Here is a 278,899-nt window from a genome sequence, read left to right on the forward strand (position 1 = left end):
ACATACAGTTGTCAAAGAGTCTCTCCCACTCCACTGACTCCAACCCTTTTGATGTACAGAACCTTTTAATTTTTGTGATCCATCTGCGAATTATTTGTCTTTCTTTCCCTAGCTATGGGAGTCTTGATCAGAAAGGCCTTTCCTGTTCCTCTTTAGACACCTCAGCATTTCAGTTTCACATTGGAATCTTTGATCTGGCTGGAGGTGATTTCTGTGCTCCAGTTCCAGTCTCCTACATGTCAGCCTCCTACATGTCAGCCTCCTATATGTCAGCCTCCTATATGTCAGCCTCCTACATGTGGACATCCAGATTTCCAGGCACCATTTGTGGAGGCTGCTGTCATTTCTTCCATCAGTTTGTATTTTTGGCATCTTGTCACAGATCAGCTGTCTATAATTATGCACACTTATGTTTGGGACTTCTATTTTGTTCCATTGACTTACATGTCTACTTTTCTGTGAGTACCCTGATATTTTAATTTTCATTATTAATTTATTATTTTACTTATTGTTATAGCTCTGCAATATAATGTTAAATCTGGTGCTTTTCTTTCCATCGTTGCTCACTTATTTATTTATTTATTTGTTTGTTTATTTATTTATTTTTGGATTTTTTTTTTTTTTGAGACGGGGTTTCTCTGTGTAGCCCAGGCTGTCCTGGAACTCACTCTGTAGACCAGGCTGGCCTCGAACTCAGAAATCCGCCTGCCTCTGCCTCCCAGAGTGCTGGGATTACAGGCGTGCGCCACCACCGCCCGGCCCATCATTGCTTTTTGTTCATGATCTTGCTGATTCTTTGGTGTAGTTTGTGATTCTACAGGAATCATTGGATTTTTTTTTCCTATTTTCGTGAATAACTAAGTGGAATTACATTAACTCTGCAAAATGATTTTGATAGCAAGGTCATTGTTACAATATTAATTCTATCAATGAATGAAGATGGGAGATCTTTTTATCTTCCAAGTGACTTCCTCGGATTCCTTCAGAGATTAAAATTTTTCATTTCATTTTTTTCGTCTCTGCTTTGTTTTTCTCATTGATATATTTGAGGCTATTTTGAATAATTCTTAGCATTTCTGTTATTGGTATAAAATAGGCCATTGACCTTTGTAAGGTGATTTTGTATCCTGTTACTTTGCTAAAAGTGTTGAATATTTCTAGTATCATATAATTTGCAAATAATGATGACTTCTCCTCTTTGTGTCCCTTAATTTTCTGCTCTTATGTTATTGTTGTTCCTAGGTCTTCAGACACTACAGAAAGGGGTGGGTATGGTGGGTGGCCATGTCTTATTTCTGATTTTAGTGTGGCTGTCTCTGTCAGCTGTGGGTTTCTCATATGTAGCCTGGGTTGAGGTGTGTTCCCTCTAGTCCTTCTCACTTCTAGTCCTTCTCACCTTCCTCATGAAGCATGCTGGATTTTCCCAAGGCTCCTTTTTCGTATTTGCTGATTTTTGCTTTTAAGTCCATTTTATTTATTATTAAATTGATTAATTTTGTGTGATGAGCCATCCTTGTATCCCTGGGATAAAGCTAACTTGATCATGTTGAAGAATCATTAGAGTCATTCTGTCTTTGTAGGAGTTTGGAAGACTTCGTTCTATTTCTTTTTCTCTTTTATTTTGATAATTTCAAAAGTACTGATTATAGTTCTTTTGGAGTCTAGTAGAACTCTGCTGCACATCCATCAGTGCCTGGGCTTTCTGTAGTTGGAAGGTTTTTTATTACTGCTTCAATCTCATCGTTTGCTATGGGTCTGTTTGAGTTGTATATTTTCTCTTGGATTAACCTTGGTGATTCAGATGAACCTAGAAATGGACCCATTTTTCTTGGGTGTTCTAACTCAACTGAGTATAGTTTTTGTTTGTTTGTTTTAGAATTCCCCTATAATGACGTGAATTTCTTCGGTGTCTGTTGTAGTTTTTGTCTCTGATCTATTGATTTGAGTTAATCTTGTTTATCTTCTCAAGGAACCAGTTCTTAGAGCTATAAATTCTTCTTGTTTTATTTGTTTCTATTTCATATGTTTCTTCTCTAAATTTATTTTATTTTGTCAACATAATACTTTTTATTTATTATTTGGGAATTTCACACAATGCATCCCAGTCACACTCACCTCTCATTCTTCCCAGGTCGACCCTTCCACCCTTTTGCCATTCCCACACAGAAAAAATGTACACCACATCCAATTTGTGTTGTTTATATATTAATTGGAGCATGGCCAAACTCCCAGAGGCCAACCCCTAAAGATAATTGAATTTCCCCCTCTACTCCTCCACAGAAGCCATAAACTATGGAGAGCCACACTCCAACATTTCTATCACAATTTTAAAGTGCTTTCTTTAATGGCTTCCTGTCTAGACTGGTTTTTTTTTGGGGGGGCAGTGTCACAGAATCCTTCAGTGTCCCTTATTCTCAGTTATAAGTCTGTGGTTATTGATGCTATTGTAAAAGAAGCTTCCTTGCCCATAATAGCGAGCAGCAGTGTGGATCATGGCCATTTCCCGTGGTAGTTTGGATCATGGACATACACAGGGCCTCAGTTGGCATCATCGAACATGTGAATGAACATAGGCTCCAGTGGCAGTATGGGGCATGGACGTCCTGCTGTGGCTCAGAGCCAGGGTTGTCATTAGTGCAGCTGTGCTTTCAGGGTAAGATCCTGCTCGAGCTCCAGGCTGCAGCACATCACCCTGCAGGCCTGATCCAGCAATAATGGACTTCCCCACCCACCACAGTCTTGTTCCTCTTTCTGTTGCCTCCACTGCATCTCTAGCTCAGCCTCTCTGTTCATCTGTTCCACCTCCCCATCACACATTTATTCATTAAAGTGGTATTGCAAATGGCAGTGTGCCACAGAGTGAGTATATATATATTTGCCCAAAGAGCTTTACATGCAAATACTTATTGCAATAAGTCATTGATCTCTTTCAAGGTTTCTGTTTTCTCAAGCACCATAAATAAGGGACTTTCAATCATTGAGACCCTTTTGGATATCCTGCTGTTGCTTAGAGTCAGGGTGTTCTTGCAGATGTACCTTGGTGCTGTCTGCCTCTCAGCTCCTCAGGCATGACCATTTTACTTGCAACCCATGGGCAGTGAGTGCTGCAGCCTGTGCTCTCTGCCCAGTAGCAGGGCAAGCAGCATGGGCTGAATCAGGCTCCTTGGCTGGCCACTGGCCCTTGCCTCCCAGAGGGCCCAGGACTGGCTCTGCTCAGTAAGGCCATGTTCCTTTGTCTGCTGTGTCTGGGCTCCATTGCATGCACAGCCATGCTCCACCACTGTTCCTTCTAATTTCATGAGACCACTTTCAAAAATACCAACTTTTTGTTGATTCTTTGTGAATTTTACATTTAGCATCTCAGTCCCAATCCTACTCATCTCCCTGTCCCTCTGTATCAGCTCTCCACCTTTGCAACCTCCCTCACAAAAGAAAACCAACCAACCGACCAACCAACCAACCAACCAACCAACCAACCAACCAACCAACCAAATAAACAAACAAAAATCTTGTTGTGGAAGCTGCAGTGTGTCACTGTATAGCCTTTTGCCCAAATAGCTTTTCTTGCAAAATGTTCATTGTAATGAGTCATTGGTCTGATTTCAATAATGAATCTTCCTTCAGATACTTTGTTGCCCTGTGTCATAAAGATCCTGCAACTCTGGATCTGCAGGACTGACCCCTTCCCACGATTCAGCCAGCCACAGATGGGAAGATATTGTGGTGGGCCAACTCAAAGCCCTATATCTGGGCATGAGAGGTACATGAGTTGGTCAGCCTGCTAATTTTCTTGCTCCTGGGCCACCTGGGTGAGCTACTTAGCACTGCCCTGTTAGCTTACCTAATGCTACAGTTGGCAAAGAGCAGGGTCAGCTCCCCTGTCATGTCCTTGGGGCTGGCCCACCCATACCTTTGTCACTAGGGCCAGATCTACTGTACTGTCCAGGCAAGGTACAATGCCTACTCTCTCAAGTGTTACAGGTGGTGAGGGGCTGGGACAGCTTTCCTACACTCATGCCCTCTGGGCCTGCTCCCCAGCCATCCAGGTCAGCTCTACTGTGCTGCCCAGGTGAGGGGCGGGGCTGGCTCAGCACAGTGCCTCAGTCCAGACCAGGGACATCCACGCAGCCTTTGATGGTAACATGGCGCTGGGGCAACAACACAACTGCCATAGGACTATGGACTCAGACATGGCCCCTGGCAGCAGCATGGACCAGGATGTCCCCAGGGCTTCAGGTAGCAGTGCAGGCCACTCAAATCAGCATGTCCCCACCACCTGGCCCCATGGCAGCATGGTCCTCAGATATCTACATGGTCTTTGGTGGTAGCTCATACCATGGGCATCTGCTTAGCCTTTGCTGATGACTCTGGCCAAAGACATTGGCACAGATTCTAGATGCAGCAGTACCAGAGACCCAGACATGGCCATTAACAGTAGCCCAGGACAAGACCTCACCATGGCTTCTTCATATATGTCTATTCCTCACTACCATTGAGTCTCCGGTTCCTCCTTTCTCTACAGTGTACAAACTCCTTGGCTTCACGTTATTTTCCATCTCTCCACTGTGTACCCCATCTTTCCCATCTCTCCATCAGATGTTGATTCATTGTAGTGGCATCTGAGGCAGGTGCTTGGGTGTCTTTCTTCTGGCTGCAACTTGTAGGCTGGCTGAGACCATTAAGTAAAGTTATTATTGAAAAGTTTGTGTTGATTGCTGTCTTATACTTATTTTCTGTTTTTGTTGTTATCCCCATTTTGTGTTTCAGTAATTATAACTGCTTTTGCTTTATTTCTGTGAACTCATGCCTCTGATTATAACTCTCTACAGTCTGGAGTATTGCTTCTAGTATTCTCTGTTGGGCTGGTTTGGTAGATAATACTTTTAGCCTGTTTAAATCATGGTTTTTTTCTCCTTCAACAATGGTTGATAGTTTTTATGGGTAAAACAGTTGACTTGTCATCTATAACTTTTTAGAGCTTGGAGTACATTGCTCGAAGCTCCTCTGACTTAAATTTCTATTCATATATCAACTATTAGTCTGATAGGTTTTGCTTTATAAGTAACTTGTGTTTTTTTCTTGCAGCTTTCAATACCCTCTCTTTATTCTGTATATTTAGAGTATTAATGATAACATAATGTGGGGAGTTTCTATTCTCATTCTGTTTGGTGTTCTGTGTGCATTTTTTATTTGTATGGTTATATCTTTCCTTAATCTGAAAATGTTTCCTTTTATGGTTCTATTCTATGAATATTTGGTCTATACCACCAGCTTGATAACTTTTCCCAATATAAGGCAGACATAGATTAAAGCTTTCCTAGTGTCCCAAACTTTCTGCATATCACTTTCATGAGTTTTAAAATGAATTCATACCCTTTGCTTGAGCAGTCAAATTCCTCTACTTTAAGTCCAGATATTCTATTTCAATGTAATCTATTCTATTGGCAAGCCTGAGCTTTCCAATTGGATTATTGAGATTTTCAATAATATTGAAATTATTGAGGTTTCCATCTGATCTTCATCTTCTGCTTTCTTCAGTGTTTCTATCTCATTACTTAATTCAGTTTTCCAATTCAAATTTTCTTTGTGCTCCCATTTGTTTGTAACTCATGTCTTCTGAGACCTCATTCTTATCCTCTTTAAGTTCACTGAGGTGTTTGTTCTTTAAACTCTAAATTCTTTAATCATGTTTTTGATTGCTAGTTTAAATTCTGCATTCTAGAATTCAACCAATGTACTTCTCATTGGAGACATTTCTATAAGACTAGGGGGTTTCATATGGGACACACTTTCTTGGCTTTTCATATTATTTATGTTTGCGGGATGTAACCTGTGCACGTGCACTTTTTTTTTTGCTTATTGTCATGATGTGATATTGCAGCCTGATTATGCTGAGGGGAAGTTTGATTCTGCTTTGTAATTGCCCAAGATTGTTTTTTTTTAGGATCACCTATGAAGAAGCAGTAGATCAGCACTCAGTGTTAATTTTGAATTGAGAGTATTTGAGGAAGTGTGCAAGTGTGACTTCTGGCTACGCTGGCTGGTTTCATGAGCAAGTTATTCTAATTGGCTAGGCTTCTAGGAATACAGGCTCATCTCAGAGTTGGAGGTCCAGGGCACTCACTAGGATGGGCTGATAAATAGGATGTCCAACCCAGGGGGATCTGGGAGTGTAGGATTGCATGGGAGGTTGGGGTGCTGAAGGACTCATCAGGATGGGCAGATGCACTGGCTACTCACCCTGAGCCAGGTCCAAGGCTGAGGGGTCAGCATGTACAAGCAAAGAACTATAAGCATTTTAATTTTGAGAAGACATCTTCAGATCCCCATTTTTGGCAGTGAAAAACTAGGGCCTTCCATGCTTTTGAAAACTGTATGGCCCTTTGGATATTAGCAGCTGTATTCAGGCAAGCAAATGAGTGGGAATGCAGCAGACCCAGCGAAAGAGTCCAGGTTTTCACATGGATATTAGAAGACACTCTGACCTTTCTTTGGAAGGGTTTTAATGCCTGTGGTCATTTTGTCTTTATTTGTTTCCATTTTAGCTGTGTTTTCAAGTAGGACCAAATGTTCCATTGCTTGTGTACCCATCCCTATCACACTCTCTCAACTCTGACCAGTTTATGACAGACTGTTTATAATTTCCACAAGTAGTTTATGCTAGTGCTTTGTACTGAAGCAACTGTAAAATTAAGTATGTTTGCTTTTGCATGTTTTGAGACATTTATGTATTATAATAATCTTGTTTCTGAGTTATAGGTGCATCAATACATATAAGTTTATATAATTCATTGCTTTGTGTTTCTTCATTCAGTGGCTGTTTTATCATGTGGATGTGCAGTGAACATTTAGATTGTTGCTTCTTGTTTTCCTCCATAAAGCATCAACAAGGTGTTCAGGCCCAAGGATTCTTGGAGCAGGGATTTGTCTAAACTTTGAACCTGGGATTGTGACTGCTGAACACGGTACATAGTCTGTCAAACAGCCAGATTCTTTCCCAAAGCACAGCTAGCAGCCTGCCCTGCCTTAGCTTCCTGTGTCATCATCTGTGGCTCCACATTCCTGACAGCATTAGGTTTTGCCCATTTGGTGGGTGAGAAATGAGATTTCATTACATTGGTAATTAGAATTTTTTTGTGATTCTTAGAGCTTTCATGTTCTTTTGCCATTCATATTTCTTGTTATGTGAATTTTCTTCCTGGTATAAATTTCAAATTATTTTATTTTTTTTAAGAAAGATAAATTGCAGAGGACTTAACTATATTGATTGGTTTTCCTTACATTTATGTTTCTATACGTGTATGTGTCCTGGGTATCTGGCTCAACAGCAAGCCCCTTTCCTCGCTGAGCCATCTTTTTACCCACTTGGCCTGAGAATTAAGCTATTAGGTAAGCATCCAAAGTAGTGATTTCCTTATACATATGCGCTGCTGTGCTTGGGTCCCAGAGGGACTCCTGGGAGAGGTTCTGTTGTCCTCTCCCATGCTCTCTATTCTCTCACTGGTTCCCTTCCATCATCCATGCCACACCCTCTCCTGCTTCTCATCACATTCTCCACAGGAAGCACTCTCTGTCCAGCAAAGGAAACCAGAATGAAGGGACAGCACGCAGAAGAGGAACATCTTCGCTCACTTAAACATATCTTTGATTTTTATGTATGGCAAATATATTTTCCCCATCTATGAATTAATTGCAGTAGTTTTAAATATTAAACTTTTTGTGGTCTCATGATAAAGACTTTTCTATCATCATTTTCATAGGACATATACCCATTCACAGGATGTACGCATGTAACAATTTTTGTGCACATGAACATATACTTCTGCACATATGAAGAGTGGTACTGTTGTTCCAGGTCAGAATATGCTCTTTTATTTGCTTCTAATTGAAAATATTTTTATTTATTATTATTTATTATTATTGTCATTGTATGATTTTGGAGTATCAGTGTATCATGACACTGACATAGCGATTAGAATAACTTTGACAAGACTGTTTTCCCCTTTCAGATAACTGAGGAGGGTTTTCTCCTATGTTTCTTGCCTTCCTATATGCTCTAGATCAGCTAGCCAGTGAGTGTCTCAGCAGTTCCATCTCTATTTCCTTCCCATCATGCCATGGGAGTGCAGGATTACATGTGTGCTACCACGTCCAGGTTCTTGTGGGCTTCATGGGCTGCCCTCACGGCCCCAGTGTGGGGTGGCAAATGTTTCTGCCCACTGAGCCATCTTGCCAGTCCCTTACGAACTTTCACAATGGAACACTTTGGTCCTAGGCAGAGTTCCTCTCAAAACAATGCTGAGGCTGAGCAGGTTAACAGATTTGGGTGGGATGGAAATAGCAGATTCATTGTTCAGAGTTGTGGCTGAGCAAGACGAAGGAGGGTGCAATTCATAGATGGCGTTGCCATCTCTGCAGCTCATCACTGTCAGCAGCTGGCACAGGCAGGTGTCTGTCAACGAGCACTATTGGCTGACACTGACCTTGTCATTGCAACCTCTGCTTTCTTGATGTCTGCTGGTTTGACACGTGCCAGACTCCGTATAGGCGGTAAGTTGGACTGTGAGTTCCTTGATATAGGTGCAATTCCTTTAAACTGTCAGTCAGTGATAGTTGTGTATTTTTGTGTCTTGTTGCATGTCATGTCAGTTATATTTTAGGTAATACTTGCTGTTTATAATGAACGGCAGCAGAGAACAGATGCTAGAGTCACTGTGGACCAGCATGCCTTCATTGGGGAATTGTTCCCCTTTAGTGTAACTTAATATATCTATATCTAATGAGAAATGGAAAAGAATTTGTGTAAGTTGTGGATAGAAATGAGCATAAAGAATTAGAAAAGTTATTTTGCATTAAGCTGTAATGTTTTTCTAGATTTCAAACTTGTATTATGTTATATTTATATAATTTTGCAACTTCAAAGACTTAGAAAGATAAGATTAAATTAAAAGTTATACATCTAAATTTTTTTTCCTTTTTTATGTTTTAAGAAGGAGTAGCTTGGGTCTTTATATGTAGCATGATTTTAATCAAAAGGTCTTAAAATAGGTCTTAAAATGTAAACCTAACTTCTTATTGTAGTCTTAGTTGTGAATTTAGATTATAAAATAGAGGTGAGAGTTTCTGCTTTTCTCCTCTTTGTCCTTCCTTAAGCTAAGTTCTCTCCCTCCCTCCATTCCTCCTCTTCCTTCTCCTTTCCTGTCTTGGTAGCAGGTACCTGGTATTCAAATATTCTTCTATTTTTTTTAGGCAAAGCTTAGGATATGACTTGTGAAATTTCATCATCTCTTCTGCTCTTGCTGCTTCCCTTTAAGACGAGGAATTCTGCATAGTGCTGAGAAGAGCGTCCACTATGTTGATTGTGGGACAGTGCAGCATTGGCTGTTGGAATAATAAATGGTACTGAATGTTCCTGCAGCTTTTATGGGAGGCATTGCTCTGCCATCAGGGTCATATTACCTAGCTGGAAGCAAAATGAGATGGGCAGAGGAGGATTTATCTAATCCCCTGTGAAGGCATCCCAGAGTGATTTGATTGTTCCCAGTGTCTTTGAGCAGGGTGGGCGGGTGGGGCATGGGCATGTTTGAATAGCTGGCAATCTCTTTATATTTGTGTAAATAAGGAGAGAAAAGTATTTTGGCTTTGCAAATTTAGACCTCTTTTCCTCCTTGAGTTCTTCAGAGAATAAGAGAGATCAGTATATTTTTAGAGATTCTTAGCTTGTTCCCCAAGCGCGGCTGCTTTAACTGTATGCAGTGTAACCTGCTTATTGTAAAAGCTGTTTTAATCTCAGCATCAAGGGGACATTTGAATAGGGACCAAAAGCTCCAAACATTCAACCTCTGCGAATTTCTGTAAATTTTCCTATACCTCATTTATTTTCTGTTTAAGAGTTATGTATGTCAGGACTTGAAGTCTCCTTGAGAGGAATCTTCAAAGACTCCTTTTGAACGACTTCACATTTGTCACAAATACATGCTTCTTAAAAGGCCCAATAACTTAGATGTGATTTCAAATGCACTATCTGGGCTTCAGACAGCTTCTCATTAGAAACTAGACTCAGGGCACATTGTTTGCCTCCAGTGAATCATGGCTCCAAATGAGGGCCCCTTAAACAGCTGAGGCTCAGAGTCAGATGAGTGACACTCATATCTCAGCCTTCCTCATGACAGCAGCACAGTGTCACCCGTGAGAGGAGTATTCCTGAGAAACACTGCACTGTAGTGGTTAATATCACAGAGATACGAAGTCCAAAAGACCTGGACTGTGCCCAACCTATAATTTGCCTAGTGTACAACCTTGGTGAAGGTGAATTTATTATTATCCAGCACTAGAATTCTCCCCTTTAAAATATGGATAATGCTAGTGTTTAGTTTATGGTTTCTATAAAGACAGAATGAGAAGGGACTTGGAAACGTTTTGCATACAGTAAGCAGTGGGTGTGCATTAGCTTGAATTTCACGTTCATTATTTTACTGTGATCATTATTGCTATTTCTGGTGAAATCAGAATTCGGTGGGGGATATTTTGAAATGACAGGTTTCTCATTTATAGCTAGGATACAGGTAAACAAAAGCAATCCATGAGATTAAGCAAGGAAGCCAGCAGGGCGAGTCTGAACACTTTCGAAAGCACAGCTGCAGTATTCTGTGAGAAGCCTTCAACTTGCCAAGTGTTGATCCTTTTCCTTTGAAAAGGTCATTGTGTAAGGAACTGCCTACCAGCACTTACCCCCACATAAGCATCTATTCATGTCCATTTTCATATTCATGCTTCCAGTGTTCTAACTCCTGCTCAAAGCCTTCGGTGCCCCCCCTTCCCCCTCCCCGCCTTCCAAGGGGCACTGTATAAGTGAATCAAGCTTTACCTTGCCTTATGTAGATGTCTGGAAGTCCGTGCTCTGGAATTCTAAAGAAGATATTTTTAGGCTATATTCCAGGTCCTGTGTTCTCTCCGAGAAGCAGCCTGAGGTTCCAGAGCTCGGCTTCCCATCCTGTATCCCACAAGTTGAGTTACTGACGGGGGTGGAGGCATGGGGGTATGGGGGTGTGGGGGTGTGGGGATGTGGGGGTGTGTGGGGGTGTTGTGTTCCTGGAGACACTGTGGTTTTCAGCCTTTGTTATCCCATGTGATTGTTTTCTAACTGCTTTCTTTTCCTAAGTACTTTTATTACTTGGTTATACAATATAACTTAATCTCAAGGCTATAAACTCTCCTTGTGTCTTGTTCACACTATTTATATCTCCACACCTTGTATTTGAATACCAGACTTAGGTTAAACTCCTTATTCAGCCCTTTCTCTTGGATATATGAAAGGTCTCTCTAGCCCAACACATCCAACATTGAATTCTAATACATTCTTCCCTTAATTCACTTACTATGAGTGTGTGCCAAAAATTTTAGTTCACTTTTGTCTTAGTAACTTTTTGTATTGGTGGGACACAATGTTTGATCAAAGAACTTACAGAAGGTAGGCTTTCTTTTAGCTCATTGTGTGAGGCTATAGTCCATCATGGCGGGGAAGGCGTGGCAGCAGGAGCTTGAGGTTGGTGATCCCACCACATCTGCGGTCAGGAAGCAGGGAGAGATGAGGATGCTTAGCTCCCCTTTCATTTTTATTCAGTCCATGACCCCAGGTTGGTGGCCCTGCCCACATTTTGGGTCTCTCATTCCATATCAATTCATTTCATATAGAAACTCCCCATTACTGTTTCCCAAGATGTAGCACCATATCTGTAATTGGGCTAATGCTAAGTCAATATTTAACAAACTGCAAGCAATGAATGCAGCTGAGGAGGAGAGGAATGGTTTCCAGAAGGTCCTTACTAACATACCCAACCTCCAAATAGCCTTGTACTTTATTGCTTCTGACTCTATGAGGGAAACGCATGAAGGGAAGTTAAAGAATTACCCCAAGTGTTCAAACTGCAGAGGAGGTAAAAGTTTTGAATTTATTGCAGCTAGATTTGGGTTTAGAATATCTATTGATGAGTTCATTCTGATGACTCAGAGACTCAGAGGAGGTGGGTGCTTTTGTAGAAGGAAGATGTTCAACAATAGAAATGCCATTTGATAAAAATGGAAAGTGTGAGGAAAAGATGAAGCAAAGAGGGAAAATAATTTATCCAGATCACTGATAACCACTTTTAAAAGCGGTTGAGATCTTCTGATTCTTTACTGGGGGGTGGGGGGCAGCTGTTTATGAAGGCAGAGAGGGGGGAAAGAATCCAAGTTCAGGGTCCTCATGCTTATATCTGTTGTGGGGATACTGAAACTACTTAGTCTAAGTGAAAATATATTGAATCTCAACATGCTTTCAATTAGTAGTCCAATTAAGAGAAAAATTTATAAGAAAAGATACTTTCAGATGATTTTTAGAAAGTACGTTTTCATTCATTAATTTATTTTTTAAATTCCTCTATGGTATAGGACCCCGGCCCTGTGTCTGAAAACCTGTTCCCAGTGGGATGTCACCTTTTGTATGTTCTGAAGTCTGCTTGGGGGATGTGTGCAAAGTAGAGCACCTAGATAGGCTGAGCTTGTTGATCCATCCGCAGGAGATGCATTGGTTCTCCAGCAAAGGCCACACCCTCATGTTTACTTTGCTTTAGTTTCAAGAGAAAATGCAACATTTTTAGGGATAATGTATTTTCTGCACTTTACATATTTAGTTTAAGCAAGATGGTTTGAGAATTTAGGTGCAATGATTTGTTTCCTCTGAAGAAAATACAAGGGAAGGAAAGGTGTGTGTGTGTGTGTGTGTGTGTGTGTGTGTGTGTGTGTATGTGTGTATGTGTGTGTGTGTGTACATGTGTGTATATTTTCTCTAGATGCTATGATTTGAATGTTGACCACAATGACCCACAACGACAACTGAAATTTAGTTGATTTCTTTTTTTTTACACACACATTTTTTTAATATTTTTTATTCAATATAATTTATTTACATTTCAAATGATTTCCCCTTTTCTAGCCCCCCCACTCCCCAAAAGTCCCGTAAGCCCCCTTCTCTTCCCCTGTCCTCCCACCCACCCCTTCCCACTTCCCCATTCTGGTTTTGCCGAATACTGCTTCACTGAGTCTTTCCAGAACCAGGGGCCACTCTTCCTTTCTTCTTGTACCTCATTTGATGTGTGGATTATGTTTTGGGTATTTCAGTTTTCTAGGTTAATATCCACTTATTAGTGAGTGTATACCATGATTCACCTTTTGAGTCTGGGTTACCTCACTTAGTATGATGTTCTCTAGCTCCATCCATTTGCCTAAGAATTTCATGAATTCATTGTTTCTAATAGAATCTTTAGGAGGTTGGGTTGTAAAGACTGTACCATCTACTTCCCCTTAGTGGAAGTGGGACTGGATAGGCTTGGCCTGCAAGCCTTTCTTGTTGGCTCATGTCCCCTTCTTCCTCCTCCTCCTCCTTGTTCTCACTGTCCTTCTCATTCTTGCTTCTGCTGCTTCTGCTGCTCCTGCGGTTTCTGCTGTTTCTGCTGCTCCTGCTGCTTCTGCTGTTCCTGCTGCTCCTGCTGCTCCTGCTGCTCCTGCTGCTCCTGCTGCTTCTGTTGCTTCTGGTGTGTTATGGTGCTGTAAGAAGGCCCTTGCCAGATTTGGTCCTTTCAGTCTTGGACTTTCCAGCCTTTCAATCTGAGTCAGATAAGCATTTATTGTTTATAACTTACCCATGTCTGGGGTATTCTGTTATACTAGCAGGAAACAGACTAAGACATCAAGATTCTGTCGCCGATGAAACAGTCTTGCTGCCTCAGTGAACAGAGATCAGGATGTGATGGACCTTGAAAATAGATGTTATTCATTGCCTCTCTTCTAGCTCCTTGTATTAGTTATGGGAGCATCAGAGATCAAGTCTCCCAAAGTGTACCTGCTCCCAGGTGTTGGGACAGGTTGGCTCTCAGCTTTAGTGGGCATTGCTTTCCAGTTTCTATTAACTCCAAAACATTTATGTCGGAAAAATCAGCTACCACTCTACGACTCCTGACTAGATTAAGTTATGGACTGTAGTGTTCGCATAACCTGTAAGTACACCCACACTTTTAGTCTCTCCTTGGAATTTTTCACTTATATACACATTTTACATGATACATTCATAAAGATGTATGTGTATGCATATTTAAGTAAAACATTCATACAGTGGGAGAAAGATCATATCTTTTATTGCTGTGTACATAGAGCTGGGAGATGATTCTCTGTTTGGCATTGAACACATTGATCGAAAACTGAGTGTCCTCTGTGTTCAAACTCAGGCAGAAACTCACCTTTCAGTGTTTAGTCATTGTTCAGGTTCTTTCTAAGTCCTCAGCATGGCAGAGGACACTAATCCACCACAAGGGATTCGCTTCATCTTTCTAAATAAGCACACTCATTCTTAGAGAGTATAACTTAGTAATTTGATGTATTCTTTTGCTATTAAGAGCTATATGACAAAAATTGAACTACATGGGAGGCAACCTACCAATACAGGAAATTAAAAGTTTTTAGAGTTATTTTTTTTTCCTTTCTTTTTTTTTAATTAGATTTTTTTTTTTTTTTGGTTTTTTTGGAGACAGGGTTTTTCTGTATAGCCCTGGCTGTCCTGGAACTCACTCTGTAGACCAGGCTGGCCTCGAACTCAGAAATCTGCCTGCCTCTGCCTCCCAGAGTGCTGGGATTACAGGCGTGTGCCACCACCGCACGGCTAGATATTTTCTTTATTTATATTTCATATGTTATTCCCTTTCCTGATTTCCTCTCTGAAAACGCCCTATCCCATTCCCCCTCCTGTGCTCATCAACCTGCCCACTCCCACTTCCCTGTCCTGGCATTCCCCTACACTGGGGCATGGAGCCTTCTCAGGACCAAGAGCCTCTCCTTCCTTTGATGTCTAACAAGGCCATCCTCTACTACATATGCAGCTGGAGCCATGGGTCCCTCTATGTGTACTCTTAGGTTGGTAGTTTAGTCTCTGGGAACTCTGGGGGTACTGGTTGGCTCATATTGTTGTTCCTCCTATGGGGCTGCAAGTTCCTTCAGCTCCTTGAGTCCTTTCTCTAGATCTTTCATTGGGGACCTTGTGCTCAGTCCAGTGGTTGGCTGAGAGCTCCCACCTCTGTATCTGTCTGATATTGTCAGAGCCCCTCAGGAGACAGCTACATCAGGCTCCTGTCAGCAAGCACTTGTTGGCATCCACATTAGTGTCTGGGTTTGGTGACTGTATATGGGATGGATCCCCAGGTGGGACTAAATTATTATGGTTATTTTTAAAGAAGTAAATTGTGTTGCTATAGCAAAAGTATAACACCAACATCTTTATTTTCAGAGAAGCCATCTTCATTTCCTATGGGGCATTGAATGAATAGAGGAACAAGCAATTAAAAGATGTATATAGAGATTTTTCCATATAGATGTATGCTGAATCATGCAACTTAACTTTTAAAAGCTAAAAGGTCCCTTGAGCATAGAAACAGGTCAGCAGGGCTGAAATACCTGTGTTCAGGACATGAGGACCCTTAGGACTTGTATTGAATGAGCTCGAATTTTTGAATTACCTGTTATTGTCTTTTATCTTGTTGATGGTGTGCTCCAAGACCACAGGATTTTTTTTTTTGTAAGATTCAAGTTCATGCTTTTTCTTTTTCAAGTGCAGATGTGTTAGCACATATTTGTTTGATCAATGGCAGGAGAGTAGAATGGCCTGGGTTTTAGGACTGGCCTGTTCCCATGGATGGCTCGTATGGCATAGCTCTGAGGCAGAGATAGCTCTTCCTACAAAATGCTTTATTTATTTTTTGTGTGTCTCTCAGGAATAATGAGAGACTCTCAAATTACATGCCCCAAATAAACTGTAATTTCCCATACTATTAAATATACTTGAAGGATTTGATGAAGATTGAATTGAGCCCAATATCGAGTTTATATTTTTTAAACAAAAATTGCTACTGAGCATACTTCATTGTATTCTTAAACTATCTTATATGAACTGCCATGAAACCTAAATATTTTCCAAATTATGATGCTGCAACAAAACTAAGCTGTCAATATAGTCTCTGGAAGGAGCTAGGCTTAATCCAGTACCTTTTCTTCAGTCTTGAAATGAACCTTCTCACAGCAATAAAATCCCCCAGTGCCCATGTGCACCACCGCAGACAATTTTTCTAGGTATCTGTGCTAATAATACCTTCGTTCTTTCAGACAACCCTACTCCTATCTTGGAAGCATTATTCTTAGAGAAGGAAAGCCAAGCAGAACGACCCATCAGTTTTAATTTATTTTCTTCTTCACGGGTGTTTGCATTTGTAAAAGCACAATAAACAAGTGTTCCCAAAGTTCATCGATCATCAGAGGAAATCTGAGTCAGGGTTTGCTTCACCTATTACACTGATGATAAACTTCCTTAGCCCTTACAGCAGAAAATGCTTGTGACAGCACTGTAAAGTACATCTGCATCTCATGACGATGTAGCAGATGTATGTGCTGTGTTCTACACAACAGCTCTATTATAGATACAGACTCTTAGAATCTGCAAGATATAAGAATGACTCACAAGAGGGCATCTCACACCTCTTCCCAGCCTCCAGCTCCTACATTCTTTCTGTCTCAATTTTGATATTCCCTGAACCTTGGCAGGATGTGGGGGGCAAAGGGAAAGGGTGTATGGGGGTAGAGGGTAGGGCAATAAGGGACTAAGGAGGGGTTCAAAGATTGCTTTATAAGAAAACGAAAAGCTATGAGGTTGCCAGGAGACATGCTAGGGGGTTTGGGGAAAGTTGGGGTGGGGGATGGGGAAGGTGGATAGGTCATATTTCATTGTATGCTTGCATGAAATTCTCAAAACTAAAGAAAAATTGTGTGCACTCATGCACATAGACATATACAACCTGCTTCCAATTTTATAATAAAAGAAAACTAAAAACAAAACAAAACCCCAAAACAAAATACTTAGTTCTATTGTCTCCACAACAGGGTGATTGTTTGATTTTATGTTTAAAATATTTTACTTTTATTTGAGTCTTAATGACTTCCTTAGTCCATTAAAATAATGTAGTTTAGATCTGGAGTGCCTTCTATAGGTTCAGTGCATGTTTTGAATTTGGTCCCTTCCTGGTGGCACTATATTGGAGATGGTAGGCAGGGCTCAGCATTTAAAGGTTCCATTTGCTCCTGGTTCAAGGCTTCTATCCTGATACCATGAGACAAAAATCAACATGCCCTCTCTTCTGTTGCTTGTCAGGCATTTTGTCACGGCAATGCAAAAGGAGCTTGTTACAGACATCAGTCTTTTCAACATCAATCCACTCTTCTACTTGCAGCTGCTCCACAGTGCTGGAGATTGAACCCCAGGCTTTGAAGCTGCTAGAAAGGCACTCCACCACAGAACTACATCCTCATCCCAAGACAGTCAGCATGACTCTGACACCACAACTACAGGTGTATGGGAAACAGTTGTCATGAAGTAATTGGCACCAGTTGTGTGCAGGGTTTTCTATGTGTGTGTGTTTACATGTGTTTGAAGCAGAGAGACATTCCCAACACATACTCCCACACAGCTGATGCAAGGGCTTCTGGCACGCATGACTATGACATTCATAAGCAGTCCTCAAATTCCAAGTGAGGTGCTCAAGGAATGATGTATAATTCTGCTCAGCATAAATTTGAATTTCACATATTTGTACAAATCAAATTTCAGCATTGTTCCAATTTTTGTGTTTCTTTCCCCCACCCCAGAAATAGTATTTTTGCTGTTTTAAAATCACAGTACTATTGAGATTTTAGGTTAGTGATATATAATTTGTTTTGGGGGGTTATTTTGTGTGTCATTGGATGTCTCAACCTATCATTATTTTCTACCATTAGATGTCAGGTACATAACTCTCCCTGGTGACATATCAAAATGTCTCTGGACATTGCTAAATGTACTATAGTGGATGAAATCTCTCATGATTAGAAGACTTTTGGGTGGAAAGTTGAGCCGTCATAATCCATACCTATATTTTCTATAGCTATTCTGTTATACTCTGTGACTTATTCCATTCACAGCATTACAAAATTTATTTATATTATTTATTTTTTTTAAAAAGTACTTATTGACACAGAAAATGAAGTATTAATTATCAATTGCTTTTAAGGAAAAAAATATCTTACAGGTAAGTCCTCTTCAACCTTTCTGATGGTCATTGAACTGAATACTACCAATCTTTTCTGTTGAATATAAATGTACTTGCTTGATGCAAGCATTCTTTATCACCAGAAATGACTAAGCATTTAGATGTGTGATGACATGGTGAGTGGGAGCAGATGTTTTGGGAAATATGGACAGAAGACTGTTAAGATTAATCTTGCTTATAAGACAGGAGGAAAGATATGTTTTCAAGAAGTCATAGAAAAAAAGTCATTGAGTTCCATACAAATGGCCACACTCAATTCAGTAAAATACAACCATCCCCATATATATATTATGTATATATTGATCAATATATATATTGAAGTATTATGGCTCTCTAAAGGAACAGAACTAATAAAGTTTATATATATATAAAGTTTCAGCACTCCCTAATATGCTGTTTGGATCCAGAAGGATTCCTAGAGAGCTGTTGGTCCTCAGTCAACATTGGAATCCTTCAGATATAGGTTCTAGTACCAGTGAAGGAATGCCCCAACAACAGGATAGATGAACTTGCCAGCAAGAGTAAGGACAAGCATCAAAAAGCAAACGATTCCTTCTTCCATTTCCATTTATGTGGGCTGCCACCAGGATGTGCTGCCCAGATTTAGACTATGTCTTCCCACTTCAAATAATCCAATCAGGAAACTCCTTCACAAGTATGCCCTGCTTCTTGGGTTTTAGTTGATTATTGATGTGGTAAGATGACAACCAATGATTGACATTGAATCATTTAAAAATAATACAATATTCAATGTAATAAACACCTTATTTAATCTAACTGTTTTATTAGTAGTTAAGAAAGTAATACCACAAAAGTCAGGTGTGGTTTTGTAGAACTTATTTTTTTGTTGTATTTTTCAAATCCAAATATATTTAAATATATACACATGGAATTACATACATTTGCAATGGAGCAAAAGTAGTGTTGTAACAGTACAGTAACAGTAATACAAACACTATTGTGATAGACTGTGATACAATGGTGGATCTGGTTTTCCAGCAACTGCTGCACAGGGTCCTGTGGAGGAGCTTTGCAGTCAGTGTAGTTTCTTTGACATCTGTCTTGTCAGTGTGTGGACTGAGTGATTTCATCACAGTGAGGGGGCGCTATATAGTTACCGAATCTCAAAACTTCACAGAATTCTTAGATCATCTACTCTAGCAGTTTTCAAACTTAAGAACCAGAGCAAAGAGAGTGTGTTTTAACAGAACACTGGAATAGTCTCCAAAAGAGAACTTATTCAAATATCGCTACTGGATTTGGTTCTATTCTATATTCTGCTTAATTTTTTAAATGTTGAGCAGGGATCACTGTCAGACATAGATTCCCAGCTGGAAAGCACTCTTTTGGGCCGGCAGCTGTTTCACTGATGGAGAACCTGGGACCTGGCAATGCGAAGTCACTTATTGAAGGACAATTGGTTCAAAGTAGTAGTCTTTTGAAAATACATGTGGGATTTCAAATTCAGGCTTTTTAGTATTTGGAGATTACAAGATGACTTCCTGTCACTCCAATGGCCCTGGAAGAAGTGAGTATATGGGCCTGCCACATGATGGCCATGCCTGCTCAGTGACACATGTGTTTGCTCTGTCATTGGCCTGTGAACAGACACACAGTTACATTAAAACACAGGCTAGTCAGTTTGCTGGAATATTTTCTATGGCTGTGTTTTCTTTACAATGAGATGGGTCACTGCGAGAGAGATAGTATGGTTCATAGAATGTTCACTATTTGACCCTTCACGCAAACATTTGCTGAATCCTGATGCTCATTTAATGAGGTATACAAGTCCTAGCACATAGAAACATAAAAAGAAAAGCTGTTATTACACAGGATCATTAGTGACTTAGCTGACAAGATAATAATGGTGATATTGGTTATGATACTAACATTAATGATTAATAATAATAGTGTTGACAATAATATCAAAAATATAAATAAAGGTAATGTATTTCTTGAACTATAAACTTTGGATTATTTTATCTTCTTGTAGAAGCAACTTCTTATATTGCTTAGATAATACACACTTAATATGTTTCCTCTGGCTTGTTATCAAAATTCATCCCTAGAAATTGAAACCTGCTGTTAGATAGAAACATGAAGCTCTAGATGCGAATGTTCCAGTCACTGAGTGTTTGTGACTACTTTGGAGGACACTCTGGCCTACTCTTGTGGACATCTGCATAATAAAGTCTGATCTTACCACCTCTATATGTTTCGTGGAGGGCGGGTCCCCTGAGAGCACCTGTGGATCATTTGCACTTCTGCTGTTCCTTCATATCCCACCAGCACCGTTTGTCCATCGGAGCCTTTCCCAGTGTGCATCTTGGTGGTGAGCTCCGGTCATTTTCTTACAACCCTAACAGTCTTCCAGGAAATATATTTGCCTTGTATTTGGAATCTAAATAAAGACATTTCCAAAGGCAAAACAAAGGAAGAATGACACCAATAAGAGTCTTTATTAACAGAAAATTTTTGTTATGCCTATGACCTGAAAAATGTATCCCTCATTTCTGCCACCCATGGACCTCGAATGTGTCTTCAAGTAACCTGGCTTGACCGGGATACTTAGCATCCATTTCTTCTCTCAGTTATAAATTCAGGAATAGATCTGTCTCTCCCTTTAAAGCGGTTTCCCTGGCAACCAAACCACCCTGGCATGATCAGAGCAGTTTGTCATTTTTGAAGTTTGACTTTCTGACAAAGCCGCCTGACTCAGGAGGATGAAGAAAACATCTAAACACAAACATTTCCAAAACATGCCGGTGGTGGATCATGGATGGAAAGCACACTGAGGTGACTCCTCTGCAGACTCCATGTCACCCCATCAGCACCACCCTCCTCCACCAACTGGCAAAGGGAAACATCTCTTGAAGTAGCTATCTTTGTAGCAGGGAACAGATGGGAGTGATTCTTAAAGTGGATCTATTACCATAAAGATATATTCTGGGCAGCAGTGGGTAGACAGAGATAGGGGAGACAGCAGAAGGCTCATGAAGTGAACTCACCTTGTGATTGCTCAGCCTTGCTTATCTCCAGGCTAAAATAAACACACGGGCCACCTCAGACAAATCATGGGAATACAGACACATGTCCCACTCACAGTCAGACAGGGCCAGATGAGAACAATGTGGGTCTTATTGAGTCTCCAGGCTGCCTTGTCATTTGTTTTACTATCTTTCCTGCAAACCTATTCCAGCTCTTGTACCTAGAATACAATGGAGGGAATAGAGCTAGAGAGGACGGTATGAAAAGAAGGGCATGTGAATCTGTCTGCTTTTTAATATAATTTTCTTCTACCCTTTGAAAAAGTGAGAGAGATTTACAAAACATAGAAAACTTTGAGATCTATAGTAACCCCCAAACGGGCATAAAGTCAAAGAAGTCAGAAAAGCAGAGGAGATGCCACAAATGGGAACCCAGTCAGAGGTCTCTCCTAGTGAGTTTGCAGTATTGGTATAAGATGAACAACAGGCAAATAGGCCATGTGGTCCTGCTTGCTGGCCTTCAGATGGAGGGTGTCTGGAGACCCTAGCATCATCTAACATGGTAGTACGCATCATATAGGCTTACTTGACAAAAACACAACAAAACGTGCAGGGGCCTTAACTCTTATGCTCTGAGTGTCCACTGCTGAGAGGAGAAAAAAAGTATTTGTCAGAGGTGTCTTTTTTTTTCTTATGAAGGAACTTTTGAACACCTTTGTTGGGGTGCTAGGGGATTAATTTCCTGAACTTGATAAAGATCATGTTTCTTAGGTCAGTCATAGAAGAAACTACAATGAAGGGTTCTGTAGATATTTAGCAAGAATAGATTATATGTATTTTTTAATATTAAAATTGGTATTTTGGAATGTGAGTGTAGATGCTATGGTGATCACAAAGATAGGGAACACAGCTCCTTTTTGAGAAAGACTTGTTGAGCAAATGCAACACAGGATATAGTTAGAAGTTTTTACCTGGTGCCTCCTTTCAGGATACCTCAGCTGCAGAATACTTTACACTGTTGCCAGCATGCCTGTGCAACCCATACCAGGCAAAGCATTAACTATTTTGGCTGGGTATTATATGCTTCTATTTGGCAATGCTTCAAACAAGCACATATTAAGAGAAATATCCATTAGGGAAATCCCTCTCAGCTAGCCCAGGCTTTTCTGGATTTATATTCCAATGTTTTCCTTTCTCCTACTTTGTTTCTTTGATGGTTAATCTTAGCTATCTACTTGGTTGGATTGAGGGCCCCTTAGAGATTAGTAAAGTGGGCCTTCGTAAGTCTATGAAGGAATTCAAAGAGAGGATTAGATCACAAGGGCTCTTGCCTAATGAATAGATTCATCTATTGATGGGTTCTTAATATGATGACATTACTGGAGGTGGTGAAAAGTAGGGAGTCTCCAAGGACTAGACCTTGCCCACGTTCATTTTGTGTTTCTTGTTTCCCATAAATTGGACAGCTCTCTGCCATAAACTTCTATCATCATGGGCATTGTCTTACATCAAGAGCATAGCAAACATGTTGGGGGTTGTTTTTTGCATCTCCTGTTAAGTCATCAAGAGATGAGGCAATCCTCTGTGGATTACTGGTGAGGCTGGGTAGAATATAGATGCTACAGTGTATTCACATGAGAGGAAGATGTTGAATCAGTTTAAAAATCTGAGCGACCTCACATATATATGAATATTTCTTTTGGTAGACTAAGATAGGAAAGTGTTAGAAGTGACAAGACGATGAAGCCGACTGAGCATAAAGAGAAAGAACACAGTGAAGCTATGAGAAGATGATCCTGGCTGGACCCAAGGCTGCGAGGAAGGCAGGAGTTAGAGGTCAAATGATTGTTAGCTATGGCTGGAGACAAGAGAGAAAATAACAGGAAATGATTGAATTCTTCATGTGATTACCATTAAGGCATGGTCAGTTCTGCGATTCTTTGTGGTTTCTTCCTTTCTACCTTTTCATCGCCAGCCTGTGATCTTTAGAACGAAGCCCTGTCCTTGGGCTCTACAAAGGCTGTTGGAGTCTAGCTTTCTCAACCAAGTTTCAGATGCTAGGATGCATGGTGAGATAAAGATGTGCACGAGGTGCCATTTTAAAGAAGCTTGCCTCTATTATGGCTTTAGTGGTTATAATTTAACTATGGGGCTCTACCGACTCATCAGGCTGGCTGCAGGATATAATCTTTAAATGAGGCAGTGACACTCACATCCTTTAAAAAGTGTTTTAAAATTGCACCTGAAATGCAATCTATTGTTTTATATGATGAAAACATAAAAGTTAAAATCTGGTATCTTAGGCCAGAAGGTGGCAAGAACATCTTCCTGGAAACTACAGAGAAATGTCAAAATGTGTCTCTAATAACTCTCATGGGAGATCGTTACTAATCATCTAGCATGGGTGACATGTTTGCCATGTACCAGGCACTCTGCCGTTCTCTCTGCCATTGTATTTGGCAGAGCCTCTGAGGTCATTTTAATGAGTGACCTATTATAGCAGATAAAGAAACGGAGGTTTTGGAAAGTGAAGAAAATTGTTCAGGGTCACAAGTCTCATGCTTTTCTGGAACACTCATGCCCTTCTGACTTCTCCTGCTACTGTGGTCTCCATAGGAAGATCCACGGCTGAAATATCACAGAGGAGAAGCTAGAGCTCAGGCCAGGGTAGATATGGAAGCCAGGGTGAACTGTGAGACCAGCCAGCTCTTTTGAGTCTTGGAACCACAGGAGAAGAACATACAAAGTCAAGGGGGAAAGACCTTCAAAGCTGGTAGCAGGTAGGTGGCACATCAGTGCTGTCTCTAGGAGGAAGGTACCCAGAAGGGTCACGGGAAGAAAACCAAGGAGAAAATGTCCTGGAGAATGCTTCAACCCAGCAGAAGCAGGTTGAAATATCCACAGCACAGAATTTTGCAAAAGCACAAAATGCCAATGGTCTGAGTAGCAGGAGGGTCTATACTGATTACCTTTGGGGTGTAGACAGTGGGTCAGATGGTCCATTGAAACGTGTATGGTAACTATGATGCTAATAGCACCTGACAGAAGGGAGAATAAGAAGTGAACGCTGTGGCCCAGTGATGCCCCATGAGCTTGGTTGCATCTGTACACAATCCTGGGGCATCATGGCTTTGACTATCTTTGTATAACCTGTCCAAGGTCATACTGCTCTTCAGTGACAGAGCTGGCTTCTGAGTTCTTGCTTATGATTCTATAAAAATTAATACATTAATTTGTTTCTTGTAGCTGCCAGCAGCTACTGTGAACTGGGTCCCTGGAAGAGAAGCTGGAGATGGATGGGGGTGGGGGGCGGCTAAAAGAACAGAGGTCAGGACAACCCAACTGCTGATCGGGGCCCCAAGTTTAATGGAGGTCTGACAATTTAAGAGTTTGGGCGAGACCCTCCCCCCAGACTACGGGGTGAGTTCCAGGGCAGTGGTCTGGCTGTTCCTCAGGTGTTGGCCCCCTCTCTGGCAGCTGGGCAAGTCACCTGCTTAATTCAGGAATTCTTAGAACTGGAGGAATAATGAACTTCCCCTTCACTCTGAGCTTCTCCACCCTAGGTGGAGCAGGATCTGACTAGCACAGGAATCCCTGCTCAACAAAGGCTGGGAGAGGAAGTTCACCTTATCAATGTTGAATTCCTACCATGTGGCATGACACCCCGTTATGGCTCTGTACAGTTTCTCTTCTTGCCTTTGCTTATTTGGTGTAGCTTGTGGATCTCAGTGTCTAAGGGGGCACATAGACTCCCAACGATCTGGGTGCCAACTAAAGGTCTTATTCTTTCGTAAGAGAATGGAAAAAGCCCAGGGATTCCCCCAACGGTAATTTGGATGCATTTTTCACAGGAAATACTAAATGCATTTAGTGATAACTTATTCTTTCCTTAAATAAAATGTTTTATAGGAGAAATGAATTTTGATCTATTTTTTCCTGCATTATCTTTTAAGACTATACATAACCATTATTTTAAAAATAATTTAAAAACTTTGAAAAATCATTTGGAAAATATAATTTTACAAGTAAGTTCATTAAGACAACTCAAATGGTGCATTCTGGATCACAGTAAATGTCTCTGGAAATAAAGAAGGCATTTTATCTTTAGAACAAGACATTTTACCAACCCTGCACTCCAACAGTGCTCCTTTGTGTTTTGAATTCCTTTATGCCTACAGACTGGTCAATTGAATGCCATTCAGACCTCTAGAACTTATTTTCGCATATTTGAAAGCTCACCCGTCTCCTACGCAGTCATGCTGATAAGAGAAAGCCGCCATGTGTATATATCTGGGCCTGATACAGCAAGGGCAGCTATTGGAATCTGAGGCTTACAGATTGCTCCTCTGTGTCCCTAGGCCTTCTTAGACAAGAGTAACACCACAATACACTTTCAAAACACTGGTAAGAGACTTTTAAAATATTTATATTGTGAACTTTGCGGATGTTTTTCAATAAAATAATATGATTGAATTTTAAAAAAGCCCAAAAAGTTCATTTTTTTTCAACACTGTGTGTTTAGAATTTGGTAGTAATTAAAATCAGAAGACTGGAAGACAATTCATTTGCCTTGTTGCCATACCAATTAATGGAAATGTAAGTGGGAATAAAGTCTGTTTATACATAGACCTATAAAGGCAAAGATACTAAGCAAGAAAAATAAATAGAGCTTGATTGGGAAATAAAGAGAAATCAAAATAGTGATTTGTAAAGAAAAGTTATTTGGAATATATTTGATACCGGTGTTTTGATTATGTTATATAGATATATATATCAGCTTTTATTGGGCTTGCAACATTAAAATGCTAGTTGATTGGGAAACTGTATTTCACCATATAGCAACAGCAACAGGTGATATCCATAACCGAGTGCTTACCGGATGATGCTCATGTTGGAAATACCCTATGCTGATTTTTATTTAATTACTATAGAAGCCCTAAGAGTCAGATAACTTGGTGCATTATTGCTTCATTATATACCTTGAAAAAACAAGAAGAACATTTTCTCATGTTTTCTTCTGTTTTCTGTCTTGCTATCTCACCTTTGAAATGCGATCTGTTTATGATTACACTTAGGAAACTTTCTATGACTTAGCATGGCTTGGTGAGAGGGACAAGAGGGACAGAGGAAGAAGGTTCAGTGAGATGAGACGCAGCACCTGATTTTCTTACTTTTTTGGGGGGTAAATACACATGATGTATTCATCCAGCAGCAAACAACACCTACTAAGCACAGGCAACAACAGCAGCAAAGTAACAAAGAGTCAGCAATAACTGTCTCTATGGAAGACAGCCAGACTTTTGTTTCCAGAATGCTTCTCAGGCTGTGAGAACATACAGGTTAACATGGCTATAAGATTCACAGAAACTGCTTTTTAGTAAAACCAAAAGCAAAGAGCATCCTAGTGTGACTTGATTCACTTGCTAGTTCTCACCATCCTACCGAATTGTTATCAATGCACATATCTGCATGCAAAACAAGACTTCAGGGTAAATGCTGATCCTTGGAATTTGGAATTTGCCTTAGAATGTGCTTTTCTAGTCCAGAATAAAAACATTAAGGGCAGAAAAAGGGAAATGATATAAATTATAAGCATATTATAAACTGTATATATTAATTGTGGGTTTCTTTTTGTTTTGTTTTGTTTTTTTATTTTCTAAGCCTTGTGTGTTTATTCTATGCCCCAAAGAAAGAGAAAAATAGTATTGATTGGGTGATTGGCTTTTTACTATGTGTAAAATATCTACTAGGGGCTTAAATGTCATTTCAATTAAACTCTAGGAAGATATTAATTAATAATAGATTGATTTAGAATGTAGGTCTCATTCTGAACATCATTATTTCCAATAGCACAGATAATAATAAATCAGTGAAATCAAACATAGAGGTCATATATTACCTTAGACTTATTTTTATTTTATGTGCATTGGTGTTTGCCCATATGTATTCTTGTGATCATAAAAAGAGAAAGAGGTTTTAGAGAATATGGTATAAGGTGGTGCAGGGGAAGGGGGTGCCCCAGCGGGCTCATGCCGAGGCATCCCTTCCCCCAAGGGACCAGACACACACTGGCATAGTATAGAATAGAGTTTATTCAGGGCCTGGCATGGGAGTTAAGGAGGGGTAGTGGAGGCAGAGAAAGGCAGAGAGAGGGAGAGAGCAGAGAAGCAGAGGCCGGCCATGACCACATCAAGAGAGGGGGAGGGGAGGAGAGCCCAAGAGGGGCAAGAGAGAAGCTGAGAGTGAGAGAGGTGAGAGAGAGATAAGAAGAGAGAGAGGAGGGGCTGAGCATCCCCTTTTATAGTAGGCCAGGCCTACCTGGCTATTGCCAGGTAACGGTGGGGAGGGGGCATACCTGGCTGTTGCCAGGTAATTGTGGGGTGAAGCTTAGACAGAATCCTAACATGTATGTCTATGTAGCATGTGCATGTACGGTGCCTCCTGACTCTAGAAAAGGGTGTCACAGTCATTGGAACTCATGTTACAGGTGGTTGTGAGCCATCATATGGGTGCTGGGAATCGAGCCTGGGCCCTCTGGAAGATCAGTCAGTGCCTCTAACTTCTGAGCTATCTCTCCGGCTCTATATTAGACATATTTTAAGATAAATATTATTTGCTAAGCACTTGGGTCACTGTGCAATTTGCATTTCCTATATAGATGGCTGTATATAATAGTTTTGGAACTCTTATCAAAGTCCATGAAGTTTTACTCTTGGGTGACCTCATCTCTACTTTAGAGCTGTGCTTCAGATCAGCATGAGTTTCTTTCATAGCTAGGATTAAACACACAAATACTAAGGGTCACATCTATGAATAGCTGTATAGTCATATAGCAGATAGACTTTGACTACCAGGGCTTAAGAAAAATACTCACTTGTGTTCAATTCTCCTGGGTAGGAACTATGTTCAAAACAAAATCCTCACAGGCTACAGTGCTGTAATTTATCATGTTCTGCCACCTTCCTTATCACTGTATGGTAAATGGGCTTGTCTAAGATAAACTTTAGAAATGGGGAACGAAAGAAAGGCAGCCTGACCCCAGCTCCTGGCAGGCAGGTGCACATGCAGATCCTCACACTGGGTGCTGGCTGGTGAGGCCTTTAATCTTCCCGAGGCTCATTTTTCTTTCTTGTCTCATGAACATAATTCTCTTGATTCTTTATGAGAATCACAACAGATGAAACACTGAATACCAGGAGCAGCTTCATAAAGCTCACTAAGTGGCGGGTCTATGTTTTTTCTGTAGAGTGAATGGTAGTCTCTGGGCGAGTGTTTGAGTTGGCCCACATGTCAAAGCAAAGCTGCCAACCAGGTCGTCTGATTCTGAGCAGGGGAGATTTCTGTGTCTCTCTCCACGCCTCCCGCCTCGCACACACATCACTTTCACGCCGATTTCTCTCCTGTGTTTGCACAGCTTATTTTCTGTGTTGGATCTTCAATGTGAAGGGAAAAAAAAGAATACAGTGGTTAACTCTTGTTACTCTGCAGACACTGAGATTGGTGAGGCAGAAACCTACACCATCACTCCTTTATTTAATAAACATGTGCTGACCTTTGGGAGTGACATACACTGTTGTAGGTGCTAGATGTATTCATGGAACAATAGTGAGAAACTCCCATTGTCTCTGTGTTGTTGTCCCAACTTGGGAGCCAGATGCTAAAGAATTTGCTGTCTGCTATAAATGCTGGGCAGCAAGTGCTACATAGAAATCCAAGGTAAGAAGGGAGAATAGGCACAGCAGGAGGCTCTTCGAGACCTGTGCTGTCAGAGAAGCCAGAAGGTACTATGTTTATGAAGAGCGACCTCTGTCAGAAACTGTTACTCTCACGACGTAACTTAACATATCTGCCTCACAATCTGAGCTGCGGAAAACTAAGCAGAGAGAGAATTTCAAGCAGACAGTGTGGTTTCTTAAGCATCCACCCTACTTCATATAAAAATCTCTCCTTCTCTTCCTTTCTTGCTCACTTCAGGTGTGTGCGTGTGTGTGTGTGTGTGTGTGTGTGTGTGTGTGTATGAGTGTATACACACACACACACACACACACACACACACTGTGGTACATGGTATATGTGTAGAGATCAGAAGACAATCTTGACTGTCAGAAAAATCTGATAAATGATTTAGCATATATATATATATATATATATATATATATATATATATATATATATATATATATTGCACCTAGGGAAAAAAAAGACCCGGCAATCCTCTACTGTATATGTGTTAGGGGCCTCTTATCAGCTGGTATATGGTATATGCTGCCTGGTTGGTGACTTAGTGGCTGAGCAATCTCAGAGGTCCAGGCTAGTCTACTGGTCTTCCATCTAAGGAATTTCATCTAAGGTCCTTCCCTTTGTGTTCCGACAGTCTTTCACCTCCCAGATCTCTGGTACCTTCTAGAGGATCCCCTTCTCCCCAATGCTGCTTGTTTCCATTCATTTTGCTGGCCCTCAGGGCTTCCCTCATATCCCCCCAGTACCTGATCATGTCCCCACTTTTTCTTTGTACCCTCTCTCCCACCCAGGTCCCTCCCTCCCTCTGCCTCCCATGATTGCTTTCTTTTCCCTCCCAGGTGGAATTGAAGCATCTTCACTTGGGTCCTACAGCTTGTTAACCTTGAGTTCTGTGGATTGTATCCTAGGTATTCCATACATTTTTGGGCTAATATCCACTTATTAGTAGTACATACCATGCATGTCCTTTTGGGTCTGAGTTATCTCACTTAGGATGATATTTTCTAGTTCCATCCATTTGCCTGCAAAACTTATGATGTCCTTGTTCTTAAGAGCTGAATAGTATTCTATTGAGTTAAACAGAGAATTCACTACAGAGGAATCTAGAATGGCCAAGAAGCACTTAAAGAAAATTTCAAAGTCCTAAGTGATCAGGGAAATGCAAATCAAAATGACCCCGGGATTCCACCTTACACCAATCAGAATGACTAAGATTAAAAACTCAGGTGACAGCACATGTTGGCAAGGATGTGGAGAAAGAACACTCCTCCATTGCTGGTGGGATTGCAAACTGTTACAACCACTCTGGAAATCAATTTGGAGGTTCCTTAGAAAATTGGAAATAGATCTACAGGAAGACCTAGCCATTCCACTCTTGGGAATACACCCAAAAGATGTACCAGCATACCACAGGGGCATGTGTTCCACTGTGTTCATATTGGCCTAATCTGTGATAACCAGAAGCTGGAAACAATCCAAATGTACCACAATGGAAGAATAGATACAGAATTTGTTTTAAATCAGGGACCATTATCATTTGCTGGCTAAGTGAGAATGGCTTCTTTAGAAATTATTCTACACTCATGTACTCTCTGGAGCTATAAGTGTAACTGACCAGATGGTTGGCAAACATTGCCACAATGCATACATAGCTTTTAAGTTTTTATTTTAAGTAAAAATTATGACTTCTTTTACTGCAATAGTTGTAACAGCAATGATTATTTTTAATGAAACAATAAATGAAAATTATGAGAGGAAAAATCGCTAAAAGTTAGACAAAATTTGCAAGTCGACAGGTTAACTGTTCTAATTACAAAGTGCTTCAAGGAAAGCTTTAGATGCAGCTAAAGACAGGGGCTAAAATGTTTCATTTTCCCAATTTGTGCTTAATTGCCCTCCTTGCTTTATGTTTGGGGAAGAGAATGAGCACAAGTCCAGATCCTGTGGAGGTGGGGAAGCAGAGTGACACACAAGACAAGAGCACTGGAGCTGTCAAGTTCTTTTAGAATAAATGAAGCCATTGACAAAATTCTATACATCACTGGCCCAGGACCCATAGACTTCAGACTTCAGAGCTGGGTGTGTCTGAGATTTGATGGCAGGCACTCTTTGAGATTTTGTTCATTACATAGAAGTACACATATTCATCTCTGAATCCTTATTGAATGCTGCATAAAGTTAAAGTACCTTAATTCAAAGTCTTTGATGATGACCTCTCTGACCTACTTTTAATCTTATGAGTCTTTATTCTCTCTTGTGTTAGTTATAAGGTTTAAAACCCATAGCACCATGAGAAGTGACATACAAGGGACAGTGTCTGGCACATAGGCATGGGCTGCCCAAGCTGAATCTAACTGTAAGACCCCACGGAGCAATGCTTTACTTATTCACATTCACAGGGTAGCCATTCAGAACAGCTCAGAGGTCCTCCAGCCGATCTTCTGACTTGTGCCCCACACTTCCTGTCTATTCCTGCCAATCACTTCTCTTATTGCTCTAACCAGGGCTCCCCTAAATCTTCTCCGACTGCCAGATAAGTTCTTCTAGATCCAACAGGACACCATTTCCCCATCCCTAGTGTAGCCAAATTCTTGCAATTAATTCACAGCAAGTGTCTGTGTTCTTGTGGCTTCATGAATGGTTAGGAGAATACCACTGCACATATACATACGTCAACTTGACACAAACTAGAATTGCCAGGGAAGAAACACATTTCAATTGGAGAAATGTTTCCTTTATATTGTCCTGTAGATAGGTCTTTACAGCACTATTTTTGATTGTGTATTGATGAGAGTGCCCAGCCAACTGTGAGGGGTGCCACCATGGGGGCAGGTCCTGGGAGGTATAGAATGTTAGTTAGATGCGAGCCTGGAAGCAAGTCAGTCAGCAGCAGCGTTGTTCCTCCTCCATGGTGCCTGTGCTGAGTTCCCTCGGTGGTGGACTGGGATTGGGCTGTGTAAGCCAAGTAACCTTTTTCATCTTCAAGTTGCTTTTGGTTATGATGCTTATCAGAGCAACAGAGAAGTGAAACAGGGGAGCAACACACCAGCAACAGGATACAACTAGAAGCTCGTTGAAAATGCAGGTGTGGAGAATCCACTGCTGGACCTCTCAAGCAGAAACCACAGTTCTAAAGGTGCTAAAGGCTAAGGCACAGTTCTAAAGGCCTCTGGAGGAGCGTGCCGTGACATTCAAGAACTATAGGATGGGCATTCTTTTTAGAACTCTCTTCTCTTTGTATCCTGTTATTTATATGGCAGATTTATATATATTCTCAGTAAGAATGAAAAGCTTTTGGCATCAGATACACATATCTGCTAAGTATAGATGTCAGAAGATATGTGTTTTCGTAATGTAACAGTGCATACATTTAGAAATTTGACCTTTTTCTAGGTTAAGATGTACTAGTGTTATTTGCAATAGTTCCCCTGCTTCTTAATAGAATCATTTTGAGTCATTATTGCTCTCATGATTGTCCTAAGTTCAGGCCTTTGACAATGTTGAAAATATTAAATGCTGTAACTGTACATGAAATAAAAATCTTCATTTTTGCATAACATTCAGTATATAGCCAGCCTCCTCCACATTACATCTTGGGCACATATATGGATGATATAGGTTTGTAGAAAAAAAAAATCAGTGCTTAGAGAATAGAAATACTGAAAGCTAATGACTACAATCAATCTCGTGAGAAATATTTGTGACTTATTAATAGGAAGGCAGGACAGTCACTATGGTCCAGAAACAGTGGAAGGGAATTTTGTTTTGACAGCTATTTGGTAACAAGCTCCCTTTTGGAGCTCCTTTTGTTTAACAGCAGAACTTGAGTCATTTGGATGCTCCTATATCATCGACTGCCATTCACATGCCAAGGACTTGTCATTGAAATGATTGGTTTTTCCAAAATGATCACTGTGTTTCCCAGTTCTTTATTTAGACACTGTGTTTGCATGTGTTTGTGCCTCTGAATGTTCTCTGTGAGCGTGGTCAACTAATCACTGAAACTGGCAGATGCCAGGGCCCTTCCATCAGCTTCTCATTGCTGTCCAATCTGGCTTCTCCATTTCTTTCACAGAGTACATAATTGGACTGCAAGCTTGAAAGGAAAAGAGGGCAAACACATAGAGGTAGCAATTTTTCACTTCCACTGATCCCGTTTTAGCAGGCAGTGTGACCTCTCGTGAAGTTCCAAAAGTAAAAATTGTCAAAACAAATCCTTTGGAGCTGAAAAATATTCAACTCGGAGAAGCATCTGCTCTGTCTTCTTTTAGATTGCTCCTCCCCGAAACTCCGTGTGTGTGTGTGTGTGTGTGTGTGTGTGTGTGTGTGTGTGTGTGTGTGTATGCATATGCATGTGGGTGCATGCATGTGTGCGTGTGCATATGTGAGTGTGTGTGTGTGTGTGTGTAGGCGCTTGCGTGCATGTGCCTGTGTTGTTTTAGTAACAGGCTCTCTTCCTACCTCAGTCACTGGTTTGCTTTCAGTACAGGGGCTTCTGAGTGACTGCAGGAACAATTACTTCCAAATGACCTCCTGCATCTTAGCGGGGAGCATTGAGACCACACCCAAGGTAAAAAAAGAAGTCTTTGCTTAATGCTTGCAGTAACTTTTAAAGGCACCATGTTCTGGTATATGCTGGAGAGTGTGAGGGGAGCTACCCGGGTGCTGATAAATTTGTCTGTGTTGTTGAAATGAGATGTTATCTATAGTTAGAGAAATGGGTAACCGGTAAAGACAAAACTGCTTGTTGGGCAAAGAAAATGCCAAGGATTGTGCTTGGCATAGAGTTAATGTTAGAATGCTTGTGTTGCTTTTTCTTAGTAAGAGGCTGGTGGTCTTCTTGCTGCGGGTGTCAACATGGTGGTGTGTGGGGAGCACGTTTAAGTAAATAGAAGAAACAAAAGCTCACAGCCTGAAACTGAGCGAAGGAGTGTGCAGCCTGTAAGGCACTGGTGAAAACACCTCACACCATAGCCCGTGCGGCGAGAAGGGGTCAGTCTTACAAATTTGGGGTATCTCAAGCCAAATTTAGGATGCCGTTTTAACGCATTTAGTTCTTATTTCTGTTATTAAAACATTTTCCCGGAGATCAGATGTTTAAATGGCGTTGGCAGCTGAAAGTGTTAATTGCCAATTAAGAAGCAAATGCCATTAACTTGCACCCGCTTCTGCTTTGTTGGAAAATTATTTTTTTTTTTGTCACCATAGTGATTCATTTTGGGGCTCCATTAGATCTGCCACACAGTGTGAAGTAAATGGTAAAAGAAAAATGGCCTTTTCCTTCTTCTTCTTTTTTTTTTTTTTTCTGAACAAGGCATTCATCAGTCTACTGGCTAACATAGTTCTTCAGAATATTTCATAGTGTGGCTAGTGTGGCTTCAAATCCCATTCCATCAAAAGGTCCTTTCAACTGAGCCTTAGATTTCTGTTAAGACACAATACAGGTGCTAGATAAATACGGCAAAAGAGCTCGGTGCCAATTTTGTAGTACTTTTTTGAAAGTTAATATCAAAGGGTTGCCCTTTTCCTGATGTTCTGGCAATGTGCTTATATGGACAGGAATTAATCCATGAATTTATTTCTACTAAGTAGTAACTCAGTGAGGCAAGTCTTTAATCTTTGTAGATTACATAAATATATATGTTATCGCCCATATATAATAAGTAAATCTATCTATCTATCTATCTATCTATCTATCTATCAATCTATCAACCATGTATTTGTTCAACTAAAATAAGGAAATAGAATTGCTTTCCTACATAGATGAAGATATTTTACTTAGGGAGGGCATTGAGGGTCCTGTGGGGGGAGTGTAACCATATAATTGAAGGCAAGCATCTTGCTTCTGTTCAGTGGCCTTCTTTCTCATCATGGTTCACGTTTAGAAATCTCTCTGTTACACTGTGAGAAAAGCACATCTTGTTCATCTATCTACTGGCTTCTTTTTGTGCTTTGTTCTTGCTTTGTGCACTAAAATTTCAGCTACCAACTTTTAAAAGACTATAGGTGTAATGTATCCCTTGTAGAACTTTGTCCTTTAGAGATTTACGACAAGTTAAACTGGAAAATTGTGCAAGGCATTTGGGGAAGTACATTTTGATCACTGTATATCCTTTAGAAGATATGGCTACTTGAGGTTTATTAAGTTTTGGGTTTTGTACCTGTGGCCTGTACTGAAGTCTTTCATATAAGTCTATTTAATTTCCTTTGGCTAGACTTCAGGGAGACCAAGTCATTTCATGGGAAAATGAGGGCATGAGTAAGCATCTGAAAGTGAGGTCAACATATCATCCCTTCTTTCTTGATAACTATCAAATGACGATTTTGTGCAAAGGAGAAGATAGGATAAATATGTTGATTACTATAGATGCTTATTTATTGTTGTAGCCAAATACCTGTCAAGGGCAATTTAAGAGAGGAAGGGTTTATTCTGGCTTGTGGTTTGAGTGTGTAGTTGAACTTGTGCAAGGAGGCAAGGCAGCTGGAGTGTGAGGCAGCCTGCTAAACTGTACTGTCCTCAGGAAGCAGAAAGAAGGTGGATGCTGCCACCAATGTGGCTTGTCTTATCTTGTGTTTTGCTTGGATCCACTGGATGCTGCTGCCCACATTTAGGTGGGTCCTCCTCCAGCATCAGTGCCTTTCTGGGAGGCACTCCCATAGTCACAGCAGCAGTGCAGCTCCTAAGAGATTTCAAAATTCGGTCAAACTGACAATAAATCTTAACTACTGAGTACTCAAGTGGTACCCTTCTCCACACCACTCTCCATCCCAGCCGAGCACTGACAGGATTAACTATGTAAGCAAACATCCCTAGGGAAACCTAGGAAGTCAGTAGCATTATGTGTTGTTGATCAGCCTTAATGGACTTTCCTAGCCTTGTAAGGGGTCTAACCTTTCTTCCCACTAAGGAAAAAATGTGAGTACTGCTCTCAGATAATGAGCTACTGAGCATGAACTCTGACACAGCTATTGAAAAGAGATAATGACTAATAATTTTTAATTTTAATTTTATATTTTGTTCATATTATTTCCCTTCCACAACTCTTTCAAGATATTTCCCATTCCCATAACACACAACTTCATAAACTTTCTCTCAAAAAAAAAGGACAGAAAAGAAAAGAAGGAAAAGTGAAGACAGAAAGAAAGAAATAAGAAAAACCTATTTACTATTTAAGAAAACATCCCTAGGAAAACCTAGGAAGTCAGTAGCATGATGAGAATCAGGTATAGAAGCTATCTTCCCTCATTGTGTTAGGATCAATGTGATTTTAGCTGTAGTAGTGTTTCTCTTATGAAACTGGGTGGCCTTGCATTTGGCACATAATTGTTTGCAATTATCCTGATCTCTTGATTGATTTTTTCCTTTAATGTGTATGCATTGTCCTTTATTATCTCTTCTGATTAGTTTTATTTGATGTCTGTTTTGTCAGATATGAAAATAACTACATCTGATTTCTTCTTGGACCCACCTGCTTTGAATAACTTTTCCTATCCTTTTATCCAAGGTGATGTCTATCCTTAATGGTGAAATGTGATCCTTGGAGAAGTAAAAAGATGGATTTTGCTTCCTAATATAATCTGATATTTTGTGCTCTTTTATGGAGGAGTTGAGATTGTTGATACTGATAGTTATTTCTGAGCAGCGTTTATTGACTCCTGTTATTTTGTTGTGGATTTTTTGTTTTGTTTTTTTAACTAATTTGGTTATCTGTTCTGGGACTGTTTACTCCTTGAGTCATTAACATTCTCTTCAGACTGACGTTTCCTTCTAGTGTCTTTTGTAGAGCTAAATTGCCAAAAAGAAATTTTTTAACTTTATTTTTACCATGAAATATTTCTCTCTCTCCTTTGATTGCAACCAGTAGTTTTCCTGGATATAGCAGTCTGGCTGGCATCTGTGGTTTCTAAGAGCTTTTAGAACATCTTCCAGGTCATCATGGCTTTTGAAGTCTGCATTGATATGTCAACTGTTATCCTAACAGGTCTGCCTTTATATATGACTTGGTATTTTTCCTTAATATTCTTTTTTGTTCTTTATGATTAATATTTTGATTATTATGTATCACAGGGATTTTCTTTTCTGGTCGTGTCTATTTGATGTTTTGTATAACCCTTGCTCCTTGATAGACATCTGTTTAGATTTGGGAGTTTTTCTTCTATGATATTTAAAAAATATTTTCTGTACCTTTGACCTTAGTTTCTTCTTTATCCCAATTGTTTGTAGGTTTGATATTTCCATAAAGAAATTTTTTTACCTGAAATTCTCTCTTATATTTCACCAAATTTGTCAATAAGACTTTTCTCTGAATTTACTACTTTGATTTCTTGAGTTTTCCCTTTCAAGTTTTATTTCAGTTTTGCTTTTCTTTGGTGATCCTATTTCTTTGTTAAATTCTATTTTTATATCTTAATTGCTTTTATTATTTCATTCAACTGTTTGTTTATATTTCCAAGCTTTTATATCATCTTTAAAGTCCATTAACATATTCACAATTGCTATTTTGAAGTTCTTGTTTTATCCTTCAGTTAAATTCTCCTTTTCAGGGTATATTAAAATAGGGATGTGAGATTCTGGAAGAGGTATATGTCTTAGTTGTTTATATATGTTTTTGCAGAGAGTTAAAAATGCTATGGTATTTCTTGGTGTTGATATCTGGTTACATCTTTGTTTGTGAGTATTTGAATCATTGTTTGCTGGTTCCCTAATCTTCTTGTGGATCAGTTGAGAGATCCTTCATTTTCATTTTGAAGCTCCTCTGAGTGTCAGGGTCTGAGGACACCATGGTGGTCAGGTTGGCTGAAAGCAGAGAGTGTAGGGTGGGGAAAATGACTCTTAGGAATCTCTACCTGAAGTTCTGTCTGGAACTCTGGGTTCTGACTCCAATTAGTCCCAGATTGGTGCAGTAAGAGTCATGGAGAAACAAAGGGCTAATGACAAAGAACAGCCTATTAGAAACTGAAAGCTGAATCAGAAAGGCGTGTCCATATACTTTACACGCCCCAAAGAATAAACACTGTATTCACAAGGGTGCATCAGTTACCAGAACATTATATCCCATGATAAACAGTAGTGAGTAGTTTAGATCTTTCAAGAACATGGTTGAAGTCTAACACAAGGATAGCCAGTTTTCTTCATTTGATTCATGTTCACAAAGAACATCTTTAATCAGTAAGCTAGTGTCCATGTTGCTAGTTCCAGACACTCTCTGAACCTCATTTTCTGACTTTTTCATGTTTGTGCTACTGTGCTGTGTCTTGGTCCTGCCATCTTTGATGTCGCTCCGCACTTCATGGCTTTCCTTTGTACAGAGCTGGCCTCGTCCTCCTTCACCACATATTTACTTGCCCTTCACCTGTTTAGTAACTTCCTCTTAGATCATCTTCTCAAAGTCAAAGCCCAGACTCCATAGTCATTCAGAACTTCTATACTACTATTTTTGTGGGAACACTTCTTGCTTTTCTAGAGCAAAATATGGTGTTTTGATGATCAAAATAGAGCACATGCTGTTACTATGGAAGATTCAGATGCTTAGGTAGTTTTCTTTTTAAATCCTATGTACTTAAAAAGAAGTGTCACAATTGATGCATGGCATGGATTCAGATGGAACTTTGTTGTCTACTGAAAACGACATCCATGTCACCCAATAGTCTCACAGAAGGCAAAGTAGGCCTCCTGGAATGGCTAGATTGCTAGTCTCTCCAATTTACAATTGACTTGCGCTTTATAGGTGTTCTCGAACATTTTTCAATTTTCCGAACTACTCCTGAATTTTTTTAAAATTAAATTATGTGTATATGTCTATGTGCCTGTTATGTGTGAGTCTAGCTGAGGGTGTTGGTTCTCCTGGAGTTCCAGGCAGTTGTGAGCTGCGACCCTCACTCAGATCTCTGCAAGACAGTATGTTCTTAGACACTGGGACAACTCTCATCCCCTCTGGCTTTGAACTCTATCCTCAAACCAGTTTAAAATATTGGGCTTCTTATTTCAGTGAATGAACTTTCATTTCCTATAGTTATTTAGTTAAAAGGTTTTATGTTTAGTTAAAAGGTTTATACTTTTCTTGTCCATGATCTTCTTTCTACAAAGCCTGATAGAAACTCTTCAGGGCACTTATGGAAGTACTATATATTTTACATATTTATTTATTACTATCTCTCTCCCTCCACTGGCTAGCATATTCATGACAGCAGAAACTTTTTTCCATTGTTAAACTGCCAGTCCCTGAAGTTGATTAGACTTTGTTGAATAAGCAAAGGATACGGCTGTGTGCCCAAGTTAGTGCCAGTTGTAGCAGAGGCATCCAAGCAGGGCTGCTGAGCATGGAGGAGGACAGATGTGCGGGGTGAGGGGAGGGGAAAGCTATGGGACCCAGGGCTCTGGAAACACAGGTACTTTAGCTCAATATATATATACACATTTCTTTTTCTGTTCGTGAGTAGTGTGAGGACTCTTTCCTCTTCACTATTCTAGCATTCCTCCTGGGGCCACAAGAGCAAGAACTTAATGAAACTACTAAATGAATTAAGTATAAACCAATGGGAAGGCACCTCTGTAGACATAAATACATTATAACCTACTTTTAATAAGGGTTCAACCTCTCCTCTATCCAACTACCCAGGATAGTGGAGGAGAAGAGTTATTAGGATATGGGGGAACTGGACCAAGTTCAGCAATAGTTCTTTGGGGGTGAGCTCCATCTTCTTTGGCAGCAGTTCAGTCTTGTAGCAAACCCCAAATATGACTCGGTATCTGCAGACCAGTCCACTAGACAGGCAGACATGAGGCACAAACACCAAACAGGTCTGAGGTGAGACGGCAGAAGCAGCAAGCTACCACAGGAAACTCACAAGCAGTTCTTGGGCAAGTTTCTCCCACTGTCGGAGTTATCCCAAGTTGAGCTCAGTAAAGGTGAACCAATACATGAATGTTGTAAGAGAATATCGAGGCAGAGCAAATCAAACCATGCTCAGTGCTCGTCTCTCACTGTCTGTGGGATCATATTTATACCCCTTCATCAAGCATCCTTTCACATGTTTGCTATATCAAAACATCCTCTCACCCGTGTCTGCTTCAGGAAACTTTCTTTCCTGACTCTGCTCCGGCAAAACATCCTTTCACTTGTGTCTGCTTCAGGAAAACATTATTTCATATGTTTGCTTTAGCAAGACATCCTTTTTACCTGTGTGCCCCAGCAAAACATCATTTGACATAACCGACTTTCCAAAGATCCTGGAAGTTTCTGCTTCACACATCCTTTAGAGCAGATGCTGCTATTCTGACAGGCATCTTTCACTTTCAGATCTATACCTGAACATGAATATGATGCAATGATGCACATTGGAATTTTCTTGCACAGCTGTTGTTCCTAAGTCACTATTCTGAGCCTGTTACCTTAGGGTTAAATGGATAGATGCCACATTTGAAGCAAACCAAGTTCTGTGGTTAGAATGTTCTCTCTTCACATAGTAGGTCTAGGACAGACTACTTTCCTTGCTATGGTCATTTTGTTTGTTGGTTGGTTGGCTGGTTCTCTTGAGACAGGGTTTCTCTGTGTAGCCTTGGCTAAACTGGAACTTGCTCTGTAGACCAGGCTGACCTTGAACTCACAGTAATCTGCCAGTCTTTGCCTCTGAGTGCTGGGACTGAAGGTGCGTGCCACCACTGCCTAACTGGCTATCGTAGTTTTAAAGGGGGTTCTAATGTGCTATGGGTATTTTTTTTATCTGAATTTTATTTGCATCAGTACAGGTCTTCACATGGCAGCAGGCAATTTATCAAAGTGAAGGAGATAAATACGGAACATGGAGGATAAATTCAAGATAAACCTTTGACAAGGCTGACAGTCTACTTTATTACATATCTCATAGGTCTCTCCTGGAGATTCTGAAGCCAAACCTCTGATCTTCACATTTGTCCCCACTCTCAGAAGACTACCAACCCACATTCAGTTGGCTGACACTTCTAAATTCCTTGTTAAAATTCCCGAGGAACCAACTGATAAGAGTCCAGAAACTGTAAATAGGGTAGGATTATTTCTTTTCTTTTAAAATTTCAAATGACATTCTAAAATTATCCATAAATAATGAATTGGAAATTTATATCAATGTGTATTTTTTCTGTGTAAAATAAGATGATTGTGAAATCTAAGAATGGTTCAAAATATGATTTTGAGGGCTGAGGAGAGCGAGCTTAGTCTGAGCTCCATGGGCTCCATCTCCAGGGTTGCCATTGTATGCATCTGTATGTATAATATATATAAAGTTAGCTTCAATGACATCAGTTTCTCAAAGTACATCTCATCATTCTCAACTCTTCTGAGATGCTGTTTTATTATCTACTATCAACAGGATAAATTTTGTCTCCAGGGACCTTCTCCCAAAGCATCTGAAAACAAAACAAAACAAAACCCCCAAAATGTTAAATACTTCAATTCATCCTGAAAGGAAATCTAAGAGAAACCAACAGGATGTGATGATGCTTTTATATGTGGTGAATAAATAATGCATATTGAGACAGTTCTGGGAACATTGGTATGCTGTATTTTGCTGCTAGGACTTTTATTTCTTTGTACGTTTGGTGGAAAACCCTATCTACACTCATGTAACAATTCCAATGTATTTTAAAGTATTAAAAAGAAAAATGTTACACAGCAAAATGATTGGGGGGAATAAAAAAAGTGTGGTACTTGACAAAGGAAAAGATAATGCTATTCCTAGCATATTTCCTTGCCAATATTATAATTATATTAAGTATATTATTCAATGAAATCTTACTCTTTGAATATTAGGTAATAATGTACACTATAAAAGCTGTGTATCTACCTGTGTATGGAATAGGACAGTAGTAGAAATGAAAGGGAATGAAGTAAAGGGTCTTGGAAAAGGGGAAGAAAGCGAAAGGGGAGCATCAGGGGAGTGAGGGGGTATGAAAGCAGGGAGGGTGTAAAACATGGCTGCAGTGTGGAGAATACTGTCAAAATCAAAATGTGCATGTATGAAAATGTCATAGTACACATTGCTTTGCATGATTAATATGCATTAATCAATATTGAAAAAAGTCAATTTTGGAGCAAAAGTTGTCTGTTTAAAATGTATTCTAATATTGTTTTATTTATTTTTATAAAGAGTACAAGATAGAAAACTTAGTGTTTTGTTATTCAGTTAAGTGGAGGGGTTGGGCTTATACAGTTTAACTTGTGTATATGGAAAATTCTTATCTAAAATGTGGCAGGATTTTCATCATGCTAGAATTGCCATGTGTTTCAAAGACTAAGGGAGTCAAGTCATTTCAGGGCAGTCTTGAATATATAAAGTTCTTCTGGGAAGTTTCTTTTTTAATAGAATCCCATTCCATGCAATGAAGTAAAAGGTTCTTTTTCATTAGTCTTATGAACAGAGTGAAACACTATAGCTATATGATTCAGTCTTGGTTGCAGACTCTTAAAGATTCCCAGATTGATAATATTCATCTGTGGATTGCATATATATCATATACCCAATATTCAAAAATTTAGATTTTTTGAATCATGTACTTATTATAATTGTAACTTGGCTAACCACACATATATAGATAGATATAGAGATAGAGATAGAGATAGAGATAGAGATAGAGATAGAGATAGAGATATATATCACCAGGTATCTAAAAGCCTAAGATTTTTCTTTCTAGTTTTTAAACAATTTGGTATTAAAAGAGGTCATTTTCCATTTATATATTCAACAATTTCATGACATATATTCCAAGTGAATAATAACAGCTCACAGGACTTACTAATTATTGAGAAGACCTGAAAGCAAAGACAGAAAGAGTGTGTGGTGAAACCTGAAGTAGGGGTAAATGCTGTGAAATACGTCAGAGAAAAATACTGAAAGCCATGACAGACCATGACAGTGGTTGACTGGTTGCTTAGCAAACCCCTGGGCTAAACATAAAATATTCAAGAAGAAGCATTTAATGTATCTGAGAGTAAACTCTGTACTTTGTTGGGGTTTTAGACATGTGTAAGCCGTTTGGCTCTTTCTTTTCTGGGTGCTAGGGATCTGAGATCAAGTCTTTGTGCTCCTAAAGCAACTGTTTTATCCACTCATATACCTCTCCAGCCTGTGTATCTTAAGAAAACAAACAAACAAAACAGGTCCAATTCATGAGCTCCTTCCAATAAGCTTAGATCCTTTATTCTGATAATTGATCACTTTTTGCCAATGTTACCTTTCCTTTCAAAAGTTTAGAAATTTAGTTTATTTTTGTATCTTTCAGTAGGATTTCCTCCCCTCAACACCATTTGCAAAGGATATACTGGTTGTTTGACAATTAAGTAAAGCCTTTCCAATCCTCATGGCTGTTGTTTTGTAAATATCTTCACTGCCCTGTCCCAGTTCCATTCCTCACTCTCTTCCTCATGATTTACTGGGGAGGATGTGAAGTCTGAACTCTAAGGCTTGTGTACTTAGGGCAATACAAACAGGTGAGCCAGGAAAAGGAACAATATGTATCAGTCTATTTCTCTCAGGTAAGCCTGGTGTTTAATGTATTAAAAATCTTCCAATGAGTAGATTAACCTCTTTAGCATATTTAAACAAAAAGATGCATTTGTCACCCCTGTGTCAACAGTTTTTATCTTTTTCCATCTGTTGCAGTTTGAGTACAGTGATCATATGACCTTCAGCTGTGAGAGCAAACAGGAGAGGGACCAGAGGATACTGGATTATCCCTCAGAGGTCAGTGGGAGGAATACACAACGAAAGGAAATCAATACAAAGGAACCTCAAGGAATGCAGAAAGGTGATCTCTTCAAAGCAGAGTATGTTTTTATTGTGGATTCTGATGGGGAAGATGAAGCTACATGCAGGCAAGGTGAACAAGGCCCCTCAGGGGGAACAGGCAACGTAGCTACTCGGCCCAAGTCTCTGGCTATTTCTTCTAGTCTGGCTTCTGATGTGGTGCGTCCCAAAGTACGAGGGGCTGATCTCAAGACCTCATCACATCCTGAAATTCCTCATGGGATAGCCCCTCAGCAAAAGCACGGGCAGGTAAGCTTCATCTGAGTGTTGTTTGTATTATCTTTTGTTCTGGGTGTCAGCAAACATCTTCCTTTTGAAAGGATACGTGACTCTCAAAGAAAACTATTAAAACTCCCAAGTCTCAAGATCATGACTAATCACAGTGTAAATAAGCATCAGGAAGTTGATGAGACCAAAACTTATGTGGTGAATCAACTGGACAGAAAATGTAACACAATTAGCTGGAGTAGATTTGGGGAAAGATTGTCCTTTCCCTGTGAGTGATTCTTGGAGAAGGTTGACATTATAGAAGGTGTGTGGAGAGATGGGTCCTCCAAGAATCATACTTCAAACATAAAATATTCAAGAAGAAGCATTTAATGTATCTGAGAGTAAACTCTGTACTTTTAAACAAATAAAGTCCAGGAAATAAGAGCATGTAAGGAATTTAATTTTCCTACATGAGTCTTAGAGAACCCATCTATCTATTGTGTTTTTCTAATACTGTCAGTTGAAGAACTGACTTCAGTGAGGTGGGGAAGGATATCCCGCTCTGAAATTTATCAGTGAGGTAGAAACTTCCTCTAAGGTGGGGAGCCAGTAGTGTGTAGGTGAAGCCCACTCTGTGATGGCAAGAGAGCTAGGGAGACAGCTTGAGGGAAATCATGGAAAAATGCTGATGTTGACTGGCCATGAGTATAACTAAGATGCCAGGGGCCTCTGCGATGCAAAGTGTGCTTAGAAGGCCAGGGGCACAGAGGCGACTGGCTTTGAAGGTGGTACCAGAAGAGGCCTCACTGCTTATCAGTAGAGAGTGAGTGGGATCTGGGTCAATCTGTTTAGGCCCTCTCTAGCCAAGCTCCTATACATTATAAAGTAGCTTGAAGGACATTTTCGCTGATGAATTGGTCTTTTTAAGATATTAGGATTTAGCAAGATGGTAGCGTAGGTCTTTCACATTCGTTGTCATTCATGTCTGTTCTCACAGATTTCCCTGATTCTTCATGCACTAATTTTCATTATTTTCAAGCATCTAGTATACTCCACTGCCTTTGAGTAATGGCGGGCATTCACTGGGGCATGATTATTGTGGACCTAATTCAAAGACATTTCTTTCTTCTCTCTCTCTTTCATTCTTTAAAAACATTGTGGCTACGGGTGTTTGTCTGAATGCATGTCTGTGTACTATGCCAGTTGCCCATGGAAGCTGGAGAGGCCTTCTGATTCTCTGCACCAGGAGTTATAGATGCTTGTGAGCTGCAATGTGGATTGCATTGTGAGTTGCACTCAGGTCTTCTTCAGGAATATCCTGTGTTATTAACCACAGAGTCATCTCTCCAGTCCCTAAAATATTTATTTTTTGAAATATAGTCTTCACTAGGTAGGTACTGGAACAAAGTGCTATAGTAACATAACTCGGGGTGTTCTCAAAAGGCTATATCACCTCAGACATTGCTTTCTTGCCTCAAGAAAAAAATGATAGACAAGAAAAATTTGAGGCACATAATTCTTGAGTCTGAGAGGACTGTTGTCCATACTACATGTAGCATGCTAACAATAATGGCTAATGGAAATATTCTTATGAAGAAATTTGGAGATTTTAGTTCTTCCTTTTCTGTTAATAGATTTATTTCCTTGAACTACCTGTTTATTTTGCTTTGGTGTGATGAAATACAGAGGTGTCAAAGTGTAAAATGTGTTCATTCTTTGGAATTTGTTTTTCCTAGAAAATAGATGACGTTGTTACCTAAGCTCCAAACTAAAACGTCAGACACTGACCCAGTTCACCAGCAGGTAAAGATTACGGGTAAATGCTCTAGAGAGCTTCTGGATCCGGAAATGTCACGGATAAATGCTCTAGAGAGCTGCTGGATCCGGAAATGTCAGGAAACTGACATTTGGTTTTCTGTTTCATTTCCTGTGATGACATAGATCATGACAAGATAAAGTGGGGTAGCTGTTACTCACAAGTGCAAACTAATGAGAAATGACCAGAGCAGTTAGTAGTGGGAGTTTGTAAAAATTTGACAACACATCCTAAGCCTGTGTTGCTAGATACTAAATCAATTCATTTTTAGAAATGAAGTGAATTTCTGGTCTTTCTTATAAGGAAAATTGAATCCATAATGTGGAACTACCTGTAAGTTAACATTACTGGCTAGTCAGAAAAATCTGCATTCTTAAAGAATGACTTCAATTCTTCATCTGGCCTTTGCCCTTCCCACAGTAGACTCTTTGTCTAGCCGCTTCTTGCACTGATTTCCTTTAGCTCCTGTGAACAATCACTCAGTACAAACAGCCCACCCATCTATTACTGATCTCTTGATTTCTGTCTTGAATTTTGTCTTCCCAGAATGTGTCCACTTTTTAGCTGCACCACTTCCCGGTGCTCCTCTGTTTTTGTGACTTTGATGGCAGAGTTAAGAAAGATCACTACTATAGGTCCTTTCCACCTGAAATAACTGAGTTTTTTCTTTATTAGTTGAAAATAATTGAAATAAAGGCCTATTTCTTGTTAATTTCCTTAGTACAGTAATTAACAAGACTACTGTAATTAACAAGATTATTAAGTAGTTTTTTCTTTTTGGTTTGTATATAGGTGGGCTTCACTAAGGTATAGGATAAATCCAAATATCATTAAGTTCACATTCTGTTTATCTCTGAAGTTTTTGGTCAGGTACTAATGCCCTGAAATTTGTTTGAGTTCCTTCAGTGATACCAACTCTCCCTCTATAAAATTCTGATATTTCATACAATCGTGTAATGACCACAGTCCACATCCATTGTTACTGTTTGGTACATTTCTTATCTCCCTTAACAGTTTGTAAAATTCTTAAATATTCATGTTGGTCTCATTTTTATTAAAAATTTTGTTACTTATTGACTTAGTTTATAGTGAAAATATTAATATAAATTTTGTGGGTTTATATATTCCAAGTACATTCTTGGAAGTGGAATGTTTAAGTGAAAGCACTTTATAAAAAAAACCTTGTAAATAAAAAATAAAGATGCTATTGAAAATAAAATAAATAATTGAGTGAAAAGTCTTCTTAAATAAAATTTAGGAAAAGATACTTAAGCATTCATGGAAAAGTCTAAAAATTGTTTCTTGTCTATTGATAAGAGACTTTCAAATAAGAAAGTTTGTAATTAAAATACAAAACAAGATCAATAAAGTGGCCACTTCAAGCCCATTATGCTGAAAACTCGGAGATTATTTGATGACCTTAGTGGGAAGAGTAGGAGTAGGGTGAGAAGGACTGAAAGATTGCGGAACATGGATGGGAAGCAAGGGCAGGAAAGTCTGCTGTAGGAGGCACAGAGACAGGAAGGCAGACACGAGGCAGGAATCCTACTTTCTGATCCTCTGAGAAGCCACTTGAAGTCACGATTCTTTTCTTCATTTATGAAATGAAGTGAGAATATCAAGTTTTGATCTGGAAGGAATGTTCAGGTGTTAAAGGTCAGGCTCATGATCAAACATCGAGAGAGTATCAACTTTCCTTAGGATGGTTAAACGAGATATGAGAGAGAGAGAGAGAGAGAGAGAGAGAGAGAGAGAGAGAGAGAGAGAGAGAGAGAGAGAGAAAAACTTGGAACGATGAAACTTTCTTTGCTATGATAAGCTCTTGATACATGACTTTCTCTAAGAGGCACAAAGAACAAGAGGCGTTATACATTTGCTCAGTTACAGCTTGTATATGAGAGCTGGAGGGGTGATGTAGACAATGAGATCAAAAGAACGGACTGAAATAAACACACAAGGTTATTCTATAAAATGCTAGTCAGTTTAGACATTGCTGCATGGATTTATTAGAACCAGTAATGTGCTATATAGCAGTACTTTGGTCAATGATAGAAGCACATGCGGTTGTGATCCTAATCAAATTTATAATGCTGCTGTGGAGGTCTTGGTTCTATCTGTGCTGTCTGTGTTTGCACAATGATGAAAACAGGTAATGGGGCATTTCTTAGAATGTGTCCCAATCAAAAGTGCCAGTAAGCACTTGCATTTCATAAATCTTAATATTCCCCAGCTTCAGTTTTTATAAAGGAACACCGTAGTCATACCAGCACATTGTGTCCCAGTAGCTTCTGTATGTCTGATCCCATTAGAATAGTTTGTTGATAAAGTTTTTCCTTCCTTCTGGTCCCTACCAACTAACACAATACCTGGACTAGTGAGAGTGCTTAGAAAATATTGCATGAATGATTAAACAAATGGTCCTGGGAAATATCTACAGAAAAGACATCATCATACTAAAACTCTTGGTGAATAGTCACAGCTGAATGGGAACTATAATAGCGCATAGAAAATAGCCCTGGACCAGTGTGTCATAATTAGTGATGTGACTGATATTTTGCTTCCTAAAATAAATCATCCTCAGCTTACAACCAGAGGATTTACATGTTAAAAATTTTGAAATAAGTTGGAGTATGTAACTTATGGTTGGATTCTGCTAATGTCTGGAAGGACCATCTTGGGGCCCATCAATTAGCTTTTGCAATATGGCATGGTTCTATCAAAAAGCAGGAAGCAATATGGAATAAGCAATAAGGAATATGTGCATGACTCCACCTGGAAGACTTCAACTGCAGGCAAAACATGAAACCACAAAAGTGGTCTGACCTTGCACGGTAGGCTCTCATGGTGGACAATAAACATTTAAACTAGTTTGCCTTATAGAAAAAAAGTACAGTTTTATTCATTTAAACCATTTTTCTCAAGTGATTGCTCTTTCCTCTCTATCACCTTGCTGTTCTGCTCGTGTTTACTCCTTAGCATTCTCTCTCTCTCTCTCTCTCTCTCTCTCTCTCTCTCTTTCTCCCTCCCTCCTACTATGGCAAGTAAGAGTAGCTACAATGTAGGAGACCTTTTCTGAGTTAGTGGGAGGCCACAGGCTCTGTCAAATGCTGGCAAAATTATTCACGAGTAGTGGTTATTTCCTCTCTGCAGCTCAGTCTGTATTAGTGGTTACATTCAATGGGATTCCTTACAGGCAACTCAGTTTGAATTGGAAATTCCAGCAGGAAATGCTATAGGCTTTTTAGAAGATGGTCTCCTGACTTGCTGGTGTCAGACAGGATTTCATCTGTGTCTGGGGAGGCAAAGACTACGACAGACAGGTCCAGAGCCTATAGCAGAGTAAGCAGAAAAATCACAGTGTGGTATGAGCTAGACCCCACATAGGAACACAAGCAAGTCCTAGCACTAACTCTCCATGTGATTGCTGCTGTAGAACAGAGGTTCTCAACTTGCAGGTTAGAACCCCTCTGGCAAACCTTTATCTCCCAAAATATTTACATTGCAATCCCTAACAGTAGCAAAATTACAGTTATGAAGTGTACAGAGCCATATTGGGGCAGTCTTGCACTTGGTCAGAGTTTGACTTTGGTCAAGGTTAACTTCTCCCAGTTAGCCAGGATTCTGCTCCACCTAGGGTGGAGCGCACGTAGTAAAGGTTAAGTTCATTGTTCTTCCTGGTATAGGGATTCCTGAATTAAACAGGTGACCCACCCAGCTGCCGGAGCAGTCAAGACGAAGACCTCCAAGAGAAGCTAGACAACTTCCACCGGAACTCAGCCTGGAGTCTGGGGGGAAGGGTTTGCCCAAACTGTTAAAAGGTCCGGCGCCATTAAAGTTTACGGCTTCGATCAGTGAACATTGACTTAGCCGTACTTTCTTTTCGTCGCTCTTCCCTATGACCCCAAAATTCTCTCAACAGGTAACCCAGTTTACATGTAGCTGCTGGCGGCTACATAGTGGCGCCTGAACGTGGGAAGACCTGGCACGAGAGAATTTCTTGAGGTAGCCCTATCCAGCGAAGCTTCGTGGAAAAGGTGAAAATTAATGGTGTCCGCACGGTAAGCAACATAGAGGGCAAAACTAGCGCTAGTGAATTCGTGTCTATGGTTGTGAGTGCAGGAATGGATACAGTTTTTCAAGCATACTGCGTGGACCCAGCGCAGAGACTGCTTGGGTTGATAAGATAGGGAAATATGGGGAAGGAATTTGGTAGGCATTTGCCCAAAGCTCGTAAGAGCTGATTTCGGCGAATAGAAAGGGGTTTTTAAAAATAGGCATATGTCCATAGCTTCTAAGAGCTGTTTAAAGAGGAAAATGGATGCAATTGCTTAACAAGCATGCTTAACTTTCTGTGTATCTTTCCGTGTTTGTCCCGGTGCACCGACTGTCTATGTGTATGTTTATGTCCTCTCTGTGTCTTTGTGTGAATGACTGTTTCATGTTAAAAAGAAAAAATTGGTAAAGATTACATCTGCTGGTAACCTCTTGAGCTAGCCACAGTTTGTGTGGGGATTGATTCAAAGCCACGCCGCGACAGCGCAGCTCACTCAAGAGGCAAGCGTGGCTGGGGAAAAAGCCGCTCTTAAAGCCCAGAAACCTCGAGATTTGGGAAGACTTTGGTTTGGCTTGTGAAATTCATGTAGTCGCTTTATACTTGTTTCTAATTGGTTTTAATGATATAAGGCTTTACATTTCTTGACTAAAGAGTTATAAATTAATTGGTTATTATGTAAAAGGTATAGTGTTATTAAGAAAAGGTTAGTTTAAAACTGGTAATTCAGTGTTAGAGCCATCTTAACTAACTACACGTGGCCTAACGCCACTCATGCCTTGTTCTTGTTTATAATTGGATTTAAAGGTATATTTTGCATGTCTTGACTATAGAGTATTGGCTTAAGTCACTGCACATGATTTAAAAGGTATAATGTTATTAACAAAAGTCAGGTTAAGGCTGGTAGTTTAGGGTAGTCGCCATTTTGAACACGTGGCATGATGGTTAAGGCTGGTAGTTTAGGGTAGTCGCCATTTTGAACACCACATGGCATGACGCAATCCAGGAAATACAGGCCTTTGGGACGCTCCTAAATTGGCATGGTGTTTTGTGTGAATCTTGGCCTGGAGATTGGATTTTAAGATTTAAAATAATGTCTCTTTAATAAGTTACACTGGCAGACAAACCTTGTGTTGTAAATATGTGTTTGCCATTGATTTTAAAGAAAATAGATTGTTTAAAATTGGGATTTGCTTCCAAAATTACAATTGTGCTCTAATATTGCAAGAAAACATTGAGTTACAATAAAAATCAGTGTGTCATTGGCTACAGTTTTCAGTTTGCAGGCTCGTAATTGTTAACATTTTGTAATTAAGATAATTTTGAGAGTGATACAGCTATGGGTTTTAGGGGCCCATTGCCACTTTTCCACAAGTTTATAGGCTACAATGGTAGGAGCAAAATTTAACCCCCCAAGATTAAAAAGGAGATCTCAGTGGAAATGTATTTGATATCAAGTAGGTTCCTTTGACCATGAAATTACAGGTTTCTTTTGTTTAATCCTTAAATTGTCCTTGTAGGTTTGGTTCTGGTCTTAGATAAAAGGCTCAGATTAGAAGATAATTACATTTGAGGAATCTCATACAATGTCCTTGCCAAGGACTCAGGGTGGATCCTAGGGCAGAATTTTTACATTTGAGTTAATGCAAAGCTTAGAACTGCCTCAGGGGAAGCTAGTGAGGAAGTTTTGAGAAATTGTTTCTGCCTTACAGGCCCCACCTAGGGAGTGTTTGGGTTAAAAAAAAAAAAAAAAAAAAAAAAAAAAGTTTTTGACTTATCCAGGTGTGGGTTAAAATGCAGTTCAAATCTATGAAAGGTCAAGGAGGCTATAAAAGCATTAACATTTGGCCTGTCTACTCCCTATAAAATTATTGTAAATTTAAAGGGTTGGTTTTTTGCTTTACATTCTGATAATTATAAAAGCATTTGCTTCTAATTTTAAAGAGACAACAAAACAATTTCATTAGAAAGTTTTGCCTCAAGGAATGGCTAACAGCCTTATGTCTTGTGAGAAAAAGTGTTTTGTCTCTGTTTCAATACTAGAAGTTAAGATCTTAAAATTTTCAGTGTATAATGTTCATAGAATGTTTGTTACAGGCCCTTGCTCCTATAGACTTTTAGAATTTTTAGGTAAATGGCTTTCAAAAGTTGTTAGGATATATTAATTGGCTTTATCTTATTTACCTCATTTTAAGCTTGCCACAGAAGGTCTTAAACCTCTGTTTTCAAGGTAGGAAACGTTTGTTCCTTGCTTCAAGCAACAATCAAATTTATTATTAATGGTTGGTCTATTACATGGTAAGCATTTTTAGGCAAAATTAATAATTGTTATCCAAAAGATAATTTGTACTATCAGATCACATGTTTATTCCTTTAAGTTTCTCCCTGCTTCAACACAGATACCTGAATTGGGTGCTATAGCAGCTATTTTTAAGATGTTAAAGGTCAAGCTTTTAATAATAGTAGATATACATAGCTCATGGTCTATAATTGCTTAAAATTGGTCCATTTTTAATACTGCTAATTCTTAATTTCTACAGTTTATACAAATGTGATTCAAATTTCTAAGAACAAAGGATATGTTCTCTAAATGACTGTCCTTTAGGTATTTGAAATAATTTTATATTTTGTGCACATCAAATTATAAAGATTTGTTCTTGATGTCCTCAATTTCTACCTCTACCACGTAATGGTGTTAATCCTAGAGGACTTAGTTATTACAGATAAATGATATTCATATTTCTAATTTAAAAGATAAAAAAAAATATGTACATGTGACTAATGATTCATTTTTAGGCTGTCTAGTTGCAACTGCTCTAACAGAAAAAGCAACTATATTTTATATAATTACATAGTTATTGCCTATGTTATGGGTTATACTTTGTGTTCCAACTTAAATTAATAAAACAATATCTTCTTGGAAGAAAGAAGAGAGGGGAAATTGTGTCCCTGTGCATATAATTTAAATTATGCTTACATGTTTTTAAGAAAATTTTAAAATTTTAAAATTGGATGCCAAGAAACTCCTTGCTAAATGTATATGACATCTTGTAATTAGACATATTGATGTCTAGGTGAAATGAAGGAATTCACTTATTAACATATGCCATGATCCTGATTTAATATTGGGGGAGAAGGCATGTCCTCTGTTTTTTCCACAGAATGCTGCAGAAGATATGCTGACTGTGCTTGCTGAATGCCCAGACCATGGTAACATAAGAGCTATATTAGATATATGTTCTTGACTTACCTCAATTGTTAAATGTCCCAGGTTAGATAAATTGCCTAGCTTCAAGCTTTTAGACTTTGTGGGACAGAAAATAGAGACTGTTAAGCTAGCTTAGGAAAAATTAATCTAAAGAAGAGTTAAAATGACTCTTCTCCTTATTGTGCTCAGCTGACTCAACCATAGACTGGTCTAGAAATAATTCCAATATTGAAGATTCCAATTTTGAAGATGGCTAACAATCTTCAGCCAGCTGTGTTAATTTAACATATAGTCTCCACTTTTCCTGAGAAGTAACAGCTTAATTCTTGATTCACAAGGCTACCTCTCCCACCTCAGAGGCCAAGCCTTGGGTCCTTAAAGTTGTTGATTTACAACTGAATTGGATACTTCTGGGACAAGTTAATCCTATTCCACCTTTAACTCTTGACCTTGTCTGTTAAGCAGACTGGCTGTCTCCACCCAGGCTCACCTGGATGGAGAGATTACATGTCTGTTAAAGACACTTGCAGACCCCCCTGGCTTCAAAACTTACACAAGTGGATCTCCAAAGAGGGAGCCACATAGAACTCAGATCTATGTGTGTTTGTTTTTGAACAAACATGGGTACCAGCGAGACGTGCGAGGCAAAGCACTGCATGGGGAGGTGAATTTCTGCTTCTGAGTCCCCAGGAAGTACACCTAATTGCATAGGGGTTAACGTCGAGAGGCTGTCCTTAAAATAATAAGGGAGCCTATTACCCCTCCTCTGAAAAAGACGTTATACAATATTTAAGAGGAATTACGGTCAATGCTTCCCCTCCTGGTTAAGGCCCGCCTTCTTATGAAGGATATTTATCCACTTGTTTTCTACCTCCTCGTGTTCAAATTAATAAAAAAAGGGAGGACATGTACAGAGCCATATTGGGGCAGTCTTGCACTTGGTCAGAGTTTGACTTTGGTCAAGGTTAACTTCTCCCAGTTAGCCAGGATTCTGCTCCACCTAGGGTGGAGCGCACGTAGTAAAGGTTAAGTTCATTGTTCTTCCTGGTATAGGGATTCCTGAATTAAACAGGTGACCCACCCAGCTGCCGGAGCAGTCAAGACGAAGACCTCCAAGAGAAGCTAGACAACTTCCACCGGAACTCAGCCTGGAGTCTGGGGGGAAGGGTTTGCCCAAACTGTTAAAAGGTCCGGCGCCATTAAAGTTTACGGCTTCGATCAGTGAACATTGACTTAGCCGTACTTTCTTTTCGTCGCTCTTCCCTATGACCCCAAAATTCTCTCAACAGGTAACCCAGTTTACATGTAGCTGCTGGCGGCTACAATGAAGTAGCAATGAAAATAATTTTATGGTTGGGGCTCACCACAACCTGAGGTATATTAAAGGGTCGCAGCATTAGGAAGGTTGAGAACTACTGCAGAACATTTGCTATTTTTACCACTGGCCCAGATTAGGTTTGAGACAAGGGACTTTGTAAAAAACAAAATATTGTTGGCATTTCTTACCACCCACCACAATGATACTTGCTAAACTCTGTTAAAATTTAAAGAGATAATCTCTCTTTATATTTCTGTTAGGATGGGAGAGTTAGTTAACCTATAAAAAGGATCAATACATAAAACACGGGGTACAGCTGACGAAGTAAAATACTTATGGAGAAGGCCAGTGCTCCTCTGACTTAGAGTATGCATGGAGAATTCAGCTTTTAAAAAGTGGTGGGTTAAGTATTGGAGGAGAATATTAACATTAGAACACTTACATGGAGGGAAGTCACGTTCTTTTTTTTTTAATTTTTTTAATATTTATTTTCTATATTCTTTGTTTACATTCTAGAAGCCTTCCCCTTTCCCAGTCCCCACCCCCATATGTCCCATAAGTCCTCTTCTCTCCATCCATTCTCCTCTTTCCCCCTCCCTTTTCTTTGTCCTGGTACTTCCCTACAATGCTGGATCAAGCCTTTCCAGGATTAGGGCCCTCTTCTTCCTTCTTCATGGGAATCATTTGATATGCTAATTGTATCTTCAGTATTCAGAGCTTCAGGGCTAATTAATATCCACTTATAAATAATTACATTCCATGTGTATTCTTTTGTGATTGCCTTACCTCGCTTAGGATGATATTTTCCAGTTCCATCCATTTGCCTAAAAAATTCATGAATTCATTGTTTTTAATTGCTGAATAGTACTCCGTTGTGTATATATACCACATTTTCTGTATCCATTCCTCCATTGAGGGATATCTGGGTTCTAAATAAGGCTGTTATGAACATAGTGGAGCATGTGTCCTTATTGCATGCTGGGGAATCCTCTGGGTATATGCCCAGGAGAGGTATAGCAGGGTCCTCCGGAAGTGCCATGCCCAGTTGTCTTAGGAAGCGCCAGACTGATTTCCATAGTGGTTGTACCATCTTACAATCCCACCAGCAGTGAAGGAGTATTCCTCTTTCTCCACATCCTCACCAACACCTGCTGACTCCTGAGTTTTTAACCTTAGCCATTCTGACTGGTGTGAGTTGAAATCTCAGGGTTGTTTTGATCTGCATTTCCCTAATGACTAATGATGTTGAGCATTTCTTAAGGTGCTTCTTGGCCATCTGAATTTCTTCAGGCAAAAATTCTTTGTTTAGGTCTGTACCCCATTTTTTAATAGGGTTATTTGTTCCCTGGGGTCTAACTTCTTGAGTTCTTTGTATATATTGGATATTAGCCCTCTATCGGATGTAGGGTTGGTGAAGATCTTTTCCCAATTTGTTGGTTGCCGATTTGTCCTTTTGACGGTGTCCTTTGCCTTACAGAAACTTTGTAATTTTATGAGATCCCATTTGTCAATTCTTGATCTTAGAGTATAAGCTATTGGTGTTCTGTTCAGGAACTTTTCCCCTGTGCCTATGTCCTCAAGGGTTCTCCCCAGTTTCTTTTCTATTAGTTTCAGTGTGTCTGGTTTTATGTGGAGGTCCTTGATACATTTGGAGTTGAGCTTAGTACAAAGAGATAAGAATGGATCAATTCGCATTCTCTTGCATGCTGACCTCCAGTTGAGCCAGCACCATTTGTTGAAAAGTCTATCTTTTTTCCACTAGATGTTTTCAGCTCCTTTGTCGAAGATCAAGTGACCATAGGTGTGTGGATTCATTTCTGGGTCTTCAATTCTATTCCATTGGTCTACTTGCCTGTCCTGTGCCAATCTAAACCAAACATATAAGCAAACACAGCCAAAGCATATAAAGTCCAGCTGAGATAAAAGCAACCCATAGTGCCCTGTTGTCGTCAAGTGGGAGAAAGGGACCCACTCTGCACTGGGGCACACCCTTTGCATTTCCATCTGGAGCTGTTGTTCGGGGAGTGGGGAGGGCATGGTTGTAAATCAAATGTAGTGCTATCATCTGACGGGTGTGACAGTTTTTTTTTTTTCTTTCAGAGCAGTTTTGGGTAGATAATGGCCAGGAATGAAATGCCAGTTAGTGGGATTAAGAATTAAGATTTTTCCAGAGCATTGATTAGAGACCCAGCTTGCTAGAATGTTAAAAAAAAAAATCACAAAAATGCTAAGAATGAGGAAAGTATTGTCAAAACCTAAAATGGAAAACAAGAAAGGGGACAAGACTGAATAGAAAGGGAAGGGCTATGTCACGAGGGGAAGGCTGTTGGTTCACAGTAGCATGGATGAGGTCTTGAGAAAAGATTGATTGCATTATAAAAGTTCAATTTAGTGTTGAGTTATATGAATTAAGCTAGAATTAAGTATACTGGAGAATATTAATTCATTGATTCAGATAAGAAAGGCTGAGAATCATCTGGACAGCATTATGTTTAGAAAGAAGAGGACCAACCAGTAGGTAGAAGACCCCCTTTCTATGACAAAATTAGTGTGTTGGGAAAATGGGGCGTTGGGGGAGGGTGTATCTGTAGAGGGCAGCATCTGGCAATGCCTGTATCTCAGAAAACAGAGTCATCAGTCACTTCAGCGTTGACTTAGATACTCTCAGATCTCTCTAACACATTAGAAAACGTGAATGTGTAAAGCCACAGCTAACTTTAAATTTACTAAAATGACTTGCAAGGCAGCTCTCTAATAGCATGGCTGTTTAAAAAACTTAGGGCCTCAATGATAAAGGACACAGTTCATCTACCTTATGAGACAGCACACTGCAAATATTTCCTCTGTGGCACTGCAGCCCAGCACTTCGGATCATCTTTTGAGAAGAGTTTGGTCAAGGGCTCAAGGAAAGGAGTTCGCTGGAGATAATCCCAGTCACTGCTACAAAAATGTTCAAACAATGTGGGCGAAAGAAGGAAATGGTTGAGAACACAGAGCAGTTATTAATGGGGAAAGATGAGAGGGAATACTTGTATATTTCAATTAGGAAGTTTTCCATTAGCCAGGTGGTGGTGGCGCACGCCTGTAATCCCAGCACTCTGGGAGTTAGAGGCAGGCGGATTTCTGAGTTCGAGGCCAGCCTGGTCTACAGAGTGAGTTCCAGGACAGCCAGGGCTATACAGAGAAACCCTGTCTCAAAAAAACCAAGTCCAAAAAGCCAAAAAAAAAAAGAAGAAGAAAAAGAAGAAGAAGAAGAAGAAGAAGAAGAAGAAGAAGAAGAAGAAGAAGAAGAAGAAGAAGAAGAAGAAGAAAAGAAGAAGAAGAAGAAAAGAAGAAGAAGAAAAGAAGAAGAAGAAGAAGAAGAAGAAGAAGAAGAAGAAGAAGAAGAAGAAGAAGAAGAAGAAGAAGAAGAAGAAGAAGAAGAAGAAGAAGTTGTTTTCCATTGGTGGTGCAGGCAGACGGAGGTAAAAGGAAGGGCTCATTCCAGGTTACTGACTGAGCATTTAATGACTATCCCTCCTTTTGTCATGAAATTATTAATTCATGTCTTTGTTTTTTAAAGAAAAAAATAAAAATAATATGAAGTCAGGAATGTGTATTTTTTTAAAAAAATTAAAGATGAATCTCTTTTATATGGAAAGTCTGTAAATTATGGTGCTACACTTAATTAGTGTTGTGTAAATTAGATAGTATTAGTGTAAATTAGAATAACATTATGGTACATTTAGAAATTACTAATGAATTCATTCTAAATAATAATACGCCAACTGGAAAATATAAGTTATATACAGATCAACATAAACTAGTACATATTATTAGAGACTAGTTTTAAAAGTTTCTGAATAAATATCTCTTAAAATGTGTGACAAAATTCTGAATTATTATTAGAAAAAAATATCATGTAGTGGAATAGGAACTAGGGAAATACAAACCCTCACTTTGAGGGAGTTCAGGAAGGTTTTTTGCTTTTATTAACACCCAAAAATTATGAAACTATGTTCTTAACACTCTGGTAACTTGGCAAATAATCAAGATAAATTGATAGTTCATTGCAGCTCTTAAAAAACAGCATTACTAGAAAGATAGTTGGACTCTGGTAGCAGTCAATATTAATTTACAAAATATCTCTCTCTAGCAAATTCTAACAGGTTTTCTAAACAGGGTAGAGTTTGCTGGAATATTCTGGACTCTTGAAAAGTTCTCATTCTTCTTGTGAGGAGGTATCAGTCATGAGGAAGAGTATAGAAAATATTTCATGGTTAAAATACACACACATGTACGCTAGCATGCAGTGTGTGCATACACACACAGAGACACACATACACTCATTTGAAAACTAAGAACTCTGAAAGATGCTTTTTTTTAACATTAAATGTGACTTCAACTACAAATTATTGCAGAACTCCAAATAAAACGTTGTCATCTTTTATAACAGGAGCCCGTGTTGCCCAGTCTGTGATGTTTGCATGTAAACATTCTCCTAGCCATGGGAATCAGGTCCATAAACACCAGCTCAGCAGCTCTGCTTCTAAGATAAACTGTATGGGATGATGGGCTTTCTCAGGCTGATTGAATCAGTTCTGCTTCCTTTTCCATGTTCACTGAAGTTTTGGACTCTTTCAATAATTTCAAATATCATTTATGTGGCAAGCTTCCTTGTTGATCTTCATACTTATAAAAGAAATATCTGGGACCTGTGTTCACAGAGGCTAGGAAGCTCAGGATGGAAAGTTTGAATTTGTTAGATTTAAGTGTTTTTAGGGCTCAAGACTACATGTCGTGATGGGCATCACAGTGGGTCTCTTAGAAATTTAATCTACATGGATCTGAAACAAAATTCTAAAATATATTTCTATCTAATGATAAACATTTACTAATTTCACTTTATAGACATTTTCTGGATATTTGCTTCATATATACATACATACATACATACTTATGTTTTCATTAATATTTTGGGTGACTCATATTTCTTAAATTCACTAGTCATGCATATTTTTGTTTTATAGTCTGGTAAAATGAAACTAATAATTTTAAAGTCTCTGTTTAAAAACTTTGGCATGACATCAGCCTTACCTTAAATTCTGGACTACTTAAGTGGTACAAGAATACATATACAAGCTATCTCTACCTTAGGCAGGCAATGCCAAGTATTCTTAATTAAAATTATATTTTAAAAAATTCCTCCTTTTTTGAAGTGGGATTGGCAGTTGCCTAGTTCCAAATAGATTATAAAGTGTTCTGGGTCCTCTGTACTTTTCCTAGGAAAGGGAGGCCATTGATTACAGAAGAACCCACCTACATCATTGGCAAAGTGTTCGTTAAGCTATTGTTATGTGTTCATTCTGGCAAATACTTGGGGAAAATAAGCTAAAGTGCCACTTCTATTTTGGATTTTGTGTTCACTCTCTCAATTAATGCGACATTTTAAGCCTCCATTATTTAAAAAAAATGTCTTTTTTTGTGTTGGTGTCTTTGAACTCTGGGCACCTTTTCAGGTTCACAATATGTGTGAATACATATTCCAAGTTCTTAGAATTTTAAGCAACTGAAATATATAATCTTTTAGGATTCTAATAATTATCAAGCTGTGGTTTAATTTTTTTCGATGGTAGACAACCTATTTCATTTTCCAAAATAATAACAACCTCAATCTTTTTAGATTACACAGTTCCAAATTAGGACAACTATTTTAAATATTGTGAATGAATTAATGTTTTTGCAATAGGATTATGAAGACAACTTTTAAATTGATTTTTGTTTCGGGGAATATATAGAATGTAATGCTTAACAGTTTAGGTCTTATTAAAATTCAAAGCCATGTCTCATTAGAAAGCATAAACTCCTTCATTATTAATGGAGCCCTAAAATGTCGCATTTCATATAAAACTGTAGAAGGACTGCTTGCCTAAGCACACTGAAAAGACCCCCTTGATAATTTCATAAGTAATGTCCTATTGAAATCTTTCTCTCCTCTAGCTAACTTCTCTCACTGCCTCTGAGCAGCTTGCTCATAATCACCTCCTGCTTTCTCCTTTGTTTCTCCAACTAATCAGAAAACGCCACCTGTCCCAGCTAACGTCAGCGGAGCCACTGTGCTAGAGGAGTTTCACACTTGCAGGCTGCGCAGGCTGGATGCCACCGGGGCCTCTGAAGAAGAAACAGCTACGTATTTTCACACTACTGCTCACGATTCCCCCCTTTCTGCATGGAAGGGCGCTTCGACATTAGTATTTTCTCCTTCCGCTCAACTGCCAGGTTCTAGTGTCTGTGGCTCAAATGTCGCTGATCACACACGTGGGCTGGTGCCGGAAGCACAGAAGAAAATGTCGACTTCGAGTGCCCTTAATCCCAGGGAAGATGTGAGAACCTCTCCTTCACCTGCCTCTGGTGCTTCTCTGATGTCACCCTCAGCTTCCTACATACCAGTCCGCATTGTCATGCACTCGCTGTCCCCAAGTCCCAAACCACTTACCCCCTCTTCCCATGGCTCTTTGTCCACTGTCTGTAGCCAAATGTCATCCAGTGGAAATCTTTCAAAGTCAGGGCTGAAGTCCCCAGTACCCTCTCGGCTTTCTCTCCTCACTGCTATCCTCAAGTCAAACCCTTCTCACCAAAGGCCTTTATCTCCTGCATCCTGCCCCACCTTCTCCCTCAATTCCCTGGCTTCTTCCACTCTTACACTTGATCAAAAAGCAAAGCAAACTCCACCCACACCTAAGAAATCTCTCTCAAGTTGCTCCTTGGCAGCTGGATCGACAGAGCAAGAACCCCAGGCTTCTGCAGAGAGCCATCAACCCCGCCACCTCCCTTTCTTTTCCAAGACTACCCCACTTTCTCAGGCACACCCGCTCTCTCCCCCAGCACTGGCGAGTAGCAGTTATGCATCTATGGATGTAGAGAAGATAACAGGAAGCCCTCTGAGGAGCAATGCAACTCCACCCCAATTGCAGACTGATACATTCAGTCTTGCTGATGTTCCTTCTGTCACACCAGGCTTGTCCCCTCTTTCTTCTTCCAAGGGCAGAAAGGATGGTGACCTCAGGGCTCCAGAAAAGAACAGGAATATTTGTATACACCCTTCTACCTTATCTTCCACACCACTTGATGAGAGCTCGGCCCTTTCCTCTTCAGGGAAATGTTTTCACCCTTCCCCGGCCCTCTCAGACCTGATAGACAGATCCAGAAGATCTTGCTCCCAACACCAACCAGGCCAGCAGCCAAGCCCTTCAGCTTTTCCTACTCCTCCAGTCTCCAGGGCTTCCTCTGTTTCTCATCCCCATTTGGGGTGCTCCATAATCCCTTCGGAGAGTTCACTCACCCAGGCTCTTCAACCTAGTCCTTCAGCACTGCGCCCGAGTTGTAGGAGTGCTACATGTCCTTCAAGAACTGGGCTGCCTGAAAATACAGCATCCAACCACAGCTCACGTGTTTTAACTCCATCACTTCCTGTCTCTCTAATGAGAACCAAGGAGCTGCTCTCACCTTGTGCCCTGTCCATGTCAACAGGCCCTGAAAACAAGAAGCCCAAGGTATTTTTTTTTTTTTTGCTTGTTGCATGCTCATTTTGAAATATAGGGGAAAAGTCAATAATTATTATATTCATTCTATGACTATGACTTTAGGGGGACATAGATAGACAGACAGACAGATGCACAAACATACATACACACACACACACACACATACACACACACACACATGTACACACTCATTTAATTTTTTTCTGGGCATGGGTTTCAACTTTGGTCCCAATTAAAAACACATAGCATTTTACAGTGTGCTATGTTTCTAATAACTTAATGAGAAGGGTCTCATTATCCTTAAGAATATGTTGTACTGACAGGATTAGTTAGTAGACAGAATTAGTATTATGAATATAGCATAGGTTTCGATCATGATATCCCTAACACCAATTTGAAGATTTTTCTATTTCCTTTGTCTTTGTAATTTATAATGACCACCTTTCTTTCCCTCCCATAAAGCTGATTTTTTCATTGCTCCCCTGCTGCAAGCTATATCAAATTGGATTTTACTCTATACACAAGGCAAAATGGAATAGAATTTTTCTTTATGTGTAAAAATATTTAATTTACGACGAGCACTAAATACTTAACATTGTTCAACACAGAGAGAATGAACAAAAAGCATAAAGAAACAGAAGTAAGAAAATGAAATGCTGGCTTTCAAATGCTCTGTTGAGCAAGAGTCTGAAACAGCATCTATTTAATACAAGAGCAGAAACATTTGAAGAGAGATTCCATAATTCAGTCCTGCTGGAGCAGACAGCTCTACTCCAGGGCACGGTAGCTTTCCCTGTATTCTCAAAGGACTCAGGAATGGATCCTATTGCCTTCAAAATTTGATAGTTGTTAAGTGAGCGATATAAAACTGTGGAAGTGCTAGTGTTAGCAGTCCATGGGACTTTCAATTCAATATATCTAAACAATACAGTTTCTAGGCTTTGCAGTATCACACAGAGTGAGCTGGGTTCCATTGTTACCAGATGATAAACGTAAGGTTGGAAAGCAGAGGAGCTCACATGATGCTATTGACATTGCAACACCTTTCTACTGAAAAACTAGCCATTAGACACAGCATGCCTGCCATGGTACTCGCTTTTGTTAGGAGTTGATGTGACTGTTTTAAAAAGAACTAAGTAGTAATTATTTATCTTGAAAAGAAAAACTTGTTAACATTTGAATATAGATGCATGATTGTGAAATTGGTGTGTCATGTACTAAAAATTGTCAATCACATAATTTTCTGAATTTGTTGACTTAAATTTTTTTTTTTAATTTAAGATATATTTTCCCCATGTAGACCAGGGTGGCCTTGAACTGGAAATCCCTGCTTCAGCTTCCCCAGGGCAGACATGCACTCTCATGCTCTGCTATGGAGAATCATTCTTTAATGCTTTCTTGGTGTTCTGGCTTGGTGTTTAACTACTATGATAAAACGCCATGACCCAAAGGAATGTGGAGTGGGTAGGATTATTTCACCTCAAAAACTATGGTCCATCGTGAAGGGGAATTGGGACAGGAAGTTGGGTAGGCACTAGGGCAGAGACCAAGGAGGAGTGCTACTTATTGGCTTGTTCCCCTTGATTGCTCAGCTTGAGTTTTATACATTCTAAGATCCCCGCCCGCCCTTTCCAGAGATGGTGGATGTTCAGAGTGGATGAGCCCTCCCACATCAATCACTAATCAAATAAATGCCCCACAGAGTTGTCCACTGGCCACTGTGATGGAGGCATGGTCTCAGTCGAGGTGTCCCCTTTCCAGATGGCCTGAGCTTGTGTTGAGTTGACAAAAACTAGCCAGCCCTCTTGCCATCCGCTTGAGTTGCTCGTTACCCTTTGTGGAAAGTTATTTCACCAGAGAAGCTTGTTCAAAGGGGTTCTATTTGTGCTCCAGTGGGCTCCGTTCTCATTGTATCCTATCATGGATATAGTCAGTGTTTGATGAGGAGGAGCCTGAAAAAGCTTTTGATAAATTAAAGGCCTGTATGTCAAAGTCCCACTTTCCCTTGGCTTTCATCATGCTCTCGGGTTTGAAGAATTTTCAGCACGAGTTTTCTTTGCTTAATTTTCCTGATTTCTAGTTAAAGAAATTGTAGCTTATAGATGTGTTTGTTGAAATTGGTGACCATGAAAATAAAAAGAACTACTTGCCTATCAGCCAAAATAGTACCTGATTCCTTCTTTTATGCAATGTTTTAACACACAAACTCAACATTTCCACCAAGAAGAGGTTTCTGAGACATCATCTTCTCATCTTTAGTTTTTATTTCCTTTTTATTATTGCATTTCTATAGTTTAAAATTAGAAAAAACAACTCACATTTTATTACAAACTCCGCTTCTTGGGAGTTATGTCTTGAGTATAGAAATTCCTTCAAATTGACACAATCAGAGATGAACTGCATTCCAATTTTGTTTTTGCATCTGACTGTTTTGTTTAAATTGGTGCAATTATTTCACAGAAGGCAAAGATGAAATAGACAAAAGCTCTGTTATATCAAAGAATTTATTTGCTTTCATGAGTTCTTTCTTGCCTCAGTCCTTCTAGGGTGGTGCAAAATGATCAAAGTAATCCAAACAAAGTGCTCTTTTGAACTAAAAATAAGTAAATAAATAAATAAATAAGCAAATAATTAAATAAGCAAATAAATAAATGTTCAAATTTATTTAATCTTTATGCACCAAATAGATAGGGGGTCCTTAAACACAGGCACTCAACAAACTGAAACAGTAATGCCTAAAAGAAATCAGTTCAAAAAAATCTGGGTTCTACCTACTAATCTTTGATATTAAAATAAATTGTAATGTCTAAAGTATGCTGAGCTAACTTCAGATAAAAAACACACACACACACATGGTTGAAGCTCCTCTGTCAGTGTTCAACTTGTATTGCATTAATATGGTGTAACTGGCATGCTAATTTTAGGTGTTGCTTTAAAATATTCTGGTTTGTGGTCTTAGACCTGGATAGGATGGACATTTCCCTGAGTATTTTCTGGCCAGCTTCTGTATTGTTTGAGACACCTTTCCCCTTAGGGAAATGGGGATACAACATTCATTCGAGGTTGTGTTTGGGTTCCAAATGTAATTGATTATCATTTTTTAAAAGTGTTTGATTTTTCCCCCTGCCTAGTGTGCTGCCATGGTATTCCACATAGAATTGGAGAGTCTCTTATATCAACATCTCATGTCATCTAGTACTCACTGAAAATGGTTTCAGAGTTCTTCCCAATGAGTGCTTCCAGTGGTCTGGCTTGAAGCTATCTGGACTCAGCTTGTTTACAGGATCAGTTGGAGCTTTTACAGCCTCATGAGGCTTTATCACCAGAGTCCTATTTATTCAATTCTCATTCCTTTAAGGCATGAAAATATTTCCAATTTTGTTATACTGGAGACTTGGTGCAGCCGGCAGGATGTGACTTTCCCCATTTTGTAGAGCCAAGTGTGACTTTAGAAAGGAGTGATAAGAAATATGAACTAAAAAAAAAATTAATCTGGGTCACTCATTCAATAAGCACGTACTGCCGTTCTATATACACGTTGCTAAGAAAAGTAAAAAAAAAAAAAAAAAAAAAGAAGAAGAAGAAGAAGCTAAGAAAGCTTACATTCTGTGGTGGAAGAGAATTCATTTCCCACATTTAATGACGATTAGCTTCTTAGAGGGTAGAGAGCAGTATGGAGAAGAATATAGTGCAATGAAGTCACTACAGAAAGGGGCCGTGTCTCAGAGCTGTGTCAGATTGCTGGAATAGGTTTCTTTGAGAAGTTATCATGCAAAGAGGTGTGTGATGAAGAAAATCCTCGAGGCTAAAGAGTTCTTGATTGACAGGTAGAGGGAACAGTCTGGGAGCAGGTGCTGAGGCATGCAGTGAGTAAGAGGCTGCTGAAGGTGTCAGAGGAAGAGGGGCTGGATGGCGCATTCTACTCTGAGGGTCCTGAGTTTCTTTGAGGAAGATAGGAAGATCATGTTTTGTTTTGTTTTAATTGAAGTTTAAAATTCTGTTTTTGAAAAATTGCATACAAATATATTTACATTGTTTTTCCATTTGTCTTCCCTACTATGACTCTTCTTATGTTCCTCCAGTCCCTCTTAAATTAATAATATCATATATATATATATATATATATATATATATATATATATATATATATATATATATATATATTTGAGGCTATATATATATGGCTGACTGCTTGGGTTAAATACATACCAGAGGATATATTCCTAAAGAAAACTGATTGTCCCTCTCTCAGTAACCAGTAACCACTGATTGGCTGTAATTCTTCATCTAGAGGTGTAATCTTCTGATAATTTTGCCAATCCATGTTGTCATGCTGACTAGTATTTAGGCAACCATATTGATGATATTTCATGGGAATGACTTCCCTGTCAGGTCAAGAAGATAGAGTTTACCAGCAGGCTTCCTCATCCTCTGGCTCTTACAATCTCTCACCTCTTCTTCTGCAGTGTTCTTTGAGCATTAAGATATAGGGGTTGCATTGTAGGCATAGCAGTTGGGGTCAAGTCCCCCATGGGTACTTACAGTCTGCATTTTGACTAGTTGTAGATCTCTAATAGCTTCCATCTGCATCACAAAGAATTTCTTTGATGAGGGGTGAGAGCTATACTTCCCTGTATGTCTAATAATACATAGTTGGAATATATGTAGAAATTATATTTGTTTAACGAAATAGCAGTTGGCTCTCCTCTAGGGTCTATGACCCTAGGATAGTTGGCTAGGTTTACAGTACCAGGCATGGATACTATCTCTTGAATGAAAGCCTGTGTCTACTTAGACAGCTGCTGGTTACCTCCTGGATAAAAGTGCCATTATTGTGTCATTGGGAATCTCTCACTTGGCTGGTCATTAATGAGATTTGAAGTCTACAAGGCTGGGTAGGACTATTGGTTGCTTTCCTCCATTGGCAGCTTCCATAACACCTTTGGATATTATGAGAGTCGGTTCTTCAAGATGATGCTTCCAGTTCCAGATCTATTTTTTTTAAGTACTGTGTCTGAAGTGTGTATGATCCTCCACAACAGAGTTTTATTTTTAGGTCCTTGAAGGCTCTTGACTAGCTAGGTGACACACCACTGATTGGTGTATAAAGAATGGAATACACAAGGATAGGCAAGGAAGAGTCTTTGGAAGGTGATTATAGCTTTCTAGCTAAGTCACGGTCAAGCATAGAAGTGGAAGCGAAGGTGGTTGTCTAGAGTTTATAAGTTGTTTGACTTTTAGCAATCGTCAGAACCAATGTATGGAATGTTAAGCTGCTATGTTTTATGACTTCTTGTTTTTTTCTCCTTTTCTGTCACTATCTTCATTTTTTTGCACCCTTAATAAGTTTTTCAGGGACTAATGACTCCCCATAATTCTCTTATCCTTATTTCCTGTCTCTCCCAACTCAATACTGAGTATTTTTGTGTCCTAATTCTTTGATTTTTCTCCAGATGAACCCTGAACTGTTCTTAGTGATACATCACATCCATGTGTCAGTAGTTGACAAAGCTTTTTTTTTTTTATCCTAGGGGAGTGCTTGGTTTTTAATCGTGGAGTTATTCAGTTTAATTCAAGAAGTTTATATTTCTTTCTGATTTTGTATATGTGTGTGTGTGTTTTAGGTAATCTTGAGTGTATGTGTGTGATATAATTTCTATGTATGCATGTATATATGTATATCCATGCATGATATAATCATGTGTGTATGAGGGTGCTCATCTGTTACATACATCTGTAGGTCAACAGATGATAAGCTTTTATTTTTTTCAATTGCCTCTGTACCATGTGTTTTGTGACAGGGTTTCTCGTTGAACTTGAAGCTCACCATTTTGTTTTGTTTTTTAAATTTTTTTATTTTTATTTTTTATTAGGTATATTCTTTATTTACATTTCAAATCTTGTCCCCTTTCCTGGTTCCCCTCTCCCCAATAAGCCATCTCCCCTTCCCCAATCAACCTACCCTGCCTTCCTGTCCTGGTATTCCTCTACACTACAGCATCAAGTCTTTCCAGGACCAAGGGTCTCGCCTCCCTTTGGTGTCTAACAAGACCATGCTGAAAGAAAGAAAAGACAGAAGACTGGTGTCAGCCAGAAGGATAAATTATCTCTGGGAAAAATTTCACACAGTTCTGACCACTTGTCAGAAAAACTTGCAGGAGAGACTAGAGCTCAACTATGATGGGTAGGCCCATCTGGACCAGGACTTCTTAGCTCTGTATATGTTGCTTGTTATTTGCTTAGGTCTGAGCTTCATGTCAAGGCGTCACAGATGGAGTTGGGTACCACTGGGCATCTTGTTTCACTTCTAGAACAATCACATTAAATCGATCTTTTTCTTTGCTTTTCACCATTTCTTGTTTGTTTAATTGACTTTTGAGGAGGTCAGGAACAAAGCCTACCTTGCCAGGTCTGCCATGGTGCAGGGTCTGTGCCCAGCACCTGCTGTCACACCAATTCTGACTATTCAGTTATCAGGATCATTATAGGTTGTGTTGCCCAGCATTCCAGAAATAATATGGAGGGTGTGGCTCTGAGATGAAGCTGATTTTTCATCTCAGATCTTACATTACCAAGATAATGCCTGTAGCAATTTGGGTGTGGTCCTGGAAAACCAAGAAGTGAAAGTTTGGTTTAGACTCTATTCAAACTCATAGATCTAAAGAGGCTGATCATTGTTGTAATGACAATTTACACCAAGGGCCCCATGTTGTTGCTAATCAGAGGTTCTGCTTCTGAAAATATAGCTATAAATCCAGTTCTTAAGACATATAACCTGGTTTATCTTAATGTGTTGTTCCTTTTATGACTAGATTCTGTGAAGGAACTGCAGGATCCATCTCTCTGGTTCTACTAATGGTGATTTTTGTAACACCACAAGCTATAATTCAAGTTATCTGCTATTATCTTCTCTAGAAATATTTAGAATTATACCAAAGATTTGCATATTATGTAGCAGCCTTGGATTGCTGGAAAGAAATAAGTTCCCCATTAGAACAAAGAACCCCCTCCTTGTTAAAAACCTAACAATATCAAGGGAACTCAGATGAAAGATACTGAATCTGATAAGCATCTTTTATGCCAATAAGCATGGTTTTTCAGATTGAAAATTTGGGAAAAGCACTTGTCTTAGAGAAGTACTGTATGTCACAGAGTAGCTATTCAAGAGGTAATTATTGAATGAATCCATTAGTTGAATTAGTTGAATTCTACATCCTGTAAGGTTGACAGGATGTTTTAGTGTCAATCACACTGAGAGAACCCAGGAGTAAGAGCTTTCCGTTTTTGATGTCTGCCTTGAACAATGATAAAGATACCATATCTAAAAAAAAAAAAAGGCTCATGAAATAATATAAAAATTCTTATCTATGCAGTTTAAAACACGAAAACAATTCTCTAATATGAAACTAGACAAAAATAACATTCAAAGTCTAGGACATATCATTTGACCTCAGATTTTCCTGATGAGTCTTTAGCTTCAGGATTCTGTAAATGTATGCCATTTTTCCCTGTTGTTCATAAAGAAATTGCATTTCATTCTAAATCCTTACCCAGATACATTGTTTTCTAGAGGTTGCAGCGTTGCAGGATGAATGTATATACTAGGGCTGGAAGGGACCACAGGTCCAGGATTGTTCCTCATGGAGGAGATGGGAGTACAGGACCCAGGAGGGTTGGAGGCTTACAAAAGATCACAAAGCTGCTGCTTCTTAGAGAAAAGAAGCATTTGGAGAAAAGAAAGTAGCAGATAAAGTAGCAGAGCCTATTCCCCAATGAGAGGACTACTCATATTCAGACGTCTTTGTGTGTGTTTTGTTGAATATGTTTTTATGTTTATATGAAAGTATGGATGTATGACAGGTAAATAGAAATGAACGTGTGTGTGCGTTTAAATAGGTGCATTTATTTGCATGAGTATGTATATTTACTTGCATATGAGTGTGTGTAAGTGAGGGTTGTGAGCGATAGGCTACAGTGACTTCCTGACATCCTGGCCTTGGGTTGCTAATTCCACTCCAGCTAATGTAACAAACAGAAAGAGAAGGAAGAAAACAGCCAGAAGAGAGAATGATTTTGGCTTTCAGCTGTTCACTGCTGTTCTTCCTCAAGGTCTGTTACTAAAGCCCTCATTCTCCTCAGCTCCTTCTTACAAAAATGAATGTGCCAGACTCACCATCATCATATAAGTTTAACCAAGTTGATTGTAATTATATCCATAAAATGTAAGGATTTTTTAATTAAAAAATCCCCACAATATATTCTGATCATACTTTTCCCACCTTGCAACTCCTCCCAGATCTCCCCACCTCCCTACCCGTCTAACTCTACACCCTATCTCTTTCTCTCTCTAAAAACCAAACAGGCAAACAGACAACCAACCAACCAACCAACCAACCAACAAACAAATAAACACCAAAGAAACAAGCTCCATGAAACACCACAGTTGGAAACCACAATATATAAAGAAAAGACTAATAAGACAAAAAGAAAAAAAAAGCCAACTTTTGTATGTTCAAGGAGATATGTAGGTGCTGTTATCAGCAATAGGATGGCATCAACTGAGGAGAGAAACCAATATCCCTGGCGTTTCCCATTGGTTCAACTTTGTTCAATGATTCATCTACATTGAACTCATTCGTGTCATAAGAGGCTTTATTCGGTGGTGAACAATGTTCAGTTGAGGCATTGTCTTTCCCGTTATTTGCTTCCTTCGCTTAGATTTTTCTCATATATATGCGTACGTGTGTGTATCACACACACACACACACACACACACACACACACACACTCACTCACAGTTATGTATGAGAAAGCTTCTCCAATACTAGGTTTACATATGGCCCCCAAATGGCCCTTAGTAGTTAATTTTCCATCCCATAGTCCCTCCCTTCCCCCTTTCTTCCATCCCCTTCTCATTTAATTCACTCATCCCAGCCTTCCACCTCTGTGTAACTATATATTCTATTTCCCCTTGGGCTTCATGTTTTGACAACCCCAGCTTTAATTTGTTAAATCTTTGGTTTTCTTTGCAAGGAATTGAGGCAGCTTGGAGCACTGTGCCATGGCCCTGCTGGCTATGAGCCTCTGGGTAAGCTGCCCCAGGTAGGGAATTTGGTATCACAGGAGTCTTGAATTTAAGCAATCAACTCAAGGCCAGAATAAGACCAAATCAGGGCTTCTAAGATTGGATTTTATCTTATTCCAGCTTCTACAGCTTTATTAATCTCCAGCTTTTCCAAACAATTCACATAGCTCTGTTTGACTTAGAACACAGAATTGTTAAATTTCCTTTGTTAATATCACTGATAAGAAAGCAGAAATATTTGTAGTATTAAATATAAAATTAGGACCAAGAGATTGGGCTCCATTTCCACTATGATATTAAATTTCTGACATTACTTAGTTATTGGATAAATGTCAGCATTAAAACTGCTGTTAGCTAGGCATAGAGGTCATCCAGCGATTCTACTACTTAGGAAGGGGAGGCAGGAAAGCAGGGATTTCAGGCCAGCTTTAGCTACATATGGAGGTCAGTCCTATCTGAGGCTTTATAAAGAAACCTTGCCTAAAATTTCAACTTAAACCAACCTGTAACTGCTGCCAAATTTTGTGTATTATGACCTTTGTTTTTTGTGAATGATGCAAACATGTATCAAGAGCTCAATTAAATGATTGGCATATTGACTACTAATGGCTATGTAAAAAGATAAAACTTTTTCTGAGAATCCAACAGAACTCTTAATGCATTTATAGAATTTTACATCTCTGAAAATATATAGCTAGTAAGATATTTATATATAATGCTGTGGAAATGTTGTTTAGAATTTGTAGACTAACATATTGTGGTGTTTAGTGACCTATCAATCTAATAAAAGATTAACATGATGGACTAATTTTTTCTTTTGCTGAATTATGCTGTGGAAAATAACCTGTTTCTTCATCTGATAATGTGTCATCTAACTTGATAGATCTGCCTACAGATATGTCTTATTCGGCTCCCTTTTCATCTTCATTCTTACTTTCTGGTTATTCATTCTAGCAATACAAGACCATGCCAAGCTACAAGGCTTTTGCAGCAATCCCCACAAACACATTACTCTTGGAACAGAAGGTCAGTGTTGTTTTCAAAGCAGAGTTTATTTTTCTGGTATTTGGTTTTGTTATGTGCATATATTTTCTCCTGAGAAAAGTATGCTTTCTAGTTCTTTTGCTTAAATAAAAACTGCTCCTAATTTAGAATCATGTGATGAAATCACCTTGGTTAGCATGATGGCTGACATCCTTGTCATCACTGGGGTTCAACTATGATCTCTAAGATGTATTATGTACTGTCAAGCAGACTTGGAGGTTTGAATCACACTTCAATACATCTTTCTTCTTTGGAAATTTAAAATCTATTAAGTTTAAGAGTTTCTACCTCTGTTTGCATAAACCAAAGTTAATGGAATGTAATGGGATTATATGTACAGCTTCTACCTGCTCATTGATTGATCACAATTTGATTACTATCAGCTTCCATTACCATGTTATGTGCATACCCAGCTATAATACCTGAATATCTGCGTAGCAATGCAGACTCTACCACCACAGAAATCTCTTAATCTATGCCAACGTCAACCATTGGTCCTACCCTTCTCCCTTCTGATTAGCAGGAAGATTGGTGATAACTCCTAATAGCCTTTATACAGATCTATGTAGTTTTGCTTTGCTTTTAAACATCATCAATTATAAAATTATAGGATGATACATTTTAATAAGTTAATTACATATGTGCAAGTGAAATCACATGAAGGATTTACATCAGAATGAAAGTGAAATTGTTCACCAAGTATGGAAAATTGTAGACTTCATACATTATTAATGGTGATTTATTTAGTATATTTAGCAGACTATAAGCTATTTTTTAACATGCCTAGAAATAGAGCTTCAAATATTGTTGCAATCATTTGTCAAATGTTAACTGTTAGCCTGGTGGAATTTTGATAACAGATTTAAGAATCTTTATTCTTGTTCTCTTAGACTGATGTAGAAATTGAAGCCTCTGTATGATAGCTAAAAAGTAGGAATTATATGAAAAATGTTTAGTAGCATAAGGTCAATATGAAATAGGTAATATTTTTGTAGCTTGTTTTTATGGAAATAATTCCAGATTATCCACATGTGGTCTAAAGTCTGTGTTCTGTATGTCAGAATGCATTGATTTGCATGGCTGTCTGCTGGAAAAACATCTGAGAATTGGTCTCTAGGTCCTTTCTTGATTTTTGACCTTTCATACCTTGATAAAAGTTAAGACAGGATTAAAGTATTGGAGAGCATGGAGAGCAACGCTTCCTTGGTTATCCATTTTCTCCCCATCTAGGGCTATCATGGCAGTGTTAAGCAACACAGACCATCTGCCAGTTTCAGACGGCCACTTATGAAATCTGATCACAGGCAACTACCTTCAGAGATGTGGGAGATGTTTCTCCTGGCAGTGAGGCAAAGCAAATACACAACCTACTGTCTCCTTTGGTACATAGTCCCCTGGAGTATAAGGTGCTTCATGCTGCTATCTGGAAGTCTTTGAGATAGGGCTTCAAGTGATGTTTATTTTAGAACTTCTGAATTTCTAACTTCCTTTTCTACTAATGAACAATTTTAGAGGAGTGATAATCTGTTAGGCATTAAAGATGAAAATTAATTAATCTAACTTCTAGTTTTATCACAAACTATTTCACAAAAGTATATGAGGGATATTAATGCAAGTTGTGTAGTTAATATGAGACAGATTTGTGTTGTTTATTTTAAATATAATATATAAGAAAATTAATATCTTATTTTGGTATGATGGTCTATAAATACCATGATTCATGATTTAAAATAATGTTTCTCTATTTAAGAGCAGATTAATTACTGGAGACTGGACTCAGAGCCTCATGCATGCTAGACAAGTATCTATCATTAAGCTATATCCTCAGGACAACAAACTTTTTTATGTAAAGTCATGCTCATTTCTGATAACCTTTTAAAATGACACTGTATTGCTTTTTTCAGTGTTGTAGTTTTGCAGAAGTAAATCTGATAGCTTAGTCCTTTGAACCCAACTGATTCTACAGCATAATTCATCATGTCATTGAAGTCAAAGGGATTTACTTCTGAATTGAGTGAGAAAATTAAGAACTTGACATTTAGAAACTCATCTATTTTGGAAAGAATCAGTAATTTAGAATTAAAAAGAAAGTTTGTGTGCTTCATTTGCATATATATTTGTGCATTACATGCGTGTTTAATGCCAGGAGAAGGTGTTAGACCCATGAAAAGTGGAGTTGCAGACAGCTGTAAGCCACGTGGTTTCAGGGAATCGAATCCCCTTGTTCTGTGGAAGAACAGTCAGTGCTGTTAACCACTGAGCCAGCGTTCTAGTTCAGTGTTTCTCAACCAGTGGCCATGACCCCTTTGATAGTTGCATATTGGATATCTTTCATATCAGATATTTACATTACAAATTATATCAGTAACAAAATTACAGTTATAAAGTTGCAATGAGATAATTTTATGGTTACCACAACTTGAGGAAACATATTAAAGGGTTGCAGCATTAGGAAGGTGGAGAACCTCTGCTCTAACTCCTAGAATAAATTTAATATAATATTTTTAAAATTTAAATACAAAATATTTTGGCCCATATTCATCTCTGCTACTTCCCTTAAGTCAATGGTTCTCAAGGCATGTGTCACAACCCCATTGGAAAACCTCTATCTCCAAAAATATTTACATTATGATTCCTAACAGTAGCATAATTAGTTATGGAGTAGTAAAGAAAATAATTTTATCTTGGGGATCACCACAACATGGGGAACTATATTAAAGGGTCACAGCATTAGGAAGGTGGAGAAACACTACTTTAATTCCTTCTAGACCCACTTCCCACCTCCCTCTGAACGTTGTTGTTCATGTGCTCATGGTGTAGTCTTATGGTCTTTTGCATCCAGTGGAGCAAGGCTAACCTACCAGGATCTTAATCCTTAAAGAAAACAGACACTCACTCCCAAAGCAGCAATCAACTGTCAACCACCCCAGGTTACAGTGGAGTTCATAGACTGCTTTTCTCACTCTGTGCTAAAATACTAGCTACCTTGACCTTGTGGAGGTCCTGTGCATGATTCCACAAATGCAGTGGGTTCAGGAATACAACAGCTCTTTATGTCCAAAAGACACTGTTGTGGTCCTTCCTGACCCCTGGCTCTTACAGTATTTCTACTCCCTTCTCTGCTTTGATCCTTGATCCTCAGAGAGAGAATGATATTATTGCTTTCCCATTTTGGTGGAGTATCCTGCAGACATTTATTCTCTTTGACCAGCAATAAGTTTCTGTGTAAACCTCTATTCACTGCACAATTCCCTAATTAAGTTCTGAGAGCAACACTAATCTATAACTATAGACATGCACATTTAGAGAGCATTTTGGCACTATGTATATTTAGTAGACCAATAGTAGCAGGTTTTCCCAAAGAACTATCATCTCCCAAACCATGAGTTCTTGGCTAAGTTTTACAATATCAAGTATCTGTTTCCTCCCATGTAATTGGTCTCAAATCCAATCAGAAGGTGATTGGACACCCCAATAATAGTCATGTTACTATTATTCCTTGCCATTATCTTGCCATGCCATTAGGTATTAGTTATTACAGCTCATACACTTGAGAGCTGAGAAAGACTGTTGATAATCTGCCTCTCTAGCAGCCTAAACAGTACATTCTGGTACTTTTAAAGTTACATAGCTTCCATTTTCAGTATCTACTTGATTTCTTTATGTCCTGTGACTAAAGTGGATAGTATTTTCAACAATAGGATCTCACCTTCAAGTTCTGGAGGGTGACTGTCTTTATTAGAGTTTCTATTGCTGTGAAGAGACACCATGACCACAACAACTCTCACAAAAGAAAACATTTAATTGCATCTGGCTTACAGTTTTAGAGATTTAGTTCATTATCATCATGGTGGGAAGTATGGCAGCATACCAGCAGGCATGGTTCTGGAGAAGGAGGTGAGAGTTCTACATCTTCATCTGCAGATAGCAGAAGAAGACTGTGTGCTATACTAGGTATAGAGCATAGGAGTACTCAAAGCCCGCCGCCCACCCCCCCACAGTGACTCACTTCCTTAAGCAAGACCACACCTATTCCAGTAGTTCCATTCCTTATGGACCAGGCATTGAAACATGAGTCTATGGGACCATTCGTATTCAAACCATCACAGTGATCAAGAGCTATAAAATGGCTTGCATTGTTTGGTGGTCTTTAGCACTATTCTGACTAACAACTTAATGGAAGGTATTCCACAGCTGCATGGTTTTATTGGACAACCTATAACTTCTGTGATGAAAATTGCCTCCTACATAGGATAATTTCAATTAAATTATTTTGTTTTTCAATTAAAGTATTTTATATTTGTATATATGTATTATTTACAGATGGAATGTTCTTAATCATGGAAGCTTGTCTCAATTCCTTCCTATCACATAGAACACAACCAGAAGGCTGATCCAAGAGCATCCTGACAGTACTATTTTAGGATCCATGATGAGGGTTGCTTTGAAAACAGAAGTCATCTTACATGGTTCAGCAATTAACCCTCTCTCAAGACACATTATATGCACAGTATATTTTTATGCCTGGACCATTGTATAAGTGGCAAATAGAATTATTTCTGGAAAACAAAGCTCCTTTTTAAAACAAGATTTTCAGTAAGTTAGAAGAACTCAGCCATCCTTTGTAATGAGATGTTAAGCTATCAGTAAATTATGGGATTGGCTTCAGCTCTATTACCTCTGGACAAAACCCATCATTTTCAAGAGAACACATTTTGTTGGGAGGCAACACAAGGTTTCTTAACTTGTCTATATTAGTTGGTCTTCATGCGGGTCCCCTAACAATCATAAACATAAACCCAAGGCAGGCTTTATGAAGGAAACAGTTTTGCCTAAAGTTTTTTTTTTTTTTTTTACCATGTTCTAATACGAAAAGATAAATATAAGGCATGTTTTAATGAGTTAACTTCAGCATCTTTCGTTTGGGTTCACATCAGTTATCATTTCTCTCATTTCATATGTGAGCATGGTACACCAATATAAAGGCCACCTGCTAGAAACTTGGTTAAGATAAATGACTTTGTTATATACATTAACTTTAGTCACAATGTATACTGTTGTCTAGTACAGAAAGTCTTTCTAATTTTTATGATCATTCATGTCTGACTGCAATAAAGAAAACTTTAAAGCTAAATTGTGAGAATATATTAATATTCCAAGTAAATAAATCCTTATTTTTATTACAAAATTCTTTTAGGGTATGAAAAAGGAAGGAATATCTATATGGAAAAATTATATTTATGTTATTGTGTTATAAAAGAATAATATTTTTCTATGGAGAGATACTTTTTATTTGGAAGAAAGTTCATATTTTTGATTCCTGACCTTCCAAGCATCTGTAAGGATAACATCTTTATCTAGTTTTAGATACAATTTTCCCAATAAATATCATTACGGCCTGACATTTTAATGATACATTTAATTTATAAATAATTGTGTCTTTGCTAGATTCCAGAGGTTTTCAATATTAAAAATATAAAGTAAGAGTATGAAAATAGTTGTTCAAATACAAAGTTAAAAAGTTTATTTTCCCATAGCAGAAGGATACAAAATAGTTATTTTGAAGATCACATGAAAACTGTCATATAAAAATAGTAAGGTAAGAAAAGAAAAATAGTAAGGTACAGACTTGGTTTATCTTCTTGTCAGATCAATTTATCTTATGTTTTCTGTTTAATATTTTAAACCATACGTTGCTAACAGCAATCTGATTAAATGTGAGTCTTTAGTGAATGTTTTTAAAATTTATATGGTTAAAAAGTAATCTAGTTGTTAATTTAGAACATGACCCACACTACAGAGACATCAGCTAATATTATTTTTTTTAAATTAATGAAAAGATTTCAGGACTCAAATCTATACTAACTGGTTATATTCAAGTGCTGTCAGGCATGCATTTCTTTTTTTTGTTCTTTTTTTTTTTTTTTCTTTTAAACTTAGAAAAACTTTATTAATGCTGTGAGAGTCTTTTTTTTTAATTTTTTTTATTCGATATAATTTATTTACATTTCAAATGATTTCCCCTTTTCTAGCCCCCCCCACTCCCCAAAAGTCCTGTAAGCCCCCTTCTCTTCCCCTGTCCTCCCTCCCACCCCTTCCCAGTTCCCCGTTCTGGTTTTGCCGAATACTGTTTCACTGAGTCTTTCCAGAACCAGGGACCACTCCTCCTTTCTTCTTGTATCTCATTTGATGTGTGGATTATGTTTTGGGTATTCCAGTTTTCTAGGTTAATAACCACTTATTAGTGAGTGCATACCATGATTCACCTTTTGAGTCTGGGTTACCTCACTTAGTATGATGTTCTCTAGCTCCATCCATTTGCCTAAGAATTTCATGAATTCATTGTTTCTAATGGCTGAATAGTACTCCATTGTGTAGATATACCACATTTTTTGCATCCACTCTTCTGTTGAGGGATACCTGGGTTCTTTCCAGCATCTGGCAATTATAAATAGGGCTGCTATGAACATAGTAGAGCATGTATCCTTATTACATGGTGGGGAATCCTCTGGGTATATGCCCAGGAGTGGTATAGCAGGATCTTCTGGAAGTGAGGTGCCCAGTTTTCGGAGGAACTGCCAGACTGATTTCCAGAGTGGTTGTACCAATTTGCAACCCCACCAGCAGTGGAGGAGTGTTCCTCTTTCTCCACACCCTCTCCAACACCTGCTGTCTCCTGAATTTTTAATCTTAGCCATTCTGACTGGTGTAAGATGAAATCTCAGGGTTGTTTTGATTTGCATTTCCCTAATGACTAATGAAGTTGAGCATTTTTAAAGATGCTTCTCCGCCATCCAAAGTTCTTCAGGTGAGAATTCTTTGTTTAACTCTGTATCCCATTTTTAATAGGGTTGTTCGGTTTTCTGGAGTCTAACTTCTTGAGTTCTTTATATATATTGGATATTAGCCCTCTATCTGATGTAGGATTGGTGAAGATCTTTTCCCAATTTGTTGGTTGCCGATCTGTCCTCTTGATGGTGTCCTTTGCCTTACAGAAACTCTGTAACCTTATGAGGTCCCATTTGTCAATTCTTGCTCTTAGAGCATACGCTATTGGTGTTCTGTTCATAAACTTTCTCCCTGTACCGATGTCCTCAAGGGTCTTCCCCAGTTTCTTTTCTATTAGCTTCAGAATGTCTGGCTTTATGTGGAGGTCCTTGATCCATTTGGATTTGAGCTTAGTACAAGGAGATAAGGATGAATCAATTCGCATTCTTCCAGGCATGCATTTCTTTAGAGATCCTGTGACTACCACTTATGTGCCTGTTGGTTTCAGACTTTAAATCTCTCTCTCTCTCTCTCTCTCTCTCTCTCTCTCTCTCTCTCTCTCTGTCTATCTATGTATCTAATAATTACCTCATGTCCCATCTTCTCTTTCCTCCCTCCAATCTCTATTATGTAACCTTCTTCTCTCATTTAAACTCATGGTCTCATTTTAAAAAAATTCACACACACAAACACACCACCACCACCACCACCACCACCACCATCACCACCACCCTGCTCAGTTCATGGTATATGTTGTCAAGAATAAACATTTGGTATTGTTTGTAGTCCTTTGTCTAAGGTTAAGCCTCAGGAGCTCTTCTGTTTTCTATGTTAGCATGCCTACTGGTATTGTCCTTGTTCAGATCTCGATTACGTAGCCATTTGGTGAAATGGTACCGGTGTTCCCCACTGCCCCATCACACTGCCCCACTGTCCATCACACTGTTCCACTCCTCTGATATTTCTAGCAAACAGTCCCACAGAAAACCCTGGCTCTTATGATCCTTCTAGCCCTCTCTTCTGCAAATATCCCTGAGCCCTAGGTGTAGGAGTTGTGTTACAGATGTGTCAATTGGGGCTGGGATCCACAACTCCAGTTTCTGAAAAGCTGTGGTTTTCTGTAATGCTGTGTCTGTTGCAAAGACAGTTTTCCTGGGTTAGAGGTGAGATGTGAGAGGTGAGAGGTGAGAGGTGAGAGATGAGAGATGAGAGGTGAGAGATGAGAGGTGAGAGGTGAGAGGTGAAAACTACACTTATCTTTGGTATAAGGTTAGATATGTGTAATACAGCTAGGGGTTAGGCCAGTTCAGTAAAATGATAGTCATAGGCTTTCTTTTGAGGTCTATAACTTTACTATCCATGTGGAGTTGGCTAAATTTTGGTACCAGGGATGATTTACTTTTTATTGTATTGGCCTTTAATTAAATGAGAGAGCTGTTTGTTTACCAAGTTATACATGCTACTACTACTATACCCTTAAAGTTATTGTGCCCTATTGGTCATTGTTGTGGTCCATAGGGTGCACAGCTGGGTAGAACTGTTAACTGCCTCTCTTCATTGGAAGCTTTCCTGGAGCCTTGTGGTATAATGAAAGCTAGTCCTCAGGAAGGAGGCTTCTAGGTTATATCCAGCTTAGGTTTCTGATCCCTGTGTCCAAAAGTATGCTAGGCATAGAGACTTTCCTTTCATCTGTGGGAGACAAAGGCAGTACCAATGGCCTATAATGCTTTGGGAGTCTCTTAGACAACCCTGACCAACAACTCAAAAGAGGGATTCTCATGACTGGTATTTGGATATTTATTAGTCTATGGCCCTTGGCAGAGGCATTGTCAGCCCAGATGGCAAAATTTAATTTAAATGATATGTATATGTATACACCAGCTTTTGTGTGTTATCAGTATTGGTATATAGATGGTTAATGGTGTGATTCCTTGTCTGTTTCCAGATGTCCTTACTGCCATCTTACTCCCTCTTTTCTTCTTTATCTCTCCCCTATTATTAATTACAGCCACCCTGTTTTTCACATTTCCCCCTTTAGATCACTTATATCTTGCTAGTCCCCTCTTAGTTGCTGTTTTACTTTCATGCCCATGAAAGAGTCTCTGGTCACTTTCTGAGTTACTGCAGATTATACACTCACATCTGAAGATGTGGAGCTAGGCCCCTCAGATGACAGAGAATGAGTGTCCCTTGTCCTTCTGGGTTTATGTTATCTCACTCTCTGTGATCTTTGTTTTTAGTTTGTTCATTTACCTGAAAATGTCACAATTTTGTTTTTCTTTATAGCTTAATAGAATTCCATTGTGTAAATGTACCATGTTTTCATTGTCTGTTCATCCCTTGGAAGACACTAAGGTTATTTCCATTTCTTAGCTACTGTGAATAAAGCAGCAATGACCATGGATGACCAATTATCTGTGGATGTTGAACCCTTTGGACATATGGCAAGGAGTGTAACAGTTTGGTAATATGGTAAACTGAATTTTAACTTTTTAAGAATTCCTTACATTGGTTTCCAGAGTGGCTGGACCAGCTGGCCTTCTTCCCAGCAGGCAGCAGTGATACCCTCTTTCCTGTACACCAGCTTCAGCAGCTGACACTGGTTGTTCTGTTTGTCTTCACAACAGAGTAAGACAAAATCTCAAAGCTGTTTTGATGTGAATTCCCTAATTGCTAGCGATGATGAACATATTTTGAGATAATTTATTTTTTAGCCATTTTTGTTTTTTCTTTGTTTTCTTGAGTTCCTTTTGTATTCTGTTTATCAATCATCTGTCAGATGTAAAACTGGCAAAGTTTCTCTCGCATTTTATGGACTTCCTTGTAACTTGATAGATTGTTTCTTTAGCTCTTCAGAGTCTTTCTGTTTTATGAAGTTCCATTTCCCATTTGTTAGCCTTAATACTTGGACGAATGGGGACCTATTAAGAAAGCCCTTCTGTACAACTATATCAGGCATGCTACATACTGTTTTCACCTATATGTTTCAGAGTTTTAGGTTTAACATTGAAGTCTGTGATCCATTTGGAGTTGGTTTTTGGCAAGGTGATAGATAAGGGTCTAGTCCCATTTTTTCTACATGTAGGCATTCAATTTTCTCTCCATTATTTGTTGAAGATAGTTTTATCTCTCCAGTGTATATTTTTGGCATGTTTGTTAAATGTGAAATGGCTGAAGCTATGTGTATTCATGTTTGACTTTCTGATTTTGTTCCATGTGTCTACATTTATTATTGTGCAGTACCATTGATTTTTATTACCATGTATTTCTAATATATCGTAAATGGAGCAATCCCTCTAGCATTGTTCTTTTTGCTCAGGATTGTTTTGAATATCTGAGGTCTTTTGTGGGTTCCATATAAGTTTTAGAGTAGTTTTATTTCTGTGGAGAATGAATTGGGGATTTTGATTGGGCTTTCACTGGCCTTTGGTAGAATGGTCATTTTCACAAAACAAATTCTGCCAACCCATGAATTTGGGATGTCTTTCCATTTTCTAGTGTTTTTCCTGGTCTGTATCTTCAGAGGTATCAAGTTTCATTGTAGTTGTCTTTGTCTCCTTGGGTAGGTTCATTCCTAGGTGTCTTACTGTCTTTGGAGCTACTGAAATGGTGTTAAACATGCTCCTTCTTTGTGATTTTGTTGGCAGTGGATATAAAAGCTTTTGATTTGTGCAAGTTGACTCTGTATTCTCCTACATTGCTGAATTTGTTTATAATTTCTAGAAGTTTTTTGGTAGAAGCTTTAGTATCTTTTAAGTACAATAATGCATTATCTACAAATGTTTGATTTCTTCTTTCCTATTCAGATCCCTCTAATGTTCTTCCTTTGCCTTATTATTCCAGCTAGGGATTTGAGAACAATAATGGAAAGAAGTGGGGTTAGTGAACACCCCTGTCTCCTTTCTAATTCCAGTAAAATTGCTTCAAAATTTTCTCCACTTTGGATGTCAATGGCTGTGTGTTTCTTGCATACAGCTTTCATTATATTGAGGTATGTTCCCGCTAGTCCCACTCTCCAGGAAGTTTGTTATAAAAACATACTGGATTTTGTCAAAAGCTTTTTTTCTGCACCTATTGACAGGATCATGTGATGATTTTGGTCTTTAAGTCTGTATATTAAATAGTTTATTATATTTATTGATTTGCATATGTTAAACCGTCTATGCATCTCAGGTCTAAAGACAACTTGGTCATAGTGGATAAATTTTTGATATTTGAGTTTTAAATGTTTTTAATGAGTATTTTTAAACCTATGTTCATTATATATATTGGCCTGTGTGTGTGTGTGTGTTAGCGTATGTGTGTGTGTTAGTGTGTGTGTTCGTGTGTGTGTGTTAGTGTGTGTGTGTGTGTGTGTTTATATCTTTTTCTGTTTTTGGCATTAGAGTAATACTGGCTTCATACGATTTGAGAGCATTTTTTTTGGTCTTGATTTTTTTTTTTATTCGATATAATTTATTTACATTTCAAATGATTTCCCCTTTTCTAGCCCCCCCCACTCCCCGAAAGTCCCGCAAACCCCCTTCTCTTCCCCTGTCCTCCCACCCACCCCTTCCCATTTCCCCGTTCTGGTTTTGCTGAATACTGTTTCACTGAGTCTTTCCAGAACCAGGGGCCACTCCTCCTTTCTTCTTGTACCTCATTTGATGTGTGGATTATGTTTTGGGTATTCCAGTTTTCTAGGTTAATATCCACTTATTAGTGAGTGCATACCATGATTCACCTTTTGAGTCTGGGTTACCTCACTTAGTATGATATTCTCTAGCTCCATCCATTTGCCTAAGAATTTCATAAATTCATTGTTTCTAATGGCTGAATAGTACTCCATTGTGTAGATATACCACATTTTTTGCATCCACTCTTCTGTTGAGGGATACCTGGGTTCTTTCCAGCATCTGGCAATTACAAATAGGGCTGCTATGAACATAGTAGAACATGTATCCTTATTACATGGTGGGGAGTCTTCTGGGTATATGCCCAGGAGTGGTATAGCAGGATCTTCTGGAAGTAAGGTACCCAGTTTTCGGAGGAACCGCCAGACTGATTTCCAGAGTGGTTGTACCAATTTGCAACCCCACCAGCAGTGGAGGAGTGTTCCTCTTTCTCCACACCCTCTCCAACACCTGCTGTCTCCTGAATTTTTAATCTTAGCCATTCTGACTGGTGTAAGATGAAATCTTAGGGTTGTTTTGATTTGCATTTCCCTAATGACTAATGAAGTTGAGCATTTTTTAAGATGTTTCTCCGCCATCTGAAGTTCTTCAGGTGAGAATTCTTTGTTTAACTCTGTACCCCATTTTTTAATAGGGTTGTTTGGTTTTCTGGAGTCTAACTTCTTGAGTTCTTTATATATATTGGATATTAGCCCTCTATCTGATGTAGGATTGGTGAAGATCTTTTCCCAATTTGTTGGTTGCTGATTTGTCCTCTTGATGGTGTCCTTTGCCTTACAGAAACTTTGTAATTTTATGAGGTCCCATTTGTCAATTCTTGCTCTTAGAGCATACGCTATTGGTGTTCTGTTCAGAAACTTTCTCCCTGTACCGATGTCCTCAAGGGTCTTCCCCAATTTCTTTTCTATTAGCTTCAGAGTGTCTGGCTTTATGTGGAGGTCCTTGATCCATTTGGATTTGAGCTTAGTACAAGGAGACAAGGATGGATCAATTCGCATTCTTCTGCATGCTGCCCTCCAGTTGAACCAGCACCATTTGTTGAAAAGGCTATCTTTTTTCCATTGGATGTTTTCAGCCTCTTTGTCGAGGATCAAGTGGCCATAGGTGAGTGGGTTCATTTCTGGATCTTCAATCCTGTTCCATTGATCCTCCTGCCTGTCACTGTACCAATACCATGCAGTTTTTAACACTATTGCTCTGTAGTATTGCTTGAGGTCAGGGATACTGAATCCCCCAGATTTTCTTTTGTTGCTGAGAATAGTTTTAGCTATCCTGGGTTTTTTGTTGTTCCAGATGAATTTGATAATTGCTCTTTCTAACTCTGTGAAGAATTGAGTTGGGATTTTGATGGGTATTGCATTGAATCTGTATAGTGCTTTAGGCAAAATGGCCATTTTAACTATATTGATTCTACCGATCCAGGAGCATGGGAGGTTTTCCCATTTTTTGAGGTCTTCTTCCATTTCCTTCTTCAGAGTCTTGAAGTTCTTGTCATACAGATCTTTCACATGTTTGGTAAGAGTCACCCCAAGATACTTTATACTGTTTGTGGCTATTGTGAAGGGGGTCATTTCCCTAATTTCTTTCTCAGCCTGCTTATCCTTTGAGTATAGGAAAGCCACTGATTTGCTTGAGTTGATTTTATAACCTGCCACTTTGCTGAAGTTGTTTATCAGCTGTAGGAGCTCTCTAGTGGAGTTTTTTGGGTCACTTAGGTAGACGATCATGTCGTCTGCAAATAATGATAGTTTGACTTCTTCCTTTCCAATTTGTATCCCTTTGATCTCCTTATGTTGTCGAATTGCCCGAGCTAGTACCTCAAGTACAATATTGAAAAGATAAGGAGAAAGGGGGCAGCCTTGTCTGGTCCCTGATTTCAGTGGGATTGCTTCAAGTTTCTCTCCATTTAGTTTGATGCTGCTACCGGTTTGCAGTATATTGCTTTTACTATGTTTAGGTATGGGCCTTGAATTCCTGTTCTCTCCAAGACTTTAAGCATGAAGGGATGCTGAATTTTGTCAAATGCTTTTTCAGCATCCAATGAAATGACCATGTGGTTTTGTTCTTTGAGTTTGTTTATGTAGTGGATTGTATTGATGGATTTCCGTATATTGAACCAACCCTGCATTCCCGGGATAAAGCCTACTTGATCATGGTGGATGATCGTTTTGATGTGTTCTTGGATTCGGTTGGCAAGAATTTTATTGAGTATTTTTGCATCGATGTTCATAAGGGAAATTGGTCTGAAGTTCTCTTTCTTTGTTGGATCTTTGTGTGGCTTTGGTATCAGCGTAATTGTGGCTTCGTAGAAGGAATTGGGTAGTGTTCCTTCTGTTTCTATTTTGTGGAATAGTTTGAAGAGTATTGGTGTTAACTCTTCTTTGAAGGTCTGGTAGAATTCTGCACTGAAGCCATCTGGTCCTGTGCTTTTTTTGGTTGGAAGACTTTCTATGACTCCTTCTATTTCTTTAGGCATTATGGGACTGTTTAGATGGTCTAGTTGGTCCTGATTTAATTTTGGTATTTGGTATCTGTCAAGGAAATTGTCCATTTCCTCCGGATTCTCCAGTTGTGTTGAGTATAGGCTCTTGTAGTAGGATCTGATGATTTTTTGGATTTCCTCAGTTTCCGTTGTTATATCTCCCTTTTCATTTCTAAGTTTGTTAATTTGGATACTTTCTCTGTGCCCTTTGGTCATTCTGGCTAAGGGTTTATCTATCTTGTTGATTTTCTCAAAGAACCAGCTCCTGGTATTGTTGATTTTTTGTATGGTTCTCTTTGTTTCTACTTGATTGATTTCGGCCCTGAGTTTGATGATTTCCTGCCTTCTACTCCTCCTGGGCGAAATAGCTTCTTTTTGTTCTAAGGCTTTCAGGTGTGTCATTAAGCTGGTAATGTATGCTCTCTCCATTTTCTTTTTGGAGGCACTCAGCGCTATGAGTTTTCCTCTTAGCACTGCTTTCATTGTGTCCCATAGGTTTGGGTATGTTGTGTTTTCATTTTCATTGTGTTCTATAAAGTCTTTAATTTCTTTCTTTATTTCTTCCTTGACCAAGGTATCATTGAGTAGAGTATTGTTCAGTTTCCACGTGTATGTGGGCTTTCTGTTGTTTCTGTTGCTATTGAAGACCACTTTTACTCCATAGTGATCAGATAGGAGGCATGGGATTAGTTCGATCTTCTTATATTTGTTGAGGTCTGTCTTGTGACCAATTATATGGTCGATTTTGGAGAAGGTACCATGAGGTGCTGAGAAAAAGGTATATTCTTTTGTTTTAGGATAGAATGTTCTATATATATCTGTTAAATCTAATTGGTCCAAAGCTTCAATTAGTTTCATTGTGTCCCTGTTTAGTTTCTGTTTTCTTGATTGAGGAAAGTGCAGTGTTGAAGTCACCCACAATTATTGTGTTAGGTGCAATGTGTGCTTTTAGTTTTAATAAAGTTTCTTTCACGAAAGAGGGTGCCCTTGCATTTGGGGCTTAGATGTTCAGGATTGACAGTTCTTCTTTTTGTATTTTTCCTTTGACCAGCAAGAAGTGTCCCTCAGGGTCTCTTTTGATGACTTTGGGTTGAAAGTCAATTTTATCTGATATTAAAATGGCTACTCCAGCTTGTTTCCTGAGACCATTTGCTTGTAAAATTGTCTTCCAGCCTTTTACTCTAAGGTAGTGTTTGTCTTTGACCCTGAGGTGTGTTTCCTGTAAGCAGCAAAATGTAGGGTCCTGTTTACGTATCCATTCAGTTAGTCTGTGTCTTTTTATTGGGGCATTAAGTCCATTGATGTTAAGAGATATTAAGGAATAGTGATTGTTACTTCCTATCATTTTTGACGTTATTTTTTAAATTTTAATGCTTAACTTCTTTTGGGTTTGATGAAAGGTTACTATCTTGCTTTTTCCAGGGTGAAGTTTCCCTCCTTGTATTGGTGTTGTCCTCCTATTATCCTTTTTAGCGCCGGGTTTGTGGATAGATATTGGGTAAACTTGGTTTTGTCATGAAATATCTTAGTTTCTCCATCTATGGTGATTGAGAGTTTTGCTGGATATAGTAGTTTTGGTTGGCATTTGTGTTCTCTTAGAGTCTGCATGAGATCTGCCCAGGACCTTCTAGCCTTCATAGTCTCAGGTGAAAAGTCTGCTGTGATTCTGATAGGTCTTCCTTTATATGTTACTTGGCCTTTTTCCCTTACTGCCTTTAGTATTCTTTCTTTGTTTAGAACATTTGGTGTTTTGATTATTATGTGACGGGAAGTATTTCTGCTCTGGTCCAGTCTGTTTGGAGTTCTGTAGGCTTCTTGTATATTCATGGGCATCTCTCTCTTTAGGTTAGGGAAGTTTTCTTCCATAATTTTATTGAAGATGTTTGCTGGCCCTTTAAGTTGTAAATCTTCACTCTCATCTATGCCTATAATCCTTAGGTTTGGTCTTCTCATTGTGTCCTGGATTTCCTGGATATTTTGGGTTACAAGCTTTTTGCATTTTGCATTTTCTTTAACTGTTGAGTCCATGGTTTCTATGGAATCTTCAGCATCTGAGATTCTTTCTTCTATCTCTTGTATTCTGTTGTTGATATTTGCATCTCTGTCCCCTGATTTCTTCCCAAGGCTTTCTATCTCCAAAGTTGTCTCCCTTTGAGTTTTCTTAGTTGTTTCTACTTCTGATTTTAGATCCTGGATGGTTTTGCTTAGCTCCTTCACTTGCATGTTTGTGTTTTCCTGTAATTCTTTAAGAGATTTTTGTGTTTCCTCTTTCATGAGCTCAGCCTGTTGACCAAAGTTCTCCTGTATTTCTTTAAGAGATTTTTGTGTTTCGTCTTTCATGACCTCAGCCTGTTGAGCAAAGTTCTCCTGTATTTCTTTAAGTGTTTTTTGCATTTCCTCCTTGTTGGCTTTTGTATTCTCCTGGATTTCTTTCAATGATTTTTGTGTTTCCCTTGCAAAGGCTTCTAACTTTTGATCCATTTTCTCCTGAATTTCTTTATGTATGACCTTCATGTGTTCCTGTGCCAGCATCATGACCAGTGATTTTAAATCCAAATCTTGTTTTACTGGTGTGATGGGGTATCCAGGACATGTTGGTAGAGGAGAATTGGGTTCAGATGTTGCCATATTGCCTTGATTTCTGTTAGTGACGTTCCTGCGTTTGCCTTTTGCCATCGAGTTCTCACTGGTGTTAGTTTATCTTCTCAGTGCTGGACTCACCAGTGCAAGCTGCCTCTTCCCAGTTGGCCTCTGGTGCACAGTTTACCTCCTGCACTGCTTGTAGACAGTGTGCTGCTGCCCAGGCTGTTCAGATCCCAAAGCAGGCACCCGAAGGCTCCCGCTGGGGCCTGCTGGATTCACTGGAGCACACTGACTTCTCCCAGCTGGCCGCCCGGAAGCCCAGGTAGCCACTTGCAGGATTTGGAGATGTAATGCTGCCGCCCAGACTGATCTGGATCCAGAAGCGGAGAGAGTAGAGCTAAGGGCTTCTGCCTGAGGCCTTGCCCCAGATTGTGTCTGTGGAGCAGATGGAGCCCGTGTGCACTCCCAGGGAGTGCAGACGGTGTATGCTACTGTGACCTCCCCTGTGTTCCGCTCACTCCGCTGGGCAGCCGATCCGCCAACCGGGCTGTCGCACACAAGGTTAGCCTGGCCGCCCAGTCCCTGAGTCCAGGCAAAAGCCTGGGAGGCCAAGGTCCGAGCAAAGTTCCCCTAGGGCTATGACTGTTAATTGGGTCTGCCAGGTGACTAGGATGGCGGGCGTGCGCGCCTGTGCTCCCTGAAAGTGCCGGGAGAGTCTGCTTTGCTAACAATCACCTGGGCGGGTTGACTCACAGATGGCCCACCAAGCCGCCCAGTTCTTGGGGTCAGTCCTGTGCCTTTTGGGGCCTGGCCCCCCGCTTTGTTAGCCTTAGGCTATGCCTGTTACAGGTCTGCCCGCCTGAGCTCTCTGTCGTCCTGCAGGCAAAATGGCGGCGGCGCGCTCGCAGGCCTGTGCAAAAAACCTCCTGCCTGGGTTGGCACCCCGATGGCCCCCCGACCCGCCCAGGGCCTGGGTGCAGGCCAACGCCCGTCGAGCTCAGACCACAGCGGTGTTGGCCTCGGATTATGTTTGTGTACCTCAGTCCGATCCGTGGAGTACGGAACCAAGATGGATGCGCCTCTCCTGACTGGTGGGAGGCTGAGTTCTGAAGTGGCCTCCTTGCAGGAAAGGCACCGCACAACTGCAGCTGCTTGCTGCCCGGCTGGTCAGCGAAGGTCAGTGGTCGTGGGCGCAGGGCCTAACTGGTCCCTGTGACGCCTTGGTTCCACTGCTGATGGCCCTTCAGCTGGAGCAGCCACTGCTGCCGCTGCCGCTGCCGCTGCTGCCGCCCCCGTCTCTCGATTTTTTGTTTTTAAAAATTGTTTTGAAAGATTTGACTATAGATTTTTGAAAAGTCTAGGAGACTTGTGCTGTGAATCCATTGTTTTAGTTGGAAGGCCTTTTATAACATTTTAATTTTCTGTTTTGTTATGGGTATGTTTAGATTATTGACTTCTTGGTTTAATATTGGTAGTTTGGCTGAGGCTATTATTTGTTTCTTTTATTTTAGGTTTTTGATCTTAATGAAATACAAACTTTTAATACCCCTGATGATATTTTTCCTGTATTCCAGGGAAACCTTTTATTTTAGGTTTTTGATCTTAATGGATTACAAACTTTTAATACCCCTGATGATACCACTGATGATAATATTTTCCTATGCATTTCTGATTCTGATTAATTTGGTTTCTTTATTTTGGTTATTTGTGCCAAGGGTGAGTTAATCTTACCTTCTCAAAGAATCAGCTTACTTGTTAATTCTCTGCATTGTTTTCTTTGTCTTTATTTTATTGGTATCTACTCTGATTTTTATTATTTATTTCTGTCAATGGAGTTTGAATTTGGTTTGTTCCTGCTTTTCCAAAATTTTGAGTGGTATCATTAAGCTATTTATCTTCTGATTTTTAAATGTGGGTATTTGGAGCTATGAATTCTCCTTATAGGACTGCTTTCAACGTGCTCCAGAGGGCTTCTTTGTTCTATTTTCATTTTCATTTAGCTTCAGGAAAGTTTTTTTTTATTTCTTTCTTGAATTTTTCTTTGACACATTCATCATTCAGCATTGAGTTGTTTGATCTCCATGAGTTTGTATATTTACTCAAGATTTGTTTGCTGTTAATCTTTAGTTTTATTGAATTACAATCAGATCAGACATACTTGGTAATTTCCGTATTTCTGAATTTGTTTATGACTTGTTTTTTGTCCCTCTATATGGTCTGTTTTAGAGAACTTCCATGTGTTGCTGAGTAGAAAGTATACTCTTTGATATTTATGTAGTCTTAGTCAATGGGTTGGATTCTGCCCAAGCAATCACTAATTAAGAAAATGCCCACAGGCTTACCCGCTGCATGATTTATGGAGGAATTTTCTCAATTGAGGCTCCCTCATTGCAGATGACTTTATCTTGGGATGGATTGACATAAAACTAGCCAGAACAAAACTAGAACGGGGAAGTGGGAAGGGGTGGGTGGGAGGACAGGGGAAGAGAAGGGGGCTTACGGGACTTTCGGGGAGTGGGGGGCTAGAAAAGGGGAAATCATTTGAAATGTAAATAAATTATATCGAATAAAAAAAAAAAAAAAACTAGCCAGAAGTATTCTGTAGGTACCTGGTATGTCCAGTTGATGTCTAATGATGCCTCTCTTTTATTTTTTTTTTGTCCAGATGACCTGTTTATTGTATAAAATTGAAGTACTGAAATCATCCACTACTAATGGATTGATCTTAATTTGTGCTTTAAATCCCGTAATAATCCAGTAATACTTTTTTTTTTAACAAAAGAGTTTATACTCAACAAAGTTTGAAAATATGGATGGACAACTTTCTAGATACATACCAGGTACCAATGTTAAAACAGGATCAGATAAACCATCTGAATAGTCCCAAAAGTCCTGAGGAAATAGAAGCAGTGATTAATAGTCTCCCATCAAAAAAAAAAATAGCCCAGTACCAGATGGATTTAGCAGGGAATTCTATCATTTCTTTAAAGAAGAGCTAATACCGATACTCTTCAAACTATTCCATGAAATAGAAACTCAAGGAGCACTACCCAATTCATTCTATGAAGCAACAATAACGCTTATATCTAAACCAAAGACCAAACAAGGAGGGAGAACCTCAGACCAATCTCCCTCATGAACATCAATGCAAAAATACAGAACAAAATTCCAGCCAACCAAATCCAAGAATGCATCAAAACTATAATTCACCATGATCCGGTAGGCTTCATCCCAGGGATATAGGGATGGTTCAATATATGGAAATTGATCAATGTAATCCACTACATAAACAAACTAAAGGAAGAAAACCCCATGGTCATTTCATTAGACGCTGAAAAGAAAGATGAAATTGGTTGTACTTGAGTTTGGTGCACTTAATGTTTAGTTTAAGATAGTATGTCTTCTTTGTTGAGTGTTCCCTTGATTACAATGAAGTATTATTTATCTCTTTCGAGGTAGTTTTAGTTTGAATTGAGTCTTTTAAGATATTAGGATAGTAGTGATTGCTTGCTTCCTGGCCCCATTTGATTAGAAGGCAGAAAACTTTAACTCTCTTTACTCTATTGCATTGCCTATTTTTAGAGTTAAGATGTGCTTCTTGCAGAAAGCAGTCATATGGTTTTTGTTTCTTAATACATTTTCCAAGCCAATGTCTTGTGATTGGAGAATTGAGGTCAATGATATTTAAGCTTATTGATAGTGTGTGTTGATTGCAGTCATACATTGTTGATTTTTGTTGTCAATGGTCCTTTGGTTTTTAGTAATTTTGGCTTTATACTCTTTTCTATAGTTTCTTGACCATGCTTATTCCTCTCTTGAGTCCAAAATTTTGCTTCCTATATTTCTTTAATGTTAATTTGTTGCATGTAATTGTTTTAGGCAGATAGTTTTGCTGAGTGTTTTAGTCTAGGTTGGCTGTCATGGTATTTGGGGACTTGGAGTTCATTGCTATAGGTTCTATTGGCTTTCAAAAGTATCACTGAGGAACTGGCTGTTATTCCAATGGATTTTCTTTATCTATGATTTGTGTTTTTCCTCCTGAAGTTTTCAATAGATTTTTGGGACGGGGTGGGTAGGGAAAGGGCTCCATATACTTAGCGTTTTAGCTATAGTATGCTGTGGGGATTTTCTTTTCTGGTCTTGTCTATTTGATATTCTGTGTACATTCTGAATCTGTATTCTTTCTTCTGTGATCTTGCTGAAAATGTGGGATATGCTAATTACCTGGAATCTGTCTCCCTCATTTATTCTTATAATTAAAGTATGGTTTTGTCAGGGTGCCCCACATTTTCTGTATGCTACTTTTATTATTTTTAATCTTATTCTTTGCTAATTTCATCTAAGCCCTCTATTTTTTTTCAAGTCCTATTTTCTGTTTGATTAATCCTTCTTGTAAAGAATTACTTTTGTTTTCTAGGTAGGTTTTTGAATTTTTCGATTGCATCTTAAATTTAGCTTTAGTACTCTTCAGGGTTTCTATCTATCTATTGAATTCTGTTTTCACTCAATAAATTTTCTTCATTTTCATCATTTCCTTTAGCCTCACATTTGTATTTCACTGTGCTTATTTCAGATTTTTTCTCTTTATATTCATTGAACCAATTGTGTCTTTCATTTCTTTGAGTTCTTTGATAAAATTATGGTTGTTGTTTTAAACTCTGTGTCCTGGAGGTTTATCCTGGTCATTTCCCCTGGTACAAGGTAGGGTTGGAGGGAAGATACTGTCTTGATCTTCCAAATTGCTTTTATTTTCGTGATGAGATTTGGGCATGTGAACTTCTTTTGTTAGTCCTGTGTCTGATATGGGTAGAGCAGTTTGGGGGCAAAGAGAGCTTGTGCAGATTATCTTGGGCCCATGATTTGGGTGTGGCTTAGGTGGAATGAAGTCAAGTGGATCCAAAAGCCTGGGTGCAGGGTCTGCAGCTGGGTCCAAAACTGGAGTCTGAGAGCAGAGCTGGGATTATTCAGGATGTCTGGACAGGCAGATTCACCTGGCTAAACCCTAGAGAGGAATGTCAGGATCTGGCTGAATGAAGAATGGGTTTAGTGTGGGAAGGCCTTACAGGTAGGAGGCAGGCATATAAGTCATGAGAGAAGCTTAGAGATTGGTTATTGTATAGGCAGTGTTGATCAAACTAGGCTAGGGCACTTGGTGTAGCATAACGGCTGGATCTGGGGGTAGAGAAAAATGCATGGATAGAAAGATGATCAGGATTCACCTAGCTAGACCCTGGAGAAGGATCTGTAGAATCTGTCCCACTGAGTAGCAGTAACAAAACAATGCTACTTAAATCAATCCCTTCGGTGGCACGCATTCCTTGCTATCTGCCCCATTGTTCCGGGTTCATGGAGGAAACACATACGCATAGCCTTTATACTTTCATACGTTTCAAACAGCTCAATGGCTGGGCCACTTCCTTACTTCCACATGGCTGCCCCACCCCTCTCCCATATTCCTGAGTTGGTTACTTACTAATTTTAGATTCCATCTTTGCTGTCCTAGACCTAAGCATGCAGTCCTTTTGGGTCATAATCCCTGACACCTACATGACAGCTATGCTCTCTGTCTTCTACACCTCTCAGGGCTGGTGTCTCTCTTCTTTCCCCAGCCTGGGAGCTTTCTCCCTTCCTGCTCCTTCCACCATCTCTTACCCAGGAAATCTAAAAGTCCCTCCTCTGTCTAACTGTCCAGCCATTTGCCACCAGCAACTTTATTTACCAGTCAAAACCAACTGGGGCAAGGTCCCTCAGTGTCTTACTTGGACACTGCAAACTTGTTTTTGGGAAACATAATTAGCATGAGAATACGAGTAGCTACACATTGATTGTACTTTTATTGAATATTACAGAAGGCCTTCTGCTAATAAGGAAGTTATTTTAGACTTGGTGACATTTAGCAATGGGACAATGCCGTTGTGAGAGCTTCTGTCTTGAGAAATAAAGGATGCGATACATATTTTATCATCTTCACAACTCAGTAAAGAATTTGGTGTTCAGAGAAGCCTCATTAACTCTCCCAGAGTGGTACAACTAGGATGCTTGATTAAACTGGAGCTCACACTTGATCCAATCTCTCCCAGACTTGTTCTGATTACTTCCCAGGAATAAGATCAGACATATTCATTGAAATACTGAGCAAAAGGTAATGAGTTTGGATTCTTATTTACAAAACTTTTATCATTAGTTGCTAAAATGTATTTATAGTTTCATAAAATGTGAATGACATAATATTTTCCCTTTATGAGAAAATATTTGAGGGAATTGGAAACAATTTAATTTTGAGGACAACTGATTAAGCCAGGGTTCACAAACATCCTGATTCCTTGTGATGCTAAGAGAGGCAAGGTGCATTCTGAGCACAGGCTCACTGGCTGGAGGCAGATCCAAACTACAGATGCCCTTCCTGAAAGGAAAGTCACACATGAATCCTCCTGCCAGGAAGGCTTGATGGGAGGAATTTGAAACTAGTAGCAGGTTTATAAAAACTAAAAAAAACCAAACACAACAGCAGCTAAAAATAGCCCAATGGCTTTCTGTGTGGCAGGAGTAGGCCTCAAATCCTCAGAATTAAAAACATCAAGTAAGACAGAGCTTCTCAGATTTTGAAGTTCATAGACCTGCCAAGTGAGAGGAATATACTTTAAATAGCTGAAGATCTTTAAAGAAATTGCATTTGTATATTTCTACATGCTTTTTTGTGGTTTTTTAAAGTGGAGGCTTAAATATTTTTAAGTGAAAAATGTATCACAGGATAAAAACTATATTCTGTGGCCATTAGGAGTGAGTCAAGATGATGTATCTGATAAATTACTCATCATAGTCAATTAAAAAATAAATTTTAGTAAAATTCAAGGACATTTTGCCCTAATACCCTTCTATTTAACATAGTGCGGGCAATTAGACTATCCCAAAATTATAGCATTACTTCCCAAACTTCATCATCTTTTATAGCATGAGGAGAGCATTTTGACATTCATTGGCTATATTTCAATATTTCAAGTAGCATAAAAATTATGTTTGCCTGTGGTAATTTTCCACAGACTAAAGCATTGACTTCATTTGGTTTGGGCTGAAAATTTTTCATGAATATTGATCACATGCTAAGGCTTTTGGTGGCAAAGAGTTGAATGGTAATATGTAATATTCTTATTTGTTTGTTAAAACATTCAGTTTACGAATGAGAGCACAAGCAGAGTCCTACAGCCAAATATTAGGCAGAGCCTAAGGAGTCTAGTGGAGCAGGGGGAGGATGGAGAAGCCAATGACATCAAGGACACAAGAACATGGCCTACAGAATTGCATAACAAACTCAAGTGGGCTCGCAGAGATCAGGGAGCCTGTATCATCTGACCTAGGTTCTCTGCATATATGTTATGGTTGGATACATTCTCGTGAGACTCCGAACAGTGGGAGCAGGGTCTGTCTCTGACTCTTTTGCCTGCCTTTAGGACCCCCTTTTCTTCTACTGGATTACGTTGTCCAGCTTGATGTGGGAGTATGTGCCTAGTCTTATTGTAACTTGTTATGCCATAGTTAGTTGATTTACTGGAAGTCCCTTTTTTTTCTGAGGTGAGTGACATGAGAGGGGAATGGATCTAGAGAAAAAAGGAGCAGTGAGGAGGAGAGACTGTGGAAAGGGGAAGGAGGGGAAGCTGAAGTCAGGATATAATATATGAGAGAAGAATAAATGAAAATAAAAAACACTCAGTTTAAGTCACATATCTATTGTATTTTACTGAGAACTACAATAATTTTACTTATGTCATTGTCACTGCCTCCTTTTCATTTTACCCTTCAATCTATTCTAAATACTTTTCTTTGATCCATTGATCATAAGGGAACAAAGACCCAGTAGACTAGAGATACAATTGAAGAAACATTTATCCAGAATAGGGAAGCAGAGTGGGCAGGTTGATGAGCGGGGGGGGGGGGGGGGGGGGGATGGGATTGAGGGTTTTCAGAGGGGAAACTAAAAAAGGGGATAACATTTGAAATGTAAATAAAGAAAATATTTGGGCGGCGGCGGCAGCAGTGCAGCAGTGGCTGGTCCGGCTGAAGGGCCATCAGCAATGGAACCAAGGCGACACAGGGTCCAGTTAGGCCCTGCGCCCACGACCACTGACCTTCGCTGACCAGCCGGGCCGCAAGCAGCTGCAGTTGTGCAGCGCCTTTCCTGCACGGAAACCACTTCAGAACTCGGCCTCCCACCAGTCAGGAGAGGTGCATCCATCTTGGCTTCGGACTCCAGGGATCGGACAGACTGAGGTACACAAACATAATCCGAGGCCAACACCGTGGTGGTCTGAGCCCGACGGGCGTTGGCCTGCACCCAGGCCCTGGGCTGGTCGGGGGGCCATCGGGGTGCCAACCCAGCCAGGAGGTTTTTCGCCCGGGCCTGCGCACGCGCCACCATTTTGCCTGCAGGACGACAGAGAGCTCTGGCGGGCAGAGCCGTAACGGGCATAGCCTGAGGCTAACAAAGCAGGGGTCTAGGTCCCAAAAGGCACAGGACTGACCACGAGAACTGGGCGGCTTGGTGGGCCATCTGTGAGTCAACCCGCCCAGGTGATTGTTAGCACAGCAGACTCTCCCAGCGCTTTTAGGGAGCGCGGGCACGCATGCCCACCATCCGGATCACCTGGCAGACCCAATGAACAGTCATAGCCCTAGGGGAACTTTGCTCGGACCTTGGCCTCCCAGGCTTTTGCCTGGACTCAGGGACTGGGCGGCCAGGCTAACCTTGTGTGCGCCAGGCCAGTTGGAGGATCGGCTGCCCAGCGGAGTGAGCGGAACACAGGGGAGGTCACAGCAGCATACACCATCGGCACTCCCTGGGGGTGCACACGGGCTCCATCTGGTCCACAGACACAATCTGGGGCAAGGCCTCAGGCGGAAGCCCTCAGCTCAACTCTCTCCACTTCCGGATCCAGATCAGCCTGGGCAGCTGCACCACATCTCCAAGTCCTGCAAGAGGCTAGCTGGGCTTCCGGGCAGCCAGCTGGGAGAAGTCAGTGTGCTCCAGTGAATCCAGCAGGCCCCAGCGGGAGCCTTCGGGTGCCTGCTTTGGGATCTGAACAGCCTGGGCAGCAGCACCCTGTCTACAAGCAGTGCAGGAGATAAGCTGTGCACCAGAGGCCAACTGGGAAGGGGCAGCTTGCACTGGTGAGTCCAGCACTGACAAGACAAACTAACACCAATGAGAACTAGATGGCAAAAGGCAAACGCAGGAACGTCACTAACAGAAATCAAGGCAATATGGCAACATCTGAAACCAAGTCTCCTCTACCAACATGTCCTGGATACCCCATCACACCAGTAAAACAAGATTTAGATTTAAAATCACTGGTCATGATGCTGGTACAGGAACACATGAAGGACATACTTAAAGAAATTCAGGAGAAAATGGGTCAAAAGTTAGAAGCCCTTGCAAGGGAAACACAAAAATCATTGAAAGAAATCCAGGAGAATACAAAAGCCAACAAGGAGGAAATGCAAAAAACACTTAAAGAAATACAGGAGAACTTTGGTCAACAGACTGAGATCATGAAAGAGGAAACACAAAAATCTCTTAAAGAAATACAGGAGAACTTTGGTCAACAGGCTGAGGTCATGAAAGAGGAAACACAAAAATCTCTTGAAGAATTACAGGAAAGCACAAACAAGCAAGTGAAGGAGCTAAGCAAAACCATCCAGGATCTAAAATCAGAAGTAGAAACAACTAAGAAAACTCAAAGGGAGACAACTTTGGAGATAGAAAGCCTTGGGAAGAAATCAGGGGACATAGATGCAAATATCAACAACAGAATACAAGAGATAGAAGAAAGAATCTCAGATGCTGAAGATTCCATAGAAACCATGGACTCAACAGTTAAACAAAATGCAAAAAGCAAAACGCTTGTAACCCAAAATATCCAGGAAATCCAGGACACAATGAGAAGACCAAACCTAAGGATTATAGGCATAGATGAGAGTGAAGATTTACAACTTAAAGGGCCAGCAAATATCTTCAATAAAATTATGGAAGAAAACTTCCCTAACCTAAAGAGAGAGATGCCCATGAATATACAAGAAGCCTACAGAACTCCAAACAGACTGGACCAGAAAAGAAATACTTCCCGTCACATAATAATCAAAACACCAAATGTTCTAAACAAAGAAAGAATACTAAAGGCAGTAAGAGAAAAAGGCCAAGTAACATATAAAGGAAGACCTATCAGAATCACAGCAGACTTTTCACCTGAGACTATGAAGGCTAGAAGGTCCTGGGCAGATCTCATGCAGACTCTAAGAGAACACAAATGCCAACCAAAACTACTATATCCAGCAAAACTTTCAATCACCATAGATGGAGAAACTAAGATATTTCATGACAAAACCAAGTTTACCTAATATCTATCCACAAACCCAGCCCTAAAAAGGATAATAGGAGGACAACACCAATACAAGGAGGGAAATCTCACCCTGGAAAAAGCAAGATGGTAACCTTTCATCAAACCCAAAAGAAGTTAAGCATTCAAATTTAAAAAATAACGTCAAAAATGATAGGAAATAACAATCAGTATTCCTTAATATCTCTTAACATCAATGGACTTAATGCCCCAATAAAAAGACACAGACTAACTGAATGGATACGTAAACAGGACCCTACCTTTTGCTGCTTACAGGAAACACACCTCAGGGTCAAAGACAAACACTACCTTAGAGTAAAAGGCTGGAAGACAATTTTACAAGCAAATGGTCTCAGGAAACAAGCTGGAGTAGCCATTTTAATATCAGATAAAATTGACTTTCAACCCAAAGTCATCAAAAGAGACCCTGAGGGACACTTCTTGCTGGTCAAAGGAAAAATACAAAAAGAAGAACTGTCAATCCTGAACATCTATGCCCCAAATGCAAGGGCACCCTCTTTCGTAAAAGAAACTTTATTAAAACTAAAAGCACACATTGCACCTAACACAATAATTGTGGGTGACTTCAACACTGCACTTTCCTCAATGGACCGATCAGGAAAACAGAAACTAAACAGGGACACAATGAAACTAATTGAAGCTTTGGACCAATTAGATTTAACAGATATATATAGAACATTCTATCCTAAAGTAAAAGAATATACCTTTTTCTCAGCACCTCATGGTACCTTCTCCAAAATCGACCATATAATTGGTCACAAGACAGACCTCAACAAATATAAGAAGATAGAACTAATCCCATGCCTCCTATCTGATCACTTTGGAGTAAAAGTGGTCTTCAATAGCAACAGAAACAACAGAAAACCCACATACACGTGAAAACTGAACAATACTCTACTCAATGATACCTTGGTCAAGGAAGAAATAAAGAAAGAAATTAAAGACTTTTTAGAACACAATGAAAATGAAAACACAACATACCCAAATCTATGGGACACAATGAAAGCAGTGCTAAGAGGAAAACTCATAGCCCTGAGTGCCTCCAAAAAGAAAATGGAGAGAGCATACATTACCAGCTTAATGACACACCTGAAAGCCCTAGAACAAAAAGAAGCTATTTCGCCCAGGAGGAGTAGAAGGCAGGAAATCATCAAACTCAGGGCCGAAATCAATCAAGTAGAAACAAAGAGAACCATACAAAAAATCAACAAAACCAGGAGCTGGTTCTTTGAGAAAATCAACAAGATAGATAAACCCTTAGCCAGACTGACCAAAGGGCACAGAGAAAGTATCCAAATTAACAAACTTAGAAATGAAAAGGGAGATATAACAACGGAAACGGAGGAAATCCAAAAAATCATCAGATCCTACTACAAGAGCCTGTACTCAACACAACTGGAGAATCTGGAGGAAATGAACAATTTCCTTGACAGATACCAAATACCAAAATTAAATCAGGACCAACTAGACCATCTAAACAGTCCCATAATGCCTAAAGAAATAGAAGGAGTCATAGAAAGTCTTCCAACCAAAAAAAAAGCACAGGACCAGATGGCTTCAGTGCAGAATTCTACCAGACCTTCAAAGAAGAGTTAACACCAATACTCTTCAAACTATTCCACAAAATAGAAACAGAAGGAACACTACCCAATTCCTTCTACGAAGCCACAATTACGCTGATACCAAAGCCACACAAAGATCCAACAAAGAAAGAGAACTTCAGACCAATTTCCCTTATGAACATCGATGCAAAAATACTCAGTAAAATTCTTGCCAACCGAATCCAAGAACACATCAAAACGATCATCCACCATGATCAAGTAGGCTTTATCCCGGGAATGCAGGGTTGGTTCAATATACGGAAATCCATCAATACAATCCACTACATAAACAAACTCAAAGAACAAAACCACATGGTCATTTCATTGGATGCTGAAAAAGCATTTGACAAAATTCAGCATCCTTTCATGCTTACAGTCTTGGAGAGAACAGGAATTCAAGGCACATACCTAAACATAGTAAAAGCAATATACAGCAAACCGGTAGCCAGCATCAAACTAAATGGAGAGAAACTTGAAGCAATCCCACTGAAATCAGGGACCAGACAAGGCTGCCCCCTTTCTCCTTATCTTTTCAATATTGTACTTGAGGTACTAGCTTGGGCAATTCGACAACATAAGGAGGTCAAAGGGATACAAATTGGAAAGGAAGAAGTCAAACTATCATTATTTGCAGACGACATGATAGTCTACCTAAGTGACCCAAAAAATTCCACTAGAGAGCTCCTACAGCTGATAAACAACTTCAGCAAAGTGGCAGGTTATAAAATCAACTCAAGCAAATCAGTGGCCTTCCTATACTCAAAGGATAAGCAGGCTGAGGAAGAAATTAGGGAAATGACCCCCTTCACAATAGCCACAAACAGTATAAAGTATCTTGGGGTGACTCTTACCAAACATGTGAAAGATCTGTATGACAAGAACTTCAAGACTCTGAAGAAGGAAATGGAAGAAGACCTCAAAAAATGGGAAAACCTCCCATGCTCATGGATCGGTAGAATCAATATAGTTAAAATGGCCATTTTGCCAAAAGCAATATACAGATTCAATGCAATACCCATCAAAATCCCAACTCAATTCTTCACAGAGTTAGAAAGAGCAATTATCAAATTCATCTGGAACAACAAAAAACCCAGGATAGCTAAAACTATTCTCAGCAACAAAAGAAAATCTGGGGGAATCTGTATCCCTGACCTCAAGCAATACTACAGAGCAATAGTGTTAAAAACTGCATGGTATTGGTACAGTGACAGGCAGGAGGATCAATGGAACAGGATTGAAGATCCAGAAATGAACCTATACACCTATGGCCACTTGATCCTCGACAAAGAGGCTGAAAACATCCAATGGAAAAAAGATAGCCTTTTCAACAAATGGTGCTGGTTCAACTGGAGGTCAGCATGCAGAAGAATGGGAATTGATCCATCCTTGTCTCCTTGTACTAAGCTCAACTCCAAATGGATCAAGGACCTCCACATAAAGCCAGACACTCTGAAGCTAATAGAAAAGAAACTGGGGAAGACCCTTGAGGACATCGGTACAGGGAGAAAGTTTCTGAACAGAACACCAATAGCGTATGCTCTAAGAGCAAGAATTGACAAATGGGACCTCATAAGGTTACAGAGTTTCTGTAAAGCAAAGGACACCATCAAGAGGACAGATCGGCAACCAACAAATTGGGAAAAGATCTTCACCAATCCTACATCAGATAGAGGCCTAATATCCAATATATATAAAGAACTCAAGAAGTTAGACTCCAGAAAACCAAACAACCCTATTAAAAAATGGGGTACAGAGTTAAACAAAGAATTCTCACCTGAAGAACTTCGGATGGCAGAGAAGCATCTTAAAAAATGCTCAACTTCATTAGTCATTAGGGAAATGCAAATCAAAACAACCCTAAGATTTCATCTTACACCAGTCAGAATGGCTAAGATTAAAAATTCAGGAGACAGCAGGTGTTGGAGAGGGTGTGGAGAAAGAGGAACACTCCTCCACTGCTGGTGGGGTTGCAAATTGGTACAACCACTCTGGAAATCAGTCTGGCGGTTCCTCTGAAAACTGGGCACCTCACTTCCAGAAGATCCTGCTATACCACTCCTGGGCATATATCCAGAGGATTCCCCACCATGTAATAAGGATACATGCTCTACTATGTTCATAGCAGCCCTATTTATAATTGCCAGATGCTGGAAAGAACCCAGGTATCCCTCAACAAAAGAGTGGATGCAAAAAATGTGGTATATCTACACAATGGAGTACTATTCAGCCATTCGAAACAATGAATTCATGAAATTCTTAGGCAAATGGATGGAGCTAGAGAACATCATACTAAGTGAGGTAACCCAGGCTCAAAAGGTGAATCATGGTATGCACTCACTAATAAGTGGTTATTAACCTAGAAAACTGGAATACTCAAAACATAATCCACACATCAAATGAGATACAAGAAGAAAGGAGGAGTGGCCCCTGGTTCTGGAAAGACTCAGTGAAACAGTATTCGGCAAAACCAGAACGGGGAAGTGGGAAGGGGTGGGCGGGGGGACAGGGGAAGAGAAGTGGGCTTACGGGACTTTCGGGGAGTGGGGGGGCTAGAAAAGGGGAAATCATTTGAAATGTAAATAAATTATATCGAATAAAAAAAATTAAAAAAAAACGAAAAAGAAAATATCTAATGAAATAAGCACTCATGATGCAATAGTGTTTTTTGAACTGTGTGTGTGTGTGTGTGTGTGTATGGGGAGGCCCAAAGTTGATTTTTTGGAATTGTCTGCTAATGTCTTTCTACCTTTATTCCTTGAGACAAAGTTTCTCAATCAAAATTCGGAGCTCTCCTGTATGTCTAGCCTTGCCATCAAGTTCGATTTGTGAGTTCCCTGTTTCCATCCTCCTAAGATGGAAATGCAGAAGGACCACTACACTCACTCAGAATTTATATGGGTTCCTGTGGATCTGAATATGATTCTCAAGTTTGAGTGGCAAGTACTTAACTACTGAACCATTGTTTCTTGGTACGATAATCTTTAAGATTTCCAAAATGTATTCCTAACCAGGGAATGGCTAAATTTTGGACTGGAGTGAGGTTATCAGAAGACATTTGGATCTTCACAGTGAAGAGGAATTCCATATGTTAACTGAAAATTAAAGCAAGTTAATTCCACAAAATATAGAAGATACACAATTCAAGGAACACTAGGAGGCCTTTGTGGGAAAAACTTAGCAGTAAGAAGTACATGGGCAAATGTTGCTGGGGAGTCAAGGGATGCCATTCTCTTTGCTCTGAAGCAGGGCACCATATGCTTTTCTGTGAAGTTGAAGGATGCTATCACCTTCTCTGCCATGTTAAGCTCCTATACAAAATTTGAATTTAATTTCTTGAAGCTCTCTTCCCCACAACTAATACTACAGTGAAGACATGTGTAGTCTAATACCCAATATATATTTAATATTATACATGGCTCAACATCTGGTAAATTGGGAGATCCTCCAGTATCTAAGTATGATTTGCCTCTTCTATATATTTGTGTAAATGTGGCTCACTAGCCAGACAACCCTTCTCAAAAGACCAGGTGATGCTCCTGCTTATGCCCCAGAAGCAGGCTTTAGTTTCAGAGGAACTAGAATAATTGAATCACATGTCACTGTGAAATAAGGTAACACTTCATCTTCTTGACACTGCAAAAGCTCCTTTTACAGTCCTTCATTGTTCTTTAGAATAAATCTTCATTTTGTTTTATGGCTTCATCCCCTGAACTATGGTTGCCTGTGATCGTGCACATTATATGTAAAGCACTGTAGTTGTATCTTAAAGTGTACTGTTTGTGTACTTTCCCTTGCTTATAGGGTAAATAGCAAAGGAAAAACACTGTATTGGGGAAAATTAAGCTTTCTGAGATAGCTTTTATGAAATTTTATTTTCTTCCTCTATTCCTCATGATTAATCATAGTTTAGAACATAAAGGAAAAAAAATAAGAATAATTACTATAGCCGGGTGTTGGTGGCACATGCTTTTAATCCCAGCACTTGGGAGGCAGAAGCAGGCAGATTTCTGAGCTGGAGGACAGCCTCATCTACAAAGTGAGTTCCAGGACAGCCAAGTCTCAAAAAAAAAAAAAAAAAAACCCAAAACCAAAAAATAAAACAACAACAACAAAAAAGAATAATTACTATAAGGTTCTCTATTGTTATATCCCAAATTTTGTTTTCTAACACAGAGAAGCAAAATTTGAAAACAAAAGTCTTCAGACAATATTTTCCTAAGCAAGGAATGTTGAGATGGAAGAAATGGTTTTCCCTAGGGAAGAACATAGCAATTGCATGTCCAGTGCTAAATGGTCATTCCTGAAAACACAGACAAGTAACATAGGACTGAACAGGCAATATTTCAGAGTATATATATTTATAGATACATGCATATAATACCAATTAATGAAAAAAGAGGCCATGGATTTGAAAGAAAACAATAACGGGCATTGGAAGGGTTCAGAGGGAGGAAATGGAAGGAGGAGATGGTATAGTTAGTTATATTAGGATTTTAAAAATTAAAAATACTATTGAATGATGAAATTTATCTTTCATGTTCCTTTGTCTGAACTCTTTGGAATATATCCCATGTTAATATCCTATATCTTCTAGGCACAGTACCTGCTAGTGAAGGCTAGTAGTTTTAAATCTGTGCCATTTCTTGCTCTGTTAAAATAGAGAAAACCAGATTCTGATGAGCAATGAGTTCTGTAGTTTCATGACTGATGAGACACTTTGTAATCAGGGTGTGATATCATCAGAATAATGGTGAAGGTATAAGAACTAGGATGTGAATGCAGATGAGAAGGCAGGGTGACTTGTTATGCTAAACACTGTATAATCCATTCCACTTGAGAACTTCCTTATTTGTTTGCGTATAAGCATGCCAGGACACATACATACAAGTGATCATTTTTTCTGTTGAAAGTTATTGCCTTAAGGGATCGGACATTTGTTCTAATTACTTTGCTAATCATATTTTATAACCTTTATAATTGCCTTCAAACACATTCCACATATTTTTGAATGACTTTAATGATGATAAATTGTCAAACTTTGAAAGTGAATTAGTACTAGGTATCTTAGAAAATTTCCTGTAGCAAAAATCTTAGAGTCAGTGATCAAAAATTTAAGAGATTGATGGGAATAAAGGGTTAAAAGTGATTCTGCACTAGGAAAGGTTAAAGAAGAGTCAAGGGCAGAGTAGAGGATAGAATATTGGGAGACAGAAATAACACTAAAGGCTTTTGAAAAGGTCATATAGAAACCCACTACTGTAGAAGCTTTTGTATGCATATTCTAAAAGGCTTAAAATGAGGTCTCCCTTTAGGCAGGATACCACAGACTAACACAAAAAAGCCAGTAAGTTCTTGGTTAGTGAGGTTTCAAAGACCCCGAAATATTTTTTGGTGACTCTCTAAAACTTGAAGATATAATCCTGTTGCTGAAGATATCATACAACTAAATCCTAGGACATAAAACAATTGATCTGTTATTAGCCTAGAAGCTTCATTCCTATTGGATGGTTTTCATAGTGCATAAGTCATCAGTCTTAATGCAGCTGTGGACCTTGTGATATTCAATAATGACTATGCTAGATAAGACACGCCCAGTCGGGCGGTAGTGGCACACACCTGTAATCCCAGCACTCTGGGAGGCAGAGGCAGGCAGATTTCTAAGTTCGAGGCCAGCCTGGTCTACAGAGTAAGTTCCAGGACAGCCAGGGATATACAGAGAAACCCTGTCTCGAAAACACCAAATCTAAACAAACAAACAAACAAACAAAACAAAACAAAACAAAAAAGACACGCCCACTGGTACAATAGTAGCACGAATGTCATAGGAGTAACCAACCACTTTCCATTAGATTTAAGACCTGCTCCATAAAATGACAATCATACCTGACATTATTATTGGGACAAGAACTTTAGGTTAGACAAGTCATAGGCCATAGAATATAACTCATTATTATTATTATGCTGAATGGACACAGTATTAAATCAACTCCTAGTGACTTGTTAGTATACCCATAAATTAATGCATCTCTTCCTTTTGCAATAGAAGTCCAAGGTGTAGGGAATAAGAGAATTCAGCATGCCAGCCTAAAATGGGATACATATCCCCTTTTCTTCCTCCCTCCCTTTCTTCCTCTCTCCCTCCCTCCCCCCATTCTTCCTTCCTTCCTTCCTTCTTTCCTTCCTTCCTTCCTTCCTTCCTTCCTTCCTTCCTTCCTTCCTTCCTTCCTTCCTTCCTTATTTTCTTTCTTCTTCCTTTCCTTGTTTCAAGACTCAGACATCACTGGGGAGAGAGGGTATGTAAGAGCCAAAGGTGGTAGATGAGCAGAAGGAAGCATATCCTTCAGGAGACAGAAGGGTAGCTGTTCATATCAACAGCAGTGGTAACACCATGCACAGAACCTTCAGAAGCTCAAGCAGACAAAATGCTAGCATAGAAAGGGAAGTGCCCTACTGTTAGGTGATGAGCTATTGGTAATTTCAATTGTGGGAGAAAGAAGGCCAATTTTATCTAACACTATAACCCCTAATAAGTTGACCATGCTCATGCCTTAGTGGAAGGCCACATGTCCAAGTATATTTGGGCAGCATAAATTGCCTTTGATAAGAGAAAAAAACATGATACAGCGGCGGCTGAGTAGTGAAGGAGTATATCTGGAATAGGGTTGGGGGGGTGAACATGATTAAAAAAATCGTTGCATGAAATCCTCAATGTAGCAATAAAATATTAGAAATAGGTAGAACTTTATGAATTAGTCATTTCCTTAGGTCATTTTAAATTAAACACTGACAATTCCATATGCTTCAACCTAAGAAAAAGTTTAACAACAAAAGTGTGTGGAAGAGGAATCTCCAAGTTGTCAAATACTGTTTATTTTGATTCTGATGCTATTCTGAAGGCATTGAACTCACTTACCAAAAAAATTGTCAATCAGGCAAAGTAAAAAAAGCAGAAAAGCAAAAAACCAAATATACAAAAAAACTGGGCTGAGAAATCCAGAAACAGAATTTGCACTACTGTTACAGAACCAAGAATTTTTTAATCATTGAATTCTCTAGGACAAGATGGATGAGTAAGAATATTTGCAAAGGTAAATGACAATGATATTTGCTTAGGGTAGGCAAAAAGTAACCTTTAGCTAGAATCCTATTTTTAAGTGGCTTTGAAATTTGAATTCACAAAATCTTAGTGTTAAAAAATTTGTGAGTTTAAAATATTAAATTAGTTTGTTTCACTTTGCTTCTGAAAATGGAGGTACAGTCTACATTGGGGTAGTTGTTTTGCAGATCACAAATAAATTCAGGAAGATGCTTCTTGTTGTAGATATCACTCAGCTGATACAAGGCCAGACTGGCTACACAAAGCCCTGGATTTAATCTCTAGCAGCAGATAAACTAGACATCATGGAGCCCCATGTCCAGAATTTTAACACTTGGGAGATAGAAGCAGGAAGAGCAGGAGTTCAAAGTCATCTTTTGTTACACAGAAGTTGGAAGTCAGTCTAAAATACATGAGACTCCTCCATTACAAAAACAAAGAGGGTGGTTTGAATTTACTAGACTAGATAGGAAGAGATTACAAGGAAGCAATACTGAGAAGAAGAAAATTATACTTAGTTTGCTTGTTGGTTTTATTTATTTTCTTTCAAGGTAGAATCGCTAAAACTTAGCAAAAATCTAAAATCTTTTTGATTTTTAGAAAAAAATATGTGAGTCACATAGAAACGGGAATTCAAGGGATGGGAGAATTCTGGCTGTCTCCACAAAGGAGAACCCCAAGTGCTTCATAAACTCTGGGCACCACTTATGACAAGCAGAGTGTAGAATAGATGAGTAGAGACTTTGACTGCTATTCAGTATCAGGGAGTCAGAGTGTAAAGCCAAAGACTAAAGGGAGGGCTGATGAGATGTCCTGGAAAGCAGAAGTGCCTTCTGTAAAGACCATAAACCTGAGTGAAAGCCAACTCTTACTGGAACACGCATGGTAGGAGAGAATTAATACTCTGACCTCCAAACATGCATTAATCATGGCATGCATTAAATAAAGAAATACATTGGTAAAATGTTTAAACTAAATGAAAATACTATTTATGGGATTATAACAAAATCATGAGTTTTTGCCTTTACTTCACAATTTCTAGTCATTCAAAGAAACAGAATGCCACTCATATTCAAAGGAAAATGTAAATTCATAGCTAAAACGCCAAAGTTTTGCAGATGTTATCCTTAACTAGCATGGACTTAAGCTTTAGCTGTTTTCAAAGATGCAAAAGAACCTGGTCATAATTAATGAGTTAAAATAAAAAAAGGAATAAAAACAAAAATAGAAAATGCAGAGTAGTGGTAAAAAATTAAAAATAGTCTTCTGCCCTTACCATTACTACTTTATACATTAGAGACACCAATTTCAGAGGAGAAAGTGGGCAGATGTGAAATGTGTCTTCATGTCTGAGAATATCTTACTAAATGATTTTGTTACTTTTTCCTTAGAAATACTGAGATTTATTTCCAGGGCTTCTTTTTAAGGCTATCACTACAACATTGTAATCAACAAGAAACCTCATTTGGGAACTCTTTCATTTATCACTAGGCACTAGATGAACCAGCCAGGACTGAAAGCAACTCCAAGGCCAGCGTGTTAGACCTACCAGTAGAGGTAATGACTTCAGCTTACCCTGCTTTGGTTTGCAATCCCCAAATCCATTGCTAACCCCGCTCCTGGTTTCGATTCTTCCAGTTGTGTTTTCCTGCACAGCTCAGGCAGCAAACTGAAGAGCTCTGTGCTACCATTGATAAGGTCTTGCAGGACTCCTTGTCTATGGTAATGCTGTAGAGTAGAATGTGCTATTCAAACCTTTGCTTTGCTTTTCTTTTCTTCATTTCCTTCTGTCTTGCCACGGTGCCTCATAGGCTTGTTCTTCCCTTTCCCTGTGTTCTTTTCTTTTCCAGCATTCTTCCGATTCTCCTTCACGGCCCTCACAGACAATGTTGGGTTCTGAAACAATCAAAGTATGTATATAATTATTACAGTTTACTGTACTGTTCAATTTTTGCATAGATAATTTCAAACTGTCATTCAAGGCTCAGCAGTACACTAAGAAACCAACTCAGTTGCTAGCAATCAGGGTATACACAGCAAAGTACAGTGTTCACTCTTGCTTCTGTTTACGTGGATACACATAGGTCAGTCTTCACAGAACTGTAATGTAAAATTACTTTTTAGCTGTGAATCCATTTCAAACAGTTTGAAACCAATATTCCAGGGTTTTAATATTAAATGTTGGCATTTTGTGGATTCATATGCCAAATTTCTACCTTATATTAGTTTTGTACTATAGCTTCAGTATTAATGTAATTTACATATACTTAGAAGTGTAGATATGTAGCAGTATAGGGCAATACCAGAGCAGGGAGGTGGGAAGGGGTGGATGGGGGACAGGAAGAGGACTTATGGGACTTTCGGGGAGTGGGAAGCCAGAAAAGGGGAAATCATTTGAAATGTAAATAAAAATATATCGAATAAAAAAAAAGAAGTGTATATATGAAGCTGACTAAAGTAACACTCTGGCCGCTCTTATGTAAGTGTTAATTCAACAGTTCTTTGCTTCTTACCAGTTGAATTGATTTCACTGTTCTGTGACTTAAACAAGCAGAACTTTGGAGACATTAGACTGTCAGAGGAGTTATTCTGTATATTTGGGTTTTTTCCCCTCATAATGTAGCTGTTTTCATTTGTTAGGACAAAGGATACAGATCTCTAATTTTATGTCTTCCAATGCTTAATGTAGCTCTATTCATCTCAATTTCAAAATATACTTTGTTTTTCTTTCATGGATAACAATATTCCTCTTTATCATTTACAGATATACTTTTCTCTTTGACTGAATACAAATACTTTCAACATAAATTGTTTACAATGGGATATTATATATCTGAAAAATACTTTTAATATACAGATGTTCATGGCTTAAAGAGTCCTCATTTTCAGTTGTGAAATTACAGATAAATATCATGAATTTTTTTTTTTTGTGGTGTTGGCAGTTTTCTTTGCTTCAAGTATCGATTATGTTCATACTATGGGCTTGGGCTTTGAGGGACAAGAAAGATAAAGACAAACCAGATGAAAATTCTAGGGAGTTTATTACAATTGTAGAAGAAGAAGAGAGAATTTACTCTGGAGATCCACATGCAGAATGGAGTCAGAAAGACCAGTGATAATATCTTTAGGCCAAGGCATAGTAATATATGAATTTCCTGAGGTTGCATGACTTATTTATGTAAGGATGTTGAAAAAGTCAGTGTATTTGAAATTTCACAAGCCAGGGACAAACAGCATAAAACTAGTTTGAGAATCTCTTTGTTATGGTATAAAATTTGGAATTGATGAACAATATAAGAATATAAAAATGATCATGCTGGTTGCTGGGAAGAGGCTACTAAGGAAGCCAGGAGTACAGTGACTGATGGTGAACAGGAAAGGTAGATTCAAAGGAGAAATGGAGAAATACATGTGTTTGGGGCTTGATAATAATTCACATATGAGCAATAAAGGAGAGAAGGCATGAATGAGTCCAACATCTCTGCTCAGGGCATAGTGAAATAGGTGCAGAAAAATGGAAGACACACGGTGTGGCAATTTAAGTAATGTTTGTACGAGAATTGTATGAAAGGAGTCATTCAGTTTGCAGCTAGTAGGAAAGATGTGGGTATCACATATTTTGAGTCTGTACAGAGTGCCAAGGAGCAAAACATCAGAGGTAGATAGAGGTTGATCCATTCAAACATAGTCTAAAGGTTATGTTAAGAGGATAATCGGAGCAGAATACTATCATGAAAGCTGTGAGAGTGTTTAAGAGAATGGAACTGTTTATTGCTACAAATAGGGAGGAAAAAAGTATACAACAGACATTATCAAATTTGACTTGTGTATTTTGAAACTATATTATTGATGCTTATAGGAAGATCATGCTCAAATCTAAAATTTTACAAATTTTCTAGAATATAATCTTTTTTGAACATAGAGATTTTCTTGTGTGATAAAGTAAACTTATATTTATAATTTTTAAAACATGTTTTCTGCATGTCTCATTCTATACTTTTATCTTTTGTCTTTTTGTATCCCTTTGCCCAGTTTTCTTTCAAGTCAGATATTTTTATATATTTGTTTCTATTCAATGTAAGACTGTGTATTTGTATGTAAGACAGTCTTATATCTTATCCAATTTAATATTTGGAAATTTAAGCCAGTTACATTTACTATAATATTTATCATATCATAATGACTTCTGTTACTTTTAATATTTTCAGCTTAAATCTTTTGGGTTTTTTTGATATTTTGATTAATTTTTACTTTCCTTTAGGTAATTGACTTTTACTAATTTAAAACTGAAAAAAAATTAGAAAATTTTATAATATATGTTGTTATTTTTGTGGTTGCACACACATTTTGGAGAGTGATTTCTGGGTGTTGGCAAACCAATTCATTCTTGATGATGAAAGAAAGAGAGACACTTGAGGGTGAAACAGCCTCAGAAGACTGAACCCTGAGCAGCTTTGCAGAAGCGTGTTTGTTGATTCTTATACAAAAGCTAATTTTACAGTAAGGCATTTCTCATACTAGTCTCTGATCTGATATATGTGCTGACTGAAGGTACATATGATTCACATGCTTCTCGGCCTTTCATGTGTACTACTTGCAGTGCTCAGTAATACAAGAATTTCAAGTTTGCCAGGACGTCTTGTGACTGAGGTCATGCAAAAGCCCTAAAGCTCCTTCAGAAACATAGTGCTATGAATCTTAGAAAGCAATCACTGATCAGATACAAAAGATTTCCTTAGGGCTTAGGTGTACCTGAAAACAATCCCAGCACGCTGTGTTCATGCCAGATACAAGGTTTTACTAATTTTCCCACTACACATTCCCCTTTTGTTTAAGCTATGTTTATTTATGTTGAGCATTATATTTGTGCTGAAGGCTATATATCCTTAAAGTAAATACAGCCTTTTCTCTAGCGTGCTGTTGCACAGTTTTATATAAATAAGCCAGGATACATTTCAAAGCTAGTAAAGTTATTACAGCAAAAACAAGTACAACAATTGCTAGAATAAGAAATCTGTAAAAATGATGCATAAGATGGAGTGAAGCTCAGGTATCTGCAAGGCTTTTCACAGCATCCATTTCAGTCATATTAGACAATCTGTTTGAGAAAGTATCCTTAATTTCTTGATGTAAATTGTGAATCATTTGGGAAGAATTAAACTGATTCATCAAATGCATTTTTACTTTTTCCTGATCATACTTGCTTCCATTAAACTTTAAAGGTTTAATACAATAAGAAGAAACATGCCAACCACATCTAAATCTCCTTTGTTTTTTCTAATAAATCTAACTGATTTCTAATTAGCATTACAGCTCATCTCAGATCAGCTATTTTGTTAACTTTCCCATCTATTTTATTCTGTTGAGCCCAAAGTTCTACAGAATGCTTATGGCAGGTTTTAATAAAATCAGCAGTTTGAATTTCTTTATGATGCATCAGTCCAGCTGTAACAGCAGTAAGTAGTTACTGCAATAACTCCCATTAAAACGGCATTACAAAGTCCAGTCATTTGGCAAGTTCTTGATACTCTTTCAGCAAGCATCTGCACTAATGTCATCACTGTGAGTCTAGTGTCACGTACTCATGGTCTTGACCATTTCACCAGCATCTATAATGCTGATCTCACACTGCAAACTCAACAGTGAGGACTGAAAAGCATATAGGTAACATGATACCTCAAGCAGCTTATACATTGTATCAGATGCTCTGGAAGAGGAATGACTTACTCTAAAATTAACTTTAGTGTAGCGGTCAATAACTTCTGCAAAGCTGCCCAGATAGCTCAGCGTGTAGAGCATGAACCTCCTAATCACAGGGTTGTGGGTTTGAACCCCACATTAAGCACCAAATATTGATCAACTGCTTCACTCTGGAGTACCTATGAGAGACACTTAAAGATGTAATAAGGCTTCTCAGCAGCAGGACAGAAGAGCCTAAGAGGACTGAACCCCAAGCAGCTTTACAGAAATGTATTTATTGATTAATATGCAAAAACTAATTTTAGAGTAAGTTGTTCCTCATACTAGAGCCTCTGATCTGATCTATGTGCTGCCTGAAGGAACACCTTCACAATTCCCAGTCCTTATTGTGCACCATTTGCAGTGTGCAATAATACAAGAATCCTAGGTTTACCAGTAGTATCTTGTAACTGAACTCATGCAAAGCCATAAATCTCCTTCAGAAACACAGCTCTATAAATCTTAGAAAACAATCCTATACAAAAGATTTCCTCAGAGCTTAGGTGCATCTAAAAATAATCTCAATATTCTGATGTTCATGCCAGATACAATGGTTTTATTAAATCCCCCCTACAGTTGGGTTTATGTAAAACTCATGTCTTTTCCCGTATTATCTGAGACACTACTTTTCACTTTATACTTGTTTTTTAATCAAGCCAAACATATAGACACATATTATTTGTTATTATATTTTGGAGCTGTGCCTGAATCTTTATATGTCTTTTAATTTTATCTTTATTTAGATCTTTCAGTACCTATTTTTATTGTTTTTTATAATTGTGCTGATAATTGTTTCAACCTAATTTATTTGTGTGTATTTTGTGAACTTCATCTATGAATAAAATCTTCAATTCGATCTTTCAATTAATCATAGTTTCTGGGCTGATAATATGGTTTAGTAAGTTATGATACTGTCTCCTAAGTGTAATGGCCTGAGTTCTACCTGCAGGAAATATATAGTAGGAGGAGAGAACGGCCTCCTGCTAGTTGTCCTTTGATATTTGTGTGCATGCTATGAACACACACATACACACACACACATGCACACACACACACACATACACACACACTCAATAATGTAATTAAAATTATAATTTCGCTCAAATAGGATGATAGGTCTTCTTTTTCACCTCTGTCTATATTCTCTTTCTCATACTTATAAAATATTTCTCTTCATAATATTTGTAACTGCTAGAGGGTGACCATTTTTAGTTTGGCTCTGTAAATGCTTTGGATATTACCTCTGACTATGATGTTACTAAGTTTCCTATAGGTATCTAGGAGTGCATTTTCATATTGTGTATCTCTGATGTTATTGTTTATGGCCTTTCATCTAGTGTCTTCGTACTTCTTCCAACATTTTCTAAGTTCTACAGGTAATTTGGCTGTATGTGTATCTAGGATAGCTATAATGAATGACAGCACTAGAATTTACCTATGTTGTCAAGTTTATCCCATTATTTTCAGAGTAAGAGGAAAGTCTACCTCAGAGTGCAGATGTTCTCTGGTACCATCTTCCCCGATGCAAATGTTTCCATTTAGTAGCTTCTGTGCTACTAAACAATCATTATATTTTGCTGACCAGTAAGTAGCATCATTGTTACGTGGATACATCACTCTGCTCTGTTGTCAATATACCACACAGAGATCCTGTTAAATTATGCCTTTATGACTTTTGCCGAAAGCTGATGTATTTTCCCTGGAATATAAGTCAAAGTCCATGTAAGATGCCGAGCTGCATCCTGTTCCTCTGACCCTCGCTTAAGGCTCTCTTCTAGCTATTGTCTGGGGTGTCATCACTAAGGAATTTAGCTGAGAACTAGCAGAAGCTACCAGGCCATGAAACTATGCAATAAGCTGCTTCCTTTTCTGCAGCCAGCTCAAAGGAGTGCGGTTTACTCCTTTATGACACAGTTTACTCCCACAGTATGCTTATTCCTACTTGCCTTATCTCTAATGTTGCAAAATATTGTCAGAAAGTAGAAACAAAATATCTAAATGCAAACAGCCAAAAGCTATAGATAAAATAACACCTGAAATTAATTTGAAAAAGTTAAATGAACTGATTAGTAATGGGATCAAGGAAGCCATTTTTGTTTGATTTTGAGCCTTTGAATGATTAGATCATGTTGTTGTGCTGGTGTGTGGGTTTCATGTTGGATGACTGTGAAGTACTGGTCATACAAAAGAGTAGAGATGCTACAGAAAAATACCATCTAGAATCAGACCTTGATTCAAAAAGGAATGTGTCATGCTCTGACTCCTTCCTCCAGGAATTAGTAAGTGATCAATCATTGATGTGATAGTTTTAAAATGGAGGCCTTTTAAAGTGTGACTATGTTATGGAAATAGGCTCTTTATTAATGGGATTACAAAAAAAAAACTGGAGGGAAACTTCCTATTTTTTCTACTGTGTGATTAAACAAGAAATTTCCAACTGTGATGAAAAAACAGGACCTTACCACACAATGCACTTGTCTAATTAGGCCTGTCCACCCTTTAGAACTGAATTACATACCTGCAGTTTAGAAGCTACCCAGTCCATTGCATTTTGTCTAAGCCAGCCTGAGACATTATTCTTTGATAAAAAAGAGAATGGCTTCTACTATAGTAGGACAAATAATAGAAGACCCATGTCCAGATGTAAGGATAGTTATAAATTGAGTCTGATAAAATAAAACAATTCTTGAATGGCATTCTTTTTAAAAAATTTTTATTAAACTAATAAAATTTATTTTAAAATATACAACTCAGTATTAACATTTCTAAGTCATCAAAATAATATATAATAGTTAAATGCCTCTTAAATATATACAATACATGATATCTTCTGAAGCTAAAAGTAATATGTACTCAACCAGTTTTTAAAATCTATTTGGAACATTAACCATGATAGAAGTAGAAAAAATCCCTTACAAAGTCCTTTATGAAAAAGGAAATTGTAAAACGTTTCTGATTAGACAGAAACCATTCCATCTCCAAGGGAGAATACTCAATGTAACTGTGGCTTCTTAGGATGAATTGGGTAGTGTTTCTTCTATTTCTATTTTGTCGAATAGTTTGAAGAGTATTGGTGCTAGGTCTTCTTTGAAGGTCTGGTAGAACTCTGCACAATGAATCTGGTCCTGGGCTTTTTTTGGTTGGGAGGCTTTTAATGACTGCTTCTATTTGAATAGCATTCTTATTTCAGGACAAATTCCTTTTGTAAGATTATAACTGAGCACTGCGTTCTTCCAATTTCCTCTCTGCATTATTATTTCTTGCTCCCCTATGTTTGCTCTGCCTTTTCCCAATGACCGATGTGGGGGTGTTTAGCAGTCAGTCCCTAGATTTCTCATTCCTTTAGTATGGCTATCCAGCCTTGTGAAAATCATACACATGCAGACAGCTTCATATGTATGTCTCTGCTCCAGTACTCTTTTGAGTTTTAGATTCCTAACCATTTAGTCTTCGTTCCATTCAGAGGTACAAAAATGCTTTCAAGCTCAGCACTGATGAAGATGCAGTTGAGACATTTTTCTCTCTAATGATCACACTAACTACTTTTTTTAAACATTTGTTTTTTAGTATTCTTTCATTTGCTTAAGTCCATAAACTTTGCATTATTTTCTTTTCTCTTTTTGTCACATTCCACACCTCCTCTTTTTTCACTATGGTTTTAAAATGTCTGTAGACTGTGATTATTACCTAGCTTCTGTGCTTCTAAACAGTTGACATAGTTTTACTGACCAGCACAGAAGCATCACTGTCATGTGGGTGCCCCACGCTGTTCTGTTCTTAATGTACCAGGCAGAGATTCTTTTCAAGTGTTCCTCTATAACTTGTGTCTAAAACCTATATATTTTCTCTTAGAGTGAAAGACCTTCTAAGGTGCTTTATCTTTAGATCTTTAACACTGTCATGATTGTCCTTCTCTGACACTCTCTCTACTCTGCTTTGAGCCTGGTAACCTCATTATTATGACTTGAATGTCTGAAACATGCCACTACTTAGCATAGTTATCTGATTCTAGAATCTGACACGTTAACGATGAAGACTAACCACCATGAAGAACAATTGTAGTCTTGAGGCTCAAATCTTTATCTGTAACCTCAGAAAGTAGACCTAAGAAAAAAATATTAGGGGATTATCAAGCTATGTGGATTGCACACAGGTGAAGTTGATGAGCATTTATTTAACATGAAATCAAGTTATGGTTGAGAGTTCCGCAAAAACAGTTCACCTCTCAGATGTAAGAATAGAGATAAATGGATCAGAAAGCACATGTAGAATTTCTGTTTTTGTTTTACAAGCAGATGTGTCACATAAAGAGAGGGAAACTGGATAAATGAAATATTAAACATGAGACTTGATATTTATTATAAGTTGAACATTAATTAATATTTTGTTAGTAGTAAACTAAGAGGTAATAGGACCAGAATACAGTTAGTGAGGGAAAATAATTTAGAAATTTCACTGTAATATAGCTGATAGTAGAAGTATTAGAGGCATGAAGGTATGGGTAAAGAAAGAGTTTTGAAGGAGGGACATTTAAAGTTGATATTTCAGAGAGTTTCCATGTTATTTCTGGAGGTAAAGTTGAGTTTGGTCTTCAAAGTAAATGACTGAGATGGGATGAATGTATTTGGACATAAGAGCTTAAAGAGCCGATAGAACAGAAATTTCTAGTGAATTTTGAGTCAGCCAAAAATGATAGATGAACTGTGATTAGATACTGTGGGACTCATGGGTAACATTATCAATAGATAAGAGAAAATGACCAGAGTATGAACAAATAACAGCTGTGAAAAGACTAATAAACGGGGACACTTTAATAAAGCAAATTTTAAGATAAATGGAATTTTGTCTTTATCAGTGGGATTCATAGTTGGAAAGCCTCAACAGAGAAAAAGATGCATTCCTGCCTTAAAATCTGGACCTTAATTATTCACTAATCATTGAGATGTATAATTATTGTTGTTTTCATGCAGACTCCTACAACTCATCCAAGAGCAGCTGGCCGAGAAACCAAATATGTAAGTATCTTTCTAACTGTGCCTGCTACTTTTTTCAGTGGAGGCATGCACACATTTTAATTGGAACTCAGCTTTACATCAATTACAATGTATAATTATAATTCACTCTTTCATAAGTGGAAAGGGGTAAGGTGCTATGATTGGCCCAGACATACAAAATCAGATATATCAGGTGTGCAGCATCAAGCAACAATATCGACTGAGTTCTTTCTTAAATGAAAGATTGTCTAATTCACTTAGCTAAACAAAACAGAATGGTATCACCTGTAGTGAGCCATATTGGGGTGCTATGCCACCTGGCTCTATTTAGCATTGATCTTGGTGAAATTCCTCTGCCAGCCTTTGAGCAGGAATTCCTGTGTTAGCCATAATCCCCTCCACCTAGCATGGAGCGCTCAGACCAAGGTGAAGCCTATTGTTCTCCAAGGATAGCCACTTCCTTAGAGACACTAGCCTGTCAGCTAATACCACCCTCCTGTGGAGCAAGCAGAACCAGTTTCCAGCTTTTGGGGGAGGGGGGTCTTGCCCCGCCTATATATTTTTGGAAACCTTCACTAAACTTTGAGACTTGAGCAGGAAATCTTGTCTTGGTTCCTTGTTTCCCCCTCACCCTGTTCCCTAGCCCCAGTTTTCCTTCCAGGGAACCCAGTAAACTGTTCGAATGTAGCCGTGGGCAGCTACAATCACCCACCTTTTGTACCTATAATTATCAGAGCTTAGATGACGTTTGTTTTTATAAGCACTGCTTCTGTGTTTAAGAAATAGTCAACTCCTAGGTGTGACACATTGAGGTTATTCCTAAGGAATTACTAGTTTAACTGAGTGATCAGTTTGTTGTTTTCCTGTGCTTAAATTAGCAAGCAATTCAGTGTCTGTTTACGAAAAAACAACAACAACAACAACAAACCAGGAATCTGGAGTGATGGCTTAGGGGATGAGGTCATTGTCATTGAGGTCCTTGGAGAATACTTAGATTTGGTTTCCAGCACCCACGTGGTTGTAACTCCAAGGGGATATGATACTTTTTTTTTTTTTTTGCCTCTGAAAGGCAACAAGCACTCCTGTGGCATGCACACATATACTCAGATATACACATATGAATGAGTAAATCGTAAAAAAGAGAATACTTACACCAATAGATATGTAGATATGAACTGACATGCTTAATTTGAATGACACTGGGGTGGCTTAGTACACTATGCACGTAGACCATTACACATTCTTGTCACCCATGTCCTGATCATGGTACTCATCTTCTTCCTCACAAACACATTCTGCTACAAATGAGACAGTTTCCTAGCAAGTGCTGAGCATCTAATCTAAAATAGACCACTAAACCACTCCTTTTACAGCGCACGCGGTTTCCTCTAACCTGTAGTTTTCATCATTATCAAGGGTAAATAGTTATTAAACGTGGATTGTGTGCCACACCGTCAGTGCACTTCACACCCTTCTGCCTTCATTTGCTCTCCCTGAGGCACACAATAAGCTCAGTGAAATTATTAAATTTTATCACATTCGGGAAATGATGTTTACAGGATGTGGCAGGAACATGGTTCAGAGCATTTTCTGGAAGCATTTGCTGTCAGTTTCCATTATTATTGGAAGCCCTTTGGAGGAATGCTCTCAAAGACTAGAGAGGTCGGTAGGCTAGACCCTGATGGAAACTGTTGCTTCTGGGGAAGGTCACTTACTTTATCTTACTGTGCCTTCATTTTCATCCACAAGATAGGGAATGCTGATCGTGTTCTCCTTTGATTAATTTAAGGTTTATAATAGTCCTTATTTGAACACCTCTTAGAGCATTCGTCAGTAACATAATGGAGTTATTCATAAATTATAGTGCCTTACTTCCTTTCCCCTTCATTTTTGCCTTTATCCATCCCTTTTATTATGGGATGGATTTTATTAAGGGATTATCCTCCATTTTATTATGCCTACCTATTGATAGAGGACTTAGAAGCCTCATAGTTTGGGTTCTTGATTTTTTTTTTTAGTGGTCACAAGGGAAAAAAAACATTATTTAAAAATATATGGTGGATTTTCCCTTATGTGTGTGTGAGACTTATAGATTCTGTGGTCATAAGGACTGGTCCCAAGAAAAAGTGCCTAAAATATTTTTCTCACTAAACTTTCTCATCAATTTCTTCAGTTTCATAAAGAGTAGACTACCTTTCATGTTTAGCAGCTGCTAGCTTCTAGCTAACCACACCCCGGGGAGGTATCTTAATGTAATAGCAGCTGGAATATTTCTGGAAGGGATGTTTCAATCTCCACAGTTATTTAAATTATTATCTTAAATTTTGTATTTATTTTTTGCATGTGGACTTGTCTGTAATGACTATTCATGTGTGGGTGTGGAGACCAGAGGTTGATATCAGGAGTTTCTGCAACCGCTTTCCATTTTGTTTACCGGAGCAGGGACTCCCAATTGAACCGGGTGTTTGACACTTTAGCCCGTCTAGCTAGTTAGCTGGATCCAGGCTCACTGTCTCCTGAGTGCTGATCTTATTGGTAGCTTGCCATGCCTGGTGACAGTACAGGTAAGGCCTGGGGTCCTCTGGCTTTCTCAGTGATCATCTAACTCACTAAGTCATCTACTAGGGACTTAAAAGATTCTTCATCTTTACACCTAGTTAAAGATGATTTTCCATCTCCATAGCCTGTGAGAGCAGTTGAGTCATTTTAAGTTAACTGTGAATCACTAAACAAATTCAGGATTAGATTAGAACAAATATAATTTTAATTCTACTAAGATTCTTGACCTTCAAATTTGTTTCCTGAGAAAGAAGCATTGAATTTTTTTTTAACTTTCTCTTACAACAGCATAACATTTAAGCGTGTGTGTGTGTGTGTGTGTGTGTGTGTGTGTGTGATCTTAAATATGTCCACATCTTTGGAAGATAAGTCTTTTGGTAGAGTACCTTTTATAATGGTAGATAAAACCATTTGTGTGTGTGTGTGTGTGTGTGTGTGTGTGTGTGTGTGTATGTGTGTGTGTGTGTGTGTGTTTGTGTGTGTGAACTTATAGACAACTCATACTTACCAATACACAACTGTTGTTACAGTAATTACTAAGTGACAGCTGATGCATTTACTCTAAGAAAAAATAATATGACAAATTTTAGGGCAAGAAGTTCAGTTTAGCTTTAGACTGTCCTCTTATATCAACTATCTGTCTTAAATGCAATATATTCTGACTTTTAAAAAATGAACAGAGCAATAGTTCATTTTTGAAATTTTAATATAATGGATAAAACACATGACGTTTCATCAAAGTACAAATTGAATAGTTTTTTACTTCATTAATTTCTCATTTCAGTTTTCTCCCATGTCCTGTCCGGACCACTTTGAGAAGTCTGCTGACTAAAATTTTAGTATTTCTCTCTCTTGGAGTCATTAGGCATGTTCACAGTAATATACATAGTGTGACTCTGTGTTTCATTAAATTTGAAGAGAGTTCTAGATTCCATTCAAAAGCAGGGGCCATGCAGTTTACCAGCCGGTGTACCACAGAGAGGACAGAGAAAGCACAGGATGAAAGTCACAAAGAGAACTCTGCTACACTTGAGGCTGTCTGGAGCAAGCTTCAAACACATGAAATCCCCAGTCTCAAACATAATCCAGGAATCATTAGTAGTGGGAAAACTGGCTTGAATTTCCCAACTCTGGTGTCCAGTTCCCCACTTTGTTTATAGATTGGCAAATATTTGTTGCACAAGTCATTGAAGCATCACGGGCTCGAGGGAGGTGAATGCCCTGAGGCTACGAGCAACTAACAGAACAAATGAGATGTTCACTTTCTTGTAGAAATAGGGGGAACAGGCCAGAGAATTGATGTTAATAAAAGAGACAGACAGGATGGGTACCTTCTGGAATATAAGCATGTCAGGATGCTCATAGGATTTGCAACTTTCCTGGGATTATTGCAACAACTTTATTAAATAAAAAGGGCTTTATGAATATTTATTTTGTGTGAGTCTTGGGCAGAAGACTCAGGAAGAGAGAAAGAAAAATGGAGGAGAACAAGAGGAAAAGAGAGGAAAGGGACGAAGAAAGGCAGGGAATACGTAAAGGGACTAAAGGGAGGGAAGGAGTGAAATCAGTGGACAGTGTTTCTTTACAAATTGTCTTACTCTTTTACAGTGTTTTAGGATGAGTCTGGATCAATGGCACCCTCATTTGTTTAGGTTAATTAAAGCTTTCTTATTGCTTCTCCCAAGGTATGCTTGAAGCAAAGACTATTTTTAAGTCATTTATTTGAGATATTTTTAAGTGTAATAGAAACACAAAAGGGTAGGGCTAACAACATATTGAACATGTAGTGTTAGGCCTTTTGTAGGACTGAATAAATCAGTTATCAATAGTATTTTATTTGACTATTAAACAGATGCTAAATCCATTAACAGCCAGTGGGAGATAAACTTCAACTAGTTCATTTAAACCACCAGTGAGTCCTATGTAACCAGTTTCCCTATTACAAAATATCCAGCATTCTCTCCTGTCTTCTTCTGTTGCTGGGAATCAAACCTAGGTACTTGTATAGGGTAGGCCACTGTTCTACCACTGAGATGTATCCCATCCATTTATTCTGAAGCAGTTTCTGTTCTCTATGTGAAATAATAAATTTTTTATTAAACACTACTTCAGCTTTCATTCAGTATTTTGTCTTTGGAAGAAAATTTTTCTCTGCTTTGCATTTGCCTTTATTATATTTTATGAAGTATCACCTGTATAAATCTATTTCATTCATGTAATTTAAAAATCACAGTATGCACTCTTAATAAAAGTCAATCGTAGAAAATAGAATATTTGTGCTTCTAATGAATTTATCAAAAAGAAAAAAAAAACCCTTGGTTTTGGAGTAACATTCTATTTGATAATAACTTATTTCATGAATTTTTTACATTTCATGAATTACTTTTAAGTTCCATAAAAATAAATGGTACAACCTTATTAAATATATGATAGTTTATAGGTAAAAATCTCATTTTAATGAGCGCAGGGGACAGAAAATGTCATTACAGTGGAAGAATATTGATTCCTAAATATCACAATATATTGAAAAATGTGTCAAACCTTATTAAGAATATTTCCCACTCTATACACAGATATTCAAATAAAGGTCACATTCTCTCATTTACGCAGCTCACACATTCTTCTTGTTGCTAGGCTCGCAGCCGTTGCTATGCTGCAATGACTCAGGTGCTACTCAGGGAAGACATAGGTCTTAGGGAAAAGGGTAGCTTAAATCCCATGTGAGGTCCAGATCTGCTTCCAGAGGATGAGGCCAGAGAATGACAAGTTATCGGAAGAGCTGTAAACAACAGAGGCAAGAAAAGCCACCACCAATTATCTTCCTGTATTCATTTTCCTGTTCATATGTGCTGCTGCAGTGCACATGTGTGTGTGAAAGGGGCTGAGGGAGGAGTGGAGGTTACCATTGGGCTTTGTCCCACTAGCATGAAGAGGACAGAATCAGTTCTATGTCTTACATTCACAGGAGGATATAATCTTATGCAATTTTAGAGTTTCTCCAATATGGCTTCCAGGAAATAGAGCTCCCAACAGTGACTTAGGGGCCTGGTGGCACTTTTTAACTTTGGTATTATGTTTTTGGGAAGCAAAATTAGTTTCTCCAAGGCTGGCTAGCATAGATGAACCTTACGTAGTCATTTCTCTTTTAGAAATAGTCACATCCTCACTTTGCAGTCTTCACTCTTGGTTCCTATGTAACCTAATTGTCAGTAGGACATGGTTGCACATTACTCTGTTGTCAGCACTGTTGTCAGGCTGAGCAGGAAGGTTGTGAGGTTGAGGTTACCTTAGACTGCAAGGAGATCGTAGAAAACAAGCAACACGCACCAAACCCAAACTAACCAACCAGAACATAAAGCTAACAAAATTTCTTTGTTGTTAAAAATGTAACCTTACTGAAAATCTGCTATACTGTTTTATGAAAATTTACACTGATTTTCAATTGACAAATAATTTTATATCCATGGAATACAGTGTGATGTCCAATTTGTGTATATATTATACAAATTTTGATCAAAGTAATCAACAATTATATCTCCCTACCAAATTGTATGTTTCATATGTGGCAAGAAGTTTTAAAATAGAGTTTAGTAATTGTGAAGAACATGGTATTTGTAGCTACAGCCCTAGACAGTATAGCTGATGACTTACACACAGCACGAATGAAGCTTCATAGAGCCTTTCTTCAACATCATCTCTTACCTTTTCTCTGCTCAGCCCAACCCTACCATGCCTAGCCTCCAGGAAGATCACACTGAAGCACACAATGTTATTAAGAAAAGCATACAATACTAACTAGTTGTAATGATCTGATCACCAAGTTATGGCTTACCCGAAGAGCAACAACAGAAGCTAGTGTGAACAGGATAGGGAAAAATGCTATTACTTTGGAATTCTGAAGCCACTTCAAGTATGCAAGTAAGCACAAGATAAAAAAAAATTGTAGGGAAAAAATCATGGGAGTAGAATCTGAAAAGAAAGTATTTACTTCAGTAAGAAGGAAATTGGCATTTGTAGGGGTGCTGTGGAGGGGAGACATCATCATGGGCACTAGGTTTCAGCTGAGCAGGTGGAAAGGCTCAATGGTGTGTGGAGTATGTTCTATCAGCAGCATTGTAAGGCATGTAAGGCATGTAAGGCTCACGCAGAGGGCAGATCTTATGATAGTACTCTTACCCAAATACAATTTAATCAAAAGAAGGAAATTAAATTTAGCTGAAAGGACTGAAATATAGGTACCAGTGACAAAGAGATAATATTTTTTTTATTCTTTTTTTTTATTCGATATAATTTATTTACATTTCAAATGATTTCCCCTTTTCTAGCCCCCCCCCCCACTCCCCGAAAGTCCCGTAAGCCTCCTTCTCTTCCCCTGTCCTCCCATCCACCCCTTCCCACTTCCCCGTTCTGGTTTTGCTGAATACTGTTTCACTGAGTCTTTCCAGAACCAGGGGCCACTCCTCCTTTCTTCTTGTACCTCATTTGATGTGTGGATTATGTTTTGGGTATTCCAGTTTTCTAGGTTAATATCCACTTATTAGTGAGTGCATACCATGATTCACCTTTTGAGTCTGGGTTACCTCACTGAGTATGATATTCTCTAGCTCCATCCATTTGCCTAAGAATTTCATGAATTCATTGTTTCTAATGGCTGAATAGTACTCCATTGTGTAGATATGCCACATTTTTTGCATCCACTCTTCTGTTGAGGGATACCTGGGTTCTTTCCAGCATCTGGCAATTATAAATAGGGCTGCTATGAACATAGTAGAACATGTATCCTTATTACATGGTGGGGAGTCTTCTGGGTATATGCCCAAGAGTGGTATAGCAGGATCTTCTGGAAGTGAGGTGCCCAGTTTTCAGAGGAACCGCCAGACTGATTTCCAGAGTGGTTGTACCAATTTGCAACCCCACCAGCAGTGGAGGAGTGTTCCTGACAAAGAGATAATATTAACAAGATCTGTAAAGAAATTTGAAAGGAAATTCTATTTTTAACACCAGGGAGTCTTGTCATGCTTTTCTCTTAATGTAAATATGTTTTGAGAAAAAAAATCTGCCTTGTTTCTTATTTTCATGTAAGTAGACATGATTATCCATAATAGTGTTATGCTTAAATAAAATATGGACTGAACAAACAGAAGATACTATCTAACATTGAGGAATCATTGACATCATATGGTGACACTTACATTATTAAGACAAGAAGAAAACAGCATATACTCTGCTTTGTGAGCTAAAGAGCCAAGGACACGAGACGCTCTGCTCAAAAGGACTATTTCTTGATATAATGCATTGCCATTTCCTTTCTTTCAATATCCTTCAATGAACATGTATTGTTCTAATAAAATACAATACTTAGATACTTAAATTCAAGTTCTTTTACTAAATAATTTCACTAATATCCATCATGTTTATTATTTTAGGCAAATCTTTCATCACCATCTTCCACAGCATCTGAGAGTCAACTGGTAAGTACCTGCTTTAAACCTTCTAATTTCTCAAGAAATCTCCACTGAATGAGAATGAAGAGAGAATAAGTTTGCTCACTTGTTTATTAAAATTTATTGTGATTTTAGTAATGCCACATGATGGCTGAATTCTAGGTGGCTAACACATAAGATAATTTATCGGCTGTAATTATCATAAACTCTGAACAATAGTGTTACAAGAGATCAAATTGAGTCAGAAAAAAATGTGATTTGAATTTTGAGAGATCATGTCTTGATGAGAAGAACCCAAACCATTCAAGGAGATCAAAAAAGATAATATGGGGTAGCTTCTAGATATGTGTGGATTATTAAGATGGTTAAACAGAAGATTAGCATGTAAGTGGTCTAAATCTATGCTAACCAATTGAAATATATTCTGAATGACAAATGTAATCCACACATAAAATTCTAAAAATTATTACTTAAATTATTTTGAGATTATAACATACATAATTTTCCCTCCTGCGTTCTCTCCTTTCAAGTCTTCCCATGTACCATCCCCCCAGCTCTTTCAAATTCATGAGATTTAATTGTTATTATATACATATTTAAAATGTTGTAGTTACGCTATTAAGAAGTAAATGAAACAAATGGACTAATTTCAATAATTGGATGTAAATGCTGGATAAACATTGTTTCAGTAGGTTGTTGATACATTTGTACATTCTTTAGGAAGCAAAGTGTTTGAAAGCTAATACACACACACACACACACACACACACACACACACACACACATCACCTCTCAAATCAACTATTTAACCATAGTATATGATTGAAATGGCTGGTGGTTTGAGCTCTTGAAGGACTCAGAAATGCTAGAATAGAACTGGGAATTACAGATCTAACTTCTAGAAAATGTCATTTTAACCCATGCCAGGCAAATCACAATCCCAGCAGAGGCAAAAGGATGCCTACAGAAGTTGATACTAGTTTGGGCTACATTTCACAGCTATCAGGCTCACCTAGGAGCACAACTTGGACACTCACAGCCTCTTTCCAACCACTCCCATGAGACCCTGGCTTAAAGAACAGATACAATCATCAAAGCTGTCGAGTGGTATAGTAAATTCAGGCTTTGAAAACCTGACCTATTTACTTACTTGTCATTACAAGCATGCAGCTCCAAAGAATCCTGACTTCAGCTCTTAAAACACTTGCATTCTTGATTCGGGGTACAGCTGAGTGGTGAAGTACTTGTTTAGCATCAATAAGACGCGGGTTCAATCCCCAACACTTTAAAATGTAAGCAGAGTGTCTGTGTGTGGATGGTGTCTGTGTCTGTGTGTGTGTGTGTGTGTGTATGCTACTTTCCATTGTTTATTCTAGCAGCCAAATGTTATAATATTGAGCTTGAGAGACTATTTTGGAGTCTCTTAGGAGTCTCACCAACAAAATCAACTTTCTCTCTATTGACCATCAACACAGTAGATAATAACTAGAAAGAAATCTCCTATCTCTAAGTGGCATAAATGTAGTAAGTGCTGTGCCAGCCTGAAGGGGTTTTTATGAAGCTCATGCAGCTCCATAGACTATTTTCAATATGGTCCTGTTGGAAATTATGATATTATTGCACTCCAAAGCTTTAGATTGTTAAAAGATATGAGAAGCTGTTTTTATAGGCAGTGAAGTAGAGGGTGCTAGAGTTTAAATACATTATCTCAGATCATAGCATTAGCGTTCAACTTCATAGAATTAGTGTTCAGTCTTCTGTGTGGCTTTCAAAAGGAATCATTATTGTTGATTTTTAAATAGTTTGAGGGACTTAAGAAACATCTGTTGAGTAGCGTACGTTGGGAAATGGGCTGCTGGAGAAGTTATCTTCATTGACCACCTCCAGGGTCTGGCTCATCCCCAAACTTCCCATTGTCTGGTAAATGTGATGCTTTTATGAAGAGGTGCAGAGGATGAGGGCAGTGGATCCAGCTTAATAGCGCTTCCTGTGGCGTATAAAACAAGAGCAAGAGGGAATGGAAAATATAGGCTTTCAGTTTGAAGCTCTGACGAAGCTTTCCTAATTCTGGAACTGGACCATCTCAATATTAACGAAGATGAGTGTGTCCTCTTTTCTCTGCTTGGGAAACAGTTTAGTTTGAATGAGATGGGTAAGATCTATTTATTTGTTCATTTACTTTTATGAAGGGAGCCTGGGCTAGGTGGCAGCTGGCTCTTTTGGATTGGAATTCCACGCCATTGCAAATCATTCAGCATCGTTCAGGATGGGCTGCAAAATCTGCAGAGCAGACCATAAGAGGTTTAGAAAATAAACCCCATGACCGCAAAGAAGTAAGAGCAAATGCAACTTACTGGAATAGAATAAAGAAGAGACGTAAGCGGGCAGTCATGTTGTCTCTGGTTCCGAGTGCCAGCTGCTGCACCCTACTCTCCAGGGATGACTCAGCTTCCTGAGGGCACTCATGTCTTTGTTGTTTAGAAGGGCCTTTGTGTAGAATTGATGTCTTCTTTCAGCTCAAAGGCAGTTTCTCCTTGACCAGTTTTCCTTGACACAGCATACTTAGGAACTGTAGCCTTCATCGTGTCTGCCTCCCTAGCTCTGACTCACGCTATTGTCTTTTGTCTATCAAAATAGTCCAGCCTGGTCAGTCTGCACTGTTTATATCCCACCGAACACTTCTTGAGCTATGGGATGTACTTTATAATTATTGACTACTGATTAGTTTTATAGAACTGTTATGGTAGTTATAAAACTTTAAAAAATAAAATAAAATAGACGTTTCCATGAGTTGTCTGGGGTACTTACTTACAGTTGACATTCTATATACATTATTTATTTATAAGTATGTATTTTACCTCTCATTTTTTAATTTTTTTCCTTACAAAGTTCTGGCATGCATCTTATCTCATTGGTCCCTCATAATCACGGAGACTATCTCAGTAGTCTCACAGAATATAAATGAATTTCTTTTATTCTTGGGAGTTTAGCATATACTAGAAGATTCTGAGAGCTGAGATATTTATTTGAAGGTAAAATAATTGTAAATATTTGATTCAAGTACTTTCTAATGAATTAGACCCAGTTACCATTCACTGATTGAGTGAATTGTTAAATAAATAAATTAGATATTGCTTCTTTTGTCTACAGTGTAAAATTCTAGATTTTGGACTCCAACAAGCTTCTTTTGCTACAAAGTTTCTAAGGAAAAACTCAACTACCCAATGGTGAGAAGATAGAGGCAAACAGAAACAAGTAACAATTACCTACTTTAAACATGTTTTGATCCATCAAATCAGTTGAGCGTCTAGCAGGTTCAGTGTTTGCAATGCAATACTCTATTGCTGGTTACTGTTGTATGACTATCTTATGATTCAAAACCAACCAACAAAATAAAACAAAACTGATGAGATAACAGGCTTGAAAACTCAGATGCAGTTCTCCAGGATGCCATCCACTTCTTTTGAGACAAGGTTTCTTACTGGCCAGGATCCTTGTATCCATATCTTTTGACATGGATTACAAGTGTATGCAACTGGGATGGCAATTTAATGTGGGATCTGGGGAATCAAACTCAGGTCTTCAGAGATCTCTGGCCTCATGGAGCTTGTAGACAGAGCAAGACAGAAAAAACATATACAGATGTCAAATGGTAGCAAATGTTACTGGGTTGCAGAGATGAAAAACATATATGGATGATCAGAAAAGTCCTCTCTGATAAGGCGATGCATGAGCAGATACTTGAAATAAAATCTCTATATAGGGATGAACAAGTGGAAACTCCTGGAGGAGGCTCATGGTGAGTGAGTTACAGGGAATGAGAGTCAGGGAGCCAGAGAGACTTGCTGATGTGAGGGGTGTAGCAGCCAAGGACAAGTCAGGGAAGGAGAAAACTAGTTGAAGACAGGGAAGATGCAGCATTTTAAGACTTTGTAACTTTGAGTGAGAAGGGGAAGGGCTAGGAACCTTTGAGAGATCACCTAACAGGATTTTGACATGGAACTGAGCGCCATTATTTAGAAGTGCGACTTACATGGTGCCACTTACACAATGCTTACTCTGTGGATTACTTGACTAGTCTGTGAAGTCTTTGAGTTAAGAGTTGTGTTGTATCTATCTCCGTTGATACTACAGTTTGGTAGAACCTTTTCTGTCTCATTTGACAGAAAAGGTCCTAGTAGCCTCACATAGAGGCAACTTCAGAGTTACAAACAGACATTTTCTTCTTGAGGCACTTCAGAATACTTACGTCCAGAGTAAAAAATTTCTTAGCTCATCACAGCAGCATGAGCTGTGTGAAAAGGTCCTTTCAAATTTTCCCACTTATTCCAGATAAAAAATTACAGAGTCTTATTTACAGGTATAACCGGAGTGATGTGTCTATCTGTTGAATGTCTAGATATTCTGTAATTCTAAAGTGATAGGAGGCCTTCTGCGGATGGCTTTAGTTGTTGGACAGTGACAGTCTCATGGTAGCTCACTTTGATTGAGTCCTCTAATTGGCTACATCTAATTTTCTTTGTATTTGTCTGTACACAGACTTAGCAAATTAGATTTGCAAAAATTAAGGAAATCCTTCAGGAGAACTCCTACTTGATGTTCAAGGATAATGGATTACTTTGAGCAAAGAGAAAACAGAGATGAGGAATTCAAAAAGAAGAGCCCAATCTTCTTCCACAGAAAACAAAAGACCCTTGTAAACAAATGTGTCTGAAATGGCAAGGCTATCTCCAGCTGAGTAGCTCACTTGATAGAAGCTCTAGTCTAGTGCCACATAGTTTTTACTTTGCACACAAATTATCTAGAAACCTTTTAAACTGCATATTCTAATTCATATGTCAAGGATAGCTCTAAGGTCTGCTCTGTTTAAAAGGTTCTCAGGAGATGCTCACAACTGCCAGTCTCTAGACCATATTCTGAGTGGCAAGGGACTAGGAAACTTCTTGGATGGAACTATTAGCTTACTTTGTGCTGTAATCTTACGTTGAGAAAAAATAAAAATTTATAAAACAAATTATATGATCATTTGACATAGAGGAACAACATATTAGGAAGAGCAGAAAGAAAGTACTGTGGAAGAGACACTTATGTGCCCATGTTAGCACTTTCCGCATCATATATATTAAAGGCTTTCTGACATGTTCTTTGAGACTACATTTGATGATGGATTTGAGGATATAGAAAGCTGATGTGTAGTAACATTACATGGTATCATTCCTGAAGAGAAAGGGAGATTAGGAATATAATGTAACACTACCCATTATGAAAGTGCACAGCTAAAGATTAGAGTTATAGCTTCAGGAGGTTTGCTCTATCAAGTGTTTTTTTTTTCCTAAGATTTTATAGTCTAATACCTGGATTTCAGAAATGAAATGCCCTTATGCTAATCATGCCACCATGCTGTGAGAGTGGACTGTTAATCAAATCTAGACAGTGTAAAGTTTAGATTCACTGGGAGATAGGTAAGATGCGTGCACGTGTTAAAAGAGGAGAGTACTTATGTAAGTATATCTTTCAAAACTTAAAAATATGGGCTTGCATAATGTTCCAGGAAGATCTAGATGTTCACTAGAAGATCTAGTGAAAAAAGGAAATGACATAGAATGATGCAATGGAGGCTCAAAAGCAGGTTAGTAGTGAAAATGAAGAGATTAAATTAATTTAAATGGAATAAAAAATGAAAGGACTTCACTATCAGTTATTGTTAAAGGGAAGAAGGTGCTTTTTAAAAGATTTTAAGTTTTTCTTGTTGTTCTCTGTGTCTCCTAGATTGAGGAGCAATTAAAAGCACAGACCTGGTGATCAGACCTAAATTTAGGTCTTAGTTCACATGTTAACTGAATGACTTTTGATTGTCTCTCTTTATGGTCTCTCTATATGGTATTTGTGAAAGATTAGCATATAACCCTCAGTACTCTTATATGGATGGGTGATGGGCTCAGGGTGTCTAGAAGAATGAGGGTTTATAAGAACCAGATGGCTCACAGGGATTTCAGCTACCCTTGGTCTGGTTTGTTGTGTACAATGACTACAGTTTTAAACTGACCAATAGTGAGAGTGTTTGGAAATTCTGATAAAGGTCACATGAAAGGGAATATCAACAGTATCCAAGACAATGCCTGCCTGTTTTTTCTCCTTTCTCTGGTTTGCATCATGGCTATGAAATATTATTATATCAAGTCGTAGTACAGAAGCAAACATAAAAGCAAAGAAAGAGGCGATGTACAATTTAAGAAAGCTCAATTTGTGAAAACCAAGTTAGCAATGAAGAGTCGTCGGTACAACTCAGATACTTAGGTAGACTGAGATGCAGTTTTTAATAATAATGAAGGTAGGAAAACCCCACAGTACAGTGGAGACTGGAAATGAGGCTCAGCAATCATTAACTCATGAGGCCACCATATCTAAGAAACACACAGAAAACAAGGAACAGAAAGGTTGGCAGAGAGGCAGTATGAGGCATTAGTAACTAACTCGGATACCAAATGCAGTGCACTTAATATTTCACACCCTAAAAATTTCCTTTCTTTTTTTCTATTTTTACATAATGTTAAAACTTTAGAGCGTGTGTGTGTGTGTGTGTGTGTATGAGTGTGTGTATGTGTGTGTGTGTGTGTGTGTGTGTTTTAGAACAAAGGACAACTGATAAATATCAGTTGTTTCCTTCTACCATAGATGTCTTGGGAATTAAACTCAGGTCATCTGGCTGAGTAGCAATCTCCTTTTATTCTGTGAGCCATCTCACTGGCCCCAAATGGTCTCTTTTCTGATCTCATCTTTGAAGGTGTTGGTCACAAGTCAGATGAGCTCTAGGGCAATATAACTCAAAACATCTACTAGCAATGTTTTGGAATGTACAGGAAATGAGATCGTCATGTTTCCCTGGCACAGAGACTCTGTCATTTCAAGTTCCATTAGGCAGTGTTCCACTCTCTACATGGTAACACCTTGCTTCAACTCCTAAAGTTCTATGTTGGTTTTGGGACCTGGAAGGTCGTTTTGATTTTCTATATTGATTTTATGAAGAAAGTGTAGGGATAAGAGAAGAAGGATGGAGAAATTAGTAGGTCAACTCACGGAAAATAAGGATGTCTGTACAACAGAGGGTTGTGGTCTCAACACCAGGCTGTAGAACTGGAGTGGCCCTCTTATGCTGTGCACTCGAGAGCACTTGCTCTCATATGTGTTAAATAACTCGATGCTACAGGCTCATTTGTCTCCCTGGAGATGAATCGGTTTCTTAAGCTATTTCTCAGCCTGAAGAAGGAAAACACTTTCTCAATCTGTATTCCTCCACTTGGCATATACACTGAAAACAACTGGGGACGTAGCAACGGGAAAGAGTGTGGCAGATCGGCGACATTTATTCAAGACTCAAAATACATCAAGTGCTTTATAGAGCAGAAAGATAAATGTAATCCCTTAGGGCTTAACTCGTGCACACCGGGATTGACTAGGCAGTACTCACTTATAGTTTTCCAGGAGTAAAGACGCTGACAAGAATGATTGCAGCAGAAAGCTCAAACAAAAAGCGGCACAATTTCTCTTTATTGGATTTTCATTTGGCGTGGTTTCAAAACGTATCCATCATTTCATGACATCTGGTAGTGTGACAAGATTTTAGATGTTGTGAAACGTTTAGAAATTGCCCCAAGAGGTAAAACCCTCTCATATGGTCACTGGCTACAATTTTATGAGTTCCTAGTGACTGATGTATTAGCCAAGGTTATTCTGATACATACTACATCAGACAGACCCTACTATCAAAGGATAAGAAAGACTTAGGTGTCTACAGGACAAGCCCAGCTCGGCTCCATGACTGTGCTGGCCTTCAGTCCCAGTGTTTGCCTCTTTGGGCTGCCGCTTTAGAAAGCTTCTTTATCTCACTAGATCTGCCTACTAAGTTAAAATAGAACATCTTATAGTCCCTGCTTTGGTATAAAGTTACTGAAGGTAACAGATCTCTCTATCACATTCTAGGTAGGGATAGCATATTTTTCATCTAGACTTATTTCTGTCATACATAATGTGAGTATGGCTTATAATAATGTGGGTGGAATTTCCAAGGTCCTATTTCCTATTGTATCTATGATGTACATTACAGAACAGGCACTCAAAAAAAAACCTTTATAAAGCAAACTGCAGAAGAACATTTTTCTTTTGCAATTTTAGATTATGATAGTAGATCTTTACAACTTGGTTGCTAACATAATCTGTGAACTAACTGACTATAATATGTAAACAATTATATTGATTTTAAGTTTAGTTATATTGTTAAAGTAATCTGATTTCTAGGCCATTTATCCATTATTTTAAAGCACTTCAAATTACAAAAGAACATTGTCAGAACATTTGTGTAACAACAATAATCATACTCATTTTAATAGTATTTTTTCCTCTATTTTAAAAACATTTCTCCTTTATGAAGACTAAGCCCGGAGTAATTCGTCCAGTCCCTATAAAATCCAGACTATTACTGAAAAAGGAAGAAGAAGTTTATGAACCCAATCCATTCAGTAAATACCTTGAAGACAACAGTGGCCTGTTTTCTGAACAGGTGAGTATCTGCACAAGAAAGTATTTCATATTATCAATGCCTGTATAAACTAACAATATTGTTTGTGCAAGAAAATATGTTAATAGGTTCTATTCCAGGTAATGAAATAGGTCAGCGTGTATCCAAATAGAAATTTGTATCCAAGGCTGTTATTTTGAAGTACCTTAAAGTTTTTTCTAAAACTAAAACAAAAACAATATCTACAGGTTAAAGATATTGTGTGGGAAACTACAGCATTCATCTCAATACCCCGTGTGCATGCTGTGGATGGCCATATGCTGTTGAATTATTATTTCTGAGTCCAGCTTATTTTGAGAATATATGATATTTTAGATTTGTCAGAGTTGGCAACAATCCTATTGTCCAAATGCGTATTATATTATTAACATAGTATATTTGAAGGGTGAGGTAATCCTTCTAGCTTGAGTGCTAATTACTGTATAGGGCTCATGTAATCTCATGACTATGTGTGAAGAATGCATGCTCCTTTTGCATTAAAAGTGCTGAATGCTGTAGAAAGGAGAAATGAAAACTGTCAATGGAGACTTTCTAGAATAATAGGAAAATATGCCAATACATGTACATATAATACACAGGGCCTAGAGAGATGGCTCAGCAGTTAGGAGCACTCAATGGTGCCGCTGGGGACCCAGGTTCAGTTTCCAGTACCCACAAGGTGTCTCACAACCACCTGTAACTCTAGTTCTAGGGATCTGATGCCCTCCTCTGTCTTCCCCTGAGTACTGCACACACACACACACACACACACACACACACACACACACACACACACACACTGCAAGCCAAACTCTGATGTACATAAAATAAAAACAAGTTATGTCTTTAAAATGTATATAAAAGTTCATTTAGCCACCAAAAAGAAATTGTATAGTGTGACTTGTCTTATTAAATGCAAGAAAGAGGCACAAGGTGTACTGTTTTCTTAATTTTAAGCATTAAGTGGCTAAGCAATGCAAAATAGAAAAAAATGTTGGATACAGTATGAACACACAAACTCATCACATTTTATATTTGGTAATAAATATATTTATCAAGGAATATAAGTATAATATCCCCTTTAAACATTTAATTCAAAAACTACAGCTAGCAATATTCTTGAAATGTAAACTATGTTTGTATTTATAAGATATGAGGGATTGGCCGGGCAATGGTGGTGCATGCCTTTAATCCCAGCACTTGGGAGGCAGAGGCAGGTGGATTTCTGAGTTCAAGCCCAACCTGGTCTACAGAGTGAGTTCCAGGACAGCCAGGGCTACACAGAGAAACCCTGTCTCGAAAAAACCAAAAAAAAAAAAAAAAAAGATGTGAGGGATGTTTCATGTGCCCTGTGTGAGAGCTCTGTGACCCTGGAAAGATTGTCTCCCCATGACTTCAGTTTTTCAATGTGTACAGTGAACTGTGAGGATCAAGCCCTTTTGCATCAATTATTTAAACTCCAAGACTTGGGTTAGGTTAAATCATTGGTTAGCCCTGACTGGCTCTTAAATCTTTATGTAACCTTGAAAATGTTCATCATACATATACTCTCATGAATAGCAATTGATTTTATTCATATAATGGGATTGAAGATGGCTGAATAGATGTGGTTCCAGCTCCTGGGAGGCTGAGATGGTACAACCTCCTGATGCATGAGTTCAAATCCAGACTGGACAGCATAGTGAGATTTCACATCAGAAACAAGAGGAAAATAAAGATTAAAATATTTTCAGTTATTTATGTTCATTTTGAGAGAATGTTCTGTGTTTTATAAGTTTGAACTTTTAAACATATTTAGAGGAAGTCTATTTTCATTTGAGTATAAATCTTATTGTTATGTAATTTATCATGATTAATTCTATACATTACAGAAAGGGAAATTAGGAATCCAGATTTCATTGTCAATGAAAACAGGGGAAAAAAACCCATATTATTTGTACAACACTGACATTTTTGAAGATTAATGTGAACTTTTAGATTGGAAAATCATCGTAAAAGGTTATTAGAATATAATGTAGTATTTATATGGAAACAAACTGAAGATGTTAAATTAAATTTTGTGAATTATTACCTATGTACTTTATAGTCCTCAGATTTTGATTAGCTGCTATAAGATAAAGATTTTTACTTTTTACATAATCTTGAAGCTTAATTTTTCTTTGGGCAAGCTCCCTTGTAGCACATCAGGTTAATCTGCCTATAATTTATCACTTTCATTGTCCTGTGGAATGATGAATTCCATTTCTAGTGCAGGAAATTCTTGTCATTAAAAAGAATCGTTTTATTTTTCACTGTTCTTGTGTGGTTAGACAAGTTGAAAGCTTTGTTTATGTTCCAGCTTACATCTGTGCATTTCCAGATAATTGGATGAAAATGTCATCTGTTTTTTTTTTAAATTTTGTAGACTGTAGGCATAATTGTGTTTAAATTTTTTCATTAATTAATTCTTTCATACATTCTTATTTAAAGGAAGGACATCTTACTACAGAATATTAAGAACTGAAAGAAACCTAGCATCCTACTTACATGTGAATTCCAAGGCTTTCTTAGCCTCATATGCAGGCAGGGTAAGAGTACAAAATCTGATAGAATCCCGAGCCACGAAAGTCTCCTATGCTCAACTGCCTTTTATACACTGAGCAGTATTTATAAATCCTTTATGTCCAGAATCTACAATGAAGCAGATTAGAAAGTTAGCTCACACATGTACAGTTAAGTCCACCTAGGATCTCAGTGGTCACCAAGGACTCAAGCTGCTGCCATTGCTACCTCACTAGAACTTCATATGAAGACGTTCACGTTCAGCTCCAGTGACTATTGTTCTCTTTCAATCTGCCATAGAGCAAATTGAATGTTTCCAAACTTGGTTGATCTCATTCGCCCATGTAATAGAAAATTTCTTAGGCAGGCAGCTGGCCAAACTGAAGCGGCTCATATTCACTAATCTCCCTCGTACCGGGGGCAGTTCTGCATGGCAGGACATGTTGGATGGGATTGCTAAGTTCATAAATTTTCCCTAGCAGTTTCGCTGCCATAAAATATGATTTCCAAATGCTGTTACAAAATGTCAGATGCTAAAGATGATGAGACAAGGCAGAGATGTATGTATTGTAGCTCAAAGAGATTTAGCTGGGCAGCCTACTGAACAGATTAGGAGCTGACAAATTATCTGCAAATAGCCTCTCAGTACTAAAAGCAAAGTTTGAGTCTAAATGAGAAATCTAGTGATTGAGACTTATTATTTAATGATATTTTTTACATCAAAATGTTCCAGGGAAGAGAGTATCATTTTGCATTAGATGGATTTTTTTTAAATCCTTCTTTTTTAATAAAGCTTATGCTTTTCTGAAATTCACTCCAAATCCATTATTGTATCAATTTATGATCCTTTTGAGTTATTTCAAAACCTCTTCATATTCTACCCTAAATATACAGATTTATACAGATGTGCAGTGATGACTGAAGAATGCTTCTATTGGTAACTTAAGGCAGAGGTAGAAATAATTACCGGGCTTGTTTGGGCCAGTGAGCACGTGACAAGTGCAGAGATCTGAGATGAAGCAGTGTTACATTGTTTTGATGGCTTGTTGCATTGTTTTCATGACTTGTGAGCATGCAAAGCTCACAGTGCCAAAACAGTGACTTGCTGATCATGCGACCTATCCATTCAGCCAAAGGTAACTTCTCCACTGAAAATTTTCATTTTAATATAACGTACAATATCTTTTTTTAAATTAATTTTATTTTATTTTATTTTCATTTTTCTTTTTTTTATTCGATATATTTTTTATTTACATTTCAAATGATTACCCCTTTTCTAGCCCCCCACTCCCCGAAAGTCCCATAAGCCCCTTTCTCTTCCCCTGTCCTCCCACCCACCCCTTCCCACTTCCCCGTTCTGGTTTTGTTGAATACTGCTTCACTGAGTCTTTCCAGAACAAGGGGCCACCCCTCCTTTCTTCTTGTACCTCATTTCATGTGTGGGTTATGTTTTGGGTATTCCAGTTTTCTAGGTTAATATCCACTTATTAGTGAGTGCATACCATGATTCACCTTTTGAGTCTGGGTTACCTCACTTAGTATGATGTTCTCTAGCTCCATCCATTTGCCTAAGAATTTCATGAATTCATTGTTTCTAATGGCTGAATAGTACTCCATTGTGTAGATATACCACATTTTTTGCATCCACACTTCTGTTGAGGGATACCTGGGTTCTTTCCAGCATCTGGCAATTATAAATAGGGCTGCTATCTTCACCAATCCTACATCAGATAGAGGGCTAATATCCAATATATATAAAGAACTCAAGAAGTTAGACTCCAGAAAACCAAACAACCCTATTAAAAAATGGGGTACAGAGTTAAACAAAGAATTCTCACCTGAAGAACTTCGGATGGCGGAGAAGCATCTTAAAAAATGCTCAACTTCATTAGTCATTAGGGAAATGCAAATCAAAACAACCCTGAGATTTCACCTTACACCAGTCAGAATGGCTAAGATTAAAAATTCAGGAGACAGCAGGTGTTGGAGAGGGTGTGGAGAAAGAGGAACACTCCTCCACTGCTGGTGGGGTTGCAAATTGGTACAACCACTCTGGAAATCAGTCTGGTGGTTCCTCCGAAAACTGGGCACCTCACTTCCAGAAGATCCTGCTATACCACTCCTGGGCATATACCCAGAGGATTCCCCACCATGTAATAAGGATACATGCTCTACTATGTTCATAACGTACAATATCTTAATTCAGTCTTCCAAGGCAGCATGCAAAACACTTTTCTTCTTTATATTAGTAATGTAGTTCCTGAGATTAGATACGTTATTGCCTCCATAAAGCTTTAATGAGCCAGTGTGAATATCTGGACTGAAACCAAAGGAGACTGCTATGTTTTATCTGATTTTTCCAGAGACGCTTTCTTTTTCTTTATGAGAAATGGTGTTTCCCAGCCTGCCTGCCCCTTCCATTTCATTTTCCTTCTGACCTGTTTCAGTGGAGGAGATGATGTGTTTTGGTTAAAATGTCCATTTAGAGTATTGGTTCTCAACCTGTGACCCCTCAGGAGGTTGAATGACCCTTTTACAGGAGTTGCTTAAGAACATCAGAGGAAAAAAAACACTGATTTTTACATCATTAAAAGGTCACAGCATTAGGAAAACCGAGAAGCACTGATTTAGAGGATGTCATCCTTTGCACCCACAGAAACTATAGGATCATTGTGGGAGAAATTTCCTCCCTGTACCCTTCTCATTTACCCTCCCCATCTCCTGATATTTTTAAACACAACTTTTCTCCCTTCCCTCTCAATTTCTCCGTTTGATGATGATGTGAGAAACTTTAAGATTGCCATTTCATTATCCATGAAGTTACATATTGACTGTGAACTTCAGCTGCCTTGTTCCACCCAGGTGAAATCGAAGGCAGATATCTTTGTCACAGATAAGAGGAACAATGCCTCTTTTTACACTGAGTGTCATAAATTACCAACTATTTTTTTCAAAAGTCTTTTCAATCAAGGTGGCTTGGTTTCTTCTGTCATAAATGTTCTTTCTATCATGACGAAGCTTTGACTCATCTCTTCAGGTAAGATGTTTATAAGAACCTTTTTTAGGTGTAGAAATGACTAAATGACTTGGACCGTTTTAAGGAGTGAGAAAAAGAATATCTTTTAGTGTTACACTGACTTTGGAAGGTTTAGCCTAGAAGTTTGGCATCTCTCAAATAGTGCTATCTTTATGAATGTTTCTTCCATTCTCCCTTCTTTTGCCCTTCCTTTACTCTTCACTTTGTATATATAAGAAGGAATTCATCATCAATATGCTGGTTAATGTATATAACAGGTGATTTTTCATAAGTATAATTAACTTACTCATTCACATTTGTTTGAAAAATGACCTTTCGAAATAATATTATTTCTCTTCCAGAATACAATCAGATACACTCACTTCATATTTTATCTTCATTACTCTTCTTTGGCATTAAATTTCCCTTGACCTTGTCTTCATATCAAAATGTAAAAATCATAACTAAAGTGATATAATTTTTGTTGCCAGCATTTATGTTGCTAAGGGAGACTTCTTTTTTTTCTGTTCCACTTTACCTGATGTATGTAGAGATAAGAATCTTCAAGAGACTTTTCCTTTTTAAGTGTTTTTGTTTTTAAGCAAACAGACTATGAAGGTCTGCTTGCTACTTCTGTTGACATAGTACAAGGAATTCGTTGCTAAGGAATAATTGGTGATAACCCATATTCAACAGGGAAGAACATCACTGTGAAAGTTTTCAATAGATGTGTCCTGAAACCTGGGTTGCCCATGATGCTCCTGAGTCTTTATTTAAGGGAATTGAATATTGTCATATTTATAACCTCTCATAGAGTTCTAGTTTTAAATAGGAGCCTTGTCAAAATAGATTTTCTAAATTCCATCTTGGTTTTGTTCCTAAAACTATTAAACAACAGAACTTCAAAACTGAAGATAGCTGTATCAAATAGATGCTATTCACAGGTTAGGGCATTAGAGAACTTTACTGGTTGGTAGAAAAACATCTGTCCACTGGAGTCTCCATAACAAAAGGTCCCCTTGAACATGGAGTCAAGGCAGCCCATGTCTAGCACTGCAGAATGTTCTGATCGCATGCCTTTGGAACATTTATGTCTTCTTGCTTAAGATGGGATCTGATCTACAGTTATCTCCCTCATTGCACAGTTCCTGTTCACGTCTTCTGAGAAGGCTGTTTGCTATATCTACTGTCTTCAATTTCTTTTTCTATTGTTTAATGATTTCATTCTAGGGATCTTTTCCTGCCCTGTGTGGGGTTATTCTTGGGTTTTTTCTTTTATTAGATTTTTCACATTTGTTTCTCTCTTCCAACTCCTTCTAGATTCTCCCTCCTAACCTACCCATCTTTATGTTTTCTCTCTCTCTCTTAAAAATAACCCTAAACCAAAGACAAAGAAAAACGAATATCAAACAAATAAAAATAAGACAAACAAAACCAAGAAGATAGAAATTACCCAAACTAAAAAAATGAAACCACCACCACCACCACCACCACCACCACCACCACCACCACCCCACCACCCCACCCCCACCAACTACAACAAAACCTAACAAAATAACCACGGGCACCTAAGCAATTTCTCCATGCTTGATGCCACAAATAAGTAGTGATTTCAGCATAAGTTTCTTGCCATCAGGTTTTAGAGGATAAAAAGTTATGTTGATAATAGTCAGTAATATTTGCAAGAATTTATGGGGCCCCTTTGGACAATGAATGAACAAAATGTAACACATTTCTCCTACTACAGGTTTGACTTGCTGACATACAGTTTCTAGTTAGGGTACTGTGTCCCCCATTTTTATCAGTTCAATGTTCTTTTATATTCTTTTGTTTTGAAGCTACTGTGAATGGGATTTCCCTTTTCTTGCCCTCGTTTCTTTCTGACAAATCTTCTGTTGGTATATAAAATTATATGTTGATGTTGCATCCTGCCAAATATATTTATTAAGACTTGATGGTTTCTGCTGGAGTTTTAAAGAAGTTTGAAGGACTGGCTCATGTAATTTGAAAGTAGCATTCCTTTCCTATTTTTCTTCCTATTCTATTTTTACCTTCTATATTTTCCTTCTGTTTTATTGCTCTGGCTTAGAATTTAAAACTATTAAATAAGAGAAGAAAGAGTCACAACCTTGTCTTGTTCTATATTTTAGGGAACGTGCTCTTTGTTTGTTCACCACTTAGTATATAGTAGCTACAAGTTTTGCTGCATGTATCCATTACATTCAAGTATGCTATTTCTTTTCCCAGCTTTTTAGTTAACCATGAAGAGATATTGACTTTTGCCAAAGGACTTTTCTGCATCTACTGAGATGGACCTGTGGTTTTATCCTTAAGTCTATGTGCTGTATTTCGCCCCTTGGTTTGTATGTGTTTAACCAACCTGGCATACTTGGGTTGATGCTAACTTGGTCAAGGTGTAAACTCTTCTTAATGTGGGATATTGGTTTGGGAGAATTTTATTGAGAGTTTTTGCGTCTTTGCTATCAGAGAAATTGGTCTATGTCTTCCCCCTCCTCCTGGAGTAAGACTTATTCTCCTTCTAAAGGTGTAATACTGGCACTTCTTTCTTTGCAGTAACCAAAAGTTGATGTGTGTGTGTGTGTGTGTGTGTGTATACATACACACACACACACACACACTCTATTTTATTAATTTTTGCTTGGATCAAAGGTGTTTTCTTCATTCTTTGTTTTTAAATTTATTGATATATTTATTTACATTTCAAATGATTTCCCCTTTTCTGGACCCCCCACTCCCCGAAAGTCCCATCAGTCCCCTTCCCTCCCCCTGTTTTCCCACCCAACCCTTCCCACTTCCCTGTTCTGATTTTGCTCTATACTGCTTCACTGAGTCTTTCCAGAACAAGGGGCCACTCCTCCGTTCTTCATCTACCTCATTTGATGTGTGGATTATGTTTTGGGTATTCTAGTTTTCTAGGTTAATATCCACTTATTAGTGAGTGCATACCATGATTCATCTTTTGAGTCTGGGTTACCTCACTTAGTATGATGTTCTCCAGCTCCATCCATTTGCCTAAGAATTTCATGAATTCATTGTTTCTAATGGCTGAATAGTACTCCATTGTGTATATATACTACAATTTTTGCATCCACTCTTCTGTTGAGGGATACCTGGGTTCTTTCCAACTTCTGGAAATTATAAATAGGGCTGCTATGAACATAGTGGAACATGTATCCTTATTACATGCTGGGGAATCTTTTGGGTATATGCCCAGGAGTGGTATAGCAGGATCTTCTGGAAGTGAGGTGCTCAGTTTTCGGAGGAACCGCCAGACTGATTTCCAGAGTGGTTGTACCAATTTGCAACCCCACCAGCAGTAGACGGAGTGTTCCTTTTTCTCCACATCCTGGCCAACACCTGCTGTCTCCTGAATTTTTAATCTTGGCCATTCTGACTGGTGTAAGGTGAAATCTCATGGTTGTTTTGATTTGCATTTCCCTAATGACTAATGAAGTTGAGCATTTTTTAAGATGTTTCTCCGCCATCCGAAGTTCTTCAGGTGAGAATTCTTTGTTTAACTCTGTACCCCATTTTTTTTTAGGGACAGCCCCACAACATTTCATTTTTTTTCCTTTTTTTTTATTCGATATAATTTATTTACATTTCAAATGATTTCCCCTTTTCTAGCCCCCCACTCCCCGAAAGTCCCGTAAGCCCCCTTCTCTTCCCCTGTCCTCCCACCCACCCCTTCCCACTTCCCCGTTCTGGTTTTGCCGAATACTGTTTCACTGAGTCTTTCCAGAACCAGGGGCCACTCCTCTTTTCTTCTTGTACCTCATTTGATGTGTGGATTATGTTTTGGGCATTCCAGTTTTCTAGGTTAATAACCACTTATTAGTGAGTGCATACCATGATTCACCTTTTGAGTCTGGGTTACCTCACTTAGTATGATGTTCTCTAGCTCCATCCATTTGCCTAAGAATTTCATGAATTCATTGTTTCTAATGGCTGAATAGTACTCCATTGTGTAGATATACCACATTTTTTGCATCCACTCTTCTGTTGAGGGATACCTGGGTTCTTTAGGGTTGTTTGGTTTTCTGGAGTCTAACTTCTTGAGTTCTTTATATATATTGGATATTAGCCCTCTATCTGATGTAGGATTGTTGAAGATCTTTTCCCAATTTGTTGGTTGCCGATTTGTCCTTTTGATGGTGTCCTTTGCCTTACAGAAACTTTGTAATTTTATGAGGTCCCATTTGTCAATTCTTGATCTTAGAGCATACGCTATTGGTGTTCTGTTCAGAAACTTTCTCCCTGTACCGATGTCCTCAAGGGTCTTCCCCAGTTTCTTTTCTATTAGCTTCAGAGTGTCTGGCTTTATGTGGAGGTCCTTGATCCAATTGGAAACCACATGGTCATTTCATTGGATGCTGAAAAAGCATTTGACAAAATTCAGCATCCTTTCATGCTTAAAGTCTTGGAAAGAACAGGAATTCAAGGCCCATACCTAAAAATCGTTAAATCAATATACAGCAAACCAGTAGCCAGCATCAAACTAAATGGAGAGAAACTTGAAGCAATCCCACTAAAATCAGGGACTAGCCAGGGCTGCCCACTTTCTCCTTATCTTTTCAATATTGTACTTGATGTACTAGCTTGGGCAATTAGACAACATAAGGAGGTCAAAGGGATACAAATTGGAAAGGAAGAAGTCAAACTATCATTATTTGCTGATGACATGATAGTCTACCTAAGTGACCCAAAAAACTCCACTAGAGAACTCCTACAGCTGATAAACAACTTCAGCATAGTGGCAGGTTATAAAATCAACTCAAGCAAATCAGTGGCCTTCCTATACTCAAAGGAAAAGCAGGCTGAGAAAGAAATTAGGGAAATGACCCCCTTCACAATAGCCACAAACAGTATAAAGTACCTTGGGGTGACTCTTACCAAACATGTGAAAGATCTGTATGACAAGAACTTCAAGACTCTGAAGAAGAAAATGGAAGAAGACCTCAAAAAATGGGAAAACTCCCATGCTCAGGATCAATATAGTTAAAATGGCCATTTTGCCAAAAGCAATATATAGATTCAATGCAATACCCATCAAAATCCGAACTCAATTCTTCACAGAGTTAGAAAGAGCAATTCTCAAATTCATCTGGAATAACAAAAAACCCAGGATAGCTAAAACTATTCTCAGCAACAAAAGAAAATCTGGTGGAATCAGTATCCCTGACCTCAAGCAATACTACAGAGCAATAGTGTTAAAAACTGCATGGTATTGGTACAGTGACAGGCAGGCGGATCAATGGAACAGGATTGAAGATCCAGAAATGAACCCACATAACTATGGCCACTTGATCCTGGACAAAGAGGCTGAAAACATCCAATGGAAAAAAGATAGCCTTTTCAACAAATGGTGCTGGTTCAACTGGAGGTCAGCATGAAGAAGAATGCGAATTGATCCATCCTTGTCTCCTTGTTTTCTTCATTCTTAATGTATTTATGTAGTTTCTGTATTTTTTCTTGACACTATTTTAACTTTATTAAACTATGAGTTTGTAGAATATATGGACTTATTTCAACTTATTTGTGTTTGGTAAGACTTGATTTGTGGTCTAGAATTGCACATTGATACTCTGACCTATCATGTTTTCTAGAAGAATTTTGATATCCAATGTCCTAGATTTGAAGCTAGAATGTTTGTCTTTCAAATATTCTCTCTGCTATGAGCTCTTAAATGTGTAGTTTGAAACAAACAAACCACTAAATGTTTTAGATGAAATAATGCCTTAACATTACTGCTCTGAGCATTACGTAGGAGTTCATCTTCAGCATCATTGAATAGCTGGAAGAACAAACATGGAAATACAATTGTTGGGCCAGGGCTGGTGGCTCCACCCAGTATGTGTGTGGTGTTGTGGTTTGTGAAGTTGGTGTTGCTGGTTTGTTTTTTGTTTTGTCTTTTTGGTTTTTGAGACAGGGCTTCTCTGTGTAGCCCTGGCTGTCCTGGAACTTACTCTGTAGACCAGGCTGGCCTTGAACTCAGAAATCTGCCTGCCTCTGCCTCCCAAGTGCTGGGATTACAGGCATGTGCCACCACGCCTGGCTTGCTCTTTTGTTCTTGTCAGTCCTTGCATAGTGACTTTTCCATTCTGGGAGAAAGCATCATGACAAAAGGCAACTTAAGGAAGAGTTTATTTTGGCTTATGGTTCCTGAGTGACAAGAGTCCATTATTGTAGGGAGAGATGGCAGCAGGCTTTGGGCATGCAATAGGAAGCTTAGAAATCATGTTTTCAACAGCAAGCATGAAGCAGAAAGACAGAGTTAATCAAAAGTGTAATGAAAATAAATTCTTATAACTGCCCTATCACATGTCATTTTCCTCTAGCAAAACCACATCTCCTTGACTTCCCCAAACAACATCACAAATTGGGAACCAAATGTTTTAGCACCTGCCTTTGTTCAGGTTGACCACCATCTTCCCTGCCCTGCACTATTAAACACCATTGCTCTACTCTGCTCCTGTGCCTGGGCTTTTTCATATTTTATGTGTAAGATATGCAGTAGTTATCCTTTAGTGATTGACTTATTTCATCCAAAGTAATACTTTTTAGTCACCCATATTGTTGAGAATGGCAAGATTTTATTTGATAAGGCCACACAATATATCATGGCTTAAATTTTGCATTTTTAAATCTATTCCTCATTGAAAGACCCTTAAGCTGCTTCCTTATCTTGTTGTGAATAGCATTGCCACAATTAAATGAAATGGATATGGTCAGCTGGTTCAGGACTATTCGAAGGAGTACAATTTTAATATATTTACTATTGTAAATTTCTTTTTTTTTATTATATTTTTTTATTATTTGATATAATTTATTTACATTTCCAATGATTTCCCCTTTTCTAGCCCCCCCACTCCCCGAAAGTCCCGCAAGCCCCCTTCTCTTCCCCTGTCCTCCCACCCACCCCCTCCCACTTCCCCGTTCTGGTTTTGCTGAATACTGTTTCACTGAGTCTTTCCAGAACCAGGGGCCACTCCTCCTTTCTTCTTGTACCTCATTTGATGTGTGGATTATGTTTTGGGTATTCCAGTTTTCTAGGTTAATATCCACTTATTAAAAATCACTATAGTGTTGGAAGAAGGAGACTTACTTATTTCTAAGAAGTCACTGAATACATATCCTTTTCTTTTTCTTTTTTACGTTTTACATATCCTTTTCATTCTGAGGGAACAAAGAAGCCTTTAAAATAAGCTACCTTCTCATTTTTCAATCTAAATTTCTGTAAGTATGTCCATATGAACAGTGTAAGAGTGTGAAATAAAGCACAAATAGAGAAATGTGAAAGACATGGTATCTTAGCACTCCTCTGAGAATGTGCTTAGAAACTATTTTCTCCATCTGTTCAGTTAAGTTTCAACCATCTTCATACTATTCCATTGCCAGACACCATACACTTGAAATACTGTGATCTGAAGTCTATCTTCATAATTAGGTTGTAATTATTTTTAAAAATATATAGAAGATTTGAAATAGCTAAACATATGCTAAATTTTTTCTTGATTCACAAATTTCCCCCCCCCCCTTTTTTAAGGTCACATCAGTTTTTAAAATAGATGTGTTAGTTTAAATATGGCTTTTTTTTTGTTAAAGTGAGTTTTGTGAGCCGGAAGTTGTGGCTCACATTCTCAGCTATGAAGCCTAGTTTACTAGACTGATCTTCAATACACGTAACCAGCCAGAATCTCTTTCATAGTATTGGGAGATTTGTGATGGTATCTGTAAAACAGTGAATTTATTTTGGATAAAGGATTCTTTCTTTCAGAATATACTATAACTCTTCTTGACTTTAACTGGGTGCTGCCTTAAATGGAAAGAGAAGATAAACCCTATGATTTTGTTTTTGAAAGTTGCTAATGTAGTTTACTGTTTCAACAAAAAGCTGGCAGATGCCTAGGGGTTGAGGCTGAGATTTTGGGTCACACAGTTGGCCTGTGCTCTGTAGATAACACTCAGCATGAGCAGACAGCATCCGTGCAGAGACAGGGAATTTTCGCTATCACTTCCAAAGCACAGGAAAGGAGGTAACATTTAAAATGCTAGGAATAGAACAAAAGAGAGGGAGATCTGTAGTCTCTAATGAGAAGAGCCCAAAGTGCCTTGAAATGCCCCTTTATTGCAATGGAAGTAGCTTTTGAAGTTAAGAGTTTAATGGTTGAGGGAAAGGTAACCTTTTTCTAGAGTGGCCAGTGCCCCAGACAGGGCTGTGACATTCATTTTCTGATGTCTCTGTTAATTAGGCCGAGCCAAATCAATTTACTTACCACATATTTGTGTGCTACTTTTCCCTCTAATGAACAGGATATTATTGCTCCGTGCTCCCGTGTCTTCTTGAAGTTTTGCAGTGTACCATATCAACACCAATGAAAATAATTTGCTCCTTTATAATAATCAAACTTAAATAAGGCTCAAAGTTTGGGGGATTTTTTAAAAAGTAATTTTATATTGGAGAGGACAATTATGAAGAGCAAGTGGTTTGAAACATTTAACCAAAACTACCTATACTGCCTATTTTACTAATAAGAGAGCAGGTATGATTATTTTCCTTTAAAAATTAGAACTTGAAGATTCACATGCTGACTGCTGAGGTGGAAGAGAATGACAATCCCTTCAGATCATTTAGAAAAGTGATTTCCACAGTGACATGCTGAGCACAAGATAATTCACTAGGGTGACAAAGGAGGTGGCTGAGATATGAGAGATTATTAATATGCTTTAATAATAAACTGAAAAAGGAGTTTGAAACCATGGCCTGGGGACAAAATATGTTCCACCAGTATCTTTATGAATGACCTTCTGGGAAGTTGGCTCCTCCCATTTACCTGCATCTTGTAGAGGCTGCTCTCACACAATCATGGTGAGGTCGAGTTCTCGTGGGATAGATAGATAGATGTGTGGAGTCTACAATGTCCATGGATAGTTCCTTTACAAAATGCCTGCAACTTCCACCTAAACTGGGAAGGTTTGTGCTTTGCTCATTCTCCCTTGTAGTTGATTTCTAAATGCTTGAATGTCGTGACTGATCAAAGTGAAGCTTCCCGGGAAGGCGGGGCTGTCGAGTAGGGTGCGGTGTTTTCCCTTAATCTTGTTGCATTTATTTACAACTCATGGGAGCTACTGCGGTGTTCATCATGTTAACTTTTTTTCACTAAAATAATCCTGATATAATAAATGCCTTCCTTTAAGGTAAACCAAAACTCTGAAATAACCTAGACAAAATACACTAAAAGTGATTTAAGCATAAATAACAAGAAAGTCTATATCCAGTAAGACTTATCATTCATAAGCATAATTTTAAAATACTGAATTGACAAGTTGACCAGGTTTTGTTATATAAATAATTTAAAATATAGATGTGTATCTACACTTTTTGTGAATAGACCTATCCCCAAGTGTATACTTTTATCTTGCTTTGTAACTAATAATACAGCATCACAATAAGACATTTACAGAGTAGGAAACTCACAGCCCAAAGGGCCACTGAAATTGTCATTTTTGTTTTAAGACAACATACTCAAGACATATATTTAAAGGAATTGTTGAGGTGAATAATAAAATTCTCTTTGCAGAAAATGATATAAAATGTTAACAACCTAATTTATTATATGTATTTACAATACATATAATATTGAAATGTGAAATGATAAATGGAAATTTTCCTTAGTAATCAACTACTTAGAAAATGCCTATGAATCAGTCTTAGAGATCTGAGGGGAAATGAGTAATGAAGAATTCAGTATACTGACTTTTATTATGTGTCTAAATCAGAATATAGACTTTAAAATATTTTCAACTTAGCACATTTATGTTCTAAATGTGAACCATACAAAAAGGGATATTCTTGAGCCTTATGGGAAAACTAGAGAAAAGCATTGGATAAAGTAAATAACCTTATGGGAAAATGTGTAGCATATGTAATACCTCGTTAGGTTGGTGCAGTTACAGTAGGAACCATTGAGGGGCAATGATGAGACAAAAGAATCAGGACCAGAGAGGAAGTGGTAAGGAGCTCCCTGCTCCAGTGTGGGGTTTCAGATCTCTAGCACACATATAGGGGCGAACGGGTACCGAGGAGACAGGTCCCTGACTCTCAGGGACTTTTGGCTCAGCCAATCTAGTCAATAGGAGTGCTCTAGGCTCAGCAAGAAATCCTGTCTTCAAAATAATAATAATAATAATAATAATAATAATAATAATAACACAAGACAGAGATAAAGTCCACCTCTGATCTTCATGTGCACCTGTGCAGACAAGTATGTCTGCACACTTACCTTCAGAATGGGCAATATTTCTTTAAGCGAGACTATATTTTCTCCAAATGCTAAAGGATAACACTCAAAAAGAAAATATAATCAGAGTATTTAAGTGCTAAATTTAATATCCATATACAAAAGTTTGAGGATTACATGAAAATATATTAATGGTGAGGCATTTTAAATTATTTTCCAGCTTATGACAGTAAATGGTAAACAGAAACACTGCTGCTCTGAGTTAAATCTAATAAATAGATATTTGAACTCTGTAATCTTGCAACCAAACTCAAGCAAGAAAAAACACTGTTCCTTTGGTATTCTTTTAATATCATAAAACATATCTCTTAGGACAAGCAGAGCCTTCCACTAATTGTCAAAGTAGAAACAAGACAATCAAGTTTGCCAGACCACAAAATTTTATAAATTAACAAACTGAGAATCTCCAAAAGTTCCCTGACATATGTATATGAAACATTTGCTTTGCAAGAAAACTCAAAACGAAGCCTCTATGTTTCTTCTTTGGTTCTACTTTTATTTATTTTTAAATAACAAGTAAAAATCTTACGTATTTAACTATACAATTTGATGTTTTGATATTCTTATAGCTTACAAAAGAGTCTCAAAGTAACATGTCTACCCACATCTCCCCACATAGAACTGTTAATACTTGTTGTTATTGCTGGTTTGCGAAGTACATCTTGGATCTATCCTCTTGGCACTTTCAAATATACAGTGTAGAATTCCCAGCTATCACAGTGTTACCTACATTAGACCTCCAGAGCTCGCTTAATCTGCTTAAGTGAGTCTGTCTACCCTCTGGCTAACACCTGCTGTGTATATAACTGCTGACTCCAGTCATCCTACTTTGCAGTGACACACCAGAACTTCCTGTTCCTCTCCAGTTGTATATCAGTGCCCATTAATCAGTATTTTCTCATCTCCCATCCTTCCTCCTCCTTAGCTATCTTTCTACCTCCTGTTTCTACAAAGGCAGCTCTTCCAGATTGCACATTATATATTAGTGAGGTTACTCAGTACCTGTTAGTGTCTGGAATGGCAGGATTCAATTCTTCTTAAAGGATGGCAAGTGTCTTCATGCTGAGTATGGATCACAGTTTTTTCATCCATTCTGATGATGAGTCTATATCCAAAAATGTCATTGCATAAGCCATCATCAAAATGCTTTTATTATGTTTTTTATTCAGAACATTTAATTAAATTGATTTTTGTAGATGATATAAAGGTCAAATGTCATTCTTCTATTTGTGGCTATCTAGTATTCTCATTTATGCCTTGAATTTTTATCAAAGGCCATGATGGATTTGACTTTGGGCTTTCTACTCCAGTTCATTGGCCTGTGCATAGCTCTTTCCACTATTATCATAGTGTTTTGATTGTTGAAGCTTTGTGATTTATTTTTGACACCAGGGAGCAGGTTTTCTGGCATTCTAAAAGTGGTGTTAGGAGACTGCATCTGGGATCATAGGATTGATAGATGATTTTAATATTGTCATTTCAGATTGCTCTGTTTTGATGTTTTAAATACTGGTTGTGTTACTTTATAATAATACCAAAACAATGTTTTAAAATAATAAATTAGAATGCATGAAAAAACAATTTAATGTCTATTTAAGAGATATATTGCCATCTTAAGACTCAAAATTGTTATTTATTAGACTATTCTAGAAGTTATTTTTTAATATATATTTTTATTTTCTATATTCTTTGTTTACGATTCGAAAGCTTTCCCCTTTTCCATTTCCCCCTTCCCATATATCCCATAGGTCCTCTTCTCTCCATCCATTCTCCTATCTTCCCCCTCCCTTTTCTCTGTCCTGGTACTCCCCTACAATGCTGGATCAGGCTTTTCCAGGATTAGGGCTCTCTTCTTCCTTCTTCATGGGAATCATTTGATATGCTAATTGTATCTTCAGTATTCAGAGCTTCAGGGCTAATTAATATCCACTTATAAATAATTACATTCCATGTGTATTCTTTTGTGATTGCCTTACCTCGCTTAGGATGATATTTTCCAGTTCCATCCATTTGCCTAAAAAATTCATGAATTCATTGTTTTTAATTGCTGAATAGTACTCCATTGTGTATATATACCACATTTTCTGTATCCATTCCTCCATTGAGGGATATCTGGGTTCTTTTCAGGTTCTGGCTATTATAAATAAGGCTGCTATGAACATAGTGGAGCATGTGTCCTTATTGCATGCTGGGGAATCCTCTGGGTATATGCCCAGGAGAGGTATAGCAGGGTCCTCCGGAAGTGTCATGCCCAGTTTTCTTAGGAAGCGCCAGACTGATTTCCATAGTGGTTGTACCATCTTACAATCCCACCAGCAGTGAAGGAATATTCCTCTTTCTTCACATCCTCACCAACACCTGCTGTCTCCTGAAGTTTTAACCTTAGCCATTCTGACTGGTGTGAGGTGAAATCTCAGGGTTGTTTTGATTTGCATTTCCCTAATGGCTAATGAAGTTGAGCATTTCTTAAGGTGCTTCTTGGCCATCCGAATTTCTTCATGTGAAAATTCTTTGTTTAGGTCTGTACCCCATTTTTAATAGGGTTATTTGGTTCCCTGGGGTCTAACTTCTTGAGTTCTTTGTATATATTGGATATTAGCTCTCTATCGGATGTAGGGTTGGTGAAGATCTTTTCCCAAGTTGTTGGTTGCCATTTTGTCCTTTTGACGGTGTCCTTTGTCTTACAGAAATTTTGTAATTTTATGAGATACCATTTGTCAATTCTTGATCTTAGAGCATAAGCTATTGGTGTTTTGTTCAGGAACTTTTATTCCTTTGCCTATGTCCTCAAGGGTTTTCCCCAGTTTCTTTTCTATTAGTTTCAGTGTGACTGGTTTTATGTGGAGGTCCTTGATCCACTTGGAGTTGACCTTAGTACAAGGAGATAAGGATGGATCAATTCACATTCTCCTGCATGCTGACCTCCAGTTGAACCAGCACCATTTGCTGAAAAGGCTATGTTTTTTCCACTGGATATATTCAGCTCTTTTGTCGAAGATCAAGTGACCATAGGTGTGTAGATTCATTTCTGGGTCTACAATTCTATTCCATTGGTCCACTTGCCTGTCACTGTGCCAATATAATGCAGTTTTTAACACTATTGCTCTTAGGAATTGCTTGAGGTCTGGGATACTAATTTCTCCAGAAGTTCTTTTACTGTGGAGAATAGTTTTAGCTATCCTGTTTTTTTGTTATTCCAGATAAATTTGAGAATTGCTTTTTCTGTTGCTATTGAAGACCACTTTTACCCCATAGTGATCTGATAGGAGGCACGGGATTAGTTCGACCTTCTTACATTTGTTGAGGTCTGTCTTGTGACCAATTATATGGTCAATTTTGGAGAAGGTACCATGAGGTGCTGAGAAAAAGGTATATTCTTTTGCTTTAGGATAAAATGTTCTATATATATCTGTTAAATCTAATTGGTCCAAAGCTTCAATTAGTTTCACTGTTCAGTTTCTGTTTTCCTGATCTGTCCATTGAGGAAAGTGCAGTGTTGAAGTCACCCACAATTATTGTGTTAGGTGCAATGTGTGCTTTGAGCTTTAGTAAAGTTTCTTTTATGAATGAGGGTGCCTTTGCATTTGGAGCATAGATGTTCAGGATTGAGAGTTCTTCTTGTTGTATTTTTCCTTTGACCAGCAAGAAGTGTCCCTCAGAGTCTCTTTTGATGACTTTGGGTTGAAAGTCAACGTTGTCTGATATTAGAATGGCTACTCTGGCTTGTTTCCTGAGACCATTGGCTTGTAAAATTGTCTTCCAACCTTTTACTCTAAGGTAGTGTTTGTCTTTGACACTGAGGTGTGTTTCCTGTATGCAGCAAAATGTAGGGTCCTGTTTACGTATCCAGTCAGTTAGTCTATGTCTTTTTATTGGGGCATTGAGCCCATTGATGTTAAGAGATATTAAGGAATAGTGATTATTACTTCCTGTCATTTTTGATGTTATTTTTTAAATTTGATTGGTTATCTTCTTTTGGGTTTGGTGAAAGAAGGTTTCTGTCTTGCTTTTTCCAGGGTGAAATTTTCCTCCTTGTATTGGTGTTTTCCTCCTATTATCCTTTGTAGGGCTGGGTTTGTGGATAGATATTGGGTAAACTAACTCTGTGAAGAACTGAGTTGGGATTTTGATGGGGGATTGTATTGAATCTATATATTGCTTTTGGCAAGACGGCCAATTTAACTATATTAATCCTGCCAATCCACAAGCATGGAAGATTTTTCCATTTTTTGAGGTCTTCTTCAATTTCCTTCTTCAGTGACCTAAAGTTCTTGTCATATAGATCTTTCACTTGTTTGGTTAGAGTCACACCAAGATACTTCATATTGTTTATGGCTATTGTGAAGGGTGTCATTTCCCTAATTTCTTTCTCAGCCTGCTTATCCTTTGAGTATAAGAAGGCAACTGATTTGCTTGAGTTGAGTTTATAACCTGCTACTTTGCTGAAGTTGTTTATCAGCTGTAGGAGTTCTCTGGTGGAGTTTTTTGGGTCACTTAAGTATACTATCATGTCATCTGCAAATAGTGATAATTTTACTTCTTCCTTTCCAATTTGTATCCCTTTGACTTCCTTATGTTGTCTAATTTCTCTAGCTAGAACTTCAAGTACTATATTGAAAAGATATGCAGAGAGAAGGCAGCCGTGTCTAGTCCCTGATTTTAGTGGGATTGCTTCAAGTTTCTCTCCATTTAGTTGGATATTGGCTACTGGTTTGCTGTATATTGCTTTAACTATGTTTAGGTATGGGCCTTGAATTCCTGTCCTTTCCAAGACTTTCAGCATGAAAGGATGCTGAATTTTGTCAAATGCTTTTTCAGCATCTAATGAAATGATCATATGGTTTTTTTCTTTGAGTTTGTTTATGTAGTAGATTGCATTGATGGATTTCCTTATATTGAATCATCCCTGCATCCCTGGGATGAAGCCCACTTGATCGTGGTGGATGATTGTTTTGATGTGTTCTTGGATTTGGTTGGCAAGAATTTTATTGAGTATTTTTGCATCGATATTTATAAGGGAATTGGCCTGAAGTTCTCTTTCTTTGTTGGATCTTTCTGTGGTTTTGGTGTCAGTGTAATTGTGGCTTCGTAGAACGAGTTGGGTAGTGTTCCTTCTGTTTCTATTTTGTGGAATAGTTTGATTAGTATTGGTGTTAGCTCTTCTTTGAAGGTCTGATAAAATTCTGCCCTGAAGCCATCTGGTCCAGTGCTTTTTTTTTGGTTGGGAGACTTTCTATGACCCCTTCTATTTCTTTAGGGGTTATGGGCCTGTTTAGATGATCTATTTGACCCTGATTTAATTTTGGTGTTTGGTATCTGTCTAGGAAATTGTCTATTTCCTCCAGATTCTCCAGTTGTGTTGAGCATAGGCTTTGGTAGTAAGATCTGATGATTTTTTGAATTTCCTCAGTTTCTGTTGTAATATCTCCCTTTTTATTTCTAATTTTGTTAATCAGGATACTTACTGTCTCTGTGCCCTTTGGTTAATCTGGCTAAGGGTTTATCTATCTTGTTGATTTTTTCAAAGAACCAACTCCTGGCTTTGTTGATTCTTTGTATGGTTCTCTTTGTTTCTACTCGATTGATTTCAGCCCTGAGTTTGATGATTTCCTGCCTTCTACTCCTCCTGGGTGAATTCGCTTCTTTTTGCTCCAGGGCTTTCAGGTGTGTCATTAAGCTGCTAGAGTATGCTCTCTCCATTTTTTTTTTTTTTTGGAGGCACTCAGGGCTATGAGTTTTCCTCTTAGCACTGCTTTCATTGTGTCCCATAGATTTGGGTATGTTGTGTCTTCATTTTCATTAAATTCTAAAAAGTCTTTGATTTCTTTCTTTATTTCTTCCTTGACCAAGGTATCATTGAGTATTGTTCAGTTTCCATGTGTATGTGGGCTTTCTGTTGTTTTTGTTGCTATTGAAGACCACTTTTACTCCATAGTGATCTGATAGGAGGGTGGCATGGGATTAGTTCGATCTTCTTATATTTGTTGAGGTCTGTCTTGTGACCAATTATAAAGTCGATTTTGGAGAAGGTACCATGAGGTTCTGAGAAAAAGGTATATTCTTTTGCTTTGGGGTGAAATGTTCTATATATATCTGTTAAATCTAATTGGTCCAAAGCTTCAATTAGTTTCACTGTGTCCCTGTTTAGTTTCTGTTTTCCTGAACTGTCCATTGAGGAAAGTGCAGTGTTGAAGTCACCCACAATTATTGTGTTAGGTGCAATGTATGCTTTGAGCTTTAGTAAAGTTTCTTTTATGAATGAGGGTGCCTTTGCATTTGGAGCATAGATGTTCAGGATTGAGAGTTCTTCTTGGTGTGTTTTTCCTTTGACCAGCAAGAAGTGTCCCTTAGTGTCTCTTTTGATGACTAGGTTGAAAGTCAATTTTGTCTGATATTAGAATGGCTACTCCGGCTTGTTTCCTGAGACCATTTGCTTGTAAAATTGTCTTCCAGCCTTTTACTCTAAGGTAGTGTTTGTCTTTGACATTGAGGTGTGTTTCCTGTATGCAGCAAAATGTAGGATCCTGTTTATGTATCCAGTCCGTTAGTCTATGTTTTTTAGTTGGGGAATTGTGTCCACTGATGTTAAGAGATATTAAGGAATAATGATTATTACTTCCTGTCATTTTTTATGTTATCTTTCCAGGGTGAAGTTTCCCTCCTTGTATTGGTGTCTTCCTCCTATTATCCTTTGTAGGGTTGGGTTTGTGGTAAGATATTGGGTGAACTTGGTTTTGTCAAGGAATATCTTGGTTTCTTCCATCTATGGTGATTGAGAGTTTTTCTGGCTGGCATTTGTGTTCTCTTAGAGTCTACATGAGATCTGCCCAGGATCTTCTAGCTTTCATAGTCTCTGGTGAGTAGTCTGCTGTGATTCTCATAGGTCTTCCTTTATATGTTACTTGGCCTTTTTCTCTTACTGCCTTTAATATTCTTTCTTTGTTTACATTTGGGGTTTTGATTGTGATGTGATGGGAGGTATTTCTGTTCTGGTCCAGTCTGTTTGGAGTTCTGTAGGCTTCTTGTATATTCATGGGCATCTCTCTCTTTAGGTTAAGGAAGTTTTCTTCCATAATTTTATTGAAGATATTTGCTGGCCCTTAAGTTGTAAATCTTCACTCTCATCTATGCCTATAATTCTTAGGTTTGGTCTTCTCATTGTGTCCTGGATTTCCTGAATGTTTTGGGTTACAAGCTTTTTGCATTTTGCATTTTCTTTTCTTTTTCTTTTTCTTTCTTTTTTTTTTCCGAGACAGGGTTTCTCTGTATAGCCCTGGCTGTCCTGGAACTCACTCTGTAGACCAGGCTGGCCTCAAACTCAGAAATCCACCTGCCTCTGCCTCCCAGAGTGCTGGGATTACAGGTGTGTGCCACCACCATCCAGCTATTTTGCATTTTCTTTAACCGTTGAGTCCATGGTTTCTATGGTATCTTCAGCATTTGAGATTCTTTCTTCTGTTTCTTGTATTCTGTTGTTGATAGTTGCATCTATGACCCCTGATTTCTTCCCAAGGTTTTCTATCTCCAAAGTTGTCTTCCTTTGAGATTTCTTAGTTGTTTCTACTTCTGATTTTAGATCCTGGATCGTTTTGCTTAGCTTCTTCACTTGCTTGTTTGTGCTTTTCTGTAATTCTTTAAGAGATTTTTGTGTTTCCTCTTTCATGATCTCAGACTGTTGACCAAAGTTCTCCTATAAGTGATCTTTGCGTTTCCTTCTTATTGGCTTCTGAATTCTCCTGAATTTCTTTCAATGATTTTTGTGTTTCCCTTGTAAGGGCTTCTAACTTTTGATCCATTTTATCCTGAATTTCTTTAAGAGATTTATTTATGTCCTTCATGTGATCCTGTAACAGCATCATGACCAGTGATTTTAAATCCATATCTTGTTTTTCTGGAGTGTTGGTGTATCCAGGACACGTTGCTAATGGAGAATTGGGTTCAGATGCTGCCATATTGCCTTGATTTCTGTTAGTAACATTCCTGTGTTTGCCTTTTGCCATCTAGTTCTCACTGGTGTTAGTTGGTCTTGTTGTCAATGCTGGACTCTCCAGTGCAAGCTTCCTCTTCGCAGCGGGTCTCTGGGTGCCCAGCTGACCTCCTGCACTGCCTAGAGACTGGGTGCAGTGGCCCAGGCTGTTCCTGATCCCTAAGCGGAGGGCTGAAGGCTCCCGCTAGAGGCCTCAGGGCTGGATCCTCTGCTCTGCAGGGCCTGACACACCCGAGCACCTCTGGGAGTTATTAAAATAGTCTTTCAGAAAATTTTTACAACTGTTATATGGTTAATGAAGAAAAGAAAGAGAATTGAATATTCACCTTGGAAAACCCAAGAATAACAACAACAAAAATTAAATAAAACATTATTTGGGAGGAAAATCATTATCTGCTGCATATAAAAAACAAGAGAGAGAAAGTTAAGATTGATATTAGACTAGATATTGATATTAGAGTAGAAAGAAGAAAACTGTGGCAATCACAAACATGAAATATTTTCTTTGAAAACTATCTAAAGCAGCAAGATGTTTGCTAAAATATTAGTAAAATAAGAGAAAATATGAAATATAATATAAAAAGTAGACATGGAAATAGCCTACAACACAGAAGCCACTAGAAATACAGCACTCTCCTCATCTTACACAGAGTCAAATCCAAGGGAGACATACAATTTATAGCCAACATAGGAAACTTCACAGGCATTAGTTCCTAGACTAGCCCACCCAACTTGTAACTAAAAGAAACACAGTAAGAATGGTAGAAGATAGTTTCAAGAGCACAATGGATCAGCAGGGTTCAATGAAGACAGCTGTGGGCTATCTTCATCAAAGGATGTTCACTGAAGTATAGTATGTCACTCAAGATGATGACAAGCCAGTGCAACCCTATCATCATTACCCAAGAGCCAGTACACAGAAAAGAAGCAGTCCAAATTTAGCTATGGTCAGCCATGCAAGCATCTCAGCTTCACCTACAAAGAACTCAGCAGTGCATTAAAGCTAATTGTAATTTCACAGGTAGGATTCATTCTAGACATGCAGGGAGGAAGAAGACCCTAGCTCTGTAGACTTTTAAGAGTCACTTTTATCAAAGAAAAGTCTATTAGGTGATTCAGCCAAGGATATATATATATATATATATATATATATATATATATATATATATATATATATATATTGTGTTTGTATGTGTGTGTGTGTGTTTGTGTGTGTGTGTATGGATTACTTTTATGGTAGAGCTTATGGTGGTGGTAGGGAATGAAGAAATAGAACAGCATACTTTTAGAACTATAATGGCATCTTGATGAGGTGAAACTGATAAAAACAGGTGTAGAAACTAAATCCTGAGCTGGCTTCTTAGAGATCCTTGATTTTTTTTCTACCTTAGAGCTCTCAACAGGCTGAGGATTTAGATGTTACTGATGATAACCTGCCAGAGATAAAAGAACAGAAGCTAAAATGGGATACAGTACCAGTTACTTAACTATCCATCTCCAAGACCCTGTCTCTTAGTTGCTGGCATTCTCCCCTCCTCCAAGTCAGAGAAAAATTGGGTTTCAGATTGAAGTGGGAGCTGGCACAGCCTAAAACCTCGTGGCTCACATTGATAGCCCGTTCTGTTTTTTCATACTGTATCTCAGATTACTATCCCCTGGCCTTTCTTATCTGCTGGTAATTTTTCTTTCGACCTCTAGAGCCTGATGATTTGGAAAATTTTCAGTGAGCAATCTGATCACCTTAAAGAAGCAAACCCTGAAATTACTGAGACTTTTCATATTCTGGACAGTGAACTCCAAGGGCAGTGTGTGGGCTCAGTATCTCTAAGGAGCCCTGTGTCAGACCCAAATAACATAAACAGACAATAGATATCCAGATACTTGGAGAAACCCTCCAGTGCAAAACAACACAGCAAAATAATCAAAACGACTGAACTAGGAATTGAACAGAAATGCAGAGGAGGGATTATCTACAGAGTGAGAAAGATCCACACTAATGTTTCTACATGCTAAGGGAAGCAAAGACCTTAGTAAATTCAGAACAAAGCATTGTCTCCTGAACAGAGCAAAGCCTTGGTAATAAGTAAAGAACAACACAGTGATACAGAATCAAATCAGAGTGCAGGTTGGGGGAATCAACAAGTCCCAGTTTGCTTTGGTAGCACAAGTCTCAGAACTGGAATAAGTGTCTCAAGTGTTAAGAATTGTCATCTACCAAACATTTTTCATTACTCACCTCTATACTTGCAAGTACTAAGTCAGCTTGGCCAGTACTCAGTCTCTTTGATGTGTTCACAGTGATCAAATTACGCTCTTTGTTTTTTGCTCAGCTGACTATACAAGCTGAGGATATCACATGATCTCTTAGAAGAGCGCAGGCTGACAGGCCCTTTAGGCCAGAGAGTAGCTAGCCATGGTGAGGTTTCTCTAAAATTTCACAATGCTTGAGACTCTCTGATTGCCAAGTGTGAAGGCTACATAGCTTCTCATGGATCTCAAGACTTGACTCCTGACATTCAGAGATCTGGTACCCCGCCTTCTAAGAAATCCAACGGTTTTCCAACAAGGGACTCCTATGCCACCCTTTCCTAAGCTTCCTCAATGATCACCAGGAATATTGCCCTCTTCTTGCACAACAAGATTTGCTCTTGCTCCTCAATTTTCTTTTTTTTTTTATTGATATATTTTTTATTTACATTTCAAATGATTTCCCCTTTTCTGTGTCCCTACTCCCTGCAAGTCCCATAAGCCCTCTTCCCACCCACCCCCACCCCCTGTTCCTCCATCTACCCCTTCCCACTTCCCTGTTCTGGAATTCCCCTATACTCTTGCACTGAGTCTTTTCAGAACCAGGGGCCACTCCACCATTCTTTTTGGACATCATTTAATATGTGGATTATGTCTTGGGTATTCAAAGTTTCTAGGCTAATAGCCACTTATCAGTGAGTGCATACCATGATTGATCTTTTGAGACTGGGTTACCTCATTTAGTATGATGTTCTCCAGCTTCATCCATTTGTCTAAGAATTTCATGAATTCATTGTTTCTAATGGCCGAATAGTACTCCATTGTGTAAATATAACACATTTTTTGTATCCATTCCTCCATTGAAGGACACCTGGGTTCTTTCCAGCTTCTGGCTACTACAAATAGGGCTGCTATGAACATAGTGGAGCATGTTTCCTTATTGCATGCTGAAGAATACTCTGGGTATATGCCCAGGAGTGGTATAACAGGGTCCTCAGGAAGTGTCATGCCCAGTTTTCTGCAGAACCGCCAGACTGATTTCCAAAGTGGTTGCACCATCTTGCAATCCCACCAGCAGTGGAGGAGTGTTCCTCTTTCTCCACATCCTCGCCAACACCTGCTGTCTCCTGAGTTTTTGACCTTAGCCATTCTGACTGGTGTGAGGTGAAATCTCAGGGTTGTTTTGATTTGCATTTACCTAATGATTAATGATGTTGAACATTTCTTAAGGTGTTACTCAGCCCTCCGCAGTTCTTCATGTGAAAATTCTTTCTTTAGCTCCGTACCCCACTTTTTAATGGGGTTATTTGGTTCTCTGCGTTCTACCTTCTTGAGTTCTTTGTATATATTAGATATTAGCCCTCTGTTGGATCTAGGGTTGGTGAAGATCATTTCCCAATCTGTTGGTTGACATTTTGTCCTTTTGACAGTGTCCTTTGTCTTACAGAAACTTTGTAGTTTTATGAGGTCCCATTTGTCAATTCTTGATCTTAAAGCATAAGCTATTGGTGTTCTATTCAGGAACTTTTCCCCTGTGCCCATGTCCTCAAGGGTCTTCCCCAGTTTCTTTTCTATTAGTTTCAGTGTGTCAGGTTTTATGTGGAGGTCCTTCATCCATTTGGAGTTGAGCTTAGTACAAGGAGATAAGAATGGATCGATTCACATTCTTCTGCATGCTGACCTCCAATTGAACCAGCACCATTTGTTGAAAAGACTATCCTTTTTCCACTGGATGCTTTCATCTCCTTTGTCGAAGATCAAGTGACCATAGGTGTGTTGGTTCATTTCTGAGTCTTCAATCCTATTCCATTGATCCGCTTGCCTGACATTGTACCAATACCATGCAGTTTTTATCACTATTGCTCTGTAGTAAAGTTTAAAGTCTGGGATACTGAATCCCCTGAAGTTCTTCTACTGTTGAGAATAGTTTTAGCTATCCTGGGTTTTTTGTTATTCCAGATGAATTTGAGAATTGCTCTTTCTAGATCTATGAAGAACTAGGTTGGGATTTTCCTGGGGATAGCATTGAATCTGTAGATTGCCTTTGGCAAGATGGCCATTTTAACTATATTAATCCTGCCAATCCATGAGCATGGAAGATTTTTCCATTTTCTGAGATCTTCTTCGATTTCCTTCTTCAGAGATCTGAAGTTCTTGTCATATAGGTCTTTCACTTGTTTGGTTAGAGTCACCCCAAGATACTTTATGCTGTTTGTAGCTATTATGAAGGGAGTCATTTCCCTAATTTCTTTCTCAGTCTGATTACTCTTTGAATATATAAAGGCTACTGATTTGCTTGCGTTGATTTTGTAGCCAGCCACTTTGCTGAAGTTTTTTATCAGCTGTAGGAGTTCTCTAGTAGAGTTTTTAGGGTCACTTAAGTATACTATCATATCATCTGCAAATAGTGATAGTTTGACTTCTTCCTTTCCAATTTGTATCCCTTTGACTTCCTTATGTTGTCTAATTGCTCTAGCTAGGACTTCAAGAACTATATTGAAAAGATATGGAGAGAGGGGGCAGCCTTGTCTAGTAACCTCATTATAGTGGGATTGCTTCAAGTTTCTCTCCATTTAGTTTGATGTTGGCTACTGGTTTGCTGTATAATGCTTTTACTATGTTTAGATATGGGCCTTGAATTCCTGTCCTTTCTAAGACTTTTAGCATGAAAGGATGCTGAATTTTGTCAAATGCCTTTTCAGCATCTAATGAAATGATCATGTGGTTTTTTTTCTTTGAGTTTGTTTATGTAGTGGATAGCATTCATGGATTTCCTTATATTGAACCATCTCTGCATCCCTGGAATGAAGCCTACTTGATCATGGTGGATGATCGTTTTGATGTGTTCTTGGATTCGGTTGGCAAGAATTTCATTTAGTATTTTTGCATCGATATTCATAAGGGAAATTGGCCTGAAATTCTCTTTCTTAGTTGGATCTTTGTGTGGTTTTGGTATCAGCGTAATAGTAGCTTCAAAGAAGGAGTTGGGTAGTGTTCCTTCTGTTTCTATTTGGTGGAAAAGTTTGAAGAGTATTGGAGTTAAGTCTTCTTTGAAGATCTGATAGAATTCTGCACTGAAACCATCTGGTCCTGTGCTTTTTTTTGGTCAGAAGCCTATCTATGACCCCTTCTATTTCTTTAGGGTTTATGGGTCTGTTTAGATGGTCTTTTTGATCCTGGTTTAATTTTGGTAATTGGTTTCTGTCTAAGAAAATGTCCATTTCCTCCAGATTCTCCAGTTGTGTTGAGTACAGGTTTTTGTAGTAGGATCTGATGATTTTTTGAATTTCCTTGGTTTCTGTTGTAATATCTCCGTTTTCATTTCTAATTTTGTTACGTTGGATATTTTTTCTGTGCCCTTTAGTTAGTCTGGCTAAGGGTTTATCTATCTTGTTGATTTTCTCAAAGAACTAGCTCCTGGTTTTGTTGATTCTTTGTATGGTTTTCTTTGTTTCTACTTGATTGATTTCAGCCCTGAGTTTGATGATTTCCTGCCTTCTACTCCTCTTGGGTGAATTAGCTTCTTTTTGTTCCAGGGCTTTCAGTTGTTCCATTAATCTTCTAGTGTATGCTCTCTCAAATTTCTTTTTGGAGGCACTCAGGGCTATGAGTTTACCTCTTAGCACTGCTTTCATTGTGTCCCATAGATTTGTGTATGTTGTGCCTTCATTTTCATTACATTCTAAGAAATCTTTGATTTCTTTCTTTATTTCTTCCTTGACCAAGGTATCAGTGAGTAGAATATTGTTCAGTTTCCATGTGTATGTGGACTTTCTGTTGTTTTTACTGTTATTAAAGACCACTTTTACTCCATAGTGATCTGGTAGGAGGCACGGGATTATTTCAGTCTTCTTATATTTGTTGAGGTCTGTCTGGTGACCAACTATATGATCTATTTTGGAGAAGGTACCATGAGGTGCTGAGAAAAAGGTATATTCTTTTGCTTTGGGATGAAAAGTTCTATATATATCTGTTAACTGCAATTGGTTCAAAGCTTCAATTAGTTTCACCGTCTCCCTGTTTAGTAGTTGTTTTTCTGATCGGTCCATTGGTGAGAGTGGAGTGTTGAAGTCACCCACAATTTTTGTGTTAGGTGCAATGTGTACTTTGAGCTTTAGTAAAGTTTCTTTTATGAATGAGGGTGCCCTTGTATTTGGGGCATAGATGTTCAGCATTGAGAGTTCTTCTTGTTGGATTTTTCCTTTGACCAGCAAGTAGTGACCTTCCATGTCTCTTTTGATGACATTAGGTTGAAAGTCAATTTTATCTGAAATTAGAATGGCAACTCCGGCTTGTTTCCTGGGACCATTTGCTTGTAGAATTGTCTTCCAGCCTTTTACTCTAAGGTAGTTTTTGTCTTTGACACTGAGGTGTGTTTCCTGTATCCAGCAAAGTGTAGGGTCCTGTTTATGTAACCAGTCTGTTAGTCTATGTCTTTTTATTGGGGAATTGAGTCCATTGATGTTAAGAGATATTAAGGAGTAGTGGTTATTGCTTGCTATCATTTTTGATTTTAATTTTATATGTGTGTGGTTATCTTCTTTGTGTTTGATGAAAGAAGCTTAGTATCCTGCTTTTTCCAGGGTATAGTTTCCCTCGTTGTAATGGTGTTTTCCCCCTATTATCCTTTGTAGGACTGGGTTTCTAGAAAGATATTGTGTAAATTTGGTTTTGTCATGGGATATCTTGGTTTCTCCATCTATAGTAATTGAGAGTTTTGCTGGGTATAGTAGTCTTGGCTGGCATTTGTGTTCTCTTAGAGTCTGCATGAGCTCCCCCCCCCACCCACCCCCTGGATCTTCTAGCTTTCATGGTCTTTGGTGAGAAATCTGGTGCAATTCTGATAGGTCTTCCTTTATATGTTACTTGCCCCTTTTCTCTTACTGCCCTAAGTATTCTTTCTTTGTTTAGTACATTTGGGGTTTTGATTATTATGTGACGGGAGGTATTTCTGTTCTGGTCCAGTCTGTTTGGAGTTCTGTAGGCTTCTTGTATATTCATGGGCATCTCTCTCTTTAGGTTAGGGAAGTTTTCTTCCATAATTTTGTTGAAGATATTTGCTGGCCCTTTAAGTTGTAAATCTTCACTCTCATCAATGCCTATAATCCTTAGATTTGGCTTTCTCATTGTGTCCTGGATTTCCTGGATGTTTTGGGTTACAAGCTTTTTGCATTTTGCATTTTCTTTAACTGTTGAGTCCATGGTTTCTATGGTATCTTCAGCATCTGAGATTCTTTCTTCTATCTCTTGTATTCTGTTGTTGATATTTGCATCTATGGTCCCTGATTTCTTCCCAAGGTTTTCTATCTCCAAAGTTGTCTCCCTTTGTGCTTTCTTAGTTGTTTCTACTTCTGATTTTAGATCCTGGATGGTTTTGCTCAGTTCTGTCATTTGCTTGTTTGTGTTTTCCTCTAATTCTTTAAGTGATTTTTGTGTTTCCTTTTTCATGACTTCTGCATATTGATCAAGGTTCTCCTGTATTTCTTTAAGTGATTTTTGCGTTTCCTCCTTATTGGCTTTTGTATTCTCCTGAATTTCTTTCAATGATTTTTGTGTTTCCCTTGTAAGGGCTTCTAATTTTTGATCCATTTTCTCCTGAATTTCTTTAAGTATGTCCTTCATGTGTTCCTGTACCAGCATCATGACTAGTGATTTTAAATCTAAATCTTGTTTTTCTGGTGTGTTGGGGTATCCAGGACTTTCTATTGTTGGAGAATTGGGTTCAGATGCTGCCATAATGCCTTGGTTTCTGTTAGTAATGTTCCTATGGTGCCTTTAGCCATCTAGTTCTCCCAGGTGTTAGATGGTCTTATTGTCACTGGCTGGTGCTTCAACTTACTGTGGATCTTTAAGGTTATTTCTGCAACACTGGATGACTGGGTTTCTTCTGGCACAGATTACTGATATGCTGGCTTCCTCTTTTGTGCTTTTGGAGCCCTTCTCAGTCTTGCCTCAAACAATGTTATACTTAAGTTGTCAAGGTCAACCAGGTGTTCTCTGTCTGCTCTATTATGGAGCAAAGATGGTGTGGTGGGGGTCACTCCCTCTGTTGATTCCCACATAGCACACATGTCCTGTAATGGACTGGCTTGCAGATGAACCGCCTGTGTGCTCAGTTCCTGAGTGCAGGCAGACCCCTGGCGGTTTGCACCACCAGAGATCTAAAGCTCAGGGTGATACAGTACCTAGTGACCCTTTTCTGTCCCGGCAGGCAGCGAGTATGGCCACGGGGCTTCTCTCCTTCGGCAGCTCACTGGGCAGGACACAGGCCCTGCGCCCGGCAGGCTGGCAGAGAAACCACCTATCCTCAATTTTCTACTAATTGCTTTTGACACTAAATAAGGCAATTAGTTGTAAATGTGTGATTGAGGAAACAGATTAAAATTAGAATATGTTTCTATGTAAACATGTTTCATTTAAGTTGCTTACTAGCAGGGGTAGCATTGACAAGTATTAACCAAAGAAACTAAACAAAAGAAGGAAAGGAAATATATATTAACTAGGAAAAGTGGAGGTAAATTCATTACTGTGTTAGGTGAGTTGACCTTTTAGGTAGTGTTCCTAGATGTTCTAAGAAAATCAACTATGGGTTGATTTTGTATGGGTAGAAATTAATAACTAGCAATGCTCTTCTTATAATCAGCATTTTTCATTTATTGGTCTAAAGGCCTATCAGAGACTTTAAGAATATTACTAAAAATGAAGGGCCTGAGTGCAAAACATTTATTTACTGTTACAAGTTGAGTTTATCTGTTAGCTAGATGTCATTGTGATCCGCATGCATTCTTTTATACTGTTTGTTTCAAGTATGAAAAAATAGCCTTCAGCTATTTACAAAGCACACAAGTAATAGAACACATTATTGAAGTTTCAAGAAATATAATTTACTTCTAAAATTCAATATTAATGTGTTAAGTATCTACCATAGCCTCTCTTTTCTTGATTCTGTTGTCAGAAAGGTAAGAAAGTAGATTGTTCATTGTACAGTAAATGTCCTAGTGGGCTTTAATCAATTTATCTACTGATAAGTAAGCTTTCAGAAGTATAAAACATTTCTATGTATCTATAAATATTAGGCCTTGGTTTTTATAACTATATTACATTACATGGTTCCTTCTAACCTTTGTGGATTCCTTGTTTCATTCACACAACTCATCGACTATTCCTTCTATCTCTTGCACTCACCCCTTTCCATGTTAACAATCCATCCTAAATATTTCCTCCTCTACAGCGAACTCACCTGTTTGCTGAACTGCCAGGTTCTATCTGAGACAACACTACCTGGAAGTGAAAATAGTCTTTATTCCTTTTAGACTCACCTCTAACTGATCCTTTATTTCTGCTCAGCTCAGCTGGCTAAGTTAATACACCCTGAGTTTCTTTGCCTCTGCTCATAAATTAATTCCTTCCCATTGCTCTCACAAAATTCTAGACCAACTCAGCTGCATTCCCGAATTAATACCTTCCACTGCTGAATTCTTTTTGCTGACTGCTTTCCTGGGCCCAGCCTACTCCCTCCAGATAAGCTCTGAAACTCTATACATTTCATCTCTCAGTACTTTCAGGAATAATAAGCAGCATCTCCAGGAGATATGTTGCAAGCTTCTGTTTTGCTTGCAGAAAAGGCTAAAGGTTGGGCAAAAAAGATTATTCAAAAAGACAACATAGTCACTATGAAAATAAGTGTCTTGTGAGGGATGCCTCATAAGGAGTACTCTTTTTACTCTTTAGAGGTGAGTTGTGCTGTGCCTGATTTTCATACACTAACCTATCCTGTGCCTTTCTTCTTCCTAGGATGTGGCTATCTGTCACAAGCCTGTCTCTCTCCATCCTATGTATCAGTCTAAACTCTATCCTCCTGCTAAGTCCCTGCTGCATCCACAGACCCTCTCTCATCCTGACTGTCTTATCCCAGGACCCTTCAGTCATTTGTCTTCCTTCTCACTGAGGGATGAACAGGAGAAATCTCCCACTCTTCTTAGTCAGGACACATACAATAAGGTGAGACTGTTTTGCGAAAATAAGAATTGCTCTTTGCTATGAAACTTTAGGGTGCTTAACTTCTAAAACTTATGCATGATAACATCTAGATAAAAGCTCTAAATACCTATGTATTTAACATTTAAATATATTAAACATATTAGATACTTGGGTTGAGTTATAGTTCATTAAGTAGGTGACAGTTGAATTTGAGACATGATAGACATGCATTTTTCTTAAGTCTATCCCTTCTCTGGGTTCCTCATTATTTAATGGTATTAGCCCAGGGTGGATATATAAAGAAAATGTCTAGAATTTAATAGGGTGATACTATTAATTTTTGTTCTAATCTTATTTTAATATCTTTGGGAGTTTAATTAATTATAATCAATTGTCAAGAAGACATAGATCCAGACCATGAACAAGGAATATTGAGAATTACTTCAAGTATCTGCAAAATAATATTAATATTTTATTATATAATGTTCATTTGCCTAATAACTTTTAGTAAGTGCATATATTTTTATATACTATATATAGTATATATATACATAATTATATAAAATTATGTGTTTTTGTATACTATATATTCTATATATACTATATATTATTATGTGCATATGTTATATAGTATATATATTATATACTATATATTATGTATAGGTTATATTTTGTATAATCACACACATATATTTGTAAAGCACAAAGTATTCAGCACCTGGGCTACACATATATGCTAATATATATATTATATTTATGGTTGCCATTGGAGTGCATTCATGAGACCTTTTAGCAATGCACAGCACCACTGTGTGGCCTTTGAGTAAGTGCCTTTGTCCTTTTGAATGTTAAATAGCAACCTGTTTATTTAATACATATTCTCAGACACTAAAAGTTCTCTAAACTAGCAATTGACCTTCAATTAAATAACTCAGATTAAAAACTTATTTAAAATAATTTATCAAAAATTTCTTCATGTCCAGTAAAATGCATCACTGCCATTAAAAATAAAAGCAAAGATATCTCCTAGGAAACAGAAGGACAAAACCTATTGGCCCTTGAGATTTTATTCATTAAAAAAATAATGTTGATAACCTACTGCAAATACAGTCATCTGAAAAGTGAACATTGGTATATAAAGAATTAGCTCTTTGTATTTCATATCATTTGTGATGAATGAACAGTCAGTTATGAATTAAATAATGTTTATAGGATCAGTTACCTACCAACAACATTTAGGATGATATTACTATTGATTTTAGGTGTGTCCTGCTCTTGGTATTCGATAAAAAGAAGTATATAGTAGGGAAAGTAGTATCTTAAAATGATTTTATGTTTTTTAAAATGTATATGAAAATAACTTTGTTATGTAAGTTATTTGTTACAATTATATAACTACTATCTGAATGATAAATTGTACTTCATGATAGATAGTAGTTATATTTTATAGGTATTAGTTATATAAAACAGCTTTGTTTTTGGCTATCTTTGTGGTACTACTTGCAACTATTCAACAATATTAGATATACCATTCCATTCCTAGTTTGGCTTTGCTTGTCTAGGCTGTAAAAAACAATTCACAAAAGTCATAGGCATGCAGGTGTTATAGACTTGCCTGTAGGAGCCAGGTTACAGTTAGAATGGTCACTTGAGTCTATGAGATTGGTATCAGCAGAGGCAACACAACTGAGGACCTATTTCAGAAGAGAAATTAAAAATAGTAAAAGCTGTTTATGAACTAAACAATCTTTATGAATAGATTTTTGTCTTTCAGAGTCTAAGATTTTTTTATTTAATGTTGCTAACATGTTATCTATAGCACAATTCAAGCTTATTCCACTTGTTCTTGCAACACAAAACTTAAACACAGTATTAGTTAGCATTTAGAGTACATGAACAAGGATACCTATGAGAAACCCAACTGTGTCAAAGGGAATGACATCGTGGAAACATGTCCTCAGATATACCAAAACTACACAAAGCATTAGTCTTCTAGTCTTCCTCCATACTGCTTAGAAAAATTGTTTGTCTAGTTACAAGATAGAATCAGGACAATGTAATTTTTTTAAATTTTGTGTGCAAAACACCACAATTGCTAATTTATGAAGGAGGCACTCTTACCAGCTTCTTCTATACACACCAAGTATGCAATATTACATGAAGAAAACAGCAGCTCAGCTGAAGTTAATAAAAATCAAGTACACACATATTGAAGCTCCTTTTTTTTCTGGGGAAAGAAAGAATGAAATGAAGGCTACCTGTTTGAGCTTTCACATGCTGCAGGAACTGCCTTTCTTCTGCGCCCAGCTGGTTCTGGAAAGGTGAGCTTGTGCACAGAACTACATGGGATATGCAAATCCTGTGTTAGAACTCAAATCTACATATGCTGACATGAAGCTTGGGGTTGGGGTGGGCAGATCTGTTAGTACACTATCTATCGATAGGCAAGTTACCTGTTTTTACTTGATACAGTGAATTAATCCATAATTACATATGAAATCATGGATTTAATATAAAACTATAGAACATATCAAACAAAACCCACTCATATGGAAAATGCTAATTAAAGCCATCTTGGAATAAGACAGTATTTGTCAAAGGAAGATTTAATTGATGAATCACATATTCCTATTGCCCTATTAAAATATATTAGTTACAAAATTTGATAGTAACATGTCACAACTGTGGCTAATATTTCATAATTACCAACATTTCTTGTTTTCTTGAAAAAAAAATCTGGCCTGGAGTTGTAAAACATAGTCTGCTGTCCAAGTGAACTTTATTCTAATGTGCTAACATTATTCCCAAGTTGGACATATCCGCTTTACCTACAAGTAAGTCTTCTTCTGAAGAACTCCCTGGAAACATTTGCGAAATTTGACATGATTGGACTGTGGGGTCCAGCATTCCTTCGTTTGGTTGTTGCTGTTGAAGTTGCAGTACATTCTTCTAAATTTTCACCAGATGCTTTGTATCTTAAACTCTGACCCTGATCCATTCCCTCCCTACATTCTAATCAGAAGTCTGTAATGAGGTCATGCCACATCATGTGATACTCTGACTCCTATCCATTTCCTCTCTACTTTCTAATCAGAAGTCCATAATCAGGTCACGCCACATCATGTGATGAGGTTCCCATGTTTTGATTTCATCTTGTTCTGATCTGTTTTATCCATCTGACTTATTTGTTATTGTTTATGTAGTAAAGGGAAAGTCATATCTTTCAGTTCCTTTTATTATTTGTAAAACAACTATAGACCAGTGGGTAAGGGTGTATTTCTTCTATGTAAGCTATTTGAATTCATTTCTTGACTCCACCCATTCTGGATGGTGGTATTTAGGGAGTAATCCATCCTCTGTACACTTGTTTCCTCATCTTTGAAGATGAAGATGATACTAGTAACAACCTTACCAGAGCCTATTAGAATCAGGTGAACAAAGTATATTAATGTATAACAAAGGACCTGAACCATAACAAGAATTATGTGGAGGCAAGATGTTTTATGAGTGAGCTTTTGAACTATTTCCTCAGATCTCTGTGTCTTCATTCATCTTTTCTTTTCTGCATATTTCCCTATAGTACAAAGGAAACTCAAGCTAACAATATAACACAACACAATAACACTAATACTTCTCCATCCAGTTCCTGCATGATGCTGTAAATCTAGCAATTTCCTTCTTTCCTTTTTTTTTTTTTTTGTTCTTATAATGGGCAGTAGCCATTCTCTACATGCCCAGCTATGACTATCTCATCCTTAAAAAAAATTCTGATTTTGCTCCTACCACTGAACTGCAATTGCTCTAATGAAGATTAATTTATTGTTAGTAGAATGTCCCTAGGACTCGGTCTCCATTATTCCTCTGTAGTGATTGCTTCTCTTCTTTGATGAACCTCTCTTGTGTTCTTGTTGCTTTTTCTTTATGTTTTTTTCCTTGATTCTGGATTGAACTGGATGGTTTTATGTATACTAGGAATTTTTCTACCACTTTGCTATACCCAAAGCCAAATTTTTACATTGTTTTGAGAGAGCATCTTGCTAAGTTCTAGGCATGAACTGCCCATCCTCCTAGTTCTTGCCTTGTATATAGTTGGAATTATAACCTATAGGTATGATGTGCCACTAGAACCCCAAACTTTCTAGTTGATCCACTTCAGATATCTGGCTGCTCACAGATTTCAGTGAGTATCACAGTGTTGGTGAGTACAAAATCCCCATGCCCCATGCTGGCTTCTCCATTGCGATTCTGTAGCTTACTTCCAGCTGCTTGCTCATTACCTCCACTGGTGTGGTAGTTTAAATGAGAATTGCCCCTGTAGCTTCAGATGCTTCAATACTTGGTCCTAGTTGGTAACTCTATTTGGCTTAGGAGGTGTGGCCTTAGTGTAAGAATTATGTTTTCTGCAGTGAGCTTCAAGAATTCTAAGACTCATCCAGAATGCTCTCTTCATGCATGTGGTTCATGATACGAACTCTCAGCTTACTGCATCTTTCCTGCTTGAAACCACTTCTAGATACTATCAGGGTGATGGACTCATCGCTCGGGAACCATAAACTCAAATAAACCCTTCATACCATAAGTCACGGTGGTCACGGTTTATTTATTTATTTATTTATTTATTTATTTATTTATTAACCCCACAATAGAAATACAACTGGGAAAATCAAGTTGTCATTCCACATTGGTTTTACTAAAAGCTGTCTTGTGCTGGTCTCCTTGCTTTGGTCATTAATATAATTCTGAATGTCTCCAGACTGAAAACTGGATTCATCTATTATAATCCATTTTTCCTTTGCTTTGTTCTTGTAGTAGATAGTCATTTCCCATGTTGAATGGCATCTTCTTTGGCTGTTCTGTAGCATCATTTCCCACTGCTCTGCATTTCTGATCTATTTATTTGAACAATGTGCTTATCATCCTCTAAGCACATCAGCAGCACCCTGCACTATTCCACATGGATTCTTCCCATATAAAATTATCTTGTTTTTTTTCCCCTATGGGTATAATCATTATAAATCGGTCAAATCATGTCTCCTTTTCAGCAAAATTTCTCCATGTACCCTCAAAACAATCACTTCCCCTTTCAATCTCCACAATCCTTGTCTGAGCCAAGCACCTCCTGTGCCATTACAGATTGACAGGTTTTTTAATTGAGTTTTTCCTGCTCATGTGCAATGGGACACACTTAACATGGTGTTTCCTACATTGTAGAAACGTAATGTGTGTTTTGCATTGTATATAGGCATTGTAGAAAATGTGTGTTAATAATCCATTTTCCTAACTGAATCCCAGATGCTAGAATAATCACAATTCTTTCTATTTTAAAAATACTAAATCTGAGTCAACTTAAAGTTTGCTGATATGTTTAGAATAATCTTAGTAATCTGAAGAGAACTGTTTTTTTTTTTTTTTTTTTTTTTTTTTTTTTTTTAAAGGTGGCATCTGGTCGTCAACTCTTGGGAAGTCTCAGTTTGGAATATAAGTAGACAGAGAAGTAATAGTGTGCCCATCTGATCTTCTCTTGCTTTATGTAAAGTCTGTAAGCTTCTGATGTCATGTGTGTTCTTATTTCTCTAAGGCATCTGACCAAAACAGGTATGGTGACTTGCCTTACCCTCTACACTCACCTGTATGGCATATCTCATAAAATCTCAGTCAACTACCTCTGTTCCTCTTGAGCACATTGAAATCTGTATCAAAAGACGGTTCTGAGGTTGTCTCAGTGCCATAGTCTTAGTTGACCCACATGCCCTTTACTCATCTCTACATGTGCTTTTTGACACCAGAATCCATGTGAATCCACCCATATGACTGTATCTAGCTAAACTTCATTTGTATTTTCAAATCTAAATGAATGTTTTTTTTATTATTTATTTATTTATTTTTATTTACATTGCAAATGATTTTCCCTTTTCTGGGTCCCCACTCCCCGCAAGTCCAATAAACCCTCTTCCGTCCCCCTATTCTTCCATCTACCCCTTGCCACTTCCCTGTTCTGGAATTCCCCTATACTCTTGCACTGAGTCTTTCCAGAACCAGGGCCCACTCCTCCATTCTTTTTGGACATCATTTAATTTGTGGATTATGTCCTGGGTATTCAAAGTTTCTAGGCTAATATCCACTTATCAGTGAGTGCATACCATGATTGATCTTTTGAGACTGGGTTACCTCACTTAGTATGATGTTCTCCAGCTCCATCCATTTGTCTAAGAATTTCATGAATTCATTGTTTCTAATGGCTGAATAGTACTCCATTGTATAAATATACCACATTTTTTGTATCCATTCCTCCGTTGAAGGACATCTAGGTTCTTTCCAGCTTCTGGCTATTACAAATAGGGCTGCTATGAACATAGTGGAGCATGTGTCCTTATTGCATGCTGAAGAATCCTCTGGATATATGCCCAGTAGTGGTATAACAGGGTCCTCAGGAAGTGACATGCCCAGTTTTCTGAGGAACCGCCAGACTGATTTCCAAAGTGGTTGCACCATCTTGCAATCCCACCAGCAGTGGAGGAGTGTTCCTCTTTCTCCACATCCTCGCCAACACCTGCTGTCTCCTGAATTTTGGACCTTAGCCATTCTGACTGGTGTGAGGTGAAATCTCAGGGTTGTTTTGATTTGCATTTCCCTAATAATTAATGATGTTGAACATTTCTTAAGGTGTTTCTCAGCTCTCCGAAGTTCTTCATGTGAAAATACTTTTTAATGGGGTTATTTGGATCTCTGGGTTCTACTTTCTTGAGTTCTTTGTATATATTAGATATTAGCCCTCTGTCGGATTTAGGGTTGGAGAAGATTCTTTCCCAGTCTGTTGGTTGACGTTTTGTCCTTTTGACGGTGTCCTTTGCCTTACAGAAACTTTGTAGTTTTATGAGGTCCCATTTGTCAATTCTTGATCTTAGAGCATAAGCTATTGGTGTTCTATTCAGGAACTTTTCCCCTGTGTCCATGTCCTCCAGGGTCTTCCCCAGTTTTTTTTTTCAATTAGTTTCAGTGTGTCAGGTTTTATGTGGAGGTCCTTGATCCATTTGGAGTTAAGCTTGGTACAAGGAGATAAGAATGGATCGATGCGCATTCTTCTGCATGCTGACCTCCAATTGAACCTGCACCATTTGTTGAAAAGACTATCTTTTTTCCACTGGATGCTTTCAGCCCCTTTGTCGAAGACCAAGTGACCATAGGTGTGTTGGCTCATTTCTGGGTCTTCAATCCTATTCCATTGATCCGCTTGCCTGATATTGTACCAATACCATACAGTTTTTATCACTATTGCTCTGTAGTAGAGTTTAAAGTCTGGGATATTGAATCCCCCTGAAATTCTTTTACTGTTGAGAACAGTTTTAGCTATCCTGGGTTTTTTGTTATTCCAGATGAATTTGAGAATTGCTCTTTCTAGCTCTATGAAGAACTGGGTGGGGATTTTTATGGGAATAGCATTGAATCTGTAGATTGCCTTTGGCAAGATGGCCATTTTAACTATATTAATCCTGCCAATCCACGAGCATGGAAGGTTTTTCCATTTCCTGAGATCTTCTTCGATTTCCTTCTTCAGAGATCTGAAGTTCTTGTCATATAGGTCTTTCACTTGTTTGGTTAGAGTCACCCCAAGATACTTTATGTTGTTTGTAGTTATTGTGAAGGGGGTCATTTCCCTAATTTCTTTCTCAGTCTGCTTATCCTTTGAATATATAAAGGCTACTGATTTGCTTGCGTTAATTTTGTAGCCAGCCACTTTGCTGAAGTTGTTTATCAGCTGTAGGAGTTCTCTAGTAGAGTTTTTAGGGTCACTTAAGTATACGATCATATCATCTGCAAATAGTGATAATTTGACTTCTTCCTTTCCAATTTGTATCCCTTTGACTTCCTTCTGTTGTCTAATTGCTCTAGCTAGGACTTCAAGAACTATATTGAAAAGATATGGAGAGAGGGGGCAGCCTTGTCTAGTCCCTGATTTTAGTGGGATTGCTTCAAGTTTCTCTCCATTTAGTTTGATGTTGGCTACCAGTTTGCTGTATAATGCTTTTACTATGTTTAGATACGGGCCTTGAATTCCTGTCCTTTCCAAGACTTTTAGCAGGAAAGGATGATGAATTTTGTCAAATGCTTTTTCAGCATCTAATGAAATGATCATGTGGTTTTTTTCTTTGAGTTTGTTTATGTAGTGGATAGCATTTATGGATTTCCTCATATTGAACCATCCCTGCATCCCTGGAATGAAGCCTACTTGATGATGGTGGATGATCGTTTTGATGTGTTCTTGGATTCGGTGGGCAAGAATTTTATTTAGTATTTTTGCATCGATATTCATAAGGGAAATTGGCCTGAAATTCTCTTTCTTAGTTGGGTCTTTGTGTGGTTTTGGTATCAGCGTAATAGTGGCTTCGAAGAAGGAGTTGGGTAGTGTTCCTTCTGTTTCTATTTGGTGGAAGAGTTTTAAGAGTATTGGTGTTAAGTCTTCTTTGAAGGTCTGATAGAATTCTGCACTGAAACCATCTGGTCCTGTGCTTTTTTGGTTGGAAGCCTATCTAAGACCCCTTCTATTTCTTTAGGGGTTATGGGTCTGTTTAGATGGTCTATTTGATCATGGTTTAATTTTGGTAATTGGTATCTGTCTAAGAAAATGTCCACTTCCTCCAGATTCTCCAGTTGTGTTGAGTACAGGTTTTTGTAGTAGGATCTGATGATTTTTTTTGAATTTCCTCGGTTTCTGTTGTGACATCTCCGTTTCCATTCCTAATTTTGTTAATTTGGATACTTTCTCTGTGCCCTTTGGTTAGTCTGGCTAAGGGTTTATCTATCTTGTTGATTTTTTCAAAGAACCAGCTTTTGGTCTTGTTGATTCTTTGTATGGTTCTCTTTGTTTCTACTTGATTGATTTCAGCCCTGAGTTTGATGATTTTCTGCCTTCTCCTCCTCCTGGGTGAATTAGCTTCTTCTTGTTCCAGGGTTTTCAGTTGTTCCTTTAATCTTCTAGTGTGAGCTCTCTCAAATTTCTTTTTGAAGGCACCCAAAGCTATGAGTTTTCCTCTTAGCACTGCTTTCAATGTGTCCCATAGATTTGTGTATATTGTGCCTTCAATTTCATTAAATTCTAAGAAATCTTTGATTTCTTTCTTTATTTCTTCCTTGACCAAGGTATCATTGAGTAGAGTATTATTCAGTTTCCATGTGTATGTGGGCTTTCTGTTGTTTATACTGTTACTAAAGACCACTTTTACTCCATAGTGATCTGATAGGAGGCATGGGATTATTTCAATCTTCTTACATTTGTTGAGGTCTGTCTTGTGACCAACTATATGATCTATTTTGGAGAAGGTACCATGAGGTGCTGAGAAAAAGGTATATTCTTTTGCTTTGGGATGAAAAGTTCTATATATATCTGTTAACTCCAATTGGTTCAAAGCTTCAATTAGTTTCATTGTCTCCCTGTTTAGTTTCTGTTTTCCTGATCGGTCCATTGGTGAAAGTGGAGTGTTGAAGTCACCCACAATTATTGTGTTAGGTGCAATGTGTACTTTGAGCTTTAGTAAAGTTTCTTTTATGAATGAGGGCACCCTTGTATTTGGGGCATAGATGTTCAGGATTGAGAGTTCTTCTTGTTGGATTTTTCCTTTGACCAGCAAGTAGTGACCTTCCATGTCTCTTTTGATGACTTTAGGTTGAAAGTCAATTTTATCTGAAATTAGAATGGCAACTCCGGCTTGTTTCCTGGGACCATTTGCTTGTAGAATTGTCTTCCAGCCTTTTACTCTAAGGTAGTTTTTGTCTTTGACATTGAGGTGTGTTTCCTGTAAGCAGCAAAATGTAGGGTCCTGTTTATGTAACCAGTCTGTTAGTCTATGTCTTTTTATTGGGGAATTGAGTCCATTGATGTTAAGAGATATCAATGAGTAGTGGTTATTGCTTCCTAACATTTTTGATTTTAATTTTATATGTGTGTGGTTATCCTCTTTGGATTTGATGAAAGAAGCTTAATATCCTGCTCTTGCCAGGGTACAGTTTCCCTCATTGTACTGGTGCTTTCCCCCTATTAACCTTTGTAGGGCTGGGTTTGTAGAAAGATATTGTGTAAATTTGGTTTTGTCGTGGAATATCTTGGTTTCTCCATCTATAGTAATTGAGAGTTTCGCTGGGTATAGTAGTCTTGGCTGGCATTTGTGTTCTCTTAGAGTCTGCATGAGCTCTGCTCAGGATCTTCTAGCTTTCATGGTCTCTGGTGAGAAATCTGGTGTAATTCTGATAGGTCTTCCTTTATATGTTACTTGCCCTTTTTCTCTTACTGCCCTAAGTATTCTTTCTTTGTTTAGTACATTTGGGGTTTTGATTATTATGTGACGGGAGGTATTTCTGTTCTGGTCCAGTCTGTTTGGAGTTCTGTAGGCTTCTTGTATATTCATGGGCATCTCTCTCTTTAGGTTAGGGAAGTTTTCTTCCATAATTTTGTTGAAGATATTTGCTGGCCCTTTAAGTTGTAAATCTTCACTCTCATCAATGCCTATAATCCTTAGATTTGGCTTTCTCATTGTGTCCTGGATTTCCTGGATATTTTGGGTTACAAGCTTTTTGCATTTTGCATTTTCATTAACTGTTGAGTCCATGGTTTCTATGGTAACCGGCATCTGAGATTCTTTCTTCTATCTCTTGTATTCTGTTGTTGATATTTGCATCTATGGTCCCTGATTTCTTCCCAAGGTTTTCTATCTCCAAAGTTGTCTCCCTTTGAGTTTTCTTAGTTGTTTGTACTTCTGTTTTTAGATCCTGAAAATTTTTGCTCAGTTCTGTCATTTGCTTGTTTGTGTTTTCCTCTAATTCTTTAAGCGATTTTTGTGTTTCCTCTTTCATGACTTCTGCCTGTTGATCAAGGTTCTTTTGTATTTCTTTAAGTGATTTTTGCGTTTCCTCCTTATTGGCTTTTGTATTCTCCTGAATTTCTTTCAATGATTTTTGTGTTTCCCTTGTAAGGGCTTCTAATTTTTGATCCATTTTCTCCTGAATTTCTTTAAGTATGTCCTTCATGTGTTCCTGTACTAGCATCATGACCAGTGATTTTAAATCCAAATCTTGTTTTTCGGGTGTGTTGGGGTTTCCAGGACTTGCTAATGTTGGAGAATTGGGTTCAGATGCTGCCATAATGCCTTGGTTTCTGTTAGTAACATTCCTACGTTTGCCTTTAGCCATCTGGTTCTCCCAGGAGTTAGATGGTCTTATTGTCACTGGCTGGAGCTTCGACCTACTGTGGATCTTTAAGGTTATTTCTGCAACACTGGGTGACTGGGTTTCTTCTGGCACAGATTATTGATATTCTGGCTTCCTCTTTTGTGCCTTTGGAGCCCTTCTCAATCTTGCCTCAAGCAATGCTATACCTAGGTTGTCAAGGTCAACCAGGTGTTCTCTGTCTTCTCTATTATGGAGGGAAGAAGTTGTGGTGGGGGTCACTCCCTCTGTTGATTCTCACATAGGACGCAGGTCCTATGATGGACTGGCTTGCAGATGAACCGCCTATGTGCTCAGTTCCTGAGTGCAGGCAGACCCCTGGTGGTTTGCACCACCAGAAATCTAAGACTCAGGGTGTTACAGTACCTAGTGATCCTTTTGTGTCCCTGCAGACAGCAAATATGGCTGCGGGGCTTCTCTCCTTCCACAGCTTCCCGAGCCCCGCGGGCTGGCAGACAAAAGCCGCCTAGGTGCTCAGTTCCTGAGTGCAGGCAGACCCCTGGCGGTTTGCACTACCAGAAATCTAAGGCTCAGGGTGTTAGGGTACCTAGTGATCCCTCTGTGTCCCTGCAGACAGCAAATATGGCTCTAAATGAATGTTTTTTTATGTATACATAATATACATACACTATAGGCATTTTAGAAAATGTGTTAATAATCCATTTTCCTAATTGAACCCCAGGTGCTAGAATAATCATCATTATTTCCACTTAAAAAATGCTACATCTGGCCACCAGAGGACAACTTTGTGGAGTTATTTCTCCTCTTCCTTCATTATAGAGGTTCCAGATATCAAATAGGTGTCCAGGCTTTAAAACAGCAAGAAACCTTAGTCACAGAGTCAGTGGACCAGCCTATAAACTTCATTATAAGTAAGTGTAAATACCATCTGCCCTTGATTGGATCTTCTAGTTGATTATGGACATGCTCCAGCAAGAAAAATTTATGTTGTTATTATGGTTGATCTTCGTTGTCAGCTTGACTGGAGTTATGACCATCTCTTGGCTCGTCTGAGGGTATTTAAAGATGAGTACCTGAGGGTAGAGTTCCTGCCCTTAATATGCTCAGCATGGGGAGTGCCATTCCATGGGCTGAAATCCAGGCCTGAATTTGGGAAGGGAACAGCCAGGCAAACTTCATCATTTCTTTCCCCTGCTTCCTGATCTGCACTGCAGACCAAGCTATTCCTGTTGTTATTTCCTTGTAATGCTGCACACTCTCCTCAAGGGCGAGAAAAGATGAACCTTTCCCCTTGGAACTGGGACTTGTCAGATGTTTGGTCAGCAATGAGAAAAGTCACTGCTGCATACTGACGAGCAAGGTGGTGCACTGTTTCCTCTCATATTCCACAACTGGATGTTCCTTCTGCTGTTATAATGAATGGTTTTACTATTCGTCCTATATCTGGCGTCCTATATCTGGCATTGAGTTCTAACACAAAGAGGGTACGATGTACCTTATAGACAATATAGCAAAGTTAAGCTTTTCTTTAGTATGAATTAGAAGGCTAGCCAGGAATTTATTGTCGATGAATCATTAGGAATTTGTTGTCAATGGATCAGTAATATGTACATTTTAAGAAAAAGAAACACATATAAAACAAGTCATTTATTGATTGGCTGATTCATGTGTGAATAGAGATAATTGTGCGTTTGTCTCAGTTTTTCAGGGAAGAAAATTCACATATCAGATATTACTTTGGGATTAGGTTCCAGATGGACTAGGAGGGTTGGGAACTCACTCAAAGAAAGCATCCTATGAAGGTTATATTGGCAAACAAGTTATCATTGTGGAAAAACTCTAAAAGACAAACAAACACAAAACCAATGAAGGACACATAGCTTGGAGCAATGAAAACTAAGAGGAAGGGAGAATGGTTTGACAAATCAGTTGAGCCTGTAATATGAGTCAGAGGAACTGGACGAGAAACTGCACTAATCACTAGAGAGAACAGGCAACAGGCAACAAAAAGTTCAGGCAGACAGTATGGAGTTTGGGTTAAAGAAGAAAAAGGCACCATGTGTAGACCTAATCTGCTCACCTACTATATTTGAAGTCTAGCCTTCCCCAAATCAAAATTTAACAGTGAGTTTGAGGATATGGCTTAATGGTTGAATCTCCATAAAAATCACTCCCAAGCCTCACCCCTGCCCCAAACTTATAGGTATTTTCTTAGTTTTGAAATGTTATTCATACTATTGGTCATGCTAAAACAATGATGGAGACTGAGGATAGATGTGTCTGCTTATATGACATGAAGTTATATCTCACCTGTCATGATTTTGCCCAGTTTAATTTCTCTTTTGCAATGGGCCTTAGTGCTTTTATCTTTAAAGGCAGGCAGGTGCCACGTGCAGTCTCTCGGCATTTGCAGTATCCAACGTTTTTCGTAGTCCTTCTTCTATTGTCCTCCATGTCATAAAATTCAGGACATTTAGAAGATTACAGTACAGTCCAGAAATTCATATGATCCCACAGGTTCTTTTCTGCCTTTCTTGGTCCTCAGTTGAGAACATGCAGAAAGTGATTAAGTAAAATCTTTTATCATTCTGTATATCATATCGTTCCTTATCCATCTTCTGTCTTATTCTCCTGTTTCCTACTCACACTCTCAGGTATGTTTATTCATCTTTTTAGCCAGCCTGAAATTCTAATTCTTAAGTGCTCCAAATCCATCACTCAGATGCCTGTACTTTTTTATTTCACATTCCAATTATCTTTTCCTCTCTTTTATTTTGTGCAGCTAAGTCAGTGTGGGTAGAAAGTTATATCTCATCAGGGTTCCTCTCAGTCCCTACTCTGCCAATAACAATAAACCAGATGAATGAGATCCAGACTCAGTCTGAGTGAGGCTCCTGATCTGCCGGAAGGATGGTGGTTAGGATTTCCAAAGCAAGTAGGTGCTATTACTGCGAAAACTTGAGTGGTTTACAAACAAGAAATGGATCAATGGCTTTGAAGCCAAAAGGAGATGATCCACAGGCAGCCTTAAAAACATATTTTTCTTTCTGTTTTCAAAACAGTCTCTTATTTTCATGCCTTGTTAATGGCTGGGCAACTTTTATTGCATTCATTTTTCAAAAATACATCACCATTTGCTTACAACCATACTCAATTTTACTTCATTTTGAATCTGCTCATATCCCACCAAAGACATGAAGAGATTTCTTTGCATATATGTCTTCTCCTTGAACCAACCATGACTATGTTCCATTACATGAACATTGTAATGCACCAGCTTCCTGTTACTTTCCTACCACTTTAAATGTAAATATCTCAATGATTGTCTCTGGAAACAAACTAACAAATGAACAACAACCATGAGACTCAAAACAGAATAAGGAAGTTTTCACTTCAGTACCAGTGCAGCCAGCTGTGTTCTCCCTGCTCAGAATGGCTCAGATCCAGATTATACCTGCCTCTAGGCCTTTGTAGCCCCCTAGATGCCACCAGTGCTGGTGGGAGTCAGACAGACCAAGACTTTAGCTTCTCTCAAATAGCTAGGAAAATGCATGTTTCTGGGTAGATAACTTGGTGTCCTAATTAGTTTGGGCTTTAAAACCATAAATGACTGTGCGCATTCATTCATTTCTTTTGAGGCAGTTTTATTTTTAGAAATAGTGGGGTTTTTTTTGCAAAGAAATATTTGATCTGTTCTGTAACAAACAATTTTAATCAGTAAATATGTATTTTTTTCAGTTTTTTTATTTGATATATTTTTTATTTACATTTCAAATGATTTCCCCTTTCCTAGCCCCCCCCCACTCCCCGAAAGTCCCGTAAGCCCCCTTCTCTCCCCCTGTCCTCCCACCCACCCCTTCCCACTTCCCCGTTCTGGTTTTGCTGAATACCGCTTCACTGAGTCTTTCCAGAACAAGGGGCCACTCCTCCTTTCTTCTTGTATCTCATTTGATGTGTGGATTATGTTTTGGGTATTCCAGTTTTCTAGGTTAATAACCACTTATTAGTGAGTGCATACCATGATTCACCTTTTGAGTCTGGGTTACTTCACTTAGTATGATGTTCTCTAGCTCCATCCATTTGCCTAAGAATTTCATGAATTCATTGTTTCTAATGGCTGAATAGTACTCCATTATGTAGATATACCACATTTTTTGCATCCACTCTTCTGTTGAGGGATATCTGGGTTCTTTCCAGCATCTGGCAATTATAAATAGGGCTGCTATGAACATAGTAGAGCATGTATCCTTATTACATGGTGGGGAATCCTCTGGGTATATGCCCAGGAGTGGTATAGCAGGATCTTCTGGAAGTGAGGTGCCCAGTTTTCTGAGGAACCGCCAGACTGATTTCCAGAGTGGTTGTACCAATTTGCAACCCCACCAGCAGTGGAGGAGTGTTCCTTTTTCTCCACACCCTCTCCAACACCTGCTGTCTCCTGAATTTTTAATCTTAGCCATTCTGACTGGTGTAAGATGAAATCTCAGGGTTGTTTTGATTTGCATTTCCCTAATGACTAAAGAAGTTGAGCATTTTTTAAGATGCTTCTCTGCCATCTGAAGTTCTTCAGGTGAGAATTCTTTGTTTAACTCTGTACCCCATTTTTTAATAGGGTTGTTTGGTTTTCTGGAGTCTAACTTCTTGAGTTCTTTATATATATTGGATATTAGCCCTCTATCTGATGTAGGATTGGTGAAGATCTTTTCCCAATTTGTTGGTTGCTGATTTGTCCTCTTGATGGTGTCCTTTGCCTTACAGAAACTTTGTAATTTTATGAGGTCCCATTTGTCAATTCTTGATCTTAGACGATACGCTATTGGTGTTCTGCTCAGAAACTTTCTCCCTGTACCGATGTCCTCAAGGGTCTTCCCCAGTTTCTTTTCTATTAGCTTCAGAGTGTCTGGCTTTATGTGGATGTCCTTGATCCATTTGGATTTGAGCTTAGTACAAGGAGACAAGGATAGATCAATTCACATTCTTCTGCATACTGACCTCCAGTTGAACCAGCACCATTTGTTGAAAAGGCTATCTTTTTTCCATTGGATGTTTTCAGCCTCTTTGTCGAGGATCAAGTGGCCATAGGTGTGTGGGTTCATTTCTGGATCTTCAATCCTGTTCCATTGATCCTCCTGCCTGTCACTGTACCAATACCATGCAGTTTTTAACACTATTGCTCTGTAGTATTGCTTGAGGTCAGGGATACTGATTCCCCCAGATTTTCTTTTGTTGCTGAGAATAGTTTTAGCTATCCTGGGTTTTTTGTTTTTCCAGATGAATTTGATAATTGCTCTTTCTAACTCTGTGAAGAATTGAGTTGGGATTTTGATGGGTATTGCATTGAATCTGTAGATCACTTTTGGCAAAATGGGTATTTTAACTATATTGATTCTACCGATCCATGAGCATGGGACGTTTTCCCATTTTTTGAGGTCTTCTTCCATTTCCTTCTTCAGAGTCTTGAAGTTCTTGTCATACAGATCTTTCACATGTTTGGTAAGAGTCACCCCAAGATACTTTATACTGTTTGTGGCTATTGTGAAGGGGGTCATTTCCCTAATTTCTTTCTCAGCCTGCTTATCCTTTGCGTATAGGAAGGCCACTGATTTGCTTGAGTTGATTTTATAACCTGCCCCTTTGCTGAAGTTGTTTATCAGCTGTAGGAGTTCTCTAGTGGAGTTTTTTGGGTCACTTAGGTAGACTATCATGTCATCTGCAAATAATGATAGTTTGACTTCTTCCTCTCCAATTTGTATCCCTTTGACCTCCTTATGTTGTCTAATTGCCCAAGCTAGTACCTCAAGTACAATATTGAAAAGATAAGGAGAAAGGGGGCAGCCCTGTCTAGTCCCTGATTTTAGAGGGATTGCTTCAAGTTTCTCTCCATTTAGTTTGATGCTGGCAACCAGTTTGCTGTATATTGCTTTTACTATGTTTAGGTATGAACCTTGAATTCCTGTTCTTTCCAAGACTTTAAGCATGAAAGGATGCTGAATTTTGTCAAATGCTTTTTCAGCATCCAATAAAATGACCATGTGGTTTTTTTCTTTGAGTTTGTTTATGTAGTGGATTGCATTGATGGATTTCCGTATATTGAACCAACCCTGCATTCCCGGGATGAAGCCTACTTGATCATGGTGGATGATCGTTTTGATGTGTTCTTGGATTCGGTTGGCAAGAATTTTATTGAGTATTTTTGCATCGATGTTCATAAGGGAAATTGGTCTGAAGTTCTCTTTCTTTGTTTGATCTTTGTGTGGCTTTGGTATCAGTGTAATTGTGGCTTCGTAGAAGGAATTGAGTAGTGTTCCTTCTGTTTCTATTTTGTGGAATAATTTGAAGAGTATTGGTGTTAACTCTTCTTTGAAGGTCTGATAGAATTCTGCACTGAAACCATCTGGTCCTGTGCTTTTTTTGGTTGGAAAACTTTCTATGACTCCTTCTATTTCTTTAGGCATTATGGGACTGTTTAGATGATCTATTTGGTCCTGATTTAATTTTGGTATTTTGTATCTGTCAAGGATATTGTCCATTTCCTCCAGATTCTCCAGTTGTGTTGAGTACAGGCTCTTGTAGTAGGATCTGATGATTTTTTCGATTTCCTCAGTTTCCATTGTTATATCTCCCTTTTCATTTCTCAGTTTGCTAATTTGGATACTTTCTCTGTGCCCTTTGGTCAGTCTGGCTAAAGGTTTATCTATCTTGTTGATTTTCTCAAAGAACCAGCTCATGGTTTTGTTGATTCTTTGTATGGTTCTCTTTGTTTCTACTTGATTGATTTCAGCCCTGAGTTTGATGATTTCCTGCCTTCTACTCCTCCTGTGTGAAATAGCTTCTTTTTGTTCCAGGGCTTTCAGGTGTGTCATTAAGCTGGTAATGTATGCTCTCTCCATTTTCTTTTTGGAGGCACTCAGGGCTATGAGTTTTCCTCTTAGCACTGCTTTCAGTGTGTCCCATAGATTTGGATATGTTGTGTCTTCATTTTCATTGTGTTCTAAAAAGTCTTTAATTTCTTTCTTTATTTCTTCCTTGACTAAGGTATCATTGAGTAGAATATTGTTCAATTTCCACGTGTATGTGGGTTTTCTGTTGTTTTTGTTGCTATTGAAGACCACTTTTACTCCATAGTGATATGATAGGAGGCATGGGATTAGTTCGATCTTCTTATATTTGTTGAGGTCTGTCTTGTGACCAATTATATGGTCGATTTTGGAGAAGGTACCATGAGGTGCTGAGAAAAAGGTATATTCTTTTGCTTTAGGATAGAATGTTCTATATATATCTGTTAAATCTAATTGGTCCAAAGCTTCAATTAGTTTCATTGTGTCCCTGTTTAGTTTCTGTTTTCCTGATCAGTCCATTGAGGAAAGTGCAGTGTTAAAGTCACCCACAATTATTGTGTTAGGTGCAATGTGTGCTTTGAGCTTTAATAAAGTTTCTTTTACGAAAGAGGGTGCCCTTGAATTTGGAGCATAGATGTTCAGGATTGAGAGTTCTTCTTGTTGTATTTTTCCTTTGACCAGCAAGAAGTGTCCCTCAGAGTCTCTTTTGATGACTTTGGGTTGAAAGCCAATTTTGTCTGATATTAAAATGGCTACTCCAGCTTGTTTCCTGAGACCATTTGCTTGTAAAATTGTCTTCCAGCCTTTTACTCTAAGGTAGTGTTTGTCTTTCACCCTTAGGCGTGTTTCTTGTAAGCAGCAAAATGTAGGGTCCTGTTTACATATCCAGTCAGTTAGTCTATGTCTTTTTATTGGGGCATTGAGTCCATTGATGTTAAGAGATATTAAGGAATAGTGATTGTTACTTCCTGTCATTTTTGATATTATTTTTTAAATTTGATTGGTTAACTTCTTTTGGGTTTGGTGAAAGGTTACTATCTTGTTTTTTCCAGGGTGAAGTTTCCCTCCTTGTATTGGTGTTTTCCTCCTATTATCCTTTGTAGGGCTGGGTTTGTGGATAGATATTGGGTAAACTTGGTTTTGTCATGTAATATCTTAGTTTCTCCATCTATGGTGATTGAGAGTTTTGCTGGATATAGTAGTTTTGGCTGGCATTTGTGTTCTCTTAGAGTCTGCATGAGATCAGCCCAGGATCTTCTAGCCTTCATAGTCTCAGGTTAAAAGTCTGCTGTGATTCTGATAGGTCTTCCTTTATATGTTACTTGGCCTTTTTCTCTTACTGCCTTTAATATTCTTTCTTTGTTTAGTACATTTGGTGTTTTGATTATTATGTGACGGGAAGTATTTCTGTTCTTGTCTAGTCTGTTTGGAGTTCTGTAGGCTTCTTGTATATTCATGGGCATCTCTCTCTTTAGATTAGGGAAGTTTTCTTCCATAATTTTATTGAAGATATTTGCTGGCCCTTTAAGTTGTAAATCTTCACTCTCATCTATGCCTATAATCCTTAGGTTTGGTCTTCTCATTTTGTCCTGGATTTCCTGGATATTTTGGGTTACAAGCTTTTTGCTTTTTGCATTTTCTTTAACTGTTGAGTCCATGGTTTCTATGGAATCTTCAGCATCTGAGATTCTTTCTTCTATCTCTTGTATTCTGTTGTTGATATTTGCATCTCTGTCCCCTGATTTCTTCCCAAGGCTTTCTATCTCCAAAGTTGTCTCCCTTTGAGTTTTCTTAGTTGTTTCTACTTCTGATTTTAGATCCTGGATGGTTTTGCTTAGCTCCTTCACTTGCTTGTTTGTGCTTTCCTGTAATTCTTTAAGAGATTTTTGTGTTTCCTCTTTCATGACCTCAGCCTGTTGACCAAAGTTCTCCTGTATTTCTTTAAGTGTTTTTGTGTTTCCTCATTATTGGCTTTTGTATTCTCCTGGATTTCTTTCAATGATTTTGTGTTTCCCTTGCAAGGGCTTCTAACTTTTGATCCATTTTCTCCTGAATTTCTTTAAGTATGTCCTTCATGTGTTCCTGTACCAGCATCATGACCAGTGATTTTAAGTTCAAATCTTGTTTTACTGGTGTGATGGGGTATCCAGGACATGCTGGTAAAGGAGAATTGGGTTCAGATGTTGCCATATTGCCTTGATTTCTGTTAGTGACGTTCCTGCGTTTGCCTTTTGCCATCTAGTTCTCACTGGTGTTAGTTGGTCTTGTCAATGCTGGACTCACCAGTGCAAGCTGCCCCTTCCCAGGTGGCCTCTGGTGCACAGCTTACCTCCTGCACTTCCTGGAGACAGGGTGCTGTTGCCCAGGCTGTTCAGACCCTGAAGCAGACACCTGAAGGCTCCTGCTGGGGCCCGCTGGATTCACCGGAGCACCCAGACTTCTCCCCGCTGGCCGCCTGGAAGCCCCACTTGCCTCTTTCAGGACCTGGAGATTTGGTGTTGCTGCCCAGGCTGATCTGGATCCGGAAGTGGAGAGGTCTGAGGGCTACCGCCAGAGGCCTCAGGACTGAAGCCTAATCTCTGTGCCACAGGAATGATCTGTGCTGTGAGCTCCCAGACTGCCTCTGGGTGCACACCAGGTCTCCCGCACTTCCTGGAGACTGAGTGCTGTGGCCCAGGCTGTTCAGATCCCAAAGCAGGCGTCTGAAGGCTCCTGCTGGGGCCAGCTGGATTCACTGGAGCACACAGACTTCTCCCAGCTGGCCTCCTGGAAGCCCCACTTACCTCTTTCAGGACCTGGAGATGTGGAGTTGCCGCCCAGCTAATCTGGATCCGGAAGGGCCTCAGGAGTAAATATGTATTTTGATAGTTAAAATATTAATTAATTCAGTATCCCTTTTCATTATCAAGTGTTCTGATTTGATTAGTAATGACAATATTTCTTAGTGAAATGCAAGTGAAAACTCATCTGCAACATCTATTGATAAGGTATTTGTTATGGAGTTTCTTTTACTGAATCATTAAGTTATCTTATGCCTATATTTGGAAAAAAAAATCAGTTCAACACCCTTGGGGAAAAATAAAATCTTTAGATTGTTAGCAGAATCAAGTGAAATTTTTATTTGCACATTCCAACTTTAGTACTGAATTTAATTCACTTTTCTATACATAGCTTTATTAATACAAATTTGGTGCTAGAATGAAATGGTCCATCAGTATAGCTGGAAAGACAGGCTTCATCTTAAATGACTTTTCCTTTATTGAAGCATATTTCCTTCTTTTATTAATATTTTTATTTTCTATATTCTTTGTTTACATTCCAAATGATGTCCCCTTTCCCGGATCCCCCTTCCCCATATGTCCCATAAACCTTCTTCTCTCCATCCATTCGCCTATTACCTCCCTCCTTTTCTTCTCTGTCCTTATATTCCCCTCCAATGCTAGATCAATCCTTTCCAGGATCAGGACCTTCTCCATACTTCTTCATGGGAGTCATTTGTTATGTGATTTGTGCCTTGGGTATTCAGCGCTTCTGAGCTAATTAATATCCACTTATCAGAGATTGCATTCCATGTGTATTCTTTTGTGACCGGGTTACCTCACTTAGGATGATATTTTCCAGATCAAACCATTTGCCTAAAAATTTTGTGAATTCATTGTTTCTAATTGCTGAGTAGTATTCCATTGTGTAAATATACCACATTTTCTGTATCCATTCCTCCTTTGAGGGGCATCTGGGTTCTTTCCAGCTTCTGGCTATTCTAAATAAGGCTGCTATGAACATAATGGAGCATGTGTCTTTATTGCATGCCGGGGAATCCTTTGGATATATGCCCAGGAGAGGTATAGCAGGGTCCTCTGGAAGTGTCATGTCCAGTTTTCTGAGGAACCGCCAGACTGATTTCCAAAGTGGTTGTACCATCTTACAGCCCCACCAGCAGTGGAGGAGTGTTCCTCTTTCTCCACATCCTCACCAACACCTGCTGTCTCCTGAGTTTTTGACCTTAGCCATTCTGACTGGTGTAAGGTGAAATCTCAGGGTTGTTTTGAGTTGCATTTCCCAATGACTAATGATGTTGAGCACTTCCTAAGGTGCCTCTCGGCCATCCGAATTTCTTCAGGTGGAAATTCTTTGTTTAGATCTGTACACCATGTTTTAATAGGATTATTTGGTTCCCTGGGGTCCAACTTCTTGAGTTCCTTGTATATACTGGATATTAGCCATCTATCAGATGTAGGGTTGGTGAATATCCTTTCCCAATTTGATGGTTGCCGTTTTGTCCTTTTAACAGTGTCCTTTGCCTTACAGAAACTTTGTAATTTTATGAGGTCCCATTTGTCAATTCTTGATCTTAGAGCATAAGGTATTGGTGATCTGTTCAGGAACTTTTTCCCTGTGCCCATGTCCTCTAGGGTCTTCCCCAGTTTCTTTTCTATTAGTTTCAGTGTGTCTGGTTTTATGTGGAGGTCCTTGATCCACTTGGAGTGAAGTTTAGTACATGGAGATAAGAATGGATCAATTCGCATTCTTCTGCATGCTGACCTCCAATTGAACCAGCACCATTTGTTGAAAAGGCTATCTTTTTTCCACTGGATGTTTTTGGCTCCTTTGTCGAAGATCAAGTGACGGGAGGTGTGTAGATTCATTTCTGGATCTTCAATTCTATTCCCTTGGTCCACTTGTCTGTCACTGTGCCAATACCATGCAGTTTTTAACACTATTGCTCTGTAGTATTGCTTGAAGTCAGGGATACTGATTCCCCCAGAATTTCTTTTGTTGTTGAGAATAGTTTTAGCTATCCTGGGTTTCTTGTTATTCCAGATGAATTTAAGAATTGCTTTTTCTAACTCTGTGAAGAACTGAGTTGGGATTTTGATGGGGATTGCATTATATTCACATGTGTGTCTTGTCATCTGCTCACCCCTATTTCTTCCTTCAGAAGCCTACCCTGATTTGTTAAGTTTTGTTTGGTTTGTGCATATTCAGTAGTTGCCTTTGTTTGTTTGTTTGTTTGTTTGTTTGTTTCTTTCTTTCTTTCTTTTTTTGGATTTGGTTTTGTTGAGACAGGGTTTCTTTGTATATCCCTGGCTGTCCTGGAACTCACTCTGTAGACCAGGCTGGCCTCGAACTCAGAAATCTGCCTGCCTCTGCCTCCCAGAGTGCTGGGATTACAGGCGTGCACCACCACTGCCCGGCGTGTTAGTAATTTCTTGATACAGACACACACACACACACACACACACAGATACAACAAAGCACACACATATACCTATACATACACACATATCCCCCCCCACACCATTTTTACCACAAAGGAAATACAGATATTTTATTCTGAGACCAAATATGAGAGATAATGGCCTGGAATCACAAACTTAAGTTACTCCAAATTCCACGGAAGCTGTTTCTTGAGATTTATATAGAAACAGAACAAAGAATGTCATAAATCCTGTCATTTTTAAAAAACACAGTGGTAGAAACATCAGCGAAGCAGGCAGAGAGATCGCAGTTCTGAACTTCAGAAGCTATCTGATCAAATTCTTAGCATCCTGTGTGGCAGAGAAGAGATTTTTGTTAAGTTAATACACTCAACTTTATATTTGTTTAGCAGAATGCTCTCAAGAAGTAGCTCTTTTAGAGCTAAAGATAACCCAAGATATATAGTAACTGTGCTCCAGACCTGCAACAGCCCAGTCTCTGGACAATCACAGATGTTTTAATCAGCTTATCAGAGAGTTTGTAGATTTGTCCTCTTTCTAGTAATTCTTGCTTACAATATAATTCAATGCTATTGGTTCTCTCTCTCTCTCATATCTATCTATCTATCATCTATCTATCTATCTATCTATCTATCTATCTATCTGGGCAGAAGAATAATTGCATAATATTTGGCTTGTTTTTGAAATGTTGCCTTGACCCCAAATGAGATGACTATATCAGAATCACTGAGAGCACTAGAAAGCCACAAGCCCCTGACTCACATAGATTCCCTCAAGTGCATTATAATATTAACATTATGTGCACATTATGCAAAGCATGATTTAAATGGAGCACCTCAGAGAGGAGATTTTCTCTGATACTTTAACAAAAAGTATTAATGAAAAGAAGGCGACGCTGGTTATAAGTAATCCTGACCTTTGCCTATTTGTGGGCTCAAACGCTTTGGGCAGATTTGAAACCATTTATCTTCTTAAGGTAAGTTGTAAATATTTAGATTTAGAGACACAATGCACAGTTAAGAGTAAAACAGCACATTGAGATAAGCCAAACTTCAAGGTGATAAAATGAACATTGATCAGAGTAATTAGGTTCAAAATTATAAAAACCTTGCCTAATACATAACATAACTTCCTTCCCAAACAAAGAATATAGATAGTGTCTATTTTATACTGAAATCTAGGAGCCCTCAAGTCCAGAAGCAGACACAACATAATTATTTATTTCTGTCACAAAGATTTATTGACTCTCCAGTAGGGAAAAGCCTTAGCTGCTATGCACTGCCTAAACCAGAGGGAACAAGAAGAGAGAGGTGTGAATGGCTTAACTAGGAATTTGTTTTCTATGGAGGAAAAACAACAATAGAAAGCACCATGTAGATGTTGTGGCAGCTGTGAGGTCCTCAATTCCTCTGCTGGATCATGGCTGACTAAGGATGAGTCCCAGGAATGCGAGGTGGGAAAGAAGCAACAATCTGGCCCTTGTTGGGTGTGAGGGAGCAGGGGGAGGGGGGATAGCAACTCAGAATCTCAGCATGAACTCTGGACAGGGTCTGGGTTAATTATCAACCTTATACTGTTTCCTATAATCTGTCTCCAGACCTCCACCTTCGTTTGTTACCCATAGCACTAAAGGTTAGTGGATAAAAGAATATTTAATATTCTGGCAAAAAAAATGAACACTGAAAAAAATAGCACATGTCATAGGAAGAAGAGGTGGGAGAATTGCTTGAGTATCAAAGCTTTAAGAACAACCTAGACAGCAAGGGAGGGGGGGAGGAGGAGGAGGAGGAGGAGGAGGAGGAGGAGGAGGAGGAGGAGGAGGAGGAAGAGAAATAAAATAAAAACACAAACCAAAAATAATATACTTTGGCAGTCACTTTACTAAAAAAGGTCATTTTGAAACTTAGAGGCAAAACTGCCTATAACTACCTCATTAATCATGCTTGCTACTCTGACTGTATACACAAGTAGAAACCTGTCTGAGAGAATAAACCAGGGTAATTTATTTTTTGATCAACATAGAGATAAATGGCCTTGCTCTCAATTTGAAAACTTTTCTGACTATATTTTGGAGGTAATGGGAATTGGATAACTATTAGGATACTTTGGAAGAGGACAATCTTTGTGGTGGGTGGAATAGGATATTTTATCAAACTCAAAATGGGTTTTTAATGTTCAGAGATTTTTCAGGAAAGCGGAGCAGAGGCGGTGTTTTCGGATCCTAAATTGTTTTCAGAATGGATGGACTCTTTCAATCTGTTCATTAAGAACGTTCTGTTCAACTGGCTAAGTCAGAGTAATTGGACTTTTAGCATTAAAAATGAATGTCAACGAGCAGGTATTTTAACAGATGCACTTGTGCAATTGAAGTTTCAAAGCTCTTTAGTAACGTTCTTCAGCAGCCAACTGAGTGTGTCACCACAGTGGAAGCCTTTGTGGTGGTTTGCCGTATGGAATAGGAGTGTCTGTGCCTCTAAGTGCTTGTTGTCATTCTGAAAATGTTCTAAATTTAATTACAGACAGGTTGACTTGTGTTTTTCTTCTGGGAAGCTGAGAACAATCCATTCTTTTAATCATAGTTCTCTTTTTGGCTTAATCTTAGTGACAAAAACATCTGTCCCTGAGCTCACGTGCTGTGTGGCGTGAGACATGTAGTATCTAACTGAAATACTTCATTGTGGCATGTTTTCTTTTATCTTTGTTGGTTCTTATTGAAAATAATGTTTTTATACAAAGTATTCTGATTACGGTATTTCCCCAACTACTCCCAGTTTCTCCCTTCTTCCCCAGCCACCCAAATTCCCCCCTCTTTCTTTCTCTCTTTCATTAGTATACAACCAGCATCTAAAAACCTAAAAAAAGAAGATAAAACTAAAGCAAACAAACAAGAGTAAGACATAGCAACAGCAGCAAAAAACAGAAAAAGAAAAGAGCCAAAGAAAAGCTCAGGAAATACATATAGATGCAGATACACACACGTTCACACACAAAGACATCCCACAATAATGCAGGACCAGAAACTGTTGGTGTACACTCTATGAAGGTGTGGCTATTTAAGCATTAATTCTGTACTGGCAGAGAGCTAAGAGCTCATCACCAGTCTCATATTTTGTAAATATTTGTTCCTTCCTCACCTGCCTAAGGCAATCTAGAATTGTATCTGATTAGCTTTAATAAAAAGCTGACAGCCAATAGCTGGGCAAGAAATAGAAAGCAGAACTTCTGGACATAGAGAGGGACTCTAGGAGAAGAAAGCAGAGGTGGGAGATCTGCCAGCAACTCTGGGATGGAACAGAGCAGAGCGAAGAGGTAGACCTGGCCACATGGTGGGGCTTGGGCCAGAATGAGTCAGAATAAAGTAGTTGGAAGGCTGCCAGTTAAGGTCTAAGCTTTAAAATATTAATAACTTATATTATAATTAATACTTTCATATCAATATAGGATATTAATATAAAATATTAATAAGCTTCTGTGCCATTATTTGTATCACTGGCAGGTCTGTGAAAGCCTCACTATAAGACACAATACATATGAAATGGACTTGTAAGACAAGGAGAGCCCTGACACAGAACTATCACAGATACCATTGAATTTGCTTTCTGATGACCATTACTATTGAGCACTGGGCTTGGCCTTGAAAGTGGTTTGTACATTCAGTGAAACTTCATCAGAACAATACATTTGTTTTGCATTTGTGAGTTATCATTTGGAGACAGATTCTGGCTTAGGGATGGGCGCTTCTGTCCACTTCTTCTTTCAGTGCTGGAACCATATCTAGCCCTAACTTCACCAGGCTCTTTTCTTGTTGTCGTAGTGCCTGTGAGTTAATAGGTACATTAGTCCTGCAGTTTGATGAAGATATCTCTTTTAGGACCGAGTGTTCTAAGGTCTCACTCTGAGCATTGTTCAAATCAGATGTGGGTTTATGTATTTATTCTCATAGACTTCAGGAGGAAGCTTCTCTAATGATGGCTGAGAAAGAGACTGACATAGCAGAACATCATTAGGAGTTATTTTACCACTATGTTTAAATTGTTTATCTGATCTTTGAGTTAACTTTGGTAAGTGTTATATATATCAAGACATTATCCATTTCTTTTAGATTTTCCAATCTTGTCCTCATGATTCTCTGGATTTCCTCAGTATCTGTTAATATGCCCTCCTTTCCATTTTTAGTTTTGTAATTTGATTATCTTTTCTTCTTTTAGTCAATTTAGATAAAGGTTTGCCAATCATATTAGTTTTTGTCAAAACCTGACTCTTTGTTTAACTGATTCTTTGGTTTTGTTATTGTTGTTATTGCTTGTTTTTGTTTTATTTTCTTTGAGTTCAGCCTTGAATTTGATTATTTTTCTTTTGTCAGATTTTTTTAAAAATAAAATCATCTTTAATATTGAAAACATTGCCAATTCGAAGTAAGTAGTTGATTGGAGGTCGGCAGAAGTGTATTTTTAGTGAGGCAAAGTCTACTGGAGGAAGATGAGTTTTTAAAGTTCTCATTAGATAACCTGCTTTTGTCCCTTCTTGAAAAGTATTGCCTGTATTTGTGATGTATAGGTATTGAGTCATATACACATTCTCCTCCAGTTGTACCTCATTCTAATGGAGACACTAAGGGAAACAGAGCTTGCATTTCACAGAATGCACCTGGCTATAATTCTCAAGACAACTGGAATCAGGTTATTGAATAAAAGAGCCTAGGACAGGCCACAGTGTTTTGTTAGATAATTGAGTAAGTGCTCTTTACAAAATCCACCCTGTAAGCAAATGAAGAATCCTAATTGAGGGGTAGGGTGGAGCATGGAGAAAGCACAATTGTGCTCTCAGATAAAGGCAAGCTTTGATTTAACACATAAGTAAAGGAATCTAGGACAGAAAAAGAAACGTGTCCACACTTGAAGCAGGCACCCTCCTTCCCCACTTCAGTCTGTCCTTGTTGGTGGCAGCAGTTTAGGGAGGTGGGGACACACTTCTCAGTGAGCATTTACTGAATTCAGTGAGACCTTGATGGAGGCAGTTCAGCTCCCTGCCCTTGCTTCCTATATTTCTTTTACTATCATCCTGCATTTTTCTTTCTTATTTAAGAGTAATATGAAGGGTTTGGGGTTTTTTTTGGCAAATATTCTGTGGTCTTTTTGCCTTGTATTGTATTGTGCACATCTGAATGAAAAAATTAACAGATGCTAATTCTATCTGATACCTTAGACAAATGTTGTATAGTAAAATGGATTTCTGACTTTTTAAACTTAATTTTCTTATTTTTTTCCCTCTGCTTCTTAAGTATGGGATTTTTGGCAAGGAGTCACTGGGCCTGATTTAAATGGTGCTGGTGGTGGATCCCATGGTCTTCCTTGGGACCATACTAGGCAAACACAAGTTAAACTAATGTCCCCAGCCTACAATATTGTTATTTTAATTCTCTAGATCTTACCCATTAAGATTGCTAAAATCTAATGGTAATGTGGAGTTCTCTTGTAAGATACTTGTAATCAGTAAATAATCTACTTATCTTGTGTTTTGAATTTGAATAAAAGCTTTTCTGCTTGTTTGTGCTTCTAGAGAGAACACAGAAGTAAAAGATGACACATTTTTCTTTTTTTTTTATTCGATATATTCTTTATTTACATTTCAAGTGATTTTCCCTTTCCTGGACCTCCCCTCCCGAAAGTCCCATAAGCCCTCTTCCCTCACCCTGTTCCCCAATCCACCCATTCCCACTTCCCTGTCCTGGTATTCCCCTACATTGCCCCACTGAGCTTTTCCAGGACCTGGGGCCACTCCTTTCTTCTTCTTGGGCACCATTTGACATTTGAATTGTGTCTTGGGTATTCCAAGCTTCTAGGCTAATATCCATTTATCAGTGAGTGCATACCATGAGTGTTCTTTTGAGAGTGGGTTGCTTCACTTAGGATGATGTTCTCTAGTTCCATCCATTTGTCTAAGAATTTCATGAATTCATTGTGTCTAATGGCTGAACAGTACTCCATCGTGTATATATACCACATTTTCTGTATCCATTCCTCCATTGAGGGACATCTGGGTTCTTTCTAGCTTCTGACTGTTATAAATAGGGCTGCTATGAACACATAGCATAGTGGAGCATGTATCCTTATTACATGCTGGGGAATCCTCTGGGTATATGCCCAGGAGTGGTATACTGGGGTCCTCTGGAAGTATCATTCCCAGTTTTCTGAGGAACCGCCAGACTGACTTTCAGAGTGGTAGTACCAGTTTGCAACCCCACCAGCAGTGGAGGAGTGTTCCTCTTTCTTCACATCCTCACCAGCACTTGTTTTCTGACTTTTTGATCTTAACCATTCTGACTGGTGTGTGGTGAAATCTCAGGGTTGTTTTGATTTGATTTCCCTAATGACTAATGATGTTGAACATTTCTTTAGGTGTTTCTCAGCCATTTGATATTCCTAAGGTGAGAATTCTGAAGAAAGAAATTGAAGATCTCAGAAAATGGAAAAATTTTCCTTGCTTTTGGATTGGCAGGATTAATATAGTAAAAATGGCCATCTTGCCAAAAGCTATCTACAGATTCAATGCAATCCCCATCAAGATCCCAACTCAATTCTTCATAGACTTAGAAAGAACAATTCTCAAATTCATCTGGAATAACAAAAAACCCAGGATAGCTAAAACTGTTCTCAACAGTAAAAGAGCTTCTGGGGGAATCAGTATCCCCGACCTCAAGCAGTACTACAGAGCAATTGTGTTAAAAACTGCTTGGTATTGGTACAGTGACAGGCAAGTAGATCAATGGAATAGAATTGAAGATCTGGAAATGAACCCGCAGAATTATGGTCACTTGATCTTTGATAAAGGAGCTATAACCATCCAGTAGAAAAAAAGATAGCCTCTTCAACAAATGGTGCTGGTTCAACTGGAGCTCATCATGCAAAAGAATGCAAATTGATCCATTCTTATCTCCTTGTACTAAGCTCAAGTACAAGTGGATCAAGAACCTCAACATAAGACCAGACACACTGAAACTAATAGAAAAGAAACTGGAAAAGACCCTTGAGGACATGGGCACAGGAGAAAATTTCCTCAACAGAACACCAATAGCTTATGCTCTAAGATCAAGAATTGACAAATGGGACCTCATAAAACTGCAAAATTTCTGTAAGGCAAAGGACATTGCCAAAAGGACAAATGGCAACCAACAAATTGGGAGTAGATCTTTACCAACACTCCATCAGACAGAGGGCTTATATCCAAGATATACAACGAACTCAAGAAGGTAGACTCCAGAGAGCCAAATATCCCCCTTAAGACACATTTTTCAAATGGGAAATCTCAGACTCTTTCAAATCTGTTAGGAACAGACACGATCAAAAGCCTAACTACAGTGTCTGGTGACAAAATCCAATTATGGAATAGCCTGTAGGGGCAAGGGTTACCTTGTGTCCTGACACTTCTAACGTATATAAAGCAACATAGTAAAATGTTAGCTATAGCTTGCATAATTTTAAAGTATAGATTGAAGTCATGCATAGAGATATATGACTAGAGGAGTGGGGTTTCAATGACCACAAAGGGTAGGTGGGCACCTTATTTAGGGCAGCCTTTCAGTTATTGGTATTCAAATTATTTTAGCTCACCTTTCTACTACCCTTCATATACACTGTCACTCCTTGGCAGTCCTGTCCTTCCTCAGTACTGTTGCTGAGGAGGAGCTCTTAGTAGACCTCTTGCTGTGGAGAAGGAGCAGGAAAACCTGCTATGGGTCCATGAAGAGGAATAGAAGGTGTCCTGAACCATCTCCTAATTATTACTCAATCTAAGTAGTTGTGCAAATACTTGTGACACCTCACTTTACAAGCATTGACAAAGAGCCAGGTTCTGGGACTGGCTTCCTACTGTTTGTAGGGAACTTGCTGTCAGTGAAAAAGGTCTAGACTGAGGATAAGGAAGAGCAATTGGAACTGGAAAATATTTATGTAATTGAGACTTTATTATAGATCCATTTACTTTCTATTATGTGTCACCCAAATAAAAGAGCAATTCTTGTATGACACAGAAGATAAAGAATAGAGACAAAACAATTTACCAATACTTCCTTTGTGAAAAATAGATATTTTGTTTGTGTTACAGTAGAGTATTGGGATATAAAAAAGAACTGAAAATGATATTTTATGTTATGTGTAATTCTAAGCAACTATGTCCCGAAAGGACAGACAAGAACAGCAAAAATACTCCTTGCTATTTTCAATTCCAAATTCCAAAATCCATTTTTAACCCTAGGATGGTATTGGCATATAGATGTTTTTTGCTCCATTTTTTTTTATTATTGCCTAGAAAGTCTGCACTAAGATAAAGTGAAGAGTGCAGTTAAGTCCCCAAGGGATTGGTTTTCTGCTTGAGAAGGAAACAACTCCAGGTAAAATGTGAATAAACAAAAGGAAATGCAATTTATTTGTAAACACACTGAACATAGCATGGACAGAAGCATTCCATTTTGCCATAAGCTGTCCTTTAGAACGCAGAGCACTGTCTGTGGAGAAAGGCAATGTGCTGAGTTTTCCTTCACAACATGGAACAGGAAAGGCTAAGAATAAAACAAGCTTCTGTGGGGAACTTTCAGCCCTGTCACAGAGACCAGAGCAGAAACCTTTTTTGTTTTCTCACTGTATCTCAAGAACTGAGGTTGGAATGCGATTATCAGCATTCATCAGGGAGTGCTCCGTGGGTACATAAAACAATGGACATGCGCACCAAGTGACATGTGTCAACATATCATCAGCTGAGCACATGGCACCCAGGGAGCACACAGCAGAACAGTGTAAAACTTAATAGTGTCTATAAAATGGCCAAACAATGAGACAGTGGAAAAACTAAGAACTGATATTAAGGACCTCAGATCATGGTCACAGGGAGATTGGTCCCCGTTTGATGGCTGGAACTTGGGGGCTCTGCTGTGGCCCAGAACAGAAAACTTCAAAAGGAAAGAACTTTCATTTGGAGATTGTGCCATTTCTCAATCAATAATATTTTCTAAAGAATCATGGAGACAATAAACTGGCCAACTGTAAAAGAGGCTCAGAGCATCTATATAGGGCCTTTTTTAAATTGTCATATATTAATTTTACAAAGTAATAAATTTCATCATGACATTTCCATACATGCATATGTTATACTTTAAGTATGGAAATCATTTGGAATGTAAACAAAGAATATAGAAAATAAAAATATTAAAAAAAAGTATCACCCTCACTACTTTTTCTCAGGCCAAACTTTCTCTTCCTTTCTAATCCTGTTCCATTGGAGTCAATATTTTAATTGACTAATTAATTACACTATTTATTATTATTTTAGTAGTGAAGGATAGCAAACCCAGAACCTCACAACCAATAAGCAAATGTTCCATTGCTGAGCGACATCCAGCCTGGGGTAGATTTTAAGAATTGGGAAACTGAGGCATGGAGAGGTCATATAGGGCATCAGTATATAGACAAATTTGTAAACCTTTGGACACCACCAAAATGTCTTCTTTTTAAATATAAGAAATAGATAAACTATCTTCTAAGCAACTAATATTTTTTAATCTTCTATGGTCTTTTATTCCTTATATAGCATCTAAGTACTCTATCTCCCCTTTTTAAATTTATGGAATGATTAGGACATATAGGCTGTTCTCCTTTAGAAGTAGCTGCATTTTCCTAAAGCACGTGGAAGTCAGTCTTTCATGGTCGACATATGGTGTACTGATTTTTATAAAGACAAACCCAGAGCACTGATGTGTTATGTTGCCCCCAGGCCTGGAATTATGAGTCATAGTTTTTTAGATGTACAATTGCTAGGATATGGCAGGGCCTAACATCAAGCAGCCTGTAGTCTTTGGGGGGAAATGAAACAAACTCTAATTTTACAGTGCTCATTCATTTAGAAAATTGAAGAGCTTACTCATTGACTCTGAAGTGGAGTTGATGCTTGCAAATATCTGCACAGCAATTCAGCTGATGTTTTCTCAGTCACTCCAGCTATTCATTCCCTCTGAATTTTCTCCCTCCGTTCCAGTCATTCTAATTATGATTTCTTTTTAGTGAGTTGATCTACATGCATATTTCCTATTTCTTACTTCCAGGAGGTAACTTGGTTCGTTAGAAAGTTTCCCTCATATCCTTCTAGATTGGTTTCAGATCTATTAGTACTAAGCCCTCCCAATACTCAGAGCATTATCTTCTAATATGTCATTATGTGTTTGTATTGTTATTATGCTAATTATGTATTTTTTCAAATTTGTTTTGTTTTATTTTTGCTTGAGACAGGGTTTCTCAGCCAGGTAGCCCTGGCTGTACTGGAACTAGCTCTGTAGACTAGGCTGGTCTTGAATTCACACAGATGTGCCTGCCACTGCTTCCTGAGTGCTAGGATTGAAGTAATGTACCTCCACAGCCTTGTTATTTTATTTACTATTATAATTACATAACCATAATTATATATCATATATTATGTAATTATGTTATCATAATTGCATATCATAATATAATAAATTATTAACATAAGATACTATAATGATGCAATATAATTAATATAATATGCTATTCTATAGTATTATTATTATTTTTATTATTATAATTTCTTATTTTCTATATTCTTTGTTTACATTCCAAATGATTTTCCCTTTCCCGGTTCCCCTTCCCCATAAGTTCCCTAAGCCCTCTTCCCTCTGCCCATTCTCCTATAAATCCCCTCCTACTTCTCTGTCCTGGTACAATGCTGGAACAAACCTTTTCAGGACCAGGGACTTCTCCTTCTTTCTTGGGAGTCATTTGATATATGAATTGTGTCTTGGGTATTCAGAGTTTCTGAGCTAATATATACTTATCAGTGACTATATTCGATGTGTGATTCGATTGCCTAAGAATTTCATGAATTCATTGTTTTTAATTGCTGAGTAGTATTCCATTGTGTAAATATACCACATTTTCTGTATCCATTCCTCCTTTGAGGGGCATCGGGGTTCTTTCCAGCTTCTGGCTATTATAAATAAGGCTGCTATGAACATAGTGGAGCATGTGTCCTTATTGCATGCTAGGGAATCCTCTGGGTATATGCCCAGGAGAGGTATAGCAGGGTCCTCCGGAAGTGTCATGTCCAGTTTTCTTAGGAACTGCCAGACTGATTTCCATAGTGGTTGTACCATCTTACAATCCCACCAGCAGTGAAGGAGTGTTCCTCTTTCTCCACATCCTCGCCAACACTTACTGTCTCCTGAGTTTTTAATCTTGGCCATTCTGACTGGTGTGAGGTGAAATCTCAAGGTTGTTTTGATTTGCATTTCCCTGATTACTAATGACGTTGAACATTTTTTAAGGTGCTTCTCAGTCATTCGAAGTTCTTCAGGTGGAAATTCTTTGTTTTGCTCTGTACCCCATTTTAATAGGGTTATTCAGCTCTCTGGAATCTAACTTCTTGAGTTCTTTGTATATATTGGATATTAGCCCTCTGTCAGATGTAGGGTTGGTGAAGATCCTTTCCTAATTTGTTGGTTGCCATTTTGTCCACTTGACAGTGTCCTTTGCTTTGCAAAAACTTTGTAATTTTATGAGATATCATTTGTCAATTCTTGATCTTAGAGCATAAGCTATTGGTGCTGCATTCAGGAACTTTTCCCCTGTGCCCATGTCCTCAAGGGTCTTCCCCAGTTTTAGTTTCAGTGTGTCTGGTTTTATGTGGAGTACCTTGATACACTTGGAGTTGAGCTTAGTACAAGGAGATAAGAATGGATCAATTTGCATTCTTCTGAAAGCTGACCTCCAGTTGAACCAGCACCATTTGCTGAAAAGCCTCTTTTTTTCCACTGGATGGTTTCAGCTCCTTTGTCAAAGATCAAGTGACCATAGGTGTGTGGGTTCATTTCTGGGTCTTCAATCCTATTCTATTGATCTACCTGCCTGTCACTGTACCAATAAATGATGCAGTTTCTAACACTATTGCTCTGTAGTATTGCTTGAGGTCTGGGATACTGATTCCCCTGGAAGTTGTTTTACTGTTGAGAATAGTTTTAGCTATCCTGGGTTTTTTGTTATTCCAGATGAATTGAGAATTGGTCTTTGTAACTCTATGAAAAACTGAGTTGGGATTTTGATGGGACCTTGAATCCGTATATTGCTTTTGGTAAGATGGCCATTTTTACTATATTAATACTGCCAATCCATGAGCATGGAATATTTTTCCATTTTCTGAGGTCTTCTACGATTTCCTTCTTCAGAGACCTGAAGTTCTTCTCATACAGATCTTTCATTTGTTTGGTTAGAGTCACCCCAAGATACTTTATATTGTTTATGGCTATTGTGAAGGGTGTCATTTCTCTAATTTCTTTCACAGCCTGCTTATCCTTTAAGTGTAGGAAGGCTACTGATTTGCTTGAGTTGATTTTATAACCAGTCACTTTGCTGAGGTTGTTTATCAGCTGTAGGAGTTCTCTGGTGGAGTTTTTTGGGGTCACTTAAGTATACTATCATATCATCTGCAAATAGAGATAGTGTGACTTCTTCCTTTCCAATTTGTATCCCTTTGACCTCCTTATGTTGTCTAATTGCCCGAGCTAGTACCTCAAGTACAATATTGGAAAGATATGGAGAGAGGGAGCAGCCTTGTCTAGTCCCTGATTTTAGTGGGATTGCTTCAAGTTTCTCTCTATTTAGTTTGATGTTGGCTACCGGTTTGCTGTATATTGCTTTTACTATGTTTAGGTATGGGCCTTGAATGCCTGTTCTTTCCAAGACTTTTAGCATGAAAGGATGCTGAATTTTGTCAAATGCTTTTTCAGCATCTAATGAAATGACCATGTGATTTGTTTTTTTTTTTTTGAGTTTGTTTATGTAGTGGATTGCATTCAAGGATTTCCTTATATTGAACCATCCCTGCATCCCTGGGATGAAGCCTACTTGATCATGTTGAATAATCGTTTTGATGTGTTCTTAGATTCAATTGGCATGAATTTTATTGAGTATTTTTGCATCGATATTCATAAGGGATATTGGCCTGTAGTTTTCCTTCTTTGTTAGATCTTTGTGTGGCTTTGGTATCAGCGTAATTGTGGCTTCGTAGAAAGAGTTGGGTAGTGTTCCTTCTGTTTCTATTTTGTGGAATAATTTGAAGAGTATTGGTGGTAGGTCTTCTTTGAAGGTCTGATAGAATTCTGCACTAAAACCATCTGATCCTGTGCTTTTTTTGTTGAAAGACTTTCTATGATCCCTTTTATTTCTTTAGGGGTTATGGGACTGTTTAGTTGTTCTATATGATCCTGATTTAATTTTGGTATTTGGTATCTTTCTAGGAAATTGTCCATTTCCTCCAGATTCTACAGTTGTGTTGCATATAGACTTTTGTAGTAGGATCTGATAATTTTTTGAATTTCCTCCATTTCTGTTGTTATATCTCCCTTTTCATTTCTAATTTTCTTAATCTGGATACTGTCTCTGTGCCCTTTGGTTAGTCTGGCTAAGGGTTTATCTATCTTGTTGATTTTCTCAAAATAACCAGCTCCTGGTTTTGTTGATTCTTTGTATGGTTCTCTTTGTTTTTACTTGATTGATTTCAGCCCTGAGTTTGATGATTTCCTGTCTTCTACTCCTCCTGGGTGAATTAGTTTCTTTTTGTTCCAGGTCTCTCAGGTGTGCCATTAAGCTGTTAGTGTATTCTCTCTCCTCTCTTTTGGAGGCACTCAGGGCTATGAGTTTTCCTCTTACTACTGCTTTCATTGTGTCCCAAAGATTTGGGTATGTTGTGCCTTCATTTTCATTAAATTCTAAAAAGTCTTTGATTTCTTTATTTATTTCTTCCTTGGCCAAGATATCATTGAGTAGAGTATTGTTCATCCTCCATGTGTATGTGGGCTTTCTGTTGTTTTTGTTGCTATTGAAGACCACTCTTATTCCATAGTGATCTGATAGGAGGCATGGGATTATTTCGATCTTCTTATATTTGTTGAGGTCTGTCTTGTGACCAATTATATGGTCAGTTTTGGAGAAGGTACCATGAGGTGCTGAGAAAAAGCTATATTCTTTTGCTTTAGGATGAAATGTTCTATATCTGTTAAATCCAATTGGTCCAATGCTTCAATTAGTTTCACTGTGTCCATGTTTAGTTTCTGTTTTCTTGATCTGTCCATTGAGGAGAGTGGAGTGTTAAAGTCACCCACAATTATTTTGCTATGTGCAATGTGTGCTTTGAGCTTTAGTAAAGTTTCTTTTACAAATGAGGGTGCCCTTCCATTTGGAGCATAGATGTTCAGAATGGAGAGTTCTTCTTGGTGGATTTTTCCTTTGACCAGGAAGAAGTGTCCTTTTGTGTTTCTTGTGATGACTTTAGGTTGAAAGTGAATTTTATCTGATATTAGAATGGCTACTCCAGCTTGTTTCATAAAACCATTAGCTTGTAAAGTTGTTTTCAAGGCTTTTACCCTGAGGTAGTGTTTGTCTTTGGCCCTGAGGTGTGTTTCCTGTAAGCAGCAAAATGTAGGGTCCTGTTTATGTATCCAGTCTGTTAATCTATGTCTTTTTATTGGGGAATTGAGTCCATTGATGTTAAGAGATATTAAGGAGTACTGATTATTACTTCCTGTTATTTTTGATGTTATTTTATATTTGAGTGGTTATCTTCTTTTGGGCTTGATGAAAGAAGTTTACTATATTGCTTTTTCCAGGTTGTAGTTTCCTTCCTTGTGGAAAGATATTGTGTAAATTTGGTTTTATCATGGAATATTTTTGTTTCTCCATCTATGGTGATTGAGAGTTTTGCTGGGTATAGTAATCTTGCCTGGCATTTGTGTTCTCATAGAGTCTGTATGACATCTGCCTAGGATCTTCTAGCTTTCATGGTTTCTGGTGAGAAGTCTGGTGTAATTTTAATCAGTCTTCCTTTATATGTTACTTGACCTTTTTCTCTTATTGCTCTTAATAGTCTTTCTTTGTTTAGTAAATTTGGGGTTTTGATTATTATGTGACAGGAGGTATTTCTGTTCTGGTCCAGTCTGTTTGGAGTTCTGTAGGATTCTTGTATATTCAGGAGCAACTCTCTCTTTAGGTGATTTCTTAGTTGTTTCTACTTCTGTTTTTAGATCCTGGATGGTTTTCCTCAGTTCCTTCACTTGTTTGTATTTTCTTGTATTTCTTTAACATATTTTTGTGTTTCCTCTTTCATGACTTCTGCCTGTTCAGTCAATTTCTCTTGCATTTCTTTATAAGTGATTTTCGTGTTTCCTCTTTATTGGCTTCTATCTGTTGCCCATATTCTCCTGAATTTCTTTAAGTGATTTTTGTGTTTCCATTGTAAGGGCTTCTAACTTATTCATGTTCCCCTGTATTTCTTTTTTTTTTTTTTTTATTCGACATTTTTTTTATTCGACATTTTTTTTTATTCGACATTTTTTTTTACATTTCAAATGATTTCCCCTTTTCTAGCCCCCCACTCCCCGAAAGTCCCGTAAGCCCTCTTCTCTCCCCCTGTCCTCCCACCCACCCCTTCCCACTTCCCCGTTCTGGTTTTGCCGAATACTGCTTCACTGAGTCTTTCCAGAACAAGGGACCACTCTTCCTTTCTTCTTGTACCTCATTTGATGTGTGGATTATGTTTTGGGTATTCCAGTTTTCTAGGTTAATATCCACTTATTAGTGAGTGCATACCATGATTCACCTTTTGAGTCTGGGTTACCTCACTTAGTATGATGTTCTCTAGCTCCATCCATTTGCCTAAGAATTTCATGAATTCATTGTTTCTAATGGCTGAATAGTACTCCATTGTGTAGATATACCACATTTTTTTGCATCCACTCTTCTGTTGAGGGATACCTGGGTTCTTTCCAGCATCTGGCAATTATAAATAGGGCTGCTATGAACATAGTAGAGCATGTATCCTTATTACATGGTAGGGAATCCTCTGGGTATATGCCCAGGAGTGGTATAGTAGGATCTTCTGGAAGTGAGGTGCCCAGTTTTCGGAGGAACCGCCAGACTGATTTCCAGAGTGGTTGTACCAATTTGCAACCCCACCAGCAGTGGAGGAGTGTTCCTCTTTCTCCACACCCTCTCCAACACCTGCTGTCTCCTGAATTTTTAATCTTAGCCATTCTGACTGGTGTAAGGTGAAATCTCAGGGTTGTTTTGATTTGCATTTCCCTAATGACTAATGAAGTTGAGCATTTTTTAAGATGCTCTCTGCCATCCGAAGTTCTTCAGGTGAGAATTCTTTGTTTAACTCTGTACCCCATTTTTTAATAGGGTTGTTTGGTTTTCTGGAGTCTAACTTCTTGAGTTCTTTATATATCTTGGATATTAGTCCTCTATCTGATGTAGGATTGGTGAAGATCTTTTCCCAATTTGTTGGTTGCCGATTTGTCCTCTTGATGGTGTCCTTTGCCTTACAGAAACTTTGTAATTTTATGAGGTCCCATTTGTCAATTCTTGATCTTAGAGCATACGCTGCCCCTGTATTTCTTTAAGAGCTTTATTTATGTCCTTTTTGTGTTCCTCTAACAGCATCATGACTAGTGATTTTAAATCCAAATCTTGTTTTTCTGGTGTGTTGGGGTATCCAGGATTTGCTGTTGTTGGGGAATTGGGTTCAAATGCTGCCATATTGCCTTGATTTCGGTTAGTAACATTCCTCCGTTTGCCTTTTGCCATCTGGTTATCTCTGGCGTTAGTTGGTTAGTGACAACAGTCACTGGCTGGTGCTTGAATCTCCTGTGGGCCTGGAAGGCTATTTCCACACCACTGGATGACTGGGTTTCCCCTGGCAGAGATTACTGATGTGCTGCCCTACTCTTGGGTGTTGTTGAAGCCCTACTGTGTCCTGCCCCAAGCAATGCTATACTTGGTTTTTCTCTGTGTACCTGGTGTTGCCTGTCTGGTCTGCCCTGTAGTAAAGATGGTGGACACCCTGTGGATCTACTCTAAGCGCTAATCACTCTGTAGGGCCAACGGCCCAAGACAGGGCTTGTTACTGGGTTTCAAAGGCTCTGCTGATGCTGATTCTCAAATGCCCTCCCCCTTCTACTGAATACCCTGCTCCTGTCCTCGAGTGAGTTTCAGGAAGTAGGATATTCCCGGAGTCAGATGTGTCACAGGTCCACCACATCTGATGGTAAGGGGCAGTGGCAATTAACCCGTTCCTGCAGGTTCTCTAGAGAGTATTACGTAGTGGGATCTTCCCCCTGTCAGATGTGGCACAGGTCTCTGGCTGAGCTCGCTGCTTGGTCACAGGAGCCAAGATGGTGGTGATCTCAGACCACAGTACTCTGTCTAATCCTGGGACTCCCTGCAGTTCAGGCATTCCCCTGGCTGAGCTGGCTGAGCTGCCAGCACCAAGATGGTCAGAAACTCCCCCGCAGGATACTTGCCCAGGCAGCTGTAGAGCTGCCCAGCTCCCTGGTGCAGAAGGAACCCAGGCAGGCTGTGTCCTGGGCAATCCTTCACTCTGGTGCCCTCTGTGTACCTGGTTGAGCTGCCAGCGCCAAGATGGTGCCTGGTGACCTTGGACTGTAGGGCTCTGTCTAACCATGGGACTCCCTGCAGGTCAGGCACTTCCCTGGCTGAGCTGCCAGAGCCAAGATGGTGACTGGCTACCTCGGAGTGCAGGGCTCCATCTAACCATTCTAACCATGGGACTTCCTGCAGATCAGATGCTCCCCTGTAGGATATGTGCCCAGGCAGCTATAGAGCTGCCGGCTCCCTGGTGTCAAGGCTATAGTATTGTTATTATATTAATATGATTATACTATAATTAATATGTAAATAATAATGAGAACATAAATCATATTTATCTCTCACACTTGGCTGTAATCTCCTAGATCAGGATACTATTCACTACTATATTCATGACATTTAGCAACGCGCCTGGCACATTAATAAGCATAAAATTAAAAAGATCCATAGCAAATAATTTTATTACACAACCACCATGTAAGTTAATGGATTAGGCACAGTTGATTTTGAGTGCAGCCAACTGGAGCCGTGACTGGACACACACTCTCCTCCATTCATAGGAGGATGTTGTTCATGGCCTCCCTAATAGAATTGCTGTAGCAGCTGTTAGAAATGCAGAGTCTTATGGCCTTCTTGCTTCTTCCTGTGCACATATGAAAAATTTATAGAATGTGCTCTGCACCATGAAGTGTCTGTCATCAGGAGCTGAAGCCCTATATGCTTTGACTGGCCAGGCAGATTTCCAATACAAGAGAAACAATTAGATTTGAGTCTGACTGCAGAGAGCCCCTGAACTTTCACCCTCATTGTAGGATTGACCAGACCATGTTGCATGGGGATACTTCAGCTGCCTCTAATTTCTAAGGGGAGGCTGGTATGCAGACACAGAAGATACAAACCTCATGGGTAGACCTTCACACATTTCAAGAGAAACCAGAAATAAGAAGCTGTATGCAATCTGTGGAGTTAAACACTGACAAACAAAGGCTTCTTACAAAAAAAAAAAAATCGTGAGACTCAAATAGAGCTCACCTGCTGTTCTCCCTGCTGTGCTCCATGTCTGACATCTCCTAGGAGACACTCATGGTGCTGAAACAAGTCCTAACTATTCACAAATTAGGAATTTCTTTGTAAATTTTTTTCTGACAGCGTAATTCATTTTTTATCCATTTTGTTTATTTTTTCCATATCGGTTTCTCTGTGCTGAGTGAGTTGTCTGCCAGGGCACAGACAACATGAAGATGTCTGGCATATAATTCAGGACTCCCAGGGACTTGTGGCCTAATCCTAACAGCCTTATACTAAAGGAAGCAGACAGTACTCTGTCCTCCTTGCTTCAGTAGGGTTTCACTACTTTCCTGATGTATTTTTATAAAGGTCACACTCGACCTCGAGTTGTTAAGTGTAGAGACAGAAGAATGTACAGGTTTCTGTGGGTATGTGGTTTGAAGGTTTATGAGGTATGGTAGGTGAACATGGAAAACCAATTTTAAGGAAGGAAATTCTGAACAGTCTGCTTTACACTGATGATCTCAGGATGTTAAAACTTCCTGAAACACTTCTTCCTCTTTAGAGTTTCTGGCAGTCAAGAAAAACCTACTCCACCTTCAGACAGGAGCTATTCCATAAATGTCACAGGATTGGAACCCACTGCTTATGGGCAGGCTTACTATGTTTTGCAAGGGTCTTCAGTTGAGTTGTTGGAGTCTCAGTACTCCATCTGGCCTGGGATGAATCCATCTTTTTGTCTTTTCATGGAAGGCTATGTGGCCTCTGGAGAAACAGCAGCTTGGGTGAGAAAGCCCCCAGGTGGGTCAGTCAATACTTCTCAAGGTTTCATGCTGGGCTGCTGGCAGCTGTGATCAAGGGTAGTGAAAAGCAAATGAATGCTATTTAAATACTGCAGCTATTCCTGGACAAGGGCAGCATTCACATGCTCCCTTTTTGCTCCCAGTACCCGGAGGGCTCCTTTTCGACACTTTCTCTCACATTTCCTTCAACTGCCCCATCTTTGGAAACTGGTCATTGCTCTCTGTTGCTACTTTTGGCCCATAAATAAATGATTCTGTGTCTTGGTGCTTTAGTTGATCAGTGAAGCAGGGGTTAGGCATTTGATCTCTAAATGAAGAGTCTGGTGTGGTGTGCTTCTAATACCAGCACTCGAGAGACAGAAAGAGGAGGCTCAGACTGGAAAGAAAGCCTTGGCTGCAAAGTGAAGTGAGTCCCTAAAAACAACACAGCCCGCTAAGCAGGACCAGTTAAGTCATGGGTATTAAAGGACAACTACTACTTTACTAAGAAGACTGCATGAAAGTACAACCAATAAAAATGTAGAGCTATGAGCCAGCTTCAATCATACATATACAAAGTACTACCATACCAAAGGGTTAGAGATCGAGGGGGTTGCTGTAAGATTTTATCTCCTAGTAATGTCAGAAACTATATCTATACAACCTTACCAGCATGACTACCTAAGCTTGAGTTGAACAATAGTGACCCAATAGTCACACCAAAGTGGAAGGGGACATGCCCATAAGGCTCCACCCCTACACAAAAGAACTACAGACATCTAGGGGAAAATTAGAGTGGGAGAAATAGTCTTTCCCAGGGAAAAGTAAAGTGGTTTTCCATTGCCAAATGATCAGCCTGAAAACATACATACAAGCAACATTATACAGATTGTGCCAGTTATATTTAGGAATACATATGTCTACACAAATATACAGGTGATAACAACAAAAAAACAGATATTAAATTTATTTTTTTATTTTTGCTAACATTTTTATTATTAACAATCATAATAGTAATTATTATTATTGTTGTTGTTATTAATTTTTCATAGTATTCAAGATTGAATCCAGAGCCATATACACAGTAGGCAATGGCTCTCCTAACTCCATTTGGACAACTTTAAAAGCTATCATTGTGCAAAGTCTGTTAGGCTTTCTGCAGTAATGATAGAGTGAAATAAATATGGACTACGAGTAGTTCACAATAGTACCATTACATACATTTCTGGTTATCTTTAAAGTAATGTACTAAGGGCAGGATTTTTGGCTCCTTGAGACTAGACATATGGAGCATATCTTACCTCTAACAAGTGCAGACACAGCTGTGTGAAAAATTATATAACTCAAAATCTACCATAAATGTAAAAATACCCGAATACCTGTCTTCATGTGCTCTTGTTGAATTGAAGTGATTATATGGGACAATTTATTGAAAGCATAGTGCATATTGGAAAGAAAGTCACACACTTCCTTTAATTGTTGCAGAATATAAGTACTCTTATTCTTGTTTTGCAGTGAGCAGACTAAGGCTGAGGGAAGCCATTCTACTGCAATAGCTGGGAAGCGTAGCCATTATCCAGTGCTAAAATCTGACTGTTTGCCTAGCATGTTGGTTTAAGTATTCTCTTCCACTTTGTCCAGCAGCTAAATTAAAACTTTAAATCAGATAAACGTCTTCACATTTCTCTATCTGTCTCTAAGTCCACTACTGTCATCTAGTTCCTTCTTCTCTAATATATGTTTGTAAAATATTTGCCAATTTCGGTCAAAGGAGTTTAAAATTCTGTGCTTTGCCTATTGTTTTGCATGGAATTATGCTCTGATCCACTGAATGGTGACATTGCTATTCAACAGCAAACTCCCTTGGCACAGCCAGGGCAAGTGTCCTCCCTTTCAGTATAATGGTGATAAATTGTATAGAAATAAGAATTTGGATCAGCATATATGTACCCAAATAGTAAAATGGTTGAATACATTTTGCTCTTTTCTGATGAATATTTAAAACCTGAAATATTATTACCTGTATTTCAAACCATATAAATTTGATGCAAATTCACATATGCCACATTGATTCAATATTAATGTTGTCATGAAATAAGATAAAATCAGATATTTATGTAAACAGCAAAAGCATCCAGGTAAGACATTGATACTGAACTGAGAACTTACCAATTTTAGGTAATATAAAACACTGCTTTGAATTGCCAAATAACATAGGGTAGACAGATAATTTTATTGTGTTTTATGTGTGTGCTTATAAAATTTGTTTTTTTTTAAATTGAAAACAGATCATTTTTATACAATATATTCTGTTTACAATGTTCCCTCCCTCTGATCCTCCCGGTTCCTCTCTCCTGCATCTCTCATCTGGATCTGCACTCTTTCTGTCTCATTAGAAACAAACAGGTATAAGGAATAATAATAAAATAATGTAACATAAATAAAAACAAATTAGAAAATGACAAAACAACCAAACAAGAGAAAGAGCCAAAGAAAAAGAACATGGATGCAGACATGCACACATCGACACACTCAGGAATCCTGTAAAAACACAAAACTTGAAGCCATAAGAAGCCATAAACTAGAAGAAAGCAAACAAACAAAACCACAGATTCCATGACTTTACATTAAGAGACAAACAACCCCCAAAGATGCTGTGTTCATTTTGGGAGAGCCATTTACTGCTGGACACAGGGACTTCCCTTAAAGAGTGGTTTGTTTTCCCCAATGAGATTCCCTATAGAAAAAGAATGTTTCATTTTAAGTGGCTATCAATTGAGGTAGCTTCTTGGTTATGGATAGGGGCATGTTTCTATATCCCCTTTCAACTCTAGCACTCCATATGGCCTGTGCAGGTTCTGTGCTTACTGCCACTGTCCCTGTAAGTTCATAAGTGTGCCAGCCTGATGTGTTGAGAAGGATGTGAGTTTTTGGTGTCCTCCATCTCCTCTGGCTCTTATTTTTCTGCCTCTTCTTACTCAGAGTACCCTGAGGTCTGATGGGAGACATTTCATGGAAACATCTTTTTTTTAAGGTTAAGTATTCCAGGGTTTCTCATTTTCTATATATAGTCTGGCTGGGGCTCTCTGTATTTGTTCCCAATTTGCTTCAGGAAGACGATTCTTTGATGATGACTGAGCAAAGTACAGATCTATGAGTATAGCAGAATGCCATTAAAAGTCACTCTGTTGGTACATTTCTTTAACGCAACAGGAGAATTTGGTTTTTCATTGAGGTCCCTGACCTATACAGTCTCAGGTTCTTGGCCACCTAAGCAGCATTGATTGTGGGTTCCATCTTACTGGGTGGGCCTTAACTCAAATGAGGAATTGGTTGGTTGCTTCCACAAGTTTTATGGCATGATTGCACCAGGACATCTTACATGCTGTTCACCATTGTCGATCAAGGGTTTGGAGCTGCATTGGTATTTACCTTTCTCCTTTGGTAGTGTGCAGAATAACCTGTCTCTAGGGGTACCATAAATACTCTCTAGAGGTGAAGGCTCTAAGTAGGCCCAGCACCATGTTGAATGAGTTATATAGGTGTTGCTTTCAGCAGTATTGTCTCAATGTCAGTTTGTATTGAACCACCAATAGTATTTGCAATAACCTGAGTTGTTTGGGGAGTTTTTCTATGGGATCCATTTTTGTTTTTATTTTGAGACTTTGGTCTCACTGTGTTTCTCTGACTGGCTTGGACTCACTTTGTCGGCTAGGTTAGACTCATACTCTGAGAGATCCACCTAACTCTGCTCCTGCCTCTGGTGTGCTGATGCCCAGATTACATTCTGATTCTTTTTAATAGAAAGTATCCTAACACTGAAGATTTAAAATTAAGCTACTGGGTAATATTTAAATAACAACTTTGAATTAGATTTGGAATATATGCAAACCATCATAAAAGGACCTAAGTGGTAACATGAGGGAGTGGTAAGACTGGCTATCATGAAAGAAAACAAATAATGAAGGAAAGTTATTTTCTGCTGCCAGTGTGACATATGTATTACTAGAATTTGAAGATTTTAGAGCAATTTAGTAACTTTCTTCAACTTTGTAAGCCATGTATGTTCTCCAAACCCTTGCCTTGTTATTTATTTTTCTGTATAAAATGAACAGATTAAAGAAATATTCTATTTTATAATACAATTGTCATCTTATGACTATATACCTGGGAGATCAAAACTTCTATTCATACACATATATTCACATATACACATAGAAATTACACATTCACATACATATACACACTCATATGCATGCCTACAAATGCACACACACATATACACACATAAACACAAGCATATTCACAAGAACATATCCACTCACACCCATATATGCTCATGCACACACTCACACACATACACGCTTATACAGATATATACACACATGTAAACGCATACACACATAAACTCAAATACACACATAGGTTTACATACACATACACACTCACATGCATACTTACATACATACACATATATACACATATGCATAAATACACACACATATATATAAAATACACCCATATTCATGTGCACACATGCATATATATGCACATGCATACATATACACATACATGCATAAGCACACATGGCCATGGATGAATTCTCAGATAACCAGATTAGCTTTCTAAACAATCAATTCAAGCATATATCAGTTGGCTGAATAATTTTGAACAAAGGCCACTTTTGTTGATTTGTATTGTCCACAGTTATATAATAATCTCCAAATAGGTGAGTATTTAACACTTTACACGGAGCCTTTCTGGCCTCAGATTAATAATGTTTAAGTGGAGATACAGAGGAGAGCTTTGTATTCTGTTACAAGGAGTTCTTTCTGCTTAGATGTAGTATATCTTGTAAATTCAGCATTAGATATGCATGTGTACTTGTACATATATGTGTGTTCTTATATATGCATTCTTTGATTCACAAACAACTCTATAACTCACTTCTCTCTTTCTGGGATTGACTGTGAATGCCCCAGTGCAGAGCAACATATTAACAAACTTGCCCTCTTATGTCTTCTCTTAAAGACATCCCAAGGTGGTTTCATTTCAACTTGAAGATCAGTTGACTTCCAGAACAGGGTCAGATTTCCTTCTCAATAAAATAGTAGCTAATTATTCACTAATTTTCAAAAAACACATACTGTGCAAATTCCTCTCTGAGTTTTATAATGATTTGTGTATTGGGTGCTGAGGGTTGAATTCAAGGTCTTGTGTGTGCTGAGAAACACTCTGTGACTAAGTTGCACCCCCAGGCATGCATGCTGGGAAACCCTATCACTGAGCTACACCCCTAGGTGTTCTCTTATTTTCTTACCCTCCCTCTTTTGCAGATTTTGATAAATATTAAGGGCTGTGAGGATTCTGATTTTGATATAAAGGAACACTGATTGGTTTGCTGCTGTGTTGCAAATGAACTTTGTGTGCCAATCTTAAGGTGAATTTCAAAGGCTCTGTTGAATCCAGGGGTCTTGTACAGACAAACATCCCCATTCTTTCAATGTACATAGAAAGGAAAAAAGTCCCTTGCTCACAGGAACCACTTTCACATTCTGGTTTGATTCAAGGTAAATATGAAATCTTTTTTTTTAATTTATTGATATATTTATTTACATTTCAAATGATTTCCCCTTTTCTGGACCCCCGCTCCCTGAAAGTCCCATCAGTCCCCTTTCCTCCCCCTCTTTTCCCACCCAACCCTTCCCACTTCCCTGTTCTATACTGCTTCACTGACTCTTTCCAGAACAAGGGGCCACTCCTCCGTTCTTCTTGTACCTCATTTGATGTGTGGATTATGCTTTGGGTATTCCAGTTTTCTAGGTTAATATCCACTTATTAGTGAGTGCATACCATGATTCATCTTTTGAGTCTGGGTTACCTCACTTAGTATGATGTTCTCCAGCTCCATCCATTTGCCTAAGAATTTCATGAATTCATTGTTTCTAATGGTTGAATAGTACTCCATTGTGTATATATACCACATTTTTTGCATCCACTCTTCTGTTGAGGGATACCTGGGTTCTTTCCAACTTCTGGCAATTATAAATAGGGCTGCTATGAACATAGTGGAACATGTATCCTTATTACATGCTGGGGAATCTTTTGGCTATATGCTCAGGAGTGGTATAGCAGGATCTTCTGGAAGTGAGGTGCCCAGTTTTTGGAGGAACCGCCAGACTGATTTCCAGAGTGGTTGTACCAATTTGCAACCCCACCAGTAGTGGAAGAGTGTTCCTCTTTTTCCACATCCTCGCCAACACCTGCTGTCTCCTGAATTTTTAATCTTAGCCATTCTGACTGGTGTAAGGTGAAATCTCAGGGTTGTTTTGATTTGCATTTCCCTAATGACTAATGAAGTTGAGCATTTTTAAAGATGTTTCTCTGCCATGCCATCCGAAGTTCTTCAGGTGAGAATTCTTTGTTTAACTCTGTACCCCATTTTTTAATAGGGTTGTTCGGTTTTCTGGAGTCTAACTTCTTGAGTTCTTTATATATATTGGATATTAGCCCTCTATCTGATGTAGGATTGGTGAAGATCTTCTCCCAATTTGTTGGTTGCCGATTTGTCCTTTTGATGGTGTCCTTTGCCTTACAGAAACTTTGTAATTTTATGAGGTCCCATTTGTCAATTCTTGATCTTAGAGCATATACTATTGGTGTTCTCTTCAGAAACTTTCTCCCTGTACCGATGTCCTCAAGGGTCTTCCCCAGTTTCTTTTCTATTAGCTTCAAAGTATCTGGCTTTATGTGGAGGCCCTTGATCCATTTGGATTTGAGCTTAGTACAAGGAGACAAGGATGGATCAATTCGCATTCTTCTGCATGCTGATGTCCAGTTGAACCAGCACCATTTGTTGAAAAGGCTATCTTTTTTCCATTGGAAGTTTTCAGCCCCTTTGTCAAGGATCAAGTGGCCATAGGTGTGTGGATTCATTTCTAGATCTTCAATCCTGTTCTATTGATCTGCCTGCCTGTCACTGTACCAATACCATGCAGTTTTTAACACTATTGCTCTGTAGTATTGCTTGAGGTCAGGGATACTGATTCTGCCAGAATTTCTTTTGTTGCTGAAAATTGTTTTAGCTATCCTGGGTTTTTTGTTATTCCAGATGAATTTGATAATTGCTCTTTCTAACTCTGTGAAGAATTGAGTTGGGATTTTTTTTTAAGATTCATTTATTTATTATATGTAAGTACATTGTAGCTGTCTTAAGACACTCCAGAAGAGGGAGAGTCGGATCTTGTTACGGATGGTTGTGAGCCACCATGTGGTTTTTCAAATCCACCATGTGGATTTGAACTCAGGACCTCTGGAAGAGCAGTCAGTGCTCTTAACCGCTGAGCCATCTCTCCAGCCCCCTGAGTTGGAATTTTGATGGGTATTGCATTGAATCTGTATATTGCTTTTGGCAAAATGGCCATTTTAACTATATTGATCCTGCCGATCCATGAGCATGGGAGGTTTTCCCATTTTTTGAGGTCTTCTTCCATTTCCTTCTTCAGGGTCTTGAAGTTCTTGTCATACAGATCTTTCACATGTTTGGTAAGAGTCACCCCAAGATACTTTATACTGTTTGTGGCTATTGTGAAGGGGGTCATTTCCCTAATTTCTTTCTTAGCCTGCTTTTCCTTTGAGTATAGGAAGGCCACTGATTTGCTTGAGTTGATTTTATAACCTGCCACTTTGCTGAAGTTGTTTATCAGCTGTAGGAGTTCTCTAGTGGAGTTTTTTGGGTCACTTAGTTAGACTATCATGTCATCTGCAAATAATGATAGTTTGACTTCTTCCTTTCCAATTTCTATCCCTTTGACCTCCTTATGTTGTCGAATTGCCTGAGCTAGTACCTCAAGTACAATATTGAAAAGATAAGGAGAAAGGGGGCAGCCCTGTCTAGTCCCTGATTTTAGTGGGATTGCTTCAAGTTTCTCTCCATTTAGTTTGATGCTGGCTACCGGTTTGCTGTATATTGCTTTAACGATGTTTAGGTATGGGCCTTGAATTCCTGTTCTTTCCAAGACTTTAAGCATGAAAGGATGCTGAATTTTGTCAAATGCTTTTTCAGCATCCAATGAAATGACCATGTGGTTTTGTTCTTTGAGTTTGTTTATGTAGTGGATTGCATGGATGGATTTCCGTATATTGAACCAACCCTGCATCCCTGGGATAAAGCCTACTTGATCATGGTGGATGACCATTTTGATGTGCTCTTGGATTCAGTTGGCAAGAATTTTATTGAGTATTTTTGCATCGATGTTCATAAGGGAGATTGGTCTGAAGTTTTCTTTCTTTGTTGGATCTTTGTGTGGTTTTGGTATCAGCGTAATTGTGGCTTCGTAGAAGGAATTGGGTAGGGTTCCTTCTGCTTCTATTTTGTGGAATAGTATGAATAGTATTGGTGTTAGGTCTTCTTTGAAGGTCTGATAGAATTCTGCACTGAAACCTTCTGGTCCTGTGCTTTTTTTGGTTGGAAGACTTTCTATGACCCCTTCTATTTCTTTAGGGGTTATAGGACTGTTTAGATGATCTATTTGGTCCTGATTTAATTTTGGTATTTGGTATCTGTCAAGGAAATTGTCCATTTCCTCCAGATTCTCCAGTTGTGTTGAGTATAGGCTTTTGTTGTAGGATCTGATGATTTTTTGGATTTCCTCAGTTTCTGTTGTAATATCTCCCTTTTCTTTTCTAACTTTGTTAATTTGGATACTTTCTCTGTGCCATTTGGTCAGTCTGGCTAAGGGTTTATCTATCTTGTTGATTTTCTCAAAGAACCAGCTCCTGGACTCATTGATTCTTTGTATGGTTCTCTTTGTTTCCACTTGATGGCTTTCAGCCCTGAGTTTGATGATTTCCTGTCTTCTACTCCTCCTGGGTGAATAGCTTCTTTTTGTTCCAGGGTTTTCAGGTGTGTCATTAAGCTGCTAGTATATGCTCTCTCCATTTTCTTTTTGGAGGCACTCAGGGCTATGAGTTTTCCTCTTAGCATTGCTTTCATTATGTCCCAAAGATTTGGGTATGTTGTGCCTTCATTTTTATTAAATTCTAAAAAGTCTCTGATTTCTTTCTTTATTTCTTCTTTGGCCAAGGTGTCATTGAGTAGAGTATTGTTCAGCCTCCATGTGTATGTGGGCTTTCTGTTGTTTTTGTTGCTATTGAAAACCACTCTTACACCATAGTGATCTGATAGGATGCATGGGATTAGTTCAAAAATCTTGTATTTGTTGAGTTCTGTCTTGTGACCAATTATATGGTCAATTTTGGAGAAGGTACCATGAGGTGCTGAGAAAAAGGTATATTCTTTTGTTTTAGGGTGAAATGTTCTATAAATATCAGTCAAATCCAATTGGTCCAAAGCTTCAATTAGTTTAGAGTGAGGGGGAGAGAGACAGAGAGAGAGAGGAAGAGAGAGAGGCAGAGAGAGAGAGAGGAAGAAAGACAGAGAGAGAGAGAGAGGAAGAGAGAGAGAGAGAGAGAGAGAGAGAGAGAGAGAGAGAGAGAGAGAGAGAGAGAGAGTCTTACGGTTTCTATTCCTGCACAAATATGACCAAGTAGCAAGTTGGGGAGGAAAAGGTTTATTCAGCTTACACTTCCACATTGCTGTTGATTACCAAAGGAAGTCAAGACTGGAATTCAAGAAGGTCAGGAAGCAGGAGCTGATGTAGATCCCATGGAGGGATGTTCCTTACTGGTTTGCTTCTCCTTGGCTTGCTTAGCTTGCTTTCTTATAGAGCCCAAAACTACCAGCCCAGGGATGGCACCACCCACAATGGTGGTGTCATTGGTCACTAATTGAGAAAATGCCTTACAGTTGGATCTCATGGAGGCATTTGCTCAACTGAAGCTCCTTTCTCTGTGATTAATGCAGCTTGTGTCAAGTTGACACAAAACCAGTCAGTACACACACACACAGAGTTAAAGCTACAGAAAAGACTTCCCAAGGTTTCACAAAACTCTCATCTAGTTCCCAAAGGATTTCTAAACAATTCAAAGAATAAGGACACCTCTGCTGACATATTTTCTAAAATACATACCTCAAGAAAAGGAGGAGAGAAAGAAACATGTTCCAATATGTTCAATTGGGAGGATGAAGCCTGCATTTTAAACTTCCTTCTGTCTTTTGATTTTGTGGGAAAATCCTAGAGAGTCTCTTAACTAGGCAACTCGAAAAAATGGGTCTTTATTTCCTAAGACCTTGGATGAATCTACTAAAGAGAGGTGTGAGCCTGACAATCTAGAGGTGTTTTCTCCAATGGCATCTTAGCAGATGAAATGTAAACTGTAGACTGTTGTGAGCTGTGAACTGAGCAGGCACTGGGCACTGGAACAGGATATCTGGGATTATGGGATCACAGACCTGCAAGCCTAGGTCCTGCAATCCATTCGTGGCTTCCTTTTGTTCTGACATTAGACAAGTTTCCAAAATAACAATCAACAAAGCTTTAAGGTCAAGCTTAATAACTATTTGGATCTCAGATGTCCTAGAGACCAGAAGATTCAATATTTAGCTTTTAGAGTCCATATAGTAACTAGATTCTCTGTCATGCTATATGTTAGTGTTCTGCAATCTGTGGGTTGTGACCCCCTTGTGTGTGGGGTCACATATCAGATATTGTGCATGTCATATATTTATATTCCAATTTGTATCAGCAACAAAATTACAGTTATGAAGTACCAATGAAATAATTTCATTCTTGAGCGGTTACCACAGCATGAGGAACTGCATTAAAGAGTCAAACCATTAGGAAAATAGAGAACCACTACTATATATATAGAGAGGAATTTTCTTATTTATTTATTTATTTATTTATTTATTTATTTATTTATTCATTCATTCATTTATTTATTTACTCACTTTACTTCCACATCACAATCGCTGTCATCCCCCTTGCCTGGGTCCCCCCTTTGCAGTCTGTCCCAAGACCCCGTTTCCCTTCTCCTCTGAGAAGATAGAGACCCTCCTTCTGGGTATCCCCACAACCCTGGCACATCAAGTCTCTGCAGGGCTAGGCACATTCTCTCTCACTGATGCCAGGCGAGGCAGCCCTGTTAGGAGAATGGGATCCACAGATAGGCAACAGCTATAGGGACAATCTTCCTTCCAGTTGTTGGGGACCCACATGAAGACTTAGCTGCCCATCTGCTACCTATGTGTGTGTGTGTGTGTGTGTGTGGCCTTTGTCCCACCTGTGTATGCTCTATTTTTGGTGCCTCAGTTCTGAGAACCTTCAAGAAACCAGGTCAATTGACTCTATTGGTCTTCCTATGAACTTCCTATCTCCTTCAAGGCCCTTAATTCTTCCCCCAACTCTTTCATAAGACTACCCATCTAATGTTTAGCTGTGAGTCTCCACATCTGTTTTAGTCAGCTGCTGGGTAGAGTCTCTCAGAGGACAGTTATGCCAGATTCCTGTCTACAAGGATAACAGAGTATCATTAACAGTGTCATGGATTGGTGCTTGCCCATGGGATAGGTCTCCAGTTGGGCCAATTATTGGTTGGCCATTCACCCACTTTCTGCTCCATTGTTGTCTCCACAGGCATGTCTTGTAGATAGGACAAATTTTGGGCCAAAGTTTTGTGGGTGGCTTTGTGTCCTTATCCCTTCACTGAGGGTCCTGTCTGACTATAGGAGGTGACTACTTCAGTTTCCATTTCCCCACTGCTAGTAGTCTCAGCTAAAGTCACCCCAATAAACTCCTGGGAGCCTCCCATATCCCAGGTCTCTTGAAAGTCCTAGAGATGATCCCCAACTCACCATCCCCACCAGCTGCAGTTTTCCATTCATTCTCTTGGCCTTCTGTTCCTCTCTCCTGTCTCTTCCCACACTTGATCCTCAGTACCCCCCATCACCATCCTCATCTCCTTTTCCACCAATTCCCCCTTCCTCTTTCTTAAGCTTTGTTCTATGCATAATAAACTATCATACCATGTCTCATGGATTGTTCCATGTTGGTCATAGGTACCTTAGTCGAGGACGAAGCTCACTAAGATGCTAAGCTTTCATTTTCCCAAGAAGCAGAACAGTTCTGCCTTCTTGGAAGAGACTGACCCCAGCTAGCTTACTCCAGCTACTTTATTCAAACATTCTACAGGGTTAAATGGAGCCAGGAAAGGTTGCAGCTATCAAAGTTATTTTTCCCATAAGAACAGACAAACACACAAATCTTAAGTCCCTTTTGACCATGGCGAGTGATAATCAAAGAGACAAACTATTGCTTGCCAGGAGTGTCTTAGGACCAAAGTCAGTACAGTTGCAAACTGTCACATATCACCAAGTACAGGTTCTCTAAACAAACATTTCTTCAAGGTTCAAACAGTCTCAAAATTTCTCAGCCTCTACTAATTGATAGCAAAGTCTTTGCTGAAACATTTCACTTAAAGTCAAACTCAAAGGCATGCGCGCGCGTGTGTGTGTGTGTGTGTGTGTGTGTGTGTGAACAGGAGAAAATTATTTATTGCTAGCGTGTGTGTTTCTTGGAAGTAGTTTTAAATGCTGGTGGTGTGAAATCTGGTTTTATATTTCAAGCACAATGATGCAGATCATTTTGCCTTTATTTTGCAGGAAAATATATGAGTATTTACATTATAGGAATATAAAATTCTATTTATATTGCCTATTCTTAAGAGAAAATTCTTTCTGCAACATTGGCTTAAAGTTTCACAGGCTCCACTCCCTTATTAACCAAAGTCAGCTGTAGCGAGAAGCAATTGGAGTGAGATTCTCTTCAGAATTATGAATTTTAAATGTAATAAGTTCTTTCTGACAATTTCTTAAAACCCAAATAAGTGTGTTGTTTGCTCAGTTGGGAATAAAAATGCTGGGTCTGACCAGCCAGAGTGTCAGATTGAGGATAACGATGTTTTATCAATTTATCTATCTATCTATCTATCTATCTATCTATCTATCTATCTATCTATCTATTTATTTATTGTCCTCATCTTTCTTAAGTGTTTATGTTCGTTTCTCTTGTGTTTAGCTCCTTAGCTATATTGAGAGTAGCAAAGGAATGGAGAAACTTCCGACTGCTTCTAAAATGATGGCTCTACCTGTCTTATCTACCTATACCATCTATCATTCCTAACCAGACACTGAGTTGTGGTGCCAAACATGCCTTTATTCTCCCAACAGCATCCGAGGGCAAGAACAGCATGGTCTGAACTGTTTGTCCTGTTTCAGTCTCTTTAACCATGTACAGAACTACAGCGTGCCATGTTTGGCATACTGTGCCAGAGAGGCCACAGGGTATATAATATTTTATTCAATGTAAACATATGTATACACATTTCTGATGACAGAACATAAAGACATACTTAATATCTGCATTGGTATGACTAAGACTAAGTCATGGCCGTACCAACAATAACAAGTAGAAATTCTGGTTGAATTAAGGTTGAGTGTGAATTAAGGTAGAGTGGCCTTACATGTGGTATTTAATCTTCTTGAACTTAAAATTTTATTCACTGTAAAATAACATCAAGATATCATGCTGTACAGATTCTCATGTATATAGTTTAGCATATATAAATCATAACATTTCACAAATGTGAGCCAAAACTCATTTATAGGTATTAACTACTATATGAGGACATCTTGAGAAAATTTTGATTAATAATTACTTTTATTGGTTAGCATTATAAAGGATCTATAATTTAGTCATATCCTCAGAGAACCTCAAGGATGAGTGCTTTGATTCTTATAGCTAATGGCTGCCTATGGCTGGACCCTTCAGTGCTGCACAGAGCTACCCCTATGCCATAGTTCTTTTCTTCCTGCTTTCTTCAATTCCACTGAATACGGTTTATCATAAAGGATGTGGAAGGGATACACTTCATAATGCTACTAGATTTCCTTTCTGCCTTCATTACTCCTGGAGCCCTTAGACTACATCTCGGAGCCAGCTAAGCACAGGTCTTTTGGACCTCTGTTTCTGCCTGTGGTCTAACCTAGCATAAAGCTGAAAGAGTTACCTATGAAAGAACAACTGGCCTCCTTTATTCTCCACTGGCCATATTGGATTGTTTTATCCTCTGTCATGCCATAACACCTCGAAATTGAAAGTTCTAGTAATTTCCTCCCTTGATTGTATCATAGTGTTTTATCAGACTATGATTTAGAAATTAGTTTCCTTGCCATCTCGTCTCTGATGCTTTCTTTTGTCCACTTGGTCTTCATTGCTGCAAGCGTCCATCTTCATTAGTCAAGTTTATCTTATCTGTTCCAGACAGTCTCGCTGTATCAACTGGGAACAAACAGAAGCAAACAAATAAAGACATTTTTGTAATTGTTCCTCTACCGATAACAATATTAGAAAGTCAAGAAAATCGACACAGAAAGACAGGATCTTTGCTGTCTCTGTTTTATGCCATGGTACATATTACAAAAGGTGGACTTTAGTAGAACTTCTACTCACTTTCCCTTCTTGGTTTAGGTATTATGTTTTAGGTTATGATGCAGGCATTGCTATAGAGACAGTCAAGATCCTGAGGGAGGGTGGGACATGTAATTGTATGCCTTAGACAGCACCAGTCTGGAAAGCCGGCATGACTGTTGTGAGACCAGATCTGATCTGCTGAGCCCTCCAGACTACTGCCTAATACAGAAACTCTTTTCACATTCGATACTACATCTACATATTAATGTATAATTTCAATATATTTTTTAGATGTCCTCACCTTTATCAATCTATTGTTTTATTTTGCAGTAACGAAGCTGAGTGGAAGTGGAAACCTGGAAGTCTGCTGAACAGTTTGGAATGCCATCGCTAGCTACCTGCTAGGCTTAACTCATGCTTTTTCAGGAGTGAAGTTGATGATCTCAGCTCAGCAGAAGCACCTGGAAAGTTTGCAGCCGTCATACAGCATTACCACACTTTACAAAATCCAGAGCAGTATTATAGCCCTCTAGTTTGTCGCAGTGCCGTCCAAGCCTATAATGCCTTCTATTCAGTCGACAGCAATACTAATGTTCCCCTATATTTAGCAGTCAAATAAAGAAGAATTATAGATGAATACAAGAATGGCTGTGACTATTTCTCCAATGACAGTTTGTTTAGTGTATAAATTTCTAACTGAATCAAGTTTCATTATTTTTCAAGTAGTATTTGCGCCTCACAGGATACAGATATTTCAGAACCCATCAGTGAAACAGTACACATGAGAAAAGTGGTCTTTTTCATAATGCATGCTTCCACCTAAATTGTTAGGGTTCTGACATGCTACATGGACTGTGTCCCAGGGACCACCTAAGAATGATGACCAATATAATGCGGGGATGTCTCAAATAGACATGTTTTTGCATACATGATTCTTAAGAAAGCCACTTCAGGGTTGTGCTCCCATCAAGTAAACCCACACTATGAAGGCAGTCCCAGGAGCCCTCAAGGCCACAGTTGCTGCAAGTTATACTGAGTGTGCTCCATCCACCCCCCTAGTTATAATCCCAGAAGTTGATCTTAGTGTCTTCTATTAATTTCCTCCTTTTGCCCATCAGGGAAGGCCAAGACAACACCCATTAAAGCTCCCCAGCAGTTCCCAGCAGCAAACTTCAGGTAGCAGAGGAGCCTTTGCAAAACCTTCTTGACTTGCCCCTGGCATGTAGCTCACACTTCCTGAGAGCTAGAGCTCAACTACTGCTTCTTCCTCCCACTGCTTCATTAGCCCAGCCATCCCATTCAAGGGAGGTTCCTAGAAAGTAGCAACTGGAATTGGAATGCTCCCTTATGAGCCATCATGTGTTACCTAGATATAGAGTATTTAATAATAAACACTGTCCTGGGGGTGCTACCCACCCAAATGAAACACACACACACACACACACACACATACACACACACACACACACACACAGTCTTTATATTTTAATAAGGCTTGAACATCACAGTAGCTAGGCACCTGCATAGCCTCCATGCTGCTAGACTCTACCTCCCACCCATAATCCCAAGCAACTACTTACTAATGTCTGTATTCCACCTTGGCTGGTCTAGACCCACTTGAGCAGCTTCTGGGCCTTGTCCTCTTGCCCCCTTACAAGGCAGCTTTGTTCCTTTCTTCTGTCCACATCTTAGGCATGGTATCTCTCTCCTTCCTCCTTGTCTGAGGTTTCCAGCCAGGGAAAACTAAACCTCCCCCCTCTCATTCTCCTTGCCAGCTATTGGCTGTTGGCATTTTAATTTATAAATCAGAATTAGGTGGGGGTAGGCTCCCAGAAGTCATGTTTAGATGCTCTTGTGCAAACTAATTTGGAGGACACACATTAGTATTAGAACACAAGCAGCTATAACTGGAAATATAACTTTTAGTTTTCTCTGCTGGTATTAGAAGTACAAAGAAGTCTTCGTAAAGATCTCTGCTCATCTCTCTTCCCCAAACAACTACATCATCACCACAAACCACACAATAGTTTTTAGCACTCGAATGTTGTTATTAACTTAATGGCTTATGCTCTAAGAACAAAAATCAACAAATGGGACCTCATAAAACTGCAAAGCTTCTGTAAGGCAAATGACACAGTCAATAGGACAAAATGGCAACCAACAAATTGGGAAAAGATCTCTACTAATCCTACATCTGATAGAGGGTTAATATCCAATGTATACAAAGAACTCAAGAAGTTAGTCTCCAGAGAGTCAAATAACCCTATTAAAAATGGGGTACAGAGCTAAACGGGGAATTCTCATCCGAGGAAACTTGAATGGCTCTAAAGCACCTAAAGAAATGTTCAGCACCCTTAGTTATCAGGGAAATGCAAACCAAAACAACACTGAGATTCCACCTTACACCAGTCAGAATGGCTAAGATGAAAAACTCAGGGGACAGCAGATGCTGGAGAGGATGTGGGGAAAAACTCTATTGTTGGTGGGATTGCAAGCTGGTAAAACCACTCTGGAAACCAGTTTGGCGATTCCTCAGAAAATTAGACATAGTACTACCTGCAGACCCAGATATGCCACTTCTGGCCATATACCCAGAAGATGCTCCACAATGTAATAAGGACACATGCTCCACTATGTTCATAGCTGCCTTTTTTTATATAATAGACAGAAGATGGAAAGAAACCAGATGTCCCTCAACAGAGGAATGGATACTATGAATATATATATAATGGTATATATAAACAATGGTATATAAAGAAACTATGGTATATATACACAATGGAGTACTATTCAGCTATTAAAAACAATGAATTTATGAAATTCTTAGGCAAATGGATGGAACTAGAAAGTGTCATCCTGAGAGAGGCAACCCAGTCAAAAAAGAACACACATGATATGCACTCACTAATAAGTGGATGTTAGTCCAAAAGCTCAAAATAAACAAGTTACAATTCACCCAGCACAGGAAACTCAAGAAGAAGGTGCACTTAAGTGAGGGTGCTTCGGTTCCTCTAAGAAAGGGAACAAAATAGTTACAGGAGCAATAAGGGAGACAATGTGTGGAGGAGAGACTGAAGTACAGGTCACCCAGAGACTTCCATACCTGGGGATTCACCCTATAAACAGTCAACAAACCCCGACACTACTGTGGATGACAAGAAGTGTATACCAAAAGGAGCATGCCATGGTTGTCTCCGGAGGGGCCCTGCCAGAGCCTTACAAATATAGAGGCAGATGCTAGCAACCAACTATTGGACTGGGCATGGGGTCCACAATGGAGGATCTGGAGGAGCTGAAGGGGTTTACAGCCCCATGGGAAGAACAATAATTTTGGCCACCCAGACAACCCAAGACTCCCAGGGACTAAACCATCAATCAAGTGACACACATGTTTCCAGCCAAAAATGTGGCAGAGGAAGGCCTTGTTGGGCATCAGTAGGAGGAATGGTCCTTTGTCAGGTAAAGGCTCAACAGAGGCCCAAACAAAGGGAAACCAAGAGTGGGGGAGGCGAGGGTGTGTTGGGTGGAGGGGCATATACAAGGAGGCAGGGGGAGGGAGGAGGGGGGAGGGGTTGGGAGTCCTAGGGGAGGGGGAATATCGGGAAAGATTTTACCATTGTAAATGAAAATGATATTCAATAGAAAAAGAAAAAAAACAAAAACAAACAAATAAACAGAGCCTTGTTATGAACCAGTTACTACAAATTTTTAAGGTGACTTAATTTGACTTAACCTTCATAATAAATGATTTTGTGAAGCAGATAATATCATTATCTATGTTTTATGTTTTCAAAAGTAGACATATCCAAATGGTCAAATCAAGCCAGTAAATGGAGGGCTAGAGGCCAGGTAAATTGATTATAACACCAATACACTTTTTAAAAGTTTCATTTATTCATTAATTCACTCATTCATTCAATTGTTACTCATACTCCTCAGATTAAGTACAATTGCCATAAATTTGGGCAAATCCCTTTCTAGTATTGGATTATTAATTGGTGACTTATTTTATAATATTTTCATTTGTTACTTTGAAGAAGGTAACTATTCTTGTTTAATGTTTACATATGTTTTGAAAAATTTTGCACAAGTATTTAATAAATATAAATTATGTTGCTTGCTTATATTGCTTCCAGTATAGCTGTACCCACTTTTATTCCTAGCAGAAGCTCATCAACTATAAAGACAACTTTTAATATGAAAAAGTTGATTGAATGTGGTATCCTATATATATTATGTGTTCAAAGGCTTGTGTTACTTGTTTTATGTTGGGGCAAAATAAATAACATTAATAATTTAAGAATGTATATAAATATCATTAATAATTTATTCTAGCTGTGGCTTCTGACATTTCAGCCATAGGTGCATTGAGTCTAGTTCGTGGTGGGCAGAATAACACAGTGACTGGCCTTTGTAGAATGGAGTCTATTTGTTCACTTCATGAGGATCAGGAAGAATAGAGATAGGAAGAGGGAAGCTGCAGTAAAGACATGACTCCCAGTGTACTAGGACTCATCTCCTAAAATATTCAGAACCTCTCAAAATGGTGACATCAGCTAAGAACCAAGCATTTCATATGTGAGTCTGGGGGGGACATTTCATATTCAATACATACATGTTTCATGGATTGCATTGTCAAGCAAACATTATTAGATTCACTTATTGCTACAATCCTTGAACTCTTTGGAGACATTAAATTAATGAAAATTAAATGTATCATGAAGTCTTTTCCTTCTTGTACTACGTCTAAAGAATCACACGATCAGATGAACAGCATATTCTAATGTTTTTGTCCAGCCTGTCAGGGAAGATGAGAGTGTTACTAGTGTGAATGCAGGAAGGGAAGAACGCGAAGCATGGAGAATCAGATGCTTAAGGCTCACAGTATGGCATTTTCTGTCTGAAGGAGGCTGGGGTGCCGTGGGTGTTTCTGAAGAGGAAAGAGGTAAGAAAATTAGTATAGAACAGACAACTTTGAAGTTGTGTCACATCTCAATTTGGGTTTTCTAGAAGCCAACTGTAAGACATCCATTTAAAGCATCCCTTTAATTTCAGTGGGGAGTACCAGAAGAACACCACTCAGAGAGTGGGGGAAGGAACAAACACAGCGTCTGTTATCCAGTCACTCAGCAAAATGGGTAACTGGAGCACATTCCACCAAGGAATCTGGGATATGAAACTTAGTGAACATGCATTAGAATTAGTTCAACTCTGAGAAAAAGAAAGGTGGTCCTTAGTCTGTCACTTGAGTGCCAACCTTCACTGGCCACAAATTCCATTTTTTCTAAGGGGAAAAGAATAGTCTGTTGAACTTCAGTATTCATTTTACAGTCTATCTGAAGTAAAGAACATAATGAAAGAGATAAGTGAGTGTGTGTACCAAGGGGCTAGTCTCACTTTAGTGTCCTGGGCACGCAGAAAATCCTGCAGGTAGCAAATAGAACAAAAATCTTCCCCTAAGTAGACTTCGGTGGATTTGAAAGTATCTTCTATTAGAAATTAAATCAGTCAGTGAGAGGATAACTTTGATAGAAAAAAAGTTTGGTTTGTTTAGATTAAGTCCAGGGGATTTAGATTTATAACCTAAGAATATATTTTTCAATTTGTTTGAAACGTTACATTTGGAAGTTTTCCTTCATCTGTGGCATACTATAAAATTAACTATTATAATGCCTTCATTTTGAATGCTCAATTTCTTTGAGTGGAATTAAATTTCCTTTACTGTATATTTAATGGGTGCATGTTGATATTTTTTAAATGAGAGCTTTGTAATGTGCTTTTAAAAAATGTTTGTGCAATTTCTTAGCATCACTTAAGCACCTGAGCCTAGACTTTTCAGTCACTGAAAACTCTGAAGGTAAATTTATAAAATGCTATTCAATAGGCAGATGAAAACTTCAGTAATAATAAAATAAAAATTAAATAAAGGCAAAAATTTCCAGGGACCTACAGAAAAATATGAGTGACATCTTTACCCTGAGAACTATAAGAGACTCAAGCTAGTGGGAGGAAGGCTCCTATGATTTGCCAGAACCTGATGCCAGGGCACGTTGTGGAAGAGTTCATGTACTGTGGATAGAAAAGGAGATGGTTCCTCGGGAGGCCTGGGAAGTCTTTCCAAATTTGAATCGAGTTAAGTCATTTAAGTAGGAGTCCAGAAATATTTGCCAATTCTGCTTTTGGATTTCAGTTGAGTATTTATCTGAAAAATACCAGATTAGAAAAAAAGGAACATAAATTATGGATAAATTCAGTTATCCAGTCACTCAGCAAAATGGGCAACTTGAGCACATTGTTGTTAATGAACAATGAATTTAAAATGAATAGGTTTTATTTTCTAATAAATACAGTTCATGAAAAAATTGTTTATTAAGGCATTGCACATCAGAGACTAGTGTCACTAAGGGACTTCAGAGAGGATTCTGAGGATGGAACATTTAGTGTTGGAGCACAGGGTCTTACTGCCAATTCCTATACCATGGAATCCCAGGCATCGTTTGCAGTGTCAGGACTGGGAGAAGGTGGAGAACATAGGGGCAGATCCATGGAGCCTATTTCCAGCCAGAGAAGTCAGTTGTTGAACTCCAGGTTCAGTAAGGTCCTGTTTCAAAAGATAAAGTGGAGAAAGAATGAGCCCAGTGTTGATCTCAGGCGTCCATGCACAAGGGCACAATTACACACTTTGCCATCATAATTTTGTTTCCTTGGATGCTCAGTATGTGTGTGTGCATATGTGTGTGTGTGTGTATAATAATAAAGAACAAACAAACAAATAATAAATACTATATATGTGACCATGTATGAATTATCTCAATCTGATCCTGGATGATAATCATATCAAATAGGTCCAACAGAATTTGGAAGAATCCACAAGCAAGAAGTCAGGTTTTGTGGGGTATGCCATGCTAAATGGCAATGAGAGGGGAGTAAATGAAAACAAAAACAAAAACACAAGTCTGTTTCCCAAGACTTTATCCTGTATAAAACTAATGATGTTTTCCAAAGAGGGAGAAAATTGAAGTAAGCCTTCCTCTGAATTTTCAATCCTATCACTGGCCATAGATTTTAGCCCCTTACTGTCCCAGTAAATCCAGAGACTGACTCCTCTACCAGCATGCAGGACTATGGGCCTGGTTTCTGCATTTCTTACTACAGAGTAAGTGCCTCTCACTAGCAAGTGCCTTTTCATCTTTCCTTGCCACATGCCCTCTGTGCAGGTGTAGCATTCTAGTTATTAAATGGAGATGAAAGCCAGAGCCTGTCCACCAGCTGAGATAGCCTTGAGCCTTTTATTTCTCAGGTTAAGAGTTCAAGTCTCCACTTGAGCAATCAGCAGGAAATCTTAATGGATACATCTTGACATTGTACTTTATTCCCCTAGACAAGGTCTGTGTGCAGGATGAAGAGTCCTTTGAGAGTTAAGTTCTCCCATGTTGTCTAGATGCACACTGTACTACTCAATCAATTCTCCTCAAATTAATAAAATCTGCTGCAGGGCGATGTGTCTCTGGAACTACAGACATAGTTCTGACTCTCATTTTATTCTTTTTTTAAAAGTCCCACTATGATAATTCATCACAACAGACGAAGTTTTCCAGAGTACACTTCAAGTGTCCTTCAAAGCTTCCCTACACACGTATGTTTCACAGTCATGGTATAGAGAGTGTCTACATCACACTATTCCCTGGAGCCAAGTAAGCCTAGTGTGATTTTTTTTCACAATTTCAGGACATATTTGATAAGCTACATTCAGTAACACATAGAAAGCGCCCCCTCTGCTTCAGACCGGCTTACACCTTTACCTACTTGCTAAGAAAAATCCGATGTTCTCTTTAAGGTATCAGTGATTTCCCAAAGACTATTATAACTTGTCCCTGTGTTCCCGGAGTGTTTCCTGGGGAGCACAATCTTTTTTCTTGAACACGTCCCCTTAAGATTCCCTGCAGCATGGGATATAATAGACTTCACTACAGATTTGTGGGAATGCTGAGGGTTGAAAAGATGAGGATGTTTACCTTTGTGTAAACTGGTTGAATATTTTGGTTGAGTTACAGAGTTCCCTGTTCTTAGAAACAAACAAAAACAAACAAACAAGATGGTTTGGTTCCATCTTGGGGACAAGGGGCTTTCTGACATCTCACATCTTCTTAAATCTATTCTATTTACTAATGACCCCTTAATGTTGATATAACCATTTTAATATGTCTTTCTCACATCTCACTACCATTAAGTGGCATGGGAATTAACTTCCTCAATTAATTTCCTTAATTAAAGTTGACATTCCCACCGACACTTTCTAAAGGTTCTCTATGTCCGTATCCTGCTTTGTTGTTCTTAGTTCCCTCACTGGGTGACCTTCTAAGGATATAAAGTGGAATCCCAGCGTAGATGTAATTTTTCATTCTTTTGTTGGCCAGAGAGGTTGAATAATTTTGTATTAATTTTCAGAAGAATATATTTAAGTAGAAACCATTATATTTAGTGAATTACATTAGTCACAGAAGAATATTTTTCTCTTTCATTTGTGATCCTATATTTTACATAGACACACGGCATCATTTATGTGTATATGAAGACAGATGTGAAACTGTCTGGAAGAACGAAGGGATGAAGCGGGGGCAAGAAAAGGGGAGGGAAAGACAGAGAGAATAAACCCAAAGTGCATTGTAGATTTGTGTGAAAATGAATCCCCCCAAGAAAACATGAAAACAAAAAGTAACTTCTTTCTTCAGAACTCTACCCAATAAGAGACGATATCATATGATATCAGCGATCAGAAGATTGTATTGTAAACAGAAGTTACAAGCATGTTCCAGCCTTTCTCCTTTGGCCTGTCTTTACAGAAGGTGGAAATAACTTGAAAGTTGAGCAAAATGGAAGCAGTGGTTCATAGACTTAACAGCTAGTTAGGACCAGTGATTTATTTTCTCCTTTTGAACCTTATAGAGGACCTTCCAATGCTATGGGCGTCAGTCCACAGAGAAGAAGCTTTCAGAGAAATAGTTTCAGCTTAGTTCCTCTGAGATAAGTGTGTGACATCATCAGCAAGGAATGAGAGGCCTTAGCTCATATTGGTTTGGAAAATCCTTGGGCAAAGCTCTCCACCCCAATCATGAACAACTAGTATAGGATGTTTCCCATGTCTGCCTCTAGGTTTTACTTAGATAACATAGGGCTAATGGGAGAACATTATCAGCCCATTTGTCATAGTCCAATATCCATATATGTGGATTTTTAGTGTATTTATAAAATGTCTCTGAAAATTTCAAGCATCCTTAGTGTAATTTATTCCTTCTATATTCCTCCCAGTCTTTATTATATTACCCTAACTGACGTCCATATTCTCTTTGAATATATTTACTTTACATTCTGCTCACTGCTGCCCTCTCTACCATCCTCTACAACTATTTCCTCCTCCCCCTCCCCTTCTTGTCTGAGCAGGTGGGGGCCCCATGGGCATTCCTTCAAACTGGACCATCAAGTTTCTGTGGGGTTAGCCATATTCTCTTCCACTGAGACTGGACAAAGCAGTCCAGCTAGAAGAACCTCCCATGGACAAGCAACAGCTTTTGGGATAGCCGCCGCTAAAGTTGTTTTGGACCCACCCACATGAAGACCAAGATGCACATCTATTACGTATGTGTGGGGAGGCCAAGGTCCAACCTGTGTATGTTCTTTGGTTGGTAGTTCAGTCTTTGAGAGCCCCAAGGGTCCAGGTTAGTTGAATCTGTTGGCCTTCCTGTGGAGTTCCTATCCCCTTCAGAGCTTGAAATCCTTCCCCCCATTCTTCCATAAGAGTTCCCAAGCTCCATCCACTGTTTGACTCTGGATGACTGTATCCTTCTGAATCAGCTGCTGGGTGGAGTCTCTCAGAGAACAGCCATGCTAGACTTCTGTCTGCATGCATAACAGAGTATCATTAATAGCATCAGAGACTGGTGCTTGCTCATGGGATGTGTCTCAATTTGGGCCGGTTAATTTGTGTGGCCATCCCTTGCTCCTGTGTTTCTTTTAGAGAGGATACATTTTGGGTAGAAAGTTTTGTGGGTAGGTTGGTGTCCCTAATGATACACTGGGGATCCTGCCTCTTCAAATTCCTCTTCCTGAACCTCAGGTGGCCTTTTCAGTTTCCATATCCCGAATGATGTTCTCCACAGCTAAGGTCACACCCATTGATTCTTGGGCATCTCTTTCATCCCAGGACTCTGTCTCCTCCTGGAGATGCCTTCCACTTCCCCAACACTGACATTTGCAAATTTCCATTCATTCTCATAGCCATTTGGCCATCTCTCCTGTACTTCCCCACACCTGAACCCCCATTCCTCTCTCCATTCCCTCTCTCACCCAGTTCCCTCCCTCCATCTGTCACATATGACTATTTTATTCGCACTTCTTTTTTTTATTTTTATTAGATATTTGATTTATTTACATTTCAAATGTTATCATCTTTTTTCGTTACCCCTCCAAACCCCCCAATCCCATCCACCCTGCCCCTGCTTACCTCCCTCCTACTTTTCTGACCTGGCATTTCTCTATACTGGGGCATTGAGTCTTCACAGGACCAATGGCCTCTCCTCTCATTGATGTCTGAAAAGGCCATCCTCTGCTACAGATGTACCTGGAGCCATGGGTCCCTCCATGTGTACTCTTTGTTTGATGATTTAGTCTCCGGGGGCTCTGAGGGTACTGGTTGATACATATCATTGTTCCTTCTATGGGGTTGCAAACCTCTTTAGTTCCTCATGTCCTTTCTCTAGCTCCTCCATTGGGGATGCAATATTCAGTTAATTGGTTGGCTATGAGCCATGGGTATTTGAGATTCGACCTCACACCATTCAGAATGGCTAAGATAAAAAATCCAGGGGACAGCAGATGCTTGAGAGTATGTGGAGAAAGAGGAACATACCTCCATTGCTGGTAGGATTGGTAAAACCACTCTGGAAATCAATTTGGTGGCTCCTCAGAAAATTGGACATAGTACTACCAGAGGACCCAGCTGTACCACTCCTGGGCATATAACCAGAAGATTCTCCAACGTGAAATAAGGACACATGCTCCACTATGTTCATAGCATCCTTATTTATAATAGCCAGAAGCTGGAAAGAACCCAGATTTCCCTCAAAAGAGGAATCAATACAGAAAATGTGGCACATTTGCACAATGGAGTACTACTCATCTATTAAAAACAATGAATTCCTTAAATTCTTAAGCAAATGGATGGAACTAGAAAATATCATCTTGAGTGAGGTAACCAAATCACAAAAGAACACACGTGGTACGCACTTGCTGATAAGTGGATATTAGCCCCAAAGCTAGGAATACTCAAGATACAATTCACAGATGACATGAAGCTCAAGAAGAAGGAAGAATAAACTGTGGATATTTTGGTCTTTCTTAGAAAGAGGCTCAAAATATCAATGACTTTATTCCCATTTCTAAGTAAGATTTAAGCATCCTCCCTTGTGCCTTCCTTCTTGTTTGGTTTCTTTGGGTCTGTGAAATGTAGCATGGATATCCTGTATTTTATGGCTAATATCTACTTACAAGTGAATACATGCCATCTATGTCCTTTCAGTACAGGGTTACCTCACTCAGGATGATATCCTCAAGTTCCATCTATTTGCCTGCAAAATTTGTAATGTCTTTTGTTTTAATAGTATTCCATGGTGTAAATGTACCACATTTTCTTCAGTTGGGGTACATCTAGGTTGTTTCCTGTTTCCAGATATTGTAAATAAATCTTACAGTTCTGTTCATTTATATGCAAATTTCATCTTTCTTTGCAGTTGTGTACATGTGCCATGTTTCCATTTACCTTGGACTTCACATGGGAGTTTATTCTGACCTGCATTAAATACACCAAGATTTTTCTTCATATCTTTTTTAAACACCTTGAATTCTTTGATTATTTTTATGAATATTCTTTTAAGTTCTATATTCCAGGGTTCATTTAAAAATGTTATTACAGAATATTTCTGTAAGATTAATGGTATTCTTCTTTCATTGTTTGTATTACTTGTCTGAGCTGGGCATTACTTGTTTGTATTACGGTCTGAGCTGGGCATGTGGCAATCTGCAAGTAGAATGTTGGTTTTCATGTATGATCCTGGGGTTTGGTCTCCAGCACTGATAATCCAGGCATGGGGATGCGTGCTTATAATCCTAGCACTTCAAGGAGGACGTTAGCAAGTCAAGGTCATTCTGGACTACACTGCAAGTTTCAGGATAGCTTGGGCTACATACAGTCACACTTCAAATAAAAAAATATTTATGTACCAGTTCCTTGTATAATGGAGAATACTTGGATACATTGAAAGTTGGTGGCTAGCTTGGGCTACATACATCCCTGCTTCAAATAGAAAAATATTTTATGTACCAGTTCCTGGTATAATCAAGAATCTAATCTGACAAACAAATTCTTGCATCTTAATTAGGAGTGAGAACAGCTATCTCCAATATATAGAAAGAAAATAGATCTTCCTGATCCCATACCCATGCTGAGGAGGAAATTATGAGCTCTGAGTCTTCCTTAAGACTACACAATACTTTAAAATTACATTTAATTAATTAATTAACTATGTACAAATGAAAAATTCACCTGATATCAAAACACCTAAATATAGGAACTGAAGAACAACATCGAATTGAAGGGAGACCTCAACAACATAATAATACCATGACTTTCATACCTGACTTTCAATCAGCAAAAATATGGAATGAGGTTCCTTAGTGAAAGAGGACACAGTAATAGCACAGACAAGTGGAGCGAAGCCAAACATGTGAGCACTGCACCAAGGCAGCAACAATTGTGTTGTTCTGGATTCATAAGAGGCTTCACAAAACTACACCTCATGCTAGACTATAGAAAAAGTCTTAATACGTTTTAGGAGTATAAAATCATATCAAGTGCTTTCCCTTGAAGTTAATATCAGATGGGTATTGGAAAATTTACAAGTAAGTGGTAATAAAAGTTACAAACACTTGAGCATCTAGTGTTTTGATCACTAGATTTGTATTTGTGAGCATCTAGTGTAACACTAGATTAAAAAATGACATGGGAAAATTTCTACAGACAAATGAAAAAGACAGTACATGTCAGAACTTATGAAAGGCTGCACAGGCACACAAAAGAGAAATTTGTAGTGACAAATACTGACATAAAAAGAGAAACATCTCGAATGCATGCTCAGATTCCAGTTTTAGAGCCTCAAGGGACTAAAATAGGAAAACCCACAATCACAAACAGCAAAGAGAGAGAAAAGGTGAAGATTAGAGAAGAAAAAAATGAATGAAACAAAAAATCATAAAAATCCATTAATATATTATGTGACATTTGAACAGAAGAGCATTTTTTTATGAAAAAGGTTTTTTTTATGAAAGGAAGAAGATTAAAAAAAATATAACCCAAGGCAAAAGAGGGACATCACAGCTTATACCACACAGAGGGTCACACTGGATAACATAAAGGAAATGGATAAACTCTGGTAAAACACAAACCACCAAAACTAAATACAAACGTAAACACCCAAGACTAAAAGGAGAAAGAGAACAGCTGAACAAACCTGTAACTAGGAAGCAGATTGAATCGATACTTGAAAACCTCTCACAAAAGGGGAGTCCAAGGCCAGATGGCTTCACCGATGAATTTTACTGAATTTAAAAATGAGATTGAATATCAATCTTTTGCAAACTCATGCAAAAATTAGAAACAAAAATCTTCCAAACTGGCACGAGATTAGCTTTTCCTTAATGCCAAAGCCAGAAAGACATTATTAAAATAAGGACATAGGACAACATCCCAAGGAATATAGACTGAAATGTTCCCAGCAAACAACATCAAACAAATTCAACACGGTGTTAAAGATTGGAATGTAAAGTGAATAAATAAAACAATGAAAAACAAAAAGAGAAATCAATCAGTCTACATTTAATTTTCCTGTGGATTGCAAATATGTTTCAACACTTGAAATTCCACCCATGTGATGCACTGCATTAACATAGAAAGTATAAAAATTACAAAAAATCTTCTGTAGGCTTGGAAAAATGATAAAATTCAGTGACTTTGTGATAAAAAATATTTCATAAACTAATAGAAGGAAACTGTCCCAACATGATAAAGGGTATATTCAAAACCCCACAGCTATCATCACTATGTTTGGAATCTCACAAAGGAGATTCCAAAGGAGCTGTCACCCTGACCTTTAATGACTAAGAGCCATTAGTCAGCCTGATTTCTCCACAGATCTAGCTCTTCATGCTATAACATTTATTAGGACTCTGCTACTTGTTATTAAAAGTATTCTATTCAAAGGGTATATTGTATTTAGTTGAGTCATGCAAGTTGATACCGTCCTTTAGCTATTTCATTATAAAATTGTTGATGCCCAAGAAGAAGGAAGGAGAGGCCCCTGGTCCTGGAAAGGCTCAATGCAGCAGTGTAGGGGACAGGGAAGTGGGAGAGGGTTGATTGGGGAACAGGGGGAAGGAAGAGGGCTTATGGGACTTTCAGTGAGGGGGATCCAGGAAAGGGGAAATCATTTGAAATGTAAATAAAGAATATATTGAATAAAAGTCACATAAAAAAAACCAAATAGGACTCAATCAAAATAAAAATAATCTGCATGGCAAAACTGTCAGCATAGATGTTCAAAAATTTTTCACCTGTGGGCTTAGTGTCATGCATTAAATCATCTCCAGGAACAATGTCATAAGGCTTCTCTGACCTCATGTGTCCTGTGAAGGTCAAAGGCTGGAGGACCATCCAAGATGGACAGGCATCGTTGAGAGAACTGGGTATGAGGAAAGCATTGCGTGATGCTGGGTTTACAGGGACAGAGAGGCCAGACTCCAGGAAGAAATGGATTGAGCAGGGACCTTAAGAGTGACATTGGGAATTTCACAGCTTTGGTGAGCACTGGAGAGGAAGGCTTTCTATGAAGTTGGAAAGGCTTTGACAGATATCCAACAACAATACTCAGACCCACAAGTGAATTGTTTATAAAGTGAGAGGACTCTGGAGGAGGTAAGAGAAAGGCAAAGCTAGGTTGCTCAAAGGTCAGTGTGACAGGATTTGTTTCAAGCAAGAGTTCCTAATTGGGAGGGGAAGGAAGAGAGCTGAATTCTTTGCTAAGGAGCTTTGGGATGGTGTTAGAGCCCAAGGAGTAGTTTACAGAGGGCTCTGTGAAAACAAAACAAAACAAAAAAAACTTCAAACAAAAGCAAGCAAGCAAGCAAGCAAACAAATAGCCAAACCAATCCAAAACTACACACACACACATACCCCCACCCCCACCCACTCCCGCACACGTATGCATGCAGGCGTGTGTGGATTAAAGACATTCAAGCCTGTCTCAGAAGTGAGTAATCACTTCCTTCACCACTCCCCATCGTAAGCAGGATGTCTCTCCCGCTGGCAAAGGTTGTGTATAGTAGGTTTGTATATGTTTCCTCCAAGAATTTTAGCAACACTAGATCATTTTTGTACTTGTTTTATGTCATTTTTTTATTACGGTTGCATTTATTTTACAGATGGAAAAATGAGTTATATGACTGTCAAGTATAGTACCAAGCCTACCTGGATGCAGATCTTAAGAGCCCAATTATAGTCAAGAAAATGTTTTAGCTGACTCTCTGGTAGTGAGAGTGACTTTCAAGAGGGTATAGTGAAAAACTGTGATTCGGAAGTATTCATTAGTTATCTCAGTCACTTCACACATTTTTTTGTCCTGTTGAGCAACTGATCTGAGCAGGTCTGGGCTACAGAGGTAAGTATGACTTAGGAATATTAAAACTGTCCAGTAAGCCTGGAGAATGGTGGCCAGAGATTCAAAGCTCACTCCTGAACAACTCCTTGACCAAGCTCCCCAAATCTTGAGGTATGCAAATTTACCTTTCTAAGTTACAAAAAGAAATTCCTCACATCATGAGAAACTGTATCTTGCAGACTCTACTGCTAAGCACAGCAGCATTTCTGCTGAACCCCACATTTGCCTCCGGGTCCTAAAACTCCATTACCACCTGGCACTTTCCCTCTTCTCCTTTGTCTAGATGCTAGTGTTTTTCTTATTAATTCCTCTAGTATTTACATTGTATTATATATGCTATACATATAACAAAACCCATTGTATTATATATGCTATATATATTACAAAACCCAATGTGATTATATCTATATACATATCCATATCATATCTATATCCAAATTCTTTTGTACTCAGTATTTTAAAGAATATATTATTTATACATGATATTATACATATGATGTATATTATAGTATGTATAAATATTTAGTGGAATATACTAATTTTCTCCATTGCTCTTTCTTGCCTCTCCCACATGAGTCTCCTTTTTCTTCTCAAATATCATGCTTCTATTTTCATAACTTGGAAAAAGTCTGAAATCTGCCTTTAAGATGATTAGAAAGAAGATATTGTGCTTTTTCCATCATGTGACTTTGACCATTGAAAAATGTGGTTTGCAGTGAAAGGGGAAAATGATGGATGTAAACAATGAAAACCAAGAGCCTTGGAACTCTCCCTGCCCTCATCATGCCTTCTCACCATATTCTCTGCACTCTTCCAATGCGTGCTGAGATGTAGTCCAAACTAGTTCAAATGGGAGTTTTTGTTACTTGCAGCTAAAATAACATTCTTTTTTTTTTATTCGATATAATTTATTTACATTTCAATGATTTCCCCTTTTCTAGCCCCCCCCCCACTCCCCGAAAGTCCCTTAAGCCCCCTTCTCTTCCCCTGTCCTCCCTCCCACCCCTTCCCAGTTCCCCGTTCTGGTTTTGCCAAATACTGTTTCACTGAGTCTTTCCAGAACCAGGGACCACTCCTGCTTTCTTCTTGTATCTCATTTGATGTGTGGATTATGTTTTGGGTATTCCAGTTTTCTAGGTTAATAACCACTTATTAGTGAGTGCATACCATGATTCACCTTTTGAGTCTGGGTTACCTCACTTAGTATGATGTTCTCTAGCTCCATCCATTTGCCTAAGAATTTCATGAATTCATTGTTTCTAATGGCTGAATAGTACTCCATTGTGTAGATATACCACATTTTTTGTATCCACTCTTCTGTTGAGGGATACCTGGGTTCTTTCCAGCATCTGGCAATTATAAATAGGGCTGCTATGAACATAGTAGAGCATGTATCCTTATTACATGGTGGGGAATCCTCTGGGTATATGCCCAGGAGTGGTATAGCAGGATCTTCTGGAAGTGAGGTGCCCAGTTTTCAGAGGAACCGCCAGACTGCTTTCCAGAGTGGTTGTACCAATTTGCAACCCCACCAGCAGTGGAGGAGTGTTCCTCTTTCTCCGCACCCTCTCCAACACCTGCTGTCTCCTGAATTTTTAATCTTAGCCATTCTGACTGGTGTAAGATGAAATCTTAGGGTTGTTTTGATTTGCATTTCCCTAATGACTAATGAAGTTGAGCATTTTTTAAGATGCTTCTCTGCCATCCGAAGTTCTTCAGGTGAGAATTCTTTGTTTAATTCTGTACCCCATTTTTTAATAGGGTTGTTCGGTTTTCTGGAGTCTAACTTCTTGAGTTCTTTATATATATTGGATATTAGCCCTCTATCTGATGTAGGATTGGTGAAGATCTTTTCCCAATTTGTTGGTTGCCGATCTGTCCCCTTGATGGTGTCCTTTGCCTTACAGAAACTCTGTAACCTTATGAGGTCCCATTTGTCAATTCTTGCTCTTAGAGCATACGCTATTGGTGTTCTGTTCAGAAACTTTCTCCCTGTACCGATATCCTCAAGGGTCTTCCCCAGTTTCTTTTCTATTAGCTTCAGAGTGTCTGGCTTTATGTGGAGGTCCTTGATCCATTTGGATTTGAGCTTAGTACAAGGAGACAAGGATGGATCAATTCGCATTCTTCTGCATGCTGACCTCCAGTTGAACCAGCACCATTTGTTGAAAAGGCTATCTTTTTTCCATTGGATGTTTTCAGCCTCTTTGTCAAGGATCAAGTGGCCATAGGTGTGTGGGTTCATTTCTGGATCTTCAATCCTGTTCCATTGATCCTCCTGCCTGTCACTGTACCAATACCATGCAGTTTTTAACACTATTGCTCTGTAGTATTGCTTGAGGTCAGGGATACTGATTCCCCCAGATTTTCTTTTGTTGCTGAGAATAGTTTTAGCTATCCTGGGTTTTTTGTTGTTCCAGATGAATTTGATAATTGCTCTTTCTAACTCTGTGAAGAATTGAGTTGGGATTTTGATGGGTATTGCATTGAATCTGTATAGTGCTTTAGGCAAAATGGCCATTTTAACTATATTGATTCTACCGATCCATGAGCATGGGAGGTTTTCCCATTTTTTGAGGTCTTCTTCCATTTCCTTCTTCAGAGTCTTGAAGTTCTTGTCATACAGATCTTTCGCATGTTTGGTAAGAGTCACCCCAAGATACTTTATACTGTTTGTGGCTATTGTGAAGGGGGTCATTTCCCTAATTTCTTTCTCAGCCTGCTTATCCTTTGAGTATAGGAAGGCCACTGATTTGCTTGAGTTGATTTTGTAACCTGCCACTTTGCTGAAGTTGTTTATCAGCTGTAGGAGCTCTCTAGTGGAGTTCTTTGGGTCACTTAGGTAGACGATCATGTCGTCTGCAAATAATGATAGTTTGACTTCCTCCTTTCCAATTTGTATCCCTTTGACCTCCTTATGTTGTCGAATTGCCCGAGCTAGTACCTCAAGTACAATATTGAAAAGATAAGGAGAAAGGGGGCAGCCTTGTCTGGTCCCTGATTTCAGTGGGATTGCTTCAAGTTTCTCTCCGTTTAGTTTGATGCTGGCTACCGGTTTGCTGTATATTGCTTTTACTATGTTTAGGTATGGGCCTTGAATTTCTGTTCTCTCCAAGACTTTAAGCATGAAAGGATGCTGAATTTTGTCAAATGCTTTTTCAGCATCCAATGAAATGACCATGTGGTTTTGTTCTTTGAGTTTGTTTATGTAGTGGATTGTATTGATGGATTTCCGTATATTGAACCAACCCTGCATTCCCGGGATAAAGCCTACTTGATCATGGTGGATGATCGTTTTGATGTGTTCTTGGATTCGGTTGGCAAGAATTTTATTGAGTATTTTTGCATCGATGTTCATAAGGGAAATTGGTCTGAAGTTCTCTTTCTTTGTTGGATCTTTGTGTGGCTTTGGTATCAGCGTAATTGTGGCTTCGTAGAAGGAATTGGGTAGTGTTCCTTCTGTTTCTATTTTGTGGAATAGTTTGAAGAGTATTGGTGTTAACTCTTCTTTGAAGGTCTGGTAGAATTCTTCACTGAAACCATCTGGTCCTGTGCTTTTTTTGGTTGGAAGACTTTCTATGACTCCTTCTATTTCTTTAGGCTTTATGGGACTGTTTAGATGGTCTAGTTGGTCCTGATTTAATTTTGGTATTTGGTATCTGTCAAGGAAATTGTCCATTTCCTCCAGATTCTCCAGTTGTGTTGAGTACAGGCTCTTGTAGTAGGATCTGATGATTTTTTGGATTTCCTCAGTTTCCGTTGTTATGTCTCCCTTTTCATTTCTAAGTTTGTTAATTTGGATACTTTCTCTGTGCCCTTTGGTCAGTCTGGCTAAGGGTTTATCTATCTTGTTGATTTTCTCAAAGAACCAGCTCCTGGTTTTGTTGATTTTTTGTATGGTTCTCTTTGTTTCTACTTGATTGATTTCGGCCCTGAGTTTGATGATTTCCTGCCTTCTACTCCTCCTGGGTGAAATAGCTTCTTTTTGTTCTAGGGCTTTCAGGTGTGTCATTAAGTTGGTAATGTATGCTCTCTCCATTTTCTTTTTGGAGGCACTCAGGGCTATGAGTTTTCCTCTTAGCACTGCTTTCATTGTGTCCCATAGATTTGGGTATGTTGTGTTTTCATTTTCATTGTGTTCTAAAAAGTCTTTAATTTCTTTCTTTATTTCTTCCTTGACCAAGGTTTCATTGAGTAGAGTATTGTTCAATTTCCACGTGTATGTGGGTTTTCTGTTGTTTCTGTTGCTATTGAAGACCACTTTTATTCCATAGTGATCAGATAGGAGGCATGGGATTAGTTCTATCTTCTTATATTTGTTGAGGTCTGTCTTGTGACCAATTATATGGTCGATTTTGGAGAAGGTACCATGAGGTGCTGAAAAAAAGGTATATTCTTTTGTTTTAGGATAGAATGTTCTATATATATCAGTTAAATCTAATTGGTCCAAAGCGTCAATTAGTTTCATTGTGTCCTTGTTTAGTTTCTGTTTTCCTGATCGGTCCATTGAGGAAAGTGCAGTGTTGAAGTCACCCACAATTATTGTGTTAGGTGCAATGTGTGCTTTGAGTTTTAATAAAGTTTCTTTTATGAAAGAGGGTGCCCTTGCATTTGGAGCATAGATGTTCAGGATTGAGAGTTCTTCTTGTTGTATTTTTCCTTTGACCAGCAAGAAGTGTCCCTCAGAGTCTCTTTTGATGACTTTGGGTTGAAAGTCAATTTTATCTGATATTAAAATGGCTACTCCAGCTTGTTTCCTGAGACCATTTGCTTGTAAGATTGTCTTCCAGCCTTTTACTCTAAGGTAGTGTTTGTCTTTGACCCTGAGGTGTGTTTCCTGTAAGCAGCAAAATGTAGGGTCCTGTTTACGTATCCAGTCAGTTAGTCTGTGTCTTTTTATTGGGGCATTGAGTCCATTGATGTTAAGAGATATTAAGGAATAGTGATTGTTACTTCCTATCATTTTTGACGTTATTTTTTAAATTTGATTGCTTAACTTCTTTTGGGTTTGATGAAAGGTTACTATCTTGCTTTTTCCAGGGTGAAGTTTCCCTCCTTGTATTGGTGTTGTCCTCCTATTATCCTTTTTAGGGCTGGGTTTGTGGATAGATATTGGGTAAACTTCTCAGCGGCTAGGCTAGCCTTGTGTGCACCAACCTGGTTGGGAGACAGGCTGCCCAGCAGAGTGACCAACACTCAGAAAAGGTCCCACAGCAGCATAGACCATCAGCACTCACAGAAGGAGCAAACAGGCACACCCTGGTTCACACAGACAACCTGGGGAAAGGCACTCTAGGGCTGCAGGGACACCCAAGAGGAGGGAAGCACATTAACAATCTGTAACAGGGGAAACCCAGCCATGCAGTGTTGCAGAAATAGCCATATAGCCTCACAGGAGGCACAAATACCATTCAGAGACAAGACCAACTAATGCCAGAAATAACAAGATGGCAAAGGGCAAACGCAGGAACGCTACTAACAGAAACCTAGGCAATATAGCAGCATCTGAACCAAACTCTCCAACATCAGCAAGCCCTGATTATGCAAAAACACCAGAAAAACAAGATTTGGATTTAAAATCACTGTTCATGATGCTGCTAGAAGAACACAAAAAGGACATAAATGAATCTCTTAAAGAAAATCAGGGAAAATGAATAAGCTAGAAAACCGATTAATGGAAACACAAAAATCACTTAAAGAAATTCAGGAGAATAAGGCTCAAGAGATAGAAGCCAATAAAGAAGAAACACACACACACACACACACACACACACACACACAAAAAAAAACTTAAAGAAATGCAGGAGAAAGTGAGTCAAACAGCAGAAGTCATGAAAGAGGAAACACAAAAGTCTCTTAAAGAATTACAGGAAAACACAAACAAGCAGTGAAGGAGCTAAGCAAAGCCATCCAGGATCTAAAATCAGAAGTAGAAACAACTAAGAAATCACAAAGGGAGACAACTTTGGAGATAGAAAACCTTGAGAAGAAATCAGGGGCCATAGATGCAAAAAGCTTGTATCCCAGAACATCCAGGAAATCCAGGACACAATGAGAAGACCAAACCTAAGGATTATAGGTATAGATGAGAGTGAAGATTTACAACTTAAAGGGCCAGCAAATATCTTCAACAAAATTATGGAAGAAAACTTCCCTAACCTAAAGAGAGAGATGCCCATGAATATACAAGAAGCCTACAGAACTCCAAACAGACTGTACCTGAGCAGAAATACCTTTCGTCACATAATAATCAAAACCCCAAATGTACTAAACAAAGAAAGAATATTAAAGGCAGTAAGAGAGAAAGGCCAAGTAACATATAAAGGAAGACCTATCAGAATCACACCAGACTTCTCACCAGAGGCCATGAAAGCTAGAAGATCCTGGGCAGATCTCATGCAGACTCTAAGAGAACACAAATGTCAGCCAAGACTACTATACCCAGCAAAACTCTCAATCACAATAGATGGAGAAACCAAGATATTCCATGACAAAACCAAATTTACACAATATCTTTCTACAAACCCAGCTCTACAAAGAATAATAGGAGGAAAACTCCAATCCAGGGAGGGAAACGACACCCTGGAAAAAGTAAGATAGTTACCTTCTTTCATCAAACCCAAAAGAAGATAACCACTCAAATATAAAAATAACATCGAAAATGACAGGAAGTAATAATCACTACTCCTTAATATCTCTTAATGTCAATGGATTCAACTCCCCAATAAAAAGACATAGACTAACAGACTGGATAAGGAAACAAGACCCTATACTTTGCTGCATACAGGAAACACCCCCTCATTGTCAAAGACAAAAACCACCTTAGAGTAAGAGGCTGGAAGACAATTTTACAAGCCAATGGTCTCAGGAAACGAGCTGGAGTAGCCATTCTAATATCAGATAAAATTGATTTTCAACCTAAAGTCATCAAAAGAGATACAGAAGGGCACTTCTTGCTGGTCAAAGGAAAAATCCACCAAGAAAAACTTTCAATTCTGAACATCTACGCGCCAAATGCAAGGGCACCCTCATTTGTAAAAGAAGCTTTACTAAAGCTCAAAGCACACATTTCACCCAACACAATTATTGTGGGTGACTTCAACACTCCACTCTCCTCAATGGACCGATCAGGAAAACAGAAACTAAACAGGGACACAATAAAACTATTTGAAGCTTTGGACCAATTGGACTTGACTGATATTTATAGAGCATTCCACCCTGAAACAAAAGAATATACCTTTTCCTCTGCACCTCATGGTACCTTCTCCAAAATCGACCATATAATCGGTCACAAGACAGTCCTCAACAAATATAAAAAGATCGAACTAATTCCATGCCTCCTATTGGATCACTATGGAATAAGAGTGGTCTTCAATGGCAACAAAAACAACAGAAGGCCCACATACACATGGAGGATGAACAATAATCTACTCAATGACACCTTGGCCAAAGAAGAAATAAAGAAAGAAATCAGAGACTTTTTAGAATTTAATGAAAATGAAGGCACAACATACCCAAATCTTTGGGACACAATGAAAGCAGTGCTAAGAGGAAAACTCATAGCCCTGAGTGCCACCAAAAAGAAAATGGAGAGTGTATACATTAGCAGCTTAAGGACACACCTGAAAGCCATGGAACAAAAAGAAGCCAATTCACCCAGGAGGAGTAGAAGACAGGAAATCATCAAACTCAGGGCTGAAATCAGTCAAGTGGAAACAAAGAGAACCATACAAAGAATCAATGAATACAGAAGCTGGTTTTTTGAGAAAATCAACAAGATAGATAGACCCTTAGCCAGACTGACCAAAGGGCAGAGAGAAAGTATCCAAATTAACAAAATTAGAAATGAAAAGGGGGATATAACAACAGAAACTGAGGAAATTAAAAAAAAATCATCAGATTTTACTACAAAAGCCTATACTCAACACAACTGGAGAATCTGGAGGAAATGAACAATTTCCTAGACAGATACCAAATACCAAAATTAAATCAGGACGAAATAGATCATCTAAACAGTCCCATAACCCCTAAAGAAATAGAAGGGGTCATAGAAAGCCTTCCAACCAAAAAAAGCCCAGGACCGGATAGCTTCTGTGCAGAATTCTATCAGACCTTCAAAGAAGACCTAACACCAATACTCTTCAAACTATTCCACAAAATAGAAACAGAAGGAACACTACCCAATTCCTTCTATGAAGCCACAATTACGCTGATACCAAAACCACACAAAGATCCAACTAAGAAAGAGAACTTCAGACCAATTTCCCTTATGAACATTGATGCAAAAATACTCAATAAAATTCTTGCCAACCGAATCCAAGAACACATCAAAATGATCATCCACCATGATCAAGTAGGCTTTATCCCAGGGATGCAGGGTTGGTTCAATATATGGAAATCCATCAATGCAATCCACTACATAAACAAACTCAAAGAAAAAAACCACATGGTCATTTCATTGGATGCTGAAAAAGCATTTGACAAAATTCAGCATCCTTTCATGCTTAAAGTCTTGGAAAGAACAGGAATTCAAGGCCCATACCTAAACATAGTAAAAGCAATATACAGCAAACCAGTAGCCAACATCAAACTAAATGGAGAGAAACTTGAAGCAATCCTACTAAAATCAGGGACTAGACAGGGCTGCCCACTTTCTCCTTATCTTTTCAATATTGTACTTGAGGTACTAGCTCGGGCAATTAGACAACATAAGGAGGTCAAAGGGATACAAATTGGAAAGGAAGAAGTCAAACTATCACTATTTGCAGATGATATGATAGTCTACCTAAGTGACCCAAAAAACTCCACTAGAGAACTCCTACAGTTGATAAACAACTTCAGCAATGTTTCAGGTTATAAAATCAACTCAAGCAAATCAGTAGCCTTCCTATACTCAAAGGGTAAGCAGGCTGAGAAAGAAATTAGGGAAATGACACCCTTCACAATAGCCACAAACAGTATAAAGTACCTTGGGGTGACTCTTACCAAACATGTGAAAGATCTATATGACAAGAACTTCAAGACTCTGAAGAAGGAAATAGAGGAAGACCTCAAAAAATGGAAAAACCTCCCATGCTCATGGATTGGCAGGATTAATTTAGTTAAAATGGCCATTTTGCCAAAAGCAATATACAGATTCACCACAATACCCATCAAAATCCCAACTCAATTCTTCATAGAGTTAGAAAGAGCAATTCTCAAATTCATCTGGAATAACAAAAACCCCAGGATAGCTAAAACTATTCTCAACAACAAAAGAAATTCTGGGGGAATCAGTATCCCTGACCTCAAGCAATATTACCGAGCAATAGTGTTAAAAACTGTATGGTATTGGTACAGTGACAGGCAGGTGGATCAATGGAACAGGATTGAAGATCCAGAAATTAACCCACACACCTATGGCCACTTGATCCTGGACAAAGGGGCTGAAAACATCCAATGGAAAAAAGATATCCTTTTCAACAAATGGTGCTGGTTCAACTGGAGGTCAGCATGCAGAAGAATGCGAATTGATCCATCCTTGTCTCCTCGTACTAAGCTCAACTCCAAATGGATCAAGGACCTCCATATAAAGCCAGACACTCTGAAGCTAATAGAAAAGAAACTGGGAAAGACCTTTGAGGACATCGGTACAGGGTGAAAGTTCCTGAATGCAGCACCAATAGCTAATGCTCTAAGATCAAGAATTGACAAATGGGACCTCATAAAATTACAAAGTTTCTGTAAAGCAAAGGACACCATCAAGAGGACAAATCGGCAACCAACAAATTGGGAAAAGATCTTCACCAACCCTACATCAGATAGAGGGCTAATATCCAATATATACAAAGAACTCAAGAAGTTAGACCCCAGAAAACCAAATAACCCTATTAAAAATGGGGTACAGAGTTAAAGAATTCTCACCTGAAGAACTTCGGATGGCGGAGAAACATCTTAAAAAATGCTCAACTTCACTAGTCATCAGGGAAATGCAAATCAAAACAACCCTGAGATTTCACCTTATACCAGTCAGAATGGCTAAGAGTAAAAACTCAGGAGACAGCAGATGTTGGCGAGGATGTGGAGAAAGAGGAACACTCCTTCACTGCTGGTGGGGTTGCAAATTAGTACAACCACTCTGGAAATCAGTCTGGCAGTCCCTCAGAAAACTGGGCATGTCACTTCCGAAAGATCCTGCTATCCCACTCCTGGGCATATACCCAGAGGATTCCCCATCATGTAATAAGGAAATATGTTTTACTATGTTCATAGCAGCCCTATTTATAATAGCCAGAAGCTGGAAAGAACACAGGTATCCCTCAACAGAAGAATGGATGCAAAAACTGTGGTATATCTACACAATGGAGTATTATTCAGCCATTAAAAACAATGAATTCATGAAATTCTTAGGCAAATGGATGGAGCTGGAGAACATCATACTAAGTGAGGTAACCCAGTCTCAAAAGATCAATCATGGTATGCACTCACTAATAAGTGGATATTAGCTTTGAAAACTGGAATATGCAAAACATAATCCACACTTCAAATGAGGTACAAGAAGAATGGAGGAGTGGCCCCTAGTTTTGGAAAGACCCAGTGAAGCAGTATAAGACAAAACCAGAACAGGGAAGTGGAAAGGGATGGGTGGGAGAACAGAGGGAGGGAAGGGGGCTTATGGGAGTGGGGAACCAGAAAAGGGGAAATCATTTGAAATGTAAATAAAAAATATATCGAATAAATATTTTTTTTAAAAAAAAGTTCAAAAAAAAAAAAAGAAACTTTACTAAAGTTCAAAACATACATTGTACCTCACACAATAATAGTTTGAGACTTCAACACACCACTCATCAATGGACAGATCATGGAAACAAATTAAACAGAGACACAGTGAAACTAACAGAAGTTATGGAACAAATGGATTTAACAGATATCTATAGAACGTTTCATCGTAAATCAAAGGAATGTACCTTCTTCTCAGCACCTCATGGTACCTTCTCCAAATTGACCATATAATTGGTCACAAAACAGACCTCAACAGATATAAGAAAACTGAAATAATCCCATGCATCCTATCAGGTCACCACAGACTAAAGTTGGTCTTCAATAGCAACAAAAACAACAGAAAGCCCACATGCACATGGAAGCTGAACAATGCTCAGTTTAATGATAATTTGGTCAAGGAAGAAATATAGAAAGAAATTAAAGAAGTTTTAGAATTTAATGAAAATGAAGATAAAACATACCCAAATTTATGGGACATGCTATAAAGTAGTACTAAGAGGAAAACTCATAGCTTTGAGTGGCTCCAAAAAGAAACTGGAGATAACATACATTAGCATCTTAACAGCACACCTGAAAGCTCTAGAACAAGAAACAAATACACCCAAGAGTAGTAGACAGCAGGAAATAATCAAACTCAGGGCTGAAATCAACCAAGTAGAAACAAAAAGAACTATACAAAGAATCAACAAAACTAGGAGCTCGTTCTTTGAGAAAATAAAGAAGATAGATAAACCCTTAGCCAGGCTATCCAGAGGGCACAGAGATAGTAACAAAATTAACAAAATCAGAAATGAAAAGGGAGATATAACAATAGAAACTGTTGAAATTCAAAAAGTCATCAGATCCTACTTACAAAAGCCTACATTCAACAAAACTGGAAAATCTGGACAAAATGGATAATTTTCTAGATAGATACCTTGTGCCAAAGTTAAATCAGGGTCAGATAAACCATCTAAACAGTCCCTAACCTCTAAAGAAATAACAACAGTCATTAAAAGTCTCCCAACCAAAAAAAGAAAGCCCAGGACCAGATGGGTTTAGTGCAGAATTCTATCAGACCTTCAAAGAAGATCTAATACAAATACTCTTCAAACTATTCCACAAAACAGAAACAGAAGGAACACTACCCAATTCATTCTGTGAAGCCACAGTTATGCTGCTACCAAAACCACACAAAGACCCAACAAAGAAAGAGAACTTCAGACCAATTTCTCTTATGAATACTGATGCAAAATACTCAATAAAATTCACTCAAAATGAACCGAAGAACACATCAAAATGATCATTTAGTAAAATCAAGTAGGCTTCATCCCAGGGATGCAGGGATGGTTCAATATAAGGAAATTCTTCAATGTAATCCACTACATAAATAAACACAAAGAAAATAAAAACCACATGATCATTTCATTAGATGATGAAACAGCATTTGACAAAATTCAGCATCCCTTCATGTTGAAAGTCTTGGAAAGATCAGGAATTCAAGGCCCATACCTATACATAGTAAAAGAAATATATAGCAAACCCATAGCCATCATCAAACTAAATGGAGAGAAACTTGAAGCAATACTACTAAAATCAGGGACCAGACAAGTCTGCCCACTCTCTCCCTATGTATTCAATATAGTACTTGAAGTTCTAACAAGAGCAATTAGACAACAAAAGAGATCAAATGGATACAAATTGGAAAGGAAGAAGTCAAAATATCACTATTTGCAGTTGATATGACAGTATACTTAAATGACCCCAAAAACCCCACCAGAGAACTCCTATAGCTGATAAACAACGTGAGCAAAGTGGCCAGATATAAAATTAACTCAAATGAGTAACCTTCCTCTACTCAAAGGATAAACAGACTGAGAAAGAAATTAGAGAAATGACACTCTTTATAATAGTCACAAATAATATAAAAAGCTTGGTGTGACTCTAACAAAACAAGTAAAAAATATGTGTGACAAAATCTTCAAGTCTCTGAAGAAAGAAATCAAAGAAGACCTTATAAGATGGGTCTCCCATGCTTATGGATTGGCAGGATTAATATAGTAAAAATGGACATCTTGCTGAAAGCAATCTAAGGTTCAATGTAATCCCCATCAAAATTTCAGCTCAATTCTTCATAGAGTTAGAAAGAGCAATTCTCAAATTCATTTGGAATAACAAAAAAACCAAGACAGCGAAAACTATTCTCAACAATAAAAGAACTTCTGGGGGAATTGCCATTCCTGACCTCATGCTGTATTTCAGAGCAACAGTGATAAAAACTACATGGTTTTGGTACAGTGACTGGTGGGTAGATCAATGGAATAGAATTGAAGACTCAGAAATGAACCCACACACCTATGGTCACTTGATCTTTGACAAAGGAGCTAAAACCATCCAGTGGAAAAAAAGAGCATTTTTAACAAATGGTGCTGGTTCAATGGGCGGTCAACATGTAGAAGAATGCAAATTGATTCATTCTTTTCTCCCTGTACAAAGCTCAAGTCCTAGTGGATCAAGGACCTCCACATAAAACCAGATACATTGAAACTAATAAAGGAGAAAGTGCAGAAGAACCTTGAACATATGGGCACAGGAGAAAATTTCCTGAACAGAATATTAATGGCTTATGCTCTAAGATCAAGAATCGATAAATGGGACCTCATAAAATTGCAACACTTCTGTAAGGCAAAGGACATTGTCAATAGGAGAAAACAGTAACCAACATTTTGGGGAAATATATTTACCAATCCTATATCTGAAAGAGGGCTAATATCCAATATATATATATAAAGAACTCAAGAAGTTGTAGTCCAGAGAACCAAATAACACTATTTATTTTATTTTATTTTATTTTTTTTTATTCGATATATTTTTTATTTACATTTCAAATGATTTCCCCACTCCCAAAGAGTCCCGTAAGCCCCCTTCTCTCCCCCTGTCCTCCCACCCACCCCTTCCCACTTCCACGTTCTGGTTTTGCTGAATACTGCTTCATTGAGTCTTTCCAGAACAAGGGGCCACTCTTCCTTTCTTCTTGTACCTCATTTGATGTGTGGATTATGTTTTGGGTAATCTAGGTTTCTAGGTTAATATCCACTTATTAGTGAGTGCATACCATGATTCATCTTTTGAGTCTGGGTTACCTCACTTAGTATGATGTTCTCTAGCTCCATCCATTTACCTAAGAATTTCATGAATTCGTTGTTTCTAATGGCTGAATAGTACTCCATTGTGTAGATATCCCACATTTTTTGCATCCACTCTTCTGTTGAGGGATACCTGGGTTCTTTCCAACACCTGGCAATTATAAATAGGGCTGCTATGAACATAGTAGAGCATGTATCCTTATTACATGGTGGGGAATCCTCTGGGTATATGCCCAGGAGTGGTATAGCAGGATCTTCTGGAAGTGAGGTGCCCAGTTTTTGGAGGAACCGCCAGACTGATTTCCAGAGTGGTTGTACCAATTTGCAACCCCACCAGCAGTGGAGGAGTGTTCCTCTTTCTCCACACCCTCTCCAACACCTGCTATCTCCTGAATTTTTGATCTTAGCCATTCTGACTGGTGTAAGGTGAAATCTCAGGGTTGTTTTGATTTGCATTTCCTTAATGACTAATGATGTTGAGCATTTTTTAAGATGCTTCTGCGCCATCCGAAGTTCTTCAGGTGAGAATTCTTTGTTTAACTCTGTACCCCATTTTTTTAATAGGGTTGTTTGGTTTTCTGGAATCTAACTTCTTGAGTTCTTTATATATATTGGATATTAGCCCTCTATCTGATGTAGGATTGGTGAAGATCTTTTCCCAATTTGTTGGTTGCCGATTTGTCCTCTTGATGGTGTCCTTTGCCTTACAGAAACTTTGTAATTTTATGAGGTCCCATTTGTCAATTCTTGCTCTTAGAGCATACGCTATTGGTGTTCTGTTCAGAAACTTTCTCCCTGTACCGATGTCCTCAAGGGTCTTCCCCAGTTTCTTTTCTATTAGCTTCAGAGTGTCTGGCTTTATGTGGAGGTCCTTGATCCATTTGGATTTGAGCTTAGTACAAGGAGACAAGGATGGATCAATTCGCATTTTTCTGCATGCTGACCTCCAGTTGAACCAGCACCATTTGTTGAAAAGGCTATCTTTTTTCCATTGGATGTTTTCAGCCTCTTTGTCGAGGATCAAGTGGCCATAGATGTGTGGGTTCATTTCTGGATCTTCAATCCTGTTCCATTGATCCTCCTGCCTGTCACTGTACCAATACCATGCAGTTTTTAACACTATTGCTCTGTAGTATTGCTTGAGGTCAGGGATACTGATTCCCCCAGATTTTCTTTTGTTGCTGAGAATAGTTTTAGCTATCCTGGGTTTTTTGTTATTCCAGATGAATTTGATAATTGCTCTTTCTAACTCTGTGAAGAATTGAGTGGGGATTTTGATGGGTATTGCATTGAATCTGTAGATTACTTTTGGCAAAATGGCCATTTTAACTATATTGATTCTACCGATCCATGAACATGGGAGGTTTTCCCATTTTTTGAGGTCTTCTTCCATTTCCTTCTTCAGAGTCTTGAAGTTCTTGTCATACAGATCTTTCACATGTTTGGTAAGAGTCACCCCAAGATACTTTATACTATTTGCGGCTATTGTGAAGGGGGTCATTTCCCTAATTTCTTTCTCAGCCTGCTTATCCTTTGAGTATAGGAAGGCCACTGATTTGCTTGTGTTGATTTTATAACCTGCCACTTTGCTGAAGTTGTTTATCAGCTGTAGGAGCTCTCTAGTGGAGTTTTTTGGGTCACTTAGGTAGACTATCATGTCGTCTGCAAATAATGATAGTTTGACTTCTTCCTTTCCAATTTGTATCCCTTTGACCTCCTTATGTTGTCGAATTGCCTGAGCTAGTACCTCAAGTACAATATTGAAAAGATAAGGAGAAAGGGGGCAGCCCTGTCTAGTCCCTGATTTTAGTGGGATTGCTTCAAGTTTCTCTCCATTTAGTTTGATGCTGGATACCGGTTTGCTGTATATTGCTTTTACTATGTTTAGGTATGGGCCTTGAATTCCTGTTCTCTCTAAGACTTTAAGCATGAAAGGATGCTGAATTTTGCCAAATGCTTTTTCAGCATCCAATGAAATGACCATGTGGTTTTGTTCTTTGAGTTTGTTTATGTAGTGGATTGCATTGATGGATTTCCGTATATTGAACCAACCCTGCATTCCCGGGATAAAGCCTACTTGATCATGGTGGATGATCGTTTTGATGTGTTCTTGGATTCGGTTGGCAAGAATTTTATTGAGTATTTTTGCATCGATGTTCATAAGGGAAATTGGTCTGAAGTTCTCTTTCTTTGTTGGATCTTTGTGTGGTTTTGGTATCAGAGTAATTGTGGCTTCGTAGAAGGAATTGGGTAGTGTTCCTCTGTTTCTATTTTGTGGAATAATTTGAAGAGAATTGGTGTTAACTCTTCTTTGAAGGTCTGATAGAATTCTGCACTGAAACGATCTGGTCCTGTGCTTTTTTTGATTGGAAGACTTTCTATGACTCCTTCAATTTCTTTAGGCATTATGGGACTGTTTAGATGATCTATTTGGTCCTGATTTAATTTTGGTATTTGGTATCTGTCAAGGAAATTGTCCATTTCCTCCAGGTTCTCCAGTTGTGTTGAGTACAGGCTCTTGTAGTAGGATCTGATGATTTTTTGGATTTCCTCAGTTTCTGTTGTTATATCTCCCTTTTCATTTCTAAGTTTGTTAATTTGGATACTTTCTCTGTGCCCTTTGGTCAGTCTGGCTAAGGGTTTATCTATCTTGTTGATTTTCTCAAAGAACCAGCTCCTGGTTTTGTTGATTTTTTGTATGGTTCTCTTTGTTTCTACTTGATTGATTTCAGCCCTGAGTTTGATGATTTCCTGCCTTCTACTCCTCCTGGGTGAAATAGCTTATTTTTGTTCCAGGGCTTTCAGGTGTGTCATTAAGCTGCTAATGTAAGCTCTCTCCATTTTCTTTTTGGAGGCACTCAGTGCTATGAGTTTTCCTCTTAGCACTGCTTTCATTGTGTCCCATAGATTTGGGTATGTTGTGTCTTCATTTTCATTGTGTTCTAAAAAGTCTTTAATTTCTTTCTTTATTTCTTCCTTGACCAAGGTATCATTGAGTAGAATATTATTCAGTTTCCACGTGTATGTGGGTTTTCTGTTGTTTTTGTTGTTATTGAAGACCACTTTTACTCCATAGTGATCTGATAGGAGACATGGGATTACTTCGATCTTCTTATATTTGTTGAGGTCTGTCTTGTGACCAATTATATGGTCGATTTTGGAGAAGGTACCATGAGGTGCTGAGAAAAAGGTATATTCTTTTGCTTTAGGATAGAATGTTCTATATATATCTGTTAAATCTAATTGGTCCAAAGCTTCAATTAATTTCATTATGTCCCTGTTTAGTTTCTGTTTTCCTGATCGGTCCATTGAGGAAAGTGCAGTGTTGAAGTCACCCACAATTATTGTGTTAGGTGCAATGTGTGCTTTGAGCTTTAATAAAGTTTCTTTTACGAATGAGGGTGCCCTTGCATTTGGAGCATAGATGTTTAGGATTGAGAGTTCTTCTTGTTGTATTTTTCCTTTGACCAGCAAGAAGTGTCCCTCTGGGTCTCTTTTGATGACTTTGGGTTGAAAGTCAATTTTATCTGATATTAAAATGGCTACTCCAGCTTGTTTCCTGAGACCATTTGCTTGTAAAATTGTCTTCCAGCCTTTTATTCTAAGGTAGTGTTTGTCTTTGACCCTTAGGTGTGTTTCCTGTAAGCAGCAAAATGTAGGGTCCTGTTTACGTATCCAGTCAGTTAGTCTATGTCTTTTTATTGGGGCATTGAGTCCATTGATGTTAAGAGATATTAAGGAATAGTGATTGTTACTTCCTGTCATTTTTGACGTTATTTTTTAAATTTTATTGCTTAACTTCTTTTGGGTTTGATGAAAGGTTACTTTCTTGCTTTTTCCAGGGTGAAGTTTCCCTCCTTGTATTGGTGTTGTCCTCCTATTATCCTTTTTAGGGCTGGGTTTGTGGATAGATATTGGGTAAACTTGGTTTTGTCATGAAATATCTTAGTTTCTCCATCTATGGTGATTGAGAGTTTTGCTGGATATAGTAGTTTTGGTTGGCATTTGTGTTCTCTTAGAGTCTGCATGAGATCTGCCCAGGACCTTCTAGCCTTCATAGTCTCAGGTGAAAAGTCTGCTGTGATTCTGATAGGTCTTCCTTTATATGTTACTTGACCTTTTTCTCTTACTGCCTTTAATATTCTTTCTTTGTTTAGTACATTTGGTGTTTTGATTATTATGTGACGGGAAGTATTTCTGTTCTGGTCCAGTCTGTTTGGAGTTCTGTAGGCTTCTTGTATATTCATGGGCATCTCTCTCTTTAGGTTAGGGAAGTTTTCTTCCATAATTTTATTGAAGATATTTGCTGGCCCTTTAAGCTGTAAATCTTCACTCTCATCTATGCCTATAATCCTTAGGTTTGGTCTTCTCATTGTGTCCTGGATTTCCTGGATATTTTGGGTTACAAGCTTTTTGCTTTTTGCATTTTCTTTAACTGTTGAGTCCATGGTTTCTATGGTATCTTCAGCGTCTGAGATTCTTTCTTCTATCTCTTGTATTCTGTTGTTGATATTTGCATCTATGTCCACTGATTTCTTCCCAAGGCTTTCTATCTCCAAAGTTGTCTCCCTTTGAGTTTTCTTAGTTGTTTCTACTTCTGATTTTAGATCCTGGATTGTTTTGCTTAGCTCCTTCACTTGCTTGTTTGTGCTTTCCTGTAATTCTTTAAGAGATTTTTGTGTTTCCTCTTTCATGAGCTCAACCTGTTGACCAAAGTTCTCCTGTATTTCTTTAAGTGTTTTTTGTGTTTCCTCCTTATTGGCTTTTGTATTCTCCTGGATTTCTTTCAATGATTTTTGTGTTTCCCTTGCAAGGGCTTCTAACTTTTGATCCATTTTCTCCTGAATTTCTTTAAGTATGTCCTTCATGTGTTCCTGTACCAGCATCATGACCAGTTATTTTAAATCCAAATCTTGTTTTACTGGTGTGATGGGGTATCCAGGACATGCTGGTAAAGGAGAATTGGGTTCAGATGTTGACATATTGCCTTGATTTCTGTTAGTGACATTCCTGCGTCTGCCTTTTGCCATCTAGTTCTTACTGGTGTTAGTTGGTGTTATCAATGCTGGACTCACCAGTGCAAGCTGCCCCTTCCCAGGTGGCCTCTGGTGCACAGCTTACCTCCTGCACTGCCTGGAGACAGGGTGTTGTTGTCCAGGCTGTTTAGACCCCGAAGCAGACACCTGAAGGCTCCTGCTGGGGCCGGCTGGATTCACTGGAGCACACCAACTTCTCCCTGCTGGCCGCCTGGAAGCCCCACCTGCCTCTTTCAGGACTTAGGAGATGTGGTGTTGCAGCTCAGGCTGATCTGGATCCGGAAGCGTAGAGGCTACAGCCAGAGGCCTCAGGACTGAAACCTAGGCTCTCTCCCGCTGGCCGCCCGGAAGCACCACCTGCCTCCTTCAGGACCTGGAGACGTGGCACTGCTGCTCAGGCCGATCTCTCCCGCTGGCCGCCCGGAAGCACTACCTGCCTCCTTCAGGACCTGGAGATGTGGCACTGCTGCTCAGGCTGATCTAGATCCGGAAGAGGAGAAGTCGGAGGGCTACCACCAGAGGCCTCAGGACAGAAGCCCAAGCTGGAACGAGCTGTGCTGTGAGCTCCCAGACTGCCTCTGGGCGCACACCGGGTCCCCCGCACCTCCTGGAGACCGAGCGCTGCAGCCCAGGCTGTTCAGATCCCAAAGCAGGCGCCTGAAGGCTCCCGCTGGGGCCCGCTGGATTCACCTGAGCACACTGACCTCTCCCGCTGGCCGCCCGGAAGCACCACCTGCCTCCTTCAGGACTTGGAGATCCCAAATAACACTATTAAAAAAATAGGGAACAGAGCTAAACAGAGAATTCTCAACTGAGGAAATTTGAATGACTGAGAAACACTTAAAGAAATGTTCAACATCCTTAGTCATCAGGGAAATACAAATCAAAACAACCTGAGGTTCTACCTCACTCCAGTCAGAATGGCTAAGTTCAAAATCTCAGGTGACAGCAGATGCTGGAAAGGATGCAGAGAAAGAGGAACACTCCCCCATTGTTGGTGGGATATCAAGCTGGTACAACCAATCTGGAAATCTGTCTGGGTGGTTCCTCAGAAAATTGGACATAGTACATCTGAGGATCCAGCTATACCACTACTGGGCATATACCCTGAAGATGCTCCAACATATAATCAGAACACATGTTCCACTATGTTCATAGTAGCCATATTTATAATAGCTAGGAGCTGGAAAAAACATATATATCCCTCAACAGAGGAATGGATACAGAAAATGTGGTACATTTACACAATGGAATACTACTCAGCTAATAAAAACAATGACTTCATGAAATTTGCAGGCAAATGGATGGAACTTGAAAATATCCTGAATGAGATAACTCAGTCACCAAAGAAAACATAAGATATGTACTCACTTATAAGTGGATATTAGCCTAAAAATTTGGAATACACAAGATTCAATTCACAGACCTTATAAAGCTGAAGAAGGAAGACCAAAATGAGAATGCCCTAGTGTTTCTTTTTTTTTCTAAATTTTTTTTTTATTTTATGTATGTGAGTATACTACCATTGCTCTCTTCAGACACTCCAGAAGAGGGCACCAGACCCCATTACAGATGGTTGTGAACCACTATGTGGTTGCTGGGAACTGAACTCAGGACCTCTGGAAGAGCAGTAAGTGCTCTTAACCACTGAGCCATCTCTCCAGCCCCACTTCATTGTTCCTTAGAAGGGGAACAAAGTACTTACAGGAGGACATGGAGACAAAGTGTGGAGCAGAGACTGAAGGAAAAGCCATCCAGAGACTGCCCCACCTGGGGATCCATCCCATATATAGTCTCTGAACCTGGACACTATTGTGGATGCCGTGATGTGCTTGCTGATGGAAACCTGATATGACTGTCTCCTGAGAAGCTGTCAGAACTTGACAAAGACAGAGACAGAAGCTTGTAGCCAACCATTTGACTGATCTGGGGGGGGAGGGGCCCTGATGGAGGTATTAGAGAAAGGACTGAAGGAACTGAGGGGGTTTGCAGCCCCATGGGAGGAGCAACATTGCTAATAGGCCAGACCCCCTGGAGCTCCTGGGGATTGGACCACCAACCAAGGAATACACATGGATGGATCCATGGTGCTGGACACATATGTGGCAGAGGATATCCTTATTGGACATCAGTGGGAGGAGGGGCTCTTGGGCCTGAGGGTATTTGATGTATCAGTGTAGGAGAATGCCAGGGAGGGAAGACTGGGTGAGAGGGTGTTGGGGAGAGCACCCTCATAGAGGCAGGGGAAGGGGGGATGGGATAGGGAATTTCTGAAGGGGAGACCTGGAAAGGGAAAAACATTTGAAATATAAACAAAAACATATCCATTTAAAAAAAACAGAGTCCCCAAGCTCCATCTACTGTTTGGCTGTGTGTCTCTGCATCTGTCTGAGCCAGCTGCTTGGTCCAGTTTCTCAGAGAAGAGCTATGCTAGACTTCTGTCTGCAAGTATAACAGACTATCATTAATAGTGTCAGGGACTGGTGCTTTCCCATAAGATATGTCTCAAGTTCAGCCAGTTATTGCCTGGCCATTCTCTAAGTCTGTGCTTCATCTTTATCCCTGCATTTCTTTTAGACAGGACAAATCTGGGGTTGCAAGTTATGTGGGTGGGTTAGTGTCATTCCTCCACTGGGGATTCTGCCTGACTATAGGAGGTGGCCTCTTCACCTTCCATATCCCCACAGCTCTGCATCTCAGCTAGTGTCACCCATATTGACTCCTGGGAACCTTCCCAATCTCCAGTCCCTGGCATGCCCTAGAAATGTCTGCAGAATTACTTTTAATAAATTCCAGAAGCATGATGCTGTTACATGCCCCAAAGCTTTACTTTTCTGAATGAAAGACATACACAGCCTTTATATTTTGATATGCTTTAAACACTGCAACACCTGGGCCACTTCCTAACCTCAACATGGTTAACCCACCTCCCTCTAATAATCCTGAGTTAATACTTACTAAATTCTATATTCTACTTTGGCTGCCCTGGACCCAGATGGCTGCCCAACCAAGCTGTACTGTCTGTCCTGGCTCCTTCATATGCCAGCTATGCCTCCCTGACTTCCGCTATTTTCAGGCATAGCATCTCTCCTCTCCTTCCTCTTCTGGCATGACACATTTCCTTCTTCCTTTTCTCTCAGTATCAAGCCTAGGAAAGTCCCACCTCTGTCTGCCCAGTGAAATCAGAACCAACTGGGGACAGGATTCCTTAGTGTGTTATGTGCAGACCCTCATGTAAGGGGCCTGCACTTATAATAGTGCTTAGGCCAACCGACTACAGATGTCCCTGACCCCACCATCCCCACTAACTTCAGATTTCCATTCATTCTTCTGGCCCTTTGGTCCTTTTGGACCTCTCTCCTGTCTCTCCCTATGCTTGATCATTACCCCCTCCTCCCATCTCCCTTCCTATCACCTCTTCCATTCAGTTCCTGTCTTAGTCAGGGTTTCTATTCCTGCACAAACATCATGACCAAGAAGCAAGTTGGGGAGGAAAGGGTTTATTCAGCTCACAGTTCTGCATTGCTGTTCATCACAAAAGGAAGTCAAGACTGGAACTCAAGCAGGTCAGGAAGCAGGAGCTGATGCAGAAGCCATGGAGGGATGTTCCTTACTGACTTGCTTCCCCTGGCTTATTCAGCCTTATCTCTTATAGAACCAAAGACTACCAGCCCAAAGGTGATACCACCCACAAGGTGCCCTCCCCTCTTGATCACTAATTGAGAAATGCCCCATAGTTGGATCTCTTGGAGGCACTTCCCCAACTGAAACTCCTTTCTCTGTGATAACTCCAGCCTGTGTCAAGTTGACACACAAAACCAGTCAGTACAGTTACCTACCTCTATCTGCTTCCTATGACTATTTTATTTCCCCTTCTTAGTGAGATTCAAGCATCCTCACTTGGGCCCTTCCTACCTGTTTAGCTTCTTTTGGTCTGTGGAATGCATTGAGAGTATCCTGTACATTATGGGTTATGGCTAATATCCATTTACAAGTGAGTACACAGCATGCATGTCTTTTTAGGACTGGGTTACCTTACTCGGGATGACATTCTTAAGTTCCACTCATTTACCTGCAAAATTCCCATGCTACTCACCACCCAACCCTACTTTCCCTTAGGGGTTGGAGGTGAGGTGGTGCAGAGTCAACAACACAGACACTGGGAGTAAGTGAGAAATGCTACAGCAAGCTCTCTTAACACCCTGCTGTAACCCTCCACCTGTTCTCCAGTGGTCCCAGAAAGCATCTCTTCTAAACAGCAGTTCCTGATTAGCTGGCATTATCTGCACCAGCAATCTTTGGTCTTTCAGAGAGTCCTCAATTAGGTCCTCCTGCAGGAGATGCTTTCGTGGCTTCACAGCCTCCAGCATTTGCATAGAGGTGGCCTCTCTGTTCCTGCTACAGCCCTCATTTTCAATTACTGAATAATATTCCATTGTGTAAATGAACCGTGTATTCTGTATCCATTCTTCAGTTGAGGGACATTTGGATTGTTTCCAGTTTCTGGTTAATACAAATAAGGCTGATGTGAACATAGCATTTTCCTTGGAGCTTGGACTGGAGCATGGGTCCTTGTGGTATGGTGGAGCATTTTTGGGGTATATGCCCAGGAACAGTATAACTGGGCCTTTAGGTAAAACTATTTCCAATTTTCTGATAAACCACCAGATTAATTTCCAGAGTAGTTGTGGATGTGCAAGTTTGCACTGCCATCAACAGTGGAGAAATGTGTTCTCCTTTCTCTACATCCTTACCAGCATGTGGTGTTGCAGGAATTTTTGATCTTAGCCATTCTGAAGTGTGTAAGGTAGAATTTCAGGGTCATTTTTGTTCTGTTGACAGTTTCCTTTGCCTTACAGAAGCTTTCCAGTTTATGGGGTCCCATTTTTATCAGTTGTTGGTCTTTTTACTTATAGGGTCATGGGTGCTTTACAATGTGTATGCCTTGTGCCTATGCAAAAGAGGTCCCTGGATCTGGAGTTACAGATCATTGTGAACTGTCATGTGGTACTGGAAAAACAGCTCCCTGCAGTTCCACAAACAGATTTGGTTCAAGGAGATATATGAAAGTATTCTTTTTTTTTTTTAAATTGGATATTTTATTTATTTACATTTCAAATGTTATCTCCTTTCCCAGTTTCTCCTCTGGAAACCCTCTATCCCATCCTCCCTCATCCTGCTTCTATGAGGGTGCTCACCCACCCACTCACCCACTCCCTGCCCTAGCATTCCCCTACAACGGGGCATCGAGCCTTCCCAGGTCCAAGGGCCTCTCCTCTCATTGATATCCGACAAGGCCATACTCTGCTACATATGCAGCTGGAGCCACAGGTCCCTCCAGGTGTACCTTCTGGTTGGTGGTTTAGTTATATGGAGGTATTCTTTTTTTTAAATTTTTTATTCGATGTATTTTTATTTACATTTCAAAATTATTTCCCCTTTTCTGCCCCCCTCCCCGAAAGTCACATAAGCCCCCTTCCCTTCCCCTGTTCTCCCATCCACCCCTTCCCACTTCCCTGTTCTGGTTTTGCCCTATACTGCTACACTGAGTCTTTCCAGAACCAGGGGCCACTCCTCCATTCTTCTTGTACCTCACTTGATGTGTGGATTATGTTTTTGGTATTCCAGTTTTCTAGGCTAATATCCACTTATTAGTGAGTGCATACCATGGTTGATCTTTTGACACTGGGTTACCTCACTTAGTATAATGTTCTCCAGCTCCATCCATTTGCCTAGAATTTCATGAATTCATTGTTTCCAATGGCTGAATAGTACTCCATTGTGTAGATATACCACATTTTTTTGCATCCATTCATCTGTTGAGGGATACCTGGGTTCTTTCCAGCTTCTGGCTACTATAAATAGCGATGCTATGAACATAGTGGAGCACGTATCCTTGTTACATGATGGGGAATCCTCTGGGTATATGCCCAGAAATGGTATAGCCGGATCTTCCTGAAGTGATGTGCCCAGTTTTCTGAGGAACCGCCAGACTGATTTCCAGAATGGTTGTACCAATTTGCAACCCCACCAGCAGTGGAGGAGTGTTCCTCTTTCTCCACATCCTCATCAACACCTGCTGTCTCCTGAATTTTTAATCTTAGCCATTCTGACTGGTATAAGGTGAAATCTCAAGGTTGTTTTGATTTGCATTTCCCTAATGACTAATGAAGTTGAGTATTTTTTAAGATGATTCTCAGCCATTTGAAGTTCTTCTGGTAAAAATTCTTTATTTAGCTCTGTACCCCATTTTTAATAGGGTTATTTGGATTTCTGGGGTCTAACTTCTTGAGTTCTTTGTATATATTGGATATTAGCCCTCTATCTGATGTAGGGTTGGTGAAGATCTTTTCCTAATTTGTTGGTTGCCGATTTGTCCTTTTGATGGTGTCCTTTGCCTTACAGAAACTTTGTAATTTTATGAGGTCCCATTTGTCAATTCTTGATCTTAGAGCATACACTATATGGAAACAATCATCAAAGACTGAAGGAGACCATACTGGGCAGTATTCCAGTTCCAAGCTTCCAGAAAATTATCAATAGTGAATTCTGGAGGGTGGGATCATTTGCCTTTCATTGACCTTGAATAGAAATTCAAAGATTATGGAATAATCCTTCATAAAGCAGCTTACCAGATAGTCCTATCATAGTAGCTAAAAAAAAAGGGGGATTTAATATTCAAAAGGGAAATCTACACAGCACATAAAACTGTAAATTAGGACTAAATTAAACTAGATTCAAAAGCACATAGGTAGGAGATATTATAAATCACATATAAAGGTTTTTTTCTGCTGAAGGGTAATTTTAAATAATGGGGTTTTAATGATTTTTAAGTCCAAAATTAATACTTGTGATCATCTTACTACTTAAGTATTTAGTACTTAACCAGTCAATATGGCTTAAAGGTAAAGTTGACTTTAGGGTAAGGATAATAAAAGGAGAAAGATTCATTGTTCCTGGTGACAATGTTGTTCTGGGTGATAAAGAGGAGACGGTGAGAATTTGATGTTTGTGTTTGGAATGAAGAAAAGTGAACTGGCTAAAAGAATATAGAGATATTCTAACTGGTGATCCATACTTCTCATGAAAAGTATGCAGGGTGATAGAGAAAGATTGATGACGGCTCTTTCTGACCTGTGAATCTGAAATAGGAAATTTCGTCAAATACAATGTTACATGACTTTCATTTCCTATGTTTTCTGTAGGACTCATAGAAAATTGTGTTTGGCAGTACACTTGAGGTTAGGGGGAAATGCGCAACCATTTTAACTGATTAAGCATGATTAGAATGATGCATGCTACTTCTGAGACGAGACACTAGAAAAACCTCAGCTATGCTGTAGCCTTTATCTTTCTCTTTGGCAGGAAGCAGAGAGGCCATATGTGAGCTGTTGAATCCCAGAATCAAAGTGCTGAGAGCAGTAAATCCCCTCCTGGAGGGCAGATGCTTTGGTCTGTTGCCCAGTCAAGAAAGGACCTTGTATGAACTAGGAATATACTTTATATGGCATCTGTTTAAACTTTGTTGCTATTGTTCCTGAAAAATAGGGCTAGCCTATCCTGATGTATACTGATATATTATACAATCTATAACTAAGTTGCAAACGTAAGAAAAGGTCAAAACCTCACATGAACTCTAAGAGGAAGACCCTGCAGGATAAAGCCAAACCCAGAGCCAAACTGGAGTCTCTTTGATTCCAAGTCCCCTGTGCTTCCCTCTTGTTCACATAGGCTTACATGGGATTGCTGTAGGTGAGGATTTCATTGATATCATGTAAAAATGTCCTTTCCTTTCCTTTCCTTTCCTTTCCTTTCCTTTCCTTTCCTTTCCTTTCCTTTCCTTTCCTTTCCTTTCCTTTCCTTTCCTTCCTTCCCTTTCCTTTGTCTTCCCTTTCCTTTCCCTCCCCTCCCTTCCCTTCTCTTCTCTCCTCCTCCTCCCCTTTCCTTCCCTCTTTCTCTTTAGTCTTCCCTCCTCCCTCCTTCTTCTCCCTCTTTCCTCTCCCTTCCTCTTTCTCCTCCCTCCCTCCTTTCTTCTTTCTTTTCGTCCTTCCTTTCTTTCTTTCTTTCTTTCTTTCTTTCTTTCTTTCTTTCTTTCTCACTGAAACATCTTAGAAAGTTATTTGTCTATCATTTCTGATATTTGTGTGTGTGTGTGTGTGTGAGATCATTAAAACAGTTTCTTCTTTCTCCTCTGGTTTCAACTAGAACAATGCTAAAATACCTTATCATTACAAGTCAGTGATGGTGTGTGCCTTATGGTGGGGAAGGAAGATTTACAACCTACCATCATTATAACATTATGCAGAAAGGTAACTGCTTCTGGTAAAACAAGGAACTCTGGTCTTGGCCAGAGTCATCCTCTATCTCAGCCCACATACATCCGTCTCACCCTGCCTCTCATCTCATCTTGCTCATTCTGTTCTGATTAAATAGCATCGTTTGAATGGCTTGTTATCATCTTTATGAGTAAATGGGAAATGAATACCCTGAGGATACCACTCATGAATATAGAGTCTCTTCGGTTATACAAAGGAGCTGCATGATGCTGCTGAATAATAATAACCCACCAAAGATTCGAATTTAAGATTAGATAAGTTCTGCCTAATGCATTTATTATCTGAAGGAGAATGATAGGAAGGGGAGGGCAGAGCAAGAGAATGATTCAGCGGAAGTGGCAGATACTGACTGCCTATTACGCATCTGGTGCAGAGCCTTTTAATCAGATACACTTTCAATTTATGGAGTCTCAGTAAGTGAACAAAATTATACTGTAATTAAAATCCCCCATCACCATTAGATATGGTTAGGACAGTGTTAGGGCATTTTACTCATTGGTTTTCTAGACTCATGGACAGGAAGTAGGCCATCTGCACCATTTTGGAGGTAATTTATTACTTCCATGGATAACCCTATATGCGTGGTAAGTAGCAAGTGAGTGCCTGAAGGGCAAGGCTTATGGGATAGAAAGTGAAGGTAACTTTTATAAATTGGAGGATGTGAAAATGGATAATTATGTACAATTGTGGATGGTGACTCATTTTTCTCAGAAAATGAATCCAGCTTGTTATAATCAATCAAGGCAGAGGGTGGTCTGAGTCTATACCACTGGAATTGAGAGGGAAAAGATGACGAGAGAGTGATTGACAAATAAGTCAGCTTGTGCTCCAGTAGCTGTCTTTCAGCTGCCTGCACCTTGAGGGTCACTAATGATGTGAAGTGTTATGTCTTCACTCTTCCTTGCTGCTGCTGTCCCTAATTCCACAGGAAGAATTTGGCATGATTCTGCATGTTCTTTCAAATTTCCCTGGAATTAAACTCAGAGGTTGATTCCTATGATTTGTTTACAAGTTTGTTTTCCTAACCACACTTGCTGGTCCTTAAGTATAAAGAACAGGTTTCATCAATCTAGGTATCCTCTGATTGAGCACAGCACCTGAGATACATTTAGGGTTCAATTGCTTGGGATGTGGGGGTATGAACTAACAGTTTATTATATCATTTCCTACTGGATTGTAATCTGAAGCTATTGTGAAATCACTAGATTAACAGTTTTGGAATGAGATTATGAGTTTCTAAATGAAAAGTCTTTAAACATTTAGAAGTACTGATGAACTATATTTTCAATAATGTAACCATACCAGTGGTAATTCTGTAGGCCCAGAGCTGCTTAGTGTAAACATTTAAATCAATGAGGGGTCAGCGTTTGGTGACACTGGGTACTGAGAAGAATTGTTCATGCATTGACATCATTGGCAAGTTAAATCAATTCATGTATTTTTGTATATATGTTTCAAAAAGGCTTCCTAATTGAAGAAAGATATTTTATTTGACTTTAAGTTATTTATATGAAGTGTGTCTGGGGATCTTAGTTTTCTTTGTCTCTGGACACATGAATTTTTTATCAGTCTTTCAAACTTACCTTTTGCAAGTACAGGAATTTCTGCATGTTTCCAATAGATGAACCTGTGTTGTTTTATTTAATTTCCAAAGCAGCTCTATTAGATTAACATTACACGTTCCGCTTTGCTACTTGAGGTAGTCAAATTTATTAAGATATAACTGACTTGATCAACATCCCATGCCTGGTAAGGAGGGTTTGAATTCAAATCTGAGATCCATTCTATTTTACCATGTTTCTCAAAAACATACATATGTAGTACACTGGAATTTCCCTATCATTTGAGGAAAGACTTATAAAACATTTTAGTAGCACTCATGAGGTATTAAAATACATTTCCTTGCAGTTGACTTTTATAAACATACTTAGACCATTTAAATGTCTAAGTCCTGGCTGCCAACAGGTAACACCATTCAATTCTACAGCTTTCACTATCATGTGTATGCTGATAGCTTCCAAATCTATACTCCAATAAAGATATAAGTGAGTTTCTCATTAGACTGTTCCATCTGGACAAACCAGTGGAATATCAAACTGGGTATATTGCAAACTTCATCCATTTTTGCTTTAAATTGCTTTTTCTAAGCTACTGACACCTACTATCTAGCCACTCATGCAAGAAAACTAAACTTTGCTCTGGGTAACTAAAGGGCTTTTTCTGTCAGATCCAAGTGACTTTCACAGTCCTTAGCTCCTTATTGAGTCTCTTCATTCTGCAGTCAGTTCTCAAAGGAAGGTTATCATTATTTTTCACAAGTTCTGCAATATTTTTCCCAATTCATCTTCTAACCTCCAGTCTTACCATTATAGAATCTGTCCTTTATTTTGATGACATAGCAATCTATTTAATATAGCAGTCTTGCAGGTGTGTTGTTACACAGCTGTAATCACAGTGCTTGTGAGGCTGAGGTCAAGAGATTGTGAGTTCCCTGACAGATTGAAATTTGTAACAAGTTTTTATACAAAGTAAACAAGTAAATAAATAAATAAATAAATAAATAAATGTATTTCCTTTCCTTTTTGAGATTAAAATATAATTACATTATATCTTCCCCTGAACGTGTCCATATGTCCCTTCTTGTTCACTTTCAAATTCATAACCCTTTAAAGTGAATTGTTGAACATTTTCTTAGGTGCTTCTCAGCCATTCGATATTATTCAGGTGAAAATTCTTTGTTTAACTCTGTACTCCATTTTTAATAGGGTTATTTGATTCTCTGGAGTCTAACTTCTTGAGTTCTTTGTATATATTGGATATTAGCCCTCTGTTGGATGTAGGGTCGGTAAAGATCTTTTCCCAATTTGTTGGTTGCTGTTTTGTACTATTAACAGTGTTCTTTGATACATATATATTCCTAAATATAGTCTGCTTAGTCTATACAATGACTATTTTATTTATGTTTTCAGATATAACATTCATTTGCTGCTTTCTTAGGGAATTGTCATTTAATTACAACATTTCTCCCTTCTCTTTTCTCCCTCCAGGCCTTCACATGTAACTCTTTCCTCTCTTTTCAAATTTATGGTCTCTTTTTGTATTGTTATTGTATTCATGTATCTATCTGTATATACACATATTCTCAAATATAACTAGTTAAATCCATATGATGCATCTTCTGTGTTTATTCAAGAATGGCTTTTTTGGCACTGAGCAATCAATTTGTGTGTTCTTGCTTAAAGAGGACTGCCTGTTCCACCCCTAGCTTTATTCAGCTGCCATTTAGTTCTTTCTGTAGGATTGAAGTCTGTGGGTTTTTCTCTGTGAAGGTTGGCATGTTCATTGTTATCATCCTTGTTCCGCTCAGGTTTGGCTGGTCATGTTGGTGAGAATTTATGGGTATAGCTTCTAGTGTTACTAGGAGATATGATCTCATAGCAAACTCCCTGATTCTCTGTCTCTTGAACTCTTTATGCACCCCCTTATACAATGTTTCCTTATTCTTCAGTATGGAAGTGTTTTGTAGATGTAGTCCACTGGGACTTGGTTCTACAACTTTGCATTTAAATAGGCTGTGGTTTTCTGCAGTGGTTTCCAACTGCTGCAAAGAGAAGATTCCCTTGATGAAGGATCAGACTTGGTGAATCTGTGGATGTAAAGACAAATGTTTGTAGATTATTGTTAGGAATTATTCTGCTTTCATAAACTAGTGGTTATAGATTCTCTTCTAGTAACAACGACTTTACTAGCAGTGAGTGGTTATCTAGGCTTCTAGTACCAGGCACAATCTGATCCCTCTTGCTGAATAGTTCTTAAATCCAAATAGAGAGGTTGATTACTGCCTAGACCTGTGTGCCTCTATTGCACCCATAAGGTTACCATGCCATGCTGGTCATTGATGTAGTCCATAGACATCTTAGCTGGGTAGGACTGTTGGTCTTTTCCCTCTTTTGGAAGCTTGCATGGTGTCTTCTGCTACCATAAAAGCTAATCCTCAGGGACAGAGCATTCATATCGGTTCCAGCTCAGGGGTTTCTGGGTCCTGTTTGTGAAGTATATCATATCTTTAGCAGTAGGGACTTACTTTCTATCTCTGGCAAGTGACCAAGGACAACAGCAATAGACCACATATTGGGCAGCCTCTTAGTCACTTCTGTTTAATGACTGTCTGGTGGGGGGGTCGTTACGTGTTTTGGGCTCTTGGAGAGATCACTATCAAGGGCTGATATTTTAAATACATAATTTTGAACTTATTCTTGTCTCATTACAAAATTATGGTAGTTTTCTGTCTCACCAAAGCCTTTGTTTCGGGGAAGAGGGAGTTTTGGGTGAGTTGAGGGTGGATACATTTAAGATATATTGTGTGAATGAAATTGTTAAAGAATTAATACAAAACTTAAATGAAATGAAAATTTTGGCTACAGTTGACTAAATTCTCTGCTGACTAAAAAATAAAAAAAGAGAATGTTTTAAGAGAACATTGTCATTTGCAGAGCTAAGGAAAAGTTGAAAGTGCGTAAGTCATGATCAAGTTTGGCAGTGTTGTATCTGAATGGTCAACACTACAATATACGTATTTAGTGTCCTTTGAGACCTGGATGATTAGAGGGCCTTGTTTACCATGGGGGTAAGAAACCTCTAAGACGTGGTAGAGATGAGTTCCTGTGGCTGACAGTCCTTCTAGAACTTCAGTATAGAAGCAGAGTTGATGGCTCCTCCAGGAAACCTACAAGTTGCCACATAGAACATGAGAGTGACAGTACAACCAAGTATGTCTTCTTGACTTTTAAAGTCCCCAGTGTTCATACTGCATGCCATTCAGTTATGTGACCAATCAGTTCTGCAGGTGTGCTGTGTGTTGTATTCTTTTCCTTGGCCTACAAATTGCATGGCAAACAGCCTCAGGTGTAATATTATTTGGTGTTATTTTCCTTATACCCACCAGAAGCGCTTCCCAGCATCTCTCTTTGTGCCCCTGTGAAAACATTTTACATGCTCCAGCATTGAAATGGTTTCTTAACATTAACGCTCTCTGGGCATCCTGGCCTTGTTTGTCTTTAAGGATTAGGATAATTAATCCACATGCCCTTACATGGTATGACATTTTGAAATTACCCTTTTTTCTGCATTTGATGGAGCCCACCGCAGGGCCTTTGAACACCAGGCACATGCTCTACTTAATGTGCTACATCCTCATTGCCCAAACTTTTTTAAAGTAAAATTGAATGACTAATATTTACCTTCTTCAAAGCATTATAATGCTGGAAGTCCTGTGTATGTTTAGTTTGAGATATCAAGACTATTTCTTCTTTTCGAGTGCTTCTTGTGAAATGAAGTACTAATTAAACATTTTTTTAACCTCTAGAATTAATGCCTTTGCTTTCTCCATTACTTCCAATTCCAACACACTAAAATGCAAGTTCTAAAATGAAACTTTGTTCTGACTCATATGCTCAGCCTCCTTCTGCAGAGAGCCTTCCACTGACCTTTTCTCTCCTGTCCTTTGTCATTGCTATCTCATTTCCTTTGTGGATTTCCTTTCATTTTCTGTTTCGTTTTTGGCTTCTTTGGAGGATTTGTAATTATGGAATTTGAAAAACTGCTTCATAGTCCACAATGAAGCAAATAGTTGAAAACAATGTTCCTTTGGTAGGCCTTTCATCAAAAGTAGGAATCCTGGAACAAGGTAAGGCAAGGCTTCAGTGAGAGTCTCTCTTCCTTCCAGACTCAGAAGAACACATCATACTGGTCTATTTGAAGTTTCTGTGTTGAAGATATAGTTTGTCTAAATATGCAGTTTCATAAATCATCATACTATACAGTGGGTTCATAAATGAAAAAAGATGTTGAAAAAAACAAGAGGAAAGTAGTACCCAGCACATCCATTTAACAGTAATGAGATCATAAAAGTCTATGAACAAGACTGCCAAAAAAACTCAGACCTCAACTAGCATCCAGAATTGCACTGTAAGATCCCCCTTTTTTAACGTGATGGGTCTGTGATGTTTTCAATATTTTTCTTTTTTTATCAGCATTGTATAATTAGATACTGAATTTACATTAATGATCATAATTCTGCACGAGAAAAGTTTTTCAACACTCAACACTTTTACATACACAATAAGCCAATTAGCAAAACTCATTATCCTTGCCTTGATATCTCCCTCTGCCACCCACCTCCTCCATACTCTCTCTTCTTCAAAGATCACACTGGCTTGGAAAAAGACATGGAATAATGTTTTTCTGATGTCATGGATGGAGGCCAGGCTTCAGATAAGAGACTCAGGTGAATGCTTAGACAGTAGAACAGATGGGGCAGCAAGATGTTCACTGAGCAAATAGTTTGTGTGACCTTGATTAGTCTCTTGATCCTTAGCTTACAAAACTAAATATATAACCACAAACACTAAAATGTGAATCATAGTTATAACTTCTATCGTCAAAGAGAGCTGCAAAGATCATATGTGATCATATACTACCATATATATGTTTTCTTTAGTTACTAAAATTCCTCATTATAAAACATTGAGTCTCCTTTCAGAAAGTGCTTCTTGGCATCCACAATAGTGTCTGGGTTTGGTGACTCTATATGAGATGGATTCCCAGGTAAGGTAGTCCCAGGATGGCCTTTCCTTCAGTCTGCTCTATACTTCGTCTCCATATTTGCTCCTGTATTTTGTTTTCCTTTCTAAGAAGGACCAAAAGCACCCATACTTTGGTCTTCCTTCTTGAGTTTCATGTGGTCTGTGAATTGTATCTTGGGTATCCCAAGCAGAGCCTGATATAGCTGTCTCTTGAGAGGCTCTGCCAGAACCTGACAAATACAGAGATGGATGCTCTCAGCCAACCATTGGATTGAGCACAGGGTCCCCAATGGAGGAGTTAAGAGAAAGAACTGAAGGAGCTGAAGGGGTTTGCAACCCCATAGGAAGAACAACAATATCAACCAATTAAACTCCTCAGAGGTCCCAGGGACTAAGCCACCAACCAAGGAGTACACTTGGAGGGGCCCATGGCTTCAACTGCTTACATAGCAGAGGATGGCCTTGTCAGGCATCAGGAGGAGAGGCCCTTACTCCTGTGAAGGCTCAGTGGATATCTCAGTGTAGGGGAATTTGGGGCCATAGAGACAGGAATAGGTGGGTGGGTGGGGAACACTCTCATAGAAGCAGGGGGAGGATAGGATAGGGGGTTTGGGTGGGGAAACTGGGAAAGGGGATAGCATTTGAAATGTAAATAAAGAAAATATCCAATAAAGCAATAAAAAATAACAATAAACATTGAGTAAACTCAGTGGAGGAGAAATAGGTCATCTCAATATTGAGTTGAAGAGTCAATATGTGAGGAAAGATCCCTTTACTTGCAATGCTTTAGGTATCTTTCCGGACCAACCAGTCTTCACCAACTCATGACCCATCCCAGATCTCTTGACAAGATAAAGGTGAAGCTTGCCACGCTGAGGTGAGTCTACATTACCTAGCCTCCCTTACCGAGAAACATTTCCAATCAGTGAAAAATGTTTACCTAGTAAACAAGTACTGATAGAATGTAAGTCACTCAGGTCTGTTATATCAGCAGGTCCACCTTTCTGTTCTATCCCCCTGACTCGCTCCTAACCCTGTGTCTCACATTGAAAAATCTCTATCAACCCGAACTAAACCACAGATAATAGGTGGTTCTCCCTGGAAATACATACCATTTCATTAGTCACTTTTAAGATGAAGTCACTTGTTGGAGGCCTGTTAGAATGTTATAGAAGCTCAAACTGAAAACAAACACTTTCCAGACTCTGTATACCATGATGCTTAGCACCTACTCTGTCTACTGCCCTCCAGCAACATCTCACAGCCAGAACATGAAAATTTCCACAGACCCTGCCTAACTCCTATGAATGAAAATCACACTCTGCTGAGAACTACTGACTTAAGGGAGTCAAGTCTTAGTAGAATATGCATCACATAGGACATTTTCAGCATGGGGTTCCTTTCACAAAATTTAAAGGATTAATTTAGTGGTCATATAATAGGTAAAATAAGTTATTATCAGAAGTAGTAGTATATGTACTTACTAGACACTGATAGACCAAGGCATTTAATAAAATGTCATAAGCAAGTCCATTACGATAATTATGGTCATTGTACTCTACAGAGCTTCCCATGGGCTATGGTTTTAATCTGGGTCCCAGAAAGAACCTTTCCACATGCCAGCAGTACATGGTTTTTTAAAGGCCAAGTTTTTATGGCATTGTTTGAGATCTGCTTCTGAAAATCTCCCTAACAATGGAATGTGTCAACATTTTAAAAACATATTCTATGATTTCACCAATAAGTAGGATTATATATATATGATTTTGTGTGTGATATATATTCATGCATTTTGTGATATATATGTACACATATATACATATGTGTACATATGTATCTATATATGACCCACCCTAGATCTCTTGACAAGAGATCTAGGATGATCTCTTGATATATACGTATCACACACACAAAATGCATGAATATAGAAGGGAGACTACATAGGAAGAGGAAAGGGAGCAGCAGGAATGTGAGTGGAGAAAAGGGGGAATTGGAGAATGCAGTCAACATGGGATTATCATACTTAGATCCACTAAGAAAAATTTAATTCATGGATTAAATAAATATTATGGAAGAAATACTTTAATGCTGTGTTAAAATTAAAGGAAAGTAAATGCAGAAAGAAACAAATAGATGTTTCTCAAGAGAATACACACATGGATAATACATACAGAAAATATATTTAAAGTTTTTGTCATGTAAATAATATTAAAACCATGAGTGATTATCTCATATCTGTTAGGATGGCTATGATTCAAAGGACAAAAATAGAGCAAATATTTGTAATGATATGGAGAAAAAACTGTATGCTGTTGGTAGAAGTGTATGTGAATTTAGTCATTTTGGAAAACAAGATGCATGTCCTTCAACATAAAAATTGCCAGTGTGTATTCTGCATCTATATTGGTCAGGTGCTGGTAGAACCTCTCAGGGAACAGCCTGACCAGGCTCCTGTCAGCGAGTGCTTCTTAGCATCAGCAATAGTGTTTGGGTTTGGTGTCTACAGATGGGATGGATCCCTAGTTGGGACAGTCTCTGGATGGCCTATCATGCAGTCTCTGTTCCAATTTTTGTCCCTCTCTTTCCTCCTGTGATTATTTTGTTCCCCTCTAACTCCAACCATAACCATAACCCTATACCCAACTATTGGACTGAGCCCAGGGACACCAATGGAAGAACTAGGGGAAGTACTAAAGGAGCTAAAGGGGATTGCAACCACATAGGAAGATCACTATCAACTAACCAGACCACCCAGAGCTCCTAGGGACTAAACCACCCACCAAAGAGTACACCTGGAGGGACCCATGGCTCTAGCTGCATATGGAGCAGAGGATGGCCTTATCTGACATCAATGGGAGGGGAGGCCCTTGGTCATTGGAGTCTTGATGCCCCAATGTAGGGAGATGCTAGAGCAGTAAGGCAAGAGTGGGTGAGTGGGCAAAAGAGCACCCTCATAGTAGCAAAGGGGAGGGATGATAGGATGGGGGTTTTTAAAGGGGGTAAGCAGGAAGGATGGTATCATTTGAAATGCAAATGAATACAATGATTAATTAAAAAAAAAAAAAAGTGACGGAAAAAAATCACCAGTGTGATTGGGCTCTAGTGATAGTATCAAAGACATCATACATGGTAGGGAAGTTTGCTGGCTCAATACGAGGTTAAAAGGTAGAATCACCAGTTACTAGGCAGGAGATAAGACAGGAGATAGGATAGTGATAACCATCTTGGTATCTTTTAAAAAATAAGAAATAATTACACCTGTTTTTACCTGAGAGTTCACTCTCCATAGGAAGTGCCATAATGAGGGAGAGAATGATAAATCAAAGGGAGAGCAAGATCAGGGAATATACTGATGACAGGTCCATTGTGAAATAGCTACCGAGAGGAAGAAGCCTTGTTTTATAGGAAAATTACCAAGGAATATGTGAGTAAATAGTGATCCATAGGCCAGTAAAAGTCCAGCTCTCTGATTACTAAGGCAGATCCTTTTCAACAGTTCACCTAGCCACTCTTGCTGATTCATTGCCTTCTGGTTATT

The 278,899-nt window shown here is 38.7% G+C and overlaps 1 protein-coding gene across 1 annotated transcript; it reads left to right on the forward strand.

Moving 5' to 3' along the window:
* Positions 1–33,410: 33,410 nt before the first annotated feature.
* On the forward strand, positions 33,411–226,380 carry Mlip (muscular LMNA interacting protein). The gene is made up of 11 exons (XM_052187783.1): positions 33,411–33,455; positions 40,754–40,909; positions 43,523–43,915; positions 60,326–61,801; positions 71,832–71,903; positions 109,025–109,090; positions 109,384–109,443; positions 118,243–118,287; positions 126,252–126,296; positions 134,698–134,826; positions 226,086–226,380. The coding sequence occupies exons 1-11, from the start codon at positions 33,411–33,413 to the stop codon at positions 226,086–226,088; spliced, it is 2,490 nt and encodes an 829-aa protein (XP_052043743.1). The 3' UTR covers positions 226,089–226,380.
* Positions 226,381–278,899: the final 52,519 nt, after the last annotated feature.

The sequence above is a fragment of the Apodemus sylvaticus genome, chromosome 7, assembly GCF_947179515.1.
Source record: "Apodemus sylvaticus chromosome 7, mApoSyl1.1, whole genome shotgun sequence".
Taxonomy (NCBI): Eukaryota; Metazoa; Chordata; class Mammalia; order Rodentia; family Muridae; genus Apodemus; species Apodemus sylvaticus.

Coding starts and splice junctions, on each gene's coding strand:
- Mlip (XM_052187783.1), top strand. CDS start 33,411: ATGACCTCCTGCATCTTAGCGGGGAGCATTGAGACCACACCCAAG. Junction 40,910..43,522: donor GTCCAGAAACTGTAAATAGG/GTAGGATTATTT, acceptor CATCTGTTGCAG/TTTGAGTACAGTGATCATAT. Junction 109,091..109,383: donor TGTTAGACCTACCAGTAGAG/GTAATGACTTCA, acceptor TTTCTTTTCCAG/CATTCTTCCGATTCTCCTTC.